The sequence below is a fragment of the Amphiprion ocellaris genome, chromosome 18 (genome assembly GCF_022539595.1).
Source record: "Amphiprion ocellaris isolate individual 3 ecotype Okinawa chromosome 18, ASM2253959v1, whole genome shotgun sequence".
Classification (NCBI taxonomy): Eukaryota; Metazoa; Chordata; class Actinopteri; family Pomacentridae; genus Amphiprion; species Amphiprion ocellaris.
Window position 1 is genome coordinate 7,375,348 of NC_072783.1, and position 250,000 is coordinate 7,625,347.

General features: G+C 37.7%; 12 protein-coding genes and 1 long non-coding RNA gene across 23 annotated transcripts; 6 read left to right on the top strand and 7 right to left on the bottom strand.

The window, feature by feature from the left end:
* Positions 1-2,872: 2,872 nt before the first annotated feature.
* On the bottom strand, positions 2,873-68,672 carry stxbp4 (syntaxin binding protein 4). 4 transcript variants are annotated; one of them, XM_055004774.1, is made up of 25 exons: positions 68,624-68,672; positions 66,687-66,856; positions 58,635-58,719; positions 58,430-58,496; positions 50,944-51,017; positions 50,767-50,862; positions 50,608-50,677; positions 48,569-48,643; positions 39,467-39,552; positions 38,061-38,211; positions 37,215-37,347; positions 36,485-36,591; positions 35,969-36,191; positions 35,100-35,181; positions 31,910-31,968; positions 31,671-31,767; positions 30,019-30,143; positions 26,574-26,663; positions 25,349-25,414; positions 20,151-20,354; positions 19,437-19,553; positions 19,251-19,300; positions 16,361-16,497; positions 6,858-6,915; positions 2,873-4,492 (listed from the first exon to the last, which is right to left on the bottom strand). In XM_055004774.1, the coding sequence occupies exons 4-25, from the start codon at positions 58,483-58,485 to the stop codon at positions 4,354-4,356; spliced, it is 2,295 nt and encodes a 764-aa protein (XP_054860749.1). In that variant the 5' UTR covers positions 58,486-58,496; positions 58,635-58,719; positions 66,687-66,856; positions 68,624-68,672; the 3' UTR covers positions 2,873-4,353. The 4 variants fall into 4 exon arrangements, with proteins under 4 accessions (XP_054860749.1, XP_054860748.1, XP_054860750.1 ...); XM_055004773.1 differs by lacking the exons at positions 58,635-58,719; positions 66,687-66,856; positions 68,624-68,672 and having other exon boundaries at positions 58,430-58,588; XM_055004775.1 differs by lacking the exons at positions 58,635-58,719; positions 66,687-66,856; positions 68,624-68,672 and having other exon boundaries at positions 20,166-20,354; positions 58,430-58,587.
* LOC111582283 (hydroxycarboxylic acid receptor 2-like) lies at positions 63,153-65,035 on the top strand. The gene is made up of 2 exons (XM_023290888.3): positions 63,153-63,745; positions 64,098-65,035. Exons 1-2 carry the CDS (start codon positions 63,350-63,352, stop codon positions 64,788-64,790), a joined length of 1,089 nt encoding a protein of 362 aa, XP_023146656.2. The 5' UTR covers positions 63,153-63,349; the 3' UTR covers positions 64,791-65,035.
* A 2,362-nt stretch (positions 68,673-71,034) lies between the features above and the next one.
* Positions 71,035-78,376, top strand: LOC111582276 (T-cell surface glycoprotein CD5-like). Its single transcript, XM_035957509.2, has 11 exons — positions 71,035-71,189; positions 71,827-71,859; positions 72,314-72,460; positions 72,682-72,801; positions 74,381-74,545; positions 74,821-74,961; positions 75,887-76,201; positions 76,275-76,571; positions 76,670-76,999; positions 77,619-77,701; positions 77,770-78,376. Exons 1-11 carry the CDS (start codon positions 71,156-71,158, stop codon positions 77,827-77,829), a joined length of 1,725 nt encoding a protein of 574 aa, XP_035813402.2. The 5' UTR covers positions 71,035-71,155; the 3' UTR covers positions 77,830-78,376.
* Positions 78,377-81,040: 2,664 nt separating this feature from the next.
* On the bottom strand, positions 81,041-81,618 carry LOC118471672 (uncharacterized). The gene is made up of 3 exons (XR_004849022.2): positions 81,559-81,618; positions 81,355-81,416; positions 81,041-81,129 (listed from the first exon to the last, which is right to left on the bottom strand). It is a non-coding gene; the product is annotated as an uncharacterized LOC118471672 (long non-coding RNA).
* A 1,973-nt stretch (positions 81,619-83,591) lies between these two features.
* LOC111582277 (stonustoxin subunit beta-like) lies at positions 83,592-99,500 on the top strand. Of its 2 annotated transcripts, none has more exons than XM_023290882.3 (5): positions 83,592-83,667; positions 87,865-87,971; positions 90,895-90,983; positions 94,971-96,452; positions 98,682-99,500. In XM_023290882.3, the coding sequence occupies exons 2-5, from the start codon at positions 87,940-87,942 to the stop codon at positions 99,227-99,229; spliced, it is 2,151 nt and encodes a 716-aa protein (XP_023146650.2). In that variant the 5' UTR covers positions 83,592-83,667; positions 87,865-87,939; the 3' UTR covers positions 99,230-99,500. The 2 variants fall into 2 exon arrangements, with proteins under 2 accessions (XP_023146650.2, XP_054860184.1); XM_055004209.1 differs by lacking the exon at positions 83,592-83,667 and adding an exon at positions 84,329-85,343.
* Positions 99,501-100,275: 775 nt separating this feature from the next.
* LOC111582272 (poly [ADP-ribose] polymerase tankyrase-2-like) lies at positions 100,276-140,151 on the top strand. 2 transcript variants are annotated; one of them, XM_023290874.3, is made up of 30 exons: positions 100,276-100,500; positions 102,338-102,698; positions 104,510-104,625; positions 105,916-106,024; positions 106,854-106,949; positions 110,316-110,352; positions 110,600-110,675; positions 111,954-112,048; positions 112,222-112,288; positions 112,368-112,445; positions 113,519-113,627; positions 113,707-113,828; positions 115,315-115,406; positions 115,582-115,660; positions 115,733-115,904; positions 116,896-116,978; positions 117,922-118,067; positions 118,787-118,952; positions 121,280-121,499; positions 121,713-121,822; positions 122,171-122,359; positions 123,922-124,237; positions 125,796-125,872; positions 128,301-128,421; positions 129,344-129,441; positions 130,650-130,724; positions 130,797-130,902; positions 131,902-132,088; positions 132,432-132,588; positions 136,134-140,151. In XM_023290874.3, the coding sequence occupies exons 1-30, from the start codon at positions 100,291-100,293 to the stop codon at positions 136,194-136,196; spliced, it is 3,933 nt and encodes a 1,310-aa protein (XP_023146642.2). In that variant the 5' UTR covers positions 100,276-100,290; the 3' UTR covers positions 136,197-140,151. The 2 variants fall into 2 exon arrangements, with proteins under 2 accessions (XP_023146642.2, XP_023146644.2); XM_023290876.3 differs by having other exon boundaries at positions 116,899-116,978.
* Positions 140,152-140,462: 311 nt separating this feature from the next.
* On the bottom strand, positions 140,463-142,706 carry LOC111582280 (uncharacterized). The gene is made up of 4 exons (XM_023290886.2): positions 142,608-142,706; positions 142,463-142,524; positions 140,650-141,453; positions 140,463-140,571 (listed from the first exon to the last, which is right to left on the bottom strand). Exons 1-3 carry the CDS (start codon positions 142,622-142,624, stop codon positions 140,651-140,653), a joined length of 882 nt encoding a protein of 293 aa, XP_023146654.2. The 5' UTR covers positions 142,625-142,706; the 3' UTR covers positions 140,463-140,571; position 140,650.
* A 2,911-nt stretch (positions 142,707-145,617) lies between these two features.
* On the bottom strand, positions 145,618-146,705 carry LOC111582274 (ATP-dependent RNA helicase A-like). The gene is made up of 4 exons (XM_023290878.2): positions 146,515-146,705; positions 146,378-146,439; positions 145,763-146,224; positions 145,618-145,687 (listed from the first exon to the last, which is right to left on the bottom strand). Exons 1-3 carry the CDS (start codon positions 146,688-146,690, stop codon positions 145,767-145,769), a joined length of 696 nt encoding a protein of 231 aa, XP_023146646.2. The 5' UTR covers positions 146,691-146,705; the 3' UTR covers positions 145,618-145,687; positions 145,763-145,766.
* Positions 146,706-153,263: 6,558 nt separating this feature from the next.
* Positions 153,264-154,364, bottom strand: LOC111582279 (ATP-dependent RNA helicase A-like). Of its 2 annotated transcripts, XM_055004830.1 has the most exons (5): positions 154,165-154,364; positions 154,028-154,089; positions 153,806-153,874; positions 153,413-153,760; positions 153,264-153,333 (listed from the first exon to the last, which is right to left on the bottom strand). In XM_055004830.1, exons 1-4 carry the CDS (start codon positions 154,338-154,340, stop codon positions 153,417-153,419), a joined length of 651 nt encoding a protein of 216 aa, XP_054860805.1. In that variant the 5' UTR covers positions 154,341-154,364; the 3' UTR covers positions 153,264-153,333; positions 153,413-153,416. The 2 variants fall into 2 exon arrangements, with proteins under 2 accessions (XP_054860805.1, XP_023146653.2); XM_023290885.2 differs by having other exon boundaries at positions 153,413-153,874.
* A 3,048-nt stretch (positions 154,365-157,412) lies between these two features.
* On the bottom strand, positions 157,413-158,512 carry LOC111582281 (ATP-dependent RNA helicase A-like). Of its 2 annotated transcripts, XM_055004838.1 has the most exons (5): positions 158,313-158,512; positions 158,176-158,237; positions 157,954-158,022; positions 157,561-157,908; positions 157,413-157,482 (listed from the first exon to the last, which is right to left on the bottom strand). In XM_055004838.1, exons 1-4 carry the CDS (start codon positions 158,486-158,488, stop codon positions 157,565-157,567), a joined length of 651 nt encoding a protein of 216 aa, XP_054860813.1. In that variant the 5' UTR covers positions 158,489-158,512; the 3' UTR covers positions 157,413-157,482; positions 157,561-157,564. The 2 variants fall into 2 exon arrangements, with proteins under 2 accessions (XP_054860813.1, XP_023146655.2); XM_023290887.2 differs by having other exon boundaries at positions 157,561-158,022.
* Positions 158,513-159,896: 1,384 nt separating this feature from the next.
* LOC111582278 (WAS/WASL-interacting protein family member 1-like) lies at positions 159,897-160,987 on the top strand. The gene is made up of 4 exons (XM_023290883.1): positions 159,897-160,087; positions 160,163-160,224; positions 160,378-160,839; positions 160,919-160,987. Exons 1-3 carry the CDS (start codon positions 159,912-159,914, stop codon positions 160,833-160,835), a joined length of 696 nt encoding a protein of 231 aa, XP_023146651.1. The 5' UTR covers positions 159,897-159,911; the 3' UTR covers positions 160,836-160,839; positions 160,919-160,987.
* A 6,319-nt stretch (positions 160,988-167,306) lies between these two features.
* On the bottom strand, positions 167,307-169,610 carry LOC111582271 (D(5)-like dopamine receptor). The gene has a single exon (XM_035957510.2). It carries the CDS (start codon positions 169,521-169,523, stop codon positions 168,195-168,197), a length of 1,329 nt encoding a protein of 442 aa, XP_035813403.2. The 5' UTR covers positions 169,524-169,610; the 3' UTR covers positions 167,307-168,194.
* Positions 169,611-175,937: 6,327 nt separating this feature from the next.
* On the top strand, positions 175,938-231,631 carry ccser2b (coiled-coil serine-rich protein 2b). 4 transcript variants are annotated; one of them, XM_055004588.1, is made up of 16 exons: positions 175,938-176,369; positions 201,205-202,307; positions 202,984-203,154; positions 204,122-204,301; positions 204,383-204,456; positions 205,854-206,027; positions 210,036-210,123; positions 211,863-211,947; positions 212,956-213,051; positions 214,180-214,294; positions 214,384-214,467; positions 214,574-214,660; positions 215,635-215,760; positions 216,824-216,926; positions 218,798-218,837; positions 221,431-221,618. In XM_055004588.1, exons 2-16 carry the CDS (start codon positions 201,242-201,244, stop codon positions 221,474-221,476), a joined length of 2,535 nt encoding a protein of 844 aa, XP_054860563.1. In that variant the 5' UTR covers positions 175,938-176,369; positions 201,205-201,241; the 3' UTR covers positions 221,477-221,618. The 4 variants fall into 4 exon arrangements, with proteins under 4 accessions (XP_054860563.1, XP_054860564.1, XP_054860561.1 ...); XM_055004589.1 differs by lacking the exon at positions 218,798-218,837 and having other exon boundaries at positions 221,431-221,607; XM_055004586.1 differs by lacking the exons at positions 216,824-216,926; positions 218,798-218,837 and having other exon boundaries at positions 221,431-231,631.
* The last annotated feature ends 18,369 nt before the right edge of the window (positions 231,632-250,000 follow it).

The window sequence follows — 250,000 nt, forward strand, 5'->3', positions numbered from 1 at the left end:
TGGTTCCTGCAGAACTCAGTGAAGAAGTGGATGTCAGGCCGTGAATAAAACCTTCCAGATCCTAAAACTCTGAACCCACCAAGACTCCTGTTGTGGGATTATTGTGTTTGGTGCGTTTCGTGTCATTAGTGTTTCCAGGAGCAGCAGATATTTTTAGCTTCTCTTGCTAGCGAGAAGGGAAATCAATGTTGGAGGCCCGAGGCAGCAGAACATCGGCTCGGCCTTCCACCTCCGACGCTATAAATACCAGCATCCACATCCACACCGGCACTCCAGAGGCGACGACAACACCGAGCCGCGACCCGCAGCACTAGTCTTATTATTAGACGCTTTGTTGTGGTTCAGACGTCAGAATAAAACCGACTTTAAAGTCCCACATGAGCGACGGAGGAGAGCATCGATCGGTGATATAACACAGCAGAGAACCACAATCACAGTTTACTGCTCTTATTAAGGTTCATCTGGACCACATTATGAAACACGAAGCAGCTCCAGTTCCTGCAGCATTCCGAAAACACATTTATACACCAATCCTTCAAATGGAAAACAAGAAAACAAAAGTAGAAGTAAAAAATGGAAGGATTGGATTTGGTTTTCTCATTTATTGCTTTAATTTTGAAATTTATTTATTTGCTTTTCTTATGAGGTTTGGTTTTTTGTTTGTTTGTTTTTGGGGGGGTTGGATCCAATTTTAAAAGCCTTTCTTGGATTTTCAAGTTGGGTTTTCTCTTTGTTTTTTTTTTGGTTCAGTTTTGAAATGTTTCTTGGGTTTCGTGGTCTTGGTTTTCCACATTTTCTTGGCATTCTCATCAATTTTGGGGCATTTTTTTCAGTTTTGTTTTCAATTTTTTTCTCCTAAACTGGACAGTTTGAGTTTGTTTTGGAACGTTTTTTGGGGGGTTTTTTTGGTGTTTGTCGAGTTTTGATCTCTTGGTATTCACTCTAATTTTTTTTGCTCTGATTTTGAGGGATTTTTTGAGTTAATGATGTTTTTTCTGCCAGTTCTGAAGCGTTCTTTGGAGTTTACTACTTTTGGGGCCATTTATTGGGCTTTGGTTTCATGTTTTTTTAAACTTTTTCGCTCCAGTTTTAGAGCTTTTCTAAGGTTTTATTTTCTTGCTCTTCAAGTTTGTGTTTCTTGGTCATCACTCTAATTGTGGACAGTCATTGAGTTGGTTTTTCATGTTTTTCATCCCAACTTTAGAGCAGTTTTTGAGTTTTGTTTGCGGTTTTTCTCCAAAGTTGGAACACTGTTTAACGTTGTTTATCGTGCTTTTCTGCTCCAGTTTTACAACATTTATTTGGGTTTCCTTTTTCTGTTTTTCAGGTTTGGTTCAATTGTCTTTCATTCTAATTTTGGAGTGCTTTTTGAGTTTCTTTGTAGTGTTTTTTACACCAATTTTTGGGCTTTTATTAGGTTTGGTTTTCTTGTTTTTCTTTATAGTTACATCGCTGTTTCAGTTTATCAATTTTTTTTTGCTCCAATTTTAGAGCAGTTTTGACGTTTGGTTTTCCCATTTTTCTCCAAAACTGGAACATTTCAGTTTGTTTTTTGTTGTGTTTTTTCCGTTTCTTCACTCCAGTTTTAGAGATTAGTTTCCTGGGATTTGTTTTCTTGTTTTTCCAATTTTGGAGCATCTTTTGACCTTGGTTTTCAAATTTTTTGCTCCAATATTAGCACTTTTTTGAGTTTGGTTTTCTTGTTTTTCACTCCTGATTGGATTTTCAGTCGGACTGAAAGGAAACAGAAATAGTTCACCTGCATTGAGGATCTTTACCGGCTGATATTTACCGTCTGACCCAATGCCAGTTTGTTTTAACGAGTGATTAAACCAAAAGTTAAGGTTTTTATCTTGTGACCTTCTCCTAGACGACATGATGAAGTTTCAGCTTCACAGCTCATTTTAAACTGTTGAAAACAGTTTGAAGCTGTTTGTTCAGACTGAGCTGCTGTTGGTTTGTTCAAGCTCGAGGCAGAAAACTGAACTTGAGGCCTTGAAGAACAATCCAAGGCAGGAATCTTCTCAGAATAGCTTCGGCCAGAGAGAGCCTTCCTGTCGCCGGGAAGAAAAACAGTTCAGCTAAGATTTAAAAAGACTGAAGTTCTGACAAATAAAATGTCTGCAGGCTGAAAACAGCAGAAATCCAACCAGACATTCATCCTCTCATGATGTCTGAGTGGAATAAAAACGACACAAATGACCTAAAAAAAGATTTTCCACAAAGGATTCTGTAATGAAAACACTTAGAAACAAGAACTGAATAAAATACCTGCAGACAGAACTCAGGGCTGAATGTCTGGACGTCATCGATCCACTCGTCAAATCAAAAGCAAAAAATAATATAATTCTGTTCTTTGTTTCAAAACCAAAACTGGGAGAAAAAAAGGATCAAAAACAGCAAAGCAATCAAGACATTATTGGTGTTTGGTAATTATTTTTGTCTCCCATTTAGTAAGCAAAGATTGAGAGATAAACGACCAAAACTGGAGAGAAAAATGAGAAAACCAAATGCAAAAAACACGTCAAAACTGAGGTTTGGTTTTCTTATTTTTCACTCAAATTCTATAAATGTTTTTGGATTTGGTTACTGTATTTTTTGCGCCAACTTTAGAATGTTTTATTAGGTTCAGATTTCCTGTTTGTCATCGAAATTGTAATGTATTTTTTAAAAATATATTTGATTTTCCCCTTTTTTTCACCAAATTGATACTGTGATTGAGTTTGTGAATCTTTTATTCATTTATTTATTTATTTTCATTTTTGGTAATAAAACAATAAACAGACGTGGCACAAATAGTGGACAGTAGCTGTGTTAGTATCACAATAGAAAAGATGCAATTTAGCAAAAAAAAAAGTTCACAGAAACAAGATTAATTTCAATGTTCTTTATTTGTGATGCTTGAGAAGTCTGCTTCATATTTCCATCAAGCATGGAGGTGGCAGTATCATACTCTGGGGCTTTCGAGAAGAGCTTCTGGACTGGTTTCAGACTGGATGTTGGACTGGTTCTGGACTTTCTTGGGATTGGTTTATGTTTGGTTTCAGTCTTGGTTCTCCTGGTTTTGGATGTGATTTATTTATTTTACCAGGTAAGTTAGTTGAGAACTGATTCTCATTTTCAATAACGACCTGGTCAAGAGGTGCCAAAGTTGGTTTAGGATTTATTTTACTCTGGATCTGGTCCTGGCTGAGGGCTGGTTTCAGATTGTCTTGGGTGGGTCTTGGGCCTCTTAAGTAGTTTAGGTTTGGTTTTGGTCTCGATTTCGGTCTGTACATGTTATGTACATGCACGAACAAAAAATTATCCAAAATGACTAACAAGTGGTTCAAAACTACTCTTACAATTGGCCCAAAATGATAAAACAAGCTGTCCAAAATTACTAAAAGATGGTCCAAAATGACTGAAAAGTGGTTCAGAATGCCTTAAAATTGGTCAAAAATGACTCAAACTTGTCCAAAATGACCAAAAAAATGGTTCAAAATTACTAAAAAGGGGTTCAAAATGACTTGAAATTGGTCCAAAATGGTTTCCAAAATGACTCAAACGTGTCTAATATGACAAAAAATTTGTTCAGAATTATTCAAACTTGTCCAAAATGATTGAAAAGTGGTTCAAAATGACTTAAAATTGGTTGAAATGTCCAACATGACAAAAAAATTGGTCCAAAATGATATTTTTAAAAAAGTGGTCCCAAATGACTCACATTTGTCAAAAATGACAAAAAAAAAAAAGGTTCAAAATTACTCAAAACTTGCCCAAAATGACCAAACCTGTCCAAATTGACTCAGGAATGACTTGAAACCCGTCCAATATTACTTTAAAAATTGGTAAAAATAACTCAAAACTGGTCAGAAATGACTCTTAGTGGTAAAGAAATGGTTCCATCAGGCTAGAATGAAGGTTCTAGACTGGTCTCCCCAAAGTCCAGACGAGGACCCATCAAGAACCTGAAGAAACAAGTCTGAGTCAGAAAGACAACAGATTTAGTTGAACTGCACCAATTCTGGAGTCAGTTAAATTGATAGTACAATGATACTGCCACCTCCATGCTTGACAGTAGGTATAGTGTCCAGAGGAGTCAAACCAGAAGATTGAAACCAGAAGAACCAAACTAAGGTGGAGTTAACTTTACCAGATGTTTCCAGTCAACACACAGATTTAAGAGGAACAAACATAAAGGTCAGACTGACGCTGGTTCAAAGAACCATCTGGTTTCTAAATGTTCTAAACTACAGGATCCTTTAGAGTGAATAATGTTGGTTAGAATCCCTGAGCAGAGCAGCTCACCTTTCATAGAACCACGATAATAAAGTGTTTAAAGAACAGCTGGTTGCCACGACGACGAGTCCTCTACATCTCGGTCTCTATGGACGGGTTGGTTCTCCGGTCCAGTTCTCCGTCTCGTTCTCCATCCAGCGCCGAGGACAACGGAGGTGAAGGAGGAACGTTGGACTCAGGGAGACTCCACGACGTCGTCTGGGTCACATGACTGAAACGAGACAGGAAGTTCATCAGCAAACAACTTCCTGTTTCCTGAGAAGCTTCTAGTGTCCGACTAACTAAACGTCCGCTGCTCTGATTGGTCAATAAGGCTGCAGGTCTGATTCCACCTGGTTGATTCTGTTCTTCATTCTGCAGCTGGTCGATTTATAATACAAAATACAGCAGATATTCAGACAGGGTTTGGACATTTTGAACTCGTTTTGGACAGTTTTTGTGTCAACTTTTTAGCTATTTTGGTCGATTTTTAACTCTATAAGACAGATTTTGAGTCATTTTTGATTATTTTTGAGTCTTTTGTAGCTTTTTTCTTTTTCATTTTTCATTGTAACAAACTTTTTGAAGCCTTTTGGATATGTTTTAGGTATTTCGGACCATTTTGGACGGGTTTTCGTGTCCACTTTTTTAGTTATTGTGGTCAATTTTTAACTATAAGAGATTTTGAGTCATTTTGGACAAATTTTGAGTCATTATTGATCATTTTCGAGTCTTTTTTAGTTTTTTTTTTGTTCATTCAAACATTTGTTTTGAAGACTTTTGGATACATTTTAGGTATATTGGACCATTTTGGACATATTTTTTCATTTTAGAAAGTTTTTATGGGAATTTGGATAGTTGGAGGTATTCTGGAAAATGTTTGGCTCATTTTGAGTATTCTGTGTACTTCTTGTAGAATAGAAATTCTTAATATTTAAATTACTCTGGGGGAAAAAATGACATTTTAATTACACTACTGAGTGAAAAACCCCTGATTTTTTTCTACTTCTTAGGTTAATTTGGAGGTTTTTATTCAAAACACCAATATTTCTTCTTCTTCTTTTTTCTTTTATTTTTTGACTTGGTCTGGTTGCAGTTTTCAACAGAACTCAAACAGGAAACGGACATTAAACTGCTGCAGTTTTGCAGTTGAAACTGTGATACATCCCCTAATATTAACCCTCAGGGTTGGTTTTAACATTGATCGTATGATTCATGAATCATTCTGGACATTTTAAAAATAATTTTGGCCCATTTTCAAGTGATTGTGGACATTTTTAGTTTTTTGACTCATTCAGGGGAGGTGATTTTGAATTTGTTTTGGACCACTTTTAAATCATTTTAAGCATTAATTTGATCATTTTTTGGGAAGGTTTTGGGCATTGTGTACTCATTTTGGGCTTGTTTTGTCATTTTGGAAAGTTTTTGAAGCAATTTGGATAGTCAGAGATATTTTAGAAAATATTTGGCACATTTTCTTTGATAAAACTGACATTAAAATGTTTTAGTTTTACTGTTCAAACTATGATACATCCCATAATACTGATGATCACAGTTGGTTATAGAGAAAATGAAAATGAGCAGAAACCAGATGTAGTGTTCAGACTGTGGCACCTGGATGGATGTAAAACTGATTTTGGGTCACTTTACGTCTCATTTTTCTTGTTTTGGGTCATTTTTGGTGATTTCTGCTCATCTTTGTCATTTCTTGTTTCCATTCTGTCATTTTGCATCAGTTTTGTGTTGTTTTATGTGTCTTTGGGGCAGTTTTTTTTCTCATTGTGGTCATTCTGTTTGGTGTCCTTGTTTTGCTTGTCTGGCGTCTTGTTGGTTTTGCTTTGTGTCTAGATTTAGACATTCTGGGATTCAGTTTCAGGTTCAGTGTTTAAACTGTGACACCTGGATAGATTTAAACTGATCTGGTGTCAGTTTTTACCAGAACTCAGATGTGTTTCTCCTCTTAAATGTCATGGTTCTATCTGCTGGACTGATGAAGTTCTGAGGCTCAGAAATGATGGAAAAAGTCCATTAAAAAGTGATAAATCTGGACCCACCTCTATGGACTTCAAGGACCTGGAACGTTCTAAGTGAGACTAAACTTAAAGACTGGAAGCAGGAAAGGAGAACGTCCCCTGGAGAAAGTTCTAGAGTAGACCTACTGACAACTGTACAAAGTTCTAGAGTAGACCTACCGACAACTGTAGAAAGTTCTAGAGGAGACCTACCCACAACTGTAGAAAGTTCTAGAGTAGACCTACCCACAACTGGAGAAAGTTCTAGAGTAGATCTACCCACAACTGTAGAAAGTTCTAGAGTAGACCTACCCACAACTGGAGAAAGTTCTAGAGTAGACCTACCGACAACGGTACAGTTGTCGGTAGGTCTACTCTAGAACTTTCTCCAGGGGACGTTCTCCTCTATGGACTTGAAGGCCCTGGAACTCTGGAAATATTCACAGTCTGAAGGTAGAACTCTGATCATTAATAAAATTACTGGAGATTAAAAAGAACCAGATGGTTCTGGGGTTTTACTTCTTGGTTTTGAGTAGAATCACAGTTTAATAACTTCTAATTGGGGCTCCAACAGTAAAGACTTACTTGATGTAGTATTTGACTCCGGCTGCTGTGTAGGCCTCGTCCCAGCCATAAGGAAGACCTGCAGGATGAGAATAAATGGTTATCTGGTGGATTTCATGTTTAAAAGCAGCTCAGATCATCTGAAGCTTCACTATGTCGCACCTTTCCAGTGGTATGGAGGCCTTAGATATCAGGTTTCCATGCCGACCGTCGCCCAGTCTACTGTACTTTTCCACTGACAACATGAAGTCTCTTAACCCCGTTTCAGAGCACAAAAGGAGGCAAAGTTTCAAAAGCTGCCCTGAAGACTCCGGATCAGAAACCGACACCGAACTTTTCACACATCCAGAGAATAGAGGGATTGTAGTGGGACTGTATCAGTGACATGATGTATGAAGGAGAACATGGTCTGATGTAACACGCCTGTTAAAGCCACAGATTTCATGTCAGCTTTCACGCAGATATTCATCTCTTTATTTACAGTCATGACAAAAGTTTCCTGTGTATCATGTCAGTGTTGAGTTTCCAGAGATTCCTAGAACTATATGGAACTATATGATAGGATCATTGAAACATGAATCTTTGTCACAACAACAATCCTGCTCTTTGGCTCTTTCACAGATTTATTGAAGGTCTTCTGGAAATATGATCAAATCTGCTGGGTCATAAATATATAAACAAAAATGTTAATATTCAGTTCAATTTGTCTGTTTCCTCCTCAGTTTGGTTCTTCTGGTTTCAATCTTCTGGTTTATCTTTGACTCCTCTGGACACTATACCTACCGTCAAGCATGGAGGTGGCACTATCATTATACTATCAATTTAACTGACTCAAGTCTGAGTCAGAAGGACAACAAATGTAGTGGAACGGCACCAATTCTGGTGCAGTTGTTTCTTCTTGTTGTTGTCTTGTTTCTTCAACGGTCCACACGTTCTTGATGAGTTTAAGTCAGGACTTTGGCGAGACCAGTCTAGAACCTTCATTCTAGCCTGATGGAACCATTTCTTTACCACCTCTGATGTGTTTGGGTTCATTGTCTTGTTGAAACATCCAACTGTCCAAGATCAACCTTCTGCTGATGGTTTTAGGTTTTCCTGAAGAATGTGGAGATGATCCTCCTTCTTCATTATTCCATTTACTATGTGGAAAGCTCCAGTTCCACAGAGCATGATACTGCCACCTCCATGCTTGATGGTAGGTTTGGTGTTCTTGGGGTTAAAGGCCTCACCTTCAGTTTTTGTTCCTTCAGACCACAGAACTTTCCTCCAGAAGGCCTTTTCTTTGTCCATGTGATCAGCAGCAGACTTGAGTGGAGCTTTAAGGTTCTGCTTCTAGAGGAACAACTTCCTTCTTCATGGATCCTCTAGAACCCTGTGGACACTGACAGCTGTGTTCCAGCAGCTCCTCATTCATTCAAGTCTGCTTTTTGCTCCTGGGTTTCAAACCGGACCAATATGGCAGCTCATTAAAGTTTTCAACAAAATGTGATTCTAATTACGTTTCAGTCAAGAAATAAGCTGCTGGATTTGGCTTCATTTAGATCAACGGCCTGTTTTTGGGGAGTTTCAGGTCCTGATTTGAACAAAGTCTTCAACTTTCTGTAAATGAGGTTCATTATGACTCTCCCAGGATGCTTTGCACAGCTGCTTATATGGACGATAACTTCATTTGAGATTAACTGTGAGCAGAAGAGTTAAAAGTTTGTCGTACCGCTGCACAGTTCTCTAAAGGATCGTCTTGTTTTATCTCCTGGACTAGAAGCAGAACAGTTTAGGGGTTCAGTGGTTTCACTGTCCTGGAATCTACAGTTTGAACTTCATGAACCAGTTATTTGCTTTTAAATTTCTTCAGCTCGGTGTGAAATTCAGCTTTAACGCTAACATAAAGGCTAACAGCAACATTCAGGTCTGATTGGGAACCAACACGATGATGGTACTAATTAAAGCTGCACCTCGTCAGCTAAATAATGCTGCTGGTCTCTGGACTTATTCACATTCTGTCAGATTGTAGAATTAAAAGCAGCTAAATTCTCTGTTTGCAGGGTGCCATGGGTAAACAGATCGTCAGGCAGGTTTGTGTCTTCTTTTCATTTCTAATCAGATTTCTGGACCTTTGTTTGCTTTCTGTTTCCTGCATCTGTGTGAACGCTTTGAAAACAAGTCGAGAAATTACCTGATTAGAAATGTCCCAGTTTGGAGAAAATGGAGCCGACGACCTTCATTTTCCGTCATTAAAGAACAAAAAGAGGAGAACAGCTGAGATCTGAGCTTCAGGCGGCAGCGCTAACACTAACAAAGGCACTTTTCTCTGAGTATTTTGTGGTTTTTTTGTGACGTTGACACCCTGACAGCCCCCGTCCATCCTGCTCTAATTCACTCTGAGTCTAGCTCCTAAAACATCTGAAATAAGCTGCAGATTTGAGCCCAACAGCAGCAACACAAGAGCATGAAAGAGTCTCTGTTTGTGACGAAAAGCTAATTATTGTTGCAGAAAAACTCAACAAAAGCGGTTCAGTGGTTCTATGAACAATGAATTAGGCTTTTTTGACAAGAATTTTTGGAATAAAAAACTCATGACAAAATGAAACAAATTTCTACAAAGTAATGCCAATAATTAAAAACATAAGATGTAAAATACTCGTCCTCTTTAAAGTGACTCATCTAATCCAACACAACTAATTATTTACAAGTTTCATTTCTAAACTCCACTCTGCTCAGTGGAAATTACAAATTATAAAGAATTTTGGATCATTTTCAATTTTTTTGCACAGTTTTTAATTTTCTAAACTTTTTGAAATGTTTTAGATCAGTTTTAGGTATTTTGGACCATTTTGGACAGTTTCTGTGTCCACGTCTTGAGCTATTTTAGTTGATATTTCATTCTATATAAGACAGATTTTGAGTCATTTTTGTTTTTCTCTGTAGTGTTTTTGTGGGTATTTCTAGTAATTTTGAGTTCATTTTTTGTTTATTTTGAACGTTATTGTGGTCACTACATGTTTTTGTGCTCGTCTGGAGTCTTCTTGTGGTCATCTTTGATGTTTATGTGATTGTCGTGTTTCAGGCGTTTTTTTTTTTTTATGGTTTTCTGGTGTTTTGTTTCTTTAATGGTCATGTCCAGGTCTATTTTTGGTCATTTTTATTTGTTTCCTGTTCATCTTTAGTCATTTTGTTATACATTTGCCTGTTTTTGTGATTGATATGAGACTCAGTGGTCAATTTGACTGCTTTCCTGGTGATGATGATGAGGATGGACGGATGGATGATGATGGATGGATGATGATGATGATGAGTTTTAGTTTTGGTTTCAGGTTGACAGAGGATGAAAGTCAGACGGGCACCGTAGCAACAGGGGTTTCACATCTTGATGTGTCACCGTGGCGACCAGGAGGAAGCATCAAGTGTGGATCAGAGTGACCCAGTTTGTGGTTTCCATGACAACCTGCTGCCGGTTACGTAACTTCACCCACATCTTGCTGATGGAAGGAACTGGGTGAGTGTGTCAGAGAAACATTCAGCTCAGATTCAGTGAAACAGAAGAACGTCTTCCTCAGGCTTAGATTCATGAGGATGAACTGCGTATCCAGGAAGTAGGCAGATCCCAAACACATCTCTGAGTTTGATTCCAGCCTCAGAGTCGAATCATTTTCATCACAGCTGAACATAGAAATAAACAGACTGAACCGAAGAGTTTCTCGTCATTTTCAGTCTGTTTTTCATTTTGACTCTCATTAGTTTGGATTTATACGTTTGTCTTGTGTTTCCTGATGACGTAGAATCTGTTTCAGATTTATAAGTTTTGTCGTGTTTTTCGCCTAATTTTGACTTACTTTTGGTCATTTTCAAATCTTACTTCGTTCATTTTTTTTTTTTTTTTTTTTTTTTTTAGGTCAAACTCTGCTTTTATGAGTTAGTTGCTCACACAAAGAACTGATCCAAAGACTGAGCCTAAAACCTGCTGCTGGGGTTGAATGTTAAAATTACTCCGTTCATAGGCCAGAAACTGTAAAATCAAAGAAAAGAATCATCAGATTTTCAGCATTCCCCGAACACATCACCTGTGTCTTTCAGTTCCATCAAGAAAATGAACCAAATCTGAGCTTAAAATGACTTGATTTTACAGAAATATCCCCCAAAATAAAGTCTGGAGAGGAAACATGGGGAGAGTTCAACATCTGCGGTATTTAGACGGCAGATTCAGTCGTTTTAATCAAGGAACCAGATAAAAACTGAAGATTTTCAGGCTGATCTGAGCTACAAGTCGACTAAATCTACTTTATTTCTCAGTTTTTAAATCTTCCATAAACCAGCTGCAAGCAGCCAAACTGACTAAAAGGGTTAACTGGGCCGTGGGTCTGTGTATTTGCTGGAAACACGCTCTCCTTGGTTCTCATTTAGGTCTTTAAATCAGTCACAACTAGAGTTGCCACCTTTCAGAAATGAAAATAAAGGACGCCCACCACGGTTCCTCGGGGCCACAGTTCAATAAAGTTGGAAAGATATTCACAGATTCAGACTTCCAGCATCAATAACTCATTAGATAGATGTTGTGAAAACATAAATGATGCCTCTTTTCCATCATTATAAGGTACACAATGTGCTACTTGATAAAACTGGGCTTGTAGCACATTGTGTACCTACAGAGAACAAGATTGAAGTTATTGAATATTTGTGTCTCTCTTCGCTTTTGCAGCGGTTTTGCAGACAGACGTCACACAGCCAGCTACACATAGACATCAATGTTATTCCTGCAGCTTGAAAGACAGCTACTGTTCATAATACTGGCCTTGTAGCACATTGTCTGTCTTACAATGACAGGAAAGAGGCATCGTTTATGTTTTATAACCTATATCTAATGAGTTATTGATGTCAGAAGTCTGAATCTGTGAATATCTTTCCAACTTTACTGAACTCAGGGTCACTACCAGCCAAGGAGTGATATATTTAATTTTGAAAAAAGCATTTAGCCATACTTAAAGCTTTAAGTGCTTTATTAACATGAAACTAAGAGTTTTTATTGTTTTATGATCACAGTACTAAAATAGTGTAGAGTCTATGACCACATCAGCATGATTATAAGCATCCTCTGGTAAATGAACAACCAGATACTGATGTCTCTCACCATAAGGACTTCAGGAGATGATTAGATGATGATAAACTGTGACCTGCTGGTTGGGTTCTCTCTGTTCTCATGGTTCTTACATGTTGGTCTCCTGATGCTGCCTTACTTCAGTCAGTCCATGAGCAACAGAAAACACAGTTTGTACCCATTGCCAGGGGTTCCACTCTTCCCACTCACGTCTGTACATTTGCAAACATTTTTGCTTCTGTGGACGTGGTGGAGTTTCGGGTGTAAACATTTTTAAACACGCGGGTGCAGCGTGATCTGCTGGACCTCGCATCGGGTCCTCGCTACGTGGGTCCTACGAAGTTTAAATTGGCTGCCCTTAATATTTCCTGTGTTTTATTTTGTTCATTCTACAGTTTGGATGAGTGTCTGACAGACGTGTACGGGACATTTATGAAAATACAGAACAACTTGTGTTCCGTATTGATTCAATACGGGACGCAACAATTAACTGTCAAATAAAGGACGATTCCGTATTTTAAGGGACATGTGGCAACCCTAGTCACAACAGTCTCCTAAACTTTATCTTGGGTCGGACTATTTCCTGGGATCACACACTAACTAACATACCAGCTTGAGTATTTACTGGAAACGCTGCAGTAAATAGTCAATTGCCTGTCGGCTCTGTGTACTTCCTGCAAACATCCAGACATCTGAACAAACCAATGGTACTGAGTATTTGCTGGTAACTCCACAAATACCCCTAATGACAACATGGCTCCATCTATGTGCTGGAAATGCTAACAGATCTGCTAAGCTGCTAGTTGGTTCTGTGTAATTGCTGAAAAGATGCCGCTATCCTTAGCTTCCTGATGCGATGGTTACTTCCTGGAAACCGCTACATGTTACCTGCCGGCTTCGTGTACTTCCTGGAAACCCTGACATATTACCTGTCGGCTTTGTGTACTTCCTGGAAACCCTGACATGTTACCTGTCGGCTTTGTGTACTTCCTGGATGACTCAACAGCAGCTCCACGTTTCACAGGTTGTTTCCGACCTTCAGTCTGTTGGATTCTCCAGATTCCACCTGCTGCTGCGTTCAGGGACACTCGGACTTCTGAGCGTCAGCAGGAAATTAAGATGGAACTTCCTGTCTTCCTTAGTGTTTTTATGGCCACGTAAAGTCATATTGTTGTGTTCTCTGTGTATCTCGAATCTTTTTGTGGTCAGTTTCAGTATTTTAAGGATCGTCTTTGTGGTCATTTTTAATATTTTGTTTTGTTAGTTTTGGTTGTTTTGTGGTCTTTTTCTGTCTTGTGTTTATTTCAGAGTTCTTTTTTGGTTATTTTGCGTCTGTTGTCATTTTTCTGGTCATGTTGTCTTACTGAGGTGGTTTTCTGTGTTTTCATGGACTTTTTGAGTCTTCATTTCCTAATTTGCATGATTTTGTGATAGGTCTGTTGTCATTTTGAGCACTTTTCTTGTAATTTAAGTCTGTTTTTGTTCTTTCAAGTCTTTGTGGTTGTTTTTCAGGGCTTTATTTGAAAATTTAAATCTCTATTATGTTAATTTTACATGTTTTTGGGGCCATCTTTAAACTTTCTGCGGTGAAGTTGCTTGTTTTTGGTGAGTCTGGGGTCAGTTTGAATGTTTTCATGATAATTTTAAGTCCTATTTTGATCGTTTTGTGTCCATCTGAGGTCGTTTTGTGTGTATTTCTGGCATTTTTTGGTCTTCTTGTGTGTGATCTGCGTGTTTTTGTGGTCTTCAGGAGTCTTTGTGGTAGTTTTGAGTGTTTTCCTGGTAGTTTTGAGTAAGTTTTTGTTATTTTCTGTAGGTTTCTGGTTGTATTTTGTCTTCTTGCGTTAGATATTTTTTGATTTCGTGGTTAGGACTCTGAGGTAATTTTGAGCACTTGTCTGGTCATTTTTAAGAATGTTTCTGATCGTTTTAAATGTCGCTGTGGTTGTTTTTCATGCTTTTCTGGTCGTTATGAGTCCTTTTGTGGTTTTTATGTTTGCTGTGAGTCTGTTTTTGATCAGTTGGAGTTTCTTTGGGATTATTTTACATTTTTTAAGGTAATTTCCAGTCTGTAGTTGTGGAGTCTTTCTTTGTTCATCTTGTTATTTTGTATTTTTCTGAGTCTCTTTGTGGTTTTTTGTTTGTCATTCGATCAGACTTGAAGCTGCAGCAGAAACTTTTTTATTTCATCATACCAGTGATTTATTTTACAGATCTCTTTACAAACAACTCAGGATCTGCAGTTTGTTCCAGAACTTTTACTCTGAAAGAGGACAAACAGGAAACTGGTCCGTTTTCTTCCTGAACTCGAACGGTTTTGGTCTCGGTTGTGTTTGATGAAGCTGCTGCTAATCTACGGTGGAACACACGACTACCACAGACAGACACACAACTACGGCTCACTGGACACGAGTTCTAGTGACGGAACGTTTTACTGGAACAGAGACGGACGTCGGGTTCAGCTGAAGAACAGCAGCAACGTTCTGGTTCGGTCCCTCAGAGTCTCAGAATATTCACTGTATTTTCCACTTTTTATTGGTTTCATTCTGCTGGGACGTAAAGTGTTGTTTAAAGTGCTTTAGAAGGAAAGGTTAATATTTTTATTACTAGAATTTATTATTTTGGCGAGTTAGGGGCAAATAAAAAAAAACAACAAAACAACCAAAAAAACAAGAAAATGTACCTTTAAGACAGAAAAGTTGGATTTAAAATTAAAAAAAAAACCTTTGACAAAGTAAATTGAATTTTAAAAAGGAAAAAAATGGGGAAAGAAAAATCCAAACAGTTGAAAATTGGGGAAAATTGTCAGATTTTTTTTAAAGTTGAATTTTGAGAAAGAAAAGTCTGATTATTTATTTTCAAAGGTTATCCTAAAAAAAGAAAAGTGAAAATATGTTTTTAAAATTCTACATAAAAAAAAGAAAAATTATGTATTTATAAAAAAACTTTGTGCAACAGATTCTGATTTTTTATTTACATTATTATTTTTTTTTATTTTTTAAAGTGCTTTAAAAGAAAATATTATTTGATTACAATAATCTCATATTTTGGCTGGTTAGGGGCAAAGTAAAAAAAACAAACAAAACAAAAAGCAAAACAAAACAAAACAGAAATAAATTGTAAACAAAAAAAAGAAAAAAGCTAAACTTTAAGACAGAAAATTTGGATTTAAAATAAAAAAGAACATTTTATGAAATAAATTTAAAACTTTGATCATCTGTAAAGAAAACTAAAAGGATATTTTGGACTACATCTACATTAAAAGGAAAAATTCAGAATTAAAATAAAAAACTTCATAAAACAGATTGATTTTTTTAACTGTTGAACTTTAACATGGAAAAGTTAGAATTTTTAAAGTTAAACTTAAATGTCAATATTTTTTAAAAAGTTGATTTTTTTGAAAAGAAAAATTGGATTTTTTGTTAAAGATGACATCAAATTATTTTATTTTTAAAGTTGAACTTTGAGACTAAAAAATATTTTTTGAAAAAGTTGAACTTAAAAGAAATTTTTAAAAATTATACATTAAAAAAAGATACTTTTTTTAAATTGTAAAATTGATTTGGATTTTTAAAAATTGTTGAACTTTGACGTGGAAAAGTTTGATTATTTCTAGTTAAACTTGAAGAATTTGTTCAATTTTGAGAAAGAAAAGTTGGATGTTTTTAAAAGGTGAATATCTCAGATTTATTTATTTTTAAAGTTCAACTCTGAGATTTAAAAAATGGAATAATTTAATTTTAAAGTGAAACCTAAATTTAATTAAATTAAAATAAAAATTAAACTTTGAGGAAAACAAGCGGTTTTTTTTGTTTTTTTTTTTTAAAGTTGTACATATTTGAATATTTGGAGAAAAAGTGGAAAATGAAGCTGATATTTCTGTAATTTTGGAAGAATTCTGTTCATTCTGTCGTTTCTTATTTTAACCAACAACTGAGTGAAGTAAAGGTTTTTAGCTGCTGACCAGCAGCTAAAAACCTTTACTTCACTCAGTTGTCTTGTAAAAAGAAACGATATTCTTCAGTAAGACGGTTCGATCTTTGAACTGATGTTGGACTAATATAGGATCTAAATCTGAACATTTCTGCAGGTTTTTTTCTCTGATGGATCTGAAGGATCAAACGCTGAACGTTGGTGGTCCGTCTCCTCCTCAGAGGTTCTATTTTTCCTGCAGAGTTTAGATGTTTAGACGTTTAGATGTTGGTGGAGGAGGACAGGAGGAAGCTGCTTCACAGAAACAAAAAGCTTCATGCAGGTCGAGGCTCCGTCGCCGGTTCCGTCGGGTTCTGGAGGTTCCAGCATCCGGCGGCGGCGTTCCTCTAGAAGGTCAGCACTGAAACACGGGGAGGAGAAGCGTCACGGCGTCCGGCAGGTTCATGCGGGCGACACACAGATGTCATGCACAGGTGCATGCTGGGAGCTCGCCGTCACTTACAGTCGAACTCCAGAACTGCTCGGACCGTCCGGCTCAGATCCTTCGCCTCCTGGGCCAACGAGGACGCCGTCCACGGACTCTTCTTATGGCGGGACGCCGCGTTCTGAGACGACGGGCCGACCTTCACATCTCCGGAGCTGCAGGACAGACAGGAAGATGAGTCGATAAGGAGAAACTGAAAACAGGAAGACGAGTCGATAAAGAGAAACTAAAAACAGGAAGAAGAGTCGAGAAAGAGAAACTAAAAACAGGAAGAAGAGTCGAGAAAGAGACACTAAAAACAGGAAGACGAGTCGAGAAAGAGAAATTAAAAACAGGAAGAAGAGTCGAGAAAGAGACACTAAAAACAGGAAGACGAGTCGAGAAAGAGACACTAAAAACAGGAAGACGAGTCGAGAAAGAGACACTAAAAACAGGAAGACGAGTCGAGAAAGAGAAATAAAAAACAGGAAGAAGAGTCAATAAAGAGAAACTAAAAACCACTAAAGACAAAAAACAGGAAGGCGAGTCGATAAAGAGAAACTAAAAACAGGAAGACAAGTCAATAAAGAGAAACTAAAAACAGGAAGACGAGTTAATAAAGAGAAACTAAAAACCACTGAAGACTGAAAACAGGAAGACAAGTCGAAAAAGAGAAACTAAAAACAGGAAGACGAGTCGATAAAGAGAAACTTCATCAGCACAAAAAAGACAAAAAAATGATCACATAAAGACAAAACAAGACACAGTAGATACAAAAACTGAACACAAAGTCTGAAAAACGACTAAAATGAGTTACCAAAAAATTCTTCCAATCAAAAAAACAACCAAAGACACAAAAACGGCTTTAAAGGACGGCAGCTGTTGGACTGATTTTCAGTTTTTTGTTCTTATTTATGAGAAACAACAATAACCTGTTTAAGTTATTTAATGAGAAAATCTTTAGGTTTTATTGTTTCTATCGTCAGAATCTTTAATAAATGGATTAATTTATGTATATATTCATGTTTTTCTCAGTAAATGTGAATAAATCCACATTTAATTCTTTAATGTTTTAATGAATAAACTGACAGAATTAAATAAATCAGTTTGTTGTTTAAAGACGATTCTGATTGTTTTCTGACCCACAAACATCTGAGCAGCTCCAGAGTTATGAAACCAGAAACCAGAAACCTACAGGTAACTCATTTAATACTGTTATCATCATTATTGTTATTACTAATCTCTTTATTATTATTATTATTTATTACAATTTGCTATTATTATTGTCATTATTATTATTTAATCTCATTTATTTTTATTATTAATACAGCTATTATTAGTACTTATTTTATTAATTATTATTATTCTTATTTATCTTATTTTTAATCATTATTGTTATTATCATATTTATATATTATTATTAATCATTTATTTTACTATAAATTTTTATTTTCATTTTTATTATTACTCTATTATTATTAGTCTTATTATTCTTATTACTATTAATTTTATTTGTAATATTATTATTGTTATTATCATTGTTATTATAATTATTTATTTTATTGTTAATTATGATTTATTTTCAGTTGTATTCATTATTATTAATATTACTGTTTATTTTTAAGAATATTAATTATTACTACTATTATTTATTGTTCTATTTATTTTATAATTATTGATATTATTTTTGTTGTTGTTATTATTATTATTATTATTATTATTATTATTATTATTATTATTATTATTATTATAATAAAGTGGACTCCAGTGGGACCACTGAGGAGGAGAACCAGGACTAATGAGCTCCATCACTGCTGGAGATTCATTAGAACAGATGAGCAAGCAGGAGGTTTACTGCACTTCTGAGGACACAATGCTGAATTATATTCATTTATAGGAGACATAAACATTTCTTTAATTTTAAAATAACATAAAAATAACCTTCAAATAACATAACCTGCATACAATAAAGAACACACACACACTTAGCTGCACTTCTGAGGACACCAAGGTGATTTATATTCATTTAATAGGGATGCATACGCTTCTACAACCTTAAACTAACCTTTAATTAACCTGCATACAGCAAGAAACACACAGAATAAACACACACACAGAATAAACACACACACACAGAATAAACACACACATGCCCTCATACAACCAGTTAAGACACAAATTAACACACACCTCATCATATATCAGTGTAAACACACACACAGAGTAAATCTACACTACTGCACAGACACACACTCAATTATGCACAAAAAGTAACAGACACCTCGTTATATATCAGTGTAAACGCACACACTGTTACACAACAGGAGCACACACACACACCTGGCTACACATCAGTGTATGAATGACCTCATACACTCAGGTAAACACACACACTACTGTACACACTGATATCACACATACACAAAAAGCACTACACACTATTATATATCACAGCAAACACACACACAGTTACACACACACACACACACACACACACACACACACACCATCTGTACGAATGACCTCACACAGACAGGTAAACACACACAGCACGACCCCGATCCACTTATCACACACTAATACACACACACACATACCCAATAACAAAACACACACAGCTGAGATGGAGGCTGACGGTTGCCATAGTAACCTCTCTATCTGCTACCTCATTAATGGACGCTGAGTCGCTAACGAACAGCAGGCTGTCAATTAACACACGTATAACTCCATCTTTCTGTCATTGTGAGGACTCTGATCCACCACAACACACCTGCGAACACACACACACACACACACACACACACACACACACACACACACACACACACACACACACACACACACACACACACACACACACACACACACACACACACACACACACACACACACACACACACACACACACACACACACACACACACTGCACCTGTAGCTCTTTGTGGGTCCGTGACTCTCCAGCAGGAACTCCTGAACGTTCTGCACATACAAACAAACAAACAAACAAACAACAGAGTGAGGTTCTTCCAGTCGTTTCATTATAAATATCTGTATTCTGTTTAGAACTGATTGGATCTAAACTCTCTATTGTTTCTGTTTTTATCTGATTTTTCACCTCTACAAAAATCAGCAGTTTCCCGGTCGACATCTCAAAACCCTTTTTGGCCGCTTCGCTTTTCCGTAGTTGACACTCGAGGACAGCGACTCTCTTCTTCAGCTCCTCGGCCTCCTCCTGGAGGAAACAAACAAACAAACTATATGTTAAATAAAAACAAACCTGAACTCAGAGAGGAACAGCTTTAATCCAGTTGGTTCTAACTTTAAGGAAACATTTATTTATGAATACAGCAGATTTACAGTCAGAAATAAAGGAACTAGTTAGTTTCTGTAAAAATGCAGATTTTTGATTTGGATGTTCAATATTTACATTATTTTAGGGAAACTGGATTTTATCTGGAATTTAACAGAACAAATCTGTAAAAAATAAAATTATATATTATATTATATATACATACTACTGCAGTGAATGCATAGTCCTGACAGTGAAGCACGGAGGCATCTTATTGATCACCACCTTATTGATCACTACCTTATTGATCCCCACCTTATTGATCACCACCTTATTGATCTCCACCTTATTGATCACCACCTTATTGATCTCCACCTTATTGATCACCACCTTATTGATCACCACCTTATTGATCTCCACCTTATTGATCACCACCTTATTGATCACCACCTTATTGATCTCCACCTTATCGATCATCACCTCATTTATCACCACCGTATTGATCATCATCTTATTGATCACCACCTTATTGATCACCACCTTATTGATCACCACCTTGTTAGCTGCCACCTGATTGGCCGGCTGCTCCACCCTCTGGGTCTTCAGCTCAGCGATCTCGGCCTCCAGCAGGTGGATCACCTCCTCATAGTCCATCTCCATCCCACGGGCCTGTTTCTGGGCCTCCTCAGCCACCTGGACCCGAGAACGGAGAGACCGACTCTCCTCAGCTCCTACCTTCATCTCCTGGAGGAGAGAAGAAGAAGGAGAAGGAGGAGAAGAAGGAGGAGGAGGAGAAGAAGGAGGAGGAGGAGGAGAAGAAGGAGGAGGAGAAGAAGAAGGAGGAGGAGGAGAAGGAGGAGGAGAAGGAGGAGAAGAAGGAGGAGAAGGAGGAGAAGAAGAAGAAGAAGGAGGAGAAGAAGGAGGAGGAGGAGAAGGAGGAGGAGAAGAAGGAGGAGGAGGAGAAGGAGGAGAAGAAGAAGAAGGAGGAGGAGAAGAAGAAGGAAGAGGAGGAGAAGAAGGAGGAGGAGGAGAAGGAGAAGAAGGAGGAGGAGAAGAAGAAGGAGGAGGAGAAGAAGAAGAAGGAGGAGGAGAAGAAGAAGGAGGAGGAGGAGGAGAAGAAGGAGAAGGAGGAGAGTTACTCAGTGAACCATCAGAAAGCCTCAGTTCTGTATTCAGGGACCCTCAGTGTTTCCTCATGAAACCAAAACATACATGAAACATTTAAACATCTCCTTCTTCTGTGATGGATTTCAGTGACATACTGTCTCCATGTTTCACTCTTTCTGCAGGTTTTCTGGCTGATTTTACCTTTTATCAAAGAAACTCCAAAAAAACAGACAAAACATGACCAAAAACAGACAAAAAATGTATGAAAAGCAGACAAAAACTGTCAAAATGGGACAAAAATGATAAAAACAAGACAGAAAAGTGACATTAAAAGGTAAAATATGATTATAAACAGACAAAAATGAGCCAAATATGACCAAAACAGTGACAATAACACAACAAAGGAAACTAAATACCATGAAAATATATAAACTTTCACCATTTATCAATTAGAAATTGTTAAAACAGACAGAATGTTTCGATGCTCAGCTTTCTGACAGCTCTTGAATGTATCATGTGTGAAGCTAACAGATATAACAGAAGCTAACAGAAGCTAACAGATAATAACAGAAGCTAACAGATGGTCAGAGTGACTCGGACGGAGGTTTTCTGGCTTCATCTGTCAGTTTTTCTACATCTGAAGAAGCTGCAGGAGGTTTAAAGCTGCCAGATTCACCGTCAGCTTCCTTTACAGCAGAAAAAAACACCACAGTTTAACTTCCATCAGAGCTGATTAGAATATTATTATAATTATAAACAGAGGAAACTATGAATTAGAGGATGTTAGAAATCTTTGTTTTCAGCATCAAACTTCTAATGAAAATTTTAAAAATCTGATGATTCTTTCTCTTTTTGCCGATTCTGGTTCTTAAATGGTGATATTTTGTTATTGTTTTTGTCTCTTTTTGTTCTTAATGTTTTGGTCATTTGTACGTTTGTCCCATTTTGAGTTTTTTTCCCTTTTGGTACTGTTTTTGTTATTTTTGTCTCATTTTGCATTTTTTGAGTCATATTTTGCTTCTTTTTTGTCCTCTTTTTCAAATTTTGATATCCATTTGGTCACATTGTGCCAATATTTCATTTTTGTTATGTAGATCTATGTTTTTTATTCTCTTTTTGATGATATTTTTCCAATTTTTTTTTTGTCCTGCTTTTTGGCCTCCTTTTGTTATTTTGTTTCTGTGAGATAAATATTTCACAGTTTCTGGTCATATTTTGCAGTATTTTTGTCCAGTTTTGGTAATATTTTGCCTATATTTTGTTGTTTTCATTAAAATCTTGCTTTTTATTTTGTCTTTTTTGATCATGTTTAGCCTTTTTTGTCCTGTTTTGATCATTTTTATCAAATTTTTGTCACTTTTTTCTTTTTTTGGTTGTATTTTGCCCCCTTTTGTTGTTGTTTTTCTGTCTTGTTTAGGCTTTAGGCCTTTTTTGTTTCTGTGGGATAAATATTTGACAGTTTTTGGTCATATTTTGTCATGTTTTTGTCATTTTTGTCTCATTTTGGTCATTTCGTCCCTTTCTGGGTCACATTATGCTTTTTTATCGCATTTTTTTGTCCTGTTTTGGTCATATTTTGCCTATATTTTGTTGTTTTCATTAAAACCTTGCTTTTTATTTTGCCTTTTTTGATCATATTTTGCCCTTTTTTGTCTTGTTTTGGTAATTTTGACCTAATTTTGGTAATTTTTTCTTGTTCTAGTTATATTTTGTCATCCTTTTGTTGTTTTTCTGTCCTGTTTTCTCTTTTTTTGGTCAGATTTTGTCTCTGTGTGATCATTTTTTTGTCTGACAGGATTTACTGTTCCGTTATTTTTTAAATAACATGAAGAAACTGATCCTGGTGCGTCTTTCCTGTGATTTATTGTGAATATTGATCTCTGAAGCAGGTTTTTCTGCTCCACTACCAGCAGGTTAAAGTCTGACCATCAGAAGTGGGTCACTGGAGGTAAAATTAGACTGAAGTTGGTGTTTCTGTGGTTGGATAACTGATGGACTCAGCAGGAGCTTCTTCCTGCAGCAGCGTGTCGACCTTCAGCTCGAATGCAGCGTTTTGTGTTTTTTTACTTTAATATCACCATTATATTTTTTTACTTGGACTGAATGCTGTTTTGTTTGTTTTGCTGTTATCAGAAAGCTAAATAACAGAAAATTCCCCCTTTTTACATTTACATAAACATGCAAAATCACCATCAAAAATATGCAAAATACCACAAAAAGATGAGAAATCAACACAAAAATGTTTAAAATTACCAAAAGAAGATGCAAATTCACTACAAACATGCAAAATACCAATAAATGCTCAAAATCCCAAGAAAAAAATGCAAAATTACAATTAAAAGACACAAAATTACCACAAAATCATGCAATCACCACAAAAAGATGCTAAACCACTGACTATATACATAAATACATAAATACATAAATAATTACCACAACGCTAAATACCCAAGAACACTTAAAATCCCAAGAAGTTAATGAAGAAAATCGCCACAAAGACAAAAAAATGCAACAAAAGACACAAAATGACCATGAAAAGACATGAAATCACACAAAAAGATGCAAAATACTGATAAACACTCAAAACCCCAAGAAAAAAAAGCAAAATTACAATTAAAAGACACAAAATTGACCACCAAAAGAGGCAAAATTACCACAAAAAGATGCTAAACCACTCACAAAGATGTGAGATACTGATGAACACTCACAGTCTAAAAGGGAAAATAAAGTGAAATCACAACAAAAATACACAAAATCACCACTGAAAATGTGAAATCACCATTAGTTTAAAATCAGTACATTTTGGTGTGGACACGACGTTCATTAACAGGAAATGTCCCTTTTTTTTTTTTTTTTTAGATTTTAAACGACAGAATTTCGTTAAGGTGAAGAGCTGGCAGAACTTTCTGTTATTTTACAGATTTATTTCTGCAGATCTACACTAAACCTGCTGCTGTTTGCAGACGAAGAGATAAAATTAAAACACGAAGCTGAACGTCTGAACCTCTGCAGGTGCACCAGTCGTCTAAATGTGGACGTCGATCGATCGTTACGCAACGCAGCCGAAGCTGAAAGGCAGCAGAGTGGGAGACGAAGAGTTCAATCTGCTGCTGATTCACAAACTATTCTAGACTCAATCAGAGCCAACAGAGCTTCACTGTCCTCCCAGTGTTCTCAGTATACCACCAGTAGACCACCAGTAGACTACCAGTAGACTACCAGTATACCACCAGTACACCACCAGTATACCACCAGTATACCACCAGTAGACTACCAGTAGACCACCAGTATACCACCAGTATACCACCAGTATACCACCAGTATACCACCAGTAGACTACCAGTATACCACCAGTAGACCACCAGTATACCACCAGTATACCACCAGTATACCACCAGTAGACCACCAGTATACCACCAGTATACCACCAGTAGACTACCAGTATACCACCAGTATACCACCAGTACACCACCAGTAGACTACCAGTAGACCACCAGTATACCACCAGTATACCACCAGTATACCACCAGTAGACCACCAGTATACCACCAGTAGACTACCAGTATACCACCAGTAGACCACCAGTATACCACCAGTATACCACCAGTATACCACCAGTAGACTACCAGTAGACCACCAGTATACCACCAGTATACCACCAGTATACCACCAGTAGACCACCAGTATACCACCAGTAGACTACCAGTATACCACCAGTATACCACCAGTACACCACCAGTAGACTACCAGTAGACCACCAGTATACCACCAGTATACCACCAGTAGACTACCAGTAGACCACCAGTATACCACCAGTATACCACCAGTATACCACCAGTATACCACCAGTAGACCACCAGTATACCACCAGTATACCACCAGTAGACCACCAGTATACCACCAGTAGACCACCAGTAGACCACCAGTATACCACCAGTAGACCACCAGTAGACCACCAGTATACCACCAGTAAACCACCAGTATACCACCAGTATACCACCAGTAGACCACCAGTAGACCACCAGTAGACCACCAGTATACCACCAGTAGACCACCAGTAGACCACCAGTAAACCACCAGTATACCACCAGTATACCACCAGTAGACCACCAGTAGACCACCAGTAAACCACCAGTATACCACCAGTAGACCACCAGTATACCACCAGTAGACCACCAGTATACCACCAGTAGACCACCAGTAGACCACCAGTACACCACCAGTATACCACCAGTAGACCACCAGTATACCACCAGTAGACCACCAGTAGACCACCAGTACACCACCAGTAGACCACCAGTATACCACCAGTAGACCACCAGTATACCACCAGTAGACCACCAGTATACCACCAGTAGACCACCAGTAGACCACCAGTACACCACCAGTATACCACCAGTAGACCACCAGTATACCACCAGTAGACCACCAGTAGACCACCAGTACACCACCAGTAGACCACCAGTATACCACCAGTAGACCACCAGTATACCACCAGTAGACCACCAGTAGACCACCAGTATACCACCAGTAGACCACCAGTATACCACCAGTAGACCACCAGTATACCACCAGTAGACCACCAGTAGACCACCAGTATACCACCAGTAGAGGGTTAGCGTGAGACTCACCTGTTTGACTTTGCTGAGCTCCTCTTCCAGCTGATGATGAACCTTCTGAGATTCCACCAGCTGCTCCTGTAGAAGCATTAAATCAACACAATGACTCACATGAACAGGCTGAAAACACGCTAACACAAAGAACACACGTGTTCAGAGAGAAACTAAAAACAAATTCAGATTCTTCGTATGTGTTCAGGTTTGGTCAAAGATGAACCTGATTGGCTGCAACGAAGCTGCAAATAGTAAAAACTTGTGTCGTCCCAAGAAAAAGGAAATGCAAAATCACAATGAAATGACACAAAATCACCACAAGGGCTCAAAATCCTGACAAAAACAGGAAAAATCACAATGAAAGACGGCAAATTATTTGAAATCACTATCAAAGAGGGGCAAAATCCACATAAAAGGAGTAGAATCATCATCAAAACATCCACAATCTCCACAAAGGGGTGTTGAATCACCACAAAAAGACACAAAATCCCCACAAAACCATGTAAACTCACAATGAAAAGACAGAAAGATGGCAAAAATCTCCAAAAACAGGAGTGAAATCCCCATAAAAAGGAGTGAAATCCCCATTAGGAGTGAAATCCCCATAAAAAGGAGTGAAATCCCCATTAGAAGGAGTGAAATCCCCATAAAAAGGAGTGAAATCCCCATTAGAAGGAGTGAAATCCCCATAAAAAGGAGTGAAATCCCCATTAGAAGGAGTGAAATCCCCATAAAAAGGAGTGAAATCCCCATTAGAAGGAGTGAAATCCCCATTAAAAGGAGTGAAATCAAAACAAAAATATGTGAAAACACCATAAAAAGTAACTAAATCTAAAAAAAAGACACAAAATTACAATTGAAAGACAGAAAATGGCATGAAATCACTTCAAAAGCATGCAATATCAACAAAAAAAGATGCAAAATCACAATAAAAAGACAAAGTTATTTCAAATGACATGAAATCACATCAAAGATCTACAAAATCCCCGGAAAATTAAATTACGATAAAAACATGGAAATTCCCGAAGAACGGACATGAAGACGAAAATTCACTGAGAGAAACCAGAAGATTGAACTAATAAACCTGATTCTGATACCAGCTGATGGTCCTGGAAGGAAGCAGCAGATTTATTTATTCTGTTTATGACCGTATACTGATGATGTTTATATATATATATATATATATATATATATATATACACACACACACACACACACGTATACTGAAGGGTTTTTTTTCTACCTGCAGCCTCTTGATCTCCCTCAGAGCCTCGATGTGTTCCTTCCTCAGCCTCTCCATTTCCTCCAGGTCCTCAGAGTCCGACAGAGATGGCTGGAAACATCAGAGAACATCATGGTTCCTCATTTACCACCAAGAAACGTTCTGAAGGTAACATTAGTTCACATTAAGTTCTTCTAGAGAACATCATGGTTCCTCATTTATAACCAAGAAACGTTCTAAAGGTAACAATAGTTCACTTAAAGTTCTTCTAGAGAACGTGTTGGTATGCAAACAATTCTGTGTTTCTTGATGAGAATTTATGAAACTACTAAATACTGCAGTAGAAGTACATGAACACAGTACTTCAGTAACAGTAAATACTGCAGTAGAAGTACATGAACAGAGTACTTCAGTAACAGTAAATACTGCAGTAGAAGTACCTGAACACAGTACTTCACAGTAACGTTGTGTATCTGCTCTCAGCTCTGATTGATTATTGATCAGATTCTGTCACCAGCTGTGATGAAAATCTTTAAGTTCTGCTGATTGGACGGCTCAGAGCCCCGCCCCCTCAAAACATCAGCTGATCGATGGTGGAACATCCGGATCAATAGGTGAGGATCAGCTGGGTTCTACAGACCATACTATAGATTATACTATACATTATATTATATATTATACTACATATTATATATTATACTGCATATTATACTATTTATATTATACTACATATTGTACTACATGTTATACTATATACATACTATATATTTACATCAGAGATCCACACTTCTACAGCCATAGTTTCTGCATCTTTTAGTGGTGGTTTTGTGACAGTTTTTAGTGATTTTTCGTGTTTTTGTGGTGATTTTGTGTGATTTCTTTGTGGTTGTACGCATCTCTTTGGCGGCTAACATCTTTCAGAGGTGATTTCACACCTTTTTATTGGGATTTTGTCATGTTTTTTTTTGGTGATTTTGCATCTTTTTGTGGTGATTTTGTGCCATCTTTTGCATCATTTCTTGGGGATTTTGGGGATTTTATATGACGTTGCATCTTTAAGTGAGGATTTCATAAATTTTTTGCCAATTTTAACCTTTTTATTGTGATTTTGCTTTTTTTTTCTTGGGATTATGAGTTCTCATTACTATTTCACATGTTTGTTGGTATTTTGCATCTTTTTCTGAGGACTTTGTGCCATTTTTCTGTGGTGATGTTGTGTGATCTTTGGTGGTTGACATCCTTCAGTGGTGATTTCATGATACTTTTGGTGATTTTGTGTCTTTTTGTTTTCATTTTCCATTTCATGTCTTGGAATTTTGAGTTTTCCATGTTTTTGGGGTTTTGCATCTTACTGTGATGATTTTCTGACAGCTTTTTGTGATTTTGCATCATTTCTAGTATTTTTTTGTGATGATTTCATACTTTTTATTGCTGTTCTTTCTCTATTTTTGCAATTTCTGAGCTTTTTTTATTGTGATTTTGCTTGTTTTTTCTTGGGATTTTGACTTTTCATTAGTATTTCACATTTGTTGGGGTTTTGCATCTTTCGGAGGTGGTTTTGCGTGATCTTTGGTGGTTAACATCTTTCAGTGCTCATGTGTTGTGATTGTGTCTTTTATTTGTTATTTTCCATTTTATTTCTTGAAATTTTGAGTTTCACATGTCTGTCTTTTTATCATTTGGTGGTGATTTTCTGTCAGTTTTTAGTGATTTTGCATCATTTCTTGGTGGTTTTATGTATTTTTTGTGATGTGGCTTCTTTAAGGGATGATTTCATACTTTTAAGTGTCATTTTTTAAAAATTTTGAAGCTTTCTATTGTGATTTTGCTGTTTTCTCCGGACTTTAAGTTTTCATTGGCATTTCACATGTTTTCAGTTCAGATTTTGCATCTTTTCATGGTGATTTTGTGTGTTTTGTTGGGATTTTGAGGTAATTTCACATCGTTTTCTAGTGGTTTTGTGCATCTTTTCTGGATTGTTTTATGTATTCATCAGTGGTTTAGCATCTTTTTGTGCTAATCCCACGACTTTTTATGGTAATTTTGGACCTTTATATTGCAATTTTACTTTTTTTTCTTGGGATTTTGAGGTTTCTTTGGTATTTCCCATGTTTGTTGGGGTTTTGCAGCTTTTTTGGTGATTTTGTGCCATTTTTTTTGTAATTTTGTGTTTGTTTTTCTTGGTCTCTTGAGTTTTCATTGGTATTTCTCAATATTTGTTGACGTTTTTGTGTCTTTTCCTCGTAATTTTGTTCCTTTTTGTTGTCATTTTCCATTTTATTTCTTGGGATCTTTAGTTTTTATTGTTATTCTACATCTTTGTTGGGATTTTTGGATCTTTTCATGGTGATTCTACATCATTTCTTGGTGCTTTCACTGAAGTCTTTTACATTTTTTATTGCTTTCGCAGAACATTTTAAGAAGTAAAACATTTGCAGTTATCCTCCGAAAGTGGAAATGTTCTCAGTTAGCTTTTAATCTCACAGGAACATGATTTGAAATAATATGAACAACATTATCTAAAGGTTCTGATAATGTTCTACTCTAACCAGGAGGTGGACCAGATGCTATTTAAAGGTTCTGATAATGTTCTACTCTAACCAGGAAGTAGACCAGGTGTTATAGAAAGGTTCTGATAATGTTCTGATCTAACCAAGAGGTGGACCAGATGTTATCTAAAGGTTCTGATAATGTTCTAGTCTAACCAGGAAGGTGACCAGATGTTAGCTAAAGGTTCTGATAATGTTCTGATCTAACCAGCAGGTGGACCAGATGTTATCTAAAGGTTCTGATAATGTTCTGATCTAACCAAGAGGTGGACCAGATTTTATCTAAAGGTTCTGATAATGTTCTAGTCTAACCAGGAGGTGGACCAGATGTTATCTAAAGGTTCTGATAATGTTCTGATCTAACCAAGAGGTGGACCAGATGTTATCTAAAGGTTCTGATAATGTTCTAGTCTAACCAGGAAGGTGACCAGATGTTAGCTAAAGGTTCTGATAATGTTCTGATCTAACCAGCAGGTGGACCAGATGTTATCTAAAGGTTCTGATAATGTTCTGATCTAACCAAGAGGTGGACCAGATTTTATCTAAAGGTTCTGATAATGTTCTAGTCTAACCAGGAGGTGGACCAGATGTTATCTAAAGGTTCTGATAATGTTCTAGTCTAACCAGGAGGTGGACCAGATGTTATCTAAAGGTTCTGATAATGTTCTACTCTAACCAGGAGGTGGACCAGATGTTATCTAAAGGTTCTGATAATGTTCTAGTCTAACCAGGAAGGTGACCAGATGTTATCTAAAGGTTCTGATAATGTTCTGATCTAACCAGCAGGTGGACCAGATGTTATCTAAAGGTTCTGATAATGTTCTGATCTAACCAGCAGGTGGACCAGATGTTATCTAGACGTTCTGATAATGTTCTAGTCTAACCAGGAGGTGGACCAGAACAGTTGGAGGTCCTACCAGCGGGTTGGACGGCGTCTCCAGCAGACTGGACAGATCCTCGGAGGTGAACCTGGATCCTGGATGGGTGACTGGAAGTTCCTCCAGCTGAGGCTTGAACAGTTCTCTGGTCAGGTTCGCAAAGTCTGGAACAGAACCAGAAGAACCAGAACAGAACGGATCATCATAGACTAAAGGATCATTTACAGGATTCATCTATTAGACTCCAGTTATGGCTTCAAACACAGAAATAATTTGATTTTCCTGCTTCTTCTCATCAGTTTGCAGACCTGCAGCTGTGAACTGTTATTTTTAAAGACAATATTATTATTTTACAGGTTTCTCCTGTTTTATTACAGATTATATCTAATAAAATCACAGAAAAGGAAAATAAATTACACAATAACTGCAAAAACAAACAAACAAGCAGAAAATAAAGCCAAAACTGTAAATAATAAAACATCAAAAACCTGTGCTTTTATAAATAGTCTTTTTTTTCATTGGCCATAAAATCACACTGTTTAACTATATTTTAATCAGCAAAAAATGATAATTTTACAGATATTTGGTGTCAAATAAAAGAAAAATGATGTATATTCTTAATGCTTAACAGTTTAATTGACAGATTACAGATTTTTTAAATTACATTTTAGATATCTAGAAATATCACAGAAAAAATAAGAAATTGACGTGTGAAAAAAAAACAGGCCAAAGCTGTAAATAATGTCCACATCAAAAATGTGTATTTCTATAAATAGTAATTTGTTCCTTTACAGCGTGTGACCATAAAATTACAGTTTTTACTGATGTTACTAATATTTCCTGTACTATATATATATATATATATATATATATATATATATATATGTATATATATATATATATATATATATATACACACACATACACATATACAATATACATATATATTTTTTTAAATATTATTTTACAGATTTCTCCAGTTTTATTACAGATAATATTTAAGAAAATTACATAAAAATTACATTTAAACATTAATTGTAAAAACAGAAACAAAACAAAGGAAAAATAGGCTGTATTTTTATAAATAGCATTACTGTATAATACCGTATTTTAATCTGCAAAAAATATAATTATAATTAGGTGCTAGACAATGTGTGAAAACAAGAAAAAAACAATTAAACAAACAGATAATGTCCACATGAAAAATCAGTATTGTTGTAAATGCTCTTTCTGTATTTAAATATTTACTTTTACTGCTGTTTGCCATAACTTAAAAGAACAATTAAGGACTGAAAAATGGAAAAGATTTTTCTTTGGTTTTTTAAATTACAGCAAATATCAATTAAAATCACAGAAAAAGGTTTAAATTTACATGCTAACTGTAGAAAAAAGGACAAAAACACAGTTTTACTTTATTAATCAGCTAAATGTGTCATTAATTTACACATATTTGAACATTACACCATTTTTATGTGTTTTTTCAGGTTTTTTTCTTTTAATTTTGCACATTTTTCTTTTCTGTTTCCATAAAACCTTCAACAGTAACTAAAGCAGATAAACAAGTAGGAGGTAAACAGCTGGACACACTGGAAATACTACAGTAGAAGTACCTTTAAACCTCAGTACTTGTACACATTAAATGTAGTTCATTAAACTTTACCTCCTGTGTGCTGAACTCAGGTGAGTCTTACCTGAGAAGGCGACGGTTCCGGATGGATCAACTCGTATTCTGGACCGGAGCGTCTGACGCTGGGACTCGCTGGGCTTCAGACCGATCACATCCAGAGCCTGAACACAGATCAATACACAGATCAATACACCAATCAATACTGTCAGCTGACACACACACTGACCAGCAGCCAATCACAGCCCAGCTCTCAGGAGTGGCCGACTCTGATTGGATGAAGAGGAGCTGAATGAACAAACTGACCTGATCCAGTCGGTCCAGTCTGAGGCGACTTTTCTGAGGAACCTGACTGCTGCTGAGATCTGAAAACAAACACAAAAAAAGACAGAAACAAACAAACAAAGACATAAACAAACAAAGACATAAACAAACAACAAAGATATAAACACACATACAAAGATATAAACAAATAACAAGATATAAACACATACAAAGAAAGATATAAACAAACAACAAAGATATAAACAAACATACACAAAAACAAACAAGGATATGAAGAACAACAAAGATACAAACACACACACATAAACAAAGACATAAACAAACAACAAAGATATAAACACACACATAAACAAAGACATAAACAAACAACAAAGATATAAACACACACACAGAAAGATATAAACAAACAGACAAAGATATAAGCAAAAAGACTCACAAACAAACACACAAAGATATAAACAAACAAACAGACACAAACAAACAAAGATTTGAACAAACAAACAAGCAAACACACAGCTTGATTTAAAACTCAGTTTAAGCGTCACAGAAAACTGGACGTTTGAAACACAAACTAACATGAAAGGAAACGTCTGAACTCAACATGTGTGTTGTAAGTCTGAACACAAAACTACAAACACACAACTACAGTAAACAAGCCTGAAGGTTTTATTCTGACGTGAACTGTTCAGACGTCATAAATAATCATGTTTTTACAATGATGTTGGAAAGTCATAAAGCTCAGTCTGAAGGACGTTTTAACCACAACACAACAGAGAACAACACAGAGAGATGCCAAATGATTACACAGAAACACACAACATCTATAAAGTGACTGCAAGGAGACACAAAACAACAAAAAAGCAACGACAAAGAAAATCTCAGCAAAACTATTTCAGAGACAGAAAAAACATACAGAAGCAAAAAAATATTCACTAAACAGCAAAGATGCATCAAAGAGACACAAACAGACTTCAAACAGACTCACAATGTCCACAAAACAACTACAAAGAGACACAAAGTGACCGCACAGACACACAAAACTACGAACGATCTCAATGCAACAACAAGAACACTGAAAGCAACTGAGAAAACACATAAAAGAGCAACAAAGGTACACTTAATGACTACAAAAAGACACAAAGCTACTGTAAAAACACAATGCTACAAAAACACAAAATAACTACAAAACACATAAAGCTACGGCAAAAACACAAAACTATAAAAACACAAGAACCAACTGCAACAACACACAAAGCAACTGAAAACCACAAATATCAACTATTTAAACTCACAAAACAACTACAGAAACACACAAAACAACTAAAAACCACACAAAGCAGCTGTAGAAATTACGATGTGCAACTAAAATATACACAAAGCAACTATAAAAACACAAAAATCAACTAAAAAGCACAAAAATCATCTACAAAACTCATAACAACTACAAAAACACTCATGACAAACACAAAAACACACAAAGCAGCTATAAAAACACAAAATGTAACTGCAAAAACACATAAAGCAACTTGTGAAATGACCACAAACACACATTAGTGTTGTGTGTCTCTGGTTGTGTACTAGTGTGTTATAAAAATATCCCCCGTCTGAAGGCGTGACGTCAAACCAACAGGGAGGAAAACCTTCACACATGGTCACCATGACGCCTCAGGTCTCAGCAGCCAATCAGAATGCAGACCTCCCGCCTATATCACTTCCTCCTCTGACCGGCAGCCAACCAGCAGCCATCTGTCACCTCCAGACTTCACTCAGAGCAGAGTTACAGCTCCAATAATCTATCATCAACAATCTACAGCCAGCTAATCAATGGGAGTCAGTGGGAGGAGGTCGGGGTGGATGGAGGGTCCACAGCACCAAGGTTTATGTTTTAGACGAATACTGAGCCATTTCAGACCATTTTTGAGAAATTTTAGACGTAGGGTTTGTTTATTTAGTTTAAGACGACAGTTTATGTGATTTTACACTATTTTAGAGTCATTTTAAACTATTTTAGAGTCTTTTTAGACAATGTTTGTGTAATTTTATACTATTTTAGAGTCATTTTAGAGAATGTTCATGTCATTTTACACTATTTAAGAGTATTTTTAGAGAATGCTTACGCCATTTTATACTATTTTTGAGTCTTTTTAGAGAATGTTCGTGTAATTTTAGACTATTTTAGAGTCTTTTTAGAGAATGTTTGTCATTTTAAACTATTTTAGTGTTTTTAGAGAATGTTTGTCATTTTAAACTATTTTAGAGTCTTTTTAGAGAATGTTTATATCATTTTATACTATTTTTGAGTCTTTTTAGAGAATGTGCAATTTTATACTATTTTAGAGTCATTTTAGAGAATGTTCATGTTGTTTTACACTATTGTTGAGACATTTCAGAGATTATGTAATTTTAGATTATTTAAAAGTAATTTTATAGAATGTTTATGTCATTTTCCACTATTTTAGAGTCATTTTAGAGAATGTCTGCCATTTCTACTATTTTTGAGACACTTCAGACACGCATTGAGCCGTTTCGGACCATTTGTGAGATATTTTGGACATGCACTGACTAATCTGGGACAATTATTTTGTCTTTTTGGATCATTATTGAGTCACTTTGGATGAGTCAAAGGTGAAATTGGAGTAATTCAGGACAAGTTTCAAGTTGTTCTGGACAAAATCTTGAAGTCATTTTGGATGGATTCTAAGTAATTTTGGACAATTTTGATTATTTATCGAAAGCTGAATTTCTTCAGTTTAAATTAGGACTATCTTTGTCACTTTTTAGTAGTGATTTTGGACACAATCTTTGAGAGGTTTTAAAGAATTCTGGAGTCATTTTAGACGAGTGTTTAGCCATCTTGGACTCAGATATTTCGAGTAGTTTTAGATTAAGTACTTTTGGACAAGTCAATTAGAGACGTTTCAGGTCAGTTAGACAAACTTTTGGGTTTTTTTGTGAAAATTTTAGAGCAATTTTGGACAGTTCTGAATATGTATAAATTTAGTCATGATTTAATTTCTTCAGTTGTTGAGATTTGGACAAATATTTGTCCCTTTTAGGCATTTTCTACCAATCCTACACTATTTTTTAAAACTGTTTTGAATGTGGTTCTAATAGTTTTCATTGTTTTTTGGAAACTGTGCAGGTTATGTCCACACTGTGGTGATTTAAGACCTTCATGTGTTTTATTGTGTGGCGTTAATTAAAAACGTACCAGTGTTTGTCTCAGTGCTGCTGTGAGTCTCTGCTGGGGAGGAAACATGAGTCTGTTCTGTTCTACCTGGAGACACTCGGACCTGCAAACAATCACACAAAACACACAAATAAACAGGAAACAAACAGTCAGTAAAATGTAGTTCATTACAGAGGAAATATAACGACATATTCAGGAAGATGCTCCTGATGCATCTGGTTAGATTAACATCTCATTGAAAACAGGAACTTGTGGTTTCTGGTGTTTTCTTTATTAAGTCTTTATTTCTGGCCTCATCGTATTATTGTAATTATTGTCCTATTTCTTCCAGCCTCATCTGTGTGCAGCTGCTGCAGTTTTGAAATGTTTTCAAGTAATTCTGGACTTTTTTTGTCTTTTTGGGTAATTTTATACAAGTCAAGTCTTGTGACATCAAATCATGAGGCATAAAACTTGAAAAGAAGTATACATATTTTGGTTATTAAATGTAGACAACCTTTTGTTGTTTTAACACATTTTTAAAAGCAATTTCAAGTAAATTTAAGTCACTTTTGAGACATTTGAGAGAATTTTTGACACAAGCTTCAAGCACTATTGGACATTTATTTGTCTTTTATTATCTCATCTCATCCATGTCATCTAATTTCATTGTACCTCATCACATCATATCTGTTCTCATCTCATTTTTATCTCATCTCATTACGTCTCAACACATTTCACTCATTTCTTATGTTATCTCCATCATATCTCATCTCTTTTTATCTCATCGTATCATGTCTCATCATATCTTCATCTCATCTTATCTAATTTTGTCTCATCACATCTCATTTTATCTTATCTCATCTCATCCTATCTCATCTCATTTTTTCTCATCTCATCCTATCTCAGACCTGGGTGACGTTAACGGTGGGCAGAGTCTCGCTGGCTGGGTTCCTGCTGGAGGTGATCTTGGTGACCATGGTGGGCTGTGGAGGTCCAGGTCCCAGCCCTGGAGCTCTGGTCTGGGGTCCTCCTCCCCCGGAGCCCTGCAGGGAGATGGGACTGTGTGGTCCACTGCTGGAGCTGGAGGAAGACCTCCGCCTGATGAAGGCAATCTCCACTGTGGGGTCGGGTCTGAGGAACAGGAGAGTTTAAATTAAACATGGAAAACTATTTTACTAAAGCTTCAGACAGTAATAATTCACTGTATCAAGAAAACTGTAGTTAGAAAGATCTGATCATCAAATTAGTCAGAATTCTTATTTTATAAGCAAACTAAATAAATAAATAACAATAAATATATGAGTAGAAGGCAGTAAAAACTCGTAAAAACTGCTGGTTTGAAGGTGCCATCAGTGACTAAGATCTGCTTGTTCTGTTTCTATTGAATAACTGATGCTTTATGAAGAGTCTCCAGGTGAGTTTACCTGAGTTTGGTTCTCGTCAGGATGCTTCTGGCCTCCTCATATGTCACTCCGATCAAAGACTCTTTGTTGATGGACACCAGCTGATCCCCGACCTGCAGCCTGCCGTCCTGAAACACCACAAAAACCATTTAAACACAATAAAAACACCATGAAAACACCATTAAAACACAATGAAAACACCATTAAAATACAATGAAAACACCATGAAGTCATGAACACGGTTGAAATATCTCAAGACATTTTGAGCACTTTTTAGTCACTTTGGACATTTTTTGAGTCATGAAAATGTCTTAAGATATTTTAAGCATTTAAAAAAAAATTTTGGACAAAGGGTGAGTCATGTCAAACAAGTTTTATGTCATTTTGGACATATTTTCAGCCATTTCAGTCACTTTTTGAGCCGTTTTGGACTGATTTTAGTGATTTAGGACAAATGTTTATCCATTTTGGACACATTCTTAGTATTTTTGGACAAGTCTTAAGACATTTTGGCCATTATGTAATCATTCTGGACAAACTGTGAATCATTTCAGACAATCTTTATGTCATTTTGGACAATTTTTCAGTCGTTTTAGTCAGTGAGAAATCCCAGACAAATTTTTACATGTTCTGGATTTATGCTTCTTCATCTCATCAGCTTCATTCTCTGCTGTTTGACACATTGACCATACTCCAGCCTATTTACATTTACTGAATTATTTGAACCGATCATTGATCAGATCATACTGACCTTCTGACAGTCTCCTCCAGGCACTATTTCCTGAATGAACACCATTGGTCCTTCGGCACGGTTTGCTCCGCCCTTGATGACCAGCCCCAGGCCTGTTCCCTTGGCAACGCATATCAGTTGAATGACACTGTCACTGGAGAGAGGAAGATGATTAAAGTAACATCAACCATCCTCCTCCTCCCACTGCTGAAGATGCTCTTCACTATTTATAGTCCAACGCTTTATGTAACGGCCTTCAGTGGGAGAAAAACAAACTGCTGAATAAACCAGATAAGAGAGTTTCATTCTGTAGAAATCAGAGGAAAGTTCAGTTGTTCTCAGGTTCAGTTTGACACAATAAGTGGACATGAGTTTCTAAAAGACATCATATATGAAAATCAAGAGTTTGAAGAAGGTAAATCATCAATTAAAGCCTTAATAAACACTGAAAAAGTTATATTTATCACACGGTCTGCTATGTCCTTCTGCAGCTGCAACAACATCAGATCTTGACTTCACTGAGCTGATGATGTAGAATCTGAATAGTGTTATCAGAATAATACAAATTTTTGCAGTATTTAATTAGTGCTAGTTTATAAATAAATCAATAACAAAGAGCAATGAAACTCTAAAGATGAGTTGTAAGGAGTGCAAAAAGTTTGTAAGGTGTTGAAGGTAAACAGAATCTGTGCAATAAATAACAGCATCATCTGCATACAGGCTGATATTGGCTTCACTGAAATCTGGTTGATTTAATATAAAAACAATGCAGTTTTTATCTGACAATTGTAAAACCTTGTGTGGCTCCATTCTGATAACTTAGGATTTCTCAGTGAATGCAGGAGCACTGAAGTTATTTCTGTGCACCTGAAGGCGAGCGTAGGTGTGTGCACGGTGTACTGGTGGTTGGTGTAGGTGGAGGCCTGGCTGTAGGCGGTGACCCCCTCTTTAGGGCTCAGCAGCTGGGGGCTCTCAGATCGGGAGGAAGAGGAGGATGAAGCCGTGTCCGTCAGCTTCCCTGAATAAAAACCACAGAAGAAGAAAGAGGCGAGGTGAGCAGTGGGAGGCAGAAATAGAAGAATAGAAGAAGAGTGGGAGGACGGATACCAACTCTGATCTTCACAGGAGCTGCAGGAAGTGATCGCTGCTGGGAGGTTTCTGGGAGATTAAATGTTTAAATGGAAAATGAGGACTTTGAGGAGCTTCAGGACACTTTTAGGAAGGACGGGATTTAAAGACATGTCTGGAAAATAGAGACTTCTGAAAAAGTGAAGATTCTCCTAGAATTCTAGACAAGTTTGTAAAGTGACAACATTTCGGAAAAGCAAAGACATTTTTGTGTAAATAGTCTTTAAAGTAGAAACGAGAACTTTAATTAAATTTTTAGGGAAATTTTCATACATTTTTGGGAATGGTGGACAAGTAAGGATGTTTTTTTTTAAGTAAGGAAGTTCTTGTAAAGTTTGGTAATTTCTGTAAAGATTCTTTGGGAAAATGGGGTCATTTTTGTAAAGCGAAGGTCTTTTTGTAAAGCAAGGACACTTTGAGGAAGTGAGGCCTTTTTAAAAAATGATGCAGTTTTTGGAAACTCTGGAAGTTTTTGAAAAAGTGAGGATTTTCCTAGAATTTTGAACATTTTTTAAAAAATTCCTTTACATATATACCAGGGTTCAGTTGCTGTGAAGGACGGACACTTCCAAAATTTGTAAACAGTGGACGTTTTCTGAGATAGAAACATTTTGACTTTGCTTTACAGAGGTGGGGACATGTTTGACAAAGTAAGGACTCATTTGGAATTTTGGACATTTTTGTAAATTGAGTAAATTTTTTTGGAAAGTGAAGACATTTTTGCAAATAAAGGACATTTGTGTAAAATGAGGATATTTTAGGAAAGAAAAAATAAATGCACAATACGGAAATGTCTTAAAAAAGAGAACATCTTTTGAGAGAGAAGTCTTAAAGATTTCTCCAGGAAAGAGTGAAGAGAAAATGCTGAGGACATTCTTTTTTTTTTCTTTTTTCTGAAAGCTAGGATATTTTTGAAAAGTTGTAACATTTTGGATCGTCAGTATGTTCAGAAAGTCAGAATATTTCTAATGTTGTTGCAGAACGACGATGCCTTCTGAACGTCTGAAGATGTTTTAAAGAGTCGGCAGTTTTGAGGAGAAAATTTGGGACATTTTCATTTCATTGTTTTAGTTTCAGGGTTCAGTTGCTGTGGAACATCTGGAGTCCTGCTGAGTGTTGGACTAAATGTTTGATAAATGTTTTACCTGTGGAGAGCTGCGTCGGTGAGATCCGTCCTGAAGCTGTGATGTTATTGGACCCGTACTTTTCCATCAGCTCAGCAAACTCCCTTCTGAGGGACACATGAACGTGACATATATTCAGTTTTACATCGTAAAAAATAACTTAAGCTGCACTAAAAATGGCAAATACTAGTAAAATAATTATAAATTATCTGTTTTGAATACAGTAAGACGGTGTCATTTTACAGTCGCATCCTGTAAAAGAACAAATTATTGTTTGTAAAAACACACATTTGGGATGCAGACATTATTTACAGTCTCATCAGTCTGTAAATTATTATTACACTAGATAAAAGAAAATACATAAAATAACAGCATGAAATAATTATTGACCATTTTTCAGTCCCAATAGAAATACATTTTCTTTAAAATAATGGCAGGTATTTGTGAAATCATGATGCTTTTTGCCGATTTAAATTATCAGTTTAATTTATTGCCTGTTTTGTATTTTTAATAGATATATAGTTAAACAATATTTAATAAATTTGTATTATATTTTATAGTATCATCAACATGTAAATGACGACTTTAATTTTTTTCGTGATTTACATATAGTAAAAAAAAAGTGTAATTTTGCAGTCAAGCATTATAAAATAACAAATCACTATTTAAGAAAATTAAATTAAAAATTGTGTAATGTGGACATTATTTACAGTTTTTGCCTGTTGTTTAGGGTTAATATGTAAATTAATAAACTTTATTTTGTTTGATTTTACTAGTTCTATTCTGACTTGGGGGGGGGTTAAAAAATTTATTTAAAAAAAAAAAAAAAAAAAAAAAAAACATTGATTTTTTTTTTTTTCCAGATGTGGAGACTCCAGTGACACAGAGATGATTTTTAGGAAGCACTGATAAAAAGTTTCAGGAAAATTCAGGATCTATGAAAAAGCAGCTAACTACGAGATTCATTTCCACGTCTCTTGTATTTCTTTCAGTTTAAATCCGTCTGAAACGCTGCAGAAAAACCCATCTGTCAGCGTTTGTCTCCCCCTCCTGGTCGCTGTAGAAACCTGAGCCGGTGTCATGACGGCGCCATCTGACCTGGATCTGATCCGATCGGACGCTAATTCTCCTAAAGAGGATCTGCAGCTGAGACAAAACATCCTGAGATCAGAGCTCAGAGGTCCGACTCTCACCTCCAGACTGACCTCCAACCCGGAAACTCTCCGGACGTTCACTGAGACGAAAACTAAATGAATATAATCTAGAATATATATATAATCTATAACCAGAAACAAACTGAAAGAAAATATTTCATCTATACCAGAACAAGAAACAAACTGAAAGAAAATATTAAATTTATGCCAGAAACAGAAACAAACTGAAAGAAAATATTTAATTTAAACCAGAATCAGAGCAAAGAAACATGTTTCTCAGTACAAAATAGATTTTAAAAATATATAAATAAAATAAAATGAAACATGATATAATAAAATTAAGTGTAATATAATGAAAAAAATAACATAATAAAATGAAACAGAACAAAATATATTAAAAAGAAATACAATGTAATATAATATTATGAAATAAAACAAAATAACATAATGAAATAAAAATAAATAAAATAAAATGAAATAAAATAATGAAATAAAATAAAAAATAACAAAATTTAATATAATATTATACAATGAAATGAAATAAAATTATGAAATTAAATAAAATATAATACAATAAAATTAAATAAAATATACCATAATATAATGAAATGAAATAATATAATGAAATAAAAATGCAGAAAATAAAATGAAATAAAATACAATAAAACAAAATATAAAAAATAAAATGAATTATAATTAAATAAAATAAATCAAATAAAATTAAATAAATAAAATATAATATAAAAATGAGATAAAATTAAATATGTGATAAAATGAAATTAAAATTAAACTAAATTTAATAAAAATCAGGTGTAGTGTAACATCAGCTCCATGTGTGATAATCAGCGAGTAAATAATGTGCAAATAATTCAACCAGAAACAAACTGAACAGAAGGAAGAAAAATTATAAATTATACCAGAACCAAAAATATCCAGTGAAGTGAACCTGATAAAAAGGTGTTTATTAGTGATCATTCTGAGATTATTCATTATGCCGTCTAGACTTTAAAAAGGGAGGTATTTACTGTCCACATGAAAAATAAAGATTTATACAAACAGCAATTTATTCTTTTACAAGGTTTCACCATAATGTTTTACTGGATTTAAATCAGCAAAATATAGGATTTTACTGAGATTTAAATATGCATATTTAGGACCAGTAAATATTTTTTTGCACAGGTATTTTATTGATTGTCTCTGTTTTATTAAATTCTAATATGCAGTAAAATCAAAGAATAAAAATCTTAATTTAGACATTAACCATAAAAATGCCAAAACATTAAAAATCAGTATTTTTCTAAATAATTATTTCTATTTTTACTGTAAAATTACATCTATTATTCACAACAAAAATGTTTTTACTGTAGAATATTATTACACAGATCTTTGCTGTTTTACAAATATTTTTAGTGTTTACAGTTTATAAAATTCTTCTGTACGTTTCCTGGCCTCTTTGCTGCCAGATTTTTACTTTTTTTTCTTATTTCTGTGTATTTTTTTTTTTCTACGATATATTTAATTATTTGTGTCCTCCTGAGCCGGTCTGAGCGCTCCGGGGGTCGCTCCTCTGGATTAGCCGGATTAAATCGTCTGTGATTTCATCCAAACGCTTCCTGGACCGGTTGTCATGGCGACACATCCCAGAGGTCAGACCTGCTTTATTCAACGTAAACAAGATTAGAGGAACTTAGACAGCATTGTTTCAGGAAATACACCCGGCCCAGAAGAAACTACGACCAGAAAACAGTGAATATAACAACTCCTGTTACCTTCAAAACAAATCCACTTTTATTTCCTGTAAAAATAGTATTATATCATAGTATATTATATTATCATGGTAGTTTGGTCAGATTAGCAACTTTCTTTAAACTTGTTTATTTAAAAATGTGCTTCTATTAATTTAATAATAATAGATTAATTCAATATTCTATGGTTAAAACCATGATATTTCATTAACAAAAAAAATTCTAAAATATTTTCAATATTCTATAATGATGTGAAATTTGTCCAAACTGAATTGAAATTAATTTTTAAAAAATGTGAAAAAAGTGACAAAATTAGTCTAAGTCTAAATTTTTCAAAATTCATAAATAATCAAAACTTTCCAAACTTACTCAAGACGTGTTCGAAATTATTAAAAATTTCCAAAATCACAAAAAAAATTATCTAAAAACACAAACATTCATCTGAATTTAAAGAATCAAATAAACTCTTTGTTGTTGATCGGAAGCTCAGACTTCCTGTGGATTTTTACTGATTTCTGTCATAAATAAACAGTCTGCAGCGTCCTGGTTCCTGCCTTCTGATTGGACGCTGCTGCAGATGTTGGGCGGTTTGAACTGAAGGCTTTAGGAGAGAAAACATCTGGAACGTCTGACTGTTAGAACCTGAACCAGCTGCTAGTTACCGAGGATTTACTGCTGCGGCACGAATAACGATGGAAATTTATTAAATATCAGTTTATCTACAGAGAATTACAGTTCACTGGTCGACCTTCATTTAATGCTGCAGCAGGAATAATGATGGAAATATATTAAAATACATTAAATGCATATTATACACACACTAACAATAATCATTTTATATACTATGCACTGCACACATCACACATTTATTATATTATATTACATTATATTACATTATATTATATTATTATTATTATTATATTATATTATATTATATTATATTATATTATATTATATTATATTATATTATATGTTAATATACATATAACATACAGGGACATATTACATACATAACATTACAAATACTACTATTGCTACTGCAAAGAATATTTATATATTAATACAATAAATAATAATAATTTTATTTTAATGATGTACTATTTATAACTAACAACAATAACAATAAAAATAATAATGATAATAAATAAATCCTAAACATAATATATATTATAATAAAATAACAAAATTATAATTATTTCATTTTAATATTTATTATTATTATTGTTACTATCATATGATAATAATAATAATAATAATAATAATAATAATAATAATAATAATAATAATAATAATAATAATAATAATAATAATAATAAATTGTAATAAAACAAATCATAAAAACAAAAATAATTATCATTATTTTACAGTATATATTATTATCATTATTATAATAAAATAACACAAATGATTGTTTGTATTTTATATTATTATTATTATTATTATTATTATTATTATTATTATTATTATTATTATTATTATTATTATTATTAAGAATATTGGATTTGGTTACACTGAGTTAATCTATTATATCAGTATTTTAATTCTAACATACTCTGCGTAATTATCCTTTAATATGCATCTACTGTTGTATGTGTGACTAATTATTATTATATAATACAGATAAGGCTGAATATATATTATTACATACATCTTTTATATATTTTATTATTTTCACATATGATAACACTGAAACATTATTTACTACATTCATACAGTGTTTAATTCAAACGATGTGCAAATTATATTTATCGACTCATAATAACATTTTAAATGCAGCTTTTCTAACAATTATGGAAGCAAATATCCAACATGACTTGTGTGAACAGATTGGATGCAGTTTTATTATCTTTATTCTGTTTAGAGCTGCTGTAACATGTGGGTTTTCTTATCTTTACTAAAAATCCCCTTTTCCTTGAGTTTTCCTTGATTATTATGATTTTATTGATAAATCTGTCCTGCATGGCACCAAACCAAACATACTGAGTGTTTCCTCTGAATATATTTAGACCCTAGCAGCCTCCTGAACAGTAAACTAAGCCCACAGACTGCTGCTGCCTCCACACACGGCTTATAAACGGCACAGAAACTCCGGCCTGCTGATCTGACTTCACCTCCACGGCTGAGCTTGTTTTTCTGTTTGTCTGATCTGAACCTGTGACGACAGACTCCCAGCTGTGTTGCATCACGCTGTCCTCGCCGTGACCCGCTGTCCCGGCTGCACGCCATCATCAGCACAATTCACTCTGAAGTGTGAAACTAATCGCCGCAACAATGGAGGTCGAGCTGAGAGGCGGCGGTGGGACGCGTCGGCATAAAACCGGCTCAGGTTTAAATTCCTCATCATCAAGATGGAAATAAAGGAAACGTTCTGCAGCTACAACAACATGTGGCCTTCTGTCAACTGCTGCTGAAATAGTTCTATATCAAGCTGCATCGAAACTAAAGAACACTCCAAGAAATTCTGAGAAAACCATCAGTCAGGACGATACAAGAACATTTAAAGTTCCTGAAGATCCCTCGGAGGTCAGTTAAATCCATCATTAAGAAATGGACGGAAGATGGAACATGAATAAATCTGATTGGAGCAGGATGTCCTCAAAAACTGAGACTAGTCAGGGAGGCCACCAAGACTCCTATGACTCCTCTGAAGGAGTTCCAGCTTCAGAATGTTCATCCAACAATGTTGTCTGTTCTTCACCAGTCAAAGCTTTATGGAGACAAAGAGAAAGACTCTGATGGAAAAAGCTCCAATTAAATGTGGACTAGAGTTCACCAGAAGACATGTGGAGACTCTGAAGACACCTGGAAGAAGGTTCTTTGGTCTGAAGAGACCAGGATGGAGCTTTATGTCCATCAGACTGTATGATATGTTTGATGGACACCAAACACTGAACATCATCACAAACACACCATCCCCACTGTGAAGCACGGTGGTGGCATCATCATGATGTGAAGCACGGTGGTGGCAGCATCATGGTGTGAAGCACGGTGGTGGCAGTATCATGGTGTGAAGCACGGTGGTGGCATCATGATGTGAAGCATGGTGGTGGCAGCATCATGATGTAAAGCATGGTGGTGGCATCATCATGATGTGAAGCACGGTGGTGGCAGCATCATGGTGTTCCTCAGCAGCAGGTCCTGGAAGGCTTGTAAAGAGCGAGTAAATGAAATCCTGGAGGACAACATGATGATGAGACTTGGAGAAGATCAGTTTTCCATCCAGACAATGAGTCGAAGCAAACAGACAAAGATCCTCAGAGATGGTTTGAAGACAACAAGGTGGAAGTTCTGGAGGAGTCAGAGTTCAGACCTCAATCCACCTGAGAACTAGAGTCTGGACCTGAAAGGTTCTGTTGATCAGATCCCTGAGGAACCTGACAGAGTTTAACAGCTTAGAAAGAAGAACGTTCAGACTGATGGAGACCAACAGGATCATCTACTAAATACTGACTGAAAGGAGGTGGATACTGAGGGAATAACTCATTTTCTGTTTTGTATTTTTAATTATTGGACATTATTTGGTAGAAATCAGTTTTCACTTGGACATTAAAGAGTCTTTTTTCTAAATTACTGTCAAAAATCCAAATTAATTTGTCCATGATTCAATGTTCACATGTAAACCTCCTCCACAAGACATCTCTGTTGTCACATTGAAGAACACCTGAACCTCGGCTGGTTCTATGACGTAATGGTTGGCGCTGGTTTCTGCTGATCTGGGAGCTGTTAGATCCGTGTCCCTATTGTGTCAGTCTGGGTTTGTGTTGAGGCCAGCAGAGTGCCAGGTCGGTTAACCTCCTGCCCGTCACACGGCCCAGACCGCTGACGTGATTGGTTTCTATGGGATGATGCTGCAGGTAAGAACACCTGCCCTCCTTCCCGTCTGTCCTCTTAGCTGGAAAACATCAGCTGCTGCTGGAGAAGCTCCGCAGTGGGAATAAAAGCAGATTCCATCTTTCTGAAGAGCCTCTTTTTAAATCCTGACTTTTCCTCCTTGCAGGCTGAATGAGGGATTCTAAGAAGCTTAGCGGCTCATTTTAATGATTCTCCAATGACTGGAGACGAGCAAACACCTGAATTTGTGGCAGCGGAGCTTTAAAAAGAGGAGAGAAAGCCTCAACACTTTTTTTCTCATTGCTGGTATTTATAGTTTCAATCCACAGGACTTTCAGAAGCACAAAGGTGTCAAAACACAAATACAGACGTCCTTATGAGCAGATAATTAGCAATTAAATAAGATTGTTATCTCAGAGTTTTGGTTTCGTTCACATCAAAATATATCAGCAGAATTCAGAGCTACTTTTATATCGTTCTGTAGTTTGTTTCCATGAAATAAATCAACATTAATGGAGAGTTTTAGCTGGATTATTGTAATTCTGATCACGTGGACAAAGAAAAGGTCTTATGGAGGAAAGTTCTGAGGTCAGATGGAACGAAAACTGAAGGTGAGGCCTTTAACCCCAAGAACACCGAACCTACCATCAAGGATGGTGGTGGCAGTATCATGCTCTGGGGCTTTCTAGAAAAGCTTCTGGACTGGTTTCAGACTGTCTTGGGTGGGTCCTGGATTTCTTCAGGAGTAGTTTGGGTATGATTTTGTCTTGGTATTGTACTGGTGTTTAATTTTTTAAGGAATGGTTTCAGACTGTATTCTGACTGATTCTGAACATTTTTTTGGACTGGTTTAAGTTTGATTTTGGTCCTGGTTTTACACCTTTTTAGGACTGGTTTAAGACAGATTTTTGACTGTCTTGGGCAGGTCTTTTTTTGAACCCCAGCAACATCAAACCTACCATCAAGCATGGTGATGGCAGTATCATGCTCTGGGGCTTTTTAGAAGAACTTCTGGACTGGTTTCAGGCTGTATGTTGGATTGGGTCTGGACTTTCGTGGACTTCTTTTAGGAGTGGTTTTGGTTTGGTTTGGGCCCAATTTTGCACTGGTTTTAGACCTTTTTAGGACTGGTTTCAGACTGTGTTCTGGCTGGTTCTGAACATTTTTTGGACTGGATTAGGTTTGATTTTGGTCCTGGTTTTAGAACTTTTTGAGGACTGGTTTTGGACTGTCTTATGCAGGTCTTGGACTGTTTTAGGGGTAGTTTAGGTTTGGTTTTGGTCCCGATTTTGCACTGGTTTGTGACTTTTTAGGACTGATTTCAGACTGTTTCTAAAACAGGTTTAAGCTTTGGTTTAGGATTGGTTTCAAACTGTCTTAGGCAGGTCTTAGACTTCTTTTTACCCCCAAGAACACCAAACTTGCCATCAAGAATGGTGGTGGCAGTATCATGCTGTGTGGAACTGGAGATTTCCACAAATTAAATAGAATAATGAAGAAGGAGGATTACCTCCACATTCTTCAGGAAAACCTAAAAACCATCAGCAGAAAGTTGATCTTGGACACAGTTGGATGTTTCAACAACACAGTGAACCCAAACACATCAGATGTGGTAAAGAAATGGTTCCATCAGGCTAGAATGAAGGTTCTAGACTGGTTTCCCCAAAGTTCTGACTTAGACTCATCAATAACCTGTGGATTTATGAAAAAACAAGACAACAACAACAAGAAACAGCTGCACCAGAATTGATGCCATTCCACTACACTTGTTGTCTTTCTGTCTCAGACTTGAGTCAATTAAATTGATAGTATAATGATACTGCCACCTCCATACTTGACGGTAGGTATAGTGTCCAGAGGAGTCAAAGATAAACCAGAAGATTGAAGCCAGAAGAACCAAACTGAGGAGGAAACGGACAAATTGAACCGAATATTAACATTTTTGTTTATATATTTATGACCCAGCAGTCAATTAAATTGATAGTGTAATGATACTGCCACCACCATGCTTGACGGTAGGTATAGTGTCCAGAGGAGTCGAAGATAAACCAGAAGATTTAAACCGAACTGAGGTGGAAATGGACAAATTTAACCAAATATTAACATTTCTGTTTGTATATTTATGATCAGAATTTGTCTTATTTCTAGAAGACCTTTAAAAAATCTTTGAAAGAACCAAAATAAATGACTGTTTTTTGTGTTTCAATGATTCCATTACAGAAAATTCAGAGTTCGAAGAGTCATTTGAAACTAAATGGTCTTTACAAAATTTTTGTGCACCAATAAATCTGCTGCAAAAACATTCACCAACAGACAATTTAACAACCTTTAAAAAAATAAAGCTCCTGAGCAAAAGACTGAAGTTGATTATTTCACAATAAAAGCTTCTTTACCTGGACTCGTCGTCTCTGGTGACCAGCAGCGACATGTGATTGGAGAGTGAAGCCGTCCTCAGGATCTCTACGGCCCTATCAGGAAACACAGATGTTAACAGCTGGAACTAAACATGGCGTACATAAAGAAAGAGGCAAAACTGAGGGGAACTGCTAGCCTAGCATCATACGCCAGCAGAAACTGTAAAAACAGGAAGACAGTCCTTGAACTACTCATTTATGCTATGGAAAACAATCAAATCTAACTGTAAAATCGAGGTGTTTTGTTAAAATCCCTTTATTCTACATGTCTCATTTAAGAATTCACTAGAAGTAAAGTGTCTGTTCTAACTAGGTTTTGTAAGAAACTAAAATTATCGTTTCATGACCCAAAAACCCACCAGCAGGTATGAAAGTAATGTTAAAATAAATCACCAAAATGATTCAACTTATCAGCCAGAAACTGTAAAAACTGAAAGAATCATCAGATTTTCAACTTTCCAGCAGTTCTTAAAAGCATCATGAGCGACCTAAAATCTACTAAATCTGAGCTAAAAATGCCGACGTCAACCAAATCTATTTATTTTACATGTCTCATTTAGAAAATAGCAGCAGATTCTGTAAAAAAAAAATCATAAATGTCATCTTCCAAACACTTCTACACTCAAATCATCACTTTCCACCTCCGTTCTTCACTGTCAGGACCATGCACCCACTGTGGTAGTCTGATTCAACTGCCAACAGGGAAACATTCAGAGAGTTTTCAGGTTGAACTGCAGGCAGTGTTTCTACAGAGAGACTAAGAGGAAAACCAACCCACTGGATGAATAAATAAATGCAGCATGGCTCAGAAACAGTGAACAGAGGAGCAGGTTGATGGAGATGCATTCAACACGGTGAAACATCTTTCTATTGATGATGAACAGAGACTGAAATGTGGCTTAAAACTCATACAAAATGACTTAAATTCACCTTAATAATGCAAATCTAGTCTAAAATGACAAATTTCCAGATATTTTCATGAACTTTCAAGTAAGTATGGACTGTTTTTGAGTTATTTGAACTCAACTGAACTCATTTTGGACATTTTTTAGTTCATTTGGACCAATTTTATGTTATTTGGGACAAGTTTCAAATCGTTTTGGACAATTTTTGACTGAGAATCCAACCCACTGGATGAATAAATAAATGAAGCAAGGCTCAGAAACAGTGAACAGAGGAGCAGGTTGTTGATCCATTCTGCATGGTGAAACATCTTCTACTGATGATGAGCAGAGACTCAAAACTGGATTAAACACTGTTCAAATTGTTCAAAATTGTTTTTTGAACAATTTTTGAGCCATTTTTAACTAGTTTCAAGTAATTTTGGATGGTTTTAATTTGGAAAGTTAATTTGGGAATTTTTTTTGGTACTTTGTACAAGTTTGAAGTTATTTTAGACAAGTTTTGTATCATTTTGCACCATTTTTAAATCATTTAATGTTACTTTTGGTTTATAGAGCTGCAGTACTTTAGATTGAAACATGAACCACAGTGAATCAAAATGAGTGTTTCCAGACACACGATTCCTTCAAGGACCATCAGAAAGCTGAAAGCCTGATGATTCTATTTTTACACTTTCTGGCTGATAAATGGTATCATTTTGGTCTCATTTAAGCAATATTTTATCTGTTTTTTTATCTTAAAAAAAACAAAAAGGAGGCAAATTGTTTCTTTTTGGTCATATCTTGCCTCTTTTTGTTGTTGTTTTTTCTCCTTTTGGTCATATTTGGCCTCTTTTTGTTGTTATTTTTCCTTATTTTGGTCATATTTTGTCTCTTTTTGTTGCTGTTTTGTCTTATTTTGGTCATGTTTTGCTTCGTTTTGTAATTTATCTCTTTTTGGTCATATTTTACCTCTTTTTGTTGTTGTTTTTCACCTTTTTGGTCATATTTTGCCTCTTTTTGTTGTTGCTTTTTCTTATTTTGGTCATGTTTGCCTCTTTTTGTTGTTGTTTTCTCTTTTCTGTCATAATCTGCTGTCTTTTAGTTGAATTTTTGCAGGTAAACATGCAGACTCACCTTTCATTGGTCACCCCGATCAGACTGTTGTTATTGACATCCAGAATCAGGTCACCTGACTTAAGCCGACCTGGAACAGAGTGTGACAGGTGAGGGGGGATAACGTTGATCAGAATAATAATATCTGGATGTATTTTCACCCAGAATAAAGAGAAATACCGTCCAGAGCTGCCAGCCCGCCGCCGATCACCCTCTTTATGTAGATCCCGAACTCCTCCCCGGTCAGCTCCCTGTAGCCTCCGATTATTTTCACACCTGTCAACAGACTCGGTTAGAAAGTGCAGCTTTTGAACGAGCATGTGACGGAGCTCAGAGGTCGGAGGTGGACATGCTCACCGAGTCCCTTCTTGCAGTCGCAGAACTCGAGCCTCTGGACGGCCCGGTTGATGCCGTGAGGCCCCATGATCGTCCTGGCAACACAAACACGACACGTCAGCTACATGCCGGAGCTCCTCGCCGTCTGTTTGCTCCGCTGCACAAAATAATCAAATCACGGCAGGATTTTGTCATCGTCCCCCTCCTCCCTCCTCCCGCCTCATCCGACCAATAAAATCTCCTGAATCGGCGGCGGTTCCACCATGTGCTGACCTGGATGTCAGACGGCTGCAAAGGAACATTTACTTATTTATCCAGAGGTTCTCCTCAGAACGTTCAAGAACTGCTTCAGACGAGTTCAATCTGATCCTGGTTTGTTTCTGTGGAGGCAGCAAATACTGACGGACCCACAGAACCGGGTCTGGACCCACAGAACCAGGTCTGGACCAAGAGAACCAGGTCTGGATGGACAGAACCGGGTCTGGACTAACAGAACCAAGGTCTGGACCAACAGAACTGGGTCTGGACCAACAGAACCAGGTCTGGATGGACAGAACCAGGTCTGGACCATCAGAACCAAGGTCTGGACCAACAGAACCAAGGTCTGGACCAACAGAACCGGGTCTGGACTGACAGAACCAGGTCTGCACTGACGGGTTCTGGAGGCTCCGTCCTGAGGCCAAACAGGCTGAACACAAGAACACTGACAATGTTTACATTTTATAAGTTCTAGATCTATTATTTATTTATTTTTGCATATTTTTTGATGCACTGCATATTTTTTAGATTAGAATTTTAATAATTTTGCACACTGTGTATGTTTACATCTTTAAATGTTTAAATTTTTTTACATTCTACATTCCTTTTTAAAAAAATACATATTTTGTGCACTGTAAAAATGTGCACTGTACATTTTTAAATTACAGTTTTTTGTTTTTGTTTTTTCAGTTTACAAACAGAATATCATTACACCACTACCATTACATTTTTGCACATTATATTTTTACATTCTACATTTTTTGCGTTTTTTATACTATATATTTATATGTATTTTTTTCATTTCTTTCACTCGACATTTCACATTACTTTTTTTAAAAAAAGCATTTTGTGCACTATAAAAAACATTCAGTGAATATTTTTAAATGACTTTTTTTTACATTTTTGCATATAGAATATTATTACACCATTTTCTTTACATTCTTGCACACTGTATATTTTTAAACTGTAAATTTTATATTACCTACTTTTAAATTATATTTGTTTTTTTACTTTGCATGCTGTATATTTTTACATTTTATATTTTTTATATTTTTACTGTATATTTATAATTACTTTTTCTTGACATTTTTTACATTCTAAATTTTAAATTATTTTTTTAAAAGAACATTTTGTTCATTGTAAAAAAATCACACTGTTCATTTTTAAAATATTTTCCTTTTAAACATTTTTGCATACAGAATATTATTACACCGCTATCTTTACATTTTTTCACACTGTATATTTTGACATTGCACTTTTAAAATTTCTGTATTTTTACATAACTTTTTAAAACATTTTTGTACACTGTATGTTTTTATACTGAATATTTATAAATTTCATTTTTTAAAACATTTTGGTTCATTATATTTTACACTGTATATTTATACATCACATAATCGTTATTTATATTGTACACACGGTGTTTTTTTTTAAATATTTGTGCACCCTGAATTTTTTTCACTGTAAATTTTACATTACATAAAAAAATTGTGTGCAGTATGTTTTTAAAATACTTTATTGTATATTTTAACACTATATATTTACATACCTTTCTTTATTTGCACACTGCATATATTTCGACATTATATTTTTTTCTTTAAATTTTTGCATCCTATTGTTATACGACATTTGTTGTTTGCTTTTGCCCACTGTATCTTTTTACACTGTATATATCTACATTATTTTTTTTATTTGTACACTGTATATATGTATACATTACATTGGTTTTCTTCTCACTGTATATTTGTGTTAAATTGCAGTTTTACTGTTATTATACAGATATTTACAGTGCTTTTTTCTAGTTTTTAAAACATTACAATGGTCCATCGCTGTCTAATACATTTTTTCTGCTACCAGATTTTTTACAGATGAAGAAGAGAAGATAAAGAGAAGTTGGTTTTACAGAATTACATATAAAATAAACATATTAAAGTGGGTTTATTTCCCGTCTTCCTAGTAAATCTGGACTGTTTTCAGGAGGCGGCGCTGCTATAAGGTCCAGCTTATACTCCGTATAGGTGCGTTATGTAAAGGATAATAAGGTTGCTGTGAAGAGGCTTATTTTGAAATAACAACATCATCATCTTAAAGAACATCCACATATATAATAAGAATACGCTGTATGTACGCAGTGATTATCCACAAAGCAACCATCTGGTCCTCTGAACTCAAATAAAACATTAAAACCTGAATAATCTGAAACAAACTGCTGGTTTAAAAAGTTGATCAATAACTGGCTCAAAATGCAGTAAAACTTGAAGCAAGATGGATTGATTTCCCTTCCAGTCTGTAAATGTCAAAATATAATAGGTTATATTTACACCTGTGGAGACCTGAAGCCGGATTCTTTTATAAGTGCTGCCTTTTGTTAATTTTCTATTATATCAAACCATAACATTCAGGTAAAAGCACAAGAATGCTTGTCTAAAATTATTTCAAACTTGTCGAAAATGATACAAAACTTGTCCAAAATTACTTCAAATGGGTTAGAGTCCAAACCTGTCCACAATTATACAAAACCTGTCTAACATGACTTAAAACTCACCTAAAATGACCTACAATCTGTCCAAAATGTCATACAATCTGTCTGAAATTATGCAAATCAGTCCAAAATTACCTAAAACTCACCTAGAAAACACCTAAAAGGTGTCCAAAATGACTTCAGCTTTGTCCAGAATTATGCAAAACCTGTCTAACATGACTTAAAACTCACCTAAAATGACTTACAATCTGTCCAAAAAGACATAAAACCTGTCCAAGATTAATTCAAAAATTACCTAAAACTGACCCAAAAAAAGCACCTAAAACGTCTCCAAAATTATGCAAAATATGTTCAAAATGACTTAAAACTTGTCTAAAATCAAGCAAAACTTGTCCAAAATGACTGCACATGTGTCAAACAGAATCCAAACCTCTTCAAAGTTGTGCAAAACCTGTCTAACACGACTTAAAGCTCATCTAAAATGAATTACAATCTGTCCAAATGACATAAAACTTGTCAGAAATTATGTAAATCTGTCCAGAATTATGCTAAATCTGACCTAAAACTGACCCAAAATGATTTAAAACTTGTCTAAAATCATTCCGACACTATTTCAAAAGGGTCAAACAGAGAAAACCTGTCCAGAATTACGCAAAATCTGTCCAAAATCACTTAAAACTCACCTAAAATGACTTACAATCTGTCCAAAATGACAGAAAACCTGTCAGAAATTATGTAAATCAGTCCAAAATGACCTAAAACTCACCTAAAATGTGTCCAAATGACTGACAATCTGCCCAAATTTTAATTGGTTAAATTATAAACAGCAATTAATCGATTAATCGATTGGAATTTACAGTTTTGGCTCGTTTTTCATCAGTTAGTGTGTAAATTAATGTTTCTCTGTGATTTTATTTTAACTCACACTTAAATAAATCAAGCTTTTAAAATTCTGTACCACTTTTAAATCCTGAATATAGAAGATTTTTCTTTCAAACGACAGCAAATATCTGTAAAATCAAACAATATTTGTTGCAGATTCGTGACGCTGAACAGTTATCATATAAATTAATGCTGTTTCTGTGATTTTACTGGTAATTATCTGTAATTGAATAAAACAGGGAACATTAGTAAAATAAAAGTTGATTATTTGCTGATTTAAATTGTTATAAAAAATTGTGTCATTTTGAAGTCAAGCTTCATAAAAGAACAAATTATCATCAAAATTTATTATTCTCTATGAAAAATGAATCGTTTTTTTTTTTTTTTTTTAAATACTGTTGAAAATGATGAATTTTTCCAGTGAATAAAGTTTATTTTTTCATTTTCCAGGTGGGTTTCTTTGGTCGCTGAGCTTCAGGTGAATAAATAAAATGAGATCACGGTGGTTCTAAGTAGAGCAGAACGTAATGAGATTATCTGAGGACTATTCTCAGCCTCCAGACGTGTCGACACTCAAACCTGGAACCTGCCGAGTCACGACCAGCAGCTGCAAAACGTTTGTTCCTTCGGTTCCTTCGTCAGCAGTTTGTTCTGTTCACCTCGTAAAAAGACAAACAGAAGCTGCAGAACGAAGCCGATGGCCGGGACATGAGGGAGCAATTAAACTGATCGCTTAATACCTGATAATCTGCGCTACCTGCCCAGAGCGATTAGCATCACCGGTGGAACCCGGTGGAACGGTTCTGCTGCAGGAGAATAAATCCTCTCTGGTTTAAAGGTCGGACCGGTGAGTCCCTCTGAGCAGATCTGAAGGCTCAGATGTCACAGAACTGGAACTGAAACTCACCAAGGACGAGTTCTTGTTGGTACCAGACAAAGAGACAAAAATATTTTGAAAAGACATAAAATTATGTCCAATAGATTAAAAAAAAGGAAAACCGACAACAACTTATGACTAAAGAGCTTAAAAAAAAAAAAACTGACCAAAAAGAGACAAAAAAATATTAAAAAAGAGGCAGAAATGGTCAAAGACAGACAGAAAAAAATCCAAAAGGCAAAAAACATGATTAAGGACAACAAACTATGACAAAGAGACCAAAAAATATTTTTAAAAACAGACAAAAAATATGGAAATAAATATCCAAAAAAGGAAAATAAAACTATCATAAAGAGGGTGCCCTTATAGCTCAATGCGTTAAGCAGGTGTACAGAGCTGGTTCCTGATGCAGCAGCCCTTTGCTGCATGTTCTCCCCCAACTCTCCTCCTGTTTCCTGTCTCTCTCTCACTGCACCTTTCAAATAAAAGCCGAAAAAGGCCAAAAAAAAAAAAAAAACTATCAAAAAGACAATAATCTCAAAAACAACATCAAATTATTAAAAAGACACAACATAATATCAGCAAAAGGCATGATATCATCACAAAAACACAAAATCATCATAAAATAAACAATTAATGATAAAAAAGATGCAAAATTATCAAAAAGTGACAAAAAATGTAAAAGAAGACATAAAACTATGAAAAAGAGACCAAAAAAGCACGAAGACTAACAACAAATCACGACTGAGTGATTAAAAAAAGACCAAAAAATACAAAAAATATAAAAAAGAAGCAAAAAGATCGAAGACAGGCAGAAAAAAGAAAAAAGACAAAAAAATAAGAAAAAGGACAACAAATTATTCATGTTTTCATTAAAGAACAGTTCATATTTTACTAAATCTGCCAGTTTGTGTGAAGTTATGAGCACAACTGTATGTATTTTTAATCATCATTATATGATTTATCTGATTAAAACTTAATGATTATTTTCCTGAGTGCCACGAAAAGGAGTGACATGAGGAGGATGCAGAGAGGAAAAACAGAAAAATAAATGTTGCATGACGTTATTTTACACATTTTACGTGTTCAGCGTCTCATTTTAGTGCCTGAAGTTCTCAGTGTGTTTCTGCAGATTCATTCCCTCCGTATTATATTAAAATTTATGTATAAATACAGTTGAAAGCTGCAGCTCTGTCATTGTGGAGCTAAAGTCATCACCGGGAGCCGCAGCCTCGGAGGATTATTGTTTGGTGTTTGCATATTTAATCTCCTCCTGTCTGTTCGCCGTATGCTGGGAGGGAAACCAGGAGAGTCTCGGCGGTGAATCAGCACCAGATGTTCTGCTGCAGATGACTGATTCTGGCAGATTTCTACCCACCGGACGCAAACAGAAGCTGCTGCAGCTTCAGGTCAAACCGGACGTCGATGGAGTTTCACCCACAAAAGAAGGAACGATGAAGAGTCTGATGCTGCAGCTGGTTCAGGAAGAAAAGCACACATTAAAGGACGACTCTAAAGGATTCATCTACGGTGAAATCCATCCTTTAACCCTCTGAAACACACCGACGACGACGACGGGTTGACTGAGTTTAAAACGATGTCAGAAAGAGACAATAATCACTTCACCAAGAAGAGAAGATTGTTTTCAAAAGAGGGGAAAAAAGCTATAAAATTATTAAATAGAGACAATAATTACTTTAAAGAACTAAAAAGAGATTAAATTGATTTAAAGGAGACCAAAAATGTCAAAGACACAAAAAATCCAAAAGACAAAAGAAAAAGAAAAAGGATGACAAATTATGAAAAAGAGACCAAAAATGACCAAAATGAGACAAACAGTTATTTTAAAAAAAATAGGAAAAAAATATCAAAAAAAGGAGAGCAAAAATATCAAATCATCATAAAGTAATAAATGATTAAAAAAGACACGGGATTATCAAAAACAGACAAAAAAAAAAAAACAAAGAGAAAATTATCTGAGAAAAAAATAATTATCAAAACTGAACATAAAAAATAATTATAAAGACTTATTATGAAAAAGAAAACCAAAAAAAGAACAGACAAAAAATCCAAAAAAATTTCAGTTTGAGTCATTTTGGAAAAATTTCAAGTCACTTTAGAAAATATTTGAGTCACTTTAGAACATATTTGAGCCATTTTAGAAAATATTTGAAACATTTTGGGCAAGTTTTATAAAATAAAAAAGAAAAATGAAGCAGGAACAAAAAACACCCAGAAACAATGTACAGTTCAGAGGGTTAAATTAGGTTATCTAGACAGCTTCGAGTCATACTGAGCATTTTCTGAGTCATTTTGGACAAGTTTCAAGTCATTTTAGACAATATTTGAGTCATTTTATAAAATGTTTTAGTCCTTTTGGACGAGTTTCAGGTCACTTTAGAAAACATTTGAGTCATTTTAGACAACATCTGAGTCATTTTGAACAAGTTTTCTAAAATAAATAGTCAAAGAAGGGATTTTTTTCCTGTTTCTCCATCATTCTAACTGTGTTCTGTTTCCACTGAGCTGCAGGACTTTAGATTGCAGAGAAAAATGAGCCACAGTGAGTTAAAATGAGACAGGAGTGAAACAACAAACACCCACAAACTGCTGCTTTCAGTTCAGATGGTTAATGATACTCTAAAATGAAGTAAGATGATAAAAACGGAGCAATTCAAGACGTACTGGTCAAGGAAACTGTTAGCTTTAGCTCAAATGTCTGATTTATCTCAAGTTGTATTTGGACGCGAGTGTGTCAGAAAAACTGCAGTGAAAAAGCACAAAATGTCCCCATGAGAGCTGCTAGAAACACGTTATTATTTAAACGTCTCTCACAACACGCCTGACCCAGAACTGCATGTGGACTTAAACTCCCAGACATCTGTCGCCTTCAAGTCTGCACATGGAGGAGAAACAAACGGCGAGAATCAGCCCAAGGAGCCGAGTTTAGGTGTAGTTTTAAAAAGAAGGAGGCGAGGGAGGAGGAGCAGGAGGGGAATTAGCCTTACCAGTAGAGGAGAGACAGCCCATCGAATCGCTCGGCGTCCTGAGGGAGGAATGGCATCGCACAGCGGTCTGGGAGGGAAAAAATAGAAAATCACACACTGGCAGAAACAGACGTGAGGCGGCGTTGAGAGCTGGATGAGAGGAGACGGCGGGTCTGAGGGAGAAGAGGGGGATGAAATCTGCCTCGACAGGGAGAAACACGCTTACCTTTAGCACTAATCCAGCCTGATACCCGTCAGTCACCCTGCAGGCTGGAGGGGATGGAAGTTCAGCCGCTCAGCCGCAAGACAGACTGCAAACACAAAGCAAAACGTCAGAAACAGGCTGGAAATTAGCAAATATAGACTGGAAAATCATAAAAACAGGAAGCAAAATGTCAGAAACAGGCTGGAAATTAGCAAATATAGACTGGAAAATCATAAAACAGGAAGCAAAATGTCAGAAACCGGCTGGAAATTAGCAAATATAGACTGGAAAATCATAAAAACAGGCAGCAAAATGTCAGAAACCGGCTGGAAATTAGCAAATATAGACTGGAAAATCATAAAAACAGGCAGCAAAATGTCAGAAACAGGCTGGGAATTAATATAGACAGGAAAATAATAAAAACAGACAGGAAAATGTCAGAAACAGGCAGAAATTATTAATAGCTGACAAAAATTATTTAAAAAAACAGAGGAAATAATCAGAAACAGAGAGAAAATGATCAAATATGAACAGGAAATTTTCAAATATTGACTGAAAAATAATTAAAAAACAGGCAGGAAATTGTCAGAAACAGGCAGAAAATTATTTATAAAATATAAGAAAATAACAGAAACAGGCAAAAATGATTAAAAACAGGCAGAAAATTCTCAAAAATAGACGAAACATTTGGAAAAAGAAAGAAAAAAATTAGCAAAAAAGACTTTTTTCTTTAAATATCCAAAATAACTGAATATAGTCAAAAACTGTCAAAAACTATTTCTGATTTTTGCTGATCAAAACTTTACAAAACAGACAATAAATAATGAAAAGCAGACATTAAATGATTAGAACCCAACCAAGACTAAAAGCCTGAAATCATTTTGTTTGTTGGATCGAAGAAGGTTATTAAAGAGTTTCATAAACGTTCAGATATGTTCACTTTCGGCTGCATCAGTTGGAGAATTATAGACTAGACTGAAGACTTTGTGTCGTCACAACAAACATCTTGTTCTCAGTTTCCTCTTTCTGTCAGGATTTAGACAATAATAATAATCTGATTTATCTCATCAATCTAATCTGGAGGAAATGTCACAACAACAGATGACTCATCAGGATCTAAAATATCTGACAAACAGCTGATTCATCCTGAGGAGCACAACCTCAGTAATCCTGTGGTTTCGAAACTTCCTCAATCTACAGAACATTTCTAATCGTTCCAATCGTCACCGTTCGTTCTGCACAGCTCCAGCAGCGACAGATCAAACCAGCGTCGACCCAGAAACACAAACCACACAACAAACTCACAATGTTTCTCACGTTAAACTGAACATAATTCACCTCAATCCAACGTTTAAATGAAGATCTGACCGATCAAACTGGTGTTATAAATGTTAATATGGAAAATTATCAAAAACACACAGGAAATGATCAAAAACAAACAGAAAAATGATTTTAAAAAAACCAAACACTAAATTGTAAAAAACAGACATAAATCATCAAAAACAAACAGAAAATAATCAAAAACAGACAAAAATGATCAAAAACAGGCAGATTATTATTTAAAAACAAACAAAAAATGATCAAAAAACAGACAGAAAAATGATCAAAAACATTTAAAATCATCAACAATTAAAATAAATTGTGAGGAATTACTTCAAAATATCAAACATTATATTTTTATTGTGATGCTAATCTTTTCTCAACAGTATTTTCATATTTTTTGTTTATTATTATTAGTAAACTTATTAATTTAGCTGAATGTTAGCCTGTATCATGGCCAAAATTAGCAGTTAGCATGATTGAAGTCTCACATTTTAGCTGAATGTTAACGTTAATGGTGGCTAAAGTTAGCAGGTAATGTTACTGAAGTCTTACATTTTAGCTGAATGTTAGCCTTTATAGTGGCTAAAGTTAGCAGCTAGCGTTACTGAAGTCTCACATTTTAGCTCAATGTTAGCGTTAATGGTGGCTAAAGTTAGCAGCTAATGTTACTGAAGTCTCACATTTTAGCTCAATGTTAGCGTTAATGGTGGCTAAAGTTAGCAGCTAACATTACTGAAGTCTCACATTTTAGTTGAATGTTAGCCTTTATAGTGGCTAAAGTTAGCAGCTAATGGTACTGAAGTCTCACATTTTAGCTGAATGTTAGCCGTTATGGTGGCTAAAGTTAGCAGCTAATGCTACTGAAGTCTTACATTTTAGCTGACTGTTAGCGTTAATGGTGGCTAAAGTTAGCAGCTAACATTACTGAAGTCTCACATTTTAATTGAATGTTTGCCTTTATAGTGGCTAAAGTTAGCAGCTAATGGTACTGAAGTCTCACATTTTAACTGAATGTTAGCATTTCTGGTGGATAACGTTAACAGCTAACATTACTGAAGTCTCACATTTTATCTCAATGTTACCGTTTATGACGGCTAAAGTTGGAAGCAAACATTAGTCATATTATTTCAGCTGAATCTTGTCACTTAACATTACTGAAGCTTTAGGATAGTTAAAGTTAGCATCAAGCATGACTGAAATGTATTATTTGAGCTGAATGTTAGCCTTTATGGTGGCTAAAGTTAGCAGCTAACATTAATGAAATGTCACATTTTAGTTGAATGTTAGCCTTTATAGTGATTAAAGTTAGCCGCTAATGTCATTGAAGTCTCACATTTTAGCTGAATGTTAGCATTTATGGTGGCTAAAGTTGGAAGCTAACATTAGTCATATTATTTGAGCTGAATCTTAGCACTTGATATTACTGAAGCTTTATGATGGGTAAAGTTAGCATCACACATGACTGAAATTTATTATTTTAGCTGAATGTTAGCCTTTATGGTTGCTCAAGTTTGCAGCTAGCATTACTGAAGTCTCACATTTTAGCTGAATGTTAGCGTTTATGGTGGCTAAAGTTAGCAGCTAACATTACTGAAGTCTCACATTTAGCTGAAGGTTAGCGTTTATGGTGGCTAAAGTTAGCAGCTAACGTTACTGATGTTAAATGTTTAAGCCAATGTAAAGGATATCCTAAAGTCAGGAGCTAAATTTATGAGTATTATGCTAATGCCATATTGAGCATTAGAGCCCAGAGAAGATGCTCTCTAGAAATTAGAATTACAAGTTGACAAGATTCAAATAAATGTTTAGGATTCTGTTCAGTAATTGTTAGGTTTACTTGATTTATTTTATTCTTATATTTAAATTTTAAGTATTAACATAAATATTCATGTTGTCCTTTCTGGATGAACATTACTTCCTTCAGTCTCCACCTCCTGCAGACGGCTCGGTCTCTCTGCATGTGAAAGTGTTGAGAAATGTTCTTGAACGTCACTCTGTATTCACTTTATGAATCAGCAGCAGTTTGGCAACGAGCTGATGATGACGACAGCAGCGACATCCTTCAGCAGGAAAATAAATCCATGAGCAGAAACCAACCTGCAGCTCTTCATGAATGAAGCTTCCTCTGGTGAGTCCTGGATTAATCTAATCTGGTCTAATTCTCTGTATTCAGAGTAGAACCACATGGTCTTATTTACAAACACAGGCTTCATTACAGCTCCGGTTTAGTCGCTGTAAAAACTGCTTTTCTTCATCTAATTGTAATTTTTCACCTTTATTTTTGACACATTTAAATTTAAGGTTTAAATCTTGATTTATTTCACTTTAAATAAATGTTGCTAAAAATAAAACGGTATTTCCACTGTTGAATTGTTTAAATATTTGACACTCATTATGACCAAAATTAGCATTTAGCATTACTGAAGTCTCACATTTTAGCTGAATGTTGAAAAAAAGTTTCATTTAATTGTAATTTTTCATATTTATTTTTGACAGTTAAATTTCATCAACATCCAGGTTTAAATCTCGATTTTTTTTGCACTTTAAATAAATGTTGCTGTAATAAAACAGTATTTCGACTGTTGAATTGTTTAAATATTTGACACTTTAATCAGAGCAACAATATTGATTCCATTTGTAATATTACCTTCTCAACAGTTTGTGCAATATCCATTTCAAAATACTGTAATTTTTCAATTTTGTGTGCAATATTACTTCACTACCTCATGGTTATTAGGAACTGCATTTATTCTCATACAGTAATAACAATAACATTAACCTCACAGTGGGCACATTTTCATTGTTGCAGCACAGGGGATAGATTCTATTTTTTGTTTTTTGTCTTTTAATTGATCTTATATTTTCTTGACTGATTTTTTTATCATGTTTATATTTTTAAAATAGATTTTATGTTTTTTATTTCTGATATGTTTTTGGCCAATTTGTAAAAGTTGTTTTGATTTTAGATTTTTTTTAACTAACATTTCTTTTTCTTGTTTTTCTTCTTCCAAACAGCAGTGTGTAGTCAGTGAGCTGTTAGCAGATTCCACCAAATACTCATTTTTCCATTTCAAACCTAAAATTTCTGCAAAAAAATTAATGATTAAAGAAAAACTGGAGAAAGGGCTAGAAATTGTTTTTAAATGTTATGTAATTTCCATTCTTATTTAATGCTTCACTATCTGCCCTGAGAGGAAAACTATCTGGTTCACCTACAAACTCTAAACTTCTCTGTTTTCCTGTCTGCAGTTAAAAAAAAAAAAAAAAAAAGAAGACGGTGGAAAGCGGAAGCTGTGAATTTCCTGAATGCTGAAACTTGTCCTCAGATTTTACCCTCATCTGACCACCAAACTACCTTTAATCGTTTATAAACAACCTCCCCAGGACCAACCAGATCATTTGATTTTGCCAGAATGCTCTCAGAGTCGAACTTTACCTCGACCTTGAACCTGACCACGCCGGTCCCAGGCGGCGGCGGCTGCCCTCCGGTCGGGATTCAGCTGGAAGGCCTGATCCTGCCGCCCGTCCTGGCCGTCGACGTGGTGCTGGGGCTGCTGGGAAACGTGGTGGCGCTGTGGATCTTCTGCTTCAAGCTGAAGGCCTGGAACCCCAACAACCTGTTCCTCTTTAGCCTGGTCATCGTGGACTTCCTGGCTCTGGTCAGTCTGCCGCTGAGGATCGACGCCTTGCTCAGAGGTTACTGGGTGTTCGGAGACGCAATCTGCCGCATCAACCTCTTCCTCATGTTCTCCAACCGCACGGCCAGCATCGCACTCCTGACTGTGGTGGCCGTTTACCGCTACTTTAAGGTGAGCTGAACCGAAAACACTCCTGGATCACCGCAGTCAGACTGAGGTGAACCAGGAAGGTTTTCGGTCAAAGTTAGCATCAAGCATGACTGAAATGTATTATTTTAGCTGAATGTTAGCTTTTATAGTGGCTGAAGTTAGCAGATAACGTTAGGGTCCTCACTGAATAACGGACTAGTGAGGACCCTTAGGGAAGTGTAGATACAAGTGTAGAGTAGATAAAACACGAAGTAGGACGAAGGACCTTAGCTAAGGGTCCTGAATCTACTCTCAGATGTATGTCACTTTGGATAAGGGCATCTGTTAAATGAAATTGTAAACTGTGATTGTAACGTCGGTCCTCTGGTTGCAGGTCGTCCATCCTCACCACCGCTTCAACCGCATGACAAGGCGTCAGGCCGCCGTGGTGTCGCTGTTCGTCTGGCTGCTGGTCGTCGCTCCTCGGGTTCCTCTGCTCGCCTTCAACCACATCAAGGGCAGCGGCGACCGAACCCAGTGCTTCTTCTTCACCTCGTACAAAGAGGCGTCTCGTGCCATCGTGGTCCTGGTGGCAATGCACCGCATCCTGACGGTGCTGGAGTTCGTGGTTCCGCTGGCGCTGCTGCTGTTCTGCTCCGTCCGGATCTCCAGGTTTCTGAGGCAGCGGCAGAGGGGGAAACCCGACAAGGTGCGAAAGGCCATGCGGGTATGTGCTGCCATCGTGGCGGTGTTCATGGTGTGCTTCCTGCCCACCACGGTGACCACCATCGGGCTGTGGGCGGTGCGTTCGTACCGGCCGTGGGACTGCAACGCCTTCTACACCTTCACACAGCTCAACATCGTGTCTCTGGGCCTGAACTTCCTGAACTCAGCGCTAGACCCCATTGTCTACGTCTTCTCCAGCTCCATGTTCAGGAAGGCCCTGCTGGGGGCGCTGCCTCACTGCCTGTGCTGCCGGCGGGACGACGTGGACGAACTGCAGACGGCGTCAACATCTGGGACTCAGTTGACCAATCAGCAGGAGCTGAAGTCGATGAGGTCGGACCAAGGCAGCGAGGTCATGTGAATGAAACTGATCCTGAATCAGTGTTTAGTTTGTTTTTAATGCTGTTAAAACTTGAATCCCATCAGTCAGGATCAGTTGTTGCGTCTGAAAACAACCTGGAAAAACTGCAGCTCTACGTATTTACTGATCCTCCTTAACTCCTCAAGTCAAACACCCAAAGAGGTTTCAGCCAGTGCCAAAGGAATATCTCCATGTATTTAATATTATATGTTACTTTATGACACTTTGGTGTTTACAAATCTTGGTTTTTGATGCTTCAAATTTAATAAAATCATAAAATATATCATAAAATATATATTTATATATGTGTTTATGGGTTTTTTTTGTCTTCTTTAACTACTTTTGTTGCTGAATCGTTCAGTTAACAATCCAGAATCAGTATTTTGTAGCTTCTAAAGAACAGAACTACACCAGCGTTTCACATCTAAGAGGCAAATATCAGTTCCGATGCATAGAGGAAATTTTAACCGTCCAAAAAGGTTTAAGGCAGCGGCAAAAGAAAATCACCAGCTCTTAAATGAAGAGCTGAGAATAAACGAAACAAAGCAACGTTTTTAAAGTAGTTTCGTTAAATGTTCTCAAGGCCACAGATGACAGAACCTTCTCTACAAAACGTTCCTGTAACGTGTTATGTTAACTAAGGTGGAACGTTTTGCCTGAGATGTGCTGAGGCTGTTTTGGGTGAATACATTTCTTCTATAGGTGTGATTCCTTTGAAAAACTTGTAACTGAGAAACTGTGATGACTCTGGTTCCTTCTGTCAGATCTGCGGTTTGTTTCCCTGCAGGTGGACATTTAGCTCCATCTAGTGGAGGATCTGCAGCTCAAACAGCTGATGTCTGGATTTATGATTGGGTTTGCAGTGACAACGTGACGGAACATCAGATCACAGGACCAACCAAAGAAATTCATCAGCATTTTCTGTCTGACTGCTGCTTTGACTTCATTCATCAGATGTGCAGGAGCTCTAAAAGTTACAATCAAACTCCATACAGATAAATTAATATTATTACATTTATGCAAATAAATAAGAATTCAACTAAACTATCCATGCTGGAACATACTGAGATGTTCACTGACTTTCCTTCATGTTTGAAATGATGACAGAACCATCACCACTGAAGTCCTTGCAGAACATTTCAGTCCTTATTCTGGGTTATAAACAGCTAAATGTCAAAGTATTTTCTACTTCTGATTTCATCAACGTTTCACAGACAGATGGAACAAAAATGTAAAAGAAAGCCTGTCATGTTTCAGTGCAGAGTTAAGAGGTCGCTGTAAATTTTACAGTAACTTTCTGGCAGATGGATCCTAGAAAGTAAAGAGTTAAAGTGTTCACAGTAATATTACTGTGTTCTCATTTACAGTACTATCTGTAACAACTGTATTTTTTTCTAAAGTACTATTACTGTATTTACATTTACAGTATTACTATTATTACAAGATTTTCTTTTACAGTACCATTACTGTGATATTGTTACTGTTATTGCTGTATTTATATTTATATTGCTAACAGTGTTCCTAATTATTCTAGCTGTGGGTCAGAATGGTCAGAAAAGCAGGCTGCCTGCAGAAATACGACTGGATAGAGTCGGACATTTGGGCATTTTTGGAATACTACATTTGGTGAACTGTGTATGAGGACATACAAGGTGTTTTTCTGGTATAGTCAGGTAGTATGGATACTGGAGGACACCCGTTGTCATGGTGCTACCTGAACTCCCACAATCCTCTCTGCCTGCCTTCATGAACGGCCTACTCTGGTTTTTACTGTATTAACCAGGAAGAGGCTCCACCTGGTGGAACAACCAGGTACTACAGCTGATCTACTATCGGTTACTGTATTTTGAATTGCTTAAATCATTAATGGAAATGAATCTATTAACCATTACTCACCCTGGTGTGCTGCTGTTGTCGTGATACAGTTCAGAGAGAGTTGAGTCAACAACCTTTCTGATGAGGATTCATGCTGGGGCTTTTCTTTGGACCCTCTTTCCTGATTTCCAGCTGATCTGTGACTTTGGTATCTGGTGGCATCTGGACCGATCCTCACAATGAACCTGCAACTGCAACAATAAAACACATTACTTCTCAAACCTGTGTTTCCCAGCTGCCACAACTCAGTGCTGTGTTCACTTCAATGTTCATGTGAGGTGCATCAAACAGTTCTGTGATGGTCTGTGTTGTCAGTGCACAGAACATGCTACCGTCACGTGTGTGGAACGGGAGATCGCATGACATCACACAATCAACATCAGGACCTGTTACAGATGTTTTGGTGAACACTGGAGCTCCAGCAGCTGTTTGTGTTTTCTAACCTTCACCTGGTTGTGTTCCAGGAATTAGTCTCCCAGAGTCAGACTGTCAACAAAGAGTTCTACTGGAACGTTCTGAGGAGTCTGAAGGAGAACATTTGGAGACGACAACCTGACCTGTGGTGAGGGCTGTGGAGGCTCCAATGTTCTGTATGTTCCATCACAGCAGCAACATCATGCAGCGGTTTCTCAGCCAGGACACAGTTTAGGAGACTCAGCGAATGGAGTTGAACATGTTTACAGGACTATCAGAGAGCTGCACTATGAAGCAAGTCTGACTAGTCAGGTTTTCTTTGAGTAAACTGGGAGGACAGAACATAAAAGCCCAGTCTGAGATAATGGTCAACAAGACGTTATGGATACCGCATGGTAGTTATTACATTTCTTTGTGAACCGGGTTTTCTTCATCAGGGTCTGTGCCATAAAAGAGGGTACACTGTCCCAAAATGAAGGATCCACTGAAATCACTTTAGTTTTTAGTCAAATCACAGTGAGGCTGATGGTACTGAATGAATATCCTCTGTGATACATAGCGGCATAAATACTGATCATTTTTCTGGTCTGTCTTCTATCAGCTGCAGCACCAACAGGACTCGGCATAAGAACACATTTATGCATTTTTCGCATCAATCGTCAGACGGTCGTACAAAGAAGTGAGATTAGTGGGCTTAAAGCCAGAACTTTCTGTATCACAAATGTGGCTCTCTATTTACCCGGCTAGGTCTCCATGGTAACTGATGCTGTAGAGCTGACCTGGTCTGGATCCGGTTATGTTCAGAGTTTCAGATTAAAACGAGATGGAGGAAGAGTCTCCACTTAATCGAAGCGTTTCCCAGAAACGCCGAAAGCTTTAAGACATGGCGGTACAACCTGTGCGGGGGCCCGGCTAATTCCCGGTCCGACAGTTAAAAGCTTCAAGACATGGCAGTACAACCTGGACAGGGGCCCGGCTAATTCCCGGTCCGACAGTCGAAAGCTTCAAGACACGGCGATGTCCCGGTTTGTACCGTGGGACCAGGAATTAGCCGGGCCCCACCGAACCGGGAATTAGCTGGGCCCCTGCCCATTTCTACATGGTGTTAAAAGCCGGACAGCCTCAGTAACAGCGGAGTCTAATATCAGAGCTTCAATCTAACGTCTATTTCGGCTAATTTAGCTGCTAGCTTCAAGTCGCCAGCGTATTTATTCCGCCAGAAAAAACTCCTCTGATGTTACTAAAGACATGACGCAGACCACAAGTGTTGAAACCATAAACTAAAGATGAAAATATGCAAATTAAAAATGCAGTTTAGAAGTCCAACATTGCTTTATCAAGTTATTTCCAGTTAACGTGACCAACGACTCTCCTGGTTATCAAACCAACAGAAGCAGCTGCTAACCTTTACTAGTGTGTGAGGAAGTTATTCACAGGGAGTGAACACATTAAGTTAGTTAACTTGAAGGTAAAACGTTAGAAAAACGTTAGAAAATGTCCCAGTTTGAGTAGACTAACAGAAATAATAATAATAATAAACTGACCTTTGGTTCCACTCGTTCTTTCTTTCTTTGTCCGTTTACTCCAGAAAACCGTTAAATATTTGAATTTGAATTCTCTCCTCCCATTGGCCAGTTTTTTGGGGCGGGTTTATGACCACATATGGATTTACAGTAGTGAGCGAGTGTTTTCCCACAAGCCTTTGCTGTTTACAGTAATATACGATGGTCGTCTCTCAATTCTAAGAACGCAAGTCCGTACTCGCGTACGTGCGTGTCGGACTCCGAAGTACAGACTTGCTAGAACGCATCGAGGCTAAAGTGCAACTGGAACACAAAAAATGCAACACAAAGCTTTACAACATGAAAAACATGAAAAAGACGAAAACCCATCCCTCCCTCCCTCCATATATACATATATGCACGCACACGCACACACGTCCACACACACACACACACACACGCCCACAAACACACACTCCCACCACTGACAGTAGGGAGACATGGCATGGCAAGCTGACGGTTGTGGAAAACGCCTCCATTGGGGTCGTCCACAGTGGGAGGAATCGCAGGCCATGACCACTGGGGGCGCTGGCACCCAGACCCACTGACCCCGACAGACAGGGGGACCCCCAACCAGAGGTAGGGAGCCCCCAACCAGCCGGGCTGAAGGGACCCGTGGACAGCAGACCACATACAGCACCCAGTGTGGAGGACCCCCTGAGAAAACACTGGAGTTAAATAACAAAAAATTTTAAACTACAAGATAGAATAAAAGACCTGTAAGATAATAATAATAAATGATTCTTTGTCTTCCAAAGATTGAAAAACCTGGAAGCAACATCTCCAACACGTTCCCACAGATGTTCCCAACACTGGAACTAATGTAGATTCCACATACTGGAGATATTTCTAGTCCTACTACAGACAGTTTCCTCTCTGCTCTGTGGAAACATGTCCGTCCTGTCAGCTTTAGAAGATGTCAGATTAGATGTCAGAGCAGCAGGTTTCCATCTGGTAGCTTCTCTCTGAGCTCACATTTAAAAACTGGACGTTAAAACAGCTCAGCTACAATAAAACTGTTCTCATTCACATGTTTTTCTGTTTCTGTTCATCCATCCAGGCATCACAATCTAGAGATACGTAGAATCTGGTTTCTGTTCTTTTCCTCTAGAACCAGCTGTGATCATCAGTATTATGGGATGTATCCTAGTGTGAACAGTTTAGACTCCTAGAAACAATCATTGGTTCCCTGGATGTGTTTCTGGTTTCTGATAATTCACCAGATAAACTTTAAAAGGTCATTCTGGGTGAACTTTAAGGCTCATATCAGCAGGTTGGGAGGTGGTTGGTAGATCTGCATTGATCTTTACAGATTTTCTGTTTTGTTTTCCAGTTTCATGAAAGTAAATAAAATTACAGATAATACCTACTAAAACCACTGAAAACAGTATTAATTTATATATTACCAATATGACAACAGGCTTGTATCGGTGTTTAATAAATGGGAATTCATTCTTTTACAAAGTGAACTTACACTATTTTACTGTATGTAAATCAGTCAAACTGTCTTTATTTCTTCTCCGTTACTTTGTTATCTTTCATTTTCTGCACCAGTTTGAACAGGAAACATTTTTATTCATGTGAAGAAAGTTCAGCCACAGAGAGCTGCAGCACTGATGCTTTATTTTTAAATCAGATAACTGTGTTTGACACATTTCCTTTTATTAACCCTTTAAATCCTCCTGGAGGCTGAGATGAAATAAGGTTCAGACATTCAGGAGGAATTAAAATCACTTTGCAGAGTTTCTGACTGAACTCTCAGAATCAGAAGAACCTCGAGGAACCTTTGGAGTCCAGAATGGAATAAAACAAGTAAATTGTTGTATAAAGGCAGGTGTAAAGTGTCGGTTAGATCTACAGCTAACTCCAGAAAAGGGTTTTAATAAGGTTCCTCCAGGAACCCTCCAAGAAAGCAGGGTTCCTTCATCATCCTCAGAATTCCTTGAGGTTCTCCTGGTTCTAAGAGAGCAGGTATCAAATCTACACTGAGTTGTTGGTGTGTTTCCTTCTGCTGGAGGAATAATCTGCTGAAAACACGTCTTTCTATCCTGGATTTCTTCAGATTGAGGCAGATTAAAGTGATGCACAAATGATGATCCTGAAGGAAACTAAAGCCGACTGATTCTTGGTTGTCTTCTTCTAGAGGTTTATTCTGGATGAACTTAAGAAACTTAAGCTGGACTCTGAGTTTACTGATAATTAGCAGAACTTAGCTGCAAACCTGTAAAACTAAGATGCTTAAACTTCCTGCTAAACATGTTGAAGCTGACAGTGAGAGTGTGTGCAGTAAAAAGACTTTATTTCTGCTGGTGCTGCATCGTTTCCATCCTTTTCCTGTTGTTAAGGAGGAAACTTCAGCTCTGATATCACAACATCTTCTCACATCAGGACACTTGATCTGTTCTCTGTGGTTTTTAACGTCTTCACTTGTGAGAAGCAGCTCGTCTGTTGACTGACGAGCAGATAAAAGAGGAAGAAGAAAGACTTGGTGAGCAGACGGACGTGGACCTGGACATGGATCTCCTGCTGCTGCTGCTGTGGAGTTCAGGTAAGACTCAAAGCTCACATATATTAGAATAGAAGAATATAGAAAAAGTAAATATGAGACACCAGGTAGAACTTCTTCACCTTTTTCTCTCTTTGTGCTTATTTTAGTTTGAAATTTTGTAGATTCATGCAGTTGGTTTATTGTCATTTTTTGCTCATTTAGTGTCTCGTTTTGCACATTTATGGAGTTATTTCCTTCTGATTTTGGTTCAACCTTTGTTAGATATTGGTCATTTTGTGCCACATTTTCATTGTGTTGCATAGTGCTGAGGTTGTTTGTGTTAAATTTTGGTCGTTTTGTGTCTCAGTTTGGTCTTTTTTCATCAGTTTGTAGCCGTTTGATGTCTAATTCTGGTCTTTTTGTTGTTTGCATTTAGTTTTGGACATTTTGTGTGTGATTGTGGTCATTCTGTGTGTGATTTGTGTAGTTTTATATCTCAGTTGGGACGTTCTGAGTGTCCTTGTGTTCATTCTTCATCTCGTGAAGTTAATTCTGTCACATTTGAGCCTCCGAGCTTCGACCAGCCGTTGGTTTCAGCTCTGCAGCGCAGCAGCGAGTCGGTCGGCTGATAATCCATAATCAGTTTGTGTTATCTGAGAGTGTTGATCAGAATTGTGCCTCATGTTGTTTCTGTCAGGCCTCGGAGGTGGAGGACGCCTCGCCTCAGCAGGTAAACACACAACACCAACATGAATCCCACGCTGCCTTTACTGGAGCTCACATTAATCTAATAACTCACTGATATGGCTCAGATTCAGTGCAGCAGCTTTGGACGGGTTTTACTTCTCTTTGTGGCCGTTTCATTTCATTTGGAACATTTTGTGTCTCACTTTGCATCTGTTTGTGGTCATTTTGTGTCTTTATGGTTGTTTTTTTGTCACACTTGGCTGTTTGCATCTGTCTGCAGCTGTTCTGTGTCTCTTTGTGGTTGTTTTAGTTGCTGTTGCATTTAATTTGGGTTATTTTGTATCACATTTGTAGTTTGTAATCTGATACCAGAGTAGATATTATTACTGCTGTAGAAGTAATCTGATTACTGTGAGGACAAGAAGAGGCTCTAAGTAGAGAAATGAGATGAGTTTTTGGTATTTTCTCGTTTCCCATAATCCTTTGTTCTGTTGCAGCTGCTCAGTGTGAAGCAGCCAATGCTGACATCGTGATGTTGGTGGATGAATCTGGGAGTATCTCACCACCAGACTTCTGGAAGATGCTACAGTTTGTTGACGATATAATCAAAATCTTCAACATTGGCCCTGACGCAGTGCAGATTGGTAATATTTTACTCTCTCAGTATTAGAACTGATTCTGTGTCTTTAACCCTCTGAACTCACTGTGGTTCATTTTTCAGTCTAATGTCCTTGATCAAGGGCAACAATGGCAGAACTGGGGTTTGATCCTCTGACTTTCTAATCAAAGGCCCAGAGACACAACCGTTGAGCACTATTGTCATGTTGCTGCTATCAATAATCAGCTCCTCGCTGTGGTTCTTCAGGTCTGACTTTATTCACTGACACTCAGAGGACCATGTGGCAGCTGAACACCTACCAGACCAAACAGTCGTTGCTGAAGGCTGTCGACAGTCTGGAACAAAGAGGTGGCGGCACCAAGACAGGTGAGAGAACAGCAGGTACAGTTGTAAACTAAAGTTTCCATCTACCTGTAAAGTCCATGATTATCATTCAGTCTTTAGTTTCCAACGACTCCTAGAACTCTGAATTTATGATGGAATCATTGAAACATGAATCTTAGACAACAAACTATCATGAATTTTGGTTCTTTCATAGATTTATTAAAGGTTTTCTGGAAATATGATCAGTTCTGCTGGATCATAAATATACAAACAGAAATGTTAATGTTTAGTTAAATTTGTCCGTTTCCACCTCAGTTCGGTTCTTCTGGTTTCAATCTTCTGGTTTATCTTTGACTCCTCTGGACAGAATTGGTTCAGTTCAACTAAACATGTTGTCTTTCTGACTCAGACTTGTTTCTTCATCAGTCCACAGGTTCTTGATGGGTCTAACTCAGGACTTTGGGGAGACCAGTCTAGAACCTTCATTCTAGCCTGATGGAACCTTTTCTTTACCACATCTGATGTGTGTTTGGGCTCATTGTCTGGTTGAAACATCCAACTGTGTCCAAGATCAACCTTCTGCTGATGATTTTAGGTTTTCCTGAGCAATGTGGAGGTAATCCTCCTTCATTAGTCCATTTACTTTGTGTAAACCTCAAGTTCCACAGAGCATGATACTGCCACCACCATGCTGGATGGTAGGTTTGGTGTTCTTGGGGTTAAAGGTCTCACCTTCAGTTTTTGTTCCATCTGACCACAGAACTTTCCTCCAGTAGGCCTTTTCTTTGTCCATGTGATCAGCAGCAGACTTGAGTGGAGCTTTAAGTTTCTGCTTCTAGAGTAAAAACTTCCTTCTTCATGGATCCTCTAGAACCCTGTGGAGACTGACAGCTATGTTCCAGCAGCTTCTCATTCATTCAGACCTGCTTTCTGATGATTCTTGGTTGATTCTTGACCATCTTGACCAGCCATCTCTCAGCAGCAGGTGGTAGTTTGTGTTTTCTTCCTGATGGTGGCAGTAACACAACTGGACTATGAACTTTATCCTGACTAACAGATGATTCTGGATCTGAAGCTGCTTTGAAATGGCTCCAAGTGACTTTCTGACTGGTTCAAGTCAATGATTTACTTTTTCAGATCTTTGCTGAGCTCCTCAGACTTTCCCACTGTAGTGTTTGAGTCTAATGAGGATCTAATGGGTTCTATTTAAACTGAATCAGAAGAATCAGCAACTGTAGTCGATCAGAATCACGCAGGAGATGTTAAGAGGCCATGAAACTAAGAAAACTAGATCAACACAAACATTCTACATCAAAACTGATTCAAGTTGTTGTTTGTATATTTATGATCCGGCAGATTTTTTTTTAGATTTCCAGAAGACCTTTGATAATTCTAAAGAACCAAAATTCATGATTGTTTTTTTTTTTTTGTGACAAAGATTCATGTTTCAATGATTCCATCGTAGAAAATAGAGTTAGAGGAGTCACTGGAAACTCAACACTGAATGATAAACATGGACTTTACAAGTGGAAAGAAACTTTAGTTTATAAGTGTCCTTCTGAAATGATGAATCCCTGAACTTTCCTTCACATTTTGATGCGTCCTTCTTGTTGTCACTCAGGATTGGCTCTGGAACACATCCTCCACTACAGCTTTAAATACAACATGGGAATGCGTCCAGACTCCAGAAAAATTGTTGTTGTTTTAACTGATGGAGAGTCCCAGGATGATGTAGAGGAGCCTGCTGAGCACCTGAGAGACACCGGCATTGAGGTCTACGCTATTGGTGAGTGACTCTGACTGATTCAATTTCAACAGTGACACTTCTGAAAGTACGACATCAAAACTGTGAAACACCAAAGAATTGGGTGAAGCTGGTAGCTTTGTCAGTATTTAAGACATCTATTGAGGCTTGTTTCAGATCTTTGCAGGTTGGTTTTGGCAGTAAACTGAGCTGAAACCAACGGCTGCACAACAAGAATCAGGAAACTGCAGTTTTATTGCAACCAAACTGTTCTCTTTGTTTTGAAAGCAAAATTTTAACTCAGTGTTTTCTTTCAGGTATCCGGGGTGCCTCACACCTCCAGTTGTTGAACATGACCACTGACCGAGCTCACATCTACATTCTGGAAGACTTCAGTTCCCTCATAGAAATTTTCAATAATTTCTCCATCAGCCTCTGTAACAGCGCTACGAACCGAGGTAAACAATCATCAGCACTCAGTGACTCATGTTAGTGTTGTGGAAGTTCAGCGACGTCCAGAGAGGATGAGGAGGCCAACAGAGAGACTCACTGGAGACTCAGATGACTTAGGTTGATAGTAAGGTTTACTGATATCAGGAGAAGTGACACCGACAGAGCAGCAGTACATGCAAGCAATGGTAGCATCAGTTCTGAGGATTCTCTCTGATCTTTGGGTTTATATTGTAGTTGGGAGAAGGTCAACTTTAGATTACAGACTATATGGAGACAACTAGTCTGCTTAGTCACATCAGAATAGACAATATCTAACCTCCTGCAGCGTCTGCCTGTCTAAAGGCCATTAGGACCTAGAAATGGGAAAGATTCATTTTTCCTTCAGTTAGCTCCACACTCACCCACTAAATACTACAACTGTTAACCAGCAGAAACATGCCGGATTCTTACAGTTACACAACTAGGAGTCTTAGAACGACGACTCTGCTGCATCAGAACATGTATCTGTATTTACCAAAGGAAGGAAACTGTCTGATATCATCCAGTTTTTCCAGAACAGACATGACATGAAACCTGTACGAACAGCAACAAGACTGCAGCTGTATGAAGGAACCAAAGTTTAAAGAAGAATCAAACAGAATCAAACACATCATCTGAGAGCAGTTTGGTTTCTGATGCTGGAACAACGACCCTCATCCAGTGTCTCTACATTGGTCAGATTCATTTAAGTCATTTCCCTCTGAATCCATCAAGTATTTCTGATTCTGATCAGCAGAAGAACTGAGGGTTTGAGCCAAATCCACCTTTGTTGGGTTTTGTTCCTCATCAGTGTTGCTCTTCATGCAACCACAAGATGGCACCAAAGGAAGACATTTGAAATCCTCCGAACAGCTGCTAGAATTCTTTTCAATGTTTTCTCTTTCTTTTCAGACTCTGTGAGGCTCATGAATGGAACCAGTCTGTGTTCAGGCCGACTGGAGGTCAGATCCAACCAGTTTAACCAGAGGTGGTCCTCGGTGTGTGAGGCTGACGTTGACCTGCAGGATGCAGAGGTGGTCTGCAGGGAGCTCGGCTGTGGGGCTCCTTCGGTCCTCTGGGGGGCGCTCTATGGAGAGGTGGAGGCTCCATGGTGGAGCAGAGAGTTCCAGTGTGGAGGTCGTGAGTCTGCTCTGATGGACTGTAGAAGCTCCGCCTCAGATAGAAACACCTGCTCACCTGGCAGAGCTGCTGGACTCACCTGCTCAGGTAGAAGAGGAGCTGCAGCTCTGATCTGAACTCTCTCTGTTGTGTTACTGATCCCTCTGTGGTTTGTGTTCAGAGCCGGTCAGGTTGGTGGGAGGAGCCAGTCGCTGTGCAGGTGTTCTGCAGGTGAAGCTGGTGGAGTGGAGGATGGTGGAGTGGAGGATGGTGGACGGCTCTGACTGGAGCCTGAAGGCAGCAGCTGCAGCCTGCACAGAGCTGCACTGTGGTTCTGCTGTTTTAACAGCAAGCAGCAACGAGTCCTCGGAGAGTCGAGGGTGGAGCGTCGACCGTCGGTGCGTTGAGGCCGGATGGAGGCTGAGGGAGTGTTCCACGTCCACTCGGTCCTCCTCCACCGTGGAGCTCGTCTGCTCAGGTCAGTGCTTCTCTGATTGGTCGACACCGTGTCCAATCCCGTCTCTGTCCAGAGACACGATTGGACGCGGGGTCGACCAATCCCGTCTCTGTTTGCAGACCTGCTGGAGCAGCCGATCATCTTTGTGTCCTCCGTTGACGGGGTCTCCGAGGCCCAGCAGCAGGGCTTCCAGGTGTCCTGGCGCTCCAGCTTCACCCTCAGCTGCTCCATCCAGCCTCAGTACCCAGGAGGCTCCTTCCAGCTCAGCTTCACCTCCTCCTCCAACGCCACACTCAGCCACACCCAGCCGGCCGTCAATCACTCCGCCCACTTCCTGTTTCCTGCTGCAGGCCACGCCCACCAAGGCAGCTACACCTGCGTCTATCACGTCCACGTGTTTTCTCACAACTTCTCCTCTGAGAGCTGCCGGCTGTCTCTGGTGGTCTCAGGTGAGTAGAACCTGACCAGGAAGTCCTCAGCAGCAGCCGACCAGGAATCAGGAGCTTCCAGGTTGAAGATGGAGGTGGATCACCCACATTTAAAAACAGCCCAAGAGCCGGAGTTCAAAATTTAACCCACAACTTTAATTACTAACCAAGACACTCGACAATATTATTCAAGACACAAATATAGTGACAAGGTTAAATATGAAGCTCAGCACCTGCAGGAATATTTATTATTTAAACTCACCCAAATAATGATCATATAAAGTTTTAGACGCATTTATCAGACTAATTTCAACATCAAACTTTGGACCATACAGGATTATTTATTTCATAAAGTCACCTAAAAATTGAAGTGTCAAAGACACTGTAATGTTATTTATTCTAGAATTTGACCAAAATCAGTGAAGTTGGGTTCCTCCAATATTATTTATTCTGTAAATTGATTTAAATAATTTAAATTTATAAAAGGTCCTTCAATGTTTTAATGATATAAATGAACCTAAATAACTTAAATATCAAAGATGGAGTATTATTATTTCCATAAACTGATTTAAATAATGTAGTTCTAAGTTCAGACTGGGTTCTCTTTGTGGTTCTGATGGTTCTAATGTGTGTTCTTCAGATCCAACAGTGTTCTTCATGAGACTGACGCTGCTGCTGCTCAGTCTGCTGATCTTCACGTCTCTCATCTGTTTCAGCCACAAGGTACCAACTTTAACCTCAGGAGACCAGAGGAAACCTGAAGCAGACTAACATCTGCTGTTTCTCTCCAGACCTCCAGGAAATACAAGAGGAATCCACAGGAGGACGTGGAGGTGGAGCAGCAGATCTGAAGAAGAAGGAGGATCCTCCAGGTGGAGCAGCAGATCTGAAGAAGAAGGAGGATCCTCCAGGTGGAGCAGCAGGCCAGAAGAAGAAGGAGGATCCTCCAGGTGGAGCAGCAGATCTGAAGAAGAAGGAGGATCCTCCAGGTGGAGCAGCAGGCCAGAAGAAGAAGGAGGATCCTCCAGGTGGAGCAGCAGGCCAGAAGAAGAAGGAGGATCCTCCAGGTGGAGCAGCAGTGATGGTCTGGAGGAACCCATCAGCTGGTTGGAGTTTCATGGAATCTCTGGTTTCGTCCAGAGATCTTCAGTTTACTGAAAATATTCACATTTCAGAAGTTTAAATGAGAATTTAAGTGTTTCTGTTTAAAATACTCTGATCATGGATCAGAACAGTTCCTGTAATAATTGACGACTAATTGATTGATTGTTCTACCTCCAGCTGGTGGAGAACGTTTTTATTTTTACTGATTTGTTCTTTTATAAAGTTTCACTATAAAATTATACGATTATTTACTGTATTTAAATCAGCATCAAAATCTAAAAATGTTTTCTAGCATATTTTCTCCATGTTGTGAAATTACAGATAATATTTAGTGAAATCACAGAAATACGTATTAATTTACATGATGACTGTAAAATAAAAACACCTTTATTTGAACAAACTGCAGTTATTTCTGACAGCTTTACTGCATGTAATGTATTTATAGAGTGGAGGAGCCTTGTCTTACCTCCTATTATATTAATATATATTTCTAATTCATTTAACATCTATTCTACACATTCATTAGTTATTTTACTACTACTACTGTGTACTACACCTACTGTGTTTCTGTCTGGTTCAGCAGCTGCAGGAAGGTAGAGCAGGCAGACATACAGCGGGTCATAAAAACAGCTGGTAGAATCATGGATGTTCCACTACCAGATATCACCACCATCTCCACCTCCCTGCAGCGCTCACACTGAATCATCAGAGACTCCTCACACCCTGCCCACCATCTGTTTCAACTGCTACCATCAGGGAGAAGGTTCAGATCCATCCAAGCAAGAACTTCCAGAATGGCCAGCAGCTTCTTTCCACAATCCATAAGACTCTTCAATAACAGCGTCCCACCACAAGACACGCAAACTTAACATCACTGAGTTCAATGTTGAAGTGCTGAGTGTCCTTCAGTTCCTGTTTCACAGAAAGAAGTCTCCAAATCAGGATGAGGAATGCAGTTCAACAGCCCAGTCCAGCTCAGGATTAATAAAGTTCATTTTGGATGTTCTGCTGTTGAAATTCTGCAATTCTTGCTTCAGACATTTCCAGCATTTCCATGTTTTTGTCCATTTCCACTTTTAATCAAGTGTCTAATTATTTCCAGTGATTGAATTTCATAGTTTTGTTCTCTCTTATATGACAACTCTGTCTATATGGATCACATTGTTTTGATCAGCAACTCCTTCGCTTTTTTTTGTGTTCCTTTATATGTGCTGCTAGAGGTACAGTTTATCTCCTCAAACATTAAATCATTTTAAAATGATCAAAATATGCATGGAAAACTAAATATAATTTCAGGAAATGCATTTTACATTGTCTGAATAAAACAAAAAAGTGGAAGGATTTGTATGTTCAGAAATGTAGTGTTGTTGTTGTTTACAAAATGATATGATATCTGTATATATGTAAGTGTGTGTGTATGAATTTATAATGTGAAATGTTTAAGTTAAGTGAGGTGAGAAAATAAATGAAATTTTTGCAACAAGAACAGTGTTTATTTTACAGTATGCAATATTTTACAACTAATTAATTTACAGTATTGTCAGCTTTTAATAAAAAGCTAATCATTTGTTCAGAGACTCTGTCCTGGGAATATTGATTCACTTGCTGCAAGTAAAGAATTTGACTTGAACTCTGTGTGTTATTAGGAGCAGTTAGGACTCCACTCGAGAAGAAATTTCCCAACAGTTTTGTAGCTCTGCTTTGCTTTCAGAATCTCAGTTTTCAGGTCTCTGGTGGCTGACTGAAGGTCAGAGACAGCCCCGTCTTTCAAAGCCAGTTTCTTTTTCCTCACGCAGGATTTGATGCTGTTGGTGACCCATGGCTTGTTGTTGGGGAACACCTTAACACGCTTACAGGGTATCATCATGTCTTTGCAGAAAGCACCATAATCAGAGCATCAAGATCCTCCCTTACAGGACTGGATAAAAACGTCCACATCTGTAGAATTAAAACATTGATGCAGGGACAGCACAGATTCTCCTGACCACATCTCAGTGTCCTCGGTCCTTATCTTTTCTGGAGTTAAAACAGTCCTATAGATGAGCAGGAGGTTCAGTTATGGTCAGCAGATCCCAGAGGAGGAAGAGGGAGGGATTTAGAAGCATTTTCCACCAATCTGTGACCGGCTGATTAGCCATCACGCCATACAGCTGCGGGGGAACTAATGATTGGTTTGGCCGTTGCAGCAGGGGGTTCAAATTGATTGACGGACGTAGCTCCAGTATACACCTGAACAGGTAAGCGCTGTGCAGCACCGAAACACTGGTAAGCTTTAGACTTTGTACTAATATTGTTTCTTCTTTTAAGACCAGTGTTCTGTGGCTGCAGTGCAGAGTCCGCCGACGGTGTCCCGGTGTCCCGGTGTCGGTGCCAAAGTAGTTCCCCCGTTAGAAAGTGTGTCCCCTGCCGCGGGAGCGCGCATGCATTCGGAAGGGTGGCGCTATAATTAGCTCTGTCTTTAGATATCAGCGTAGTTTATGAATAAAACTAAATGTGGATTGTTGCGATCATGCTTTGACTGTCACACATGTTTGGTTTATTCTGCAGACACTTGTGATCATGCTTAGCAACACCTGTGAATTAGGACTAATTTCATTAATCACAGCTAAAGTTATGGGGGATACAAATTATTTCAGCCTGCTTTTTTCTTACTGCAAAATTTGTTTTACAAAATGCTCAATTTATAAAAATATTTTTAAAAAACTAAATATTGTTACATTAAAAAGCTACATCTTGCAGCAAAAAAGGAAATACACTATAATACTATACAGTTAAAACGTCTCTTAAAAGTACTCAACTTACCAATAACTTATATAAATAACAACACAATCACCATTTGTTTTTAGGAAAAAGGTATATACAGCTGAAGATAAGTAACAAAAATAACAAACACAACTAACATACTGGTCCAACTATTTAACAATTACAACTCTAGATACTATTCATCCAGCTAAGGACTAACAAGCAAGACAAACAAAATCCTCTTCTGCTGGTGGGCCTTGAACACACATTTGGTGGAACCACCGCAAACAAACATCACACTGAATCTGAAAGACATAGAATCCAGGTTTTAAAAAAGATGTCTTTCAAGAAGCTGTACATTGTTATTGTTGTGTTATTGTTGCAATCAATTCAACAAATATTACTTCAAGTGGAGCGAAGGCAGAAATAAAACAATAGTCCTAGGTAGAACAGAAGAATCTAACATAAGCATTAAAGACAATTCCCATTATCTAGAGAGTAGATGACTGTTACTGAATAGCTCAAGTTACCCAGTTCACATCGGACTCATGTTCCTGTTCCCCACAAAAGTGGCATCTGTCTGTCAGGTCATCTGTGAAAAAATAAGAGCATGTGTGATATTGTCATGCATCAAAATTTGCTTAATATTTAGGTAACGTGAGAGTATTTACTATAACTAACATTTTTACAGGATTTTTATGGACAAGTCTATGAAATACCAAAATATCTCCTACCAGTTTCCAGGAGAAGAGTAACAGCAATTTCTAGCCTGTGTCTGTTTATGGCCTCTTTCGTGGAAGGAAAACTGGTGTCTTCCTTTTGCAAGAGACATTCTGCAAACTGAAAAAGACATTTTAACATAACCTTAAGCTATCCCTCTTAGTAATTATGAGCTTATATGTCACCATATAGAGATATTAATCTGCTGTAACTTAATAACTTCTGAGTTTTAGATATCTCAAAAAAGCGTAATATTATTTGTCTTGGGAGAAAAAAACAGGACAGTCGTGTTACAATCCAGAAATTTGAGGATGATGACATTACTCTGCAAAGCAAACATACCTTCAGTGCAAAGACTCCACACGATGTGCTGTCAGATTGTTGTGTTGTACAGTACTGCATGTCCACCTTGAAAAGTTGCAGCCTTTTTTTCACATGAAAGCCCTACAGAAATAAAAGATTAATTTCTAAATTGATATTACATAAATGTGTGCCAATTTGTAGCGATAGTTGACATGCCTATTACCACGCTTTTAAAACAAGTATCCTCACCTTGTTGTGTTCAAACATTTTTTAATGGCTTCCTTCGACTCCCCCAGCGAATCCAAGTACAAGGATTTTTTTTCTTGTGGGTAGATGACCTACAAATAGTTTTCCCATGAAAAAAAAAAATGAGACACTATTTCTTCACCTACTCTATTTTATACCAAGTACTGCATTAGCATATTTACTCTTTTTATATTGTTTTATTTATATAGATATTTTTTTACCACAAGTGTCCAGTGATGATGCTCATTTACAATTCCCAGAATAATGTCGTACTCCAGGGGTTTAATCTAAAATTGAATGGAATAATAAAATGGAATAATTTGATACAAATATGAATTGCACATTAAAAATCAATTAGAAATGTGGATTCCTACAACTAAACAGTTTCATTGACTGTTTCAAACGTCATTGGTCTTACCTTCAATCTCATACAGATGAGACTTTCGTGGAAGTAATAACTTTTCCGTCTTGGGGGATACTCTTTTTTAACTTTATATTGCACAATGTGTTTGTAATCCGTAGGATTCATTGCTAACTTTTTTAAACTGACAAAGTCAAGGTTGATGATGCCGATGATGCCAATCCTCGACCTGCTCCAAAATGGTGAAGGCTAACCTTGTGTAATTTGCATAATTGATTGAAGGAATCTCGTGTACTACACATGTATGAACCTGAGAAACTTTTCATTACAGCGGAGGGATACATTTTCTGGCAGGTCCAGTGAATGAGGCTGAAATAATTTGTACCCCCCTATAACTTCAGCTGTGATTAATGAAATTAGTCCTAATTCACAGGTGTTGCTAAGCATGATCACAAATGTCTGCAGAATAAACCACGTGATGTTAGTACGTCACCTGAGGAATATAGAGGGGGGTACATTTTCTGGCAGGTCCAGACAATCAGGCTGCAATTATGTGTCTCCACCTCATAACATGTTCTCGTCGATCCTCCTGTATCGTCATTTGTCTGAGAATTTCTGAATAAATGCTATGAAGTTCTGATGATCAACAGAGGGGGAATTTAAAAAAAAAAAACGCCAACATCTGAAGACAAGATACCCTGTGGAAAGTGAGTTACAGCAACAGCTATTGCTGGCAGTGCTGCAGTAAATGCAGTGTGTTAAAATGCTCACAGTGGTGTTGATTTTACTGTATCAGAGGTTGGACAGATTGATCTAAAGACTGAATTACAGCGCGTTTGAATCTAGTATCCACCCAAAGAGTATTGAACCTACGTTTAGTCAGCAGGGTGATCGTTTACACTTTATTACAAAAAGGAGAAGGAAAAGACATTATTAGGCAGCGCTATCAATATTATTAATTAGGCAACACGCGATGTATAGCAAAAGCATTTATTTAGGTTGAAATGTCATGTGCTAAATTACCAAACATGTTTGACAGTCAAAGCATGACCGTAACAATCCACATTTAGTTTTATTCATAAACTACGCTGATATCTAAACACAGAGCTAATTATAGCTCCACCCTTCCGAATGCATGCGCGCTCCCGCGGCAGGGGGGAACTACTTTGGCACGAGCGGCGGCATCATGCGCGTGTAGGGTCGGACAGCCGAGGTAACCAAAATGTTTGTTTATGCTCATTATCGTTCCGTTGCTTTATTGTGGTTAAACATTTCTTTGTTTCATTACAGTGTTGCCTTGTCTTTTTGCTTGTTTATTTCGCTGTTTTTTCTTTTAGTTTGTAGTCGTTTTGCCTAGTTTTGTATCAGTTTGCTTAGTTCGAGTTTAGTTTCGTTTTCTCCCCGTGTGTTGTTTATTCTTAGGTTGTCGTGGCTGTGTTCTCTGGCTTAGCAGTCAGGATTCTCCCCTCCATAGCTGCGTAGGGCCTGTGTGACTTCCGGTTTTAATAACTGCGTTTATATTAACATTAGTGTGTGTTGTGTGCTGAACATATTTTTGTATAAGAACAAAATTGTATTTATATTTTTCTATACACGCCTCTGTATTCATTTGTGCACGTACCTGTGTTTAGTAGGGGAAGCCCTCTGCTGAGAGGCAGGATTGTTAACATTTTTAGGGTGAAAGTCCCTAGGTGGCGTTGTTGGTTCCATGTTAAAAGAAACCAGGAGGCCCTCACCAGTCCTGACTTGGTTACAAATTCATAACAAAGGTCCAATATTTTATCCCGTCTGGTAGAACAGGATACATCCTGGTAAAAGTTTTTCAGGGTTGTTTTTAGAGAGAAGTGAGAAGTTGAAATCATGCATTCTGAAGTTGGGCTGCAGCCTCTGATGGTGCTGCAGGAGGAGTGAGTCCTGGATGGATGGAGACTGGTGGTAAAAAGTTGGTGAAACTCACGGGGAGGTAAAACGGGCTCAAAGACACCGATAAAGGTTCAACGTCTGGCGTGCAGATCGGTTCTCTGATGGTCACAGCACTACTGGAGCGTTTGTTCACGTACAAACATCATCCCCTTCCTTGGGTTGTCCCCGTTACCTCCATGTCCAGGTCCAGACCAAATGGAGCTCCAAATCCATCGACTGATAGGTCGGCGTCCTGGTCCTGGTCCTGGTCCGTTTCCATAAAGGCCATCACAGCAGTCCCTGAAGTCCTTCTGGTACTGGACGTTCCCTGGAGCTGGTCCAGGTCTTTCCTCAGGGACTGAAGGTTTCCCAGGATAACAGAGGACAGGGGAGTCTGAGCTGCTGTCTCCTCCTCCATCGCCCTCTTTTCCTCTTCTTCTTGTCACTCGTTCTGTTCAAATCCATCAATATAAAATCCGGTAGCCGTGGGGTGAGGTCTTTACCACATTGGAGAAGTTAAGCTGCAGCAGGTCCTCATGGAAGGAAACAGTCCTCAGCTGGCTCACAGCTCCACTCACCTGGTTAAAACCAGCAGTAGAAGTCCAAACCCGGCCAAGGAAAAGGAATCCATGGTGTTATTTCTCCATTAGTGGAACATAGAGCACTTTAAAACTGTCACTCGACCAAAAAGTAAAACATAAGAATGCATAAAAACGATAAAAACACATAAAAAACAAACACAGGACATCAAACTCTCACTTGCTGTACAGACAAACTGACAGATGTCAATTGTTCTTGAATTTCTTTGGATCGCAGCATTTTGTTGGAGCTTTTTGAGATCTTTAGGCCGACTTCATTCAGTCAGACTGGTTCTGTTGAAGAGATTTGTTGATTGAACAGGTCTGGAGGGAACCAGGTCTAGATGTGGTCAGTGAAACTGAACTCGCTTTCCAAAAAGGGGGGCAATTACTTTTCCCACAGGACCAGGTAGGTTTGCATAGCTTTATCCCTGAAAACATGAAATCATCATTTAAAAACTGCATTTTGGGTTTGCTTTGGTTATCTTTGTCTGATATTTACATTTGTTTGATGATCTTAAACATTTAAGTGGGGAAGTACAAAACAAATAAGAATTCAAGAAGGGGGCAAATACTTTTTCACAGCACTGTAAAATCTGGTTTCTGTTCATTTCCTCTAGAACCAGCTGTGATCATCACTATTGTGGGAGAGGATTTTATTCTACAGCGTATCTGTGCTGTAATTTCAATGTAATAACTGTAGTGTTTGTTGCCCCCTTGACATGACCAGTGTATCAAGTGTCTTTCAAAAGTTTATTGTCCCCATGGATCAAACATCAGAAAGGTTACAACGGGTCAAAATGGTCCCCTGCAAACACACAATACAGTGAAGGTTTTAAATTATTTTTAGGATTACGTTATCTACTTAGTGAAATGAAACAAAACCAATTTTAAAACTTATACGCACCGAGATGAAAATTGTATGCAGGCCACAGCCTGGCTACTGCTGCTCCAACACACCATTCTATGAATGAATGGCTGTGGGCCTAGTTTTTAACAAAAAACTCCCGCGTCACGTGACTTCCGGTTTGAAATAAAACAATAAGCAAAAAAAAGTGAATTAGTGACCAAATTAATATTGTTATATACAGAGAACCATAACCAATAAAAGGTGCTATACAAAAATGTGTTGGTAACATGTTCATCATTACTTTGATCATATTCTGGGAGTTTATTTTTCCAATCCACACTGCAGGAATACGTACTACAACATGTGAATCAGTCATTAAACATCGTTAAAAATAAGAGAGTAAATTTACTGTTTTCTCCAGTTTAACTTCAGACTTAGCAGATATTCATGACTACTGACAACACAGAACCTTAACCTTACTGTTTTAATCACATTTATGTTTTCTAAACGTTACATTAATGTGAACCAGCGTCTCCACTGACAGTTTTATTAACTAAATGCACCACATTACAGTAACACAACACACTTCAGCTGTTTACATGAAACACAGCACAAACATCGTTAGCTTAATACTACGTTAGCTTTAATCAGGCTACGACTGAGCAGCTAGCTCGGTTAGCATCGCTAATTCACATTAAAGCTAATATTTTTTGGATGCTAACTTTCTTCTCTGGTCAATACACAGAGAAATAAACTCTACCAACATCTGCAGTGCATTGAAAGCATTATATCTGACACTAAAGCTGCATATAAAGTGCATTAAAACCGGCACAGATAAGAAAATAAACATTTACTTACCAAACTATCAGAGTCCTTTCAGTGTCTGCTGGTAGAATCAGCCAAAGGTAGAAAACTGATTAAAACAAGCCAAGGGGCAGAAAAACTGTCTGTGGAAAATGTTCTGCTGCTCCACTGATAAATAAACTAACAGTTATTATATCAGAATTAAATCCAAATGAGGAGAATAGAGTCTCTGCTGCCTCCTCCATAGGACCTGTCAATCATTCCAGACCAGACTGTCAATCAAGTAGCCCCGCCCCCTGACCTTGCAAAACTTTAACGCGCTATAAAAAATTCAGTATGGATTCTATGAGTGATATACTACATAAACATTTTCTTACTGTAAACTGCTGTTCAGATTAGAAAAATATGTAATATATGTATAATTTTTAGAATGTATATTTGAAAACATTTTTGCTTGTATTTTGTGAACAATTTGCTGTTATTTTCTGGAGTTAGAGTAAAACCAAACAAAAAAAAAATTTGAACATCACCAATATAAATAAATAAATACATTTGAAAACAAACCCAAACTGTAAGTAACATCCACATCACAAACCTGTATGTTGATTAGTGACATTATTTTTTCTTTATGATTTTTGACCAGAAATTACTGTTTCTGTTGTATTCATATTAGTAAAACTGAAAAAAAGAAGCATGCTTCTATCATCTTCTATCATCTGATGAAGGATTCATTAATCTGCTGGCTGTAGTTAAATATCATCTGAAGCTGGACTGATAAAATTTGGCCTGGACTCAATTAAACCAATCAGCAAACAGTTCAGAGTTGGTTTTACAGCAGCTGTCACTATAAAAGTAGTCGTTTTCACGGCTTAATGATGACTTCAAACATGGTTTGTTTCCCAGTTTAGCATCAGTTTTGCTGCAAAAATGGAAACAGCAGAAATGTTTATAACGTTAAACTAATAAAATGAGCTCTCACATCGTGGCCGTCTTCCATCATGGAGATAAATGCTGCATCATGGTCTGACATGACTCAGCAGGAAACAAACACTGGAGGCCTACAGGAAGCAGCCCATAGAGTGCAGCTTCCAGCTCTACAGACACTCCCTTTACCCACTGAGGCCACGTCCACTTTTCCTCCTCAGTCTGAGCCTCAAACTCTCCACAGCTTTGGAAGAATCCAGATTCAGAGCTGCAGAAAAACAGCTGATTCTGCTCTGAGCTGTTTCTAACTGAATCCTGAACTTACTGAAGCCATATTCTGCTGTATTTCCAGGGACGAAGACCTCCACATCCTCACTATCTTCATCATCGTCCTCCTCACCATCTTCATCCTCCTGACATCTCCCTCATGGAAACTGCTCCTCAAACCTGTGTTGTGAGGTAAATCATTTTTAATTATTTCTAAATTCATTATTTTAACCACTTACTTTTCCCATGTTCCCATGTTTTGTGAAGTTCCCGTTGGTTACGATCGAGTCAGTCATGGCTTCAGAGTTGATCGAGATATCAGAATTCTTTATTTTTTACAGAATCTGGAGTGTTTTTATAGATTTTTTTTTTTTTTTTTTTTAAGCTAAGAGGGTGGTTCTCAATTCCAAGTATGCAAGTCTGTACTCGTGTACTTGGTCAGTACGGACTTGTAAGTACGACTCCAAAGTACAGACTCCCGAGAAGGTGAGAACACATCTCAGTTAATGTGCCGTTGGAACACCAGTGTACTTGATGACGTCACCACCTCGGCTCATCTGCTCTGGTTATCTTTACTGTGAAAAACAATGAGATGTAATCAGATTTAATAACACCGCCCCACCCTGCATGTTCACATTTAATATAAAACGGTTACTATCCCTGTAAAGCCTGACCCATCAGAAAATAGCCAGAAAATTCTATCTTTTGAGACCTGAGACGTTTATTACCCATTTTAACAAAATACAAAAGAAAAATTTTGCCATATCATTCTGTCTACAGTATGATATCTTTTTTGTATCAAATTTGATATTTGGTTGTTTTTGGCACCTTGTTGCTCACAACAATCTAAAGCAAAACTCCACCTGCTCCATTCTACTAATTAGCATTGAGTCAGCTGACACACTTCACAACAAAAAGATAATATAATAACAAATAAAATTAAAAGAAAGAACAAAACAAGCAACTGCAGTAGCTTTGTCTAGATCTCCCAGTAGGCTCTCACATTGAACATCTGGACTAATCCCATAAACCTGCTCTGTCTCCTCCTCATCCTCATCTTCTGCTAACTGCTACATGCCACTTGTGTTTCCATCCAGTATCACGTTGACATTTTCAATGTACTTTCTTTTTCTTTTCTTCCTCTAGTCTTTTTGACATCTAAAAATTGGTCAATATAGGATAGTTATTATGATTTCAGAGGAAATGTTATTGTAATAGTACTCAAAATGCCTTTGAAGGTGGCATTTCATTCATTAATGTAGTTAGTAAAGTAATTAAAATAGTGTTTGTCTGTATTTTTAAGAAAAATGGTATAGGTATATTAATACATTACAAAAATGCTACAAGACAATTTAGGAAAAGAGCACGTTATGAACCTGGAGTATCACATTTGATACATTTTAACATGAATTAATTGAAATATAAACAATGAATTCCTTAGTAAATATGCATTCTTTCAATGCAAAAAGTACTTATTTTAAAAAATGAGTCATAATTTAGATGTTATTTTTACCGATACCTCGTGAAAATTAGCAGAGATTTTTGTAAAAAACGTGTGTGAACCATTTCATGAGAGCAGCCATTTTGAAAAGGGACAAAATACGACTTCAGCTGCTTGTAGTGGAATAATGACCCACAAGGGGGCAGAATACATGGATCAGGTTTTATACAACAGGTTTTTAAGGAAACTATTTATCATGTTCATGAGATAGAGGTCTCAGAATCTCATGTATCAAATATTCAAACATGATATAAAGGGCCTTATCGGGCTATGTGTGTCTATATATGTATATGTGTATATATATATATATATATATATATATATATATATGATATATTAGTGGTGTATGTGATTAAATCAATCTAATTAATCACAGGCTTTGTAATAATTCGCAATTAATCGCATTTTTGTCAAACAGCAATACAATAAGTAATAAGTAGAATTTTTCAATTCAAATTAATTTTGGTTGACAGTTGAATCAATGAACAGACGTATACATGTTTATAATTTAAAATTTATAAAATTAATACAATTTTAAAAATGTGATATGTGACATGGCTGCCCCAAGTCCCCACTAGTCTGGTCTGATGATCCTCCATAATGTGGGCGGAGCGAGAACACATCCGGGTATTTCATCCGTTCTTGATCAGATGCTACTTTGAATTGGAACAGTACTTGATCTCCGACTGATGACGTTTCACGAGTGTGCAAGAACACAAGTACGGACAAGTACACATATTGAGAAACAGCCATGGTCTTTGTTTTCATCCGATGAAATCGAAAGTAATGCATGAGTAGTTCAAGGACCGAAGGAAAGTTGGAAGTTCAACGATTCGTCCTGTTTTTACAGTTTCTATGTTATGGTGCGGGGGAAGGGGCGAACTCAAGGTGAGTGCACACAGAGCAGGCAGCAGACAGATGGAAATAAAGCAGGGTTTTATTTACAAATTAAACAATCAATGCCACTCAGGCCAAAAAACTCACTACTGGTGAGGGAGGGGGGAAGGCAGGCTCCCGGGGGGCGGCAGTCGAGGAGGGCCCTCGCTGGTGCTCACGGCGATCCGTGGAGCGCAGCAGTGGTGGCCAGAGATGACGCTGGGTTCTCTTTGGGGAGCGGGCCGGCCAATCAGGCAGTCCGGGGGGCAAGGTCCACGTCCTCCTTCTGGAGGACGGCTGAAGGGAAAGCAGGCTGCTCCGGCGGCTCAGTGTCGCACCGTCGTCTTAAGCGACAGAGGCAGTATGAGCCGACGCTGCGTGCGGTGCAGCACTGGTCTTTATTGAAGAGGAGGATGATGATCAGCTGCACAGGTCCTGCAGCTGCCCTGCATTCTCTCTCATCAGGGACTGTGACATTGTCACTGTAACGATGATACAATGGTAAAGACAACAGGCCTTCCAAACCTCCTGGGAGGTTCCTGACACAGTTTGTGTTTCTTTCTGGTCATTTTGTGTATTTCCACGATTGTTTTGTTTTGCTTTGTGTAGTTGCTTGGCATCTATTTGTGGTTGTTTTGAATCTTTTCAGCTGGAAAACACTTTGTGTTCATGCTCATTGTTATTGTAAAGATTGTCTGGTTGTGTCATTGACATCTCGTGCATCAATCTCTGAAACAGAGGAAGCTCCTCAGAAGAAACGGCTGCCCTTGGACGACCTTTCACCTTAGGAATGTTGTACGACAGACAGAGAGATGAGCTGATCCCAGGTAAATCTTCACCTAGACCACAGTGGAATAAAATCCTTTGTAAGACTGAGTCAAAGTACAACATTTTGCTCTCCCATCATCCACTGCAACCATCCAGCTGCAGCAGTGATGGGATTAATCATCTGTCAAAATAGCTGCAGATGAGCTGTCTGGCAATCAACTAATGTAACAAAACAGAACAGAGACGACGATTACAGTTGGTATCACAATGTAACAAGGAAAAGTACTTTAAGCTGGAACCATGCGTTGCAAACGTTCAGACTGAAGGGTGATATGGGTGACGATACATTTTAAGAAGCTGTTTTTGTCTTTGAAATGTCAGAAACTTTCTGATCTGTAGGTTTAAACTACCAGAAGCTATTTCCAAAAAGCCAATCAGAAAAGAGTTTTGTATTTCCTGTCATGTTGTAAATAAGCTCTTGTCAAACCCCCTGTATGGTCTACAACTGACCAGTGGAAGACTGCTGTAACTCCCCAGCCTACGCTCCAGAACATAATGCAGCATCAGCAGCAATGCCTTCTTCCTTTTGCTTGCAGGGCCATAACCATGGTCACAAGGTATCCCAACAGAGAAACTGCTAAAATCCTTCATAGGTCATGCTGGTCCAGCTCACTGGCCTGGTGTAAAAATCGAAAAGCATCCAAAGTCTACAACTGCTCCCTTGCAGAGGCCAAGTCTCCATTTTGGTGTTCTCCAGGATCGGTGCACTTCAGGTCATTAAGAAGCAGAGAGTCCATCTCCATTCTCTCCTGGAGATATTCTCCACAGTGGTCTTCACACAACCAAGGATCAATGCAATACTAATCAGTGATTGGTTCAGGACCCGTTCTCCAGTACAGCAGTAGATAAACCAGATGATTTTAACCTCCAGGATTCCACACATTCTTCAAAAGTAGCTTTGCCACATAGCATGGTGAAGTTTCAAGGGCAGTCTGGGATATTTATGCTGAATTGGCTTTGCTCTTGAGTGATGTTCCCCTCAGCAGCCATGACTCAGTTGACTTTTTTCATAAAGGTTTCAATCCATCAAACTGAATTCCCTGTTTGCTTTGCTGCTCTTTGTTGAGGGCTACAAACTGCAGTGGTCACAGCATTCCAGTGCTTCAGCTTTTATAACTCCATTTGTCCCTGACCTTTCTGGAGGTGAGGCTCCCTTCCCTTTTCCCTTTTCTTGGTGTAACTCCTAATGTGGCAGGACATGATGGAAGTTCAGCCCCCTCCCTTCACAATTCAGCAGACCTTCACCCTAAAAATAGTTTTTCCAACAGTAATTAGGAGGTATGGCCACAGTCAGGTAAAAAGCTCTCCTATCCAGCCTCCCAGCAGAGAAAATCCATTGCTGATCGCCTCAATCACACCTTCCACCACAGTTCCTGTTATCTCATACCAATAGCATTCATGCTCATCTTTCCCTACACCACAATACATTCAATGCCCTTCTGGTGAATGTCAGGGTCTATTGTTGTTGATGCAGTTGTGACCTAACCACTCAAAGTCTTCAATCTCCTTTCCTGCACAAAGGCTCTTCCTAAAGGTGTGTCCCTCTGCCAAGAAAATTGTGGTGTTTTTCACATGTGGGGTAGGCTTTAATTTACATATTTTCTATCCTTCATTTGATGTCCTGGGATGGTTTTAGCACATCCAACCTGCAATACAGTTTGTCTTTTCCAATTTCTGTCATTACAACACTTCACCAACTTCACCTCTAGTCCATGGGTCTCATATTCATTGTCACAATTATCCTGAGAATGGCTCTCCCATCTGGGCACTTTGGAAATGCTTTCTGGCCATGCAATGTCATGTTGACCTTACCACAGAATAGACTCCATTGTCATGGGCTGACATACGTGTAATGTTTGCTGCAGATTTCAAGCAAATGTCTTTGGAGTAGACAGAGCCCGATAGATCACCCACTAGTTGGCTGTTTCACACAGGCAGAGAACTACCCAGTCCAACACTTCTTGTTTCTGCCAACCCCCACCAAGTAGAGGCACTGCTGTTTGTATGTCCATCTGTCCAGGCCTGCACAATTCTTTTGACTGTCTGGTCTGTCTTTAGGTCACTGCATTTGTCAGTCCGCATGTCATAGTACATGTTCCACATCTGTCATAGTGGCCTTGTCTAGTGCATCAAACCCCTTCCCCGTTATGCAATCATCAGTCTTCTGTTATCAAAGCCCCACCCTATTTCCTCTATCATGAAGGAATATTGGTTTCAGTTTTCAGAGTCTGTAATTCAAGGCTTTCTCCACTCAGGGATCCAAAGTTTTTACTTCTCCAGCATGACCTCATGCTTTGTTTATGGCCTGCACTACTTCCCTCACTGCAGGTCATCGACACCTCAGCCGAGGAGTTTACTAGATAGGGGGTTCCTTCCACATCTGTGTAGATATCATCCCCCTTCCAATATGCATCCTGTGACTCATGCCTTCCGTTACACAGAAGAAAATGGATAGATGGATAGATGGATGAATGGATGGATGGATTTCATGCCATATCATATAATTATTCTGTGCAGACTTCCCTGGGTCAACTAGTTGCTCCATGACATAACCCAGCCACAACTTTCTTACCTCTTCATTACGTTCTTGACTAACAGCCTGTTTTCTCTCAAATACACAATTATGTCCTTGTCAGGAGGTCGCTGCGGTGCAAGTGCTTATCTTCTTCCTTTACTTGTTTGTTGGACCTCTGCTTTGCCTTGATTCCTCTCATTTCTTCTACTTTCCAGAGAGGTATCTTTTGAGACTGAGATCAGAGATCATCTTCTGACTGACAGTGACATCCTGGGTTGTGTAGTCTGTTTTCATCCTCTTCATCTGATGAATCCTTTTATCCAGAGGATGAGTCTGCTTGTGTATGCTGGCTCCCTAAGTTACTCTCCTCTGGCATCCTGGCTTTGATATCTCTATTCCAGTGTATACTTTTTAACAACTCTTGGTGCTCGTTGTGCCTCACTTTCTCTCACAATACCAGGACCGCTGCATGTATCCCAGCTTCTTTGGCCAGCGTCTTCAAAATGAGGTCATACTATTTGGAGAGACTTGTCAATGTTTACACTCGACCCATCAGTAAAGTTTCCTTCTTTCCTACTAGTTTCTCGCCACACCATCTGAACCAGGTCGTCACTTCTTCCTTATTCTTGTAGCTCATAGGACACCGGAGCACCAGTTGCCGTTGTGAGTTTACCCTGCCAGTCAAAGTACATCATTCCTGCTTTTTACATTGATCGTATTGTTCCTCCTTCAAGTCATCTTCTCATCTCCCGCCGTTAAATTCCTTAAAATGGTCTTGACAAGTCTGTTCCAGATATCCCGTCCACCCCCCAGCAGGACAATCTGGTAGAGAAGTTCAGATAGAGACTTGGAGCTTGCTGCTTGAAGCAGCTCAACTTGACTTTCTGTCTCATTATTTACCACCCAATGAAGTGGGAGCTGAGGCAGAGAAGTTCCTCCAGCTATATCTAGTAGAATTAGTAGGTTGCTGTCATCCATTTTTTCCCTTGCTTTAGGTCTTTTGATTTTGGTCTTCATAGTGCCTTGAGCAGGGATGAGAGCAGACTTGGTTGGCTACCCCACAGTGTTACCTGGACTTGGTCAGGTTGATCTCAGTGCTCACTTCTTCATCCAGCGATGCTCCTAGCATCATTCTGCAGGTCTAATGATCCTGACCTCTCTCTGTTAATCACTCTTTCACTTTGAGCCTGAGTAGAACCACTTTCCACTCAAGTCCTCTCTCTCTGGGTCATCCCACAGGGTACAAAAGCCTCCTTCAGCTTCTGGTGTTCTTGTTTGGCGCCACCTGCCAGGCTTACTGGGAGGTCTGTTCCTGAAGTTTTTGTTGAAAAAGTGGCTTAAACAGTACATGACCCACACAGCCTTATTATACTCCTGTATTATTTTTTCTGAAATTATTTGTAAATTAAATGATACGAATCAGCTCTGACATTGTGTTTTTCCTGCCTTAACTCTTGGTCTCTGTCTGTAGGCATCACATTGTGGGATGAAAACACCCTGCAATCACACACAGTGGAGACGCCTCAGCACAGCAGTGGGTTTGAAATCACTGCATCTGATTCCATTGAATCCAAGTCCTCTCTGCTGGATGTTGATGCTTCCCTGAAGGCCAGTTTCATGAGTGGACTGATTGAAGTTGAAGGATCCGCCAAGTATCTGAATGACAAGAAGAAGTCCAAGAATCAGAGCAGAGTGACACTTCAGTACAAAGTTACCACCAACTTCAAACAGTTGTCGATGACTAACATTTCATCGATGAGCCCTGAACAGATCCATGTTATTGAGAAGAGCTCTGCGACACATGTCGTCACTGGCATCCTTTATGGGGCAAATGCTTTCTTTGTGTTTGACAGTGAGAAGTTAGATGCCAACAGTGTTCAGGACATCCAGGGAAGCATGAAAGCTGTGATCAAGAAGATCCCCTCATTTAACGTTGACGGAAAAGTTGACATCAAGCTGACAGATGAAGAAAAGAACACAACTGACAAATTTACCTGCAAATTCTACGGAGACTTCATTCTTCATGACAACCCTGCAACATTTACAGATGCAGTGAAGACATACATCCAGCTTCCAAAACTACTGGGAGAAAAATACGAAAATGTGGTTCCACTGAAGGTCTGGATGATGCCTTTGAAGATGTTACACTCAGAAGCTCCCGAGATGACAACTGGGATCAGTGTCGGACTCATACGAAGGGCTCAAGATGCTCTGCAGGATCTGCATCATCTGGAAAGTTGCTGCAATGATATTCTCGATGATACAGTGGTGAAAGCTTTTCCAAACATCCAAGAAAAGCTCAACACCTTCCAGAAACTCTGCATGTATTTCAGCTCTTCACTCCAAGAGACGATCGCCAAGAAACTTCCCTCCATCAGGGCAGGTGAGGAAGACGAGAAGGAATTAAAGAAGGTCTTTGATGATAAAGACAAGTCACCTTTCAGCAACGACAAGTTAACCAAGTGGACAGAAGATATGGAAAGAGAAGTGAACGTCATCCGTTCATGTGTGGAGATAATGGAAGGAATAAAGATCGCCTCAAATCAGTCACAGCTGGACAAAGCGGTTCTAGATCCAGAGGTAGAGGATGTTCTCTGCTTTGTTTTCACCTCCTTGGAACCTGCTGATCCCTATCTTCAGGAAATGTCTGAGTACATGGATCCACTGAAGTTAGAAGGTAGTGGGGGAGTCCTTCTACCTACCCGGGACCAGTGGTTCTTCTCAGATGAAGTGATAAAAGAAATGAGACAAAAAGCCAGAGTTATTCATGACCTAGCCAAAGCTCTGAAGAACAATCGCCAACTTTGCTTCCTTGTAGCAGCATTTTCAAATGTGGAACACAAAGGAGCAAGCATCTACCACTACAGGAACGGCAGCCTGGTCACTGATGACTTCTCCAGGCCTAATGTCACTGATGTGGAAAACATAAAAGACAGAAGTGATTTGATCTGGTGTAAGTCCAATTTCCCATTAGTTTTTGCTTTCTGCTGAATTCAAACACTCAGTGCTTTACTAAATCTAAACAAGTAGCTTTGGTTGCTAAAACTGAGTAGTTTTGATGACTCAAGCAAGAGGGTTTTGTAATTAAACCTAACCAAGTAGTTTTAGTGACTGAATTTAATCACCTAGTTTTGATGACTACACTTAACTAACTAGTTCTGGTGACACAATGTTCTGACTGACTAAACTCAACCAACAAATTTTGGTGCGTCAGCCTAACTCAGCAGTTTACTGACTAGAATTAACAAGTAATTTTGCTGACTAATCTTAACCAAGTAGTTTTGTCGACCAAATTTACCTAAGTAATTGTGGTGCCAAATTCCAACTAAGTTGTTTTCAGGCCTGAACTTTTCACTGAGTAGTTTTTGTGCCTAAGCTTAACCAACTAGTTTTGCTGACTCAACCCAGTCAAGTAATTTTCTCTGATTAAATCTAAAAATGATAATAATAATAATAATAATAATAATAATAATAGTTTTGGTGCTGAAACAGAACTCAGTAGTCTTGGTGCTTTGACCTAACCACATAGTTTTGTTGGCTAATGTTAAGTCATTAGTTTTGGTGACTAAACTTAACCATCTTGTTTTAGCAGCACAAGTGCTTGAATGACTAAACCTGACCAAATAGTTTTGGTGCCTAATCTTAACCAGGCAGTGTTTGTGACTAAATTTAACTGAGTAGTTGTGGTGAAAAAAACAACGAACTACAAAATACTTTTAATGCCTGTATTTAACTAAGTACTTTTGATGCCTAAACAGTACTCAGTAGATTTGGAGCCTAAATCTAAACATTTAGTTTTGTTGACTGAACTTAGATGAGTCATTTTGGTAACTAAAGATTACCAAGTGGTTTTACAACTCAACCTAGCAGCCTAGTTTTAGTGAATAAACCTTAACAAGGAGATCCATCCATCCATCATCTATAGACCACTTCATCCTCATTAGGGTTGCAGGGTGTTGGAGTCTATCCCAGCTGACTGAGGGTGAAGGTAGGGGACACCTGGACAGGAAACAGTTGATCACAGGGCTACATATAGAGACAAACATTCACATTCACACCTACGGACAATTTAGAATCGCCAATTAACCTCAGCATGTTTTTAGACTGAGCTGCACAGTGGGTTGGTGGGTAGTACTTTTGCCTCACAGCTAGAAGATCCCTGGTTCGCATCCCGGCCTGGAATCGTTCTATGTGGAGTTTGTATGTTCTCCTTGTGCATGCGTGGGTTTTCTCCAGGTTCTCCAGCTTCCTCCCACAGTCCAAAAATATGCTGAGGTTAATTGGTAACTCTAAATTTTCTGTATGTGTGATTGTTTGTCTCTGTGTGTAGCACTGTGATAGACTGTTACCTGTCCAGGTGTCCCCTGCCTTCACGCTACGTCAGCTGGAATAGACTCCAGCCTCCCACCACCCGAATGAGGATTCAGCGGTGTTTAGATGATGGATGGATGTTTTTTGACTGTGGGAGGAAGCCGGAGAACCAACAGAAATCCTCAGGCAAACTCCACACAGAAAAATCCCAGGCCCAGGCTGGGACATGAACCGGGGATCTTCTCATTGTGAGGCGACAGTGCTAACCACCGATCCACTGTGCAGCCTTAACAGGGAGATTTGATGCTTAAATCTTACTGAATAGTTTTGGTGCCAAAACTAAACCTGATAGTTTTGGTGAATAAAGCTAACTAAAGTAGTTTTGAAACCAAACATAACAAAGTACCTTTGATGCAAAAAAAAAAAAACAAGACAGTCTGGTGCCGACACTGAACCAAGTGTTTTTGGTGCAAAAACTGAACTTAGTATTTTAGTGCCTGAATCAAACCAAGCAGGTTTGGTGATTAGACCGAATCAAGTACTCTGACTGAGTCAATCTGACAAGTGATTGAAAACAAGTTAAAAAAATGATACAGAACTAAATTTTAACATAACAGTCAGTCAGTCACAGGAAATGAACTCTCCTCCTGTACTGTGACCTTTGACTACAGCAGCCCTTCAAACCACTCATGAAGACTTTGGTCACTTTTACAAACTGGAAGCATTCACTTGTTTCCTTTCAGTGATGCCTACATGTTTTGTATAGATCTGATTTAGGGTCAAGCCACTGATGTGGTCATTTATGTTGGAGGGCTTGTTGGTAAATTGATAATGAACTGTGATCATGACCAGGTCTTGTTCTCTCCATCAGATGCCTGTGATCTCACCCTGGATCCAGACACTGCTCACTGCAAACTCACTCTGTCTGACGGAAACAAGAAGGCGACTCATGGACAGAGGCAGTCGTATCCTGACTTCCCTCAGAGATTTGATGAGGTAGTCCAGGTTCTGTGCAGAGAGTCGCTGACTGGGCGTTGTTACTGGGAGGTGGAATTGAACATAGCCAAAGGTGCTGATGCTACTGCTGCTGTTTGCTACAGCAGCTTACAGAGGAAAGGGAAAAGTTCCTTGAACGGGATTGGATGGAACAACATTTCCTGGTCTTTAGGCCACAAGTGGGAACCAGGACCGGTTTTCTACGCAGAGCATGATGCCAGATGTGTCAGTTACCCTGTTCCTCCTTCTGGCTGCACCCGACTGGGTTTGTACCTGGACTGGTCTGCAGGTACTCTGTCCTACTATACGGTCTCAGCCAACACACTGAGCCACATTCATACCTACCGCACTAAATTCTCTGGGCCTGTTTATGCTGCCTTCAAGCTCTGGACAGAAGGCAGCTACATATTCTTGTGTCTGTAAACTTGGTGTTGCATGATCCATATTAATTTCAGTTCAGCTGTGTTGTAGACAAATGTCATGTATACCTGGATGAATTGTATCTATCTGGACCTTGACCTGTAGTCAGGATCACAATAGTCCAGACTCTGAGTAGCTTTCTCTCTGTTTTCCATGATTTTGTTGTGACCAGTGTCAACCACCAAGGTCTCACAACCCTGATAACTCTTCAGCTGAGGAGTCTGTGTTTTCTGTCCTGCTACTCCTTTATCCTTTAATAAATTACAAAGACAAATTCTGTTGCGCTGTGATTGTTTTTGCTGCGACTCATCCAGATTTTCCACAACAAGCTGATGAAAAGTGCAGTTTCAAAGGGATTCAATAGGCCATTTTCCACTGTAGGAACTTGCAGGTTGCCCCAAATCTTTGTGCAATTTCTGACTGCAGGAACCGTCCAAGTAGAACCTCTTTCAAAGTCGCTTTCAAGAGACATAGAGCAACATATTCCAGGGCTGGTGCTTCTGAGCAGACATAAACTGATTGATTAAACTGGAAATGTGTCAAAATCACTCAAAAATGTTCAAAATCACACTAAAGTTGTCCAATATTTATATATATATATGTATGTATGTATCTATGTATGTGTGTATGTGTGTATACGGACACACACACACAAAAATATACACAAAATAAACAGAGACACCATATTTTTATAGAGAAATAAAAAAAAACCAAAAAGACCAAAAACAAACAAAGATTCAAATGAAATTAGAAAAAAAATTGAGAATTTTTCTACTATAAAGCTGGAGTCCCTGAACGCAACATCAACCTCCTGTGGTGCGTTCATGTTCAGATTGTGGAGCAGGCGCAGTCTGCAGAGCGCACTGGCCGAGGTGCGCTCGATTCATGTCCCCCCGGCCACGATGGGGCGGAGACAGTTTTAGATCAGCGATTAAAAGCGACACTTGGCTGTTGGTGGACGAACAAGGAACATTTTCCATCATTGTCGGTGCCTGTCTTCACCTCCTTCCGTCTCTGCGGGTTCCAGCAGCAGCACCGCCCCCCTGGCCGGAGCTTGTGAACTAATGAAGCGCTCCTCGGTGCTTGTTGTCGGGGAGTCTCTGCCGGACTCTCCATCTCCTCGCAGTGTCAGATGCGTGTTTTTCCATCCGTGCGGAGCTTCTGTGTCTCTGAACGCACCTGGAGCGGAGCAGCAGCGGGATGGAGGCGCCTGTCCGCCGTGGAGCGGCCGCCAGACAGCCGTGATCCCCGGACTCAGCCCCGCAGCAGCCTCGGTGAGTCTTCGGGCCTCCTCCGGTTCTCATATCAGAGGAAACGTTTCTGCTCAGATCTGCTGATTATTTCACCGTGTTCCTCCTCCTCCTCGGTTGTTTCTGCTGTTTTCTGTACCTAACGTCCATCCCATAATATCCCCTGTTATGTTAATTAGAGCCTTTTATCCTAAAAAACAGTCAGAGTGTTTTAATATTCTGCATCAGGTTCTGTTTCTGTTCTAAATGGGCCTCATGCTTCATCTGCACGTCTATTCATTATTATTATTATTATTATTATTATTATTATTATTATTATTATTATTGTTATTATTATATTGCGCTAATTTTACAACATTATTCTTGATCAGTTTTAATCCACAAAGGTGATTTTTTGGAGTTTAAATTAAAAACATGCAGGTTTTCTCTTTTTTTCCTCACTGTAGTAGCTGAAGCGTTTATCCTCTTTCTCTTATTTTTCAGAATAAATCTGGACAACTTTGTTTTCCTTCTTGCTGAGAGCCAGATTGATTCCATTCTGATGTGCAGCCAACAGCCAGTTAGCTTAGCTTAGCATAAATTAAACCCAAATACCAGTGTAGTGTCATACAGGAGTAAAGAAACCAGAAAATATTGATGTTTCAGAAGCTGCAGGCACAGAGTTTAGAATCTCTCAGACCGAATAATCGACGGTTAATCAATTATTCAGGATTACATATAGATTATTCCTGGCTTTCAGAAACAAAAAACAAAAAATGTTCAAAACCAGATAGTCCAGATCTGAGACTGGCATCAAACAACACGATAAAACCCAAAGAAAACTCCGCGTTTTTAACTTTTACTCCTCAGGAATCTGCAGCTGGTTGAAGCCAAAACATCTCAACTCTACACTTAAAAATCAACCAGAAATAAAAATCTAAACACGTTTTTTTAAAAATGAAAAATTTGCTTCTCGCAAAAACATAAAAATAGAAAATGCAGTACAAAATTCCTCAGTGAGGAAAAATGAGACAATTCAATGATTAAACCTGGAAGTCAATTTCAGATAATTTAACACAAAACTCAAAAATTTCCTGAGGAGACAAAAATTTGTCCAAAACAACTTAAACTTCGACCGAAATGACATATTCCTCTGATTTGTGAACTTAAAATTGTTATTTTTTTTATTTATGTGAAATAAAAAATAAAAAAACTCAACGCAGTAAAAAGAGCCCACAGTGAGGAAAAATTAGACAGGAGCAAAGGAGGGTTAAACCTGAAAGTCATTTTTAGATATTTTAGCAAAAAACTCAACAAAAATCAACAGATACCAAAAAAAAACTCAAAGCAACTTAAACTTTGGCGTTTTTTCTGATTTGTGAGCTTAAAATCATTATTTTTTACAAAATTTTTGTAGCAGAAATAATCAAAAAATAGTAATTCAACTTGCAGTAAAAAAAAGGGCCACAGAAGGAAAAATGAGATGGAAGCAAAATAGAGTTCAGAGGGTTAAACCTGAAAATTGTATTTAGATTTTTTAACACAAAACTCAAGAATTTCTGTGGGACAAAAATTTGTCCAAAGCAACTTAAACCTCGGCCAAAATGACATGTTTTTCTTGATTTGTGAACTTAAAGCTGTGTTTTTTTATTTTGTAATATAAATAATTTTTTTTAAAAATATTGCAACTTGCCATAAAAAATGGGCCACAGTGAGGAAAAATGAGACAGAAAAACACCCAGAAACCTCTCGGGGGTTCAGAGGCTTGAAAGTCGGATCTTTTTCCACCATGAATACAACAAAAGACCCTACTTTCCTGTGATTTCTGCAGTAATCTCTTGGTAGTTTAATGTTTGTCCTGGTTCTGTTTGAACCCGTCCAGGTCCAGGTCCAGGACTCGTCCTCCTTCATGGCCACTGCAGCATTCTGGGGTTCCGCCGCCTGCTGTTCATACCCGAAGCTGTCCAGGAGCGGCAGCCTGAAGCTGGGAAGACGCTGCTCACCTCCGTCCATGTCGTCCACCCGGAGGTGTTCGGGAGTCTCCGGCCTCAGTGGTGGAGCTGTGTCCCCGGGGCCCGTGGTGGCGGAGGAGGCGGAGCCTCGCGGCGGCGAAGCCAGCCGGGAGCTATTCGAGGCCTGTCGGAGCGGAGACCTGGAGCGAGTTCGCAAACTGGTGACACCGAAGAATGTGAACGGCCGAGACACGGCGGGAAGGAAATCTACTCCGCTGCACTTCGCTGCAGGTGAGAGTCTATTGTAGAGTTAATCTGCAAACTCTCCTCCGTTCACTGTTTTTCTCTCAGATCCAAACAAAAACTCTCACTATACGCTGACGACGTTCTCCTGTTTCTGTCAGGCTCACTGATCCATATCTGAATGAAGTCTCACTATATGCTGACGATGTTCTCCTGTTTCTGTGAGACTCACTGATCCATTTCTGTTGATTAAACATTAATATTTAAAACTTATTCATCCAAATATCTTTTTTCCAATTAATAACAAGACAAATGTTTGAATTGTTACTGTGACAGTTAAAAGACACTAATGAGATTCACATTGTGTTAGGATTCACATTCAGAATATTTTTATTGGCAGATTCAATGAATGGCAGCTGTGAAAATATAAAATATGTCCTCAGAGAAGTTAGAACAGCAGACAACCACTGTTAATGAGTACACAATGTTAACAATAGTTACTTAAAAAACAGACAACACATTCGAGACAAAGCGAGACAAGACACAGAACCATTAAAAAATGAACATCCATCCCATCCATCCATTATCTATACACCGCTTAATCCTCACTAGGGTCATGGGGGGGGCTGGAGTCTATCCCAGCTGACTCAGGTGAAGGCAGGGGACACCCTAGACAGGTCACCAGTCTGTCGAAGGGCCACATACAGAGACAAACAAGCACTCTCACATTCACACCTACGGGCAATTTAGAATGATCAATTAACCTCAGCATATTTTTGGACTGTGGGAGGAAGCCGGAGTACCCGGAGAAAACCCACACATGCACAGGGAGAACATCCAAACTCCATGCAGAAAGATCCCGGGAAAGCCGGGACGCGAACCAGGGATCTTCTCGCTGCAAGGCGAAAGTGCTAACCACTACGCCACTGTGCAGTCCCTAAAAAAAGAACAGAATGGCAAAAAAAACGAAGCACAAAACAATGCAAATGAGACACAAAGTGCCAAAATCAGTGGCGAAACAGCAAAAATGAGACACAAAATAACACAGACAAGAAAAAAAATGGCAAAGACGAGACGCAAAATGACTGAAAAGAGACACTCTGCTTCACTGTCAGGATCATGCATTCACTGTGGTAGTCCTCGCCAAAAAATGACTGATTCAGCTGTGACCAGCGGACAGAAAATGACAATACGACATAAACGAGACACAAAATAGCAGAAGAGTCAAAAAAAACACAAACGAGACAAAAAAATGGCAAAGACGAGAAGCAAAATGACACAAATTAGACACAAGACAACACAACCAAGACACAAAATGATTGGTAAGAGGCTCTCTGTGCCTCACTGTCAGGACTGAGCATTCACTGTTTTAGTCCTGACCAGAAAATGACTGATTCTGCTGTGACTAACAGACAGGAAGTTTTCAAAATGACACAAATGAGACACAAAACAACACAAACAAGACAAAAATTGGCAAAGACGAGATGCAAAAAAGACAAACGTCAAAAACGAGTATAAAATCTAAGTGCATCAAGCAGGTAAGACTTTAAAAAACTGAAAAATAATGATGCAAAAAAGTTTTATATGAAATATGCAGTATTAATAAGTGAATGTTTGAACGTGTCTGTGTTGGTTTCCTTTCTTGGATTGTTACTGTGAATGAAACACGACATCAAACCAAAGTTATTCTGATGAAGGTTTTACTGTCGATGCTTCCTCCCTGTCATTAGCCGGCGCTGCTTTACTGTAAACTTCCTGAATAATTCATGGGGACAGAACGAAGCGAGACACAAAGACGTCTGAAGGCTCAGACGGATTCTGAATAATGAACGAAGTGTTTTTCTCTCTTCGTTCTCCAGGTTTTGGTCGTAAAGACGTCGTAGAATTCCTCCTCCAGAACGGAGCCAACGTTCAGGCCCGAGACGACGGAGGCCTCGTGTCCCTCCACAACGCCTGCTCCTTCGGTCACGCCGAGGTACTGACCAATAACAGCTTCTTAGCCTGACTCCCGTCTTGTTCTAACTCACTGTGGTTCATTTTAAAGTCCTGCAGCTCTGAGGAACCAGAACATCATGAAGAAGGAGAGAACTCAGTAATGTATTCTGGCAGTAGTTGGAATGATGGAAACCAGAGGACAAGTAAACCTTTTATGATTACTTTACAAAAAATACAGTCAACCAGGAACCAACTCGTCCAACAAAAGGAGACACTTACTGTAGATATAGAACTGTTTACGTTTACAGCCTCTACTCACTCTTTTTGTTGTTTTCTTTCTCATTTGTGTCTTTTTGTGATTTATTTTTATTCTTGTGTCTCATTTTTGACATTTTGCATCTTGTCTTTGCCATTTTCTGTCTTGTTTGTTTCGCTTTGTCATTTTTATTGTTTTGCGTCTCATTTCAGTCATTTTGCTTCTCGTTTGTGTTGTTTTATGTTTAATTTGTGTTGTTTTGTGTCTTGTCTTTGCCATTTTGTCTTGTTTGTGTCGTGTGACTGATTTTTGTTGTTTTGTGTCTCATTTTTGTCATTTTGCGTCTCGTCTGCCATTTTTTGTCTTGTTTGTGTCATTTTGTGACTCATTTTTCTTGTTTTGCGTCCCTTTTCAGTCATTTTGTGTCTCAATTTTGTCATTTTCCGATTTTCTGTCTGTTGGTCACAGCTGAATCAGTCATTTTCTGGTCAGAACTACCACAGTGAATGCATGGTCCTGACAGTGAAGCACAGAGGTGGAATATGATGAACTGGAGAATCAGTTGTGTTGAGTGTATTTGTTTTTTTTACATGAAAAACCCAACAACATTTTGGTACATCACCTCTGTGGGTTCCTGAGAAGCAAAAGTTTAACTCTTGGAGTATTTTTCTCACATTTTATTAGAATATTTGCTCATTTTCATTTATCTCTCGAGCCAGCAGTTCGATGTTGGGGTTGATACCACTCTCAGATCTGTTCTTTCTGTAGGTAGTTGCACACGTGGCGGCACAGATTTTTAAATTTTTTTAAAGAATTTCGATTATTGTTTGCAAATTTTTTAAATAGACATGTGGAATGAAGTTAATTTGATTGAATGTCACAATTTTGACTTCAGATTTGATTAAGTTTTCAGACAGGTTATTGGTTCAAGGTGGGTCAGAAAGGAAAGGAAAGATTCTTTGTGTTTTTACTGATAAATGTTGTCACATTTTTAAAGATAAAACACCTTTTTGTGGTTTTGGCAGTTAAACATTTAAGAGTTTTGCAGCGCTGTGTCTTGTTGTTTTTGTCCAGGTGGTGAGTTTGTTGCTTCATCACGGGGCAGACGCCAACGCCAGAGACAACTGGAACTACACTCCACTCCACGAGGCGGCGATCAAGGGCAAGATCGACGTGTGCATCGGTATGAAAAACAGCAAAAACCAGCCGACAGTAGAAGCTGGTTAAAGTTAATGATTCTTGACAGAATTTGGGGATAAATTCACTAATCAGCTCTTTTAAATGCTGCTGATAGGCTGCAGGATCCACATCATTTAATCAAAACACACAATAAAGTAGCTGTGAGTAGATTTAATGAATGGAAATGTAATAAAACAGCTGCTGTAATGTAAAATATGTCTACACAGAAGTGATAACAAACACTGTACATGAATAAACACCTAAAACGCTGCTGACAGCTCCATGTAGTTGGATGTAGTTTATTCATTCTGCATTGTGATTCACAGTTTTTATGATATTTAGTGTCATTTGTTGACTAATCTACCATAACTAATAAATCAGCAGAAGTTAAAACTGAATATTTTGTTATATTTCTGCACAAATAAAGTTCAGAGCCTCATAGAAGCAGCTTAATGCCTGATTTTGGACTCTTGTGTTTGTGTTGTTTGTGTTTATGTTTGTGTTATTTGTTGTTTGTGTTTATGTTTGTTATTTGTCTTTGTTTGTATTGTTTGTGTTGTATTGTTGGTTTGTGTTGTATTGATTGTGTTTGTGTTGTTTGTTGGTGTTTATGTTGATTGTTTGTCTTCATATTTGTGTTGTTTTTTGTTTATGTTTGTGTTTTTGTTTGTGTTTATGTTTGTTTGTATTTATGTTTGTATTTATATTTGTGTTTTTGTTTGTATTTACGTTTGTATTTGTTTGTGTTTACATTTGTGTTTATGTTGTTTGTATTTATGTTTGTGTTGTTTGTGTTTATGTTTGTATTTACGTTTGTGTTTATGTTTGTGTAGTGTTGCTGCAGCACGGTGCCGAGCCAACCATCAGGAACACTGACGGTCGGACGGCTCTGGATCTGGCAGAACCTTCGGCCAAAGCCGTCCTGACAGGTGAGCAGCTCCAACGTTACCTGTTGTCTGAAATATCACGTTCTTCTCCCTGATTTTAATGTAAATATCTTTTATATTTCTATACTTGTTTTACATCTTCCCTCAATTTTGATGTGGCTTTTCAGTTATATGTGATCGTCTTTTCCGCGCTCATTTTCTAAAGCACTGCAGCTCGTCACAGATTTTTTAATGTTCTAAAGCTTTTCGTTTCCAGCACCGACTGATATTGTGGTTCCACTTGATTTATGGTGCATTAATAAAACAAAACATAACAAGCTGTACTTTGTGTTACATTAGATAGAAAATTAGAAATAATGTATTTTCATAGGAAAAAAGCCTGTTTAAAGTGTTAATAAACAATTGGAAATTATTAGCTAACAGTATGGCTAGTATTATAAACTGTCAAGTAACAGTTTGGCTAACAGTTAATATTGTCAGCTAATTGTATGGCTAGCATTTGAAACTGTTAGCCAACATTTTAGCTAGCAGTTGACTTTCTCAGCTAGCAGTTTAGCTAGCAGTTTAAATGGTGAATTAAGAATTTGGCTAACAGTTGAAATTGTTAGCTAACTGTATTGCTAGCAGTTTGAATTTTAAGAAAACAGGTGGCCAACAATCATTAAATTGTCTGCTAACAATTAAATTGTCTGCTGAAACTGTTAGCTAACAGTGTGACAGAGATTTGACATTGTTAGCTACCAATATTATTAAATGCTGAACTCCTTAGCTAACAATATGGCTAACATTTTAGTTTCTGATTCTTTTGTTGCATAAACTGTCTTCCTTAACCAGCTGTTTGACCAGTATAAATCAGTGGTTAACTGGAAGTCTTCTTAAATTGAACTTAGATAAGACTGAGACACTAATTGTTGCCCCAGAAAATAGGATTCCCCTGATTAGGCATCACTTAGGCACCTTAGGCTCGTCCATCCAGTCTAGTCTTCGTAATCTGGGTGTTGTCTTTGACTCTGCCTTGTCTCTGGAGCAGCATACAAAAAATTTAATTAGAAACTGCTTTTTCCAGCTCAGGAATATTTCTAAACTGAGAGCTCTGGTGTCTAAAGCGGAGCTTGAAATGATCATCCACGCCTTCATTTCCTCACGCTTAGATTACTGTAACAGCCTTTTTACCTGTCTGAGCCAGAAAGAACTTCATCGCCTACAGGCTGTTCAAAACTCTGCTGCAAGGCTCTTAACCCGCACTAAAAAAAGAGATCACATCACTCCCATTTTAAAAGAACTTCATTGGCTCCCAGTTCATTTTAGGATTCATTTTAAAATTTTAGTTATCACTTTTAGAGCTCTAAATGGACAGGCTCCAGCCTATATTTCTGATATTTTAAATTTCTACAAACCAAAACGTTCTCTGAGATCCTCAGGCCAAGGATTGCTAGTCATTCCCCATACCCGCTTTAAAACCAGAGGGGATCGAGCCTTTCAAGTAGTGGCCCCGAGGCTATGGAATGCTTTGCCAACATCTCTGCACACCTCAGATTCTGTTGAGTCCTTTAAAAGACAGCTGAAGACCTGGCTTTTCAGTCAAGCCTTTAGCTAGGTGGTGTTGCTGTGACAATTTTGTTTGTTTTCTGTGTTTGTGCTTATGGTTGTGTCACTCCTTGTTTTTTCGCTGATCGATTTTACTGTGAAGCACTTTGTGAACTTCATTTCTGTGAAAAGTGCTATATAAATAAACTTTACTTACTTACTTACTTACTTGTTCAGACAGTAGGTGAATGGATAGATGTTATTTACCTGCTTGACAGTTTCTCCATCCTCAGCAGCGTCTCACTGACAGCGTAACGTGTCAGTCTGCAGATTTTGACAGCCGGCATTTGCGGCCCAGTAGAGTCTCCAGATGCTCCGGACCAACCACACCCTCACCGTAATGGCATGTCATGGTGAGCCCAACGGACCCGACCATCCCACCAGGCATGCCGCATCCCCCGCCGTCCTATTTCCTCTGGAGTATGGTGTCCCAGGTGTGGGAGAGCATGAAGCCTCCCTCATCCCTGTTCATGGCTCTCTCTGCCCGCCTCCTGATCTCCATCGCCTCCTTCATCCAGCACCCAAAAGACAATATCGATCAGAACAAGTGCGATGTCATCTACGAGATACCATGCAACTCTTGTAATAACACATACATCGGGGAGACAGGGAGAACATTTCACGCAAGGAAAAAGAACATCAGAAGGAATGCGAAAAGGAAACAGCAACACGACTCACAAGATCTCAGAAAGAAAAGGCACTACAGGAAAATCTCAAATCTGCAATATCTGACCACTGCAAAAGGAACAATCATGTTATGGACTGGGACGGAGCAAAAGAAGAAAACAAACTGAAACACTGGATGAAGGAGGTGATGGAGATCAGGAGGCGGGCAGAGAGAGCCATGAACAGGGATGAGGGAGGCTTCATGCTCTCCCACACCTGGGACACCATACTCCAGAGGAAATAGGACGGCGGGGGATGCGGCATGCCTGGTGGGATGGTCGGGTCCGTTGGGCTCACCATGACATGCCATTACGGTGAGGGTGTGGTTGGTCCGGAGCATCTGGAGACTCTACTGGGCCGCAAATGCTGGCTGTCAAAATCTGCAGACTGACACGTTACGCTGTCAGTGAGACGCTGCTGAGGATGGAGAAACTGTCAAGCAGGTAAATAACATCTATCCATTCACCTACTGTCTGAACAAAAGAATCAGAAACTAAAGTATCAATAAGAAGACATGATGAACGTTTTTGAGCTAATATTGCTAACAGTTGAACTCATTAGCTAACAGTATAGCTAACAGTTGAACTCATTAGCTAACAGTATAGCTAACAGTTGAACTCATTAGCTAACAGTATAGCTAACAGTTGAACTCATTAGCTAACAGTATAGCTAACAGTTGAAATTGTTAGCTAACAATATAGCTAACAATTTCAATGGTTAGCTATATAGTTAGCTAACAATTTCAACTGTTAGCTAACAGCTGAAATTGTTAGCTAACAGTTAAAATTATTAGCTAACAGTATAGCTAACAGTTAAAATTGTTAGCTAACAGTACAGCTAACCTTTGAAATTGTTAGCTGACAATATAGCAAACCGTTGAAATTTTTAGCTAACAATATGGCTAACAGTTGAAATTGTTAGCTAAGAGTATAGCATTACATTAGGTTTGTAATTACTGTATGATTTAAGAGTTTGGCATCTATAAAGAGTATAACTGTTTACTGTATACTAACTGATGTTTCTTTTATTGTTTGTGATTTTATCAGATTTATTTATTTTATTTATTTTTGTACCTGCTTCATGTTAAAACTTGGAAAAGAAAAGATGTCAGAGTCGATTATTGACACATTTTGTTTCGTTTTTCTTGTTTTTCAGGTGAATACAGAAAAGATGAGCTTCTGGAGAGTGCGAGGTAAAGTACCGGGTTAACGGCTGATAAAACAACTCTGTTTTTATAGTTTCCCAGATTCTAAATGAGCTGATATTATTACAGATCATTTTTTCAAGCAGAGATGGCCAGATCTCTGGAGTTTCAGCTTCTCAGATGTTATTTTTTTAAACCATTTCTCAGATAAAAGCTGCTCTCTGAACAGCTGCTTGTTTAATCATGGAATAATGACTGTTCTGTATTGAAAGTTGTGGATGTTGTTGTGAAACAGGAGCGGTAACGAGGAGAAGCTGATGGCTCTGCTGACGCCGCTCAACGTTAACTGTCACGCCAGTGATGGACGAAAGGTTTTATATATATTTCATTAAACTTTGGGTATACAAAGACAAGGATGTTGATCAGAATAAAGATTTAAATTAAAAATTTAATTTAAATGGTTGAAAATGTAGTTTAAGCTAACTGATGAATGATTGGAATATATAGTTTAAAATAATGAATAAATGGTTGAGATATTTACTTAAAAGTAAATTAAAAATGGATGAAATATGTAGTTCAAATAATGGATAAATAATTGAAATATATGGTTTCAAATACTTGATAAATGACTGAATTATTTAGTGGAAAGTAATAAATAAATATGTTGTTTAAAATTAGGAAAAAATGATTGAATTATTTTGTTTAAAGTAATTTTAAAAATAGCAAAATATATAATTTAAAATAATGGATAAGTGATTGAAATATATAGTTTCAAGCAAACAACTAATTATTAAAATATATAGTTAAAAATAATGGATAAATGACAAATACAAAATATGTATATTAAAATAAAGGGCAAAAAATTTAAATGCGTAATTAAAAATGATGTGCAAATAGTTAAAATGTAAATATGTGGATATGTGATTGAAATATGTATTTGAAAATAATTGCTAACTTTTTAAAATACAAAGTTTAAAATAATGGATAAATTACTTATTATGTAGTTGAAAATAATGCCTAAATGACTGAATTATTTAGTGTAAAGTAATCAGCGAAGAGGTGAAATATGTAGTTTAAAGTAATGGATAAATTACTCATTATGTAGTTTAAAGTAATGGATAAATGAGTGAAATACATAGTTTAGAACAGTGTTGAAAGAGTTAATTAATGCTGAAAGTAGTAATTATGGGGTTGAACTCTAAACCTGGTGGAAAACAACTGAAGCTCTTATAGGAGTAATCAGTTAATCTTTGAAATGATTAGAAATAATGGATGAACAGTTGAAATGTGAGAAAGTCATTGATAATGGATAGAAAACTAGAATTTATGGTCAAATTGTTGATACGTGGGTTAGAATTGGTCAAATGTGGGTTTGTGCTGAGAATCAGTATTTAGTGGTTGGTGTTGTTCATCATTAGAGCCCACTCAACGCTACTTGCAGCTTTAATTATTGATAATATTATTGATGGTTATGGATGAAGGCTGGTTTGTGCTGAGAATCAGTAGTTAGTGGTTGGTGTCATTCATCATTAGGGCTACTTGCAGCTTTAATTGTTAATAATATTTTCGATCGTTATGGATGAAGACTGGTTTGTGTTTCCAGTGTTTTTCTCTTCAGTGTACTGATGGTTGTGTTGTTGTCGTTTCAGTCAACACCGTTACACCTGGCAGCTGGTTACAACCGAGTTAAGACTGTTCAACTGCTGTTGCAACACGGAGCCGATGTTCACGCCAAGGACAAGGGGTATGACACCTGGACTGGGGTTACCTGGCCCACGTATCTTAGTGCTTTAATACTTTTCAGGCACTGCATTTGTTGTTTCTGAGCCAAATCTGGAACAAGAATTCCTTCAGGATTGATCTGGTTTGATCTGATCTGATCTTAATAAGTGTATGTTTTATGTAATGTGTGTTTAGGGACCTGGTTCCTCTTCATAACGCCTGTTCATATGGACACTATGAAGTCACTGAGCTGCTGGTCAAGGTCTGTTTTTATTCTATTCTATTCTATTCTATTCTATTCTATTCTATTCTATTCTATATTAATTTATATCCCTGTGCAGCATGGAGCCTGTGTAAACGCCATGGATCTGTGGCAGTTCACTCCTCTGCATGAAGCTGCTTCCAAGAACCGTGTGGAGGTAAAAGTTTATTTCTTTTAGAGAATTTAAAGAATGTTTCTGCTTTATTTCATCCTGCTGCATCCTCCATTACTGAGTCTATAGTGTCTCGGACAAATCTTAAGCCATTTTGACACTTTATTGTAATTTTGAAGAACCTTTAGGTCATTTTGGACAAAACTTAAGCCTTTTTGACACTTTGTTGAAAATTTTGAAGATGTTTTAGGTCATTCTGGGTAAATTTTAAGTCATTTTGGACACTTCATTGTAATTTTGGAGACATTTTAAGAAATTTTGTCCAATTTTGAGTCATATCAGATACTTTTTTAGTAATTTTTGATCAGTTTTAAGTCATTTTGGACACTTTTTTAGCCATTTTGGAGAAATTCTAAGTAATTATGGACACAATTGTGATTTTGAAGAAGCTTTAATGTCATTCTGGACAAATTTTTAATTGTTTTGGAAAAATCTTAAATCATTTTGACACTTTATTGTAATTTTAAAGACGTTTTAGGTCATTTTTGTCCAATTTTAAGTCATGTCAGATACTTTATCAATTTCAGGTCATGATGGACAGTTTTTTAGCCATTTTGGTGAAGTTTTAAGTCATTTTGGACACTTAATTGTAATTTTGACGAAGCTTTAGGTAATTTTGGACAAATTTGGGCACTTTACTGTAATTTGAAAGACATTTTAGGTCAGTTTTAATCAATTTTAAGTCATGTCAGATACTTTTTTAGTCATTTTGGGCAAATTTTAAGCCATTTCGGACACATTTTTAGCCATTTTGGAAAAATTTTATGTCATTCCCTGTGAACAAATCTCAGCAAACCCATTCATTTCCAGTCTGACTGAAAGGAACAGGATGTTTCACCCAAATGAATTAGTTCTTTTTGGCTGTTTTGTTGTAATTTGACCACTAGATGGAGCTCCAGCATGTTAAATTAAGTAATAGGGTGGTTAAAGGCAGAAGCTGCAATTTTGGGCTTTGATTTTAAAAGACGCATAAAACAGACAGTAAACCTGAGAGTTGTGGCTCCTGTTTGGTGTTTGAAACGGGTTTATGTGTTGTTTTTACCTGCGTGTCTGTACAGGTGTGTTCTCTGCTGCTGAGCTTCGGCGCTGATCCCTCCTTCCTGAACTGTCACAATAAAAGCTCGGTGGACCTGGCTCCGACCCCCCAGCTGAAGGAGCGTCTGGCCTGTACGTCCCGTCAGGAAACATCACCACACGCTGGTTTTATACCGGCTTTTAAACGTATTTTGTGACCTTCTCTCGTCAGATGAGTTCAGAGGCCACAGTCTGCTGCAGGCATCCAGGGAGGCCGACCTGCTTCAAGTCAAGAAGCATCTGAGCCCAGAAACCCTCAGCTTCAAACATCCTCTCACTCAGGAGACGGCGCTGGTGAGACGCCGCTTTATCGTCTTCCATTTATTTAATCTGAATAAACCCTCTGGAGCCCAAAACCTGCTGCTGGGTTCGAAAGACGACTTTTCTCTAAAACAAAATTCAAAAATAACACCATTTATCAAAGCAGGAAACTGTAGCAACATAAAGACTTGTTGGATTTTCAACTTCCTGTTGGTCCTGAACATGTGTGGAAAAAACTGCGCTTAAAATCGTTTTTAGTCTGTTTGGAACTGTTTAAGTCATTTTGGGCAAATTTTAAGTTATTTTTGGAACTTTTGTAGTCATTTTGAAGAAGCTCTAGGTCATTTTGGACACTTTATTGTAATTTGGAAGACATTTTAGGTCATTTTTGTCCAATATCAAGTCATGTCAGATACTTTTTAAGTCATTTTTGATAAATTTTTGGACACTTTATTGTAATTATGAATAAGTTTTAGGTCATTTTTGAACAATTTCAAGTCATTTCTGATACTTTTTTGTCAGTTTGATAAATTTTAAGTAATTTTCGACACTTTATTATAATGTTGAAGAAGTTTTAGGTAATTTTTGATCAATTTTAATTCATTTTGGACACCTTTGTAGTTTTTTGGAGACGTTTTAAACAATTTTGGACAATTTATTGTAATTTTCAAGATGTTTTAGGTCATTTTTGATAAGTTTTAAGTCATGTCAGATACTTTTTTGGTCATTTAGCCATTTTGGAGAAGTTTGGACAAATTTCAAATCATTTTGGACACCTTATTTAATTTTGAAGATGTGTTACGTCATTTTGGACAATGTTTTAAGTTATTTTGTGCACTTTATTGCAACTTTGGAGGCGTTTTTGATAATTTTGGGAACTTATTAAATGATTTTTGACACTATTGTAATTTTGAAAAGGCTTGAGGTCATTTTGGACACGTTATTGTAATTCTGAAGAAATTTACTATCATTTGGACAAATTTTAAGTAATTTGAGACACTTTTTTTTTTAGCCAGTTTGGACACATTGTAATTTTGAAGGAGTTTTAGGTTATTTCAGACACTTTTATAATCATTATGGAGGAAGGTTTGAGTATTTTTGGACACTATATTGTCATTTTGAAGAGGTTTTAGTTCATTTTAGAGAAATCTTTAGCCATTTTGACACTTTTTTAAATTTTGAAGACGTTTTAGGTAATTTTGGGCAAATTTCAAGTCATTTTGGACACTTATTGTAGCTTTGAAACATTTAAGGTTATTGTGGACATTTTTTTAGTCATTTTGGAGAAGTTTAAAGTCATTTTGACTTTTTTTTAGCCATTTTGAAGGCATTTTCGGTCATTTAAAGCAAATATTAAGTCATTTAGGACACTTTTTTAGTCATTTTGGACAAGTTTTAAGTCATTTTGGACAAAATATGAGTAATCCAGGACAAACTTTGAGTCAAAGGTCCAGAATCTGTAAAACCACATGTATAATATTGATATTTATACAGATCATAAGTGTTTTTGTGTTGTCAGCATTGTGCGTCGGCGTCTCCGTACCCAAAGAGGAAACAAGTTTGTGAACTTCTGCTGAAGAAAGGAGCCGACGTCAACCAGAAAACTAAAGAGTGAGTTCATTTTGGGTTTATTTAGAGATAAACGAAAGAAAACGGAAACCAAGAATCTAAAACCTGAACCTGTTTTATTAGTTTTAGACATTATGCAGCGCTTTAATATGCTGTATCAGTGAACTGACCCGACTGTTGTGATGTCACTGTGTTTGTGATGTCACTGTGACCTCAGCCTGCTGACCCCCCTCCACCTGGCGTCAGAGAAAGCCCACAACGACGTCATCGAGGTGCTGGTGAAGCACGAAGCCAAGGTGAGCATCGGCAGACACATTAGCAGCAGCGCTAACCCCCTGAGGCTGAGCTCACCTGTGGCCTCGCTGCAGGTGAACGCCGTCGACCACCTGGGCCAGACGCCGCTGCACCGGGCCGCCCATGCCGGTCACCTGCAGACCTGCCGCCTGCTGCTGACCGCCGGCTGCGACCCCATGCTCACGTCGCTGCAGGGATTATCACCGTCGCAGCTGGGCAACGAGAGCGTGCAGGAGATGTTGCAAGGTGCATCCCATCACCAATAATCACTGCTGTTGATTTCACCTGTCTGACTCTGAAGGCAGGTGGTGTTTACGAAGTATGTAGACAAACCCTTTACACAAAGAGATGTAAGACAACAAAATCCGACCCAGAATGACAAAACTGTGACGCAAAATTACCACAAAAAGACGTAAAGCAACCAAATTTGACCCCAAGTAACTAAAATGTGACACAAAACGACCACAAAAAGATGTACAACAGCCAAAGTTGACCCCAAATGACTAAAATGTGACACAAAACGACCACAAAAAGATGCAACACAACCAAATTTGACACAAAATGACTAAAATGTGACACAAAGACATGTAAAACAATCAAATTTGACATAAAAGGACCGAAATCTGACATGAAACACCAAACTATGACACAAAACAACCACAAAAAGATGAAAAATTCACCAAATTTCACACAAAATGACCAAAATATGACACAAAACGACCACAAATACACGTAAAATTAACCAAATTTGACCCAAAATAACTAAAATGTGACACGAAACAATCACAAAAAGATGTAAAACAACCAAATTCGACATTAAAGGACCAAAATCTTACATGAAACACCAAACTGTGACAAAAGGATCACAAAAAGACTTTAAATTAACCAAATTTGACACAAAATGGCTAAATTTGGGCACAAAACACTTGACTGTGACTTCAAAAGACCAAAATGTGATGTGAAACAACCACAAAAAGGTGTAAAACAACTAAATGTGACACAAAACGATCACAGATAGACGGGAGTTTTAACTAAATATGTGATGTTTGAAGCTACATTTCATATTTTGTGCTGGAAACATTTCAGGCAGAACATTTTGATTTGATAATTTGAGATTAAATACCTACATGTAGAGTTCTTTACGTATTTTACTGGATTAAACTCCTCTACAAAGAGTCATGTCTTGGTTTTATCGATCAGTGTTTCTGTTTTGTGCTGATATCTGTTCGTCTCCCAGCAGAAGGAGTCCTGATCGGGAACTCTGAAGTCGACCGGCAGCTGCTGGAAGCTTCCAAATCTGGAGATCTGGAAACAGTGAAGGTAGTTTTATTCACTGTCTGGAGGTTTTTTCATTTCATCACCAAAATGTGTTAACTCCTGTTGATTTATTTCAGCTCTGCTTTGACTTTTAGCTCTTGAACTTCTCAAATTAAAGCATTTATTTTGTTATTTGGGAGCAAATCTGTCCAGAAACCCAAAAAACTTGACACAAAATGACTAAACTGTGACACAAAACATCAAACTGTGATGTAAAATGACTACAAATGTAACCCAACCGAATTTGACAAAAAATGACTAATGTGTGATGTGAAATTACCACAAAAAGACGTACAACCCCCAAATTTGACATAAAAGGAAAAAAATGAGTCAAAACACTGAGCTGTGATGTAAAATGACCAAATTGTGACACAAAATGATCACAATAAAATGAAAAACAATCAAATTTGACACAGAACTACCAAAATTAGAGACAAAATTACCACAAAAATATGTAAAACAACCACATTTGACATAGAAGGGCCAAAATCTGACATAAGACGCCAAACTGTGACACAAAACAACCACAATGAGACGTAAGACAAATCACCATGAAGAGATGTAAGACATCCAAATTTGAAACAAAATGACCAAATTGTGACACAAAACGACTAAACAGAGACGTACGACACAAAATGACTAAAATGTGACGTGAAATTATCACAAACACGTAAAACCACCGAATTTGACATAAAAGGAACAAAATATGACAAAACATTTTACTGGGACGTAAAATTATCAAATTGTGATGCAAAATTACCACAAGACGACATAAAACAACCAAATTTGACATAAAAAGACTAAAATGTGACATAAAAGGACCACAATAAGATGTAAAAGAACCAAATTTGAACCAAAATGTGATGCAAAATGACCACAAAGAGAAGTAAAACAACTTAACTTGCCACATGAATTCCCTCTTTCATTCCCCTCTCTTCGTTTATAGAAGCTGTGTTCACTGCAGAACGTTAACTGTCGGGATGTTGAGGGTCGACAGTCGACGCCGCTGCATTTCGCCGCCGGTTACAACCGCCTGGCCGTGGTCCAGTTCTTGCTGCAGCACGGAGCCGACGTCCACGCCAAAGACAAAGGGTGAAGAGCTTCCTGACAGAATAATGAAGTCATTTCAGGCACTTTCTCAATCATTCTGGAGAAACTCCGAGTCAAAGGTCCTGAAGCTGCTGCTTGGAGTTCAGAGGGTTGAAGGAAAGCCACATGAGTAGAGTTATTATTTTAGATCAGCTTTGGACATAAAAGCACCAAAACTGGATACAAAACAACCGCAAAGAGACATAAAACAACCAAATCTGACACAAAACACCAAGCTGCGACTTAAAATGACCACAGAGAGACAAAAAATAGCCAAATTTGACACAAAACGACCAAAATTTGAATCAAAATGATCATTATAAGACGTAAAACAACGAAATTTTACATTAAAGGAACAAAATCTGACACAAAACAACCACAAAGACACATAAGACAATCAAATTTGACGCAAAATGACTAAAATATGGTGTGAAATGATCATAATAAGATGTAAAACAACCAAAACTGACACAGAACAACTAAAATCTTACACAAAACACCAAAATGTGACGTGAAATGACCAAATTGTGACACAAAACAACCACAAAAAGACGGAAAACAACCAAATCTGACACAAAACGCCAAACTGTGACACAAAATGACCAGAATATGACGCCTAAGATAAAGGGTGAGGAACATAAAAATGTGCTGAGCTGAAATGTCCAACTGCTGAGTAAGACCTGTTTTCTCAAAGACCTTCCCTCCATGTTCCTTCTCCTCAGAGGTCTGGTTCCGCTCCATAACGCCTGTTCATACGGTCACCATGAGGTTGCAGAACTGTTGGTTCTTCATGGTGCCGTCGTCAACGTGGCCGACCTCTGGAAGTTCACGCCTCTCCACGAAGCTGCCGCAAAAGGAAAATACGACATCTGTAAACTCCTGCTGCAGGTACTAACACCAACGGGTCCACCATGAAGAACCCAGGTTCTATATTTTGGTTCTGCCATAGATTTATTAAAGATCTTCTGGAAATATGACAAAATCTGCTGGGTCATAAATATCCAAATAGAAATGTTAGTATTTGGTTCAATTTTTCAGTTTCCACCTCAGTTTGGTTCTTCTGGTTTCAGTCCTCTGGTTTATCTTTGACTCATCTGGACACTATACCTACCGTCAAGCATGGAGGTGGCAGTATCATTATACTATCAATTCAACTGACTCAAGTCTGGGTCAAAAAGACAACAGATTTAGTGGAACGGCACCAATTTTGGTGCCGTTCCACTAAATCCGTTGTCTTTCTGACTTGGTTCTTCAGGTTCTTGATGGGTTTAAGCCAGGACTTTGGGGAGACCAGTCTAGAACCTTCATTCTAGCCTGATGGAACCATTTCTTTACCACATCTGATGTGTGTTTGGGCTCATTGTCTTGTTGAAACATCCAACTGTGTCCAAGATCAACTTTCTGCTGATGGTTTTAGGTTTTCCTGAAGAACGTGGAGGTGATCCTCCTTCTTCATTATACCATTTACTTAGTGGAAAGCTCCAGTTCCACACAGCATGACACTGCCACCACCATGCTTGATGGTAGGTTTGGTGTTCTTGGTGGTAAAAAGAAGTCTAAGACCTGCCTAAGACAGTTTGAAACCAAAACTTAAACCAATTTTAGAAGCAGTCGGAAACCAGTCCTGAAAAAGTCAAAAACCAGTGCAAAATCAGGACTAAAATCAAACCTAAACTACTCCTTAAAAAGTCCAAGACAAAGACAGTCCTCAACCAGTCCTAAAAAGGTCTCAAACCAGTACAATATTGGGACCAAAACCAAACCTAAACCACTCCTAAAAAAGTCCAAGACCCACAAGACCGTCTGGAACAAGTCCTCATTCAGGACCAGATCCAGAGTAAAATAAATTCTAAATCAACTTTAAATCACATCCAAAACCAGGAGAACCAAGACTGAAACCAAACATGAACCAGTCCCAAGAAAGTCCAGAACCAGTCCAACATACAGTCTAAAACCAGTCCTGAAGCTCTTCTAGAAAGCCCCAGAACACGATACTGCCACCTCCATGCTTGATGGTAGGTTTGGTGTTCTTGGGGTTAAAGGCCTCACCTTCAGTTTTTGTTCCATCTGATCTCAGAACTTTCCTCCAGAAGACCTTTTCTTTGTCCATGTGATCAGCAGCAGACTTGAGTGGAGCTTTAAGGTTCTGCTTCTAGAGGAAGAACTTCCTTCTTCATGGATCCTCTAGAACCCTGTGGAGACTGACAGCTGTGTTCCAGCAGCTTCTCATTCATTCAGACCTGCTTTCTGATGGTTCTTGGTTGACTCTTGACCATCCTGACCAATCGTCTCTCAGCAGCAGGTGGTAGTTTGTGTTTTCTTCCTGATGGTGGCAGTAACACAACTGGACCATGAACTTTATTCTGACAAACAGATGATTCCGGATTTGAAGCTGCTTTGAAATGGCTCCAAGTGACTTTCTGACTTGAATTATTTCAGATGTATTTCCAGGCACCTTGGACGATTCTGGAGTCAATCTGGAGAGTTTTTGGGTCAGTCTGGGCAGTGTTTGAGTCATTCAAGATATTTTCAGTCACTTTGGAATAGTTTTGCATAAATTTGGACAAATTCTGAGTCAGATTTAACTGTTTTTGTGCCAATTTGGGCAAGTTTTAAAAATTTTATGCATATTTTAGTCAATTCAGACAACTGTTGAGTGAATTTATGAGTCAGTGTGGACATCTCTATCAGTCAGTTTGGACCATTTTTGCATCATCTCAGGCAACCTTTATTTCCAGCACCCTTGGACTATTTTTGAGTCAATTTGGGCAATTTTTGAGGTAATTTGGTCAGTTTTTGTGCCATTTTGGACAGGTTTTAATCATTTTAGACATGTTTTTAGTCACTTTGGACAATTGTTGAATGAATTTATGTCCGTGTTGACATCTCTTAGTCAGTTTAGGCTTTTCCAGATCTTTGCTGAGCTCCTCAGACTTTCCTACTGTAGTGTTTGAGTCTAATGAGTGGATCTAATGGTTCTATTTAAACTGGATTAGAGGAGTCAGCAGCTGTAGTCGACTGGAATCACTCAGGAGATGTTAAGAGGCCATGAAATTAAGAAAATTAGATTAATACGACTTTCTACATCTCCAACTTTAGTTCTCGAGCTGCTTTTTGTTCATGTTGAAGGTCAACAAATTTAAAAGCCCAAACGAAGGTCGGTCTTATCCAGCAAAAGTTCTTAGTAAAGTTCCTGATTCTTTTTCTTCCTCCAGCATGGCGCTGACCCGACCCGGAAGAACCGGGACGGTAACACTCCTCTGGATCTGGTGAAGGACGCCGACACGGACATCCAGGACCTGCTGCGAGGCGACGCCGCCCTGCTGGACGCCGCCAAGAAAGGCTGCCTGGCCAGAGTGAAGAAACTCTGCACACGAGACAACGTCAACTGTAGAGACACACAGGGGAGACACTCAACACCACTGCACCTGGCAGGTAAGTAACACACCTGAACAGGTACAGAACACACACCTGAACAGGACAGGTACCTAAACACACCTGAACAGGTAAGTAACACACCTGAACAGGTTCATAACACACCTGAACAGGACAGGTAGATAAACACACTACCTCCAGTAGTTCTGTTTGCAGGATTCATCAGGATAAAGTACTTGTTTGTCTGCCTTTTCTTGTGTTTTCGTGCTGCAGCTGGTTACAATAACTTGGAGGTGGCCGAGTTTCTGCTGCAGCACGGAGCCGAGGTGAACTCTCAGGACAAAGGAGGCCTGATTCCTCTGCACAACGCTGCCTCCTACGGGGTGAGAGGAGCAAAACACCTCAGTGAAGACTGGACTAAACTGCTTGTAAATAATAGAGAATTTAGATCCTATAGGATGATGCACACTTTCTAATCTTAATGTTTTTGTTGTCATTTTTGTGGCCACCAGTGGATGGTGCTTGTTTATTTTTTATCAACTATGGATGCTGTATCTGGCAAGTCTCACAACACAAACATGTTTTTAGAATGTGAATATGTAGCTGTGCCTCAGTGAGCTCCTCCCTGCAGCGCCCCCTGCTGTATGGATGAGGACGTCCACGGATCATTTACTTGTAAATGAGTCTCTCGTTAACTAACGAACTGATTTCCTGTGGTTTCGTTTTGGCAGCACGTTGACGTGGCAGCGCTACTCATCAAATACGACGCCTGCGTCAACGCCACCGATAAGTGGGCGTTCACGCCGCTGCACGAAGCCGCCCAGAAGGGCCGGACGCAGCTGTGTGCCCTCCTATTGGCTCACGGCGCCGACCCGTCGCTGCGGAACCAGGAAGGACAGTCGCCATTGGACCTGGTCACGGTACGTCTGATTTAAAGGGACAGTACGCCTTAAAACACAAAGTTCTTATTGGGTTATTCCATCTCAGCTCCACTCATGAACAGAAAGGGGTTTTTTTAATCATTAACTGTGAACATTTAAAATGATATTTCTGACATTTTAACATTTAAGATAATTTTAGAAAACCTTCAGCCTTGGTCAATTTAATTTAGCTTTTTTTGACAATAATTTACAACAAAGCCTCTTTCATGTCAACATCAAACAGCTTTCTACAGAATAATGTCAGTTTATCAAAATATATCCATATTATTACATTATAAGTGGTTCATTCCATCTCAAAGAATTAAATTTCGACCTTTTGGAACATAAAATGTGAATATTTATAGAGATATTTATAAAATTTTACCCTGAAAAACCCCAAATTTTACAAGATGCCTTTTATTTTGGTGTCATATTTGCTCAATCAGTGCAGCAAAACTGACATTTTTTCCATTTTTCTGACCAAATATTTCATATTAAAGTATTCCGTATGTTTAGTTTGTGTTATCGTGACAGAAAATATCACTAGCTGATGTCTGCTTTATCAATATTTTCATTATTTTTAACATATTTTAACTCAGATTATTTGGTCTACTTGTCTGATATTCCAGATTCTGAATCAGTGTCATTATGAAAAATAAAAGAGAAAGTTTCAGGTTTTTATCTTTAATATTTACTCAGATATTGTCATTCAAACAGGCACAAAATTCAACGTGAGAAAAAAAACTCAAGGTATTTTAATATATGGAGCTAAGATTTCACTAATATCTTTATAAATATTCATAGTTTATGCGGTGAAAATGAAACTGTTGTGAATATTTTTTTCTCTCCTGCTCTCTGTGCTCACTTTTACTGCAGCTGGATTTCTAATATTTCAAATGTGCAACAAAAACGTGGAAGCAATTTTTCAAAAATCTCAAAGGGTCTGAAATAAGAAGCTAAAAGTCCACAGATACTTTAATCAATATCTGTATTAGACTGAATTCTCTGGATCCAGAGAATTTAGCCACATTTCCATAAAATTTAGTTGTAATTCCAGAGTTCAGTTGCTTTACAGAGAATTCAGTCGCATTTACAGAGAATTCAGTCGCATTTACAGAGACTTCAGTCGCATTTCCAGAAAATTCAGTTGCATCTACAGAGTTTATTCACATTTACAGAGAATTCAGTCGCATTTACTAAGAATTCAGTCGCATTTACTAAGAATTTAGTTGCATTTACAGAGAATTCAGTCGCATTTACTGAGAATTCAGTCGCATTCACAGAATATTTAATCGCATTTACAGAGAATTCTGTCGCATTTACAGAGACTTCAGTCGCATTTCCAGAAAATTCAGTTGCATCTACAGAGTTTATTCACATTTACAGAGAATTCAGTTGCATTTACTGAGAATTCAGTCGCATTTCCAGAAAATTCAGTTGCATCTACAGAGAATTTATTCACATTTATTCACACATCACATTCACATTCCCCAGAGACACATCTTCTGCACTGATCGGAGAACGTCAGGTTTTTTTCTCAGACTTTCTTCCTCCTCCTGCAGGCCGATGATGTCCGAGCTCTCCTCTCGGCAGCGATGCCTCCCTCGGCCCTCCCCGGCTGTTTCAAAGCTCAGGTCATCAGCGTGGCGACGGCGTCCTCTGTAGCTCCGCCCTTCGTCCCACCTCTCCTCTCCTCCTCCTCTTTGTCGTCTTCATCCTCCTCCTCAGATCTGGACACTGCAGCTTCCACCAACAGTGACGTCGCTGCTGCTGCAGCTGCAAACTCCTCATCTTCATCACCGGCAGTTTCATCGTCCTCGATGTTTCCTGAGACGTCGGCCGCCGAGGCATCACTGAGCTCTGAGAGGAAAGAGGAAGGTGAGAGATGTTTAGTCAAAATCTGTCCACAATTATTCAACAGTTGCTGAAAATTATTCATAATTTGTCCTAAATGTTTTAAAACTTGCCCAAAATAAAAAAAACTTGCCAAAAATGACCTAAAACACAACCAAAAATGTCTCAAAAATGGTTCAGAATTACTCAGAATGTGGCTTAAATGTCTTAAAACTTGTCCAGAAACTTGAAACAGACCAAAAATGACTCAAACTTTGTCTACTGCTATTCGAAAATTGCTGAAAATGATTCAAAATTAGTCTTACATGTCTTAAAACTTGTCCATAAAGACTTAAATTACTCAGTTTGTCCAAAACAACCAAAAGGATTCAAAATAACTTAAAACACGACTACAAATAACTGAAAATGTGTCCAAAATGACCCAAAATCTGTTCACAATTACTCAAAAATTGTTGAAAATTACTCAAAATTTTTCGAAAACAACCAAAAGTATCCAAAGTAACTAAAACACGACCAAAAATGGCTCTAAATCTGACCACTATTATTCAATAATTGTTGAAAATGGCTCTAAATTTGTCCTACATGGCTTAAAACTGGTCCAAAATAACACAACGTGTCAAAAATTACCTAAAACACGACCAGAAATGATGATTTTGATAATTTTGTGTCACATTTCATGTTGTTTTACATCTTTTTGTGATCATTTTGTGTCAGGTTGTGGTTGTTTTATGTTTTCTGGCACGTTTTCTTCCACATTTTGGTAATTTTGCGTCACATCTTGGCTGTTTCACGTCTTTTTGTTGTTATTTTGTGTAACATTTTCAACATTTTGCATCATAATTTAGTTGTTTTGTTTTGCATCAAATTTCTATTCATTTTCTGTCACATTCTGATTGTTTTATTTCGTTTTGTGTCACATTGTGGTTGTTTTATGTTTTCTGTCACATTTTGATGACTTTGTGCCACACTTAAGTTGTTTTATGTCTTATTGGGGGTTTCTTGGACAGAATCTGGTTGTTTCATGTCTTTTTCGTGTTACATTTTGTTGTTTTTGTCACTTTGTGTCACATTTTGGTTGTTTTATATTTTCTGGCAAATGTTTTCTATCACAGTTTGGTAGTTTTGCCTCACATCTTGGTTGTTTTACATCTTTTTGTGGTTATTTTGCATCAACTTTTGGTTGTTTTACATCTTTTTGTGGTCATTTCATGTCTCATTGTGGCTGTTTTACTTCTTTTGGTGGTTCTCTTGCACAGAATCAGATTGTTTTACGTCTTTTTGCTGTCATTTTGTATCTCATTTTGGTGAATTTGTTTCACATTTCCAACATTTTGCATCACAATTTAGTTGTTTTGTGTCTCGTTTTGTTTTTTTCACATCATACTTTTAGTCATTTTCTGTCACATTATGGTCGTTTTACGTCGTTTTGTGGTTGTTTTGTGTCACTTTGTGGTTGTTTTGCATCACATTCTAGTTAAGAATGAACCGAACTTCAACCTTTTACCCGTCAGTATTAAATGTTGTGTTTTTTGCCACCAGAAATGTTGTGTTTGTTATGACAGGAATGTGTTGTGTGTTCCAGATTCTGAGCTGAGCATCTGTCAGATCCTGAAGAACCTGGGACTGGAGCATCTCCTGGAGATCTTCCACAGGGAGCAGGTCAGAAAACATCTCAGTCTGGAATGTCCTTTTATGATACAGAACAATGGAAAGCCTCAGTTTTTCTGCTTAAACCCAGATTCACAGAGATCTCAGTCCACTGGAAGCAGCGTGTTTCAGACATAAAGCTAAATCTGGACTGTTTTATGGTTTATTAACAGATTACAGAACAAACCAAGACAGAAAGCACTTTAAACTTCAATAAATGTGATGTAAAATGTTGTAAAAAATGTTGTGTTTCGTGGTTTTTTGTCATTTTGCGTGTTGTTGCTTTGTGCAACATTTTGTTTTACGTCTTTTTTTGCTCGTTTTGTGTCACATTTCACCATGTTTTGCTTCTTTTGTGATCATTTGGGGTCCGATTGGGATTGTTTTATGTTTTCTGGAAGACATTTTGCAGCATTTTGGAAATTTTACGTCACATCTTGGTTGTTTTACGTCTTTTTTAGGTTATTTTACATCTTTTTAAGATTATTTTGCGTCTTTTTAAGGTTATTTTACGTCTTTTTCAGGTTATTTTGTGTGACATCTTGGTTATTTTACATCTTTTTAAGGTTATTTTGCATCTTTTTGTGCATATTTTTCATCGCATCTTGGTTGTTTTACGTCTTTTTAAGGTTATTTTACGTCTTTTTATCGATATTTTGTGTCACATCTTGGTGGTATTACGTCTTTTTAGGGTTATTTTACATCTTTTTGTTGATATTTTGCATCACATCTTGGTTGTTTTATGTGTTTTTCAGGTTATTTTACATCACATTTTGGTTGCTTTCCATCTTTTTCAGGTTATTTTACATCACATCTTGGTTGTTTTACATCTTTTACAACTGATAATCCTCATGATTGTAAGTTTCCTTCAGTATCTCAGTAATCCAGTAAAAGACGTTTGTATATTCATGGTACGCTGCAGACAGGAGCTGCTAGCAGATAATTCAGCTGCTTTTATTAGACTTGATGAACAAATCCCGGCTCTCCTGTCACCTTTCATTTGTTTTCTGTCATCTAATTGGCTCCCAGACAAGCTGTATGTTGATTTTTAACATGTTTCCAAAAGATTTTCTTCCATTTTTACACCAAAAAGGTGAATTCTGTTAAAGGTAAAACGCAGAGATCCTTATTAAAATGAAAAAGAACATGTGTGTGGAGGGGATCTAAGTTACAGAAGCTGATTTCATCTGTAATTATTTCTTTGGAGGAGGTGGAAGATGATTCAGAGACTCTTCAGACTGAATTCTAATAGCTGACTGGTGCAGATAACATTTACATCACCTCCTCCTACTGAACACAGAAGTTCTGATGATTAATTACATTTTTAAAAAGCAGCAACATGAAGAACGGAGCTGCCACAAAAACAGGTTCATCCACAGGTGCAAAACTGACAGAAAATTTGTGGCAAAACTATTTAAAATGCGTCCAAAATGACTCAAAATCTGTCCACAATTATTGAAAAATTGCTGAAAATTACTGAAAATTTGTCCAAAATGGCTTAAAACTTGTCCATAAAGACTTAAATTACTCAAAGTTTGTCCAAATCAACCAAAAGTATCCACAATAACTTAAAATACAACCAAAACTGACAAAAAAAATGGTTGAAAATTACCCATTTGTCCTAAATGTCTTAAAACTTGTCCAGAATAACAAACATGTCAAAAATGTCCTGAAACACGACCAAAAATGACTAAAAATTGTCCACCGTTATTCAGAAATTGCTGAAAATTATCCATAAATTACATAAATCTTGTCCATAAAGACTTAAATTACTGAAAGTTTTTCCAAAATACCTTAACACATGACCAAAAATGACTCAAAATCTGTCCACAATTATTCAAAATTTGTCCTAAATAGTTTAAAACTTGTTCAAAAAGACTTAAAAATTTGTCTTAGACGACAAAGTTTATCCAAAACAACAAAGTGTGTCAAAAATGGCATAAAACATGACCAGAAATGACTCAATATGTGTCCACTTTTGTTCAAGAATTGCTGAAAATGATTCAGATTAGTCGTAAATGTCTTAAATCTAGTCCAAAAATAACAAAACTTGTCAAAAATGACCTTAAACACGACCAAAAATGTCCAAAATGTAGAGAGTTTGCCCAAGATTACCCAAATAGCTCCAAAATAATCTCAAGCTTTACCAAAATGACTGAAAATTTGTGGCAAAACTATTTAAAATCTGACCAGAATGACTAAAAATTTCATGATTATTCAAAAATTGTTGAAAAATGTACAGAATATTGTGTATTTGTGGTTATTCTGCATAACATTTTTTATTGCTTTGTCCATTGGTTTGAATAATGGAGCTGCAACCAACAGGTTCATCTGCAGGCGCATCTCAAATTATTAGAATATTGTAAAAAGTTCCTTCATTTTCTTGGTGTGTGTGTGTGTGTGTGCGTGTGTGCGTGTGTGTGTGTGTGTGTGTGTGTAGATCACCCTGGATGTGTTGGTGGAGATGGGTCATCGTGAGCTGAAGGAAATCGGCATCAACGCTTACGGTCATCGACACAAAATCATCAAAGGAGTCGAGAGACTCATCAGCGGCCCTCAGAGTGAGGACACACAAAATACACACACACTGAACACACACTTAATGCACACAATCTGAACACACACACACACACTTCAGCACAAACACTATGCAATTACTCAGACACACACTCCAACACACTTTAGAGTTACACAAGCCACGAAACTACACAAACACTCCAACGCGCACACAATCTGAACACACACACTTCAACATGCATATATTTAACACACACATTTCATCACACTCAATATACACACAGATGCTTCATCAAAACACACAGTCACACACTTCAACACCACACAATTAGATTTCAATACACACTCCAACACACACTTCAGCACACTTCAGAGTTACACAAGCAATGAAACTACACACACACACACACACACACACACACACACACACACACACACACACACACACACACACACACACACACACACACATACACACACACACACACACACGTTAACAATAGTTCTATTGATGTGTTGGATAATGCTGATCTATAGCGTGTATTTTGAAATCTGTGCACTTATACATAAATTTATATATGAGTACAAACATATCTATATTTATATATATTATTATGTGTTTATTTAGATATTTACATGTTTATTTGTATATATTTATTCCTTTATTTGTATATTTCTATGTATTTAGGTGTGAATCTTTACCTAACTCTGAACACACGTTTATATATTTATGTGTTTTTAATGAGTATATTTATGTATTTATTTATATATTTCTGTGTATTTAGGTGTGAATCCCTACCTGACCCTTAACACACGTTTATATATGGATTTATATACACTACCTGTCAAAGGTTTGGAGACACATTCTCATTCAAATGAATAAGAAAGTGTCTCCAAACTTTTGGAAGTTATTTATATATCTATTTATGTATTTATATTTTTATTTGTGTATTTCTGTGTATTTAGGTGTGAATCCCTACCTGACCCTGAACACAGCCAACAGTGGGACGATTCTGATCGACCTCTCAGCTGATGATAAAGAGTTCCAGTCAGTGGAGGAGGAGGTACTGATGGTTATACAGATTTATATACCGCTTATTATACCGATCATTGTACCGATGGTTATACTGACGGTTATACTGATGGTTAAACTGATCGTTATGCTGATAATACTAATATTGATTATCAATACAGGGGAGCTAAAAGGTAAAAGTCACAGGAAGAACAAAGCTGCAGTACATGTGGTTCATAAAGAAAAGAACAGAACAGTGAAATCACAGCACAGAAGACAAGAAACAGAAGTTTTATAAAAAAATAAAAGTGAAGTGAGAACCCTTTAGAACAGCACCAGTTCTCCATGGAACTCCTCCACAGCTTTTAGTTGTCGGCGGGTTGTTTAGTTGTTCTGGATCAGTTTTAGAACTACCGTAGTAGAACAGGTTTTTCACTGGTGTCTTACCTGGTTTGTGACTAGTTTTTAGACTTGCTTTTGGACTTTGTGGACAGTTTCTATCTTAGTTTTGGACTGGTTTTATTTTCTTTCTGGACTTGTTTTTTTTATTGGTGTCTATCTTGGTTTTGGAACTGATTTTAGACTGTCTTGTTTCAGGACTTGTGTTTCAACTGGTGTCTCTTGGTTTTAGACCTGTTTTGAACTGTTTTTTAACTACCTTTGGACTAGTTACAGTACTGTTTATTTGTGTGCTTTTGAATCTGGTTCTGGTCCAACAGGGCTGCTTTCTAACTTGGTTTTGGAAATGTTTGACCTTGTTTCTTAAGGGGTTTTGGACTAATTTCTAACTCATTTTTGGAGCTGGTTTGGGACTGGCTTTTCAATGGTTTCTGATTGGTTTGGGGCTGGTTTTGGACTGGTTTCTGACTTGCTGTCTTGCTTGTGGACTTCACTTTGGAAATGTTTTGGACTCATTTCTAACTTGGTTTTGAACTGGTTTAGGAATTGGTTTGGACTGTGTTTTAGACCGGTTTTGCCCAGCGTTATGCTGGCTTCTAACCTGGTTTTTGACTCTTTTTGGAAGATCATGGAACTCATAACCACAGTTCTTCAGAATCAGACCAAACTGGACTGATTTTGGATTTGTCTTGGGGCTGGTCTCTAACTTCACTTTGAACTGTTTTTGACTATAGTTGTTGTGAGATCAGGACTCCTTGTTCTAAGATAAGTTGTATCTACACACAGCCTTTAACAAATAAAGAGTTATTTCTCACATGATGTTAAGATTGAACCAGTGAAAAGCTTGTTTGTGTCGATCAGATGCAGAGCACGATCAGAGAGCACCGAGACGGCGGCCACGCTGGAGGAATCTTCAACAGATACAACCTGGTCAAGGTATCGGTTATTTAGACTTTACTGGATTTGTCTGTGTTGTAGTAAAAGTTACTAACAACGTCTGTGTTTTAGATCCAGAAGGTCTGCAACAAGAAGCTATGGGAGAGGTACAGCCACCGCAGGAAGGAGGTTTCAGAGGAAAACCACAACCACTCTAATGAACGGATGCTCTTCCACGGTCAGAATATGAAACTGTAGGAGGTCTAGGTGTAGTGACTGTAGCAGCAGGAATAGACAATAAATGGACTGCAGATGGTAAAACATTTTCCAACATGGCCGAACGTTAGCATTAAATGCAGCAGCAGTGATGGTAGAAGTAGTTCTAGCAGCAGTACAGGTAGCAGTAGTAGTAATGATGATAATGATAGATATAATAAAGAAGCAGTAGTTGTAGTAAAAGTAACAGTTACAGTTGGGTTTTTTGTTCAGATCTGGTTTCTAAATTTTATTTGAGCTGCTTTGAACCGATGTAAAGATGTTTTTGACTTTTTTTGTGGCCAAGTTGGTCCTTATTTCTAATTTTGTAACTTGCTTTGGACTTGGTTTTTAAACTGGTTTTGGAGTGGCTTCAAACTTGGTTCCAGACTTGGTTTTTGGACGTTTTAGATGAGTTTCTGACGTGGTTTTAGGTTTGGTTGTGTACATGTTTTAGACTAATTTATAAGTTAGCTTCAGTTTTGATTTGGGACATATTGCAGACTAGTTTCTAACTAGTTTCAGGCTTTTTGACAGGTGTCAGACTATTTTTGAACTTAGTTTGGATATGTTTTACACTGATTACCAGCTGAGTTTCAGCTTTGGTTTTGGGCATGTTTTAGACTAGTTTCTCGCTCGGTTTTGGATATGTTTTAAACTAGTGTTGAACTAGGTTTGGGATAGTTTCTGACGTGGTTTTGGACAGGTGTTACACTCATTTTTAATTTGGTTTTGTGGCTGTTTTTGACTATTTTCTAACTGTACACATAATAACAACATGTAATCATAATAGTAGAAGTAGTAAAGCAGCAGTAACTGCAGTAGGAGTGGAAGTTACAGTAGTACAACAGTAGTAGTAACAGCAGGAATATGTGTAGTAGAGGTAGCAGGAGCATACATGAAGTAACACCAGTGAAGACAGTAGTAGTATTAACAGCTGTAATGTATTATTCAGAGTTTTAATTGCACCGTTTCTGTACAGGTTCTCCGTTCGTCAACGCCATCATCCATAAAGGCTTTGACGAGCGCCACGCCTACATCGGAGGGATGTTCGGCGCCGGGATTTACTTCGCCGAGAACTCGTCAAAGAGTAACCAGTACGTTTACGGGATCGGAGGAGGGACGGGTTGCCCTCAGCACAAAGACCGGTCCTGCTACATCTGCCACAGGTACAACACCTGGACTCCGCCCCCTGGACTCCGCCCCCTCCTCCACCAACACCTGTATTCAGACACATCAGCTGTTAATGTGGCATTTCATACAGTCACTACGGCTGTTACAAATAGCAGACACATTTAATGTAACATCTTCTAAAACTTGTTTGTTAAAAGCACCATATACACATCTTCACATTTACACTCAAACCGAGATAAAAATCAAGTTACATCAGGTGGCAGCTTAAGGCCTGACGACCACCTCGACCTTTCTACTAGAGATAAGGCCTCTAAATCCAGCAGTACCAGATACTATAAATGCTGTACACTACAGTCTTTGCTCTTTTTGTCCCTCCAGGCACCTGTTGTTCTGCAGGGTGACTCTGGGTAAATCCTTCCTGCAGTTCAGCGCCATGAAGATGGCTCACTCACCGCCGGGTCACCACTCGGTTACCGGCCGGCCGAGTGTCAACGGACTCGCTTTGGCCGAGTACGTCATCTACAGAGGAGAGCAGGTCAGGATGTTTTCCATCCCTTCATACCATGTGCTAGTAGAACCGCTGGTAGGAATGTTCTGATCCAAGCTCAGAGATCGACATCGAGGTTGATCACTGTGTTTTTCAACTTATCGGTATCAATATGGGCTTTTATGTCCACTGTCACACTGGTGTCTTAAATTATTCTTAATTCATGAAGTATTATCATTCAGTAACTGATCAATTTATAATTGTAAATGAGCATGTGTCATTTGTCCTGTGCTGATTTTGCTGTTTTTAATCCATGGATATATTAAAGGCAGCAGTTGGATGCTGGTTGGAGGTCATTAAGCATCACAGAAGACTTTGTCATGGTGCCCCCTAACTAGTTAAATCCCCACAATGCTTTCTGTTTGACCTCACCTCCTCTGGTCTCTACGGTATTTAACAATAAGAGGCTCCCCCTGGTGTAACAACCAGGTACTACAGGTAATCTACAATACATGAACTGTGTATTTTCTCGGAAAATGATATCAGAAAATCTTATATCGAATGAGTCAGATTGAATCAGTGGCAGAAAAACTTAAGAGACATCCCTGTTTTTTAAATATTTATTTGTCCTGCTCTCTCTAACAGTAAAATAAGAAAAATATAAAAAGAATTGCAAAGCAACAATGAAATTACCTTGTCCATTCTCCTCTCTGTTTATAATAATCCCTCTAAAATACCCCGACTTTCTTGTATCTTAAACTTGATGGTCTGCAATCTAACATGTCTTCCCCTAGTTCATTCTAATGTTAATACATTGAGATAGAAGAAGGTGGAATGGGTATTTATTCTATAATTTTGTGTTACAGACTGTAAAACCTTCACTCAAATCTGACAGTTCCCTTAACATCAAATATTGTGCATCAAATAAATGACAAAGTTTCACCCCCCCAAAAAAACTCATCCGATCTCCCTGTTGAATGCTATGTGAGTGTGGTCTGGTCACATATAACTGGAATAGAACAGAAAACCTTTACTGTCATTGTATTGTGCAAAATGTTCTGGTTAGTAAGACAGACAGATACAAAGAAAACAACCTCAAAAACACAAAACTGACAAATAAATAGAGTAAATAGATAATAAATGTTAAAATCTAAGTGTATTATGTCACTGGGTTGAAGTCTGAATGACACGTGTTTGGAGTTGCACACATTTTAAACCAGTATTCAGCCCTAATGTAACCCACTGACTACATGGGAAGATGCTGGTATAGTTTAGATTTGTGGTTAGTTTTCCTTTGTGTCCTACATACAGCAGCAGGATGACAAACTGTCACTGTATAAGTAGAGAGCACAGACAATAGGACATGTAATGTCTTCTTCTGCTGAAACATGAGTGGCTCTTCACAATCCGCCATCAATAGACGTCCACTCAAGCAATCAGCGGTGCTGTGAGTGGTGAAATTACAGGCGGATGTCGACCATCCAGCTGATAGCAACACTGAAGAGATGAAGAGGAGCTTTAAAGCAGAGCTGCCGGCTGCTTTTTGCTCTACTAATATATTGTTTTCTTCCTCTCAGTCGTTTCTCTGAGATTCTGCGATCGTCTCACAACGTTGCTGATTTGGTTTCTGTCGACCAGCAGCAGAATATTAGATCTGATCTCTGAAGTCTGTTCCCTAGCAAAATGTAAACCATTTCAATGTCTGTCAGCTCAGTATAAGGTTAGAGGCACCAGCTGGTTAGCTTAGCTTATCATACAACTGCTAACACGGGGAAACAACAAGCTAATCCACCTAGCAGCAGCGCTAAAGTATACTGAAGAACACATTCTTCGTATTCATGCACTGAAAGATGAATATGTCGTATTGTTAAAACTATTGATAGTACATAACCACTCTCAACAAGAATGCAGGGAAAATCAAGTCTGAAACCAAGTTAGAAACTAGTCTAACATCCATACAAAAGTAAATCTGGAGCCAAGTTCATAGTTAGTCCAAAACACATCCAAAACCAAATCCGAAGTCAAATCAGAAACTAGCCTAAAAACCCGTCCCAAACCAAGTTCATAACTAGTCCAAGACACATCCAGAATCAAATCTGAAACAGTATAGAAACTGGTCTAACACCTATCCAACACCAAACTTGGACCAAATTAAAAACCAGACTAAAACATGTCCAAAACCAAATCTGAAACCAAGTCAGAAACTGGTCTAAAACATGTCCCAAACAAGTTCATATCTACTCTAAAACACATCCAAAACCAAATCTGAAACCAAGTTAGAAACTAGTCTAACACCTATCCAAAACCAAAATTGGAACCAAATTAAAAACTAAGCTAAAACATGCCCAAAACCAAATCTGAAACCAAGTCAGAAACTGGCCTAAAACATGTCCCAAACCAAGTGTCAAGCCAAGTTCAGAACTAGTATGAAACTTATTCAAAACCAAACCCGAAGCCAATTCAGAAACTAGTCGAACACCTATCTGCCACCAAATTTAGAACCAAATTAAAAACCAGACTAAAACATGTCCAAAACCAAAATCTGAAGCCAAGTTAGAAACTAGTCTAAAACACATCTGAACGTAAATGTTAAACCAAGATGGAAAGTAGTCTAAAACATGTCCAAAAATAAATCTGTTTTCATTACAGTGTAGAATCCAACATGTTCAATGATTGACATTAACAACAAAGCAAAGACAAATGGTAGTTACTGGACACGACTCCAGTTCTATGTAGGAAATAGACCAATGGAGGTTGGTTATTGTAACATGGCATATTTTATGTTGTTGATGGAGATAAATTGTGCTCATTGTCCTCTGATTGGTCTGAGTTTAACCAATCACAGCAGTTTTTCAGGATTTCTCAGAGGAACCTACCATGGACCAGGTACTTTGTTGTACAACCCAAAGGTTCAGGCCCTTTTAGGGTTCTTGCAGTAAAAAAACAGTATAATTATAGTACTAACAGTTATTATTGGTAAAATTGGCACTAAAAATGGCTCTAGATAACAAATTAAAGGCTACATTATCGCCACTTGCTAGCCAGGTAGGTTGCAATATGAGCACTGAGAAATAATCCAATACACAAATCAGCAAATTTATGAAGTTTTTGTACACACTGAAACCAGCATTTTTGCTGCCTACAAACCCAGGCTAGTTTATGAATCTTTGTGCTAAGCTAACTTGTTTCACACAATCACCAAATCTGACAGAGACCACGAACATATAAACCAAATTTCACGTTGATCAATGCAGTGTTTGTTGAGATATGTTTCTCTAATGACAACAATGCTTCATTTCCAGTCGCAGTGAAATATTCTAGATACATCTTTAAGTAACGTAGGGTCGTGGAACTGGAACATGTTTTCATTGACCCTGTGCTATCTGTGCTCCCTTACCTTGTTTTTCTAAATCTTAATACCAAGATATTTATGTTTACTGCAAGTGAATATCCATATCCAGTATCCAAATATCCAATGATCAGTGTCCTCCGTCACTAAACCACATTGATTGATCCCGAATGTCAACGTGCTCACAATAAACCCAACATAAAGCATCATTTTATTAGTTTTTGGTTGTTCTTGGCACCCACAGGCCTACCCAGAGTACTTGATCACCTACCAGATCATGAAGCCTGAAGCCTCTGCAGACGGATGAGGAGGAAGAGGATGATGAAAATACAAAGACTTGCTCCACTAACTGCATGCAAACAGAAAAAAAAACTTTATTTATACAATGTATAAGACATGTAGGTTTCTATCCGATGCCTGTTTTTTTGCTATTTTTTTCTATGGTTTGTTTTATGCACTTTATTAACATGGGTTGTGTCATGATGTGACGTGATGTGACTGTTGATTTCGTCCTTTTGTCACTACAACGGTGTCGTCCAGTGATTTCAGGGTAGAAATGACGAGTCGGTTACAAAACATCTGGGCCGGACGTTCAGAAGGTGGCGACTAAATTTCAAACAAAACACTGAATCTTAGTCCTTAAACTGACACCACTGCAACGATTTACTGCATCGGAACAACAGCAAGTGATCTTTGAAATGAAGTGGTGTAAAAATGGCCAAAAATTAGCTCTGATGTTGTCTCAACCACTCGTCCTTTCTGAAGAGCTAATGGTTGCGCTCTCCTGGCAAACTTTTGTTGTCTGGCAACATCCTAACGAGGTGAAGTGTTGATTTGATTTTATGAAGATGTTATGTGTATATTTATTTTTTGTACAAGCATGTCGGTTTATTAACAGTTATAAAGTGAAAAATATGTCGTTGTTGGGGTTTGAGGCAGTCTGAAGGCCTGATTTATTTGTTTTATCTGAGAGGCTCCAGCCAGTTCAATTCCAATATAAGCCTCTGTTGAATCAGTACAATCACACAAACACTGTTTTACCTCCACAGAGGTGTTTGTTATCCATGTTGCACCCAGCCTGGCTCCAGGTCTCTCAATCTTTAAAACTTCTTCCTCGTTCCATTGTGTTTTTAAGTCATTGTAGGCTGCGTTAATTGAAATGTTTGCTTGTTAGCTGCAACATTCGACAAGCTACTAGCAAACAGTAGTAAGATTAGCTAGCAGTTATGCTACATGAAATGAAGCTTTACCACACTGAATACAACATCGGAAGATTTATGTTCAGTTTTATCTATTTGCCACCTTCAGACAGTGAAAAACATGTAGCTAGCTGGCTGCTAACAAGCTGCTAGCTGGTGTTTGCAAAAGAAAGCTACATGGTGTAATGATAGTATGGAAGTGTGGGTATAGCATATTGATTTCTAGCTTGATTTGATTTCGAAAATAACGTTGTTAGCACCTCCCTACTGAGCAATGCGGATAAACTCTGCTACTGTTAGCAATACCGCTGTCCAACACTGATCAGCCGGTTCCAAATGCAACTACAGCCTTTTTTTTAGGTTTAAATGTCATAAATTAATATTGTGATTGATATTTGGTTAAATGTGGCATTACAACAACATATTTATCCAAACTGCCCACATTGTGCTGAAAAAAATCAGTATTTGATTTGTGTTTTAAGTTTTTTGTGTAGTTAGCACCAGTAAAATGAATCCAGTGTCCGATTTTCTGTACCAAAGCCAGAAAAATGACAACTACTATTTAAAAACAGCTATAATGATGTTTGACTGAACAGTTTTATAGTTAAATATCAGTCTGGCATGCCACTAAAAGCAGTGTTCCAGATAGAAATGATAAAACAGTTGTTAATTTGTTCTAAACAGAAGCCCAAACTCCTCTGCAGCTTTGTTATTCATTAGCATTAGCGCTGTGTTAGCATTAAATTCTGTTAGCTAGAAGCTGAACAGAGCAGCAACAAAAACTTATTGTTTTTAGTGAACTTAGATGAACCCAACAGATGTGTGGACACCAGACATGTTTTTTTTCTCATATATTTCAATATATTTATCCTTTTTAAAAAAAAAAAAAAAACTTAGTGTTTTGGGGCTGCAGCTAGTAGCCTTCTTAGGCAAATGCTGGTCTCTTGCTGTTTTGGCAAAATTAGAAGCTTAATCACACCAGATAATAGTCTGAAACAGCTGCTTTAAGCTTGCTCAATTTATTTTAGCATTTTACAAACATGATCCATTAAAAATAAGCGATGAGGCTTTGCAGTCATTTTTCCACCTGAACTTGTGTGGCCTGCTAGCAGCTAACGACTAGCTAGCTAGCTACATGTTTTTTGTTAGCTATTAATTGAACCGAGCAGCAACAAAGGGCCTCTTAAGTGAGCTTAAATTAATTTAACAGATGTGTGGAAACCAGACATATGTTTTTTTTGCTCATATATTTCAATATTTTTATCAGTTGTTTTTTTTATCTCACTGTTTTGGTGCTATTCCTTGAGGCTAATGCTGCTCTCGCCGTCTTGGCAAAATTAGAAGGTTAATCACACCAGATAAATAGTCTGAAACAACTAATTGCTCAATTTATTTTAGCATTTTAAAAATGTGAGCCATTATAGTTAAGAATTTTACGTCAATTTAAAAACAAGCGATAAGGCTTTGCAGTAATTTTTTCCTGTTCACTTGTGCGGCCTGCTGACCCTAGCTAACTGCTAGCTAGCTACATATTTTTTGTCTGTAGGCAGCAAAACAATAACAATGATTGTCAAATGTATTTTCAAATTAAACAACTAAGAAGAGTAGCTTCTTCTCTCGTAAAACACTTGTCACTCTGGTGTAGCTTAGCTAGCTATTTCTCTGGGTATCAAAGCTTTATTTAATGCAGAGTAACCGCTAGCTTCGCTCACTGCACTGTTTGCCCAACACTGCTAAAACGAAACAAGTTATCTAGGATAATAGGTAAGATAACATGCTAGCTGCTGGCAGATTTTCACAGTTTTTTTTTACAGAATTTGTTTTTACAGTTACGGTGTAAATCTCTGAAAACTGCAGTGTTTGAGATTTTGTGTGACCATCTTTCTTTGTTTTATATTCAGAGGTCTGGAACCAGGTTAGCTCACACATTGGTTTCAGTATAACTCCCCATTAAGTAGAGCCTTGGTGAAATCATTAGCCGCTGCCTGGGACTTAGAAACACTATTCAACTATTAAATTAATAGCGATAGCGCCTCGGCCTGCAGCATGCTAACTGTTCTTTCCTGGGTTTCTTTTTTGTACATTCACTGTTCCGATCAGACTGTAAAACAAAACTGAATGTCATGTATGTAAATTAGCTCTGATTGTTCTGCTGTCGTGACTACTTCTGTCGTCTGCAACGTGAAGCTCATCGGCGCTAACGCTAGCTCAGCAGGTTTCAAACTGGGAGGAAACCAGTGACGGGTTTGATTCCAAAATGGAACAGCGAATATCCCAACTCTGCAGACTGATTCATGGAATAAAATGGTGCTATTTTCAGGATTTTGTGGCATTTTGGAAACAAGCACCTCGCGCTGCTTATTTCACATTTGAAAAAGGAAACACATTTAACCATGAAGTGCATTACAATTATACAACAGTAGGGTGTGTGGAGTGAACAACTTTTCCAGCTTGTAAAAATACAAAAGAATTTTAAAATTAATTAACCCTTTGATGCATAGACCACATCAGGAGATACCCATTTTCCATTGGATTTGGGTTACTTTTGACCCAGGTTATGCATCAAAGGGTTAACATGGAAAAAGAAATAGGTCACATGAAAGTCTAAGAGCAATTGGTAGTTCATAATGTTGACTAATTGATGTCTGTTGCACTTATTTCATATAAATGCCTCAAATGAAACTAATTTTCCCATCATTGATGATTCTGCACAGCTGAAACTGGTGGTTTATATTAATATGCAGTGATGAGACTCAACAGTATTTTAAGAACTAGCACTTTTAAGAGTCACATATTTGAAGTTAATTATTGAGCTGCATTTATTATACAGACTTTAGATTTGGCTGCTGGTGAAGTTCAGCTGTGCACAATAAATGGTGGTGAAACTAACTGCACTGTTAAATTTGATGGTTTAGAAGTTGAAAGAAGTGAACTTGATTAGTTCAGATGTGTGAAATCACTTCTCTTCATTGGCTGGTTTTCTGTCGGTGTCGAGTCTTTCGTCGGCACCTGGTTGGACTTTTCTTCTGTACAGCGGCAGAAAGAATAAATGACTTAATGATTGCATCTGTCCATTTGTTTGAATGCTAATGTTAGCATTCAACTACTGTATCGATGGGGCTAATGGAACTTTGGACCAGAGGTGCACAAATGTTGGCATGAAAATCTTGCTAGCCTGGTTAGAACATCTGGATTTACATCTAAATACTTCCTGTAAAGGCTTACCAGAAACCTAACAGGCTAACTTAACTTGCAGTGAGACTTAATGTTGAGATCTGAGCACAGTGCAAACAAGACCATCTTCAGATATATTACAAGTACATTTACATCTGTTTGAAGAATTCACATTTAAATGAAGGAGAGGGGACAAGAACTCTAGCAATAATAAAGCACAAATGAGCTTTAATCGATAGATTTAATATTTTCAACATTCAGACATGCTAAATTTTCAAAGCAGGCTGAAGTTTAATCACCGAATTCACCCTGCAAGACAAGATAGTTTAGTCAAGACAAAACATCCAGCAGTGTGAACATAATTTTCAAGTGGAGATCAATTTCTACCTCATTTGCCCTTTTCCCCCGGAGTTTCAATCACTGGAGTCTCAGTTGTTGTTTGGGTGACAATGGGGGGTAAAAGAAAGTGGTCGAAGATGTCCGGCGAGTATTTAGAGTGGGACAAGAGTTCTCTAGCTCGCTGGTAGCCGTTACTGGACTGGATGATGTAAGATGAAGGCGCCACAGCGGGAGGCTCGATCATACCCAGTGGAACCTCGTCGGTCTCCCAGGCGTTGACGTCCGGAAAGAGACGAAGTGGACTCAGGTGTCTCAGGAAGGACCAAGGAAGAGGTCCTCCTGCAGGCAGCTCGTCCAAAGGAAGGCCTAGAGTAGATGAGAATCCAGCCCCACCTCCCGAGCTGGGAGCAGCACCACCACTGAAGGAAGCAGATCCAGGACCTGAGTTCCCAGAGTATGCAACTCCAGGGGAGAATGAGCTGTCATAGCCAGGGGTGGATCCTCCCACAGTTGAACCTCCACCGCTGTCTGAACCAGACTGCTGCTGTGCTTGGAAGTCTGGAGTCTTCTTGGGAAGACGGTTGAGGTACCAGGGCCTGAAGGAACGACCTGCTGTGGCACCGGAGGGGTCGGAGCTGTAGCCGTAAGCCATGGCCAACCCTGGCTCGTAGTCAGACAAGAACCCTGCAGCTGAACTAGGAGCTCCCAGGCTACGTGGGGACTGGTTTCCAGTCTGGGAGCCCGTCTGCTGGCCGGCAGCTTCATGCTGCAGGGACACCGAAGGAGAGCGTGGGTCTGGTGAGGCAATGCCCGGCGATTCAGGTCCAATAAGGGAAAAGGTAAACGGGTTGTCTGGACGAGAGACGGCAGGATTAGATTAGAAAGGAGTGAGAAAGCTTTTACACCCAATCCATGAAGTCTATAATGTTGAAACACTGCAAGAGTGCAACTGAAGTTTATGCCACTGAATCCCATAATGACCATTTATTAAAACCAGAAACTGTACAAATCCTCATCCATGACGCACCATTACATCTATAAACCTCAACCAGATCTCAGGTTAAAATTTTATTTCATCAAAAATCACTTCATACTACAGGTCTTATTTAAAAAGTTGCAAAAAATAAAGTATTTGCTCAATCAAGATTCTGTTTCTGCACAACCATGAAACTGGTAGTGGCTGAAGTTTGACAGTCATGTGACAAATATTCTGGCATTTTCTCAGCTGAACTGCAGGCAGTGTTTACACAGCAGACAGAATAGAAATAAGTTAAATCTACATTGTTAAATAACTTCAGCATGTTGAACTATAATTTTTAAAAACAAAGCACCTATGGACACTTGGAAAAACGTTGGACATTTTGATTGGTTTTGCCTTAAATTTGTGTAAATAACTAAAGAAATACATTTTTTTTGTTGATTAATGGTACTATATTCACTATTTATACTGTATATTTGTAAATAGACAGTTTGCACCATCTTTAAGATTTCTTTGCACTGAAAAGGAGAAGCTCTCCAATCTCATTATATACTGTATAATGACAATGAAACATATTCTATTCTGTTCTAGAAATGTGCCATAATGCAAACACTTGAGTTCCCTCTCCTTCACGTTGTTCAGTTTTCATAAAGCTTCATAAAGAGACCCAGAAACTGCTTGGTCAGTTAAAAAACAAAACATTTTGATGTGCAGAAAAATCAGAAAAACTGAGGTCTTTTTCTGAAATTTGCATTCGAGAAGTTTTGCTGCAGGACTGACATTACTGTTGGATTAAGTCAAATTAAAAACAGGCGGTAAAAAGACTGAAACCTCAAAAGCAAAGCAGTAATTTGTGCTAGAATCATAGAGATGGTGACTTACTTGGTGAGTCTATGGGAAAACAAGTACCGATGCTAAACAACAGCAGGCAGATCCAAGAAACCCTGTAAGACAGTTTGAGATGATTAAATCCACCAAACGTTCAGCTCGGTGTCTGGAAAAATGAAGACAAATTCAGTGAACTGACCTTAAAGCGAGCGCCATGTTTGACTCAGAACAGTGATTTCAGCTTCAGCGGCTTTTGCTCATGAGCCTGGTGACGGCTGATTGTAGGAGCTGCTCTGATAAAGCTGCTCTGCACCAATTAGACTCATTACAGACACCTGGAGTCCAATCAGGCTGCAGACGAAACAAACTGAACCGAGAACCAAGGTTTCAGTCTCTGAGAAAACAGCATGAATAAGAGCTTTTTCCCCTCTCATTCCACCAGCTGTGTGAATGATCTGCTTAATTTGCAAATATGCATTTATTCTTGACATCTTGGTGCTTGATCTTCATCTAACTAATGTTTTAGAATAAAGGAAAACCACCTTAAATAGGGACTGAGTGTAATTTGATGACTGTTGCTATTATATATGGAGTGTTTTCTAACTTCCTGTATGTTATTGTAAATGGTTCAAACCCTTCTGCAGAGTTACAGCGATGTCCTCTCTGGTCACAAACCATTCACCAGATGAAGGTTCAGCATCAAAATATTGTGAATAAATGTGTTTTTAAGAGTTTGACATATTTGTTTGAAGCTTCCTGATATGCTTGTTCTTCTTTTGTCTCGTGAAACACTTCTGTTGCTTTAAGCTGTTTAGAATTATCCCTGAAGGATTATCCAGAACCAAGTGACAAAGCTCCTAAAAACAGATGGTTGGAAACAAAAGATCGTTTTATTCCTTTCTGCCTGCAGAGAGCAGAAAATACAGACATGAAAGCTGAACAGTTCACATTATTTTTGGTGAAGGATTTCTGCTTTTCTGAACCTCCACAGTGAAAAATAAGGAGTTCTGCATGATAAGAAATGGTGTGTTTTTAATATCTTTTATTGTATTTTCATAACTCAATTAACCGCATTGGAATTTACAACTTTTCTCGTTCTGAGCACGAGGGCCTCTTTCGGAACTGTCTTAGGGCAGAAAAAATGCCTTCTTCAGGGTAGATATAGTGTGTCCTAGAAAGAAAATCAGAAGTGAGTCAAAGTCTGACAGCAAAAGTACCAGAAAAAATACATAAAAATTTATGGAATATTGTTACCTTCACAAAACTGTAAAAACTGTGAAAATGATGGAAAACACTTGTCAAATACTGACATTTTTGCAGACTGAAATACAGTAAAAGAGTAGAACTTTATGGTCACACATTGTAAAAGAATAAATTACCATTTGTAGATTTTTTTAAATTAGGACATTATTTACCTGGTTTTTCAGTTGTTTTTCGACTATTAACATGTAAATTAATACTTTTTTCTGTGATTTTTCCTATCGACAATTTAACAAAACTAAAAGAACAATAACTCGTTAAAAAAAAGAATCAGAGACTAATTTTTTTATGCTAATATTGTCGGATTAAGTGACCAAAACAAACAGTTTCTAGACGTACCTCCAATTCTAAGTAAGGTCCGAAACAAAGGAAGTCTATGTCAGTCTGTGTGGTGGATAAAACCAAACTCATCTTCTCAGGAGTAAACTATTCAGCTTCGAGTTCTGCACAGCTGTTTTTCAGAACTACTCAGAGGTACCTGGACTTTACTACAGTACAGACCTTCAACAACTGAAAAGATCCTCAAGATACTCTGAGTGGATAGGATTGGTAACAACAACATCTATGGTCAAAAACACAGTAAATACCAGTAGGTAAACAAATTGGAAGCAGATAGTTTTTCAAAATCAGTAACAAACACCACCAGACAAAGCCTGGGGTGGAACCCTCCAGGTAAGAAAAGAGGCCGAAGGACACCTGGCAAAATGATCTACAAATGGACATCATAAGGTTTGTGTATACCTGGACCAGCTGGAAGGAAAAGCTCAAGTTCTCTGGAGGTCCTTTGTTAACAACCTATAAGGGCATAAAGACTCAGAGGAACCAGGACATTACTGAAATGCAGACCTTCATCAACAACTGAAAGATCCTCAAAATACACTGGGCAGATAGGATCAGAAACCAGATATCTATGGTTGAAAATGCAGGAAATATCAGTATATGGAGAAAATTGGAAGAAGATGATTTATGAAAATCAGTGACAAACCCAGACATGGAACTCTCATAAGAGACGACAACGTCCAAAAAATATCTGACAAAGGAACCTACAGACGGACATCAGGCTGAGTTACACCTGACCCAACTGGAAGGAAAAGCCCAAGACCAGGTTCTCTGGAGTTCTCTTGAACAGCCTATATGGGCATAAAGACTCAGAGGAACCTGGAGAATGAACTTTATTCTACCCTTTAGATGGCCTGTAGGCTATCAGACCTCCACTGTTCCATTTCCTACATAGCTTCATCCAGTAACTGGTTTGGTCACTCCAAGTTAGCATGAAGCTGATACTGCATCGCTTGAAAACAGTCAATCCTGTAAACATTCACACCGAGTTCCTGCAGTAGAAAGCTACCATAAGACACCAAGAAACTGGGTTCTTGGGGTCAAATCTGGCAGAATAAAGCTTCCTCACAAGCGACATGTAGTAAATGCCATCTGTTCAGCATTGCCTTGTGTAGAGTCTCAAGTCATTAGAATAGCCGTAGAACACTTTTAGGGTCTTAAAGCTTGAGAACTGAAGAAGCCCCTTAGATACAAAGATGAAATTTCAAAGTCTAGTTGCTTTCTACTGAAGCACCCAAATGTAGGGTTTTGCTTTACACACAAACTAAGCTGTCCTTCAGGATACAAGAAACTAAGGAAGAAGTCTTGGTCAGTGCTCTTTGGCACAGCTAGTCTATAGTAGACGCTGGTCTGCTAATCTTTTAAAAGCAGCTGCAGAACGTGAACCTCATTTGTTCCCTCAGTTGCCCAATTATACTCCATTGATTCCAGATCTAGAGTCAGTTTCACACTGAGCCAGTTGGTAATTCAGAGATACTGCAGAGCAGCAATGTTGGTTTGACAGTTTCAGCCTCATTACAGGCTGTTCTCATCCAGTTAGCAAACTTTTACCCTTTTCAGGTTGAGACACTTAAACGCCATCAGTACAGCAAAAGTCAGACAAACTCAGATTCATGGTTTACTTTAGGTTTATTAAAGATCACTTTGTAGTTTCTTGGAGGTTCTGCTGATCAGTTCCACCTGCAGAAACAAACACAGCAGTCAGTCCCTGAACCAGCAGCTTCTTCTACACTCCATGTTCCAGCTGCTTCTTACCTCCTTAGACCTTGGTTCCAGTTCCTGTTCCAGGTCCTTGGCTGGGATCTCCCGGGTTCACCGGAGAGAAAAACGGGCCAAAGTCATCTGGGGAGTATTTAGAGTGGGAGAGGAGTTCTCTGGCTCGCTGGTAGCCATTACTGGACTGGACGATGTAGGACGTAGGACCACGAACAACCAATGGGAAGGGGTCGGTGGGAATGTTATCAGGGATCCAGACTGAGGGGTCTGGGAGACGGACAAACCTTGGTCTCAAGTCATTTATATCGTAGGAGAACCCCTGTGGGTAGTTAATCAAAGGAGTAAATCCTGCAAATCCAAAGGGCAAAGAACTGCTGAAGAAACCAGAGCCTCCTGAACCACCAGATCCCCCAGAGCCTCCAGAACCACCAGATCCCCCAGAACCACCAGAGCCAGCTCCTCCTCCAGTTCCTCCACCAGCTCCTCCAGAACCTGTTTGACCTGAATCCAGACACAAACCAACATGTTCACGGCTCTGATCCACTCATGTGGACACCAGCAGCTAAATAAATCCACAGCCAGCTGCTGGAGCTGCCTTCAGACACGTTGAACTTCATTTAAAGCTGCTTCAGGTCAACATGTCTGCAGACTCACCTTTAATTAGAAAAGGGTAACAAGCTCCAGAGCTGAGGAGCAGGAAGCAGATCCAGGAGACCCTGTGGAGAGCAGAAAGCAGCCTGTAAATAGCAGCACATGGAAGCCCACCTGCAGCATGAAGCGCAGCAGCTCACCTGAGAACAGATTCCAGCAGCATGTCCAGCTGTGAGAAGAAGCCGAGGCCACAGAGTTCAGCTCCAGCAGGTTGATCAGCAGTGAGGAGGCTGCTGCAGACAGAAGCTGTGAGCTGGAGCTGCAGCTGCTCTGCTTTTATATCACAGCTGCACCTCCAGCAGCTCGTCACACTCATTCAGCTCACCTGGGGAGGCAGGTGAGTCCGTGCTGCGTTCAGGTGGCCTCCGACATCCCACACACCGAGCAGCAGACAGATGGAAGCTCTGATGGAACGTTCTTCTTCTGCTCTCATTTACATGTTCTAATGTGTGTCAACATGAACCATGACATGTTTTATTTATAGACGATGCAGCTTCATTGGAAATAGCAGCAACTCTGGCTCCTCATTCCTTCCATTTGCACGTTAAAGTTTATTTTGTCCATCGGTTTCCTTATTTTACAGACAGGTGATGAATAAACTCCAAAACCTGAATAAATAAGTTCAGAATCACAGCAGATTCTAATAAATTACTGTAAAAATCCAAGTAAATCCTAACACTCATGCACCGTTTCTCCAAAACACAGTTAAAAACTGTAAAATCTGATGCCTCTTTAGAGCAACAAACCAGAATGACAGTTTTTCTGGAGTCACATGCAGCAGCTGATGTTCAGTCCTCATTTATCCTCCTAGAAACCGACAGAAAGCTTCCTAACATCATTCTGACACATTAAATCTTCAGCTGTGCATCAGTTTGTGAGCTAGGTTTTACTTATGCTAACTTGGAATGGTTAAAGTGAGTTTGTCATGTGGTGTTTGAAAATTTTCTAAACATTACTTTTTGCTTATAGATCTAGTTTAGACATTTTAATTTGATTTCTTTTTAGACAATATATAAGCCTTACTTTAGTCCATTAACACATATATTAAACCTGCTAATATCACCTAATAGCAACACATTTTATGCACAGTATATTTTGCTGCATTAGTGGTGGTGTTTTTTTCAGTTAGCTAGCTTAATAGTTAGCTAACTGCTGATTGCATTTTGTCATTTTGCCGCCTTGCATGTGAGTAAGAACATAACAGAAAAACCCATAACCAATATTTTCCACTGATACACATTAAATGTTATAGTTTCCAGCATTTAAAAGCAGGAACCTGACATTAATAACTGGGTTTCTTCATTATTGAGGCACCTCCTGACAACAGGAGCGACGACATCAGAGCATCACAGGAAGCTACGACGTTCTCTCTGTTTACCGATCGATCGATTGGTTCAGATCCATCAGTTTGTCTGCTGCAGTTTCGTCCTGTTTTATCTCTTGTATTGTCCACTCAGGTCCAGATCCTAAAGCCTTATTAGTTATTGTTTTCCAGACTCTGTTCCGGGTTCATCTGTGGCTGCTTCCTGACTTAGCTGCTAGCTGTTAGCATGGCAGCTTGCCTTCTTGTTTAGTTTTTGCTAAAGAGATGTTTCTGAGACCACAAAGAGAGGAGGCTGCATCAGACCTGAGTGAATTTAATTTAGAGATAATTAGTTAGTACGAATAACGATGCAGATTATCAGAAAAATGCCGAATACTTGCCCTGATATTAGGCCAGGCCAATAATAGGTCTATCCCTAGTTTGTTTAATGTGTCATTCAAGTAAGCTTTCTTCAGATGCAAAGCAGTATTTTGCAAGTTTTCAGCCTTTAAGTGTCACATTAATCAGATTAAAGATGCACACAGAACCTCAGAGGGTCTACATGTTCATCACATTAAGAACTGCACTAATGTGGAATAAAACTGTCTTTTACAGGACACTGAAGGCACCACGACTCTACCAGTCCTTAAAGAATAAAGTAGAAATGTTCCAGAATACTCACTGTACCTGCTAGAACTCTCATTTTTATCATAATTATACAAAAGAGCAGAACTGTAGATAGCTAAAGGTATACTTTACATTATTTTAAAGTCAAAGTCAGCTTTATTGTCGGTTGTGCTACATGTGTACACATACAGAGAACTGAAATTACATTTCTCTCTAACCCTAAAACGTGAAAACTAAAGCTAAAAATTTAGGATACAAACATAAGATAAAAACAAAAAGACAACAACAATCCTAATCTACATAAGAAATCCTAATCTACATAAACATAAAGTGGAAAGTTTACTCTTCTATACCTACTGGAGATGTTTGTGTTCATGAGATACTTGTATGTGAACTAAACACAGTTTCTCTGTCTGTAAACTGTACTTTTATCCATCTCTGTCTGCTACAGGTAGGATTGATTGAGTCATGGCTCTGGATGTTCAGGACTGAAAGTGTAAAGAGTCCAGTCAACCTTTAAACAGACGTTGGAGTTCATTCAGCGGTAAGATCTCCAGATATCCTGTGTGTTCCCATCATGGATTCTTGAAGAACTCTTCAAAATATTTCTACATTGAAGACAAGTTCATCATTCATTCATTCTGTTATGGTCCCTTTAAAAAATGGTGTATTTCACAAAACTATTTGTATTTAAAAAAATGTATTATTGTAAACCGTGTTTCTTTTACAGTGGGTTGTAATTTGATGTTACTTTATGTGATTTCTTACGTTCCCTGATCCTGGACTTGTTTGTTTTAGGTTCTTCATTGGGGTGATACAAAGGTCAGCTGTGCAAAGAAGGCATCTAAACAGGGGTAGAGGGAGAGAGGAAGGGATGGGAGAAGAGGAGGAAAGGGAACAAGGAACATGTAACACACAATTCAATACATGCATGATAAGCTAGATGATACATACGAAGTAGAAGCCAACACTGAAACTGATTCATAAGTTTGCTGTTATGGTGTACGGCTCTGGCATTAAATATACTATATATATATAGCTGGTAGTGAAATTCAAACAGTATGTAGATGAGCTTATCAGGTATAGTAAGGGTGATGCAGAGTAGACTGGTGGAAATGGGCAGCTGGAAGCAGTGAACTGGAGGAAGGTCAGCAGCAGAATCCCACAGTGGACATGATGGAGACTAGGCCGGTTGGTGGGAGAACAACCACACATCTGAAGCATCCAGCTCTGAGACCAGGGACACTCAGAGAAAGGACACGGGAGAAACAGAGTGAGTGTAATGCAATAATGGTATATATATTAAATATAAAGGTAGTTAGAGAAGGGCTCAGTGCATCCAGAGAGGTTCTCCAGCAGCCGAGGCCTGTAGCAGCAGAACTAGGGGCAGAACTAAGGGACGTCCAAGAGGAAGACTCCAGCTCACCCCCTCAGGGTCACCCAGTCAGCCCTAACTATAAGATTCATCAAAACAGAAGGTTTTAAGCCTGGTCTTAAAAATAGAGAGGGTGTCCACCTCCCGAACCCAAACTGGGAGCTGGTTCCACAGGAGAGGAGCTGATAACTGAAGGCTCTGCCTCCCATTCTACTTTTAAAGATTCTAGGAACAACAAGTAAGCCTGCAGTCTGAGAGTGAAGAGTTCTGCTAGGATAATATGGTACTATCAGGTCTTTAAGATATGATGGAGATTGGTTGTTAAGAGCTTTATATGTCAGAAGAAGGATTTTGAATTCTATTCTAGATTTCACAGGAAACCAATGAAGAGAAACCAGTAGAGAAGAAATATGATCTGTCTTGCTAATGTAACCCAGTGGTTATCTAGCCAGCCTGTTATTCAGTGTCAATAGGCACACTGTCTCTTTAAGAGTCACAACAGTAAGCTCTGCTTTACGTTGCAGAGCAGCGACCTCAGAGCGGGAGAGTTCTCGGGTAGCGCTTGAATAATGCTGAGAGGGGAGAAGACATGGCCGAGCTGTAGCCAGTCTCTACTAGCCGTCTTTCACTTCAAGTCACCACTTATATTGTTTCCTGCTAGGTGAGCACATATAATGATGCTATGTGACTGTGCTTGTGTTGAAAAAAAAAGAGGTTGCTGGTGTATGTGTAAGCATGAAGGTGCAAATGTGCATTTTTTTGGTGTTAGATGCTAATCGCGAGCTAACCGCTAATTCATAGCTGAAAGCTAACAGCAAACAGGTTTATAAATGAGTCACTGTAATGATTTTGTTGCTTATGTATGTTCAATGTTGTATACACTGTACATAGTTTAAAACTTTAGCACTTGAATAATACTGAGAGGGGAGGAGACATGGCCGAGCTGTAGCCAGTCTCTACTAGCCGTCTTTCACATCAAGTCACCACTTACATTTTTTCCTGCTAGTGGAGAGTGGACCGAGAGGCTAGCTAGCGATCTGCTAACATTGTGAAGTGCACCGTGCTGGTGGACAGGAGTCAGGCAGAGACCGCTGTGCCCCAGGACTTGTCGCCAGCCATCACTCAGCTCTGCTCATGGACAACTTGAGTATCAGAAACACAAACTTTTCTTCCTATAGAGCGCTACAATATTTTTTTTTGGGTACCCAAATTTTGTTTCCTTTGCTGAGATTTTTTTTCTTTATTCAGAAATACCAAATTGTGGATCACCACAATTTGTGAAGAGTAGTGACTGCTCATTACCCCAGAGTAAAAGGACTGGTTTACTTTTGATAAACATTGCAAAGAGACTGATTGAAAAGAGACATTTTACAAGGTTCTGAGTTGGGATATTTCATTTATATTGTTGGCAACCATTTGTTTTGCAGGACTAAGTTAGATCATTTATATTGAAGCTGAAGAGGGTTTATTTTATTATTATTGTTAATATTTTTTTGTTGTTGTTTGTGTGCTTGTGTCACTAACATGAAAGAACATAATTTGAGTTAAACAAACAGACACTGATTTAAAGGAAAGGTACGTTCCAGTCCATAAAATCTTTTTATTTTATTGGGCTTAGGCAGCATACTACTGCCAGACCCAGAACAAATTCCTGCCGAGTACATTTGCATCTGAACTCATCTTTGTTTGTTGTTATTGAAAGAGGGACAAATTGATACTTGGTTACACTAACGCCCATCAGTACTCTGGCTGCAGTGACAACTGGAACAACTGTAGATGTTTGAGAGAGCTAGTGGGACATCCTGATAGTAAGGAATTGCAATAGTCAAAAAGAAGGTAAGATGGTCCCAAGAAGACACAGTTAGTCCACATGTTGCAGCAACTTCATCAAGGTTAGTTTGTTGTAATCACTAAAAGTTGTTGCAGACATTGTATTGTTAAGCTTAAAATCATGTTCCCCAGCATTAGATCCTCCAAGGAACAGGCAGGTTGTTGCTTGACAGAATTTAATCAGGAAAATATTTCTTTGTAAAACCTCAAACAAGCACAAAATGCAAACGAGTACCTTTAAGAGTACTATGTAAGATCTCTAGTAGAGTTATAGAGAAAAGATTACTGAACAGATGCTTAAAGTTATGTCAAGGAACATAATACTCAAATGTGACAGTGAACACCTACATACACAGCTGTACTTCAACCTCCAAGTACTGTAAAAAAAAAAAAAAAATCAACCATTAAATGTACTGAACTCAACACAAGAAACAGAAACAAATTAGTTTAAACACAAGACACTTGTGCTCCAAACAAAGAGGATGTGCACTCAATGAAGGACCTGGGATCCCTGACCCATCATTATACACACCAGTGAGCAGTGATTCCTAACACATCTCTGGGGGTCATCAGGTGGAAACCTCCCTTCAACATTGTTTCTCCTATTTAGTCCCACAACACCTCCAGGAGGCTAGACGGTGAACTCTGGTGTCCCAGATTCATCCTCCTAGTACCAGTTCACACTGCTCCTACACAATCTAAACAGCACTGCTATGTTCAACTGACCCAGGCCTGTTTAGGAGATGCTCCAGGTAGGGACCAGTGCTGATGCTACTAGTTAGCTAGTGCAAGATGCTCAATACCTAGTGCCGACTGCTAAAAAAAAAAACAAAAACAAAAACATAGAGGCAAGGAAACTACACTTATAAACTCTCCAAACTCCTCTAAATGCTAATGCTAGCTGCAAGACTACAACCATGTCCAAAGCAAACTTACCACTGACAAAGAAACCGGTTAATATGATTGTAAACTCAAGGATGAAGCCGGTTTGTGAACTTTAAGGTTCATTAATGCTCTGATTCTCACTCTGATCACATCTAAAACATCCTGTTTCTATTTGCTCACTTCCATTTAGTGCTGCTACCAGCAGGTGGTGCTTCCAACGCAGTTAGTTGTTCCTTCATGTTTGATTTGTTTAATTTCTGTCTTTAACCCCAAAAACGGACAATCTTAAGGCTGTAGTAGTGGCAGTGTCAAGCCCTTTACGGAAGGCAAAAAAAAAAAAAAAGCAGTGATTACTCCCACCTGGTCATGTGACAATTCATCCAATAGCCATTTGCAGCACACTTGGTGGAAGAGAATCTGCCACTACCTGGTGTCAGGTGGGGGAGGTGGGGACAAACCATTTTCCAAGATCAAGCGATTGTTCTCTTGAAGCCAAACTAAACTTTAGGCGAGGGACAAAATTCAGATTTATTAAATTTAGCTGATAGTACCCTAATCAAGGGAGGTGGATTCTAGTATTTAATGGTCAGCATCAGTGGGAACACCGGTCTACACAACATGCTTTAGTCACTTTACCCTCAGTTGCTTTAATTATGCTACATTTGGTCCTAAACAAGTTCCAGATCAGCCTCAATTATCCCTCTGAGCCAAGATGCAGGAGAAACACCTGAGATGCTCCAGCAAGTTTTAAACTACAGCAGCCAGATTTATTGAAACATTGCTTCAAGATCCTTTAAAGAAAACCAGCTGTTTAAAGTCAGACTAAACCAGTTTAAATCATCAATGGAGTTTAAGGACACAAACTCAAATTCATGGTTTACTTTAGGTTTATTAGAGGTTACTTCGTAGTTTCTTGGAGGTTCTGCTGATCAGTTCCACCTGCAGAAACAAAGAAACACAGCAGTTAGTCCCTGAACCAGCAGCTTCTTCTACACTCCATGTTCCAGCTGCTTCTTACCTCCTTAGACCTTGGTTCCAGTTCCTGTTCCAGGTCCTTGGCTGGGATCTCCTGGGTTCACCGGAGAGTAAAACGGGCCAAAGTCATCTGGGGAGTATTTAGAGTGGGAGAGGAGTTCTCTGGCTCGCTGGTAGCCGTTACTGGACTGGACGATGTAGGACGTAGGACCACGAACAACCAATGGGAAGGGGTCGGTGGGAATGTTATCAGGGATCCAGACTGAGGGGTCTGGGAGACGGACAAACCTTGGTCTCAAGTCATTTATATCGTAGGAGAACCCCTGTGGGTAGTTGATCAAAGGAGTAAATCCTGCAGATCCAAAGGGCAAAGAACTGCTGAAGAAACCAGAGCCTCCTGAACCACCAGATCCCCCAGAGCCTCCAGAACCACCAAATCCCCCAGAACCACCAGAGCCAGCTCCTCCTCCAGTTCCTCCACCAGCTCCTCCAGAACCTGTTTGACCTGAATCCAGACACAAACCAACATGTTCACGGCTCTGATCCACTCATGTGGACACCAGCAGCTAAATAAATCCACATCCAGCTGCTGGAGCTGCCTTCAGACACGTTGGGCTTCATTTAAAGCTGCTTCAGGTCAACATGTCTGCAGACTCACCTTTACTTAGAAAAGGGTAACAAGCTCCAGAGCTGAGGAGCAGGAAGCAGATCCAGGAGACCCTGTGGAGAGCAGAAAGCAGCCTGTAAATAGCAGCACATGGAAGCCCACCTGCAGCATGAAGCGCAGCAGCTCACCTGAGAACAGATTCCAGCAGCATGTCCAGCTGTGAGAAGAAGCCGAGGCCACAGAGTTCAGCTCCAGCAGGTTGATCAGCAGTGAGGAGGCTGCTGCAGACAGAAGCTGTGAGCTGGAGCTGCAGCTGCTCTGCTTTTATATCACAGCTGCACCTCCAGCAGCTCGTCACACTCATTCAGCTCACCTGGGGAGGCAGGTGAGTCCGTGCTGCGTTCAGGTGGCCTCCGACATCCCACACACCGAGCAGCAGACAGATGGAAGCTGTGATGGAACGTTCTTCTTCTGCTCTCATTTACATGTTCTAATGTGTGTCAACATGAACCACGACATGTTTTATTTATAGACGATGCAGCTTCATTGGAAATAGCAGCAACTCTGGCTCCTCATTCCTTCCATTTGCACGTTAAAGTTTATTTTGTCCATCGGTTTCCCTTATTTTACAGACAGGTGATGAATAAACTCCAAAACCTGAATAAATAAGTTCAGAATCACAGCAGATTCTAATAAATTACTGTAAAAATCCAGATAAATCCTAACACTCATGCACCGTTTCTCCAAAACACAGATAAAAACTGTAAAATCTGATGCCTCTTTAGAGCAACACACCAGAATGACAGTTTTTCTGGAGTCACATGCAGCAGCTGATGTTCAGTCCTCATTTATCCTCCTAGAAACCAACAGAAAGCTTCCTAACATCATTCTGACACATTAAATCTTCAGCTGTGCATCAGTTTGTGAGCTAGATTTCGTTGATGCTAACCTGGAATAATTAAAGCGAGTTTCTGATGAACTGAGTGCACAACAGAGCATTCAGTCACTAAAAGTGGTTGCAGACATTGTATTATTCAGCTTACCATCATGTTCTCCAGCATTAGATCCTCCAAGGAACAGGCAGGTTGTTGTGTTTGACAGAATTTAATCAGCAAAGTATTTCATTCTTTGTGAAACTGCAAACAAGCACAAAATGCAAACAAGAACCTACACACAGCTGTACTTTAACCTCCAAGTACAGTAAAAATCAACCTTTAAAAATACAGAACTCGACCCAAAAAACAGAAGCAAACATGTTAATATTTTTGTAAACTCAAGGATGAAGCTGGTTTGTGAAATTCAAGATTCAGGATTAAGAGGATTGATGCTCTGATTCTTACTCTGATCACATCACATAAAAAACTACTTCCTGTTTCTATTAGCTCACTTCCTTTTAGTGCTGCTGAACTGCTGCTACCAGCAGGTGGTGATTCCGATGCGGTTGGTTATTCCTTCATGTTTGAGTTGTTGCTTTACATGATTTAATTTCTTTTTCATCTTTATTAACCCACATATTGAAATAATCTTAAGTTTGGACACACAAGCTACTCTTATATTTACCTTTGTCTTTAGAGTATATTGTTGATGTTTTGCACGTCAGCTCAAAGTTTACATTCAATTTCTCTTTACCAAATAGACACCTATAAAGGACCACAGAAGATGCCATAAAAACCAGTAAAAATTGAAGCTGGAAGCAGCGTTGTTCAGGTTCTCACATCCTTACTGGTCAGCAAATCCAAGCATGTCCACCAGGTGGTGCTGCGACTGAGAGTGCATTTCGGGCTATGGATGGAATGACGGCCGGACTCAGATCACACGTCAAGTTTCAGGCAGATTGGAGCATGTACAGGCCAGTCAGACAGCACTTCCTGTTTCATGGCGAATTGCTGATATTCTGCCAGTCGCCATTTCCACACCCTCAGACTTTTGTGGAGCACTTTTATAACTTTGAGTAACCCTGTTTGAGTTTATAGCTTTTGAAAAAGTGCAAAAATTGGTACAAAATGGTCCAACAATTGAGACATAATTCAAAATGGCTGACTTCCTGTTGTACCTTAGGTATGGTTGTGAGGTAAATTTTCATGCGTCTTGTCTGTGAATGCCACCAGGGACGGTGTCTGATCGCACATGTAAAATTTCAGGCAGATTGGAGCATTTACAGGCTAGATATGCAGCACTTCCTGACCATCCACCAGGTGGCGATATGACTGAATGTATATTTGACCTAAAGATGTGATGAGGGCTGATTTCCAGTCATACACGTAAAGTTTCAGGCAGACTGGAACATGTACAGACCAGTTACACAGTATTTTCTGTTTCATGGCGAAACGTCGAAATTCTGCCAGCCGCCATTTGCACGCCCTCGGACCTTTGTGGATCGTTTTGACAACTGTTGATCATCCATGCCTGGTGTACATTATTGCCAAATTTCAGCTCTGTTGAGGTTACCCGGTTTGAGTTTATAGAAAATGTGCAGAAATTGGTACAAAACCGTCCAAAATGTAACGATTTGAAATGGCTGACTTCCTGTTGTTTTGAGCATGGTCACCACAGACTTTTGTATGTTGACATGTTACGTGTACCCAATTTCATTGCAGTAGATGACATAGAGGCTGTAGTCCACATTTGAAATTTTCCAGCTGGTGCTATTGAGTCATTTTGTCACACCTATGCAACTCCTCTAAAATACCAATTTCACCAGTCCTGATGTACGCAAGTTTTCAATTTCAGTATTTGTAGGCATTTAAATTTGCAATTTTAGAAACAAATAAAACACCATAGGTTTCAAGAGGGTCCTACACACCTTTGGTGCTCAGACCCTAGTTAGCTTCCACAGCAAACTGGTCACTATTGGCTTTAACATTTCACTTTCTAGAATGCATTCTGTCAAGGTTCTCCAGAAATAAAATTCCCCCATAGTCATGAGACATTTTCAGGAACTTTCTGGAGCTTCAGTAACCCAGTCAATAAACTTCCATTTTCCCAAGAGCAGAAAAGCTTAGAGTCATTTGGATCATGTGATTGTTGCAGTTCAATTGAAGCCAAATTCAATATTCACAAAACCTCCAAGATTGGAGTCATTTACTAGATCAGCTGAGAATAGAAGCCCAACCAAGGGAGGAGAGGTCTAGGGTTTACTGGTCGGAACAGATTCAGTAGAACTACTGGGCTACACAACACACTTTAGTCATTTTACTGTCAGGCTCTTCAATATAGCTGCATTTGGTCCCAAACAAGGTGAAGTTTTCCAAATCCTCCATTTTCTTACCCGATAAGATGCAGGCGAAACACCTGAGAGGCTCCTGGAGGTTTTAAACTACAACAGCCAGATTTATTGGAACGGTTGCTTGAGGATCACTTAAAGAAAACCAGCTGTTTAAAGTCAAACTAAACCAGTTTAAATCAATGGCATTAAAGTCAAGCACAGACACTCAGATTCATGGTTTACTTTAGGTTTATTAAAGGTTACGTCGTAGTTTCTTGGAGGTTCTGCTGATCAGGTCCACCTGCAGAAACAAAGAAACACAGCAGTTAATCCTGAACCAGCAGCTTCTTCTACACTCCATGTTTCAGCTGCTTCTTACCTCCTTAGACCTTGGTTCCAGTTCCTGTTCCAGGTCCTTGGCTGGGATCTCCTGGGTTCACTGGAGAGAAAAACGGGCCAAAGTCATCTGGGGAGTATTTAGAGTGGGAGAGGAGTTCTCTGGCTCGCTGGTAGCCGTTACTGGACTGGACGATGTAGGACGTAGGACCACGAACAACCAATGGGAAGGGGTCTGTGGGAATGTTATCAGGGATCCAGACTGAGGGGTCTGGGAGACGGACAAACCTTGGTCTCAAGTCATTTATATCGTAGGAGAACCCCTGTGGGTAGTTAATCAAAGGAGTAAATCCTGCAGATCCAAAGGGCAAAGAACTGCTGAAGAAACCAGAGCCTCCTGAACCACCAGATCCCCCAGAGCCTCCAGAACCACCAAATCCCCCAGAACCACCAGAGCCAGCTCCTCCTCCAGTTCCTCCACCAGCTCCTCCAGAACCTGTTTGACCTGAATCCAGACACAAACCAACATGTTCACGGCTCTGATCCACTCATGTGGACACCAGCAGCTAAATAAATCCACATCCAGCTGCTGGAGCTGCCTTCAGACACGTTGAACTTCATTTAAAGCTGCTTCAGGTCAACATGTCTGCAGACTCACCTTTACTTAGAAAAGGGTAACAAGCTCCAGAGCTGAGGAGCAGGAAGCAGATCCAGGAGACCCTGTGGAGAGCAGAAAGCAGCCTGTAAACAGCAGCACATGGAAGCCCACCTGCAGCATGAAGCGCAGCAGCTCACCTGAGAACAGATTCCAGCAGCATGTCCAGCTGTGAGAAGAAGCCGAGGCCACAGAGTTCAGCTCCAGCAGGTTGATCAGCAGTGAGGAGGCTGCTGCAGACAGAAGCTGTGAGCTGGAGCTGCAGCTGCTCTGCTTTTATATCACAGCTGCACCTCCAGCAGCTCGTCACACTCATTCAGCTCACCTGGGGAGGCAGGTGAGTCCGTGCTGCGTTCAGGTGGCCTCCGACATCCCACACACCGAGCAGCAGACAGATGGAAGCTGTGATGGAACGTTCTTCTTCTGCTCTCATTTACATGTTCTAATGTGTGTCAACATGAACCATGACATGTTTTATTTATAGACGATGCAGCTTCATTGGAAATAGCAGCAACTCTGGCTCCTCATTCCTTCCATTTGCACGTTAAAGTTTATTTTGTCCATCGGTTTCCTTATTTTACAGACAGGTGATGAATAAACTCCAAAACCTGAATAAATAAGTTCAGAATCATAGCAGATTCTAATAAATTACTGTAAAAATCCAGATTAATCCTAACAGTCGTTAACAGTTTCTCCAAAACACAGTTTAAAACTGGAAAATCTGATGAATTTCATGTTTTCATGCCTGGAATTTTGGAGTTTTACTTTCAAATGAAACCATGAAGACATTTTCAGGGTTCATTATCTCCAGAAATAAAACTCCCACAGACATGAGGTCTCACAATAGTTTCCTGTAGATTCAGGACCAGTCAGACTGTTTTATTTAAAACCATTAAACTTCTCCAGCTCAACAGTGAACAGAGAAAGAAATCAGCTTTAGTTCAGAGTCTCATAATATCAAATTTTACCTGTAAATACTGTTTTTAAGTAAATGCCAACAAAATGAAGCAAGAATTTTGAAGCTAGATTGATCAAATGTCCACATTTCAGATTGAGAAATTAAAGCCAATTAACACATGGACACCAACATCTACACCTTCAGAATATATACAGGATTAAAACTGAAAAGTTTGTCAGAGCTGCTGAAGAGCTGGAGAAGTTTAATAATTTTAATAAAACAGTCTGACTGGTCCTGAATCTACAGGAAACTATTGTGAGACCTCATGTCTGTGGGAGTTTTATTTCTGGAGATAATGAACCCTGAAAATGTCTTCATGGTTTCATTTGAAAGTAAAACTCCAAAATTCCAGGCATGAAAACATGAAATTCGTCAGATTTTCCAGTTTTAAACTGTGTTTTGGAGAAACTGTTAACGACTGTTAGGATTAATCTGGATTTTTACAGTAATTTATTAGAATCTGCTATGATTCTGAACTTATTTATTCAGGTTTTGGAGTTTATTCATCACCTGTTTGTAAAATAAGGAAACCGATGGACAAAATAAACTTTAACGTGCAAATGGAAGGAATGAGGAGCCAGAGTTGCTGCTATTTCCAATGAAGCTGCATCGTCTATAAATAAAACATGTCATGGTTCATGTTGACACACATTAGAACATGTAAACGAGAGCAGAAGAAGAACGTTCCATCAGAGCTTCCATCTGTCTGCTGCTCGGTGTGTGGGATGTCGGAGGCCACCTGAACGCAGCACGGACTCACCTGCCTCCCCAGGTGAGCTGAATGAGTGTGACGAGCTGCTGGAGGTGCAGCTGTGATATAAAAGCAGAGCAGCTGCAGCTCCAGCTCACAGCTTCTGTCTGCAGCAGCCTCCTCACTGCTGATCAACCTGCTGGAGCTGAACTCTGTGGCCTCGGCTTCTTCTCACAGCTGGACATGCTGCTGGAATCTGTTCTCAGGTGAGCTGCTGCGCTTCATGCTGCAGGTGGGCTTCCATGTGCTGCTATTTACAGGCTGCTTTCTGCTCTCCACAGGGTCTTCTGGATCTGCTTCCTGCTCCTCAGCTCTGGAGCTTGTTACCCTTTTCTAATTAAAGGTGAGTCTGCAGACATGTTGACCTGAAGCAGCTTTAAATGAAGCCCAACGTGTCTGAAGGCAGCTCCAGCAGCTGGATGTGGATTTATTTAGCTGCTGGTGTCCACATGAGTGGATCAGAGCCGTGAACATGTTGGTTTGTGTCTGGATTCAGGTCAAACAGGTTCTGGAGGAGCTGGTGGAGGAACTGGAGGAGCTGGTGGAGGAGCTGGTGCTGGTGGTTCTGGGGGATCTGGTGGTTCTGGAGGATCTGGTGGTTCAGGAGGCTCTGGTTTCTTCAGCAGTTCTTTGCCCTTTGGATCTGCAGGATTTACTCCTTTGATTAACTACCCACAGGGGTTCTCCTACGATATAAATGACTTGAGACCAAGGTTTGTCCGTCTCCCAGACCCCTCAGTCTGGATCCCTGATAACATTCCCACCGACCCCTTCCCATTGGTTGTTCGTGGTCCTACGTCCTACATCGTCCAGTCTAGTAACGGCTACCAGCGAGCCAGAGAACTCCTCTCCCACTCTAAATACTCCCCAGATGACTTTGGCCCGTTTTTCTCTCCGGTGAACCCAGGAGATCCCAGCCAAGGACCTGGACCTGGAACCGGAACCAAGGTCTAAGGAGGTAAGAAGCAGCTGGAACATGGAGTGTAGAAGAAGCTGCTGGTTCAGGGACTAACTGCTGTGTTTCTTTGTTTCTGCAGGTGGAACTGATCAGCAGAACCTCCAAGAAACTACGACGTAACCTTTAATAAACCTTAAGTAAACATGAATCTGAGTATCTGTGCTTGACTTTAACGCCATTGATTTAAACTGGTTTAGTTTGACTTTAAACAGCTGGTTTTCTTAAACTATCAAGCAGCCGTTCCAATAATTCTGGCTGCTGTAGTTTAAAGTCTCTCAGGTGTTTCTCCTGCATCTTATCAGCTCAGAGGTAAGAAAATGGAGGATGACCTGGAACAAATGACACCGTGTCTGGGACCAAATGCAGCTATAGTGAAGAACCTGACAGTAAAGTGACTCTAAAGCGTCTTGTGTAGATGAGTAGTTCTACTGAATTTGTTCTGACCATTAAACCCTAGACCTCTCCTTCCTTGGTTGGAGTTCTGTTCTCAGCTGATCTAGTAAACTGGAATTGTGACCAAAGTAAACCATGAATCTGAGTTTGTCTGACTTGAACTTTACTGAAGGTTTAAATGAGTTTTAACTCTTTAAACGGTTGGTTTTCTTCAATTCTCCTGAAGTTATCTTTAACTGGCTGCTCCTGTAGTTTAACATTGCCATGAAGGTATTTGAGCTACAAATCAGGAGAACAAGGGTGAAAACTCTGCTTTTCTGGGACCAAATAAAGCAGTTCGCTTAAAAGTGATGTTTTTCTGTGTAGATTAATGGACTAAAGTGGTTTTTCCACTGAAAACAGACCAGAATGATCCTGTAGCTTGACTAATTTGAATACCAGAACCCAACCCTCTAATTTGATCTTCTGCTAGTTATTAATCTAAATGTCATCCCTGAATTAACTCTGAAGGACTTTGGCTTCATGAGAACCAAATTTATTTGCTCCAGTGAGCAGAAAACTTAATTAGTGGCTCTTTAAAATGGGAACATGCTAATTTCTAACTCAAGGGTGGTGATCAGGCTCTACATTTACTGGAAACTACTTTATCTTCATAAAACTTGCGTCTGGAGTTTATTTCTGGAGATATTGAACCATTAAAATGTCTTCACAGGTTTTATTTAAGGATTAAATTCTCGTTCAGCCAAAATATTTTGTTGAACTTTAAGTTGAGTCCCAGTTAAGTCAACTCTGACCTAAATCTGCACAAAGTAATCAACTGTGGATCATTAAAGTCTCTTCACCTGCTCAGTGTTTCCTTCATAGCAGAGTTCACCTGAGGAACCTCAACTCATTTATTCAGGTTTTTCCTTTAATTTGTCACCTGTCTGTGTAGAAACAAGACATTTTATCCTACATATATAAACGTGCATCGAGTCTACATAAGACTGTTGGATGAGAACTTGGATGTTTGTAAAGTTCTGAAGTCAGCAGGTCCACTGTGGTTTCCAGAAACAACCTCGTGAACTCCAGAACAATGGAGGTTTCTGGAGCTGCTTGTTTCTCCCAGTTTAATAAATCAGAGTCCGAAAAAGAGCAAGAATCTGCATTTTTTTGTCTTTTTTTTTTTTTTAAAGAAAACATCACTATTTAGAGTTTCTCAGTCCATAATATCATAAATATTGAGTAAAAATCAAAGAAAAAAGATTTAAATAATAAATAATTTATGTTTGCTGTAAAACTCTGCAAAAATCTGATTATTTTACAGATATTTGAAAGAAAAATGAAGTATAAGCTGGACTGAAAATGATACATAGGTTTTTCTGTTTTGTTAATTTACAGACAATATATAGTAAAATAATTTTTAAAAAGTACTCATTTTAATGTTGACTGTAAAATTACAGTGTCATGACTTAGAAATCAGAAAAAAAATGTCATTTTACAGATATTTAGGGTTTTATTTGAAAGAAAAAATACAATTAATTAATAATTTACATGTTGGCAGTAAAAGACAGAAAAAAACTCCCACAACTATAAAAAGTGTAAAACAATCTTTTTTTTTTTTTTTTTTTTTTTAGAAAATTGACTGTTTTGAGTAAAATCTAAGAAAAAGTAAAACGTTTCAGTAAGTTTACAAATACTTAATTGTTCTTTTTCAATATTTGGCTGGTAAATAAAACTGATTTATTCTATTTAAAGCTGCAAAAAATATGATTGTTTTATAGATATTTTCTGTTGTTTGAAAGAAAAAAATGTATAGGCAGGATTAAAAAATGGTAACAGACTACAGATAATGTCTATTAATTTACTGTAATTAACTGTAAAAAAAATCAAAAATCTGCATTTACACAAACAGTAATTAGTTCTTTTACATCGTTTGGCTGTAAAGTTACAGTTTCACTATCTCTAAATCAGTAAAAAATATTATTTTACAGATAGTTATGGCTTTTTTGAAAAAATAGTTACAGTTATTAATAATTGACACGTTGACAGTAAAATAAAAAAGCTTCAGTAGTTTTATATATATTAATTAGTTCTTTTGCGATGTTTGCTTGATAAATTAAACTGACTTACTGAATTTAAATCAGCAAAAATATGATTATTTTACAGATATTTGAAATAAAAATCATGTATAAGTGGGACTGAAAATATTTTTTTTCCTGTTTTGTTAAATTACAGACATTAACTAATAAAATCATTTATAAAATGTTAATTTACATGTTGACTGTTAAAAACAATGGTGAAAACTGTAACATCAAAAATCTGTATTTACTCAAACAAATCTGTTTTTATGAGAAGTAATTAGTTTTTTTTAATGCTTGACCATAAAATTTGACTGTTTTCTGTATTTAAATCAGCTTTAAAATCCTTATTTTGCTGATATTTTGTGTTATTTTCACATTTTTACTGTTTTTGCTGCCAGATTCTCACGACTCTACTGCAGAACACGAATGTGGCTTTGTGAATTTGGTGTCTTCTTGTCTCCTGAGCTTCTGTTTACTGGTAAACCCAGCATGTTGAGAGGATGAAGTGTGTTTGTGCTGCAGATGGAGGGAATGAAAGGAGGCTGGAGGACAATCGCTTCCTTCTTCTGCTACATCAAAGTGAGCTGCTGCTGTTTGTTCTCCGACCTCCAACCTTCATCTTGATGCCGCTGCAAACAAAAGCTTCAAACAGCGAGAGGCCGTCAGGAGGCTTCCAGACGGTGGATCCACACATGATCTGTGGGTTTCCATGGAGGTGTTTCTGCAGACGGTGGATCCACACATGATCTGTGGGTTTCCATGGAGGTGTTTCTGCAGACGGTGGATCCACACATGATCTGTGGGTTTCCATGGAGGTGTTTCTGCAGACGGTGGATCCACACATGATCTGTGGGTTTCCATGGAGGTGTTTCTGCAGACGGTGGATCCACACATGATCTGTGGGTTTCCATGGAGGTGTTTCTGCAGACGGTGGATCCACACATGATCTGTGGGTTTCCATGGAGGTGTTTCTGCAGACGGTGGATCCACACATGATCTGTGGGTTTCCATGGAGGTGTTTCTGCAACATCTCAGATTCTCTTCACTTATTGGTTTTCTGGAAACCAAAGCTGAGTTTTGTCAAAGATTTTGGCCAAAATGTGAGAATTTCACGTTTTAGATGTTGGAATTTTTATATTTTCACCTTCAAAATCTCTTGTTGAGCTATTTTAAAGGTTCAGTATCTCCAGAAATAAAACTCCTGCAGCCATGAAAAGTGGTGAGGACTAAGTCTAGATTGGTTTTAGACTTGTTTTTAGGCTGTTTTAGACTGTCTTGAATTGGTTTTAGACCTGGTTTCAGACTTGGTTTTGGACTGGTTTTAGACTTGCTTTTGGACTGGTTTTAGACTTGTTTTTGGGCAGTTTTTAGACTCATTCTAGACTGATTTTTAGATCTGGATTTAGGCCTAGTTTAGGACTGGTTTTAGACCTGCTTTTGAACCTAGTTTTGAACTGGTTTTGAACATTTTGGTGCCCCAGTTTGAGTCTACAGAGGCTGCAGATCAACAGCCTTCAGTTTCAGTGGAACATGGACTCAAACACTGGATTGATCAACCAGCTGCAGAGACCTGAAGAGGCTCAATGCTGAAACTAATGGTGTAATTGTTGATAATTATCCTTCATCCGTCTTTAACATATGAAAGGCTGAACCTGAACATCAAACAGACGATTCAAAAAGCCACTGAATCTATGAATCCAGCAGCCGGTCGACTCCCTGCATCACCTCTGTTCACTTAACCAGTAGAATTCAAATGTGTTGGTCGTAATTAGACAAATTCAGCTCAGCCAGTTTTAGTTGAACTGAATTCTGTTAATTATTAACATCTGACTCTGTGGAGTCGAGGATGACCTGAATAGATGTTGGTGGTCAGAGTTTAAATGTCTCCACAACAGCAGCCTTGTCTTCCTAAAACTCCTCCTGTGACATGTTGTCACAGGAGGAGTTTTTGGATTTATTGGGTCATATGTTATTTTGACACCATAAAATGAGAAGCGAAAAACTAAAAACATGTGAACATGAGGTGCCCAAAGTCATGTGTTGTTTATTTGTACTCATGAAATGACATTTAAAAAAACCAACAACATTCCTTTGCAACTAAACTGCAGTCTCAGTTGTGTTGTGAGGGAAATATATTTTCTGACAGACTATATTTGTAGTCCAAAATGATGAAAACCTTTCTAAAACAACTTGAAACTTAACAAAAATGATGAAAAAAAATCTCCAAAGTGACTTAAAAGTGACTCAAATGACCGAAAGTTGCTCATAATGACTAAAGACATCCAAAATGACTCAGAAATTATTCAATATCACTCAGAATTGGTCTAAAATGGTGAAAACCTTTCCAAATTGACTTGAAACTTGTAAAAGAAATTGTCCAAACTGATGTGGAAATGACTCAAATGACTTGAAAGTTGCTCATAATGACTAAAGACGTCTAAAATGACTCTGAAATGGATAAATAGAACTCAGAATTTGTCCACTACAGTGAAAACATTTATAAAATAACTTGATGCTTGTCAAAAATGTCCAGAATTTGTCCACAGTGACTTAGAACTGACTCAAATGACTCAAAAGTTGCCCATAATGAAAAAAGACGTCAAAAATGAAGGAAACCTTTTCAAATTGACTTGAAACTTGTCAAAAATGACAAAAATGTGTCCAAAATGACTCTTTTTTTGGTAAAATGATTGAAAAATTGTCCAAAGTGATTTAGAACTGACTCAAATGACTTCAAAGTTGCCCATAATGACTAAAAGACGTCCAAAATGACTCAGAAATGGTTAAATATCACTCAGAATTTGTCCAAAATGATGAAAACATGTCCAAAATGACTTGAAACGTCTCATAAATAACAAAATAATTTCCAAAATGACTTAGATTTATTTGTAAAATGATTCAAAAATTGTCCAAAGTGACTTAGAAATGACTCAAATGACTCATGGTTGTCCAGTATAACTGTCTAAAATGACTGAAAGTTTTATTAAAATGGCTCAATCTCGTCTAAAATCACTAATAAATGGTCCACAGTGACTCACAGTGTGTCTAAAATGACTATAAACTAGCCAAAAGTGATTTAAAACTGGAATGACTTTAAACCTGCTCACTAAATAACTAGGTGTTCAAACAACACGATGATGCAGACGTGATCCAGAAGCTTTATTGATTTGGTATCAGTTTCAGTCCCCTGTAATAATAAGAATAATTGGTCATGAAGCTTAAAAACAATCTTAAAATATGTTTTATTACAAGCAGCAGAAACAAACTGAGCATCCGGTAGAACTACTTTCAGCCGCGGATGGATCCATTTGTGACGTTCGATGACTGATCTTTGATTGGTTCATGTTGATCGGATTAATCTGAAACCTGCTGCCACTTTAAAAAAAAAAAAAAAGTAGGATTTGAAAAATGGTAAATAGTTTTTAATTTTGGTAAAATCACAGAAATTTTACATGTTGACTAAAAAAAAAAAAAAAGCCAAAACTCTAATTAATGTCCAAATTATAAATCTGATTTTTTTATTTATTTATTTATTTTTTTACAAACAGTAATTTATTTTTTGACATTTGACTGTGAAATTACACATTTTTGCTCAGTTAAAACATCAAAAAATATTATTATTTTACAGATACTTAAAAATAAAAAGTAAGGTTTAAAAAATGGAAAATATTTTTGTAACTTTTATTTTACAGATTTTCTTTGTTTTGTTAAAAAAGTAAAATGATTTTACTTTACATGTAATTTATTTTTTGACATTTGACTGTGGAATTACATATTGTACTGAATTAAATCATCAAGAAATATTATTTTACTGATATTTACATTTTTAAAAATAAAAAGTAGGATTAAAAAATGGTAAACATTTTATTTTACAGATTTTTTTAGTTTTGTTAGAGTTAATATTTATTCAAATCACCGAAATTTTACATGAAAAACAAAAACAGGCAAAAATTCTAATTAACATCTAAATTAAAAATCTTAAATGTTTTTTAAAAAGAAATGAAGTTTTTTTTTTTTTTAAGTTGATTTCAGGCAGTTTTTAGTTTTTATCTAAATTATTTAACAATTATTAATTATTTAAATGTTTAAAAACAGTTTGTTATTTAACAAACATGTATTTTATTGATAAAAATGACAAAAAGTGTTTTTAAAAAAAAACAAACAAACAAACAAACATATAAACCAGGTCCAGATTTAAGACAACTACATTGTAAAAAAAGAACATACATTTTAGTGGGGTTTTTTTGGGGGGGGATTTTAAAACTTTTTTGGTAACTTTACCACCATTTTTGGTGAATTTTATGATGTTAAATTAGACTTTTTCTGTTCATCTCTAGGTGTTAGTTAGTTGGTTTCAGACAGTTCCTTGTTTTTTTTTATCTAAACTATTCAACAATTATTAATTATTGAAATGTTTTAAAACAGTTTGTGATTTAACAAACCTTTATTTTATTGGAAAAATTACAAAAAGTGATTTTTTTAAAAACATAAACCAGGTCCAAACTTCAGACAACTACACTGTAAAAAAGAATGTTTTTAACATTTTATTTGTAATTTTAAAAACTTTTTGGTGACTTTACCCCCATTTTGTTAAACTTTTTAATTCAGTTAAATTTAGTTTCTGTCTATCTCCAGGTGTTTTAAATCATTCATGCTTTACAGTGTATTTATCTGGTTCTGGTCTAAAATTCAAAGCTTATAAAAAGAAATAAAAGTTATTTTTTAATTTTAAAACTTTTATAAAGTTGGTTTTAGACAGCTCCCAGCTTTTAAATCAAAATTATTCAACCAATTTGAACTTTATCTAAAGTTTAAATCAGAATCGGAGCTGAGAGTTTCTTGAACTCTACCGGAAGTCCAGAACCAGACCTCCAGACTCGGTCCGGGTCCAGGAAGTCCTCATAGGTCCTGGATCTGCCCCGGGATCAGGCCGTGGGGGGTCCTGGAGGGGCTGAAGGGCAGCAGGTCCAGGCGGATCTCCGCCTCGTGCTGCAGCAGGTTTCCGTCCGACACCACCGAGACCCGCTCAGAGTTCCGGTCCGGGTCTCCTCCGGGGCACAGCGGCGGGACCGGCCTCTGCGGCCCGGGCGCCGGTACCGGTACCGGGCCGGCGTCCTTCTGCAGCGTGGTGTCGTGGTGGTAGGACACCAGTTCGTTGCTGAAGTCCACCGCCTCCACCGTGGAACCGGAACAGAACCGGCCGCAGCCCAGGATGGAGCTGAACGCCTTCCGGAAGTCCGCGTTGAAGGCGTAGATGACCGGGTTCAGGGACGAGTTGGCCCAACCGAACCACACGAACACGCTGAACGTGGTGTCGCTGACGCACGGCGCGTCCCCGAGCCGGTCCGCCTCGCAGAACGGAACCACGCAGTTGAGCACAAAGAAGGGCAGCCAGCAGAACACGAACACGCCCACGATCACGGACAGCGTCTTCAGAACCTTGGTCTCGCGCTTGAACGAGCTCTTCAGCGCGCTCTCGTCGTGCGTCGAGGCGCGGTGCCGCCGGTTTTGCGCACGGACCCCCGCGGCTCGTTCCAGGGACGAGATCCGTCTGATCTGGGTCTGTGCGATCCGGAAGATGCGGGTGTACGTGCCGACCATGATGAGCACCGGGATGTAGAAGCTGATGAGGGACGAGGACACGGCGTAGGTCCGGTTCAGGCTGGCGCTGCAGTCCCCCGGGTTCCGCGGGCTCTCCGGGCTGGAGGCGGCCCGGTGCCAGTTGAGCTGCACCGGGATGAAGGAGATGAGCACCGACAGAGTCCACGCGACCCCGATCATCAGGAAGGCGAACCGGCGCGTCATCTTGCGCTCGTAGCGGAACGGGCTGGAGATGGCCCAGTAGCGGTCCATGCTGATGATGCACAGGTTGAGGATGGACGCCGTGGAACACATGATGTCAAAAGCCACCCACGTGTCGCAGAAGCTCCCGAACAGCCAGAAGCCCGCCACCTCCGACACGGCCCGCCACGGCATCACCAGCACCGCCACGAACAGGTCGGACACGGCCAGGGAGACCACGAACGAGTTGGTGACTTTGGACCGGAGGTGGCGGAACTTGATGACGGCCGCGCACACCAGCGCGTTCCCGAGCAGCGTGGACACGATCAGCGCGCACAGCACGCAGCCGGTCAGGGCGCGCAGGCCGAGCCCGGCTGCCTGTCCGGGGCTGTCGGTACCGGCCGTGACCACCGGCTGCTGATCCCGGTGAGGGGCGGAGGTCTCCATGAGTCACCGGACGGCGTCCATCCGGTCCGGAGTCCGCGAAGGAAGTGAGAGCGGACAGAGAGCCGCGCGCTTTAATACCGGAGCTCCGTTACCAGGAGCTGCTGAGGAGGACGGTTCTACCGGGACCGTTAGTTCACAGTTGATTCACAGTTTGCTCACTTTTTCTCGCCGTTTATCCACCATTAATTTACTGTTTATTTAGTTTACTTAGTTTTTATGAAATTTGTTCATTTTTCTTCAGTTTATTCATTTTTTAATTCACTGTTTATTGTTTATTTACTGTTTTTTTCCAATTATTGAATTTATTCAGTTTATTGACTTGTTATTAAGTTTATTTAGTTATTATTTACGGTTTATTTACCACAAATAATAAGTAAACTAAACTAAAACTGTTTATTCAGTTTTCATTTACAGTTTATTTGCTTTTTATTTACTTATTATTAGTTACTCTTTTTTCTGTTTATTAAATTTTTATTTGCTGTTTATTCACTTTTTGTTCACAGTTTATTTGCTGTTTATTTTCCTGAGTTTCACTAAAACCGTTTCATTTTTGTCACAAAGAACCAAAAACAGTTTGATCAGAAACAGGAACCCTAAAATGTTCAGTTTTAATTCAGTTCCTGATAAGAACCGATCAGAGGAACTTTAAAGTTCACTGAACTCACAAACATGAAAGTTCTAACTAGAACCAAACACGGTTCTTTGCAGTGATGCAGACAGAATTTTATTTTTTTAAATTTTAATTTGGTTCTAAAAACATTTTGGCAAAGTTCTATAAAGTTCCACTAATGTTCTTAGCAGAAAGTTTTCTTTTAGCTCCCAGAATGTTCTCCTGACAGGCAGGAACGTTCTAAAAATGTTCTTAAATCATTTGCAGAATGTTGCATTCTTCTTTTGTTGTCGGGGAACATTGTGGGAACATTTTATGGAACAATGTTCCTTAAAGTGTTCCTCAAGAACGTCATCATAATGTTGCAGAATAAATCTTTTGTTCATATATCACATTACTGGGAGGATTTATAGGGAAAGTTCTGCATTTGAAGCTTCAAGAACATCTGAAAAACATCTTTGGAACACTACATTGAGAACCTTCTGCCTCTGTTATCAGGGGCTATTGAGGGAACATTTTATAGAACTATGTTCCTTAACGTGTTCCTCAACGACATCCTTGGAACGTTTCAGAATAAATGTTTTGTATATTTATTGGATTACTGAAAAAGAAAGAACGTTCCATCATCTGAGGCCTCGAGAACATCCGGAGAACATATTTTGAATGTTGCTTTGAGAACGTCCTTTCTCTGGGAACATTGTGGGAATGTTTTATTGAAGAAAGTTAGAACATTGCAGGCAAAATGTTCTACCGTTGGTACCATGTCCCATCATATGAACATCATCCAGAACATCTTGAGAACATTTTAAGAAAGTTAGTTTGAGAATGTTCTCCTTTGAGAATAATGTTCTGCAACGGTTCCCTCAACAACATCCTCGAAACATCCTCGGAACATTTCAGCCAAAATGTTCCATTGCGTTCATGAATAAATTACATCAGTGTTCTATTAAAATTCATCTAAGACCTTGAGAACATCTGGAGAACATATTTTGAATGTTGCTTTGAGAACATCCTTCCTCTGTTATCAGGGAACTTTGTGGGAACATTATATGGAAGAAAGTTTCATAATTTCCCCAAATATTCTCAGAACATTGCAGGCAAAATGTTCTACTGTAGTTCAAATGTCACAGGAACAGATTCTGAGGCCTCTAGAACACCTGGAGAACATTTTTAGAACATTGGTTTGAGAACGTTCTGCTTTTATCATCATGGAACATTGTGGGAATGTTGTATACAATGATGTTCCCTAACAGTTCTCCCAAACAATGTCCTTTTTAAAAAGAACATCTGGAGAATATTTCTGAATGTTGCTTTGAGAACCAACTAAAAGTTCTCTGAATGTTCCGTCTCAATTAACTTTTCACCTGTAAGAACATCTTTTGAAGGTATAAATATCCTTAAAACATCAGTAGAACTTGTAGATAATGTCAGCCAGTGTCGTGGAACCTTGTTAGCTGGTTAGAAGAACCACATTGGTTCCACAAAGAACTCATTAGAATCACTGTTCATCAAGTCAACAGCTGGATGTTCCTCATCTAAATTTATAAAGTCAGCAGGAAGTTCTTTAAAAAAGCATTTAGCAAACTTTGAAGAACTCTTAAAGGTGCCCTGAAGAACCATCAAACAGAACTTTGAAGAACTCTAGCTGAAACACGTTCTTTAAGGAACCTCGTTGATGTTATGATGACAGGATTTTGTACTAGAAGTCATTTTAAAGCAAACAGGATGAAATGTAGGAATTTGGGTTCCATCCATGAGAACACGTTTAATATTTTGGGTTCCATCCATGAGAACACGTTTAATATTTTGGGTTCCATCCATGAGAACACGTTTAATATTTTGGGTTCTATCCATGAGAACACGTTTAATATTTTGGGTTCCATCCATGAGAACACGTTTAATATTTTGGGTTCGTCCATCAGAACATGTTTAATGTTTTGGGTTCCGTCCATCAGAACATGTTTAATATTTTGGGTTCTCAGTCAAACAGAACAACATGAAAATGTTCCATGATGCCAGTTTGGGAAACTGTGACGTTTCATCGACTAAATAATTTAATGATGTTTCCAGTCAGCAAACCGAAGAACTCCAGTAAACATGAAGAACTGAAACAAAGAGGTTCTTACTGTTTATTTATTGTTTATGTATTGTTTATTTGCTTTTTATTTAGTTTATTGACATTTGTTCACTTATTATTCACCTTTTATTTATAATTTATTCCTTTTTTGCTTTTCATTTACTGTTTATTTTTATTTGCTTTTTAATTAGTTTATTGTTTATTCAGTTTATTTGCTGTTTAGTTTTCAATTCCTGTTTTTTTTTTTTACTGTTTATTGGGTTTATTCACTTTTTTATTCAGTTTATTTACTCTTTGTTTACTGTTTATTTTTTTATGATTATTTAATATTTAATTAGTGCTTATTTACTGTTTGCTTTTCTGTTTATTTGCTTTTTATTTACTGTTTATTTAGAGTTTATTTAATGTTTGTTTTTCTGTGTAATTATTTTTTATTTTGTGTTTATTTTTGTGTTTATTTATTGTTTATTTAGTGTTGGTGCTTTGCAGAACCAGAATCTTCTGAAGAACATTTTCTTTATTTCATCTCCATCATCATCAGTTATTATAAATGTGTAACTCTGCTGCCCTCTAGTGAGTTTAGCTGCAGTGTTTTATTTTTAATGAACTTTTTAAAATTAATTCTGATTTAATTATTTAATAAATTCCATCCTTAGAGTGATTAAAAAACCTGAAAATAGATGATTTAAAGCTGTAGCCAGTGATTATTATCACATCAACACATCTCACGATTGTGATCTGGATTATTATTATTTTTATATTCTTATTATTTATATTATTATTATATTAAAACACATTAAAGAGACTTTGTTTTTAGGAATTGCAACTAATTCTGGAGCATTTTTTAAAAAAGAAAAATAATAAATTAAACTAGTGGAGTTGTTTAATGATGAAGTTGATTCTGCAGCAGCTGGTTGGTTTAGTTAAATAAAGATTTTTTTCTAGTTACAAGTTAAATTAACATTAAAATGAGTTCCTTCCTGGAGAATTTATTTCCTCATTTAATTAGAAAGTCTGAAAATCCAACAAACTGAAAATAAACCTTGGAGAGTTTCTTAAATTCTTAAATAAAGTTATTTTGTTTGTTTTGTCTCATTAAATCTCAAACATTAAACCTCTTTATATGAAGAATTCCTTTGATTAATTAAATATTATACTAAGTAGAAATATTATAGTGTGTATAAATATTATAATGAAGATAAATATTAGTGTTTACTGCAAACACTTTTATTCAGAAAAAGGCCGAGTACTGACACAAAAAATGAATATTAATTTTTAAAAGTACAAATAAAAACGTCTCACAAATACAAAACCTTCAGAAAGACTAGAAAACTAAAAGTTCCTGAAGCTGTAACGGTTCTTAGAAGTAAAAGTACACGTTGAGTACTGCAGTGGATGCAGGAATGCTGCCCTCTAGTGGACAAACCCTCCCATCACAACAACACCAGGGTTCAGTCTTTCTGGGACATTTTAAGGTTTTTATTTTTAGAACATGAAGCCAAACATGTAAATTACAAATTTCTATATTATTTATATGTTTCTGGATCATTTAAAGCATTTAAAGATTAATTTCAACAGAAATAAACTCCAGTTTTAGCAGCTCTCAGTCAGTTTAAGAATGAATAATATTAATCTACTGTAAACTAGAGGGTAGAAGGTAAATACACTACCTGGCCAAACAAAAAAACAACAACAACAAAAAAAAAAACAAAACAAGTCTCCACCTGGATTCAACAAAGTCAGATCCTTCCATTGGATAATTACTGCAGTGATGAAACAACTTCTTTAAGCTAATGCAGTGAGGAGCTTCTCATGTTGGAAGACAAATCCTGTGGTCATGGAAAGGATGTTAATGTGTCTCAGAAGAGTCCAATTATTGGCCTGCATCAAGCAAAGAAAACAACTAAGGAGATGAAACGACTACAATCAGGTTAAGAACCGTCCAACATATCATTAGAACCTGGAAGGATAGTGGAGAACCATCATCTTCAGGAACAAACTCTTAGATGATTGTAGGAAACCAACAGTAGAACTCACAGCTGTTTAACAGTGAAAAGAAGAACATTTCCACAGGGATTGGGACTAAACAGCTGTAGCTCTAAGAAAACTAATGATCAGCGAGGATAATCAGGAAAAAGGCTTCAGTTTTTTAGGTAGCATAAAGATTTGACTCTGGATCAATGGAAGAAGGTCATGTGGTCTGATGAGTCCAGATTTACCCTGTTCCAGAGTGATGGGGGCAGTAGTTTAGGTTGGGTTTTGGTCTCAACTTTGCGCTGGTTTTTGACTTTTTTTTTAGGACTGGTTTTAGACTGGATTCTGACTGGCTCTGAATGTTTTTTTGGACTGGTTTAGGTTTGATTTTGATCCTGGTTTTAGACCCTTTAAGGACTGGTTTAGGACTGGTTTTAGACCCTTTAAGGACTGGCTTAGGACTGGTTCTACAATGTTTTGGACTTTTTTAGGAGTAGTTTAGGTTTGATTTTGGTCCTGGTTTAAGACTTTTCGAGGACTGGTTCAGACTGTCTTAGGCGGGTCCTGGATTTCTTTAGGAGTAGTTTGGGTATGATTTTGTCTTGATATTGTACTAGTGTTTAATTTTTTCAGGACTGGTTTCAGACTGCATTCTGACTGGTTCTGAACATTTTTTGGACTGGTATAGGTTTGATTTAGGTCCTGGATTTTGACCTTTTTAGGACTGGTTTAGGACTGGTTTTTGACTGTCTTGGGCGGGTCTTTTTTTACCCCCAAGATAACCAAACCTACCATCAAGCATGGAGGTGGCAGTATCATGCTCTGGGGCTTTTCTAGAAGAGCTTCTGGACTGGTTTCAGACTGGATGTTGATTGGGTCTGGAGTTTCTTGGAATTTTTTTTAAGGAGTAGTTTAGGTTTGGTTTCGACCCTGATTTTGTATTGATTTTTGACTTTTTCAGGACTGAATTCTGTTCTGAACATTTTTTGGACTGGATTAGGTTTGATTTTGGTCCTGGTTTCAGACAGTCTTGGGCGGGTCTTGGACTTTTTCTTTAACCCCAAGAACACCAAACCTAGCATCAAGCATGGTGGTGGCAGTATCATGCTCTGCGGAACTGGAGCTTTCCACAAAGTAAATGCAGCAGATTTAAGTTCACTTTGTTCAACTCCAACTATAAACCAGGTTTACATTAAAGCTCAGTTTAATTCATACCTGCAGCAGGTAAAAGTTCAACTTAAGTCAAACTTTAGTTAAAGCAGATCTACATTAAACCAGTGTGAAGTTATTAAATTAAACAAGGTTTAAAGTTATTAACTTATACCAGGTTTAAGTTAATAAGTTAAACCAGTTTCAAGTTGAACCAGGTTTTAGTTAAACCAGGTCTACATTAAACCAGTTTCAAGTTAAGTTAAATGCTTTAAATCTCAGTTAGATTGGTTTAAAGTTATTAAATTAAACCAGGTTAAAGTTAAACCAGGTTAAAGTTAATAAATTAAACCAGGTTAAAGTTAAACCAGGTGAAAGTTAATGAATTAAGCCAAGTTAAAGTTAATAAATTAAACCAGGTTAAAGTTAAACCAGGTGAAAGTTAATGAATTAAGCCAAGTTAAAGTTAATAAATTAAACCAGGTTAAAGTTAGACCAGGTTAAATTAAACTCAGCTCCACTTTGCGGCTCCACCGTGTTCGACGTCATCGTGCTTCCGGTCATGAAAGGGTTATGTTTACAGCACGCAGATGACGTCAGAGTCAGCTGTGCCTCGTGCAAGCGCAGTGCTCGTGCACGTGTGTGTGTGCGGATGATTCAGCAGCTCGAGCTTCAGTCTCAACATGTGCAGCAGCGGCGGACTAACGGCACATTAACGGCCGTTACCGGGACCCTCTGACCGGAGAGCAGCCGAACCGCACCGCGGAACCCTCGTACCGGAGCCCCGGGGCCTCTGCTCGGTGCGTCGGTCCGTCCGTCTGTCGGTGGAGGCCGAGCGGAGGCTGCCGCGTCGACCTTCCTCTTCCAAACCCCCCTCAGGATTCTACCGGTTACCGGGACTCTTTACGGTCCGTCGGGTTCTATCCGAATCCCTCCGGTTGGATTTTACAGAACCCCGCCGGGACCGACTCCAGCTGCTCCCTCCAGCCGCCGGCAGAGCGACATTTCCGCATTCGGATGCTCCGTCAGCCGGCAGGTGAGTCCGAAGCTCCGCTGCAGGAAAACCGCAGAAAGACGCCTTTAAAAGAGACTTAACGGAAAATTCCATTTAATCCGGTGAAAAACCAGAAGAACTGAGTTTAAATTCAGCTTTTAAAGAACAAAAAAGATCAAATTTAACCGAACAGACACGTTTGAATGGAAATGGGGGAAGTTTATTACAATAACCTGCTATTAATGGGATTTAATGAGTAAAAATAAAAACACAAGCAGTTCAGTTCTAAGTTCTAAATCTGGTTCCACTTTGTTTCTTTATTTATAGTGTCAATAAGCTGCTAATTAAAGGTTCTATGGAGAACCCACTGAGGTTCATGGTTCTTTATCAGCTTCCATGTGAGCCGCTTTAGATCCAGATCTGTGAAGAGGAACGTAGAACAAACATAGTCAGAACCTTGAAGCAAAAATCAGTTCTACGTTCTGCAGCTGGAAGGAAGCTGAACTTGTTCTGATCGTTCGGTTCCTCTGGGTTCCTCTAAAGATCCTCAGGACATCAGAGAACCTCATTACCTTCATCTCACCTGCTGTGGTTCTGTTAAAGTTTTATTGTCTCATAGGGTTCCAGTTCTTCTTCAGTTTGTGGTTCTGCTGCACAGTTCTTTGTCTTCATGGGTTCTGCTCTATCACTGTTTGGTTCTAAACGTTCTTTCCCACAGTTGTTAGGTTCCTTTAGGTTCTGTTGTAGGCATTTGTTCTGCAAGTTCTGGCTTTCACTTGTTCTGTTCTGTAGGATCAGTTCTGTAGTTGTTCTGCAGGTTCTGTTCTCTAAACCTCTTTTCTGCAGGTTTTGATAGATAACACTTTGGTTCTGTGGGTTCTTTTTTGTTGTTTTGGTCCTTCAAGTTCTGTTCTCTAATCATTTGTTCTGCAGGTTTTGATAGATGGCAATTTGGTTTTGCAGGTTCTTTCCTGTAGTTTTGTTCTGCTGGTTCTGTTCTAGTTGTTTTGTTCCACAAGTTCTGTTTTCTATTTGTTCTGTTCTTCAGGTTTTGTTCTGTTGTAGTTTTGTTGTGTATGTTTTAATATGGGACTGTTTTGTTCTTAAGGTTCTTTCATGCAGTTGTTTTGTTCCCTCGGGTTTTGTTCTCTAGTTGTTTTGTTCTGCTGGTTCTGGCTTGCATTTATTCTGTTCTATAGGCTCAGTTGTAGTAGTTTTGTCCTCTGGGTTCTCATATATAACTGTTTTGTTCTGCAGGTTCTGTTCTCTAAACCTCTTTTCCGCAGGTTTTGATCTATAGCACTGTGGTTCTTTTTTTGTTGTTCTGTTCTACAGGTTCTGTTCTCTAGTTGTTTGTTCTGCTGGTTTTAATAAATGACTGTTTTGTTCCACAGGTTTCTTTCCTGTAGTGTTGTTCTGCTGGTTCTGTTCTAGCTGTTTGTTCTGCTGGTTCTGATGTATGACAGTTAAGTTCTGCAGGTTTTGTCCTCCAGTTCTTTGGTTCTGCTGGTTCTATCACGTAGAACATTTGTCCTTTGTGTTTTTTTGTTTTGTGTGGTGATCATTTTGAACTGCAGTTTTTATTCTCCTGGTCCGTCGGTTCTCTGACCCATTGGTTTTGACACGTAGGTTCTAATGTGTTGTTTCTGATCAATTGGTTCTCTGATCTGCTGGTTGTGCTATCCGTTGGTTCTGCCTGGCCCGGTTCTCCTGACAGCAGCAGAACACAAGCTGCTTGATCTGCTGTCAGAGGAACCTGCTGAGTCTGGAACCGATTGGAGTCTTTTACAGTCTGGCTGGGTTCCACTCAGTCTGGCCGGGTTCCACTGGGTCCGTCTGTCTGTCTCTGGTGGTTCCACTCTGCTGGACTTTATTTCTGATCTCTCGCCCTCTGGCTGCTCGGTTCCTGCTGAGATGAAGAATCTGTTGTTCGACGGAAAACCGAGATGAAAACAAAGACAGTTAAGAAGTGAAGGGAAGCCCGGCTGTAGGTTCTGTTGGTTCTGTTTGGTTCTTTCCCACAAACATACAGTAGAACTAGATAGGTGGATCCAGCCCATTGTTCTCCAGGACATAGACCCCTCCCAGCCTTCAGGCCGTCAGTTTGGTTCCAGCTGTTTAAAAATGAAACATTTCCAGATGTTCTGCTCAATAATTAAAGCACAACGCGTCGTTCTAATGTCAGGTTCTAGCGGCAGGTTCTAACGTTAGGGACCGTTTTCCTGGAAGGAGACGGAGAACGTCTGCTGCAGAGAACCAGCATCACTAGACGTTCTAAGAAAAAGACTCTAGAAGTGGTTTCCTAACAGAGAACCAGGGTTCCTCATGTTTCTAAAGAACCTGGAAACTCAGAAACACAAACAGAGAAACGTTCTAGAACCTCGTTGAGGTGTTGAAGCTGATTTAGAACCGGGTTTATTAGAACTTTTAGATCAGAAAGTATCCGTCTCTGGCTTGTAACGTTCTTTAAACTGGTTCTAGATCCAGATGTGGTTTGGTGGAGAACGTCCATGTTTCTGTTTAATATCTGACTTCTAATGATAAATTTTTAGCTTTTTAAATGTAGAAACAGATGTTTGATAATTTCATAATGTTGACTTTAAATCTTTAATTTTGGTTTTTTATTCAATAGCTGTGACATTTTTAGTCAAAAACTGACTTTTTGTTTCTTAATTTTGACGTTTATTGACAGTTTATGTCTCATATTTTGACTTTCTGTGTAATAATTGTGACTTTGTAAGTTTAAAACAAACAACTTTTTCCTCAAAACATTGACTTTTACTGTTTAACTTTGACTTGTTTGGTTTAAAATGTTTTCTTAAATTTGACTGAAGTTTTTTTGTCAAAATTTTAAGTTTGTATTTTGTAGTTTTGACTTGTTTTGAAACAGAATACTGTATAAATCAGAATATTGACTGAATAAATTTAAACACATAGTTTATGTTTCACATTTTGGACTTTTCTACAAGAATTTGGATGTTTTAAGTCCAAGTTTCACTTTTAAAGTCAATAATTTTGGGTTTTTCATTTCATAATATTGATTTTATAGATGAAACTTTAAGTTTTTCTCATGTTTTTGACTTTTTAACTTAATTCAGATTTTTATGTCAGAATTTTGTTTTGTCGTTTCCTTCAAAATATTGAATTTGTAGTGAAAACTTTAAAATTTTTGACTTTTAAAGTGAAAACTTAATTTTTGTATGATATATTAGATTTTTTTAACTTAATACTGACTTTTATGTCATAATTTTGAATTTATTTTATAAAATCATTTAATTAGGTTTAATTTAGACTTTTTAACTCATCATTTCAGCTTGTAAGTTCCAATAAAACTAAAAACTTTGACCTTTTGTCTCATATTTTAGACTCTGTTGGTAGAAATGTTGGCGTTAGATCAATTCTTTATAAAATCTTCACCATCTTTTCCTTCTTTTTTCTGTTCCTGGAGCTTCTGAGGTTAAACTTTAAACGTTGAACTTGAACAGTTTGTTTCTTTACCTCCGTCTGAACATTAATATTTAACATTCAGCTGATAATTAACTGCTTCAGTTCACATTTAAAGCTGGACCAGACCAACAGGAAGTCCACCTTCAGGTTTATTCACCTCCTGACTCTTTCTGTTTATCATTGTGTTGATGCTAAGCTAACGCTACCTGTGCTAACAGCGCTAACGGTCCATTTCCTGTTTCCTGTCGGAGTCTCTTTTCTCTGACTTTCTGTTGTTGGTTTTGTGTCCGGAAATGTTTGGAGAATCTTTCTTCTGATCTTTGTGTTTCCTGTCTGATCCATCAGCTGCTGCAGCGTTTAGAGGTTGAAAGTTTATTCTACATAATTCAGGTAAACATACTGTTTTAATATCTGACTCATAAAAGAAGAAAATATCCCCCAAAAGTTCTTTACATATCTAAAATATAGATATAGAACAAAAGAATAGAAGAAAATTAAAAAATAAATGAAAAATCAATGAAATTCTCCCAATAAATGTGAATAAAATTACCAAAAATATGTATTTTTTAAAAATCTGCAAAATGTACAAAAAACACAAACACAATGTCAGAAAAAAAACACTAATATGAGTTTGGAAAAATGTTTAGAAATGATCTAAAAGATGTCAAATGTCTGATTTTCTCCAAAGATCTTCAGTTTAGCATCACAGTGAAGAAACTGAAATCAGAATTTAGTCCTGTTGTATCTTTTTGTTTCATATTTGTCATGTTGTGTTTGGTGTTGCTAATGTTGTGCAACGCTTTGAGTATCTTTGTTCCATTTTGGTGGCTTTGTGTCGCATTTTAGTCATTTTGTGTCTCGTATTGGTCATTTTGCATCTTTTGTGTTGTTGTTTTGCGTCTCTTTATGGTTGTTTTCGTCCTATTTCAGTCATTTTGTGTCTGGTGTTGTTAATCTTGTGTGACTTTTTTGGTCTTTTTGTTCCATTTCAGTTGTTCTGTGTCGCATTTGGGACTTTTATGTCTGATTTTTCGTCCTTTTGCGTCTCCTTCATGTGAATCTGTCTATTTGTGCTTTCTTTTGGTCATTTGGTATCTTGCATTGTTAATTTTGCATCTTTCTGTGGATTTTGTTGAATTCTTTTACCCTTTTTCCATCACATTGGTGCATTTTGTGTCTCTTTATGGTTGCTTTTGTTCCATTTTGTTCATTTTGTGGCTGTTTGTGGTATTTTTGCATCTTTTTATGATTGTTTTTGTTCCGTTTTGGTCAATTTAAGTTCCATTTCAGTCATTTTGTCTCTGATGTTGTTAATTTTGTGTGTGACTTTTTGTGTATTTTTCTTCTGTTTTGGTCGTTCTGTATCACATTTTTTGCTTTTTCTGTCCTATTTTAGTTCTTTTACATCTGTTTGTGGGGTTTTTTTGTCTCATTTTGGTCGCTTGCGGTCTTGCATTGTTAGTTTTACATCTGTGTTTTTTTGTTGAATTTTTGACCATTTTTTTCATCACATTAGCAGATTTTGTGTTTATTTGTGGTCATTTTGCATCTTTTATGGTTATTTTTGTTCTGTTTTAGTCATTTTGTATCACATTTGGGTCATTTGGTCTCAGTTTTGTGTCAGTGGAGGCAGTAAAAGGTGATGTATGTGAGGAGAAGCAGTCTGAAGGTGAGGCTCGTCCTTCATTCATTCATTCATTCATTCATTCAGAGTGTTTCTAGACGTGTTTTCATTCATTCAGAGTGTTTCTAGACGTGTTTTCATTCATTCAGAGTGTTTCTAGACGTGTTTTCATTCATTCAGAGTGTTTCTAGACGTGTTTTCATTCATTCAGAGTGTTTCTAGACATGTTTTCATTCATTCAGAGTGTTTCTAGACGTGTTTTCATTCATTCAGAGTCTTTCTGGACGTGTTTTCATTCATTCAGAGTCTTTCTGGTCGTGTTTTCATTCATTCAGAGTGTTTCTAGACGTGTTTTCATTCATTCAGAGTCTTTCTAGACGTGTTTTCATTCATTCAGAGTCTTTCTAGACGTGTTTTCATTCATTCAGAGTGTTTCTAGACATGTTTTCATTCATTCAGAGTGTTTCTAGACGTGTTTTCATTCATTCAGAGTGTTTCTGGACGTGTTTTCATTCATTCAGAGTCTTTCTAGACGTGTTTTCATTCATTCAGAGTCTTTCTAGACGTGTTTTCATTCATTCAGAGTCTTTCTAGACGTGTTTTCATTTATTCAGAGTGTTTCTGGATGTGTTTTCATTCATTGAGTCTTTCTAGACGTGTTTTCATTGGTTCAGAGTGTTTCTAGACGTGTTTTCATTCATTCAGAGTGTTTCTAGACATGTTTTCATTCATTCAGAGTGTTTCTAGAAGTGTTTTCATTCATTCAGAGTCTTTCTAGACGTGTTTTCATTCATTCAGAGTCTTTCTAGATGTGTTTTCATTGGTTCAGAGTGTTTCTAGACGTGTTTTCATTTATTCAGAGTGTTTCTGGATGTGTTTTCATTCATTGAGTCTTTCTAGACGTGTTTTCATTGGTTCAGAGTGTTTCTGGACGTGTTTTCATTCATTCAGAGTCTTTCTAGACGTGTTTTCATTCATTCAGAGTCTTTCTAGACGTGTTTTCATTTATTCAGAGTGTTTCTGGATGTGTTTTCATTCATTCAGAGTCTTTCTAGACGTGTTTTCATTCATTCAGAGTCTTTCTAGACGTGTTTTCATTCATTCAGAGTCTTTCTAGACGTGTTTTCATTCATTCAGAGTCTTTCTAGACGTGTTTTCATTTATTCAGAGTGTTTCTGGATGTGTTTTCATTCATTGAGTCTTTCTAGACGTGTTTTCATTGGTTCAGAGTGTTTCTGGACGTGTTTTCATTCATTCAGAGTCTTTCTAGACGTGTTTTCATTGGTTGAGTGTTTTCATTCATTCAGAGTGTTTCTAGATGTGTTTTCATTCATTCAAAGTCTTTCTAGACGTGTTTTCATTGGTTCAGAGTGTTTCTGGATGTGTTTTCTGGTTTCCTGCCCAACAAAGCTTCACATTCATGCTGAGTTTTTCATAAACACACCGGAGCTGTTTCAGCCCCAGACTCTAAAGGATCCACCTTCAAACCAGTCGGTGTTTTTTCTGAAAATCAAACTCCAACCTTCTGAAGATCAAACTAACTCCACGTCTCTGTAGAACGTCTTCAGATGAGCTCTGATACAAACTGATGAAGTTTAACCTCCACTTTTTGGAAAAGTTCAGCAAACGTTAAACAAGTTGTTCCCATTTTTTCTTTTTATTGGTCAGTTTGTATCTGATTTATGGTGGTTTTGTTCTATTTTACTGGTCATTTTGTGTCTTATATGTTAGTTCTGTGTCTGTTTGTCGTCTTTTTATATCTTTTATGACCGTTTTGTTCTGTTTTGGTGATTTTGTTCCATTTTTTGGTCATTTTGGGTCTTAAATGTTAGTTTTGTGTCTCTTTATGGTTGTTTTTGTTCCATTTTGGTCATTTTCTGTCATATTTGGGCATTTTTTTGTCCATCTTTAATCGTTTATATCTCTTTGTTGTTGTTTTTCCATCTGTGATTAGTTTCTTTCCCTTTTTTTGGTCATTTTTGTTAGTTGGTGTCTCGCATTTTTAATTTTGTGTAACTTTGTGGATGTTTTTCTTCCATGTTGGTGGTTTTGTTATGCATTTTATTCATTTTGTCTCTCATATTGTTCATTTTGCATCTTTTTGTCCCCATTTAGCATTTCTTTATAGTTGTTTTTGTTCCATTTTGATCATTTTGTGTTTGTTTGTGGTCTTTTTGCATCTTTTTATGATTGTTTTTGTTCCTGTTTTTAAGTCATTTTTTGTCTTAAATGTTAGTTTTATTTCTGTTTTTGATAATTTTGTCCCATTTTGGTCATTTTAGTTAGTTGATGTTTCATATTGTTAACAACAATGTTTTTGTTCTATTTTGGTGGCTTTGTGTTGCATTTTATTCATTTTGTGTCTCATATTGTTAATTTTGCACCTTTTTATGGTTGGTTTCTTCCATTTAGGTCATTTTCCATCTTTTTGTTACTATTTTTTCTCTTTGTAGTTATATTTTTGTCCAGTTTTGGTGATTTTGTGTTTTGTATTTTTTCTAATTGGCTTTATGGTTGATTTCTTCCATTCTAGTCGCTTTGTGCCTCTTCATGTTTGTTTTTGTCACATTTTGGCCATTTTTGTGTTTGATTTCAGTCATTTTGCATCTCTTTGTGGCCATTATTTCTCTCTGTGGTTAGTTTTCTGTTCCATTGTAGTCATTTTGGTTAGTTGTTGTCTTGTATTGTTTATTTTGAGTGACTTTGTGGATTTTTTTTGTTCCATTTTTTTGTAATTTTGTGTGTTATATGTTAGTTTTTTGCCTGTGGTGTTTTTGCTTCTTTTTTTGATTGTTTTTGTTGCTTTTTGGTCATTTTCTGTCACATTTTGGCTTTTTTTGTCTAATTTTAATCATCTATATCTCTTTGTTGTTGTTTTCCTGCTGTGGTTAGTTTTCTGTCCCATTTTAGTCATTTTGGTTGTTTGTCTTGTATTTTTAATTTTGTGTGTCTTTTTGCTTGTTTTGCAGCCTTTTACGGTTGTTTGTTCCATTTTGATCATTTTGCATCTCTTTGTTGCCATTTTTTCCACTTTGTAATTATTTATTTATTATTATATATGATTCCCTGTTTAGGGATTTTGTGTTTTGTATTGTTTATTTTGCTTTTGTTTTTTTTTTCGTAATTTTTCCTTCAATTTTGTCATTTTTTGTTCCATTTTTGTAATTTTGGTAAAAGCAATCAGATGCTGAGTTTAAACCTCTTAGCTCCTCTAAAGTAGTGAAAAATACCCTTAAATGTGTCCTCTAGTCAGGATTAATGAGAACAAACCATCTCAGCTGACTTTATTTACCTGCACTGGTGACTAGTTGTTGTCTGATTAAAGGTTTTAGCTGTAAAGTGAAGCCAGCAGTTTCTCCTACAGCGGTTTGTTGTTTTTCCATTTTTAAAGCTCTCATGGCTGCATGTGATCCGGAGGTTTAATGAAGTGAAGCTCAGAGCTGCAGGAATCTTTACCCACAGTCCTCTGCTGCTGGGATCAGGTGCTGCTCACCTGGACACTGAGGTTCAGGTGACGTCTGACGCCGAGTCGTTTCTCTGATCAGACGGAGCTACGATCACAACTAGAGTCCATCTGGAGGAGGAAATATTTCAATAATCAAACCGCAAAAAAATAAGAAATGAATCCATAAAAAAGGAGTTTATTTTCTTTCTATATGTTTATATTTAGTCTGTTTATGGTCATATTTAGTGTCTTTTCAGTCATTTGTCGCCTTAGTTGGTCATATTTTGCCTCTTAAATCACATTTTGCCTCTTTATTGTCATATTTTACCTTTTTATGTTCATATTTAGTCTGTTTATGGCCATATTTTGGTTATTTTAGAGCATTTTTAATCTCAGCTGGTCATATTTTGCCTCCTTATGTTCATTTATTGCCTTTTTTTAGTCTTACTTTGTCACCTTAATTGGTCCTATTTGGCCTTTTTTGCTGCTTTTTGTCTCTTTTTTGTCATATTTTGTCTTCTTTGGTCATAATATGTACGTTTATTGTCATATTTTGCCTCTATTTCATAATATTTTGCCTCTTTATGTTAATATTTAGTTTGTTTATGGTCATATTTAGATCATTTGTTGTCTCAGTTGGTCATATATGCCTCCTTAATTCCCTGTTTTACCTCTTCTAAGTCATATTTTGCCTTTTTTATGTTTATATTTATTCTGTTTATGGTCATATTTAGTGTCTCTTAGGTCATTTGTCGTCTCAGCCGGTCATATTTTGCCTCCTTATGTTAATTTTTGCCTTCTGTTTAGTGATATTTAGTCTGTTTTTGGCCATATTTGGTGTTTTTTTGCTGCTTTTTGTCAATTTTTTTTATTCTTTTGTCGTTTTTGGGAATAACATGTGCCTCTATTGTCACAGACATGGCTGCCAGGATCTAATCTTCACCAGAACTTGTCATATTTAGTGTCTTTTAGACAATTTATTGTGTCGGTTTTTCGTTCTTTGCCTTATTTTAGTCATATACATATTTGGTTTCGTTTTGCTCATATTTGGACTTTTTATGTTTATATTTGATGTGTTTATGGTCGTATTTTGTGTTTTTTACATGATTTATTCCCCCAGTTGGTCATATTTTGTCTCATGTTCATTTTTTGCCTTTTCTTAGTCACATTTTTGGCTCATTTTGGTCATATTAAGTCTATTTTTGGTCATATTTAGTGTCTTTTCGGTCATTTGTCGTCTCAGTTGGTCATATTTTGCTTCCTTATGTTCACGTTTTGCCTCTTTTAAGTCAACTTTTTTCTTTTATGTTTATGTTTAGTCTGCTTATGGTCACATTTAGTGTCTTTTAGGTGATTATTTTCATTTTATGCCTTTTTTATTCCTATTTTGGATTGTTTTGATCATATTTGCCTGTTTTTGAACATATTTTTCCTCTCCATGTTCACTTTTTGTCTCTTTTTAGTCATATTTTGTCTGTTTTTGGTCAAAGTTTGTCTTTTTTCATTCATATTTGTGCTCGTTTTCTTAAACTTGACTATTATTTTGCTGCTCTGAGGTTGTTGTTGTTGTGTTTTCCGGCAGTAAATCAGATTTAAAACACATAAATATGAGAAATGAAGCAGGAATGTTTGTCAGAGTTTTATTGAGTCAGACTGTCTGATATGTGGTTTAGTCTGAAGAAACGCTAAATATCGAAGCTTTTAAACGTCCTGAGTCGTGTTGTTTGTTCAGACTGAAGCAGCTGATCAGGTTTCTATTGATTTATTGAGAGATAAAGGAAGATGATCCGGCTTCTTTTTAACCCTCCACCTCCCAGCTTCAGCCATTCATGCTGCTTTTCCTTCTTTTTGTGTCACACTTTGGTTGTTTTACATGTTTTAGTGGTCGCTTTGTCTCTTTTAGGAAGTTTTTCACCTCATATGGTCACATTTTTGCTCTTTTCTGTGGCTTTTCGTCTCTTTTTGGTCAGTTTTTGTCTTTGTATAATCATATTTAGCCACTTTATGGTCATAATTAGTGTCATTTAGATAATTTGTCTCCTCATATTGTCATATTTTCCCTCTTTATGTTCATTTTTGGTTTCTTCGTTTTTATGTTTAGTCTCTCTTTGTTCATGATTTGCCTCTTAATTGTCATATTTTGTCTCTTCATGGTCATATTTAGTGTCTTCTAGGTAATTTGTTGCCTTATTTGGTCATTTTATTTTATTTTGGCCTCATGATAATCATATTTCACCTTTTTTGGGTCAAATTTGTTCTTGTTTATCATATTTTGCATTTTTATCTTTATATTTAGTCTGTTTATGGTCATATTTAATGTCTTTTAGGTAATATGTCATCTTAGTTGGTCATATTTTGGCTCCTCGTTCATTTTTTTGTCACGTTTTGTCTGGTTTTAGTTATATTTTGACTCGTTTTGGTCATATTTGGCCATTTTTTCCTGCTTTCGTCTGTTTTTGGTCTTCTTTGGTCATAGTATGTGCCATTTTTGTCATATTTTGCCTTTTTATGGCCATAATTAGTGTCTTTATGGTGATATATAGTCTCTTTTTGTTCATAATTTGACTCTTTATCATCATATTTTGGCTTGTTTTTTCATATTTTGCCTTTTTCTGTTTATATTTAGTCTGTTTATGATCACATTCTTCTTTTAGGTCATTTTTAATCTCAGTTGGTCATTATATGCCTCCTTATGTTCATTTTTTAACCTTTTTTACTCATATTTTGCCTGTTTTAGGTCATTTTTGGTCTTCTTTGACCATAATATGTGCGTTTTTGTCATACTTTGCCTTTTTTGTGGTCATAATTAGTCACTTTATGGTCATATTTAGTGCCTTTTTATTCATAATTTGCCTGTTTGTCATCATATTTTGTCTCAACATGGTCATATTTAGTGTCTTTTTGTTCATATTTAGTGTGCTTCAGGTAAGTTGTTGCCTTATTTGGTCGTATTTATTTTATTTTGGCCTCATGGTAATCATATTTCATCTTTTTGGGTCATGTTTGGCCTTTATTTTCACATTCTACCTCTTTTTCATCATATTTTGCCCTTTTATATTTCTATTTAGTCTGTTTATGGTCATATTTAATATTGTTTAGATCATTTGCCGCCTCAGTTGGTCATATCTTGCATCCTTATGTTCCTTTTTTCCATATTTAGTTATATTTTGGCTAATTTTGGTCATATTTTCCTTCAGTAAACATACTGAAGGAAAATATGACATTTTTGGCTCTTTTTCGTCAGTTTTTGTGTTTGTATAGTCACATTTAGCCATTTTATGGTCATATTTTGTCTCCTCATGGTCATAATTAGTGTCTTTTAGATAATTTTTCACCTCATGTGGTCATATTTTGCCTCTTTATGTTCATTTTTGGTCTTTTTTCAGTCATACTTTGTCTGTTTTTTGTTGCATTTAGTCTCTTTATATTCCTATATTGCCTTTTTATGGTCATAATTAGTGTCTTTTTGTTCATATTTTACCTTTTTATGCACATATGTTGCCTCTTCATGGTCATATTTAGTGTGTTTTAGGTAATTTGTTGCCTTATTTGATCATATTTATTTTAATTTGATGTCATGATAATCATATTTTACCTTTTTATGTTTATATTTAGCCAGTTTACGATCATATTTAGTGTCTTTTAGATCATTTGTCGTCTGTTTTTGGTCGTATTTTGTCTCTTCTAGGTAACTGAAGACCTCATATGGTCAAATTTTGGCTCCTTTTTGCTGCTTTTTTTCTCTTTTTGGTATTTTTTTGTCGTCTTTGGTCATATTATGTTCCTTTATGGTCACATTTTGAATCTACGTGGTGATTGTTTTTAGTTGTTGGCCTCATACGGTCATATTTTAGCTTCTTTTTCGCTACTTATTGTCTCTGGTAATTTTTTTGTCTTCTTTGGTCACAGTATGTGAGTTTATGGTCACATTTTGAATCTACATGGTTATAATTTTCCTCTTCATTGTCATAGTTTGTGTCTTTTAGATAATTTGTTGCTTCTTTTAGTCATATTTTACCTTCTTTTAGTCATGTTTTGTCCGTTTTTGGTCATATTTACCTCTTTCAGCCGTAGCTTGTCTCGTTTTGGTCATATTTGGCCTTTTTTTTTACTGCTTTTTGTCTGTTTTTGGTAATTTTTTTGTCTTCTTTCATCTTAGTATCTACCTTTATTGTCACATTTAGCCACTTTTTGGTCATGTTCAGCCTTTTTATGTTTCTATTTAGTCTCTTTATGGTCATAGTTTGTCTTTTTGAGGTAATTTGTTGCCTCATTTAGTCATGTTTTACCTCCTTATTGTCGTTTTTTGTCTTTGATTGTGTCATTTTGCTGGTTTTCTTTCTATGAAGCTTCCTGCCTGACCTGTCGTTGTGTTAACTGGATTATTAAAGAGTGTTTTGGTCTCTGCCTCCCTCCAGTATCAGCGGTGTCCAGTTTAACGCCTTCACTGGTTTCAGACCAACCATCTGTTCAGCCGACCGTCCATCTGTGATCTTATTCAGGCTGAATTAAACCAGATCTCAGCTGAGAGTCGGATTCAGACAGAAACAAACCTGGACGGAGAGATTCAGAGTAGACGGGACGACTGAAGTCACGGTCAGGAAGTTTCCTATCTTCTGTCTGACCGTTAAAATGACAGGAATCCTGCAAAAAATTAACAGCTTTCATTTAATTTTGGAACAAATGAAACATGTTTTTACCAATACTGGAGCATACTGTAAATATTTAACGATTTTTTTACATTTTTGTTTCCTCTCTGCTCTGTTGAAACACTGCCTGCAGTTCAGTCCAATTCATCCGAAAACTCTCTGAATTTTAGTGCCAGGATCGTTAGTCACAACTGAGTCATTAATGGATTCACGGTTGTGCAAAAGACTGTAAAATTTTACGTTTTTTACAGAATCTGGTTAGAGCAAATGCTTTATTTTTTGTGAATTTTTAAATGTAGAATGTAGTGGTTTTGATGACGATTTGAAGCTCAGATTTGGTTCATTTTGTTCAAGAGCAGCCTGAAAGTTGAAAATCTGGTTAATCTTCCTGTTTTTACAGTTTCTGGTTGATAACTGGTAGCATTTTGGTGATATTTGTAAAGAAAACCTGCGTTTCAGAGCAGACCTTCCAGTGGATTTAATGGAGTAGAACAGCGTGTTTGCATTTTTAACACTGCCTGCAGTTCAGTCCATTTCCTTCAAAAACTCTCTGAATTTTAGTGACGTGATCGTTAGTCACAGCTGAGTCCTTAATGGCTTCACAGTTGTAGAAAAGAGCGCAAAATTTATTGTTTTTTACAGAATCTGCTTAGAGAAAATGGTTTATTTTTTACTAATTTTTAAATGAACAGGATTTGTTGAAGAGCCGCCTGAAAATAGAAACCCTCATGAATCTTTAGACCAGATCCTCCTGTGGGTTAAATGGAGAAGAAAAGCAGGTTTGCATTTTTAAAGCAGCCTGCAGCTCATCTGAAAATTCTCTGAATATTTTTGAGGTAACTTTTGGTCACAGAGGAGTCAGTTCATGCTTTCTGGCTGCACTGAGGTGTGCAGAATTTTAAATTTTTTACAGAATCTATTTAGAAACTAAACAATTATTTTTGGTAAATTTTAACTGAGACGTGTAGAATGAAGTGATTTTGATGAAATGTGATGATTTTTAGCCTCTAAGATGCGTCTAAGGAACTTCTTTACAGTTTCTGGGTGGTAACTGGTGCCAATTTGTTTATCTTTGTAAAGAAAACCTGCTTTTCAGACCATTTTTTTTTGCCTCTTTTTAGTTATGTTTTGTCTCTTTTAGTCATATTTTGCCTCTTTTTGGTCATATTTTGTAAGTTAAGTCAGTTATTGCTTTCTGGCTGCACCGAGGTGTGCAAAATTTTTTGTTTTTTACAGAATCTATTTCAGTCAAATGGATTATTTTTGGCAGATTTTTACCCGAAACACGTTGATGAAATGTGATGATTTTAAGCCTCTAAGATGCGTTTAAGGACCTTCTTTCTTTCTGTTTTTAGATAATTACATGAACAAAGAACTTTAAATACACCATTCTCAAAAAATAGATTAGAGTAGAAAAATATAAAGACGTGGCAAATATAAAGTAGAAATATATTAAAAGAAGTAATAAATAAATCAATGAATTTGACAGTTTCCTGCTGATAAATAATGTAATTGTAGACAGAAAAATAATCAGCACCTGTTTTCATAACTGAATAATTGTTTTAGACATTTTTAACAGGAAAAATTAGGACAGAAAAAATAGAATATTTGTGTATTTATGCACCTCTAAATGAAAGATTTGCTGCTTTTCCTTCCGTTGTGTCGTTTAAAACTGAACATTTGAGTTTTTAAGCTTTTAATCGAACTAAATAAAATGTTAAATTTGTCTTTTTTTGGACGTTTACCGACCAAACTGGTAATTTATTGGTCATTAAAAGTCGTCAGTCAGTGAAGAGAAACTGTAAAATGTGATGTAATAAATAAATCTGAGCAGCAGATCAGGAACATCCAGACAGAGACGGTCGACCTTTTGGTGTTTGATTCATTTCGGCTCAGCGAGCAGAGAAATAGAGCGAAAAGACGATGAGGAGGATGAGGAGGAAGGAGGTCAGGATGGAGACGAGAAATAAAGACGCTGGACGAGGTTTTAGTCACAATAAGACAGGAAATATGTAAAACGTTGAATATTAAAAACCTGAGAATAAACTCAGGGTCTCAGAACAGAAATAAGATACTAAAATATCAATAATAAGGCTAAATTAAATAAGAGTGCACTGAAAATATTAATAAAATTAATTTTAAACAGTTTTTGACTAAAGTGTTTCCACGTTTTGGTAAATTAAAAATAATAAAAAATATTTTACAGTAACGATTAAAGTCTTACCAAATGTTTAAATTTCTCTCAAATCTCAGCAAATATCTGTAAAATATTTTTTATTTGCTGATTTAGATCCAGTTAAAGAAAAAGTCTAATTTATTGTCATGTTGTAAAAGAAATTTTTATTTTTTAGATGTTGTAATTTAACAAAACAGAAAAAAATCTGTAAAATAAAAATTTAAAATCATGAACAAATTTCAATCTTTAATTTTTGTTCCTTCAAAAAACTCCAAATATCTGTTAAAAAAAAATATTTTTTCTGATTTAAATACGGTAAAAAATAAATATATTACATTCCAGCAATGGATAGAAACAGATTATTATTTATAAAAATATTCTGAGGTTATTCTGTTTCATTTGTTTTTATAGTTTTATAGTTTTATGTTTTTCTACAGAGCTGTAAAAGTTCCACTTGTCCAGGACAATAAATCTGTCTTATCTTGTGTTTATTCATTTAGAAATAACTGGACGATAAAATCATTCTGAACATTTTTATTAGTTTTTTTGTTTCATTGCAGAAAGATTCTGAAAGATTTGCTGAATTTTGCTGCTTCTAATTGTAAACAAGATAATATTTAATAGTGTTTTAAATTCTGACAAATACTGAATGAATTAATGGAAATTCTGCACAGAAATTCATGTTTTCAAGATCATTATTTCTAAACAGTTTTTTCCTTAAAATTTCTTTCAATGTTTTGATCAAATCGTTAATTTGGGGCAAATTAATTAATATAACAAGATAAATAGTTTAACATTTTAAACAATATGTTTATTTATTTTGCAGATTTATGATATAGTATCTTATTATAAATATATTTTTTAAAATTTATGCTGTAAAAAATAAACAGTTTTGAGTTTTTAACTGTATTTTTTTAACATGATTTTTTTCCGTTTTATTGAATTAAACATACGATCTGGTAAAATCACAGAGATTTTCAGATTATTTTTGTTTACACAATGCTGATAAAAAACAATATTTGACTGTGAACATATTTTTTTAGTGTATTTAAATCAGCTAAAATTATAATTATTTTGCAGATATTTTCTATTATTTCTGAGAAAAATTTATTTATTTTAAGAATTTTTTAAAAACTTATATCAGAAAAAATCACTTATTTTTCCTGTTTTATTAAATTATAGAAATATGTAATAAAATCTCAGATCATTTTTTTTACACATTACTCATTAAAAACAACAATATTTGACTGAAATAATTTTTGTTCTGTATTCAAATCAGCAAAAATTCTAATTATTTTATTTCAAAGAAAAAATATTTATATTAAGGATCTTTTTTTTTTAAACTTCTAATGGAAAGAAATTCCCACATTTTTTCAGTTTTGTTAAATTACATCTAAAAGCATCTAAAACCACAAAAAGATCATTTTTATTTATACATTACTCATTAAAATAAACAATATCTGATCATTAAATGACACAATTTTTAAATCAGGAAAAAGTATTATTATTTTGTAAATATGTTTTATTATTCAAAATTCTGTAAATTAAGGATCTTTTAATTTCACAAATTTTTCCTGTTTTGTTAATTTACAAATAATGTCCAAAAAATTACAGAAAAAAAAATAATGTACATAGAGACCCACAAATGTGAATAATGTGTATTTTCACTAATAATAAGTTGTTGTTTTACTGTGTTTGACTGTAAATTTATAGTTTTATGAGGCGCAGTAATGTGCAGAATACAGGAATTTATAATTAATTATCATGAAATAAACCTGGAGCTTCCTGCTTTTAGAGGACTAGTGGGGACTACTTCCTGTGGCGGATGGATTTACAGCTTTAGTACTGAGTAACCTCCAGCATCTGTGAGTTAAAATCTAGAAATAATGTGCAGTTTTCTGGGAATAAATCCAGATTTTTAGCTTCACTGCTGTCAGTTTACTGGAAGCAGCTTTTATTTCTCCTCTTTAGTCACAGTTCCGTCGTTTCCATTAAACAGGTGACGCTTCACCTGGACGTACTTCATTAAATCTTAAAAGCTTCTCGGTTTGTTCTCTAAAAGTCTCGTATTCGTTTAAACGTTGAATCTGTGGTCAGGTTTTATTGTTGAGAAGCTTTAAGGAAACCAGCGGCTGACATTTAATAAATCTGATAAACTTCCTCCTGAAGCTGAACTTTGACTTCCAGCTCACAGGTTCAATAAGAAAAAAACGCCACGTTTTTTCTGAACGAGTCGACCTGAACTTTGAGCTGCAAGAGTTTAAACGGTTCAGATTTATCCGACATGAGGAAGATTTCTGTTCTGGAGGTCAAAGTCACAGAGGAAACATTCATTTAGGACGATTTAAATTCAGTTAGTAGGAACTGTGAGCCAACATACGGTCTGAAGGTCATTAATTAGCTTTTTAAACTGCAAAAGACGTTTTATCTTTGAAAAAAAACTGACAAACTGACACCATTTATAATCTAGAAACTGTTAAAACAAAAACAAAGTCCCTGAACGCATCAGAAAGCCTTAAAAATTGATTTATTTTAAATGTCTCATTTAGAAATTTGCCAAAAATCACCTCTTAACTTTAACCATATTCTGTACAAAATAAAGAAAAATACGCAAACACTCTTTTACTCTGTTAAACCCACTGTTTTCTTTGCAAAGATAAAAGAAAATTACATAAAAACAGAAAAATGAATCAGATTTTCAACTTTCAGGTGGTTCTTGAATAAATCACGAGCAGCTCTGTCAAGAAAAACAACCAAATGTAACCTTAATATTGCAATATTTCATTAAAATCACTTATTCTACACATGTATTTTGTAACAACTGCCAAAAATAAACCATGTGCTCAAACCAGATTTTATAAAAAACAGAAAAACATTCTGTGTATTTTGACTCCAGGATGACAAATGTCTTGCTTTGTCGAAATATATTCAGTTTACTGTCCCAGAGGAGGAAAGAAACCAGAAAATATTCACATTTAAGAACCTGAAATCACAGAATTTAGGTTGTTTTTATTTAAAAAATACTCAAATGGATTAATGAATTATTAAGTATGATATTTATCTGCACCAGTTTTATTTTAATAATGAGTTCATCACATTTTCTGTGTAAAATCTGCATCAAAACTATTATAAATATAAATATAGTGCAGAAAGTACCATAAATTAGAAAAATACTGCAGTAAAATGTGAATACAAGTTAGATTTAGGACACATATTTCTGTTTTTTTTACAAGCATTTTTTCATTTTTCACCACTGGGTTCACTGATTCTGGTGAGAAATGACACAAAAACTGAGACGTCTTCAGGTTGTAGAAGCTGCAATCACAGAGTTTAGACTGTTTTTATTTAAAAAAAATACTCAGACTGATTAATGAATTATTAACTGTGACACATATCTGCAGCTGTTTTATTTTAACAGTGAGTTCATCACGTTTTCTGTGTAAAATCTGCAAAGGAACTATTATAAATACAAATATAGTGCAGAAAGTAGCATAAATGGAAATAATATTTAGTTATTTTCTATCCACTGGATTCACTGGTTCTGGTTAGAAATGATTAAAACTGAGATGTTTTCAGGTTGTAAAAGCTGAAATTACAGAATTTATTTAATCAGTTTACTGAAAATGATGATCTCAGCTGGAGCTTTATTCTGTTTATTTCTGACTTCTTTTTCCGACCTACCATCCAGATTGTGTTCCTTTTGTTGTGAAATCGGGTTTCTAACACTCAGATGTATTATTTGAAATGACTGGTTCAGCTTTTATCAGGACTGAATCGGCTGCAGGTTGAAATCAGAACCATGAGGGAGGCAGTATAATAAATGAAGCAGCTCGTTATCTCTGTGACCTCCTTCATCAGCATCCTTCACACCTCAGTGGTGATCCTCCTGGAGGACAGAACTCCAGCAGAACCACAGCTTTAGCTCCACCTGGAACACTTAGAATTTAACAGTGAATGAAAGCTAAAAGCTGTTTTTAATAACGTTTACTGTTAAACAAAGACTTCACGCAGGGCTGAAGTCTTTGCTGGTTTGTCAGCAGCTCCTGCAGCCATAGAATCTGGGTTATTGTATGTCACGCTTCAGCTGAGTGAGCCGACCAATCAGAGCAGAGCTGTTCTTAAAGAGACAGGAGCGTTTCAAACGGCGTGAGAAAAATAATCTGTTCTTGAACGTTAAAATGTGTGAAAAATATTCCAGTCAACTGTAAAAATACAGTAAGGACCTGAAAACATGCAGAGTATGACATTTGTTCTTTAATAAGTCTTATAAGGTGACTTGTGGGCGTTGTTTAACTGTCATGTAACTGCAGGGTTTCCTCTACGTTCATTCAGCAGCAGCGGCTCAATTAACTGAAGCTACCGATATGTTGCGTAACGTTAGCTGCTGCTGAATCCCAGCCAAATTTCTTTCTTTTTTTTTTTTTTTTTAAATCGTCACAAATACACCACGGCTGTATGTCTCTACTTTCACAGCAGTCTTGCACTGTGTCGGGTTCTCGCGAGTACTAAGGTAAACTACAGATAACTATCTTGCTCGGTATCTACTCTTTGATACGTCGGGTTAATACGACATTAATCGTTCGTGAGGGCTCGGCCTTGAAAGTGACGTCACGTCAAGCATCCAGGTAACAGGTCAGAGAGTCAGAGGAACGTCGTCTTGGAAAATAGGGTTAAACAGACATTCGCAAAATATTGATGGCCAGCTAACGCTACACAACATATTGGTAGCTTCAGTTAATTGGGCCCGGTGCCAACTCAGTGTCGCTAACGTGAGTAAACTAATTGATAGCATTAAGCTAATATCTACACACCATGTATGAATAACTGCTGACTGCGTTTTCAGATGAGCTTGTTCAAATATATATATTTTTTATTTTAACATTCAGCCTTTAAAAAGCCATTTTCAACTGACTGAATAGATTGTACAAGGAACATCTGCAGTCAAGTGTCATTTGTTTACGTTGCCACGGCTCCCGGGGAGCATGCCGCCGCTGCTGAAAACAATCCTAGAGGAAACACTGTCATGTAACTGTCATTTAACTGTTGGATAGATGTTGCTCAGTGGTTGGTTACTGTCATGTTACTATTAAATGTTGGATACCTGTGAGTCTGCTGTCACTCAGCTGTTGGTTACTGTCATATAACTGTCAGTTAAATAATATATAGCTGTTACTTCACTGCTGGGTACTGCCGCTGTTCTGTGACTTAAGCATTGGATACTGGCTCTTGTCATGTAACTGTCTTGTAAATGCTACATAGCTGTCATTCAGCTTTTGGGTACTGTCATGTAACTGTCACTGATGTGCTGGATATCTGTGACTGTCACTCAACTGTCATATAACTCAAATCACTGTCACTTCACTGACACTTACCTTTTGGGTAACTGTCACGTAACTGCCATGTCACTGTCAGGTAACCCTCAATTAAGTGTTGGATTACTGTAGGGCTGGACCCAAATATCCGAATATTTGGTAGTGATGGTGGTATCCGAATATTCGGATCCCCCCCACCCCCCAGCGGACCATGTCGTGCGATCGGTATTCGTCTCGTCAATTCGCCCAACTCGTCCACCCGTCAGACGTTACGGAATGAACCGATCCTAATATTCGCCTCGTCTCGTCTCTTAAAGAGTGTTTTTAGTGTGTCATGTAGAGAACATGTTATTAAACCCATCCTGTGATGCTGTTTAGGTCTACATTATAATAACTTGTTGCTTTGCTTTTTGGTTCCTGTTTCAGTTTGAACTTTGTGTTTCCAGAATCTCTGCTGTTGTTGTTTGAGCTTTCTGGGCTGTAATGACTCTTTAATATGACGGTGACACAGCAGAGGGGAAGTGGTGACTCAGCTTACTGCAGCATCTCGTTACTAATTTATCTTCCTCTTTAGAGTCTCTGATGGAAAACTCTGGGTTTAGCTACTGCTGATTGTGTAACTGTGGATAATATTCATATCAGTAAAATGTCCTGTTCTTGTTGAGGTTTTACGTAACGTCAAAGTGCTTCAGGACGTTCAGATGATCATCTATAAACACCGTCCTGACGTTCTGACCTTTTCTGTTTCGGTGAATTCTAGATCACAAGTTCTTCAGCTGTTTTATGTTCTCCTGTTGTGTTTATAAGAAGAACATCTGTGGTTTTATTTCCAGGGAGGCTTGTGATGCTCAGGTTGGTTCACGGTACGGTGGCCTCCGGCGGACAAAAGACTCAGGAGGCTTCAGGTTGTTTCTGTGGGTTTTCCAGACATCAGGACCTTGTGGTGTCGGTCCTGCAGGTCATCTGGATCATGAGTTCTGAAGGTTTTTATTGATATAAATGCTGTTATTATTCAGTTCAGGTGCACTCTAGGTTTAGTGCTAATTAGCAAATTAGCAAATGTTAGCATGAAGCTTCCAGAAATTCCCATGTAGACCTGCAACTAATAGTTATTTCCATTTTTCATCCATTAACTGCAGATATTTCTATGTTATTCATGATTTTAGCTGATTTTTTGAACGTTTTCATCCATTGCATACTGATATTTTTAGCTTTTTACCCATTATCTACCAATATTTCTACATAACCATGAATTTAGTTGACTATTTCAAGTTTTTCATCCATTACATAGAGATATTTCTATATTGTTCGCCATTTTAGTTGATTACTTAAACTTTTTTTATCCAGTATCTACCAATATTTTTACATTATTCATGATTTTAGTTGACTGTTTCAACTTTTTCATCCATTACGTACAGACCATTCATCATTTTTTGCTGAATATTTAACATTTTTAATCCATTACCTACAGATATTTCAATATTATCCATGATTTTAGTCGACTATTTCAACTTTTTATTTATTAGTTTAGTCTTTTTTCTTATTATCCATCAGTTTAGTTGGTTATTTCAACTTTTTCATCTATTATCTACCAATATTTCGACATTATCCATGATTTTAATTGACTATTTAAACCTTTTCACCCATTACAAGCAGATATTTTCTATATTATTCATTATTTTAGTTGATTAACTTTTTTCCATTATCTACCAATATTTCTACGTTATCCATGATTATTGTCGACGATTTTAACTTCTTTTATCCATTACCTACCAATATTTCTACATTATCCATGGTTTTAGTAGACTATTTAAACGTTCACCCATTACAAGCAGATATTTTCTATATTATTCATCATTTTAGTTGATTGTTTTAACATGTTTAAACATTATCCACCAAATTTCTAAATTATCCATGGTTTTAGTTAACTATTTACACTTTTTCATTCATTACCAATAGACTTTTTTTCATATTATCCATCATTTTAGTTGGTTATTTCAACTTTTTCATCCATTACATATATACATTTCTGTAGTACACCTAATTTTGGCAGATTTTTATATATATATATATATATATATATATATATATATATATATATATATATATATATATATATATATATTATCCATTATTTTAGTTGATTAGTTTAAGTTTTTTTATCCACTATTTACCAATATTTCTACATTATTCATGATTTTTAGGTGACTATTTAAACTTTCATCCATTACATATAGATAGTTCTATATCTATTATTTTAAGTGGACCATATTAACTTTTTTATTCATTATATATAGATATTTCCATATTATCTGTCATTTTAGCTGTTTTTTCTATTATTTTCATCCATTATCTACAGTTATTTTGATATCATTCATAATTTTTAGTTGACTATTTAGCTTTTTCGTCCATTACAAATAGATTTTTCTATATAATTCATCATTTTAGCAGATTTTTTTTCAATTTTTTCAGTTGTGTGCAGATATGTCTTTTTATTATATGTGATTTTAGTTGACAATTTACATTTTTTTTCATTTTTTCACTTTGGCTGACTTCTTTCAACTTTTTCATTTGTTACTGGGGTGTATTTCTGTTATCCTTCATTTTAGCTCATTTTAAAACCATTTTTTCATCCATTACATACAGATATTTTTATATTATCTATCAGTTTAGTTGACATTTAAACATTTTCAACCATTTACCCACTCCTTTTAGCTGCTTCGTTACCATTATTTATAATTATATTGACCATTAATTCAATATTCAACCATTTAAACCATTTTTTTGTAGAAATCTTTATTCAATCAGTAATTTTTCTAAATATTTGAGCTGTTTTTCCACATAACTCCTGCAGAACTGAAGTTGTTCTTTTACCTTTGCTGCTTTAGGGTGTGTGTGCTGTCTCGTGTGTGTCTGGGTGTTACAGGTGTGTTGTGTTTTGTGTGTGTGTGTGCGTGTGTGTGTGTGTGTGTGTGTGTGTTGGGTGTGTCTTGTGTAACACCATTAATGTGATTACTATCTGAGCTGCAGGAACAGCTGACTGTTTTTATTAGGGGTGTGTTAAAGTGTTTCTGCACACTAACCACACACACACACACACACACACACACACACAGTTCAGTGCATACTTGAACTGTTCATCATCATTTCTGGGTTTTTACCCTCAGGACTGTAATTTAGCTGCAGGTTCAAACATCTGCAGGTTCAAATATTTAACGTCTGGATCCAACATGAAGCTGTAAAATCCTTGAGTTAAATTATTTTATTCTAAAAAGAACCAGACTGGTTCCAAAATGAGGTTATTTAGTTGTTGCTGCATAGTAAATCCCACAGTGTCTGCTGTCTCTGGATGCTGCTTTTAGCTGCAGTTAAAAGTTGACATGGAAACTTTCGAAAGTCTTTTAACTATAAGGTTTCAGTTTATTATAAATTTAATACTGCAACTTTAACTCCTGTGTAAAACATTTCAAACATAATATCCTCCTCCCTGTTCTGGGTTTCGATGGCCTGCTGCTAATATTTCCTTTTAAACCCACATTTCTATGATGCTCTGAGCAAAAGTTTATATTTGCTGTATTTGTTCATCCAAGATTTGTCCAAAAATTCTTCATGCTCTTTTGATTTTTAGATTCTTTACACAAACAAGTAACAGTTGTTTTCTGCTTTTTTTGTCTATAAAACTCCAAAGAAATCTTCTGTTTACTTCAGTTTAATCTGCAGGTTTTCACATTTTTGGACCAAAACAAATCAAATATTTCACTTTTTTGCTTCCGAAAAATTACCCATATTTTCTAGTTATTAATTATCAGAGTTTATTTTATACTAAAATGTATTAACAGTAAAATGTATTTTCCAGAAAAACCCAACTTTCTTTATTTGACTTCTCATATTTACACATTAAATTCACACTCATCCTACTTCAATGCAAAAATAATGTTTATATTTACAGAACATAATTGTCCAAAAATGACTTTCCTCTCTTAGGATTTTTGTCATAAAGGCTGAAACTAAGTTATTTTCACTTAGTTATGTATTTTTTTAAAATTAATTTGTCGATAAAACATAAAATAAAAACTAAAAATCTTCAACTTATTAAAATCTGAGAACTAAAATCCATCAGTTATCTCCAGAGTGATATAAATATTATTGATAATTGATTATCAATGTAGTTTATCATTATAATAAAATCAATAATGGTTTAACCTTCTTCTTCCTGTCTTCCAGCTCCTGTCACTCAGTGTCTCCATGGTGAAGTGGTCTGATGTCAGCCCCTCCTCTCGTAGACCCTCCCACCGTCACCATGCCAACCATGGTTTCTAGGCTGCCCAAGTTCGGTTCTCGGCCCAGATCTCAGACGGCTCCGGCTGCAGCCACCAGCGCTTCTTCTGCCGCCAGCAGCCGCCTCACCAACGGGTTCTACCACCACCCCGGCCCAGTGGGGGTCAACGGCTCCTTCACGACGCCGCCCTCCGCCATCCGGCAGAACGGCTTCATCAGAGTACCAACTTCCTTCTCCATGAAGTGGAGGAAGGAGGGCGGGGCGACGGAGGACGGTGAGGCGAAGAGCGTCCAGCAGCAGGCCAGAAAACCAGCCACGCCCCCTGCGGGAAAGGGGCGTGGCTTTGGCCAGCCGGTGACATCATCCTCGCCGTCGCCGCAGTCGAGCCCCAGAACTCTGCCTGTTTCTAAGACCGGCTCCAGACTGAGCCCGCCGGCGTCTGGACCTCCCAAACGGACCCTGAACGGCGTCTCCAAAACTCGCGGCACCCTCAGGCAGCCTCAGAGCTTTGGTCGACCCGGTTCCAGGCCCAGTTCTGGACCGGGGTCACGGTCCGGGTCGCCCCTCCAGAAGAAGGCACCAGCCAGCCGCTCGTACTCCAGCGACAGCCTTGGTTCCTCTCCCTCCGTCCAGCTGACCCAGAATGACCGATTCCGCTCCCGGAGCCTCACCCAGGTCCGACGGCAGCCCTCCCCCACCCTCACCCCCTCCTCCCCCACTGTCACCCACGGCAACAGGGCGTCATCCGCCCAGGCTCTGCCCAGAAAACCTCCAGAGGGAGGAGCTCGGGCCGGTGGAGGGGTCAAGGGCAGGTCAGGTGTCCCCTCCCTTCTGCCCCCGGGGGCCTTAAAGAAGCCCCTCCTACCCAGCCTTAGCCCTGCCTCCAAGCCCAGCGGCATCAGCTATAAGCTGTCGCGTCCATCACTCATGAAGCAGTCCCGCCCCCTTCGAGTGACTCCAACCAATGAGAGAGGAGGAGAAATAAACCGAGGACTGAACGGACGAAGAGACTCAGTGGAGACGCCGTCGACCACAGACAACAGCCCTGGTTCGTCTTTATACCTTCATGTAGAGCTAAAAACACCAGAACTTCCTCAGAACATCTGGTTCTTCATCTCCAGTAACTTTTTTCAATGATCAGAGTTCTACCTTCATACTGGGAATATTTCCAGATTTCTAGGTCCTTGAAGTCCATAGAGGAGAACGTCCCCTGTAGAAAGTTCTAGAGTAGACCTATCGACAACTGTACAGTTGTCAGTTTTTACCAGAACTCCGATGTGTCTTTCCTCCTAAATGTCATGTGTCTATCTGCTGGACTGATGAAGTTCTGAGGCTCAGAAATGATGGAAAAAGTCCGTTCCAAAAGTGATAAATCTGGACCCACCTCTATGGACTAGTGCACTAAACTTAAAGACTGGAAGCAAGAAAGGAGAACAACCAACTGCAGTTGTCGGTAGGTCTACTCTAGAACTTTCTACAGGGGACGTTCTCCTCTATAGACTTCAAGGACCTGGAACTCTGGAAATATTCCCAGTATGAAGGTAGAACTCTAATCATTAATAAAGTTACTGGAGATGAAGAACCAGATGATTCTGAGGAGGTTTGGGAGGAACTTTGTTCAGATTTGGTTGATTTTATTTGGACTGACCTCATCTTTACATCAACATTTTGATCTTCTCGTCTCTAAAATCTCATATTCTCTTCATCTTTTCTCTCCTCTCCAGTAGAAGACTCCCCTGATGCTCCAGAGCCAGAGGGGCTGCCAGCAGAGCTTGTATCCCATGGAGAGGTGTCCATCGTGGGGGAGACGCTAGAGGACATGTCCTTGTCCTCCACCTCTTCTCTGGACAGAAATGACACCAGTCAGGAGTACATGGATGACTTCGACAACCTCGGTGAGAAACACAACTCTGAAGGACAGTAACTGCTGGATGTGTTGGACTTTCTGCTTGTGTTTTGTAATTTGAACTCCAGTTTCTGGCTGTTTTCCATCTCGTTTTTCTTCACTGTGGGTCATTATTCAGTCTAAAGTCCTGTAGCGCTATGGAAACAGAACAACATGACGAAAGAGAGAGAACTCAGAAATATCTTCTGTTAGTAAGACTCAGTCAGAATGATGGAAATTAGAAAATAGAAAACATTTCTTCTTATTACTTTTGTCCAAAAATTGGAAAACCTGGAGTGAACATTGATTTGTGGCCATTTTCCATCAAATTTCAACTGTTTTATTCTCGTTTTGATCACATTATGTCACAGTTTGGTTGTTTTGCATCATATTTTAGATCTTTTGTGTTAAATATAGTTGTTTTATGACTTTTTTTGTTCATTTTGCATCACATTTTAATCATAATGACTCACAATCCGTCAACAATTAAGGGTAAATTATTGAAATTTTGTCCTAAAGGGCTTCAGACTGGTCCAAAAAGACTCAGTTAGTCCAAGATTAATCCAAGTTTGTCCAAAAACAAAAAACTTGGTAAAAATGACCAAACATTTGTCCAAAATGACTCAAAACGTATCCAAAATTGCTCAAAAGCCCTTCACCTCCATGACTAGACGTAGAGAGAATTGAGTATGATGCAGTTAGAATGACAGAAATCCTAAAAAAGGAAAAAAAAAAAAAAAATTCTTTAATTATTAGTTATCTGGTGCCTGAATTTACATTCTTTCTTTATATAAATAAAAACATTTCAGCCATTTATTGATGCAAAAAATGACCACAGTGCAGAAAAGAAGTGTTTGATGATCAGTATTTACCCAAATGTTTAAATGTCCACACTGTCAGAACTCATCGCTAGCAGATTAAATGAAGGACTGAGATCAATCAATCAGTTTGAATTGATCGGTTTGTTGTGTTTTCAGGTAACGGAAGCGTCGGCATTCTGCTGCTCTCCTCCAAAAACGACGAAGACGACTCCGGGCTCGACCAATCGTGTTCCAGGTTCAACGATGATAAGCTTCCCGCTGTTAACGGTGTCACCAAGGCAACCGGACTGTGTTTCCTGGACGACAGTTTGGATTGGACCGGCGTCAGACTCAGCAGTGAGTTTAGTAGGATTAATGTTCAGTTCAGGAGAAGTCTGTGAACTTTTTAAACATTTTTAAAATCCTGTTTGTGTCCAGGTGAACCAGGAGAGAATCGACTGAACCAATTGACCCGCCGGAGGAAGTCCAGTCACCCAGAATACCACGAACAGGTACCGGCACTGAAGAGATCAACAGACCGACACCAAAAAGACGGACACCAAACAGACCAACATGAAACAGACCAAGAGACCGACACCAAACAGACCAGCAGACTGACACCAAACAGACCTGCAGACCAACACCAAACCGACACCAAACAGACCAACATGAAACAGACCAAGAGACCGACACCAAACAGACCAGCAGACTGACACCAAACAGACCTGCAGACCAACACCAAACCGACACCAAACAGACCAACATGAAACAGACCAAGAGACCGACACCAAACAGACCGACACCAAACAGACCAACAGACTGACACCAAACAGACCAACAGACCGACACCAAACAGACCAACAGACCGACAAACCGACACCAAACAGACCAACAGACTGACACCAAACAGACCGACAAACCAACACCAAACAGACCAACACCAAACAGTTTAATTTCAGTTAAATTGGACATTAGAACATCTTATTTCATTGTTTTCAAGTCTGATAGCTGAAATAACTGATGAAACAATAATAAAGAATCACTGTCCTAGTAAACTACAAGTCATTTTATTGTCTTCAAATTGAAAGTTCTGACTGGAGGTCATTAACTACCATAGAAGTCTTTGTCACGGTGCCCGTTGCTAGCTAAACTCCCAAAATGTTCTCTGCTTTAGCATGAACGGTAGTCTGAGTGATGCCTTGTCTGGTCTCTACAGGATTAAACAGGAAGAGGCTCCTCCTGGTGGAACAACCAGGAACTACAGCTGGTCTACATTTAATGACATCATGACCTTCTCCTTTTTCTTTATCAGTTCAGACATAGCAGTTGATCAAGTAACAGTTCATTAGTTATATTCATAGTCTGACAGACTCTGAAAAACTCACTAAAACTCACTGAAAATACTTGCTAGCTTAGCAACATTAGCACTATAAACAACCCATAATGCAACACTCCTCAATTTAAAGACGACCTCCGCCTGTCAAACCTCCATGTTCCAGAAAAATGTGTCTCAAATTAGCCACAGTATGTCATAAGCTTGATGTAATGTTAAAATCCAGCTCTGAGGCGTGTCCTGATGGCTGACTCACAGTTTTTAGCTGCAGCCGTTTGGATCATGGACTCCACCCATGAACACCCAGCAATGCATCCCATCATCTACAGGAAGCAGCAGTAGATTCTCACCTTTTAGATAATCTGTCAGTGGCGAACAGATGGTCGTGATGAAACACTGGATGTGGCAGACAGGCGTGAATCACTTTTCTATTCACACTGGAGTCACAAAACAGAACAGAAAACCAAAGACGGAGGTTGAATTTTTTAAATGAGAGCAGGTGGAGATGTTTGATTTACTGTCTGACTGGAATATTAAATGTGAAAACAAATCTTCAGCTTCCTGTTTCCTCCACAGGGCGGTTCGTCCCTGGATCTGTCCCCCTCCGACAGCTGTGGTTCCGGTGGGACCTACATGTGGGATGAGGAGGGTCTGGAGCCACTAGGGGGCGCCGCCACCACCGCCTCCATCCACACCAACAGCAACACCACCCACCACATCGGCAGCTTCGACTCGGACATCAACAGCATCGTAAGGCCAAACTTCACCTCGAGCTTTAAAAACAAACGAGGAATTAAGGAAAAGAAACGTTTTAAAGATCTGAAGGCTTCTAATAAATACTGTTTATGGAGTAAATCAATTCGGATAATAATTAATTTCACCATTTAATCCTCCATAACTCTATTTTTTTTCATGTAAACATCAACAAACCAAAGCTGAACGGCTTAAACTGAAGATGACAAATGTGTTATGAAGATACTCAGCACTGAATCCACTCTGGTTGTTGAAAGCATGGATTATAAACACTTCATTGTTGATCAGGATTGTTTAGAGAGTCTTTAAATGTCTTTAAATGGTCCTTTTCCCACACATTGCACCCATATTATTTATAGTTGCAAAAACCAGTTTTACAAACTATTTTATTCTTAAGAGAAAACTGCATGTGGCATTTTCCCACGACTAGTCTGGTTACTACACACTGCATAACATACTTTTGAACTCGAAAACATCCAATCAATGCTTTTTTAAATTATACAAATAAAACAAGATGCTGTTTTATAAGTTGATGCATTCTTCATTAATTATTTCGTCTATAAAACATCAAAAATCTATACAAACCCCCCCCAAAATTCAGTTTGCTATTTGCAAATTATCGTATTTAAGAACCAAAACCCATCAAATATTTGACATATTTGCTATTTTTATTACCATTATATACTACAGGTTTGTTTTCTAAGATACTATCATTAATTAGGGAATAACAGCAGCTCTGACAAGCTTCTAATTTCACAAAAACAAATTCTTCTATTAAAAAAGAGAGACACAAGACAGCCTCAAAGAGACAGAAAACCACTACAAAGATGCAAAACAGCCACAAAGAAACAAAACAACCATAAAGAGACACAAAGCAACCACAAATAGACACAATGATATACAAAGCAACCACAAACAGAGTCTTGGAGTTTCGGTTGGTTTCTTTTATTTATTTAAAGTGAAAAATTATATTTTATTCAGCTTACAGAGATCCACTGGTCTGAACTAATTGTTGAACTAATTGAACATGTTGGCTCATCAGTTTTGCTACTAATTTGTAGACTTTAGTTTGAGTTATTTAGCAGCTTTTTTGACATTTAAACAAACTGCAGACTCTTTGAAACACAAAGCAGATGCTGCTGCTGCAGAGATGAGTTCATAAAAGGATCAAATTTAAAACTTTTTATCCATTTAAGAAATATTTAGCTGCTCTTTTCCAGTTTTTAGGGAACTCATCCACGTTTTTTTAAAATTACTCTGTCAGTGTTAGAGTGTTTCTCGTGTGTTTTGGTTCATTTCGTCCCTCTAAATCACCACTGAAGAGAAAAAGAAGAAGACAAAAGCGACATGTTTAACATTCGTCACCTCACTTCAGACTCTTTGCTCCACTTGAGGCCGGTTTGAGGATCCAGAAACCGGCAGATAAAAGTAGGTTTGGATCCAGAGAATGGAGTCAAACAGGCAGAAATGGATGAAGCTGAATGTGAGGCGAGTCTGAACTGGAGTCTGTTGGAGGAGTTAAAAGCTCCTGATGGTAGAACAAACCGCTCTTTATTCACAATATTTCCACTTTCAGATGGTTTTGGTTTAACCCTCTCCTCTCCTGCACCTCTGTGGAAACAGAACAACCATTAGAAGGACAGAGAAAGTAGTGAAGAAACTTTGTTAAAACTTCCTGCAGACTGAAATTTAAACATCTAGTTTGGTCCAAAGGTGGTCAGTTTACTGTCATGATCAAAAAAAAACATTAAGTCCTCAAAGTATTTGTCTTTTTTGCTTTAAAATTCTCAAAAATTTTCAGTTAATTTACTGTCAATTGACTGATTAATCAACTAATTTCACAGCTAAACTGTTTTATATATTTTATTAAGATCAGGTTATCACTATTTATATGTGATGTCATTGATAAAATAAACTTGTTTTAAATGAATCCAGTGAAATAAACAGATGATTATACTCAAATGTACAGATATAAAAATGAAATATTTCTTAAAAACAAAGCTGCCAGAGATATCAACGCCAGATAAAAACAGTTTTTATTTCTTTTAAGGAGTGAGACAACATAAAAAAACAACAAATTCTATTAATTATTAATACAAATAGCAAAAAAGGGGTTTGTTAGCTTCTGTTTGGGCGTTTTTGTTAATAATGGAGTGATTTTAATGAAATACTATGATTTTTAGCTGAGATTTTGTATTATTTTCCGCATTTTATCCATAAAACGACAGGAAGTTGAACATTATTATGGTTTCTGGATGATAAATGGTGGCGTTTTGGCCATTTTTTTCTCAATAAATCACGTCTTTCCAGGCTTTCAGTGGGTTTAAGTTCAGAGAGTTAAGAGCTTTAGTTTAAATCCACACTTTGATCCACCAGAATCAGATCAAAGCTGCAGCTCTGAGGTTTTTATTGCTTCCTAGTGTTTTTTTTTTTTCATTTTTTTATCTGCAGTAGAGTTTATCTTGAGGCCTGTTAAAGTCTGGCTGCAGTCGTCTGGCTCCCTCTAGTGGTCACTCTGTTACTTACAACTACTTTAAACTCACCAGGATCTGTGTATTTCTGTCGTATATGTGCGGTAGATATACTCTAAATTCTGCTTCATTAATCCGTCTGATGTCTAAAACTGTTGCAAAGACAGATTTATGAACATTAAAAGCAGCTGCAGACGTCAGAAGCCTCATATGTGTTTATATAAAGATGTAAAACAGCTTATTGGACAACCGGGAGAATGTATTTCTGACACAAAACACACAAAAATGACACAAAAACAACTAAAACAAGACAGAAAGTGACCAAACTAAAACAAAACTTCTCAAAAGGAGACAAAATATGATGAAAATTGCACAAAGTAACCCAAACAGGAGAAAAATAGGGAAAACAGCTGTGACTGTCTTTTTGTGTCTTATTATAGTTTTGTGGTTTTCTGTCTCATTTTTAGTCATTCTGTCTCCTCATATTATAGATATTTTTCTATCTTCATGTTCTTCTCTACTCTGTTCATCATCTGCAGAAAGATGTTTCACCATGCTGGATGGATCTCCAACAACTTGTGTCTCATTTTTGTTGTTCTTCTGTGGCGTCTTTTGTCTTTTTCGGACAGTTTTGTCTCATTTCTGTCATTTATGTGTCTCACTTTCCTCATTTTGTGTGTAATTTTTCTTGTTTTGTGGTGTTTTTGGTCTCATTTTTGCTGTTTTTCTGTCATTTTCTGGTACTTTGGGACAGATTTGTCTCTTTTTTTGTCATTAATGTGTCTCGTTTCCCTCATTTTGTTTTTATTATTTCTTCTTTTTTAGAAAAGACAGCAGGCTTTGGGCTTCAGAGAGTTAATTAATTTAGTAGCTGCCACCAAATGTTCTGGGATTTCTGGCATCTCTTTGTCAACAACACCATCCACAGATGTGAAGTTTGTTATTTAAGATGTTGGTTAGCTGTAAATGCAAAATAACCTTAATATGATTGAATTAAAGGTTTGAGATTTATAAAATCCTGTGAAACTCTGGTGATGTTCCTCCTGTTCAGCTGACTGATGCTGTTAATGAGCTGCTGTCTGGTTTAACGAGCTCAGAGATGGATGCTGAGGCCTTAACGAGGTCTGGACTCTTCTGTTCTGAACTTCTCCCTGATAAGGCTGTAATTTGTTGATAGGTTTGTTGACAGAACTGCAGCAGAGGTTTGTCCTGAGAGGAGGTTTGGTTCTTGAGTTCAGAGTGCTGTACATAATAAAGACATTCATTGATTTTAAATCCCAGCTGTGTTGTAGCTGCAGAGCATTCTGGTCTATTTTCTGTGTAGAAATTGGTATTTGTAATTAATTTTGGTGCAGGATTGACAGAAAACCTTCTGTTTGCTGTCGATGTTTTAGATTCTCAAACATTTTCTGCTATTTTTCACTTTGGTTTGGTTTGTTTCGTTGCAAATTTTAAGAAAATGAAAGCACAACACAGAAAATAAAACCCAGCAGGTAAAACTCTGAGTGTAAAATGTGTTTTCTGTTTCTTTCAGGACATCCTGAACAACCTGGACTCTGATCTGGCCGATGATGATCTCATGCTGGATGTTGATTTCCCAGAAGAAGCTTCTCTTCACAGCAGTCAGTTTATAAATGTGCTCATATCATAAAATCATATAAAATAAAATTATGGATCCTAACAAAGCTTTAAAAGAGCTATGATGTCAGAAAAACTGACAAAAACTAGTGGAAAAATTATTTTCTTAAAGTGGTGAAACAGCACAAACCGCAAATTCAGACCAATTTGTTGCTGAAGTTGGGAAAAGAAGGTCATACTGTAGTTAGTAAATTATTTCAGAATTCACCTACTTCTTCAAACTAACAGAAACTTGGTAATGTTTAGTATAAAACTGAATTTTGTGTTCAAGTTTAGGAACTTAATAGTTGATTTAAGTTAGCTAGCAGTGGAGGTAATGCAGCTAAAATAGCTTTATTCAAGTTATCTAGCAGTTTAACTTAGCAGCTAACAGTTAAGTTCAAGCTAACATGGAGCCTGTATACTTAAAGTTAATAAATTAACTTAAATGGAGCTTAAATGGATTGGTCAAGGTTAGCTAACAGTTCAGTTTAGCACCTACAAAGGTTTACCTGAAGATAGCTAATGGTTTACAGCTAGGAGAGCTATATTCTGTTTAGCTAACATCTTCATTTTTCAACTTCATTTTAGCAGCTAAAAAAAAATCTGTACTGAAGTTAGCCAACAGTTCAGTTTAGCAGCTAAAAATGTTTAACTTAAGGGTAGCTAAGGTTTACAGCTGAAAGAACTATGTACATTTTAGCTAGCAGTTCAGTTTAGTAGCTAAAAAGTTTACAGCTAAAATAGCTATATTCAATTTAGCTAACAGTTAATTTTAATTGCAAAAAGGTTACCTTAAGATAGCTACCAGTTCATATGGTTTAATAGCTATATTCAGTTTAGAAGCTTTATTTAATTTAGCTAGCAGTTCAGTTTAGTAGCTAATAGAGTTTAGTCCAGGTTAGCTAACAGCTTAGTTTAGCAGCTAAAAAAGTATTTTCAAAATAGTTAACAGTTCAGTTTAGCAGCTAGAATGGTTTACCTCAAGATTACAGTTTACATTTGGAAGTGTTCAGTTTAGCTAACAGTTCATTTTAGTAACTCAAAAAAGCTGTATTCAAGTTAGCTAGCAGTTCAGTTTAGCAGCTAAAATAGCTTTAATTAATTTAGCTAAAAGTTTGCTGTAGCTTCTAAAGAAGCTTTTTTTAAGTTTGGCTAGCAATTCAGTGTATTAGCTTATAGAGTTTAGTCCAGGTTAGCTAACAGCTTAATTTAGCAGCTGAATAAGTTTTTTCAAATTAGCTAACAGTTCAGTTTAGCAGCTAGAATGGTTTACCTCAAGATTACGGTTTACATTTGAAAGAGCTATATTCAGTTTCGCTAACAGTACATTTTAATAGCTTAAAAGGTATACCTTAAGATAGCTAATGGTTTACAGCTGAAATAGCTATGTTCAGTTTAGCTAACAGGTTTTTTTTAGTAGCTCAAAAAAAAGCTGTTTTCAAGTTAACTAGCATTTCAGTTAAGCAGCTAAAGTAGCTTTCATTTATTTAGCTAAAAGTTCACCGTACCATCTTCAATAGCTTTATGTAATCTAGCTAGTAATTCAGTTTATTAGCTAATAAAATTTAGTTCAAGTTAGCTAACAGCTTAGTTTAGCAGCTAAAAATGGCTTGTCACTTTAGGTAACAGTTCGTTGTAGTAGCTTAAAAGAGTTACCTTTTACAGCTGAAATAGCTATGTAAACATTTGTAAATCTGGAGAATATCTCCCTTTTTTTTAAATAAATATTGGTTTCCTGCAGACGGAGACGTTCTGCCCCACATGGCCCAGTGGAGGATGAGGCAGCTCTGCTGGGGAACTCAGGACGTCCACAACGACAACGAAAGGTGAGAAAAACTAATAATTCTGTGTGGATTCACTTGCAGAAATCAGTCTATCTTGGAATTAAATCCATGTTTGAGCTGCAAGAAACTGTAATAAAGAAACAATAATACAAGAAAAGTCTCCAGAGAATTAAAATTTATGTAGAAATATTCCGATCCTGATTCATGTTTTTAGCATAAAACATGGAGCTATTGATTAAAACACGAGGCGGTATGAAGTGCTTCCTGTTTACATACTGAGGCCTCAGGGTCAGAATTAATGGTTTAGAAGCTGAGGCTGATTTTTAGCTGAAGAAAATGTCACTGAATCAATGGAAAGCCATATTTGTTTCTAATAAGCAAGATTTAGCTTATAATAATAATAACTTTGTATTTGCAGCACCTTTTAAAAGCATTCTATACAAGAAAAGATAAAGCTAAAAGTAGAAAACTTAGAGCTGAATCTGCTTGTTAAAGGTCACAGAAATCAATCAGAGGTCTGACTGTTGGACTTATGAATGTGTGCAGTTAATTTTTTTGATAGTATGCAGATATTTTTATGAAATTTTGGACAGAAAAATCACCAGAAAGAGGCCGTTTCTTAACCTCTGCTCTTTGGAAAAGTAATAAATAAATCCCAGCGTTTGCATAAAACAAGATTTATTATTACAATATCTTCTGTTTTGCACTATTGATAAGGTTTGAGAACCTGGAGCTGTTTAACTTCAACCACAGAAGCCTGAAGCTGTCATTTAATGAAGATATTTGCAGTAGTTTTGTGATTGAAAACACCAGATTGGTCCAGTTTTCCAAAGTATCACTGCTGCTTTTCATGTGGTTGTAAATATACACTTAGGAGGCCTTCAGATATAAAATAAAGTGGAATTATATGAACAAAAATGGAAGAAAACTCTGTAAAACTGAGCTGAAACGGATCAGACTTGTTCATTTATTGTTTTTGTGTCAGACCTTGTATAGATTCACTGAGTTTACATTCTTAGTAATAATCGAGTTTCTCCTTCTCCTCCTCAGTGATTTTCAGTGCTTCAAGCTGACCGAGGATCCTGGAAACAAGAGGAAGGACTCGACCAGAGACGGAGATCTGATCCTGGATCTGTGTGCGACCAGGTCAGACCACCAGACTAGTCTCTTTGTGGTCGTTTTGTTTCTCTTTGTCGTAGTTTTGTATCTTTTATGGTCGTTTTGTGTCTCTTTATGGTCATTTTGTGTCTCTTTGTGGTCGTTTTGTGTCTCTTTGTGGTCGTTTTGTGTCCTTTTGTGGTCGTTTTGTGTCCTTTTGTGGTCGTTTTGTGTCTCTTTGTGGTCGTTTTGTGTCTCTTTGTGGTCGTTTTGTGTCTTTTTGTGGTCGTTTTGTGTCTCTTTGTGGTCGTTTTGTGTCTCTTTGTGGTTGTTTTGTGTCATTTTGTGGTTGTTTTGTGTCAATTTCTTGTTGTTTTATGGCTCTGTGGTTGTTTTGTGTCTCTTTGTGGTGGTTTTGTGTCTCTTTGTGGTAGTTTTGTGTGTTTTGTTGGTTGTTTTGTGTCGTTGTGGTCATTTTCTGTCTCTGTGGTTGTTTTGTGTCACTTTGTGGTCATTTTATGTCTCTTTGTGGTTGTTTTGTGTCTCTTTGTGGTTGTTTTGTTAGTTGTGGTCGTTTTCTGCATCTTTAGTAGTTCTTGTGTTGATTTTTGTGGTCATTTTGTTACTCATTGTTGTTGCTTTTCTAACTTTTTGTGGTTGTTTTGTGTCTGTGGTTATATTTTGTCGTTTTGTGGGTGTTTTGTGTCTCTTTGTAGCCATTTAGTACGTTTGGTGGTTGTTTTTTTTTTTCTATTTTTAGTTTTTTGTGTCTCTTTCCAATCATTTAGTGTCTCTTCCTGGTCATTTTGTATCTCTTTGTAGTTTCATTGAGGTTGTTTTGCACATTTTTAGTAACTGTCTTCTCTTTGTGGTTGTTTTGTGTTTGTTTGTGGTCATTTCGTGTGTCTTTATAGTCATGTAACTGAGCTCTTTGACTTTTTAACAAGAAATATTAATGCTGACTTCATACAGAGGCTCCCTAAACCTGAGACCTGTTGTCCTGTTGATTAATCCATTCAGTAATTAAGACACTTGACAAAATGATGGTATAAATGTTACTAAAAATGATAAATAATTGCAGGAATTGTTGTTTATTTTCTGTAGGAATGTGTAATTGTATTAAATGTCATGTTTAGTGAGGTTAAACCATGTTTTCCTGTTATTTTGACCTGTCAGGACTTCCTGTCTGTCTCCTGGTTCTCCTGGTCTGGGTCTGGATGTGGAGGAACTGGCTGAAGACTGTTGTGCTGTCAGATCCCAGCTGGAGTATCTGCAGAGGTTACTGCTGCAGGTAGGACCAGCATTTTACTGGATGAATCTGTAGTTTATTTACCGTTAAACCTTCAGAACGTCCACGCTGAAGCTTCTCGTGTTGTTCAGGAGGAAGATCTGGACGACGACACTCTGACCACCGACACTCTGAGTCCAGAAACCGTCGATTCGTCCCACAGCTCCGACTCTCAGGTCACAACTTCTCCTCCTCCCCTTCTTCTTCTTCTTCTGCTCTCAGTGTTTTCCTGCGTTTCCCAGAATCCTCTCCTCATCCTCCACCTGTACGTCTGTTTTGCAGGTTCAGGCTCTTCTGCAGGAAGTTCAGCAACTCCGAGAAGAACTGAGGAGTCGAGATCGAACCATCGCTCAGCTCACAATCCAGCTGGTCGGTTTCTGCAGAATATTTACACCTGAACAGAGCAGTAGTTGATTAATAGACTCACCTGCTGATTATGTTCACTTTAAAACAGTTACAGCTAAAAAGGTGTTTATTTTAACAGTGACAGTCCAGAATATTCACTTTACGCTGACAAAAGCATCAGATCATCACATATAAGGAGCTGGAGGTGGCACAACACTATTATTATTATTATTATTATTATTATTATTATTATTATTATTATTATTATTATTATTATTATTATTATTATTATTATTATTATTATTATTATTATTATTATTATTATTATTATTATTATTATTATTATTATTATTATTATTAGCTGCAGATTGTTTTTCTGTCACTTGACGAATGAATTGACTGATTCAGGGTTTGCATCCTCCACATAGATATCTTCCAGACAGGAAAATTTTTAATGTTTTGGTGTGAAAAGCACCAAATTTCAGAACATGGAACTGCTAAATTTTGGGTAATTTTTAATAGTCAATGTGTAATAATAATAATAATAATAATAATAATAATAATAATAATAATAATAATAATGTTGCTTTAGAAAACATTCAAATATACAAAATATCTGTAAAGTAGCTGAAATTTATTGCTGATTTAAACACAGTAAAAATAGTGTAGTTTTGTGGTCAAACGTTACAAAAGGACAAATTATTATTTAAATGCATTTTTTTTGCAGCTTACGTGTAAATATCTACCTTTTTGTGTGATTGCTCCAACTATTTTCTGTATTTTAAATGAACAGGCATAATCTGTAAAATAAGAATAAATTGGTAAAAAGAAAATAATAAAAAATGCAGTTCTGAAATTAAAGTTCCCTCTGACACTGTATGAAAAGCTTCTGTAAGAGAGTTAAAACCATCGACAGATTCAGTGAATCTGATCTCAGCAGGTTCTAGTAACCAGATTACACCATGTTACTAACAGTGATGACATTCTGTTGTCTGCAGACGGTTCCCACGGTAACCACCAGGTGTCGTTGCCTGGAGATGACAGGAAGGATGGATCAACACACGCAGACGAGTGTGACAGAGAGAGAGAACGTTGCCTCACAGACACCGTGGAGAGATCACACCGTGAGAACACACACATACGTGTAACACACACATATGTATAACATACACGTAGCACACACATATGTATAACACACACAGGTAACATACATGTGACAAAGAGGGAATGCAAATGTATGAGATACATGTAGCATACATGCAACACACCAGGATCACATACATGTAACACATATAGAACATACATGTAACACATGAGTAACACACATGTAACACTCAGGGAACACAAACCTGTAACACACATGTACCACACACATATAACATACATGTAACACACATGTAACGTATATGTAACACTAAGGGAACACAGGCATGGACCACACATGTAACATACATGTAATACACATCAAACATACCATACACTTTACACACATGTAACACAAAGGAAACACACACTGAATGCAGACATATCACACGTGTAACATACATGTAACACTCAGGGAACACAGATGTGTAACACACATGTAACATACATGTAATACACATCAAACATACCATACACTTTACACACATGTAACACAGAGGAAACACACACTGAATGCAGACATATCACATGTGTAACATACATGTAACACTCAGGGAACACAGATGTGTATCACACATGTAACATACATGTAGCACACCAACACAAATCCTGTACTAACTCTGATTGTACCTCAGCTCCACAGCGGTTCACAAACCAGGACTAAAACCAGGATTTATCAGAAAACTACATCAAAATAGATTGAAGCAACACTATAATGAATAAATAATAAAAAAGATGAAAAAGGTAACAATCACCAAAATGACACCAAAACGTTCAGACGGTCCTTGAATGCATCATGTCTGAAGTATGAAGTATCCATCAGCGACAACTGACCAAATCTGAGCTTTAAACTGTTCTTGATATTTCATCTACATTTAATAATTAGGTTTCTCTGCTGCTGTGAACGTTACTGGGTCTGTTCTTTACTGCAGTTTTTTACTCTGTAGCTCCAGTTTCTGCTTCCAGAATCCTTCCTTTCAAACGTTCCTTCCTCTCGTTCTTCTTGTCTTCATCCTCCTCTCTGTCCTCTCTGTATCTCCTCAGGCCTTCCCTCCATTTCCTTTCCTCTCTCCTCCTTGGCAGTATCAGCGTTCCAGGCCTTACAGGAGGCCGAAGCCCAGCATCCCCTCACACCTCGCTAGGAAGAGTGAGTCCATTATTACCCCTGGAGCCTCCATCACACCCTAAATACCACCACTATTACCCCTGGAGCGTCCATCAGACCATAAATACCACCATTATTACCCCTGTAGCCTCCATCACACCCTAAATACCACCATTATTACCCCTGTAGTCTCCATCCTGACCATAAATACCACCATTATTACCCCTGTAGCCTCCATCCTGACCATAAATACCACCATTATTACCCCTGGAGCCTCCATCCTGACCATAAATACCACCATTATTACCCCTGTAGCCTCCATCCTGACCATAAATACCACCATTATTACCCCTGTAGCCTCCATCCTGACCATAAATACCACCATTATTACCCCTGGAGCCTCCATCACACCCTAAATACCACCACTATTACCCCTGGAGCGTCCATCACACCATAAATACCACCATTATTACCCCTGTAGTCTCCATCCTACCATAAATACCACCATTATTACCCCTGTAGCCTCCATCCTGACCATAAATACCACCATTATTACCCCTGTTGCCTCCATCCTGACCATAAATACCACCATTATTACCCCTGTTGCCTCCATCCTACCATAAATACCACCATTATTACCCCTGTAGTCTCCATCCCACCATAAATACCACCGTTATTACCCCTGTAGCCTCCATCCTGACCATAAATACCACCATTATTACCCCTGGAGCCTCCATCACACCCTAAATACCACCACTATTACCCCTGGAGCGTCCATCACACCATAAATACCACCATTATTACCCCTGTAGTCTCCATCCTACCATAAATACCACCATTATTACCCCTGTAGCCTCCATCCTGACCATAAATACCACCATTATTACCCTTGTTGCCTCCATCCTGACCATAAATACCACCATTATTACCCCTGTTGCCTCCATCCTACCATAAATACCACCATTATTACCCCTGTAGTCTCCATCCTATCATAAATACCATCATTATTACCCCTGTTGCCTCCATCCTACCATAAATACCACCATTATTCCCCCTGTAGTCTCCATCCCACCATAAATACCACCGTTATTACCCCTGTAGCCTCCATCCTGACCATAAATACCACCATTATTACCCCTGGAGCCTCCATCACACCCTAAATACCACCACTATTACCCCTGGAGCGTCCATCACACCATAAATACCACCATTATTACCCCTGTAGTCTCCATCCTACCATAAATACCACCATTATTACCCCTGTAGCCTCCATCCTGACCATAAATACCACCATTATTACCCCTGTTGCCTCCATCCTGACCATAAATACCACCATTATTACCCCTGTTGCCTCCATCCTACCATAAATACCACCATTATTACCCCTGTAGCCTCCATCCTGACCATAAATACCATCATTATTACCCCTGTTGCCTCCATCCTGACCATAAATACCACCATTATTACCCCTGTTGCCTCCATCCTACCATAAATACCACCGTTATTACCCCTGTAGCCTGCATCCTGACCCTAAATACCACCATTATTACCCCTGTAGCCTGCATCCTGACCCTTAATACCACCATTATTACCCCTGTTGCCTCCATCCTACCATAAATACCACCATTATTACCCCTGTAGTCTCCATCAGTTTATTTCCTCCATCAGTTTGTTGTTTCTTTGCCGTCAGTTTCCATCCTCCCTCCTCCTTCATTTCTCCTCCTTGTTGGACTTCCTGTCATCTCTCGTTATACTTCCTGTCATCTCTCGTTGTACTTCCTGTCATCTCTCGTTGTACTTCCTGTCGTTCTCGTTGTACTTCCTGTTGTCTGTCGTTGTACTTCCTGTCCTCTGTTGTTAAACTGTTGATGAATCTGTCGTTTCCTCTGTTTTCTCCTCTGTGCTTCGTCCAGGAGTGGAAAAACTAGTGCTTTACTTCAGTGACACGGCGTGGTACAGTAGAACCTTTATTACCTTCTTCTGCTTCCTGCTTCCTGTTCTGTGATTTATGGAACGTCTGACATCTCTAACGACATCCTGAGCAGCTCCATGAACACAACTTTAATAAATGGGATGAAACAACACAGAAATACACAATTATATTTGCTGTAAAACAGGTTTTTAAAGACTCCCAAGTCCTTTTTTCTTTGCTAGATGAGTCCTGCTGATGTGAAAACAAAACTAAAAGATAAATGTTGGAAAATTCCCAGAAATAAAGACGTTGATGGCTGGAATGGAGGCGAGAAATTGGCAAATATTTGGTCTAAAATCGTCTCGAATCATCAGCAGCCTTCAGCTGTACCGTCTCTGATTAGCTTGAACATTTTTATCATAAATTAAAGATGTTTAAAATGTTATCTGGAACCTTTTAGATAAATATTGTAAATAGTTTCAGAGCTGATTTATAAATACAAATTCATCACACAGTTTAAATATCAATGCTGAAATCCTACAGACTTGTTCAGGAAAATGTTGAACTAGTTGTTCAACATCAGTTACCATGGTGATCTGACTGAGCAGCATTGGTTACCATGGTGATCTAGTTGCGCAGGATCGGTTACCGTGGTGATCCTGCAGGTTGAAACACCTTTGTGACACTGGAAACTCTGACTTTCAGCTCAACATCTCTTTAGTCTCACATTGTACTTCAGTCCTTTAGTTGTCAGAAGTTAATTTGTGAAAAATCTGAAAGTTTTTTAAAGTTTCCTGTCGATCCACTTTCAGCAGTTTGAGTTTTTTTGTTTATTGAAAACTTCCGTCTTCGAGCTCGTAGTAATAAAAACATTGATAAAGCAGAAATCAACTTCTGATGTAGCTGCAGTTCACAATAATACAAAACTAAACATATAAAATACTTTAAATATGACATATTTGGTCACAAAATGTTAAAAAAGACTTATTTTTATTGAACTTTGATGAATTATTTTACGAGTTATTATTGGTTATTTAAGAAAATAGCAAAAATCTATAAAATACCAGATCAAATATGTAAAATTTTTCCAGTCCAGTCATCTATAAAGACTTGAAATCATCTAAAACATCCAATGTTTAGAAGCAGCTTCAGTCCTCAACGTAGAAAAACGTTGCTATGGAAACAAACTGATTCCTCCTGGATGACTTCTTCTGGAGGCTTTCTGGGCAACTACCACAGTGAATGCATAGTCCTGACAGTGAAACCAACACAAAGCGAGGAGGACGAGATTCCGTGGATGGATTATTTATCTCAGGAACATCTCAGGATCCATCAGGAGGACCTGGAGATCTGTTCAACCTGCTGCCATGACGACCAGCTCTGGATGAGAAGATGTTTGCTTGTGTTTCTTCCAAACTTGAACATCTCAGCTCTGTTCCTTTCATCCCTCCATCCTGGAGCTTCTGGTTCTTCCTCCATTGTTGCTCCAGCATCAGCCTCATGATTATGCATCGTTGTGCTGATTTTAATAATTGAGCTAAGTGATGCTGCAGTCGTGTTCTTTATCTAACGGACCTCCAGGGGCTGAAGGATCTGTGGTGCATCAGCAGTTTGTTGGAGGAGAAGAAAGATTCACTGTGACGTCCTGGAAGTTAGAAAACAAACCTGTAAGCTGAGTGGAGGTGCATCTACCTTCATGAGGTCCAGGATGATCTTCTTCTATCTCCTTCCTCCTTCTTCTTCTCTACATCCCTTCTTCTGTCCCTCTTTCATCCCTCCATCCCTCCATCCTGTCCTACATTATCTATAACTCAGACTGCAGTTCCACCGTCCACCGCCAGATGTCAGTGTTGATCAGTGAATGTTTCCTGCAGCTTCCTGTTCTGCTGAGAACCTCCACGTTCTCACATCTGGACTCAGTGGAGCCTCCTGCTGGACGCCTTCTCCTCCAACACATGGAATAGTTAATTCATTAGTCCGCTGATGTTTCCTCACATTTATATCTTGAACCGATATTTGAAGTTTAGAGACACAAACGGAGGAAAGAAAATCAGTATGGTGTGTTTTATAGTCTTCAGATCAGAAAATCACATTATTATGTTATTTTAAATGTTGTTGTTGATTTTCAAGCTTTAGTGTGGAGTCAAACTCTGCTGAACACAAACTGTCGCCATGACGTGAAACTAAAACGCAGCAGGGAGTTGTTTGCTTTTTGTTTTGTTCATTTTAATATTTAAACTAATCAGAATAAAACCAGCAAACAAAACTTTTACAACAGAATAAAAACAGACAAATTAGGATAATAATGTAGCAGAAATTAGAAATATTTAAAACCGGCGTAATCCCATTTACAAATACAGACGATGAGAAAGTAGAAAAATAAGACAAAGGCTACAAATTTATCAGACAAATTTAAGTACTGATGCTAAATATATATATATAGATAGAAGCTAATTTGCTAAATATTTGAAATCCTGTATAACATCAACAGCATTTATGTATATTTTATGTTTTTTTTGTGTATTTTCCTGGATTATTTTGCAGTATTTTATTCTTTGATGATCTTTTCTGTCATCCTCCGTAAACTAAACGAACCCTGGCTTCATCTTTTCAGCTCTTTTTTTTGTGTTTTAGTCACAGATACTTCACTCCTCCAATCAGGATGACCAGGAACCACTGACAACGCCGCCGCCACCCACCCAAGCTCCGCCTCCAGCCCGCCACGCCCCCGCCGACAGACTCCCCACGCCGCCGCTGCCGGGAGCAGAGGATGATGGGAAAGCACAGGAGAAAGGTGACCGAAGAGGAAGATCCCTGCTGCCCCCTCAGCCCTCAAAGCTCCGCCTCTTCTCCTCTAGCCCCGCCTCTCTGAGGGCGACCCGGCCGCCTCGCGACCCAGAAACCAGCAGCTCTTCTGGGGTCAAACTCAGAACCTCTGGCTCGTCACGCCTCCCCAAACCAAAGAGCCACTGAGCCGCCGCCTTCCTAACACGCAGCGACGTTTACCAGCGCTAAACCTGCCTCAAACTCAAAGAATATTTATTTAATGCTCATAGTTTGCTTCATAATACAAGTTTAAAAACCAATTGATGCTAAATGTGAAACGACTGGAGGAGGTTTTCTGCCGAGTCTGAGAGGTGTCATCGAGAAAAAAATAACAATCTCTACATTTAATTTGAAAACACTTCATCAGATTGCTCTCTTTTTATGACTGATTGATTAGAGGTTCTTTATTTTGGGATATTGATCTGAGATTTTTCAGGTTTTGGCTGCTAAACATGACAGAGTTTTACTGTAAAACCTCAAAAAAGCAAAAACTTGGCCTCATTTTCAAACTTTCTCTGCAAAAACTACGACAGTAAATGAAGTGGGGAACGTGACACCGGCCAGGCTCTGCAGTATTCAGCCTCCTGATTTAAATTTATTGGTACATTAAGCAAATAAAATAAAAATATCTGTCACTAAGTGCACATAAGCCATTCGCCTGCAGTTTTAAATAATTAATGAGCACCAAGTGAACACTTTCTGTGATTTAAATGGAGCACTTCTCTAAAATACCTGATCTGGAAATCAATAACTGCTCATAAACTCATCACGGCTCGTTAATTTGAAGTCATTTATCGCTCTTAGTTAAATAAATCATCACCAAAATCAGTTCAAATCACACTGCTGTGATGCATTAATGATGGCTTTTATTGGAAAAACTACAGTTTAAAAGCTTCTTTCAGTCTCTCGCTGTGTGTTAGGAAACGATTTCACTGCTGGAAAACCTCCAAAACCAACCATCTGCTCACATCTCCGAGGTCAGAAAACGCTTCGTCTTTTGCTCGGTTTGCAGTTTTGTACTTGTGAATTCAGAAGCAAAAAGACGAAAACCGCGACCAGAATCTGAGAGTTTTTTTTCACGTCGCTTCTGTTAAAATCTGCGACTTTGTTTTCGTTAAAGCCTCCACAGGTGGTTAAACTGCAGCTTTTCAGCAGTGATTCAGGTTAAAGATCTCAGGATGCTTCAGACAGCAGCTTGTTTCATACAAGTCTATGACATTTTCTTTACAGATAAAATTTACACACAAAGCAACCACAAAGAGACACAAAACGACCACAGAGACACAAAACAACCACCGAGAGATGCAAAACAATCACAAAGAGACACAAAATGACGACAAAGAGATGCCAAACAACCACAAAGTAACGCAAAACAACCACAAGACACAAGATGACGACAAAGAGATGCAAAACAACCACAAAGAGACACAAAAACGAGACACACAATTAGGATAAAGAGACATAAAACAACCACAAAACTATCGCAGAGATGCAAAACAACCTGAAGAGACAAAAAAACGACACAAAATGACTATAGAGAGACAAAAACAGCCACGGAGACAAAAAGTCACGATAAAGAGACGCAACATCACCACAAAAATAGTTAAAACAACCACAGAGACACAAGACAACCACAAAGAGACTGACAGATTCCTCTCTGCATGATGAGTTCATTTATTTATGAGTTTACGGACATTTTGTCGTGCATCATTGCTGCTCTTTCAATCCTCTGATTGCATCTAAAACCACTTTTCCATCCAACAACCTTTCAGAAACTGACAACTTTACACAAAAACACACAAAAATGCAGCGTTTTCATACTAAGCTGTTAGTCTGAAGCATCCTGAGGCTTTAACCTGGACTGAAGGCTGGAAACACTTTAAATCTCAGAAAACATTCAAATATTTCAGCTCCAACCTTCACCCGTTTAAGTGTCTCTTCCTCCAACAAAAACTGACATTTTAGCTTTTATCGCCGCTCTGAATGCCGGACGTCACATCTGAGGTTGAAATACGCAGAATCATCTCCACACTTAAGGAACGTTTCTGCAGGAAAATCAACCCGCTAGAAGCTAAAGTTCCTCAACCATTCCTCATCGGCGAGTCTGTCGGCGCTGCTCGCTTCCACGGTAGTATATGCAACAAAATATGCAACGAAAGTCGCAGGTTCAAGCCCCAGAAACACACTGGAGGTGGGAAATATGCAAAACCAGCTTGGCTTAGTTCCACATTTCATGCAGCTGAGGACAGTTTGGTGGAAATCTGGAAACTTTAAGATCAGAAAGCTCACAGGCGGCAGGTTTTACTGTAAGAGGTTCCAGGTATACATTTAGCTTTCAAATGGAACAATGTTGGATTTGTTGGACAAAATAAGACGATTAAATCTCATTTTGATTTTTTTACAACTTCTTGGACATCTTAAAGGCTTAAAAGAGGGTTAGTAAAAAGTGAAATAATCATCAGTCATCTCAGAATTACCAGCAGCTTTAATTAGGCTCCAAGCACCACGTAGTAATATTATGAAAATTCAGCCCCTGAACCACGTTTCACCTGCAGCTACGAAATTCGGTACGCATATGTAACTCGTCAGGATGCACAAAAAAGCCTCTTGCACCATTACCCAAAACCCAACAGGAAGTCAGCCATTTTGAATTATCTGTCATATTTTGGACGATTTTGTGTCTTTTTTGGACATTTTCAAAAGCTATAAACTCAAACAGGGTAACTCTGAGAGAGCTGAAATTTGGTCAGGATGTACACCAGGCATGGGTGATCAAAAGTTATTAAAATGCTCCGGAAAAGTCTGAGGGCGTGGAAATGGCGACCAGCAGAATGCAACCATTTTGGATGTTTCGCCACAAAACAGGAAGTGCTGCATTACTAGCCTGTACATGCTCCAATCTGCCTGAAACTTTACATGTTTGATCAGAGTCCAGCCCTGATAACATCCATAGGCCAAAATACACTCTTAGTCAGATGTCTGTGTAGTTTCTCATTCATCCAGGTCATAGTTATCCAAAATTGTTTAATTCAATCCAACTGGACTTTAAGAAGGTTCCTTGAAGACGTTTCACCTCTCATCCAAGAGGCTCCTTCAGTTCTGGTGGTGGTTGATGTTGCCTCAGCTTAACCTCTGTGAGATGTGGTCAGTGCTATTTGTATCCCGACGACCATTGCCAAGACCCAGTCTGAGCCAGACGGGTCTTGGCAACAGTCGTCTCTTAAGTCAAAGCAAAGTTTTACTTACGGCAAGGAATCAACATGAACAGAACCCAGTCTGAACGAGTGACTGACAAAGGCGAGAAACAGCGTAGCTTTTCTACATCCACATCAGCATGAGTTCCACATCTTGGTCTGTTATCTGTAGTTTACTGCTTGAGGACTTGGTTCCTCTTCAGAGCACTTCAAGGAAAATTACTGAGCGCAGCTTCATATGAGTTATACGCCACACAGTTGTATCGTATTACAACGAATGAGAGCATTTCATCATAAAATACAATAATTTTCATAACAGTATGAAATAAATCCTTCAAACAAACTGAAACAGACGTTTTAAAATTCAAACTTGAACTCAGAAACAAAAAACAGGACAAACTTTTGGGAAATATTGAATTTCTCTTTCAACCCTCTGATTTTTCCGTCTCCCCTCGGCAGCGTCAGGTACCGCTCAGGTGCTGTGGATGGGAGGCGGTTGCCACGGCAACGCAGCCGGTGGCGACATCACCGTGGGGATTTTACCTTGAAAGCTGCTGTGTCCCTCGTTTTCTCTCCATTAGAGATGAATCTGTTGGTCTGAGCCTCACGCAGACGCTTTTCAGCTGCAGTCAGAGATGATTCAGGCAGAAGATTTGAAGATTTTCCAAAATTAACTAAGAAATCTGTCGTAAAAAAAGCAAAAAGAACATATTTTGCAGCAAATTTACTCTGAAGTCTTTCTGAAATCATCATTCTTGCTGATTTCTGGTGAAATCTTGTAATTTTCTGAACCCTCAATGTATAAAATCTATAAAATTGGAGGTTTTTGCAGATTAAATGACACTTTATGAAGAAATTATGATAAAAATTCCACTAAAAATGCTCCTCACACATGGATGCATCCGTAATTATAATCCATTTTTGAGTACTTTCACTTTTAGAAGTGTTTTTAAGTTTATTCTGCAGTAAATAACCTGCATTTCTGAGTATTTCTGAGCCGTTACTGCCAGATTTCTGCCGTTTAAAGCTGCAGTTTTCTGCTCGTTCATCTCGTCCAGTTAATGAACGTCATCAGAGGAAACTCCGTCAGATTAACGGCGTCTTAGCTGCAGCTTTCTCTGGATTTTCAGGAGAATGTTCTCAGTGAAACCCGAAGGTCGATTCATCTTAAAGACGGAGAGAAAAAGCCGCTGATCTGCCTCCCAGCGGCCAATTAAAACCTCTGCTGATGAAACACGACGTTAAATCTGATTCTGCGTGGATTTATCTGGACTAGGATGAGATTTTGGGAGAACTTCCGGCAAAAGTAGTTCCCAGGAAAGAAACCAAAGTTTAATATTTAACCTGAATTCTGAGAGAACAAGCTGCTTCTGTTCAACAATATGAATCTATAAATTATTAATGATCAGTTCTGGTTTCCTCGTGAACGAATTCAGAGCCTAGAAATTCCAGTTTTTACTGTAGAGTCGAGGAAACTGCTGTATTTTCCCTTCATTGGGTCATTTTTTACTCTGAGTTTGAATTCTGAGCTCAAACAACCAGAGCATCTTCTGTGGAATTGAATCTATTATATTTCATTATGTTCTGATTCGACACCTGGAGCCCAAATTTACATAAATACAAACATTTCCTGCATAAAGAGAAACAAAGTGGAGCTTAAAGAGTCGGTAGGATGCAGAAAATGGGCTGTGATCTGCAGATTTATCAGTTATTTATCAGATAAACCTCCGTCTGCTTTCATATCAAACACATTAAAGTTTATATTTAATCTGATTTCACAAAATTCCTGAGCGGATGTGAACACAGAATTAAATTTATGCATCTAATGGAGAAAAAAACCCATTCTAAATTATTTAAAAATCACAGAAAATTAACAAAAAACCCCATCAAATTTAACGTTTTGACTGAAAAACAACCTAGTTTGTGTATTTTTGTTCATTTTGACAAATCTTTCAAATTTTTTTCTATAAAACATCAAAAACAATGGAAAAATTATCAAATTCTCCAAAATTTTCCAACAGATTGTCCGAAAATCCAAAGGTCTTGAGTTTACTAAAATGTAAAACAAAGAATCTAGTAATTCTCACATGATCAGTTATTTATCATATAAACCTTCATCTTCTTTATCATCAAACATATTGAAGGTTTTTTTAAGTCTGATTTTACAGAGTTCCTCACAACAAAAGCTAAAAATAAAAGAATATAGACACTGAATTAAATGTATGCATCTAATGGAGAAAAAAAACATTAGAAATTCCTTAAGAATCACAGAAAATGAACAAAAAAACCATCAAATTTCACTTTTGGACTGTGAAAAACAGCCTTGTTTGTGTATTTTGTTCATTTTGATGAATCTCTCAACAATTTTTTTCTATTCAGATCATGATTTGTTCTATAAAACATCTAAACAGTGAAAAAACATCAAATTCTCCAAAATTTGTCAACAGATTGTCCAAAAATCAAAAGATCTTCAGTTTACTAAAACATAAAACACAGAAAATCTAATAATTTTGTGTATTTCAGAACCTTATATCCATTAAATATTTGGATTTTTTTTGGGTTTAGGAAAGAATTGAACTGACTGATCGATTAATTTTCTTTATTTTGTTGCAGACAAACTGTATAAGAAATTCCACCTATTTCATGTAAATTAAAATGTAATTTATGGTAAAAAATAAATAACAGAAATGATTAACTGTCGTATGCATGCACCATACATGAATGTGCTCATAACATCTGAAAAATCAATATTAAATCAAATAACAGCCATTCTACATGTTATTAGCTGAAAATTATGTCAGATATTAGATTTTTCTGTGCATTTTTTTGTAAATTCAGCTGTTTTCTCCATTGAAACTCACCTGTTCACATGTTTTGAAGGTTTTGAAGCTCAAACTGTCCTGATTTTGTCCAACAATCCCAAAGAAACCGACTGAATCTGAACGTCTGAGCGGCTGGAAGCAGCAAACGTTTGACGTTTTTTATCAGAAAACAATCTGACAACGGCTCAAAGTCTGATTTTTGTTGAACCTCGACTCTTTTTACCCTCCGGGCTTCGTCTTCGGGTTAAAACATCAATAAAACTGCTGCTGCTGCTGTTGTTTGAGAATTTAGCTCCTGAACTTCAGTTTGTTTCCTCTGACGGCCTGTGAGAGTTTCTGAGGTTTAACATCTGGATGGAAGCTGCACATCTGTCCTCAGCTGATCCGTGTCTTATTTCTGGTAGATTCTGCTTCTGTTGCCAAGTTTCAGTTCAGAAGTGACCATGATGTCCGTTTATTATTTAGATATTTACCAGATGTTGGAGTTAAACTGGTCACTCAGAGATCATGTTCTGTAAGTTCTCAAATGAAAGCGCATCATGTCGAGGTTACGGCTGACAAAAACAAAGAAAACCCAGTTAAAACTCTGAATTTATGATTTTAAATTCATCATAATGTACATTTCCATAGGAACAAGTGAGTCTTTTTCACAGAAGTATCCCAAATCTTGTCTACTTTGTCATGTTCTTGATTACTTCTAACTTGCAGACACAAAAATTCAAACTTTTAACTCTTTATATTCTAACAAAAAGCTTGTAATGCAAACTCTCGATGCAGAAAATGTCAAAGACCATCAGAAAGATCATACAACCAGCAAACAATACAACCAACATGGGAAATGAATGATTCATCCAAATGAATAAAGCCTCTCTGTGTCTGTTTCACAGTAAAAGCCAGGCTTTAACCAGTGTAAGGCTTTTATTCTGAAATACATGTGCAGAAAGTGTTGATTTTTGTAGACGGTAGCCTGATCAGTGCTACCACAGTGAAGGCAGGACTATGAAGAACGGAGTCTATGGAGCTGTATGAGCATCTGCCAGTGGTTTTAAACGCCTCTTTCACAGCAATGAAAGGAAAGCAGCAAATTAGAGGAAAATAGGCCGTGATTAGTGAACAAAAACACTAAATTTATTTAAAATATGAAGTGTTTTTAGCAGAGATGTGAGGATGATGTGACCTTAGGTGTCCGCAGGTCAGAAGAAGACCTTAAAAGGTGTTGAAAACCTGAAATTTTTTATCTACAAAACTGTGCTTTATCTAGAATAATGTGAGAAAAATTTTGATCAAAGATCGATCAAGAATTCCATCATTTTTAATTTACTGACTTGTCCATTCTGAGCTTGTGATCTTCTAGATGTTATCGATTAAATTCCAGATTTTCAACACTTTTTAAGACCTTTAGAAAACACATAAAACCCCCTTTTCGACCGGGGTGGAGCCCGTTCGGAGTCGGAGCCGGCGCCCGACTTGGTGCCGTTTTTTAGTCTTTCCACCACCGGAGCTGCGGCTCCGGGCTCCAAAAACTGGGGCTGTTTCGGGCACCAACTCGTTGCTGGGCCAGAGGTGGCCAGAGTTGAGAGCCGAGCACGTCACGGGCAGAGGGCGGGGTGACATCTAAAAACATCTAAAAAGATAAACATAGATATGATCATCAACTTATTGCGCGTGTTTAACAGCTAAGTAATCAATGCAAGCGTAGTCGAAGCTAAGTAGCTAAGCTAACGCTAGCACGTTTACTGTTAAGTATCCAAACGTCTTTGATAATTACCTTTCTTCTCAAACGTGATCGCTGGGCATTGGAACGGCGACGCCGATGGGTAACCCCTAACAGAAGGTTTTGCTGTTCAGCGATGGCGAGACACACTAGCAAAGCCATGAACACCACTCCAATGAAGTCCTCCATTGTTGTTGTGTGGGTTTCCGTACGGCGTGAACGCTGTTGAACGGCTACGTACGCAGTACGTACACACGTTTTGTGGTGGCGCAATGACGCAGCTCCAACTTTGCTCCTTGAGTGGAAACACAAACCCGTTCTGGGGCAGCACGAGATTTGAACCAAAAAAGCACTGGCTCTCAACTTTGAACCAACCTAGCACCTGGTGCTCTTTGGTCGAAAAGGGGCTAAAGACGTTTAAAACCGCTCCAAACACAAAGGTTATCGAAGAAAATCTGTATTTCTTTTTCTTTGGAGGAAAGCCCCAAAAAAACACCTTTATTTACTTTTCATCACAAAACTTCCAGATGAAACTTTCCTAAACTACATGAAAAGAAGCCTGATGAATGTTGGAGAACATTCTTTGGTCAGATGAGATCAAGATAAATGTGTTGGTCCTCTATGTTTGCTATGAACCCGACCAGGACTACCATAGTGAAGGCATAGTCCTGACAGTGAAGAACAGAGTTGTGTCTGCAAGTGTTTTTAAAGGTCTTTCTAGGTTTTAAAACCTTTTAAAAGCACATAAAGGTGTTTAAAAATTTAGATTTTCTGAACTCTGCAGAATCTTTGCACCTTTATTCATTGATTTTGTGGAAATGTTCGTCATAGAAATGAGTAAAAACTAAAAGTAAACATGGAAGAGGTGTTGATTCTGACGAAACAGCAAATTAAACAAGGAGCTCTGTTAACAAATCTGGATAAAATCTACTTCTAAAAACAGAGAGAATGAGAAATAAAGGCTTTTTGAATTAATTGAAGGTCAGTAACGCCTCAGTGATCGCAGATTTTATTTGAGAATTTACAGACGTGTCGACGTTTCGCAGGTGAAAGTCGAGTTTCCACATGAAGCTGCTTCTTATTTCCGCTGTATTTAAATGAACGTTTAATATCCGTCATGTCGTGTCTCCACAGTTCCACCTGAAATATTCAGATTATTGTACTCACTGGTCACATCTCTGCAGTACTGAGATGTGTAATACTTCGCACTGCTGTACTCCGTCATGTTAAAACTTGAACTAGCGGTACTGTATGTTGACACACTTCCTGCCGCTGGGTTTCATTTGTTGTATTTTTTTTTGTGCAATAACTTTTACGTCGCTGAGCTAACTCTTATTTAAACTGTACAAAATGTAGCGACTGTAATTATTATTATTATTATTAATGTTGTTGTTGTTAACTCTGAATATTGAGCTTGTAAAGAATCAGAAAATGCACTTTAATGAAATGTCCCAAATGCTGAGTTTGATTTGTGTTTATTTTGTGTTTTTGTCATGAAAATCAGTTTTTTCTTTTGGTTTTATTTGCATTAATGCTGCGTTCATGTTTCATGTCCAGTGAAAACTTCATGCAGGTTTTAAGAAATGACAACAAATGAGAGTTCAGGTTTTATTTTTAAAAAAAAGAGACAAAAATTCTGCACGTTTGTCCTCATAGATTTATTCTACTTTAATTTATAAGAATTATTTTTCTGTAATCAGATTTATTTTTCTCAGATAACCCTTCATCTTCTTCATCATCAAACATGTTAAAGGTTTTATTTAATCAGATTTTACAGAGTTCCTCACAACAAAAGATAAAATTTAAATAATCTAAACACACAGAGTTACATTTCTACATCTAATGTAAAAAAAACCAACTATTTTCTTAAAAATCACAGAACATTGGCAATAAAATTTGCGAAAAAAATCAAATTTCACTTTTTGACTGTGAAAAACAGCCTAGTTTGTGTATTTTTGTTCTGATGAATATTTCAACTATTTTTTTTCAGTCTATTATTTGTTCTATAAAACATCTAAAACGATGAAAAAGCATCAAATTCTCCAAAATTTTCTGACTGATTGTCCAAAAATCCAAAGATCTTGAGTTTATTAAAACATAAAACAAAGAAAATCCAATAATTTCGTGTATTTGATAACCTTAAATCCATTAAATATTTGGCTTTTTTACTTTTTAAAAGGAACTAAACTGACTGATCGATTAATTTTCTTTATTTTGTTGCAGCTCAACAAACTTCATCAGAAATTCAGCTTATTTAATGTAAATTAAAATATAACTTATACTTAAAAAAATAAGTAACAGAAATAAGTAAATGTCATATACATGCAAAATATGTGTATATGTTTATAAAATATCAGAATAATCAATAATAGTAAATCAAATAAACGTCATTCTGTATGTTATTAGCTGTAGAATAAAGGAAATTATATCAGATATCTGATTTTTATGTGTATTTTTACGTGAATTTGTCTGTTTTCTCTGAAGACATGAACGCAGCATTAAACTCATCGTTTTATGTTTTATTTTATTTATTTTTGCTGCGTTTATTCGTCACCAAGTAGAGAAATTATCAGTCGACCAGACTGCAAATAAACTGATATCAAAACTGAGATCAAAACTGAGTGAATCCTCTTCTGATTGGTCAATGAGGCTCCCTGCTGCTCATTGGTCCACATTTATGGTCCTCTTCTGTCATTGGCTGAGATGTCTCTGATGCTGCTGAAATAAAAGTAATCTTCACTGAAAAACGGTAAAACGAGTTGTGTTTTTGTTTCACTGCTGACCGGAAATCTCTTTCTCTACGACCACAGTGAATGTATAGTCCTGACAGTGAAGCACGGAGGCACAAAAGCAACACAAAAAGACACAAAACCATGACAAACAGATGCAAAATGACCTCAAAAATGTGCAAAACAAACACAAAGTTCATGACAAAAACCTTTCTTGATGACCACAGTGAATGTATAGTCCTGACAGTGAAGCACGGAGGTGGGAGTGTGATGATATGAAGCTGTATGAGTGGAAAAATGTCACTTTATGATCAAAGAAAGAAAGAAAACCGCTAGAAGAAAAAACGTTTTAAAATATATATATGTTTAACCCTCGTGTCGTCCTGTGGGTCAAATTGACCTGCTTTAAAGTTTGAAAATGTGGAAAAAAAAAAAATAATTTTCACAGGGAAACTTCTGATGTCCACATTTTCACCATTTTTTGGAAAGCATTTTTTGGTGGAAAAAAAGAAATGGTAAAAAAAAAAAAAAAGTTCACAAAAAAATCAACCAAAATCCAGCAAGTGTTTGCGAATGTTCTTAGGGAAAATATGAGAAGTTTTACTGAAATATATGTAATCACTTTAGATATTTGTAGGATTTGTTTTGGAAGATTTTTACAAATTTTTTGAACAATATTTTTGTTGGCCGTAAATGAAGACAGCAGGAGGGTTAAGCTGAGACAATTAACCTTCCTGTTGTCTTCGTTTACGGCCACCGAAAAATATCCAAAAATTCAGCAAAAAAAATCCCCCAAATCTTTGAAAATTTGCTAAACTTTCAGGAAGAAAAGCCCTTAAAAAATTATTTTAAAAAATCCCCCAAATTTGTAAATATTTTCAAAAAATGAGTAAAAATCTTCTGAAGTGATTACAGATATATCAGTAAAACTTCTAATATTTTCTTTAAGGACATTCACAAAAAAATTGATTTTTTTGTGAATGTTCTTAAGAACCTTTTTTTGTGAATATTTCTTTTTTTTTCCCACCAAAAACATCTTCCCAAAAATGTTGAAAATGTGGACATCAGAAGTTTCACTGTGAACATATATTTTTTTTCACATTTTTAAACTTTAAAACGGGTCAGTTTGACCTGCAGGACGACACGAGGGTTAAATGGTCGAATATTCTTACGTTGAACAACTGTGAAGAAAAGAAGCAGTGAAAATAACAGCCAGTGTCTGTAAAATAATGATGTTTTAGTGATTTAAATACAGTTAAACTGTAATTTAATGTCTACATATGGTAAAAGAACAAATTATTGCTGTAAAATCACAGATTTTTGATGTTATTTCCAGTTTTGTCCTGTTTTTTAATAGTTGCTGCTTTAATTATTCATTCATATTTTCTGTGATTTTTCTCGGTCTCATCTGTATTTAACTAGATATTTAGAATCTTTTCTTCCTGACTGTCTGTATATTTCAGTCTGACATCTTTTCCTTCCTCTTCTCTCCGTCTGAACCAGGAGTCCTTCTCTAATCTGAGAATCTTATCGCTGCTTTTCGGTTTCCTCGCTGCAGCGTTTATCTGCTTTTATCTGATGTTTCTCACAATAAACTTCAGCTCAGAGGAAACCTGCAGCTCCTAAATGCACTTTAATGAATCTTTTCTCTGCTGTTTACCGACTAAATAACATGACGACCTTTTAGAGAAACACAGAAAACCACCGACACTTTCTACCTGTTTGGAGAAAAACTAAGATTATTGGAGCTTTAACTTCTGCTGTGTTTCTGCTGTAATTAATTTAGTTAAAAGCTAAATTTTCACTTTCAGAATTTACTTCAACAATGAATTACAGTGTGACCAATTACAGAAGTTTACAGTAGAATATGAGGTTTAACACTTAAACTAGACTTTCCAATAATATCCTGTATTTATATAAACTGTAAAAAACTAAAATTAAAAACAGAAACTGTGGAATTCTGTCACATTCACCAACTATCAAACTGTGAAAACAAAAGCCAATATGTGTAAATTAATATTATTTCATTTAAATACATTAAAACTGTATAATTTTATAGCCTCACATTTTAAAAGAACAAATATTTTTTTGGTAAAAATGCAGGTTTTTGATGTAGATGTGGGTTTTTTTGATGACTTTTTAATGATTAACATGTAAATTAATACTTTTTTCTGTGATTTTACTAGCTTTATTTGTAATTATCTGTAAAATATCGGTTTAAAATGATTTAGAATTTTTCAGTCCATAATATATTTAATTTTATTGTCAATAACAGCAAATATCAGTAAAATAATCTCTTTTTAAGCTTATCTAAACACCAAATTTAAATAATAACTAGATTTTTGATTTTGACATTTTTCACAATTTTGGTTTGTTTTTAAATGATCGACATGTTTTTTCAATTTTTTTTTTTACTGTGACTGTATGTTATTTTCTGCAATTTAACAAAACAGAAAATCTTTAAAATAACATTAAATTGTTTTCAAAAGCAACAACAACATTAACCGTAGTTACACTAAATTAGAACTTTTTCTTATTATAAAATAAATAAACTGTTAAATCTCAGACATATTCCATAAATAACAGTGTCTTTAGAATTCTGTTGAACATTTAAAAATATGTCTATTATTAAATTATGAGGTAAGTTCTATTTTTATGGATCTGAAACATTTATTAAAGTGAACACGGATCTGATTTTAGAACTTTTTCAATTCCAGACGGAACCAAACAATCTGCAGTTTAAAGTTAGAAGTGTGTTTTATCGACCCGTCCGTCCACCCCGACCTCCTCCCTCTGTTTTATATACAAGTTCATCACCTCAGTTTCTCTTTTAACCACTAGAGGGCGCTGCAACATTACTTACAGATAATTGATTATTTCCCTGCTGGTCGCAGCTTCAGACCTTCAGATGAATTCAGAGCAGCAGAAACTCGTCTTCTCTCCTCTGATTCACTTTTATTCCTTCAAATCAAACAATCGTAAAAGTTTCCTGCTGCCGTTTTATGGCCTGAAGCAATAAAAAACGTGAGGATTTAAAGGAGAGTCGAGACGAATTCACGCTGCTGCAGCTTCACTAATGAACCGCCTCGTTAATGACCCGGCAAAACCCCATCTGATTAGAATAACGGATTCTAATTAGCTCCGCCTCCACAGATACAGGTAACACAGAGAGGAAGAGGAGGAGGATGAAGGTGGATCTGAGGAGCTGAGATAAGAAGATGAAGAAAATCAAAGGGGGAGGAGAAATGACCAGAAAGACAAACAAAATCACCAAAAAAATCTAAAATAACTACAAAGACTTGAAAAATGATAACAAAGAGAAAAAGGTGACCACATGGAGACACGAAGCAACAAAAAGAGACAAAATGAGCAGAAAATGATGCTAATTTACAATAAATATGCCACAAAATAACCACACAGATGCAAAAAATTACTACGAAAGTGATAAAAAAAATGACCATAAAGACACAAAAAATGAGAAATGACCACAAGGGAACAAAAAAATTACCTCAATGAAGCAAAAAATGACACAAGAACACAAATAAAAGAGACAAAATGAGCAGAAAAAGATGCTAAATTACTAAAAATATGCTGCAAAATGACCATAAGGACAAAAACTGTCAACAAAGGGGAAAAAATAAAATGTCACAGAGGAACAAAACAACACACAAAATGATCACAAAAAGATCCAAAACCACTGAGTTGCAAAATGATCAGAGATAAAAAAATTTAAAAAACTACCATAAACATAACAAGTCAACACTTTATGACACAACAGTGACAAAATTTTGACAAAGCAACACAAAGTGACCACAGTTAGACTCCAAACTAGCAGAGAACGTGAAAAATTACCTTAAAGTGTCTCAGCTGCGTTTCATTTTGTGTTTTAGGTTTTATTTGTTTGTCTCACTGTTAACTTTTAGACTTTTTTAGGACGATTAAATCGACTTTTTCTCCCGTGAAGTCAGGTTTTCTTCTTTCTGCTGTGACTTTAAGTTAGTCTGAATGTTTCCTCGGTGTTTCGTCGTTCAGCTGGAGGTTCTCTCAGACTTTCTGCTGCTGCAAAACGTTCAGGAATGATTCAGCAGCTTTAGTTTCCAACAAGCAGCGCAACCTGCAGACTTCATTAGAGGTTATTTATCGCAGCTCGTTAAAGCTTCATCCATTCAGACAAACAGCTGCAGATAATTCTAATAGAACGGATTTAAAACGGCACCATAAGCTGTTTTATAACGATGATGATGATGATGATGATGATGGAGGACAGGACGTTAATGTGGTTCTAACGCCTAAAACAGCATTTCCCAGAATGCTGCGCTCCGTCTTCGTCCTGCTGCCTGCAGATAAGCAGCAAAAATGTGGACGCAGCAGCAGGATTATTGTGTTTGAATGTGTTTCAGTTTGTTCTGCTGATTAGTTCACACTGGTTCAACCTGCTGATGCTGCTGCTGTCTGGTGGAAACGTTGAATTAAACATGGAGGAAACCAGATGTGAACAGATGTTTCTGTGTCTGAAATCATGGAGGGATGACTGGACGAACTGACAGACACACATATGAAACGTGACAACTGAATGAACACAAAAAGACCACAAAAATGACAACAGAGAGACAAAAAGGAGATTAAAAAATTATCACAAAGAGACAAAAAGAGATAAAAATGACCACAAATAATAATAATAATAATAATAATAATAATAATAATAATAATAATAATAATAATAATAATAATAATAATAATAATAATAGTAATAATAATAATAATAATAATTATTAATAATAATAATAATAATAATAATAATAATAATAATAATAATAATAATAATAATAATAATAATAATAATAATAATAATAATAATAATAATAAGTTTCTTTTACTTTTTTTTTATTTTTTACAGACAGATGTTTTTTCCCCCTTACACCATGACAGTTTAACATCAAACTAAGTAATTCTGGGTTGTTCAAAGGGGTAAAGAATGACTTTTTTCTGTTTTTCCAAATGTAAACTCCAGATTTATTGATTATTGTATGTGTTTGTTTGTGGTGAAAAGTGAGAATAAAAGATTCTGAGAGACTCAGCAGCTGAAGAAGACGGAGGATTTATTTACACTCCTAAAGTTTGGTTCTGGCACAACTACTACAACACACACACACACACACACACACACACACACACACACACACACACACACACACACACACACACACACACACACACACACACACACACACACACACACCTGAGTTGATCCCCTCCAGATGGAAGCAGGAAATGGAGGCTGGAAATTAACCTGCAGCTGAGGTGATATTTCAGCTGTGTGTGTGTGTGTGTGTGTGTGTGTGTGTGTGTGTGTGTGTGTGTGTGTGTGTGTGTGTGTGTGTGTGTGTGTGTGTGTGTGTGAGTGTGTGTGTGTGTAAACTTCCAGAACTCTACAGTTTTTTCTTGTTTTCTTTTTCACCAGTTGTTCACCAGCAGCTCACATGAAATCAGGATTATGGTTTGAAAAAAACAGATAAATAATGAGCCCAGATAAAACTAGAATAAAGTGTATTTATTATTTATGTTCTATAATTACTTTATTAAATATTACTTTTTATACATTGAAAACTTTTCTTTACTTTCCTTTATGATGCCATCAGTTCCAGTAAATTTTGTTTATTGTTGAAGTGAAAATCAGTAAATAGTAAATAAGACATTCCAGCTCAGTTTGTTTGATTTGTAGATAATTTTCATTTATTTTAAAATCTTACATTTATTTATAAAACACAAGAATACAAGCATGAAAGTGTTTTATATACATAGATATTTTTTGTAGATTTTTTTGTTTATTAAATAATTTATATTTTTAAGCAAATTAAGGCCCAGAGACAAGAAGTTAACATTTAAAATGAGCTCTTTTTCAACATTACATACATGTGTTTTTATTTATTGTAATTTGTCAGTAGTTTGCATTTTTAAAAATAATTTATTTACTTATATAATGTAAAAATACAAGCATAAAAATGTTTGTATATATATTTTTAATTGATCTATGTTTTGCAAATAATTTACATTCTTTGTAAATCTTATATTAATTCATGTCATGTAAAAAAATAGCTGCTGAAAATTGTTGTATATAAATATTTTATTTTTTTCTGCAAATTATTTATTGTTTTGTTAAAAAAAAGTCTGACAACAAAAAGACAAAAAAAGAGACACAAAATGAGACCAAAAAGTTACAGTGACAAAAAATTGACAAAAATGAGACAAAACAACAAATAAAGCGAAACACAAAACGAGAAAAACAAGACAAAATACACAAGCAAGACAAAAAGAAAACAAAATTTAAAAAACAGAAACAAAACAACAAAAACAAAAGACAAAAAAACAAAAGTCAGACAAAAACAACAAAAACAAGACAAAATATTACAAAAATGAGATACAAAAGGAGAAACAAAACGACAAACATGTTATGGTCCCTGCTTTTCTTTCTCCTTCTCCATCTTTTCTTCTTTCTCCCTCCTTCTTCCTGTCTGGTGTCTCTCTCCTATTCCTCTCCCTCACTTGTCCCATGTCTTCTCTCTGTCCTCGTCTCTCTGTCCTCGTCTCTCTGTCCTCGTCTCTCTGTCCTCGTCTTGTCTCTCTGTCCTCATCTCTCTGTCCTCGTCTCTCTGTCCTTGTCTTGTCTCTCTGTCCTCGTCTCTCTGTCCTCGTCTCTCTGTCCTTGTCTCGTCTCTCTGTCCTCGTCTCGTCTCTCTGTCCTCGTCTCTCTGTCCTCGTCTCTCTGTCCTCGTCTCATCTCTCTGTCCGTGTCTTGTCTCTCTGTTCTCGTCTCATCTCTCTGTCCTCGTCTCTCTGTCCTCGTCTCTCTGTCCTCGTCTCGTCTCTCTGTCCTCGTCTCGTCTCTCTGTCCTCGTCTCTCTGTCCTCGTCTCGTCTCTCTGTCCTCGTCTCTCTGTCCTCGTCTCTCTGTCCTTGTCTTGTCTCTCTGTCCTCGTCTCTCTGTCCTCGTCTCTCTGTCCTTGTCTCGTCTCTCTGTCCTTGTCTCGTCTCTCTGTCCTCGTCTCTCTGTCCTTGTCTCGTCTCTCTGTCCTTGTCTCGTCTCTCTGTCCTTGTCTCATCTCTCTGTCCTTGTCTCGTCTCTCTGTCCTTGTCTCTCTGTCCTCGTCTCTCTGTCCTCATCTCTCTGTCCTCGTCTTGTCTCTCTGTCCTCGTCTCTCTGTCCTCGTCTCTCTGTCCTCGTCTCTCTGTCTCCCTCTGTCCTTCTGTCTTCCTGTCTCCTGTGTCTCTCTGCTTCCTGAATCTTCCACCTGCCTGCAGTCTGATTGCAGTAATGAGAATCAGCTGCAGTAATTAACTCCCTGCAGTCACCTGCTTGTAATTCCATCTCCCAGTATTTAAACCAGCTGTCATTCACAGACTCTCATGTCCTGCATCAACTCATGACTCACCAGAGCTTTTTGGTTCTTGGACACGACTCTGCTGCTGAACTCCTGCTGGTTCCTGTTCTGGTTTCCCATCTGGACTCACCTTCCATGTTTGGATTCCCACCTCTGTTCCTATTCTGTCTCCAACCTGTGGATGTTCTGTTCTGTGTTCCACCATCTCCAGAGTTGCCTGATTCTGCTACCTTCAGTTTAGTTTCTTCCCATTGTAAGTACCCAGTTTTGATAGATTAGTTCTGGTTATTCATTTCTTCTTAGATTTCCCCTCAGTCGTTAGTTTGGAGTCTTTGTTGAGCTTCGTGGTCTCGTCTGTTTTCCAAATTAGATTTTGCTTGTCAGCTTTCAGCCTTTCCTCCCTGTTCCTAGTTCCTCCCTATCTCTAGGTTTTTGTTTATTCTAAATAAAGTCCTTTTTCTGTTAAAACCAGTTTATCAGCTTCTGTGCCTGCATCTGGGTTCTGTGACTCCTGCCGTAACAAAACAGGAGACACAAACATGAGATGAACCACAAAAGTCAGACAAAAAGAGACACAAAAATTCACATGACAGCGTGGAAGCTTCAGAGGGTCACTAGGTGGTCACATGACAGCGTTGGAGCTTCAGAGGGTCACTAGGTGGTCACATGACAACGTTGGAGCTTCAGCGGGTGATTAGGTGGTCACATGACAGCGTTGGAGCTTCAGAGGGCCACTAGGTGGTCACATGACAGCGTTGGAGCTTCAGAGGGTCACTAGGTGGTCACATGACAGCGTTGGAGCTTCAGAGGGTCACTAGGTGGTCACATGACAGCGTTGGAGCTTCAGCGGGTCACTAGGTGGTCACATGACAACACTGGAGCTTCAGAGGGCCACTAGGTGGTCACATGACAGCGTTGGAGCTTCAGAGGGTCACTAGGTGGTCACATGACAGCTTTGGAGCTTCAGAGGGTCACTAGGTGGTCACATGACAGCGTTGGAGCTTCAGAGGGTCACTAGGTGGTCACATGACAGCGCTGGAGCTTCAGCGGGTCACTATGACTGAGCTTTCAGCTTGACAGTCCAGCAGATAAGTCGGATAAACACAGCAGCTCGACCACAAACTTTCTCTTTTATTTCAAAAACACTTCAAAGAAAAATATTTCTGAAAGCATTTGAGGTGAGAAATAATGTGTGCAGCAGCTGAATCTGTCCATGTTTAGTTCACTGATGGCTAGTTCAGACGACCGTTTAGACCTCAGGCTAGTTGGACACTTCTGCCGTAAACAATAGAAAAGCTGCGCTGGTTAAAATAGAAGCGTCTTGTCAAATTGAAGAACCCGGTTTGTATCTAGTGAAGTCTGGGTCCAGCCTTGGACTACAGTCTGTCATTACGTGACCTGAGGTCTAGCATGTAGTTCATTAAACAAAGCCTCGATTCAGAGAATTTTAGTAATCGGATTACTCGAATTACTCAGAACTTGAGGAATTGTTTCAGCTCTAAATTATGTTTCAGTTTCAGATGGCTAAATATTGTGTTCCTTTGTAGACACTCTGTGATCTGGAAGTTGTAATGTGGAAATGATAAACTGAGGCTGAAACTGAACTGAGATGAGTTTGACACTCCTGCCATAAATCGTGGACGTTTGGCTGTTTTTAGAAGTCTTTCCTCATTTCTTTTCCTGCCCGGCAACAACAACAGCACCTTAAAAATATTAATTCAACTTTATCGTTCCGTGAACTTCAATTACTGTGAACTTGTTGTTGCAGAAAACCGTGCAGCGCTGGCGGCCTTCCATCCACGTGAACCCAAATATAGTCTAGACGGGAGCTTCCAGCGCCTTCAAATCTGCCTTGATTGGTAATTAGCCGCGCTGTGCAGGAAGGAAACATTGATTCGGCAACTTAATCACACATCTGGAGATTTGAAGCGAGTTACATGAAATGAAAAATAACCTGCAATCATCCTCTTGGCTAGAAAATAAAAAAACAACACTTCATTTCCCTCTTAAAGTCAGTTCAGCCGTCACAGCCAGAGCCTCGTAAAAGTGAAACTAAGTGTTCTGGTTTAGTGCTTTCCTTTGCTCACGTTTTAACACAAGATTCAAATCATTACTGGATTAATCAGTTTTTCAAAAAGAAAAATATACCAGGAGTGTCAGTCATCTTAGTTCAGGACCACAGGGGACAAAAAACACCAAAAACAAGACAAAATATTACCAAAATGAGACACAAAATGACAGAAAATGAGACAAAAAAATGGACAAAAAATGGGCAAACGACAAAAACGGGACAAAAAAATGACAGAAGTCAGAAACAAAATAGCAACAAATAGACAAAAAACACAAAACAACTAAAATGTTCAAAACAACGAATTGAGCGAAACACAAAACGACAAAAAATTAGAAACAAAATGACAAAAACACGAGACAAATGACAAAAGTCAGACAAAAAGAAGACAAAACATGACTAAAATGAGAAACAAAACAACAAAAGCGAGAAAGAAAACAAAAAATAGACAACACAAGCGAGCCAAAAAACCCCAAAACGACAAAAAAATGAGTAACAAAATGATAACACGAGACAAACGACACGAAACAAAACAAGAGACAAAAAATCATACAAAAGTTACAAAGCGACAAAAATGGACAAACAAGACAAAATATTACAAAAATGAGACACAAAATGACAAAAAATGAGACAAACGAAAAAACAAAACAAAAAAAGACAAAAAATTAGACAAAAAATGGACAAACGACACCAAACAAAACAAAAAAATTGACAAAAAGTTACAAAACAGCAAAAAACATACGACAAAAATAAGACAAGAAATGAAATGAGTCAAACGAGACACAAAATGACAAAACTGAGAAACAAAACAACAAAAAAAAGACAAATGATGCTCAAAACAACAAATAGAGAGAAACACAAAATGACAAAAGTAAGACAAAAAACACGAGCGATACAAATACATGAGACAAACAACAAAAGTCAGACAAATAAAAGACAAGAAACCAGACAAAATATTACAAAAATGAGACAAACGAGACAAAAACAACAAAAAAAGACAAAATATTACAAAAACGAAACATAAAATGACCAAAAATTAGACAACAAACATTAAAAAGTGACAAAACAGTGGACAACCAACAAAAATGAGAAATGAAACAACAAAAGTCAGACAAAACAACAAAAACCAGACAAAATATTACAGAAATGAGACACAAAATAACAAAAATGAGACATAAAATGAAAAAAACTGACACAAAAACGACAGAAAATGAAACAAACAACAAAAACAAGACTAAAAATGACAAAAGTCAGAATAAAAACAAAAAAGTAGATAAACAACACAAGTGAGACAAAAAAAACAAAAGAAAAACACAAAACGACAAAAACGAGGAACAAAACAACAAAAGTCAAACAAAAACCCCAACACAAACGAGACAAAATATTACAAAAACGGGACACAAAATGACAAAAAATTAAACAAATGACACAAAACAAAACAAAAAAGTTACAAAGGGACAAAGTGACAAGAACAAGGCAAAAAACACAAGCGAGACAAAAAAGAAACACAAAACGACAAAAACGAGAAACAAAACTACAAAAGTCAGACAAAAAAGGACAAAAACATCAAAAACAAGACAAAATATTACAAAAATGAGACCCAAAATGACAAAAGAACAATCTAGTATTTTACTTCATGATCTAAACAACTTGTCATGGTCTAGAAATGATTTTAAATTTATAGTTTTACTAATTTACAATCTGCAGTTAATGTCTTCTCTGGAATTTTTACACTTTGAGGACCGGATTGGACCCTCTGGAGGACCGCTTTTGGCCCGCGGGCCTCATGTTGGACACTTCTGGTTTAGATTCTTCCGGTTGTAGCCTCTCAGCTGACACTTTTAAGGAATTACTGGAATTTTCTTCCTGAAGGTTTTGAAAATTTTCAAAAAATTTGGGGAATTTTTTTGCTGAATTTTATTCAGACAAGGAAACAATATTTTTTGGTGGCCGTAAACGAAGACAACAGGAGGGTTAAAGCTCAGAATAACCGCATTCACAAACGGGAATCTCTAATCTCCCACTTCTCTGTGTGTGTTTGAACGCAGCACACCTGAGCAGCTGTTTCATGACCTGAACTCTGCAGAATCAGACGGAGGAAAGAAGAACTTCCGTCAACAGAAACGCTGAGGAGAAGCTGAACGTGAAGGAGAGTTCTGAGGATCGTGAAGACGTTCTGAAAGGTAAAGAAGCTGCTTCATGTCTGGATGCTCCTAATCAGACTCTGCTGGTCTTTACTCAGAGTTTTTCCTTCCACACAAACATTGATTATACGCCTCAGAGGATTCTGTTCTGTGTGGTTCTGCTGGTGTTGCTGCAGCAGCGTCTGAAAACATGCGGTTATTCTCCTCTTCTGTTTATTTTTCTGTCTCACTTCTACAGATTGAAGCGTAGAAACCATCCACAAGCTGGACCAATTAGCTCAAAGTGACGTCACAGAACTTTTTACTAGGAGATAACAGAATATTGTAACGGGCTGATATTGTTGTTGATGTTGAGGTTTCAGTGTTTATTGTTCAGTTCCAGATTTACCTAATGTCAGTGAACGTGCCATGTTTAGTTAGCTCACCTCTGATTGGCTGAGAGTCAGCAGTAGAGAGAGCTGGGAACGGCGGCTAATTCTGGAGCTAAGTTCTGGGGTTTTTCTAGTTATTCTGGCGTTGGCTACGGCCCACAGTAGCCTGTGTGAAGGTTCAATAAGCCACCAGAGAACCAGATGAAGTCTCACTCATTCATCACAGAGGGTCGCTACAATATGTTGACCTGGTTTTACAACTCAAACGTTTTATTCTGTCTAATTTCACTTCCATGGAGACGGTTTTCCTTTTCTTCCAAGCATCACAAGAGTCTGACTTACGCTGGGAGCCATAATGAAGGACAAAAAGTTAGTGAATGTAGCATCAAGGTGGCGTACAACCAGAGAATGGAAACAAAACCGTCTTATAGCGCCGCGTGATGACGTATTCATCCACTCATCAACTAGTTCCACGTAACAACGAAATGCTGTAGGCCGAGGACGTCGTAAACCGAGGACCTCCTGTACTTGTTTTGATGCGTTTTACCGTCGTTTAGCTCCAGTGTGGCGCTGATCAGTGTTACGACTGCGGTCGTTGTGTAGTTTCCTGTGCTGTGTGTCCCTTTATGTCCCTGCGCTGCTCCACGGTTGGACGCCAGGATGACGGGTTGGCACTGGATTGGTGGTCTATACCAGGAAGACCGCGATATAAAGGCGTAACCGTGACGTCGTCTCTGGGTCAGAGGGCGTGGCTACATCCTACCAATGAAGGAAGGCACACGTCAGCATACTTGGGTTCTACTGATCGGCTGTGATTTAGTGATTTAATGTAGAGTAATCGCAGTGAGCAGCCACCTTTTGTTTAAATGTTTTTCCAATGTTTAAGTAGGATAGGGAGGTAAAACTTTGTTGTTCTTTTTAACACTTTTATTTTGGCAGATCAGTTTTGGGTTAATAGCTTTTTGTTTGTTGCTTTTGGTTTTGCTCACTGTCGCTTTCAGTTACCAACCACCATTGTTTCGAGTCTCACATTTATTGTAAATAAACACATTCATTTATATGAGAAAACGTGTTGCCGCTGCTTGGGACCAGGAAAAGACGCCTCTTCGTGTTACATTCAGTGACCCCTAGGCTGAGCGTAACATCAGTACATCATTTCATCCTGCGTTTCTATTGGTTAGTTAGGTGTCGTAGGTGGCAGCAGCATCACACTGTGTAGCACAGCGTCCGGAAGCCTTTAGGTTGAGAGGAAGGTTTGCTGATATCCGGAGACGTGACACCAACAGATCAGCAGAACATGGAAGCATCAGTTCTGAGGATTCTCTCTGATCTCTGGGTTTATGGTGTAGTTTAGATTTCAGACCAATATGGAGACAACTCGACAACTCAAGAGTAGTTTTTTGTTCAGAGTACTGTGTTTTTTGTTTTATTAAAACACTGATTTAGCAGCTGAGAAAAGTATAATACAAACAATAATACAAATGATTATTCTGATCCAAAATGACAAAAAAAATAACAAAACCCCCACATTGATTCTCACATGGATGGGTTTTGATCCACTAATGGGCGAGTTTAGGTCCAATCACTGGAGCATCTGAGGGTTAATTCAGTAGATTAGTTCCAGCAACGTTTTTTATTACGTCTGAATCTGGTTTATTTGGTGGCAGAGAAGTTAAAATATCAATTTTCTGTCACCCAGATGAACAGTTTTGGAGCGATGAGATTTTAAATAAATCAGAGATGGTTGAGCAGAAGAAAACAGCCCAGATTCTAAATCAAGATGTGAGATAATCAGACACACATTAAAGCTGCATTAATTATTAATTCTACGCTTTGATTCCTTAAATATCTTCCGTCTGACGTGTTGAAGTTTAGATAAATTGAGACGGAGCGCTGGATTTCAGCACCACTGAAACAAACCTTCAGGTAAAGTTTCTGACAGAACATCAGGGATTTCCTTCACTGTTAGTCTCTGAAATGAAGTTTTTACTTCATCTTTCTGGTTTTCCCTCAGCAGAGACTCGGCGTAATCAGATAATTAGTCCCTGAGTCACGACTTAAATTAATAGACCGAACATCTGAAATATCAGCTGATATGTCGGGGAGCAGAAAACTGTTAGTGAAGCTTTTTAACTGCTTCACCACCAGATTAGTTGAACAGCAAAGCTTTGTTCTGTAATTCTCTGGTTGTTCCATATCTGACCTACGGAGGAAGTTTGAGGAAACACCTGGAAAACAAACATCCACTCAGTTTTTATTTTACAGAAAAGAACCACAAGACAAAAAAATATATAGATCCAACAAACTGTTGAAGTTCCACAACATGGTAGATTATAGTATTCTACAGATTATGTATAAAACTCATAAAGAAACTTTATCCGTCAACGTCCAGAATTTATTTATAAAAACAGAAAATAAAAGGAACAGAGATCTTCATAAAACCAAGATTTAAAAAATGAAAAAAAGCCATGAAATTACTAGAAAAATTACTGGAAAAAAATGTGCAGAACACTCAGTTAAGGTGTAATTAAGGCGTTAAAACATGAAATTCTGTATTTTTCATGCTAAATTACTCGTATTTTGACACCAAAACTCAGTGAATCTCTCTGGAAGCTCATTCTGTATGAAAATGTATGAAATGTCTTTTATTAAAGCCAACCGTATGGTGGACACACATAGGACAATATAGATGCTTTTAACAGAAATAAACGCTCTGATATTTGCTCCACTGAATTAGTTTATTCAATTCAATTTTATTTATATAGCGCCAATTACAGTCAAATTGTCTCGAGACGCTTTACAGAACCCATATGCCTGACCCCCAGAGCAAGCCAAAAGGCGACAGTGGCAAGGAAAACACCCTTTTAACAGGGAAAAAAACCTCGAGCAGAACCCAGCTCTAATGTGGGGGGAACCATCTGCCTGCTGGCCGGGCGGGTTGAGAGGGACAGAAGAGGTAGAGAGGTAGAGATAGAGGGATACAGATAGAGGGGTAGAGGTAGAGGGGAAGAGGTAGAGGGGTAGAGATAGAGAGGTGAGGGGAGGGGGGGGACACAAGGACCATAAAACACACAGTATAATACATGCATGATAAGACAGATGATACATGCAAAGTACAACTAACATGGAAACTAATTATAGTTTACTGCTATGGTGTACAGCTCTGGCATTAAATATACTACATATATAGCTGGTGGTAAATTCAAAAATATGTAGATGAGCAAATCAAGTATAGTAAGGGCAATGCAGAGTAGATTGGTGGAAATGGACAGCTGGAGGTGGGAGAACAACCACACATCTGAAGCATCCAGCTCTGGGATCAGGGACACTCGGAGAAAGGACACAGAAAGAAACAGAGTGAATGTAATGCAATAATGGTATATATAGTAAATACATAGGTAGTTAGAGAAGGGCTCAGTGCATCAAGAGAGGTTCCCCAGCAGTCTAGGCCTATAGCAGCATAACTAGGGGCAAACTAAAGGGACGTCAAGAGGGGAAGTCAGTTTTGCAAATGAAAACACCAGCTCACCCCGTCAGGGTCCCCCAGTCAGCCCTAACTATAAGCTTTGTCGAAAAGGAAGGTTTTAAGCCTGGTCTTAAAAATAGAGAGGGTGTCCGCCTCCCGAACCCAAACTGGGAGCTGGTTCCACAGGAGAGGTGCCTGATAACTGAAGGCTCTGCCTCCCATTCTACTTTTAGAGATTCTAGGAACAACAAGTAAGCCTGCAGTCTGAGAGCGAAGAGTTCTGCTAGGATAATATGGTACTATCAGGTCTTTAAGATATGATGGAGATTGGTTGTTAAGAGCTTTATATGTCAGAAGAAGGATTTTGAATTCTATTCTAGATTTAACAGGAAGCCAATGAAGAGAAACCAATATAGGAGAAATATGATCTCTCTTGCTAACTCCCATCAGTACTCTGGCTGCAGCATTTTGGATCAGCTGTAGATGTTTCAGAGAGCTATTGGGACAACCTGATAATAAGGAATTACAGTAGTCAAGCCTAGAAGTAACAAATGCATGGACTAGTTTTTCTGCATCACTCTGAGACAGGATGTTCCTTTATTTGTGTATAAAGCAGATAAAAGTTGTAGCATCATGTCTTGATTTACTTCACATCAGACTCCTTTCATGTTCCAGTAGTGATGGATGATGCAGCTCTGGTTTAAACCGTGTTGCTCTTAGAACATGAATAGCAGCATGTTGTTAGTTTATGTTCATCTTTAGCAGTAGTTCAGCTCTGATGTCATATTTTCACTGGATCTGATGATGACTTTCCTTCTGAAGACTTTAAATCAGGAAACAGAGACACATTTAGCGTTTTAAAACCTTCCTTCTTCTTCTGCTTTAAACCAAACAATTTATCATCAGATGTATTTATCATGAAAAGAATTAATAGTTCTGTGGCCCTTTTAATTTTTTTATATGTTATTTGAGTGATAAACATGTTTTTATTCTCTGATTTAAGAAGTAAAACTAACATTTTTTGAAGAATAAAGTCCAAATCTTTCTACATAAACTGTAAATTTATCTACTAATAAATTTCCTTTTCTTCTTCTATGTCCAAATTAGGGACAAATACAGTTTTAGAACATTCTTTAACCAAATATTTTGTCTAGAAATTGAGTAAAAGCCAGTAGATATATTTTTCACGAAAATAATTATTGTTGTAGTTCAATTTTTAATATTCTTTTTGCCATTTTTGAGCAATAAACATGTTTTTTTCCCTGATTTAACAAGCAAAGCTAGCATTTTTTTAGTCATAATGTACATGATTTTGTTTTTAAACCAAATATTTTGTTTAGAAATTGAAGTAAAAGTCAGCAGATAATTTGAATTTTTAATATTTTTATTCCTTATTTGGGTAATAAACATGTTTTTCTTCTCTAATTTAACAAGCAAAATTAACATTTTTTAATAATAAAGTACAAATGTTTCGACATAAAATGTAAATTTATCTACTAAAAAATGTCCTTCTTCTTCTTCTTTGTCCAAATTAGCGACACGTACAGTTTTATGATGTTTTTAAATCAAATGTTTTGTCCAGAAATTGAAGTAACAGTCAGCAGATATATTGATTTTTTTCAAATTATTTTTATTCCTTATTGAGTATTTTTTAAATTATTTAACAGCAACGCTAACATTTTTTAATAACGTACACATTTTTTAAACCAAATATTTTGTTCCGAAATTAAATAAAAATCAGCAGAAATATCAAAATTTATCAAAATATTTTTAATATAATAAACATGTTTCTTCTCTGATTTAACAAGCAAAGATATCGTTTTTTCAATAATTAAGTACAAATATTTCTACATAAACTATAAATTCATCTACTAATAAATGTCCTTGTAAACTTTTTCTGAGTTATAGTTTGTCCAAATTAGCGACACATACAGTTTATGACATTTTTAAGCCAAATATTTTGTCTAGAAATTGAAGTAAAAGTCAGCAGATACATTGTTAATGAAAATCATTGTTGTTGTTGTTGTTAAATTTTTAATATTTTTTATACCTCATTTGAGTAATAAACTTGTTTTTTCCGTGATTTAATCGGCAGAGCTAACATTTTTAATAATAAAGTAAAAATCTTTCTATATAAACTATAAATTTATGCCCTAATAAATGTCCTCCTCCTTCTTCTTCTTTGTCCTAGTTAGCAACATGTACAGTTTTATGATGTTTTTAAACCAAATATTCTCTTAAAACATGAACACCAGCGTGTTTTTAGTTTATGGGATGTTCGTCTTTAGCAGTAGTTCAGCTCTGACGTCATATTTTCAGAGGATCTGATGCTAATTTTTCTTCTGTGGAGCTGAAATCAGGGAACATTTAGCGTTTCAGAACCTTCCTCCTGCTTCTCCAAACACCAAAACCACAGCAGAACCCACTCGCTGCTGGTGTTGAGTTTGATCCAGACGTGTTTTAAAAACTGCAGATTATTCTGAACGAGTCTC

Bases quoted from the DNA above. Each gene is read 5' to 3' on its own strand.
- LOC111582279 (XM_023290885.2), bottom strand. From the start codon at position 154,340: ATGAGTGTGACGAGCTGCTGGAGGTGCAGCTGTGATATAAAAGCAGAG. The intron at 154,090-154,164 runs GTGAGCTGCTGC...TGCTCTCCACAG, and splicing joins CTGCTGGAATCTGTTCTCAG to GGTCTCCTGGATCTGCTTCC. The intron at 153,875-154,027 runs GTGAGTCTGCAG...GTCTGGATTCAG, and splicing joins TTACCCTTTTCTAAGTAAAG to GTCAAACAGGTTCTGGAGGA.
- LOC111582272 (XM_023290874.3), top strand. From the start codon at position 100,291: ATGAAGCGCTCCTCGGTGCTTGTTGTCGGGGAGTCTCTGCCGGACTCT. The intron at 118,068-118,786 runs GTGAAGAGCTTC...CCTTCTCCTCAG, and splicing joins GTCCACGCCAAAGACAAAGG to AGGTCTGGTTCCGCTCCATA. The intron at 118,953-121,279 runs GTACTAACACCA...TTCTTCCTCCAG, and splicing joins TCTGTAAACTCCTGCTGCAG to CATGGCGCTGACCCGACCCG.
- LOC111582271 (XM_035957510.2), bottom strand. From the start codon at position 169,523: ATGGAGACCTCCGCCCCTCACCGGGATCAGCAGCCGGTGGTCACGGCC.
- LOC111582280 (XM_023290886.2), bottom strand. The intron at 141,454-142,462 runs GTAAGTCACCAT...TCTCTCGTCCAG, and splicing joins TTTTCCCATAGACTCACCAA to ACAACCCGTTTACCTTTTCC.
- LOC111582283 (XM_023290888.3), top strand. From the start codon at position 63,350: ATGCTCTCAGAGTCGAACTTTACCTCGACCTTGAACCTGACCACGCCG. The intron at 63,746-64,097 runs GTGAGCTGAACC...CTCTGGTTGCAG, and splicing joins CCGTTTACCGCTACTTTAAG to GTCGTCCATCCTCACCACCG.
- LOC111582277 (XM_023290882.3), top strand. From the start codon at position 87,940: ATGGAAACTGCTCCTCAAACCTGTGTTGTGAG. The intron at 87,972-90,894 runs GTAAATCATTTT...TCTCTGAAACAG, and splicing joins CCTCAAACCTGTGTTGTGAG to AGGAAGCTCCTCAGAAGAAA. The intron at 96,453-98,681 runs GTAAGTCCAATT...TCTCTCCATCAG, and splicing joins CAGAAGTGATTTGATCTGGT to ATGCCTGTGATCTCACCCTG.
- ccser2b (XM_055004586.1), top strand. From the start codon at position 201,242: ATGTCAGCCCCTCCTCTCGTAGACCCTCCCACCGTCACCATGCCAACC. The intron at 206,028-210,035 runs GTAAGGCCAAAC...TGTTTCTTTCAG, and splicing joins ACTCGGACATCAACAGCATC to GACATCCTGAACAACCTGGA. The intron at 214,295-214,383 runs GTAGGACCAGCA...CGTGTTGTTCAG, and splicing joins TGCAGAGGTTACTGCTGCAG to GAGGAAGATCTGGACGACGA.
- LOC111582274 (XM_023290878.2), bottom strand. From the start codon at position 146,690: ATGAGTGTGACGAGCTGCTGGAGGTGCAGCTGTGATATAAAAGCAGAG. The intron at 146,440-146,514 runs GTGAGCTGCTGC...TGCTCTCCACAG, and splicing joins CTGCTGGAATCTGTTCTCAG to GGTCTCCTGGATCTGCTTCC. The intron at 146,225-146,377 runs GTGAGTCTGCAG...GTCTGGATTCAG, and splicing joins TTACCCTTTTCTAATTAAAG to GTCAAACAGGTTCTGGAGGA.
- LOC111582276 (XM_035957509.2), top strand. From the start codon at position 71,156: ATGGATCTCCTGCTGCTGCTGCTGTGGAGTTCAG. The intron at 72,802-74,380 runs GTGAGAGAACAG...GTTGTCACTCAG, and splicing joins AGGTGGCGGCACCAAGACAG to GATTGGCTCTGGAACACATC. The intron at 76,572-76,669 runs GTCAGTGCTTCT...CTCTGTTTGCAG, and splicing joins CGTGGAGCTCGTCTGCTCAG to ACCTGCTGGAGCAGCCGATC.
- LOC111582281 (XM_023290887.2), bottom strand. From the start codon at position 158,488: ATGAGTGTGACGAGCTGCTGGAGGTGCAGCTGTGATATAAAAGCAGAG. The intron at 158,238-158,312 runs GTGAGCTGCTGC...TGCTCTCCACAG, and splicing joins CTGCTGGAATCTGTTCTCAG to GGTCTCCTGGATCTGCTTCC. The intron at 158,023-158,175 runs GTGAGTCTGCAG...GTCTGGATTCAG, and splicing joins TTACCCTTTTCTAAGTAAAG to GTCAAACAGGTTCTGGAGGA.
- LOC111582278 (XM_023290883.1), top strand. From the start codon at position 159,912: ATGAGTGTGACGAGCTGCTGGAGGTGCAGCTGTGATATAAAAGCAGAG. The intron at 160,088-160,162 runs GTGAGCTGCTGC...TGCTCTCCACAG, and splicing joins CTGCTGGAATCTGTTCTCAG to GGTCTTCTGGATCTGCTTCC. The intron at 160,225-160,377 runs GTGAGTCTGCAG...GTCTGGATTCAG, and splicing joins TTACCCTTTTCTAATTAAAG to GTCAAACAGGTTCTGGAGGA.
- stxbp4 (XM_055004774.1), bottom strand. From the start codon at position 58,485: ATGCCATTCCTCCCTCAGGACGCCGAGCGATTCGATGGGCTGTCTCTC. The intron at 50,678-50,766 runs GTATTTCTCTTT...ACTCTGTTCCAG, and splicing joins CGGGCTGGCAGCTCTGGACG to GTCGGCTTAAGTCAGGTGAC. The intron at 6,916-16,360 runs GTAAGTGACGGC...CTCATCCTGCAG, and splicing joins AGCAGTTCTGGAGTTCGACT to GTCTTCCTTATGGCTGGGAC.